At 49.5% G+C, this 263,894-nt stretch overlaps 7 protein-coding genes and 1 long non-coding RNA gene across 16 annotated transcripts; 4 read left to right on the forward strand and 4 right to left on the reverse strand.

The window, feature by feature from the left end:
• Positions 1–6,547: 6,547 nt before the first annotated feature.
• On the forward strand, positions 6,548–57,175 carry UQCC1 (ubiquinol-cytochrome c reductase complex assembly factor 1). Its single transcript, XM_086474758.1, has 10 exons — positions 6,548–6,571; positions 10,078–10,182; positions 12,623–12,727; positions 16,885–16,992; positions 19,310–19,382; positions 24,428–24,485; positions 33,523–33,631; positions 51,530–51,607; positions 53,089–53,202; positions 55,934–57,175. Exons 1-10 carry the CDS (start codon positions 6,548–6,550, stop codon positions 56,066–56,068), a joined length of 909 nt encoding a protein of 302 aa, XP_086330884.1. The 3' UTR covers positions 56,069–57,175.
• An 8,600-nt stretch (positions 57,176–65,775) lies between these two features.
• SACK1C (scaffolding CK1 anchoring protein C) lies at positions 65,776–90,705 on the forward strand. The gene is made up of 4 exons (XM_009952722.2): positions 65,776–66,330; positions 73,372–73,539; positions 77,910–78,034; positions 89,763–90,705. The coding sequence occupies exons 1-4, from the start codon at positions 65,776–65,778 to the stop codon at positions 90,703–90,705; spliced, it is 1,791 nt and encodes a 596-aa protein (XP_009951024.2).
• Positions 90,706–92,285: 1,580 nt separating this feature from the next.
• EIF6 (eukaryotic translation initiation factor 6) lies at positions 92,286–97,838 on the forward strand. The gene is made up of 6 exons (XM_086474724.1): positions 92,286–92,403; positions 92,491–92,576; positions 93,479–93,654; positions 94,905–95,081; positions 95,693–95,874; positions 97,033–97,838. Exons 1-6 carry the CDS (start codon positions 92,297–92,299, stop codon positions 97,040–97,042), a joined length of 738 nt encoding a protein of 245 aa, XP_086330850.1. The 5' UTR covers positions 92,286–92,296; the 3' UTR covers positions 97,043–97,838.
• Positions 97,839–103,488: 5,650 nt separating this feature from the next.
• MMP24 (matrix metallopeptidase 24) lies at positions 103,489–152,724 on the reverse strand. Of its 2 annotated transcripts, XM_086474607.1 has the most exons (9): positions 152,626–152,724; positions 150,335–150,483; positions 144,810–144,926; positions 142,510–142,814; positions 121,050–121,211; positions 107,656–107,870; positions 106,324–106,462; positions 105,151–105,417; positions 103,489–103,847 (listed from the first exon to the last, which is right to left on the reverse strand). In XM_086474607.1, the coding sequence occupies exons 1-9, from the start codon at positions 152,722–152,724 to the stop codon at positions 103,510–103,512; spliced, it is 1,791 nt and encodes a 596-aa protein (XP_086330733.1). In that variant the 3' UTR covers positions 103,489–103,509. The 2 variants fall into 2 exon arrangements, with proteins under 2 accessions (XP_086330733.1, XP_086330735.1); XM_086474609.1 differs by lacking the exon at positions 121,050–121,211.
• Positions 128,931–133,516, reverse strand: LOC147414205 (uncharacterized). Its single transcript, XR_015183940.1, has 3 exons — positions 131,638–133,516; positions 131,171–131,286; positions 128,931–129,339 (listed from the first exon to the last, which is right to left on the reverse strand). It is a non-coding gene; the product is annotated as an uncharacterized LOC147414205 (long non-coding RNA).
• Positions 152,725–157,836: 5,112 nt separating the features above from the next.
• On the forward strand, positions 157,837–160,750 carry FSIP2 (fibrous sheath interacting protein 2). Its single transcript, XM_086474941.1, has 5 exons — positions 157,837–158,022; positions 158,588–158,749; positions 158,932–159,021; positions 159,382–160,425; positions 160,475–160,750. Exons 1-5 carry the CDS (start codon positions 157,837–157,839, stop codon positions 160,748–160,750), a joined length of 1,758 nt encoding a protein of 585 aa, XP_086331067.1.
• A 43,139-nt stretch (positions 160,751–203,889) lies between these two features.
• MAP1LC3A (microtubule associated protein 1 light chain 3 alpha) lies at positions 203,890–225,190 on the reverse strand. Its single transcript, XM_086474685.1, has 4 exons — positions 225,135–225,190; positions 211,889–211,944; positions 205,604–205,710; positions 203,890–205,073 (listed from the first exon to the last, which is right to left on the reverse strand). Exons 1-4 carry the CDS (start codon positions 225,172–225,174, stop codon positions 204,911–204,913), a joined length of 366 nt encoding a protein of 121 aa, XP_086330811.1. The 5' UTR covers positions 225,175–225,190; the 3' UTR covers positions 203,890–204,910.
• A 7,161-nt stretch (positions 225,191–232,351) lies between these two features.
• On the reverse strand, positions 232,352–260,751 carry LOC147414207 (dynein light chain roadblock-type 1-like). 8 transcript variants are annotated; one of them, XM_086474969.1, is made up of 4 exons: positions 239,537–239,600; positions 236,036–236,111; positions 233,679–233,846; positions 232,352–232,605 (listed from the first exon to the last, which is right to left on the reverse strand). In XM_086474969.1, the coding sequence occupies exons 1-4, from the start codon at positions 239,537–239,539 to the stop codon at positions 232,562–232,564; spliced, it is 291 nt and encodes a 96-aa protein (XP_086331095.1). In that variant the 5' UTR covers positions 239,540–239,600; the 3' UTR covers positions 232,352–232,561. The 8 variants fall into 8 exon arrangements, with proteins under 8 accessions (XP_086331095.1, XP_086331094.1, XP_086331098.1 ...); XM_086474972.1 differs by lacking the exons at positions 232,352–232,605; positions 233,679–233,846; positions 239,537–239,600 and adding exons at positions 244,255–244,422; positions 246,612–246,687; positions 250,113–250,176 and having other exon boundaries at positions 236,072–236,111; XM_086474970.1 differs by lacking the exons at positions 232,352–232,605; positions 233,679–233,846; positions 236,036–236,111; positions 239,537–239,600 and adding exons at positions 242,927–243,180; positions 244,255–244,422; positions 246,612–246,687; positions 250,113–250,176.
• Positions 260,752–263,894: the final 3,143 nt, after the last annotated feature.

Genomic DNA, 263,894 nt, shown 5'->3' on the forward strand with positions numbered 1-263,894 from the left:
TTCTCTTTATCACGATCTCCAGAGCATCCTGGAAGACCCAGATGGACTATTTTCCCTCTTGTTATCTGGAGTGCCCCAGCCCTGCTTGGCTCAGGTAACGTGGAGAGATCCCGTTTCCCCATAGGATCATGAGATTTTCTTTGACTTTTCTTCTGCAGAAGCAGGAGCAGGTGGTTAAGAAGGAAAATTAATATAATTTTAAATCTGCACTTAGACAGGAATTTGAGGCTGAGCAGAGGAAAGACTGAAGTTGAAAGATCTGTACTTTTGCCCTAGTCTAAAGTATGTTTGTTTTTCAGAAGGAGGGAGCTCTCCCCAGCAAATGTTGGGCTAACAATTGCCTTATCAAGCTAATTTTGACTCTTCCTGTGACTAAGAGAAAAATACCAGAAGTTGTTATGGGACTTTATGTATTTGGAACATTTAAAAATGGTTGAGTAACCTGCATAGTTACGTTTCAAAATATAAAAAACCAGGCCTACACAAAAATGATCAGTCTGCTTTTCCATATGAAAATGAAAAAGCATGTTCTATTCTAGCATTTGAAATAAAATTATGTGCTGATAGGAAATTAGGAGGACAGGAACATCAAATATTTTTAATGCCTTTGTTTAAAAGTTATTTATCATTCCTTGTTAATTAAGTCAAAAAAGAACTAGAATGGTAGCAATGACCACTGAACCAGCTTGGGGGAGGTTAAATGCATCTATAACCTCAGGACTGCAATAGCCCAAGGACCCCTGTGCAATGTACAGAGTCTTGAAAGTGGACAGAAATACACAGATTAAAAAAACACACAGAAAACCTGTTTCCTGGTGAGTTACACACAGAAAGTCTGACTGCAGAGTGGTCTGCATCGAGCATCACCACTGCTGGAGAGGACGAAATGTGGCAAGTAAAAAATACCAGAAGAGGTCATAGAGGTGCCTCTCTCTGAAGTCTGGAAAGTGGAAAATTCAGGAAAGATTTAAGCTGGAGAGTCCAGCTTGGCAGATCAGGCAGTTCTCACTGTGCTAAATTCCACCCAGGACCTGGACTGCTGGCTCACCGTACCACGTCTCGTATTTTTTACACTATAGTTTCCACATGCCCATTTGTGCTTCTTATTTCTGATGGCACTCCAACAAGGTACTGAATAAAACCCCACCAAAACCGTTTAATTTGCTTTTATTATAAGGAAATACCTGTATAGCCATTAACAGGGTGAAAAAAACAAGTACTATGATAAAGGTTATGTAAGAAAAAACTTGCAGAGCTGTGATATGAAGGCTCATCTCTGGGACAGCCAACCAAGAGTGTCTCCACATCTCTACAATGCTTCTCACAGCAAATAGCCTGAGGCCAATTTCCTAGAGTATTAGCCAAACTCTGTTCTTACCTAACACCTTCAGGAACTTGTCATTAAAGGGAGAAGAATGGGGCTCACACTGAGCATCTTTGTGTTAAGTATGAGAAAACTTTCACTGCGGAAGACTGGAACGAGCTTCGTACGGAAACTGGGAATCCCCTTACTGAAATTTTTAGGCACAGGTCAGAGAAATGCAGATCAGAGAGTTCTAAGTACATTTAGTGGTGGAAGCTGAGGATGATCTAGATGATCTTTTTAGCTACATACCTACACGATTTGTGAGTGTCTAATTAATGATGTCGACCAAGGAATAACATAACAACCCAGAATCAAAGTCTCAGGTAGCCTGGACACCCAAGTGAGTGCAAACATTTTAAAACTAAGCATCATAGCTGGCCTGGAACATTTTGGTCACACTTCTTCATGTAAAAATGTCAGTTTCTGAAGTTTTGGGTATAGATAATACCCAGTTTTGACAAGGTGGGATTCTGAGTCCAGCATGGAATTAGCTGTTGGGCAAAACACAGACCCTTTGTCCTACTCTCCCCATGAAGAGCAGCCAGTGCCCTGGGCTGGGGTACTTCCCTGCAATGCTATCAGTCTTCAGGCTTTGCCCTGGTTAGATCAAGGGATTTCAATCTGAATTTTTCACACTGGGGGTAGTCATCACAATTACGCTAGAGAGGCCTCTGCCTCTCTTCCAGTCTTTCTTGTGGCACTTTATATCACTAATTAGCAGTTCATTGAATCAGAAAGTCAGTTCCTGTTCTGATAAATGTTTCCTTATCACGTGTCCCAGTCTCCCAGTTGATAATGCTCAACTCTTGCGTTGCAACTCTTCTTTCCTTACAGGCTCTGAAATAGGCTGCTGGCAATTAAATGGGGCTGTGGTCCTGAAAAACAGTTAAGTCAGCAGAAGACTGCCTGAGACTAGATCAAAATAGCCATAAGACCAAAATTCCTATGCTGGCTTACACGTGCTAAACTGAATCAAAATTGTTAAAAAGAAATGTTAGGCACAACTTGTATCTGTCAGTTGTTTTGAAGGGCTCAGTTTTGCCAATCCACTTGATTTTGGTGTAGTATTTTAACACTAAAGAAATGTCTGTGTGATTTTAACCCCAGCCCTTCACTGCCAGCTCCCTCCTGCTTTTGGCTTCAAAAAAAAATCACAGCCCCTTGTTGTCTCCATTCTCTGTAATAAGGGGATTTGGACCCTTATCCTATCTTCACATATCTGGGTAACAGGGGGATGTGGAATTTTTTCTCCATGAGTTTTTTCAAGTCTGGATAAGCTTCACACTCACCCTTTGTGTTTGGATGCTTGCTGGACTGAGGCGTTAGCTAATAGGCTAGAATTATATTCCCCTTCCTGTCCTGCACAGCAGTTGTCATGTCAAAATGAAGTCTTGCCAACCACCACAACAGCCTTAACCTAGACCCAGCATGCTCTAGCAAACCTTTTACGCTCTGCAGAGCCCGAGTTAAACTCAAAGTGAACCCAGAGCAGGCCCCAACACAGGGTCTGTTCTTGCACAGCTTCAGGAAAGTGTTTGTCATTCTCCACATCTGGGCTAGACTGATCCCAAAAGGGCCTGGGAAGGTGTCCTGGGCCTGCCTGGATTTTGCTGTGAAATGCCAGCACAAGATCTCATCGAGAGCAGTTCAAGTATCCCGGTGTCTCAAAACAGCCACCTGGGAAAAAAAGGTTTTTCCCTGTGCTTGCCTGTTTGGGGACAGGGCTTCAGGGTGGTTGTCACTACTTCTCCCTTTACCCCCTTCTGTCACCTGCAGGAAGGAATCACTTCCAGCACCAGGACTATGGCTGATGGCAGCCGCAGTCGGCATGGCCGTTTGACCCAGTTTGGCAATACGGCTGAGTCACCAAACAGCTGGCTGCTGCCAAAACAGCCCATCTGCTCTTCCCATCCTGTCCCCGGATACACATTCCTGGTATGCCTCTGATCCTGAGGAGAGCTGGTTCAGATAACTAAGCTCACAGAAAACTAATCCTACTAAACAGAATAAAAAGACAATTTTCTGCTGATCTAGTTCCTTCAACCAGCTCATTGGCTCAGCATTCATTAGATGAACGCTAGTGCTACCACAGCCACCAGCAGGACCTCTCCTTTCAGCAATTAGTAATTTTATCTGCTTAGTTATACTGTCAAACCATGCCCTGACTTCATCCGCCAGCCCCCTCTAACCAGACATGCAGGAGCAAAGGGCGTCTCTCCCACCCTCCTGACACGTGTGGACCATTGCTGCACCCATTTGCACAGACGCAGCATGTAGGCTTGCACAGCGTGGCCCCAGTCACCAGAAGCAACCATTCCTGCTGCCATCAGGCTTTTCCTCCACTGCCAGTGTCCTAAAGAGAGGACTTTGTGGGTAGATTGTGGAGAGTCATCACTCCAGCCGGCTTTCGCTGGCTTTCTGCACCCTGCTTCTCTGCCTTTAGCACACAGCAGTCCCACGTCCCTTCTTGGTCACACTTAGAAATGGCAAACAACACCTATTTGGAGGATTCTGCAGCTCCTCGCTCTCCCTTCTATGCCTCTGCCCGCCTCCAGACTCCATGTTCATCACTGTCTCCGTGCACTGGTGACCGCTTAGTATCCTCTCTTATTCTCCACGCACATGTACATGCAGCCCCACCACTGCTGTTCTCCAGTGTGTTTTAGCACGTTCAGGAAGGAATTTTCTCCGTCCCCCTCTGTTTTCCATTTCTCCTTCACTTAAACTCCTCTAGACTACTTTCAGGCCATGATTTACGGCCCCTTATCTCCTCCCTCTAACAGCTGCCCCCTCCAGCCACTTGGAATAGCAGACTTGAAGCCAGCTGCCAGGCCTGTAAGTAAGAGGGAAGACAGGACTGAGACCAAATCAGAAGGCCCATTAAATATAATCATATTAATACATTAATTATTATAATAAATAATGTGAAACTTATTTTATAATTCATTATATAAATTAAATATCAGTGTATCCTTTCTGATTCTTCTTTCCTGTTCAGTCCCCTGGTTGCCAACACGCCCAAGGCCATTGCTCATGTTCCCCATCATGTTTTAGCACATTTAAAAAGCAAGTGTCTCTGCTGTTGTTAATGGCCCTGGATGAAAGACCACCAGCAGTCAGACAGGAACTTTGCTGCCCTGTCTCTGAGACTTGCTGCCATTGCTGGTTAAAAAGCTCTCCCACATGGAAGATCCTTATGACTGAGATGAGACTCACGGGGTTGTGGAGCTGCCCACTGAGCAGAGCTTGAACGGTAGGAACTTGAGGACAGCAAGGACTGTGTACGTAAGGGGGAGTAAATTGCCAGTGGTCTGACTGAGGAAATCCCTTCAGAGGTGAAACTGAAATTCAGATCCACCTCCAACTCTTCTGTCTCCACATCCCCTTTGGAGGCAGCCTGATGTGCTGCTCTGTGTATACGAGGCAGCTTTGTTCAGCTAGGCTGCCATGAAAAGGGCTTAGCGCTACATGGAGAATGGCACAACAGCGATAGGCAAAGGAATCTTAGGGAGGACGGTAGTTTTCTCCAACTTAAATGTGTCAAAATCCTCCCGTGCATCGTTAGGTAAGACTAACACAAACCCAGGTGAGCGTCAGGAACCGGTGTACCCTGCCTATTTATCAGACGTGCAGCTCCGAGTTAGAAAGCGCCTGCCATGGTGGACAGACCCCTGAGGCTCCTCTGTTACTGCCACAAATCTTTTCTCTGTACAACTATACACTGTAGGGGCTCTTGAGGTTCATAAATTTTAGTGACTAACTCATGAATGGCAAAGAGAAGGCTTCAGAAATGTGTGATCATTCTCCTCCATTGCCTTCTCACAAAAATTTGCTGCTTAACAATGGATTTTAATATTGCTTTGAGTCTAATACAGGGAGGACAGCTAAGCAAACAGAAGCAGAACCAGCTTTAACTTTCCTCCCTAGAATTAGCCGCAGGTACAAGAACAAAACAAAACAAAACGTAGCATATCCCTGACAGAGGTCTACAGTTCCCTGCATTGTTCAACACCCAGCCCCACCCCAGAGCCACTCTTTCACTAAACATGTTGTCAGATACAGCTAAACCTATTTCAGCAGCAGATAGCTGCGGTGAGTCAGAACATCTCGGAAAAGGCCGGCTGCAGGCACAGGGATGCCTGTCGAAAGGAAGTCCAAGCAAGTGATTCCATTGGCCCCCTGAGGCCTGACATTTAAGAACATATGAAAGATTTCTAAGGACTACTGTGGAGTTTCAGGGCCATTAAAGCAGCTGCTACTGCCCTCTTGAGAGGCTGACATCCCAGTAAATATGCTGGGAAAGAGAGGAGCAGAATATTATAGTTCCCCAAGCCCTTTAAGCCAGCACTGCTGCTGGAAAGACCAGCCTCGCTCTCTTCGCCAGCTGCTCTTGCTCACATCTGCACCAGCCTCCCGCGTACCCGCACCAACATTTGTGAGGTGATGCGGACGCGCTCCAGATGAAGGCTAACACAAGCCAGCTCGTTGCGGCCCGTCACGTCGCTGCTCGGGTTCGCGCTGTGGCCCCACGAAGGCCAGTGCCAGCAGCAGCCGGGAGCCGGGGACGCGCAGCAGGGACGGGCGGGCTGGCTCCCGGCGGCAAGGCGCGGCCTCCAGCGCCTGCGGGGACACGGCCCAGGGGGCTGAGCCACGTTCACCACGGCGGGAGCCCCGCGCTGGCCCCCGGGCAGCTCCCGCAGGTGCCGCCTCCTGCTCGGGGCGGCCAGAACGGCCAGAGCAGCCTCAGCCAGGGTAAACGATCGCTGCTTTCACGCGGCTCTCGCAGCCGCCCAGCACCAAAGCACCGCCACCGCCCCCGCCCCCCTGACGGGCCGGGCGTTCGCGGGAGAGGCCGGACGCTGGCGGGCAGGAACAGATTCACCACCTGCCCCCTTCCCCCTTCCGAACCGCCCGCCGCCCGCCGCCCGCCGCCCGCCGCCCGCCGCCCGCCGCCCGCCGCCCGCCGCCCGCCGCCCGCCGCCCGCCGCCCGCCGCCCGCCGGGCCAGGACGGCGCAGGCGCGGCGCAGCCCGCCCATCACCGACCGCCGCACGGGGCTCCGCCTCCACCACCGGCAGTCCCCGTGAGACTCCGCCCCCTCCCGGCTCGCGCATGCGCGCTCGGCGGGGCGGAAGGGGCCGCGCCGGGCGGGCCGCCCCGCCGGAAGCGGTGGCGAGGACCCATGGCGGCGCTGGTGCGGGCCGTGGTGAGTGGCGGCGGCCGCCTTCTCCGCCCCGAGGGAACGAGCGGCGTGTGCGGCCGGGCGCGTCCCCGCGGGCTTGTCCCAGCGCCACCCCGCCCGTGCCGGGGCTGTCCCGCACCGGCCGGCCGGTTGCCGCGGGTCGCCCTGTGCGCGGCTTGTCTGCGGCGCGGCCTCTCCCCGGAGAACGTGCGGAAGGAAGGGCTGTTCGCCGGGGTTCGTGAAGCCGTGCGGGGGGCTGCGGCACCCCGCGGCTCTTCCCTCCTCGCCGTAGCCGCCTCCCCCGGCAGTGAGCACCGGTGAAGGAGCGGGTCGAGCTTTTCTTTCCGAGTTGGTGTTTGCAGGAGAATTACGGAAGGCTTCGGGTCTCCCCCTTGGGGCTGGAGCGATTTTCATTGTGGTGCTTCTCTCGTGGCTTTGGGCACAGGGTACTTGCCCCGGGGGGGCACTGCCGTTCGCAGGGAGCGCCCTCTCCCTTTGGCGGTGTTGGACAGCGAGGGCAATGCACAGGTTCCCATTTCTGCGTTACACGGGAGACACCGGGCTCCTGTGAATGAGCGAGAGTGGATTCACGCGACTCCTTTGTTCTTTCTCATACATTTGTGTACTTTTCTCCCTTTCTATTAGCCTTTAAAGGCCTTGCAGCAGAGTACCAATTTTTAGCTTATAGTCTAGAGAAGGGAAGTTTGCGCCTGGGTCTGATAACTCTGATAACAGAAACCCGGGGATGGCCAGCGCTGCTAGGTGGAGACAGATCTGTCAGGGAGATAAAAGGCAGCAGTACTCGCTTAGGAAATTAATCCACGAAGTTCTTGGAACTGATGTCTCAGGGAGTGGTTTTTACGAGCAAGGGGAGCCCTGTCCTTTCAGCTGTCAAGTTGAAAGCAACTGAGAGCAGACCTGCCTGAGGGCAACTGAAATGCGGTGAGCTTAAGTTCCTGCTTCCTCCTCACGTTCCTACTCTTTCTCCTTGCTCGTGTCTTTGCCTACCATTGCCTCCTCCAGCATTTTTCTTGGCCCCTGTACTCCAAATGCTGGAGCAGCAGAACCGTGGCAACATAAAAATAGTTTCCTGTGGTTTTAATGCATTAACGAGGCAATCACTAGCAAAAAGGGAGGGGGAAGCCAGGCAGGAGAGGAGTAGGGAGAGTGGCAGAGCGGCAGTGAGTCACCAGGTGGATTCAGCCATCTGTGGAGCTGTACCCCCAGGGTGCGCTCACAATGAAATGAAAACCTCACAGAATGTGAAGGACTTGTCTCCGAGGTTTACCTGTCCCTGCACAACTCCTCTCCCAGCTGCTTCTGGCATTCATATAGCAAAGTGAGCTGCTTCCACTTTTCAGCCTGGCCAGAAAAATTTCTCTTTGGAGGGGAGGAGATGTAGTATGGATTTTCGTGATCTGAAGTGCCTTACCTTGTCATGAAAGAGTCACCTGAGCTGGTGGGAGGACACAGGTGGGTGGCAGAGGACTTCTGACAGCAGCAACATGCTTCAGCTCAAGTTTTGCTGATCCTTGGCATTTTGCAGCATCTGCTTTTGCATTAGAATTTAATAGTTGCCTAATCATATGAAGGTCTTCTATATCTCTTCTTTGTACTGGGAATAGGAAAGGAATTTTTTTTTTTTCTTCTGTCTTAAAGCCTTCTCAGGAGCTCACAGCATATGATACAGTCCTGATCGTTGTCCAGACATTTCAGCTCTCCTAGTTAATGCTGCCATTATGGTAAAGATGTTCTTTACCTAAGAAGAGAGCTTGATGGTTTGTCTACTACCTAAGGCTTCCCTAATGGTTGCCAGGAGGATTTAGAAGACCATGGTGATGCCCTTTCATCTGTATGTTGACAAGGCAGGTAGCCACAGGAGGCGCTTGCGCTGTCTGCAAACTATTCCTGAGTAATCCTGTTCCATGTGTGCTTGGTACATTTTCTTTCAGCCAGACGGAGAAGTAAAAGGAGCACTTGTAGTTTGAAAGGGAGGTTGTGTTCTGCAAAGGGAGGATTCCTTAGCTCACCGTGTTCCCTTTCTGTTGCTCTACGCTTTCTGCTGTTGTTGTTTTCTTTATTACTGGATGGTTTATCACATCTGACCTTTTAGGTGTGTGTATGCTTATTTTATGTTTTCATGTGGCTCTGTCTAGTTTTGTTGCAGTAGTGCTTTTCAACAGCTATAAACCCCAGTGTATTCAAGCTCTAACATACATCACAACCTAGGCATGTTTTCCTTCTTGCTACAAAGAAAAAGCCTCAATAAAAACCTGACAGATGCCTTGGAATCTTGTATTTATAAAAAATGATGAATTTTCTTTCTCACTTAAGTATTTGTTAAATTGTTTATGTCAGGTTACCTCAAGAAGTACTTTGTGGTACTCAGATGAAATGTCTTTTTGGGTAGAAATGTGTCATTTTCATTGTTTTACTTGCTGGGTAGTGATGTTATGGAGAAAGATCAGAAACTAAGTAGTCTTGCTACAGTAGAAGTGGGAAAGTGTAGTAGTAGTAATCCCATTTGTTATGGTAGCGCATCTCTCCCCTCACAGTTTTTGCAAACACAGATTGTCCCCTCAATGATTAAAAGTGCAGCTCTGTGATGAGTTGATGAGGGAGAGCTCGAGGAGGCAGGGCGCTGCGCCTGAGGGCATGCTGGTACAGGGGAACGGGAACTCAAGTTGGTTTTGTGTCTGTTCCTCCTAATCTTTGGCAGATCTTCTAGTCTCATAGTTGTCCTTTCACTGAGCACCACTAGGAAGAGTTTGACTGCCCACCCCACCAGGTACCTATACAAATCGATGACATTTTCCCTTCTTTTCTCAAAGCTAAACCTCCCCTCATATGTTGGGTGCTTCAGTCTCTTAATCATCTTTGTGGCCAATTGAAAATGAAGCTATTTCTAATAGAATAAAGCATATCCATTCTAATAATATATGTATTATTTCCATTATTAATCTAGAACTTACATGAAGGAGGCAAATATTGTGCTAACTTGAATATTACAGAAAGTGAAAGGTGCAAAGAAAGTGCAGGCAAAGAAACCCCTGCCTCTTTTCCATGCTACCTGATGCTTTCATTACCGAATATGATTATCTTCACTGAAATTTATTGGGACAATATTTGCTTTTGAAATACTGAAATTCCTGAGTAAAGTAAGACAAAGATGCATAACAGCTGAGAGTTGCATTGAGGGCTTTCTAGAGGTCACTCAGTCAATTGAAGAATGCTTCTTAAGCATTTGAATTTATTGTATAGATATAAAAATTGTGATGTAGCTTTGTGATGTAGACAGCCCACCATTTCCTTTGACTGATCTGTTTCTGCTGTCAGACTTGGGCTGCATGCTTGTACTGGAAGGCAGGATTTTTTTTTCAAATCAAAATTTGTACTGCTGTCAAGCACAAGTTGGGAGTTTAATCTGAGGATTGTTGTATAAATGAATAAAACCTGGAGAAGTAGGTGGACAGTTAAACTGTTTCTGAATATTAGGGTCCTTTTCTTCATTGCTCATCTCTCTGTTCCAGAGCTGCCAGACTGGAGTAACTCAGTGGATAGCAGCATGCAGTGGATTATTACAGACAACTGCGGTCCAAGGCCAGTGTAGACGGATGCTCTGTGGTATTTTCCAGGTAGGATATCAGACTATGTTAAAGTGTGTAAAAAATGGGATAAGTTTAAATTAGTAAGAAAAAGTCATGTTTTTAAATAAACAGGCTTCCAAAAGTGGTGTATTTGCTGTCTGTGTGTTGCTGAAATACCAAGACAATTTACAAGTTTTCCGCTGCTAAAAGGGTGAGATTCTGCTTGTCTTCATTCCAGCTGTGTAGTCTTTTAATGGATCCAAAGGGTCTGTCGTGAGTAGATTAAATGCAAAGGCCAAATGTACGTCACATTTTCCCAAAGCAGCTATTACAAACTAGTCACGATTGTATGTAATTTCCAACGCTAATTTATAGAATGTCTCCACTGTGCAGTAGCCTTGGACGTGGATGGTATGTTTACCTAGCACACCACAACGTTGAGTAGTGTTGTTTCAGTGGAAAGCATTGGTTTGTAGTTTTGCTTCCAGTTCTGTAATAGCATGCGTAGTGTCAGATTGTGTCTGTCCATAGTAAATTAACAAGAACATCATGTAGTAGCAGTTAATGATAAAGAGGTGAAAAATGCGTAGAGAATGGGACTACATGCAGGCTCTCTGAGCAGAATTAGGGTATATCTCTTGGTGTTTCCTTCTTGCAGACAATCAAATGAGAGGAGATTGAGCCTCCTCTTTGTCAACCTGTATAATATGACTTGTATCCCAGAGCCATGACTTACAGAATTAGAAACTTGTCTGTAAGTTCTTTGGCTTGGATGCCTTTTCTCAGATAAGACCTTCCAGTCCTGGGAAGATTGCCTGTGATTTTTGTGACACAACCATACTATTAACGCACCAGTCCCTATCAGGTAGCAAATGACATTGGGACTAGAGAGGGAAATGAGCATTGATGAAGTTGGGCTTCCTCTGGGCCACCAGCATGTTCAGTAGACTTCTGGGGATGACTGCTGTGAACAAACCAGCATATTTACTTTGTCTGAATTTATTCATAAACAAGTTACTGCTAATCTGGGTGTGCTGAGAGGCTATGAGAGGTGTTCTGTTCAGTGTGCAGCTCCTTACCTGGAGATCCCACTCACTCCTACTTGATAGTTTTCCTTATGGTGCAGTAGCTCTGTAATACAAATCATGTGCTGTGAAGTTTTAGTGGTTGCAGTGATAGCTTTTACCCTGTAAGTTGTTCTTCTCAAGTCCTGGCCACAAAGACAGTTGAATAGACTATAAAGTTGTAGACAAAGACAGCATAAACTCTGTTTCTCTCCAAGGCCAGGAAAAAGAATTGTTCTTTATCAAGAGATAAAACCCGTAATTAGGAGTAGTACGTGAGGAAATCAAAGCAGATGGCCTGTGGTTTTTGAGGGTGGAGTGTTCTGCTGGTCCGCTTCATCAGTACAGTTACAGAACACTAGAAGATGCGTGGTGTGGAGCAGTAAGCATGGACACCCGTTTTGTTTGTAACAGTTATGATAATAAATTTGTGCTTTTTGTAATATAAAGTTTTTCAGGATTAGAATCGTAGAATCATTCATGTTGGAAAAGACCTTTGAGATCGAGTCCAACCATCAACCCTACTGTACTAAGCACACCCCTAAACCATATCCCCCAGCACCACATCTAAATGACCTTTAGACACGTTAAGGGATGGTGACTCCACCACCTCCCTGGGCAGCCTATCCCAAAGTCTAACAGCCCTTCCAGTGAAAAAGTTTTTCCTAATGTCAAGCCTAAACCTACCCTGCTGCAGCCTGAGTCCGTTTCCTCTTGTTCTGTCATTACTTACCTGTGAGAAGAGACCAGCACCTGCCTCTCTACAGTGTCCCCTCAGGCAGTTGTAGAGAGCAGTAAGGTCCCCCCTCAGCCTCCTTGTCTTGAGGCTAAACACCCCCAGTTCCCTCAACCGCTCTTCATAAGACTCACTCTCTAGTCCTTTCACCAGCTTGGTTGCCCTTCTCTGCACCCTCTCCAGCACCTCAATGTCTTTCTTGCAGTGCGGTGCCCAAAACTGCGCGCAGCACTCGAGGTGTGGCCTCACCAACGCCCAGTACAGTGGGACAATCGCCTCCCTACTCCTGCTGACCACACTGATACAGGCCAGGATGCTGTTGGCCTCCTTGGCCGCTTGGGCACACTGCTGGCTCGTGTTCACCCGGCTGTCAACCAGCACCCCCAGGGCCTTTTCTGGCAGGCAGCTCTCCAGCCGCTCATGGGGTTGTTGTGGCCCAAGGGCAGGACCCGGCACTTGGCCTGGTTGAACCTCATACAGTTGGCCTTGGCCCATCGATCCAGCCTGTCCAAGTCCCTCTGGAGAGCCTCCCTACCCTCGAGCAGATTAACACCCCCACCTCACTTGGTGTAGACTGAATTGTAATTGACTTGGGAGCAAACTAAGGGTAATTGGTGTAAAGTTGAGTGTTTACTAGTCAATGGTCTCTTCATTTTTTCCTTTTATTTTCTTTTATCATTTTTACTAGAGACGCAAGGCTGGCCAGTTCCGACTGTCTAAATCCTGTGGTGGATTGATCCAAGCCAATGGAGCCATTACACAGCAAAACAGATTGTTTTACAATACAAATAAGGTTAGAAGAGTTTGATGTTTTTACTGTCAGAGGGCACATTGTGCTAGGGATTATACAGATACAGGTAACAAAACACTTCTCAAAACATGTAGGAGGTGATTCAACTTTTATATGAAATGCTTTACTCTAGCGTGAGCAATCGGTCCAATAACTTGAGAAGCGCTCTCTGTTCCTTTCCAGAAAATGAAGTGCTGCCGTAGGAGGGTGCGGTTTCAGTTGGGTTATCCGGGGTGAAGGTTCCAGTGATAAGCCTGAGGGCTTCTTTCCAATGAGGAAAGAAATTAAATTAAGGAGAGTAGTTACTGGGGTGGGGGGCAGATGTTCCTTTCTTACCCTTAAAAAGGTAAACACAGAAGTTGCCCATACAGGTTAGAGGTGACAAGATAGTTTGGGAATAATGTGTAATGAGAGTTTTGCTATCTGCTAAACGCAAGGTTTTCGTGTGATCTACTAGTAACAGCTAACTATTGTGTAATAATTTATTTACCGTTTGTCTGTACTATTTTGTTAATTTGTGGTCTCTGCATCTTTTACATTTCTTGTCTTTTGTCTTGGAATAGAAGTTTTCTGGATCATGAATCATCTCCATAAGATTAGTTTAGCACTTAATCCGAGGGAGTCAGCATCTCTCAACTAATAAGTATCGTGCTCCTGCTCTTGTTAATGCAATGTGAAGAAAATGGCAAAATGGAATGTGTGTGTGAGAAATGGGAGGACAGAAGGAAAGAGAAAGTTAGGGATTGATGGGTAAAACTTGCATAAAAGCAACAATCCCAGTTTGCTATCTGCCTAGTTGTGTATTTTACTGGTGTAGAGTTAGAGGTAAATGCTGAGTACTTTAAATGGGCTATTTTGACATGGGTAGACAAAATGAAAGAAAACAAGGAGACATGTGGAAGGAAAGAACCCTTGGCTGCTGTTTGCATCTGGTTCTTAACTAGAGGTTTTCTTTTTTTAGTCAATTTTTCAGTGTTTTGCAGCTGGAGAGGTAGACCAAACATTTTCCAAAGAGACTGAAGCACACAATTGTAATTGCACAATTTACCATGGCCAGACCTAAGAACAGAGTCCAGGCTCTCAAGCATGGTGCTTCCCCTTTAACCTTCCTGGTTAAAATAGCCTTGGTGTGGGAAGCCAGGCAGGATTTATGACCAGAGGGGAAGCCTTTTACAGCAGTGTACGTAAGGTTTGAGGTAGATTTTTGGCCTGCAACCTCATTAATTTCAATAGAGATGTACTTACTTGTCTTTGAAATGTGAACTCTTTGTGGGAAAGTGATTTAGAATTAAGGGTGAGCTTCAATTGTTTAACTTTTATATTTAGTGTCAAAATTAACAGGATTGTTGTCTTTGAAAACTGAATTTCATGTATTGAGCAGGAAAGTCAGACTGAGCTGGGCTTATCTTCCCTTTCAGTGTCTTGCGGGGCTTGTTTTGAATGAGTTATAAAACGTATTTTTGTAGTTTCCTTTATATGTTTTCTAGATCTGATTTTATATATGCTAATAGGACTGTTTAATTGCATTTGGCTGCAGTCCTAGCATTGGCAGGATGAGCTGCATATCTCTATTCACAGGTTGAACTGAACCCTCACTGCTTAAATCCCCTCTCCATCTCCTGGGCTAGTCCAGGCAGACTTGCAGAAGGATTAAGCAAGAATCATGGCATTTCATAGAAAAAGGCTGTTTTCCAGTCAATCATTTTTTGGTGATGAGCTTACATGAGCTTTGGTTAGATGGGTTAAAAGTGGAGTAATTTGTTGATAACAAATAGTTGAATTGAGATAATTGTGGGTTTTAACTTAACTTCCTCTGCATAATGAAAAATCCATACCGAGGGAGACTTCATAATGCGTTTGTAGATAGGAGCCACGTAGTAAAATAAATCTGCCTAGGTTGACTAGGGGTTTAGTATGATTCTGATTCCTGTGGAGGAGATGAAAGTTGATTTAATGAGATTGGTATGGCAGTGGTTATTGGGGCACAAGTTCTGCATTGAGCATAGCCTGTCATTGCCTGGCTGGAGGGGGGGCTTGTGGAATTATGGTGTAAGGGCAGGTGTCATTTTTAGTTTTTCATGGGGTTACTAAAAATGGGTTTAAATGCTCATGTTCATGTCCATGTCAGTAGATTCACTGGGTCCATCACATGTGGCAGAGGGTGGGAAAGTGCCTTTGCAGACGCTTTTGTTCTGCATGGTAATAGGGGACTTGGTGAACAGGTTTAGTGGCCAACATTCAAAGCAAGGACTTGAGTATTGAAGGAGGTCCTGGACAGTGTTATGCTGTTTTATTGGGTGACTGATAGGTACTAAAATGGCACTGAGCATGTTTCTTCCTATTTACCTGAATACCAGGTGTGATGGGGTTCAAGATGTGAATAGCCATGTGGATAGTACACAAGTGCAAAGTGTTTTATCTCAAATGCTAAAGGTTGTGTGTGGATATGCATAGGCATTGATTATGTCTCAAAGTTACAATTTTTGTCACCTTTAGAGTTAGTTTTTAGTTGAGTATAGCAACTTGTGCAGGATATGTGTCTGTGTTTTAATATGTATTTATCATTTATGCTGTTTCAAAAATTACTATACTAATGTTAGGAAAGCTAGGGGGAATATAGCCGGGATGATCAGAAACGTGAAGAGCCTTCAGTAGGAGAAGAGGCTATTTTAGGACCCTTCTAAACTGAGGAGACATAACTAATGGGCATATGGATGATACTGGCCTATGAAAGTCATAAAAGACACTGAAAAAGGAAATAGGAAATGGTTGTTTGTGCCTTCTTATGGGAAAACTGGGAGCACCCAATGCAATGGCAAGGTTGGATTTGAAACAGGTGCAAGGGGATTGTTTTTTTATGTAACTAAACTAAAACTCATGTGTGTTGTGGGAGGTGAAACACTGGGGTGCTTGAGACGCATCCAGTTGTAGCTGCCAAAACTGAATGTGCGGGTACGTTTTCTGGTGCAGGAGTGACTGTCAGGAGGGGGGCGGTTCCCCTCAGGAAGCTGCGGAGGGTGTGTGCCGCGTTTCTCTGCTTCTCTGCCTCATCCAAGCATCTGCTGCTGGTCCTTGTTGGAGATGGCATCCTGGTCTAAGTGTTTGTTCTGGCCGTGTATGGCAGTCCTTGTGTGCTAAATTGCTTCCCTACTAAGAAAATTCTTTTCTTGGTATGCTCATGTCCTGGGAGGAAGTGTTTAGGGTAACATTCCAGCTGCTTAAAGCAATTTAACATTTCTTTGGTCAGGGAATTTTCTCAGACTATAGTGTCTGTCAGCTGCATTCCTCAAGGATGTGCAGGAGATTGACGTGCGTTAGATTTTGGTTAGATGGGTTAAAAGTGGAGGAATTTGTTGATAACAAAATGTTTATACTGCATACTTAATTCATTAGAAATTATTTGCTGGAGTACCAATGATAATTACTGATGGCTGATTGCTACTGCCACGGTGCTTAGAGGCAGAATGCCCCAAAGATTTCTTACCAGTCCCATGGTGTTTAAGGTGCGTAGGTAATCTGGAAGAGAGCCTTTATCTTCATGTTTGCAGACACTGCAAATCATTGGGGACTAAATACTTTCCTGAAGTAGATTTTCTGCAAGTATCATTTAGATTAACTGTAAGGGGAGTAACCATCTGGGGGAGCTTTTCAGTAAGGGCGTTCATGTAGCTCCACTGGTTTTGAGATGGAGCCGATTGATTTATATAATACATAATTACTCTTGAATATGAGATGCCTGTCAGAGGAAAAGAGGGCATGTGACAGGTTAGTTTTATTTGTTTCTGTGATTTGTTTTCTTGTTTTATCTGCAAAAGGTTTAACCCAGGTAAAGACAGGCATCTAGAAAGAATATGGGAATCTAGAATGAGCACCATATTTTGGAAAGAAGGTTTCTGTACAGACTATTTGAGTCTGAGCTTCCAGTGGGATGCTTTTATCAGAACGGTGATGCAATGTTTGCATTCATAAACAGAAGAATGTTACGTAGGAAAAACAGTGTAATATTTTGCAGAGAAGACCTAAATATGTATTTGTTTCGTTGAACAAAGAAAATAAACAAAACCTCTAGCATTTTTGATTAAAATTGTAGCTTTTCTAGTTAAAATGATTTCTCAGATTTCGTTGCTAAGATTGAAATATGTGATGTTCTGATTTTACAGCATCTTTCTGCAAAAGATTCCTTGCAGCCATCTGAAGAGAAAGTGGGTGCTTTCACAAGGATAATAGAAGCAATGGGTTTCACAGGACCACTGAAGTATAGTAGATGGGTAAAGCATTCATTTAATAATTCTTTTGGTTCTTTGGTGCTTTGAGTTCTAAAAAGCAAACAAAACAAACCCTGCTTTTTTTTTCTTATGGTAAGAGCAGTACTTAATGGAAAAGTTCTAATTATTACCCATGTAAATTCCTGTTTTGTGATGTGAGGAATAATAATCCATAGCTTGAACCTCCCTTGATTTGTGCACTGCCATCATTGACATAAGTAGGAATATTGTATTTGGTTTGTAGTCTTAGACCTTCTCGAATTTCTTCAGATACCTTATTTTTCACTTCATTTGTGCACCAGAGAACACAGTAACAGCCATACTAGCTAAGTCAAACACCCACATAGACGATCATCTTGTCTCTAGTGACGACCGATTGCAGTTATCTGGAAGGAATTTAGTTACAGGAACAGCATCTTATGAGACTGTCTTGTGTGCTCCTGCAGCATACAACGGTTGTCTGTTTCAGGACTTCCTGCATGAAACTAGGTATTTTTCTGTAATATCTATTGGTACTATTATTTTTTTCTATGAATTTGTCCAGTTGCACTTTGAACTCCTGTAAGTTTATAGCATTCAATATCAGGGAGTTCCGCAGCTTGAGTACCCACTGGGGGAAGAAGTACAGTTGTTTTCAGTTGGTGCCTTTTAATTTTGTACTTAAAAAAAATGGTGATTATTCTTTCCTTGGAGTGTATGTTCACACTCTCCCTTCCACAGATGATTTTATAGGCTCGTATATTCCATAATATCTTAGTCTTTCTCTGGACCTCCTTCAGAGTTCTGTATTTCTGTGACAGGACGGTCTCCCAAACGGACAGCAGTGAGATATGTTAGGATTGCTAACATAGCGATTGTTTGAGTCGCTGTTCAGTAGTAGCTGGCTGGGCAGAGCCACAGATAGGTCCTCCCACATTTTTGAAGCAGTCCTTTCCTGAAGCGGTCGTTAACATTGACTAAATTAGAGCAGCTCTGTAAGAGATGCCTTCAGTTCCTTATGCAGAAGGAAAAAGGCAGATGAAATTTGTAGTTTGTTTGCTCTGAACTAGGACACAGGATAAAGGGATGAGAGGAAAAGGCAGCTTGAAGGAAGGGCTGAGCCCAACTGTGCAGGAATTAAAACTTGTAAGATGTTTTGACTATCTGCAAGGTGGAGTGAATGTCCTCTGAGACTGGACTGAAACTGTTGCTAATTGCATCTCACTCCTCGGAAGGAAATTATAAAGAAAAGATAACTGGCACTAAAGGGGGTTTGGTATTTTGGTTAAAATCAGTTGCATTTCATCAGGTGATGCTAAACCTCACAAGAGAGTAGTTTCTCTCCCGTGTGCTTGTGTACATACTGCTGTGATAAAGATTCTTCTTAGCTCTAAGTGTTGATTCAGAGTTCTCCTTAATTACTACTCGTTACTGCCTGCTTTTGGCTGGGGAACTTGGATTTGTAGAGAATTATTTTGTGGTTGGGGCCCAAGAGACCCGAGTTCGTTTTTGGCCTTGCCACTGCTCTCTGTGAGATCTTAGGGAATTTTCTTAATATTTCTCTGCTTTATTCCATTTTCTCCTCCCTTCCCCCCTACCTCTTCTACACCTTAAAACTTCCATGATTAGATTTCACCAGTGTCTCCTGTGTTACCTGTCTTGCTTAAGGGCTGGATTGCAGGGACTGTTCTTTACAATATTTTTTTTAATGTCTAGTAATGCCTGGCGTGGGACAATGGCTTTCACCGGGGAGATCTCTACTCCCAAGCCAGGCATCATTTCCTTTAAAAAGGAAACCTTCAGAACTCCAGTAGGCAGTGTCATGCCATTCATCATTTGTGACTCCTTTCTCACTTGTGAAGCTTAGTTGGTCAATTTTCATTTTTTTGTAAGAAAAAAAAAGATATTTTTAGGACATGTCTGGTATGTCACTTCCTTAATATTTAAAACTTAAATTATACAAACCACTTTGAGTGGTATGCATCAGTTAAAGTTATTGGAGGAAACCAGGAATTGTGAGTTGGCATCTTTGGAGTTTCTGGAAGGAAAGCCATTTCATTTATTTTTCTGTAATGACAGTGTTAAATTAAACTAAATTTGCAAGGGTATTCAAGAAGCCGTTTAATCTTTTTTTTTTTTTTTGCCTCAAGGCAAGATTGATTATTCTGGTGTCATTCCTGGGGGATAAGATACTTTAATGTGCTCCTGAAAATCTCAACTGATTGTGATACTCAAAATAAGTCTTTTCAGAAAATGATATCATATGTATTTAACAAAACCAGTGATGTTCATTAGCTCTCATGACGAGTACTTTTAAGTATTGTCTTTTCTTTTTCTTTAGAAAATTAAGGTAGCAGCTTTGCGCATGTACACGTGCTGTGTGGAGAAAACAGACTATGAGGAATTTTTTAACAGTAAGTAATGGACTTGATGGTATTTGGACTACTGCCCTGGTGAGAGAACTTCGGGTGAAAATTCATTAGATATACCTGTGGGATAGGTAAAACCCAGAATATCCTGGACTTTGAAGAATATTGCTTTTTTTATTACCAGGGGTGGGATAAACTAAGAATCCAGATCTCTCTTCCCTTTTTTGCTGTGGTCACATGGTCTCCCATGACCAGCTGTGAGAAGGTCCAGTGTAACTGGGATGCAGGTATGAGCACCATCCTTGTCCATTGATGCACAGGTTTTTTGTGATACAGTGTCAGTTAGATCACAGAGTCCTACCTGTCTCTCTTCCTCATGGCTGGGGCAGGTTTGGCTAGAACTTGGAGACTTTCTATGTTTTACTGACCATGACAGCATTAAACACATATCTTGACTCGGTAGAGAGTATGACTAGGACAAAGACACAAATCCCTCCTTCAAGCATAAAGGAATAGTACTGGCTTGAATTGAGATAGCTTTTCTGTGTTGCACGCAGTTTTTTAGCTATTAGCTAAAAAACCTGTTGCTGCTTTTATTAGTATCAAATCTGGCTGATGAATGGCGATGATGTGGTTTTGGGACTTACATATAAGCTTCAACAGTATTTTATTCTTATGTCTATGATTTAGCTGGTAGTAAACCCGTTGCCTGGATCTGTCCTGTCACCTGAATTCCTGAGCTTGTGGCGTTACAACACACCAGCACAGGTTGGGGCTGCTGCTGCCACCTCTTGAGAGATCAGCTGAAGGGACATCTTCGTGTGTGCATCTAGTGCAGAGCTTATTGAGGGTGGTTTGGTACGTGGTGTTGCTGCTGCAAGATTTTTCCAGTGGTTTTCAGAAGGTTTTCCAAAACTGTGATGTGGTTTCAGTGGTTGCAGGAGTGAGAGAACGCTGTGAGCAGTAGGATTCATCATTAGTGATCAAAAAATTAGAACCTCATTTTTCCTGTGCACACACCTCTCCCCAGCTGTGTGCCCTCTCAGGCTTTCTCAGATAAGTTCTCTTCTGTTTGTCCTATTTGCCTCTCAAATAGAGGCTTTGCTGTTTTTAACTGGTGTCTCACTATCTGCTTAACGGATTAATCGTACAAAGATAGTATAAATGTTGGCCTAGATTAAAATTCAAAGGAATTTCAAAACATGTCTGTGAAAATGATACTGGCACAGATTTTCAGGCTCAATCTGAATAAAATTACTTCAGTTGTGTCCTTGATACTCTCACTGTTTTAAAGAGAAAATTCCCAGAGCTCCCCCTCACTTTAAACATACCACAAACAGCAGGCAGCCTTTCCTTCAAGTTTCACCATTTCCTCCAGAATATCTTCATTACTCCTTTTGTCATTTTGCTCTGTAGTACAAGTTGTAGCTTGCCCATCTCTGAATTTACACCCAGGGAAGCCTGTGTTTGCATTGACTTGAGACCGTTGTTACGTAAGGAACAAGATAGTTTGTTTTGGTGAGATTGAGAGTGTGTGATGCACCCGTTGGTGTTACAGTAACGCCTGTGGTGTTGGGGACTGTGGTTGTGGTTCCAAAGAAATCATTACTTTCACATAAAAACAGATATAAGAAGTTTCTGTTATTTCTGTCTACTTAGAGCTGCAGCTGTTTGGGGGGATTAGCTCTAAAATTTAACAGGCGTGTGTTCCATGTTTAAAAGGTAGTTCCCCTAACAGACTCTGTGGGGTAGGCAGGAACCTTTTGAATTGATTTGCCAATGAAGAAGCTTTAGGCTGTGGTTCCATGGGCAGCTGAGTCGAAGAAGTGACCAAAGGGAAAAGCTCCGTCTACCTCTGCCTGGGTTCTGGACTGGACAATGATCGTCTCCTCCACTCAACTGTTTGGATCACTGAAAGAAAATGGCCCAGTTTTTTTACTGACTTACTGTTTTGCAGTGTTAGTGATTAAAGTGGCACATGGAAGGGTCTGATCACAGAATGCTTGGGGTTGGAAGGGACCTCTGGAGATAGTCTTGTTCAGCCCCTCTGCTAAAGCAGAGTCACCCAGAGCAGGTCACACAGGAACACGTCCAGGCGGGTTTTGAATATCTCCAGGGAAGGAGACTCCACAGCCTCCCTGGGCAGCCTGTTCCAGTGCTCTGCCACCCTCAGAGTAAAGAAGTTTTTCCTCACATTGAGGCAGATCTCCTTGTGCTCCAGCTTGTGCCCGTTGCCCCTTGTCCTGTCGCTGGGCACCACTGAGAAGAGCCTGGCCCCAGCCTCTTGACACCCGCCCTTTAGATATTTGTAAGTGTCGATAAGGTCCCCTCTCAGCCTTCTCTTCTCCAGGCTAAAGAGCCCCAGGTCCCTCAGCCTTTCCTCGTAGGAGAGATGCTCCAGCCCCCTCATCATCTTCGTAGACCTCCACTGGACTCTCTCCAGTAGTTCCCTGTCCCTCTTGAACTGGGGGCCCCAGAACTGGACACAGCACTCCAGGTGTGGCCTCACCAGGGCAGAGCAGAGGGGGAGGATGACCTCCCCCGACCTGCTGGCCACACTCTTCTTCATGCACCCCAGGATGCCATTTGGCCTTCTTGGCCACAAGGGCACATTGCTGGCTCAGGGTCAACTTGTTGTCTGCCACAGCTCCCAACTGATGGACAGCAGCTGCGGCATAAAGTTGGTGGTGAGGAGTACACCGTTAAGAGAGTGGAACATGGCAAGAAGCAAGAGCTGGCCTTATCAAAACAGCCTTTCAGATGGCTTCTAGTAGGGCTACAAAGCAGCTTGAAAGGGCTGGAGTTTACCTACAGGATTTTTCTGTCTCCTTTAGCCCATCAGGTGCCCTATAGGAAATTGCTGCTGTCTGTCACGCTCAGGGGAACGCTGACATCATGCACCTGTTTTTTTGCAGGATATGGGGATATTATCCTGTTGCGTCCTTCCTAAAATTGTGGTAGTAGCAAAGATGATCTATCAGGAAAGAAAGTCCGTGTTCAAGTTTTGCATCCCTTACCTGATGAATTTTAAGTGCAGAATGTGACTGGAGGAAGAGGTATGTCCTCATAATCCTGAGCATTCATGTCTTCTCATACGCAGACATGTGAACAGGATGTGTTCTGTGGACAGGATAGATTTATTCCCCAGCTGATAATAATCACAGTAATTTCATAGGTAGCTTTACTATCAGACATTTTTTCTGTATCTAACTGTATTCTGAAGGGAATAATTTTCTGTTTAATTATAGGATGGATCTTTCTCCCCGATGAGTTTCCCAGAATAAGGTGTTCCAAATGCCCAAGTTTTAGAGTTGCACTCTTTTTGAAAAGCTGATAGCTGAGGGCAAGCTTGTTGCTTTAGAGGAGTCATCCCTCCTTTAAGTTTACACTGTAGACAGTCCTAATATAGAAGCTAAAAAATGAATTATAAAAATAGAACTTGGAAAAGTTAAAGAAAAAATTCTTCCCTCCTGGGTACTGAATAGGTCTTTAAAAATGTTCCGTATTTCCAGTAGTAAGAGGTGTGAGCTTTGCTTTCCACTGAAGAGTGATTTCTGTGGTGGCACTGATGCATGGTAACCTCTGTCTATTGAACTAAGTGTTTTACTCTGAGTCTTGCCTATGGAACCTTCATTTAATGAAATGGTTTGGTTAATGCAAGCACTGTGTACTGTTGCCCTAGTTAGAGGTGCCTTGGCATGCTTTTAGGTCAAAGTAGTCATTTCTAGGCACACGAACTATTTCTAATAGGAACGACAGAGCCAAAAGCGGAGAAGGGTGAGGGAAACTTGTGTTTAATCTCCAAACATAGACTGTTAGTGTCTTTATACTGTCTTAGAGGTGGCATAGGTGATGTATGGGCACTGGTGCTGAAGCTTGGCACCTCCTAGGCACTGATGGAGTAATCTCTCTGAGGAGGGAGGAATAGCAATGATTTGCTTGGTTCTTCTGGTGGTTGCCTGACCGTAGTTGGCATATAAAAAGAAAGAGGCTGTGAAAAGTATTACTTCATGATCTAGGTGAATCTCCTTCGTAGTACTTGAGAGCCAAGAAGTACAGGAGTCAGGAGGGTGTATATTCAACACAGAAAAGATAAGGTCCACTTCCTTGGGGCACATCTGACTGGAGAGTCCATTTCCAAATACTCTCCGGCCTTCTTACAGCTAGTTTGAACAGTCCAGAAGACAAGACCAAGTGCTGGGTAGGCCAAGGTGACTGTGTCAGGTCCTTCTCATTAGGTACTCCTCTTAAAAACTTCTCCAGAAAACAGATGTAGAGGTGACATCCTAGGAGGAAGGTTTAAGATTGACAGGAACTGAAGGACTTGATGTGCACACAGCCCGTAGGTCCATGCTTTTCAAGCACGAGGAAGGGGGATATGGTTTCTGTGCCACGTAGCCTAAATCTCCAGCCTCACATCCTAATGACACGTGCAGATCCGTAGTGTGAACATGCACATGGACAAACCATCCCTGGGAAACCCAGTGGCTGTTGGAGTAGAGCTAAATCTGGAAACAGAAGTTGTTTGTATGGTTGGCGGGTTTAATGCTAATGTAGAAGGGCTAGAGACAAGGTGCGCCCGGAGCGCTGGGGGTTGTGCAGCCGCGTAGTAAACCAGAACAGCGGAGTCGGAGCAAAGACCAGGCTAGCACAGTATTCTGTCCCTGGCAGGAGGCAGCAGCACATGTTGAAGGAAGAGATGGAGCAAAGCATCTGTTGATACTTCCCTGATACTTCACTGTTATTCTCTACTGCTTGGGGCTTCCTGAGCTAGAAGACACAAGTTTGTCTAATTCTCAGTTTTGGAATTCCACCCCCCCCCGCCCCCAGTGTAGATGTTATCTAAGTGAGTTTTAAACACATGAAATCCTTTGGAATCTACAGCGTTCTGTGGCTGCATGTTCTAGAGTTTAAGCCCACGTGTGACAGTAAACGACATTTGCTTCTGATATGTACTGTTTAGGGCCAGAAATTAAATTACTGGAATGCGTTTAGCTTTTGGTGTAGTGACTTTCTGTTAGGCACAAAACATGATTAAATTTATATTAATACTTAGTTTTGTTTTTATGTTTCTCCCCCCTCCCATCAAGGGTGCTGCATGCCTGATACTTTGAATTCATGGTTTCTAGTAGCCCAGCTTCATGTCTGGTAAGTAAAAAGTCAAACAGTAATATAACTGTTTTCAGGACATAGAGTGACATGTACCTTAATGTGACAAAAAGTAGGCTCCGTGGTTATTGATAATAGTGGTTATATTCAATTTACTAATTATTGGATTTGAGCAGTTTCCTGCTAAAGAACAAGAAGTCCCGCAGAGAAGCTAACATATTTTATATCTCTCAGTTCCTCAGTAGTGGAATGATCTTTGCCATGAGTTTTCTAAAAGCATTGCTCAGCCTATGTGGAAAATCTTATCTGGGTGTTTTAGGAAAAGTTTAGATTTATGTAAAAGTCATTTAAATTGGGAGAATTTGTGCTGATTGAAGTTGCTGCTCGTCAGAAGCATTTAACAAGTTATAGCATTGGCATTTATTCTTGCACCTCTGAAATGTACATGCAGGTTGGTGAACGCCAGGTCTACATTGAAAAATATTTAACCCCTTAAACATGACTTTTTTTTCCTTTTTCATTTGTGAAAATAGTAGCCAAAAAAATCAGGTTTTCATCTAGCATTACGTACTTGTAAAGGTCAGAGGGATGCACAAGGGAGTACAGTAATTTTTGTTAAGTGCCAGATCTTTCAGGAAACTGAAGTCCATAGACTTACATTCAGCTGTCCAAAGGCTGAAAGGAAGTTTATACTGAAATAGCTGCACTTAAGCATAGGCCCCTTATTTCCTTGCCTCCTTTTTTTTCCCCTTCCCTCCTTTTTAATTTCCTGTCTCCTCAATCAATTGAAAGATGAGGCAGATCATTTCACTGAAGAATGAATAAATTAGCAGAACCATTGAAATTGTAATTGGTTGATGAAATCAGTGGAATCAAGTAAGGAAGGCCTTTGTGATTCACAGTTTATTTATTTCTTGCTCTTCCCTGTGGAAAAAAAAAAAGGCTTTAAAAATTGATAAGCTAATCGTTCTTATTAGTATACAATACTGCAATAAATATTCACAACCAAACTGTTTGTATGTATCTGGGGAAGACCAAAGAGTGGGTAACATGCATCTGCAAAGAACACTTTTTTTTCACATCATAAGATGATGTGGAAAGAAGTTCACATTGACAGAGAAATGTACCCTGTGATACACAAGAGGTACATCATAGATACGTGATTCAAGATTATGCATCTTGAATTTGATGCAGTGTATCTATTAGTATGTATCCCTTGTGTGTCTGTTATGAATCTTGACAAGCATAAAAATCACAGCATCACAGAACGTCAGGGGTTGGAAGGGACCTCTGGAGATCATCTAGTCCAACCCCCCTGCCAGAGCAGGACCACCCAGAGCAGGTCACACAGGAACGCGTCCAGGCAGGTTTTGAATGTCTCCAGAGAAGGAGACTCCACAGCCTCCCTGGGCAGCCTGTTCCAGGGCTCTGTCACCCTCACAGTGAAAAAGTGTTTCCTTATGTTCATGTGGAACCTCCTGTGCTCCAGCTTGCACCCGTTGCCCCTTGTCCTGTCACCGGCCATCACCAAGAAGAGCCCGGCTCCATCCTCCTGACACTCGCCCTTTACGTATTTATAACCATTGATGAGGTCACCCCTCAGCCTCCTCTTCTCCAAGCTCAAGAGACCCAGCTCCCTCAGCCTTTCATCATGAGGGAGATGTTCCACCCCCTTCATCACCTTTGTGGCTCTGTGCTGGACTCTTTCCAGCAGTTCCCCGTCCTTCTGGAACTGAGGGGCCCAGAACTGGACACACTATTCCAGATGGGGTCTCACCGGGGCAGAGCAGAGGGGGAGGAGAACGTCTCTCGACCTACTGACCACAGCCCTTCTCATACACCCCAGGGTGCCATTGGCCTTCTTGGCCACGAGGGCACATTGCTGGCTCAGGGTCACCCTGCTGCCCACCAGGACCCCCAGCTCCCTTTCCCCTACGCTGCTCTCTAACAGCTGAGTCCCAGCCTAGACTGGGACATGGGGTTGTTCTTTCCCAGATGCCAGACTCTGCACTTGCCCTTGTATCTCATCGAATGTCTCCCTGCCCAGCTCTCCAGCCTGTCCAGGTCTCGCTGAATGGCAGCACAGCCTGCTGGGGTGTCAGCCACTCCTCCCAGTTTTGTGCCATCAGCAAACTTGCTGACAGTGCACTCTGTTCCCTCGTCCAGGTCATTGATGAATATATTGAATAGTGCCGGTCCCAATACCGACCCCTGAGGGACTCCACTAGATACAGGCCTCCAACTGGACTCTGTCCCATTGACCACAACTCTCTGACTTCTTTCATTCAACCAATCCACAGTCCACCTCACTACCCCATCATCCAGACCACACTTCCTCAGTTTAGCTGCGAGGATGCTGTGGGAGACGGTGTCAGATGCTTTACTGAAATCAAGGTAAACCACATCCACTGCACTACCACCATCTATCTGCCCAGTTGTGTCTTCATAAAAGGCTATCAGGTTGGTCAGACATGACCTTCCCTTGGTGAAGCCATGTTGACTGCTCCTAATGACCTTCTTATCCTTGATATGCCTAGAGACCGTGCTGAGGATAAGTTGTTCCATCACCTTTCCAGGGATGGAGGTGAGGCTGACCGGTCTGTAGTTACCCAGGTCCTCCTCCTTGCCCTTTCTGAAGACTGGAGTGACATCTGCATTCCTCCAGTACTCAGGTACCTCTCCTGTCCCCCACGACTTACCAGAGATGATGGAGAGTAGTCTGGCAACGACTTCCACCAGCTCCCTCAACACCCGTGGGTGCATCCCATCAGGGCCCATGGATTTGTGTATGTCCAGCTTGCTTAACTGTCCCCTAACCCAGTCCTCATCAACCAAGGCAAAGTCCTTTATTCCGACTTCCTCTGGGGCCTCAGGGGTCTGGGGCTCCTGAGGACAGTCCCCAGCAGTATAGACAGAGGCAAAGAAGACATTCAGTAACTCCACCTTGATTGTATCCTCTGTCACCAGGGCACCCACCTCATTCAACAGTGGCCCTACATTTTCTCTAATGTTAGTTTTGTCTGCAGTGTATTTGAAGAAGCCTTTTCTGTTGTCCTTGACCTCCCTTGCAAGGCTGAACTCCAAGGAGGCCTTAGCTTTCCTAGTTGCCTCCCTACATCCTCTGACAACAGTCTTCTAGTCCTCCCAAGTGGCCATCCCCTCTTTCCATGATCTATAGACTCTCTTCTTCCACTTGAGTTTGCCCATTAGTTCCCTGTTTAACCATGCGGGTCTCCTGGCTCCCTTTCTTGATTTCCTACCCACCGGGATGCTCTGATCTTGAGCTTGGAAAAAGTGGTCCTTGAGTATAAACCAACTCTCTTGGGCCCCTTTACCTTCTAGTACCCTGTCTTGTGGAATTTCCCCTAGCAATTGCTTGAAAAGGCCAAGGTTGTGATCCTGCTTGGAGTTCTGTTCCTACTGCACAAGATCCTGAACTCCACCATCTCATGGTCGCTGCAGCCAAGGCTGCCCTCAACCTTCACAGCTTCAACCAGACCCTGCCTGTTAGTGAGTATAAGATCCAGTAGTGCTCCTCTTCTAGTTGGCCCATCCACCATTTGCATCAAGAAGTTATCATTGATGCACTGGAGGAACCTCCTGGACTGTGAATTGGTAGCTGTGTAGGCCTTCCAGCCAATATCTGGGTAGTTAAAATCTCCCATGAGAACCAGGGCCTGATTGCAAGGCTGCTATCAGCTGTCTGTAGAAGGTCTCATCAACCTCCTCATCCTGATCAGGTGACCTGTAATAGACACCCACAGCAGTATCTCCCATGTTAGCCTGCCTCTTAATTCTTGCCCACATGATAGAGGTGACACTAGTGTGGGATAGAGACAAAAATTCGGAGATCAAAGCTACGTTGGAGAAGGCCAAGAGTTGCCACCCTTTGCGCCGGTGCTGTTAAGGAGACATTCCATGAGGGAAGTGAGAGCGCTCTGATGTTTAAGGTACGGTGGACAGGTTGACAGCAGTATGCTACACAAGCAGGAAGGAGCCAATTCCCTCTACTTTGTAGGATAGCAATGAAAATTTGAGTGTGGAGGTTAGCACTAAAGGTGCAAAATTTTTCCAGGGTTTATGTGCCTGCCTCCTCTGTGTTCCTGGCAGCTTGACTTAAGGAGCACTGTCATACTTCACCACACAGGAGAGATCCAGTTGGATATTCCAGAATACAAGAAGCCCATGATAGGCCTGCTCACTGCCTGGGTCATTGGGAAATGCTGCAGGCTTTGCTTGTGATTAGCTCAGTGACCAGGATCCTGCCATGACATCGTTTTGCTTTCACAGTCCTGTTTATTGCTATGTTCTCTGTGAGTCTCTTTCTTTAATCAGTTTGACCTCAGTAAAGTGGGAGCAGAACGTTATCGATTCTGCTAGCTCTGTCATGTCAAGGACGGCTCCAATACCTCTGTCTTTCCTGCTGGACCTTTTGCCTCAGAGGCTAGAAATGTTCCTGATCTGGTGACCAACAACCTGACCATGTAGGTTCTGGTCACCGTCTGTTAAAGCATTTCTGTTCCCCCATGCAATGCAGTCTAGATCACTTTCGGGTGTGCTTACTTCTTCCTTCTTCTTCAGAGTTTGTTTCAACTGATTGAGAGTGTCTTCTGGAGCTGGAAAAGATGAGGATTTTTCCTGTTTTGGTAAACTTCACCTCCTTTCTTGCTGTTGTTATTGCCCGTCATGTTCTAGTCAACTGTGTTTCTGTGCTCTTTGCATCCCAGCCTTTATAGACTTAAGGTGCTTGTCAGAGCATTGTGTTACAGATTCTGTTGGGTCCTCTGTTTGAATCTCTGGCTCTTATTTCTTCTTGTCCACAAACAGACTTTTCCTACTTACCCCCAGTCAGAAAGGGGGGAAATTCAGGCTTTTGTGTTTACCCTCTGCTTTTGCTAACTTCTTTCCTTTAGACACACTCCAGTACCTTCCAATACAGCACTAAAATTATACTTTAGAAAATCAACCTATTGATATTCTTTCCTGAATGTCACATTTTTATAGGCCATTTCTGTTACTTCACACCTTTGATTTCAGGAGGACTCTGTTGAGAAGTCCAGACCTTTTAGAAAATCTCAAACTGTTCATCTCCACTACTGGGTTTGCCTTTTCCCATGCAGTGACGGTCCAAACGGAGTATTGGCTGTCAGAGCTGTTAGGAAACTGCCAAGGAGATGGCTTTGGTGACTGTACTAAGAAATGTCTTGGTGCAGCATGTATCATGTAGATACCTAGAGCTCCTTTCATATTTTCACTACACCAAGTACGGTGACATCTGTGAAGTACTGAGGATCCAAATAGAGTAGTGCTATGAAAGACTCAAAGATCTGTTGCAAGAATTCATCTGAGCTTTGTTTTTCCTAAGGAAATCTTCACTTGAGAAAGTATTGATCAGTCTGAGAGAGTCCAGAAGATGAGAACCACCAACTATGTAGAAAACAGTTCCTGCAGGAAAAATTTCTTGGATTTGTATAGAGAAGACTGAGGATACCGTACCATTCTGAAACGTGCTGCTTCAGAAGAAAGGGAATAAACTCTCTGTGTTTCATGGTAGAGAGGGCAGGGAGAAACGGGTTTAAATTACATCAGAGGAGTCTTGCTCGTGAGGGGTTTTAAGAGCAAGTTTATCTGGGATGTCTTAGGCATGTCTTAACACGGGGTAGTGGGCTGCGAGGCCTAAGGAAAGGCACCAGGGGAGAGGAGGGCTGCACAGCCAGGCTCAGTGCTGTTAGCTTGTGCCCCAGCAAAGACCTGCACATGGCTGTAAGAACTCGCTAGGCCGGGGCACAGGATAACACGCAAACCTAATTAGGAAGATTTCAGAATTTTGCTCGTTACCGCTATTCACCTTCATTGTGTATGTCACAACATACAGCTGGTGACAAAGTCAATTCACGAGCTTCTTCCACTTGGCCCCCAAGTTGCTGGCCTTTCATGACGGGGTTAAACAGAACAAAGCCTTCCAAAATTGCTGTTGATACTCATGTTGTTAAGACGGAGTAATTTCTCTGAACAGGTATAATATAGCCCCAGAAACAGTTGATCTGGCGCAACTGTGGAAGCAGGCATGAGTGGAGGGGACAGCAAGGAGCTCTGCATGGGCTTTGCCCTTAGAAGTGTAATGCATCATCACACCTTCATTGCATGGCACTGAGCCACCTCAGCAGTGGACAGGGTGGTGTCAGCTACCGCAGGTAGCTGAAGGTCTTTCAGCTGGTTCATGGGCACTGTGGGAATACTGACAGAAGCAGTTGTAGCTGAGGCTGTTGGGAGAAACTGCTACATCTCATCTAGGATGGGTTGACTTATAGATGCTCCTGTTCCTTTTCAGGCATCCTTTCGTATAATTTTCTTCTAACATAATCTCTCTGCGTAACTGAAATACAGCATAAATTATCCAACCCAACCAAGGTCAGGTAGACAGCTTTCTAAAGATAGTTCGGAATAATTTTGCTTTCATGGTTTGACGAAGATGAGTCAGTATTTGACTAAACTACAGAAGAGATTCTGTAGTGAAACGATGAAATGTTTCACCCTGTGTTGATCTAGTTAGAAGGTTTATAGTCTTTAAAGAGTCTGTGTCTTTTAAACCTCAGACAGCAGGTGTAGTAACAAACTAGAAAATTTTCAAATAAACTGCAAAATTCCATGATCTCACTTGTGGTGCTGCAGAACAGCTCTGTGACAGCACTGTGCATCCACAGAGCTGCCTTTTAGGCTTTGTGGGTAGCAGGTTTTACTCTGAGCACCATGCCAGTCCTGCTCATCAGTGACCAATTGTTAGTTGTTAGTCTGTGCACTGCTCTCTCCTCCTGCTTCACCACCACTGAAGGCAGACTGGATAGGAACCAGTATTTATGCTTGGGAGGAGGTTTTCTTGCCAAGCCACTCTTACTTTTTTTTTTTTTTCCCTTCTGAGCTTGCGTTTTCAGCAAGAGAAGTATAAAAATGCTTTTCTTAGCCCAAAATTAGTCTTTAAGCTGAGTCTTTTTGACTTGTTAAGAGTAGGTGAAAATTTGGGATACAGTAACTCTTACTAATTAACTTTTCATGCAGCTCAATTATGTAAATGCACAAGATGAACAAACGTTTTGAAACTGGTGGAAAACAGACACATAAGTTTTAAGCTCTTTGTGCATTTGTTTTGTGGAAGGGCTGGTGACTGGACAGCTGTTCTCCGAGTTCTGGACCACTGTTTTAGCAGAAAGCTTTGTTGTCTTTCTGTGAGCAAGATGAGGATTCATTTCTTAATACTGTCTTAATTGTATTTGGTTGCTGGGACAGTGGTGCTGTCAGACAGATACCAAGTTGTCACTGCCACAGTATAAACCTTGGGAATCCTTACACACCTCTGTTTCCTGAGACAAAAATTGCCACAGTCTTCCCAATGTTTCTTTCGCTGATTGCTGCCCTTCCCTACCCACCCTCTACCTAGACTCTCTCAGTGACTCCACCCTTTGATCACTGGTCTACTTGTCATGCCTCAGTCCCTCTCGCCAGTCTCTGACCTGATTCCGCCTGGCTTGTGTTGGAGCCCAAGCTGTTTCTTGTATGGCCAGTGTCGTTTTCAGAAGCTCTCCACCTAGAAATCAGATGCTGGTCCTTGAGCTTTTCTTCTTTCAATTTTGGTGTCTCAATGGAATGGCCCTTGTATGAGACTTAAATGTGTGATTCTGATCAGAGAATAAAATACAGGACTGATGCAGTTTTTGTTACCTTCGGTTTGTCTTGTCTCTGCGACTTATAGCTGGCAATAAGTTTTGCTTCCTTTGCAGGCTGAAAAAATATCTTTCCTTTACTAATCAGTGAACAAGATAGAATCCATCATAAAGGTTGACATCTGTCCGTTTACAGGTCAGCTCAACAGACAAGCTTCAAGTGTTTATGAATCTCCCTGTTGAGCTGGCAGTCACAGATCACCAAATGCTTTTAATGCCTTTAGGGAGGCACAGATCTTATGTCCACTGAAGAAACGAACAGACAGAAAAAAATCATCCTTTTTACCTCTTCACTCTAGTGGCACATTCACTATTGTTAGTATACAGCTGCTTCAAAGTCGCCTCCAGCTCTTGTTTTTACATAAGCTGCGAGAAGAACTTCCCGCGAGCAGTTTCTCACCTGCAGCGTGTCTCTGTGCAAAGCAGTGACTTCATTCAGCTCCCGTGTTTGAGCATCACCTCATCGGCAGTAACACAGTCAATCCTGGATGGGCGCTTCTGACTCATAACACAGGAGCAGAGCTGATCAGTGAGGTAGAGGGGGTGGGACTGGTGATGGGACTGGTCTCTTAGCTTTGGGAGGGATTAGCCTGTATTTCAGTTCATGCTGTTTACAGATGTTGTAGAAGAGGCAAAATTAAATTTTTGTTCTGATGATTTATTTTTTGGACAGAACAGCAGCAATGAAGTTCAAGTGGCTTTAATGCTTAAAAATAAAAAGTAAACCAACTCAACCTGGTATTCTCATTAAGATTCCACAATGTACTTGCAAACTTGTGAGTTCTTCTAGTGTATACTGTGTGCAGGGGTTTTGCCAAGTGGTTGGACATGTATCCAAAGACCCCTGTAGTTGAAATAATTTAGGACATTGCTAATGTGAATTTGGGTGAAGTCTGTAACTTGCTTAAGCTTTCACAGCCTGGCTAGTTTGGATTCTTACACTTCAGTATACCGAGCTGAATTGAAGCTGGCTTGTGGCCTAGGATTAGACAAGACGTTTGTTCCTGCTCCAAAGGGTGATATATTCTTAAGGCTGAGCAATTTTAAGTTGCAGTGCTGTTTAACTAGACTACAGTACTGTCAGCCAGAATAGGGTCCACTGTCACCCTTCCATAGCTGCATTGGCCGAAATCCAGCACATACCGCTTTTGAATACAGAATAGAAAAGTTTGTGATAGTTTATTTAAAAAAATACAACAACAACAAACCCCCCCCAACAATATTTATGTGTTTTTTTTTCTGATCGCAAAAACAGATACTGTAAGGAGAATCTTAAATGACATGAAATATATTTAATATACTCTTTACGTTCGAAGAAAATCTAGAAGCTATGAATTTGGTGTTTTATGTTCTTGCAGGATGTGTCTGGTCCGAATGAAGCAGGAGGGTCGCACAGGAAAATACATGTGTCGCTACATAGTTCACTGCATGTGGGAGGATGTTGAACAGCGTGGTAAGGTGATGGGGGTAAGTCACCTTTGGTGTTGATAATCTTGAGGGTTCACATCTTTCAATGCCTTTGTAACTTTGCATAGCTTAGAAGAATGCCTATGATTCAACCTGTAGCTGCTTGTTCATTTCTGCTTTAGCTTCAGCTGGTGTATGTAGCCCTTCCTGCTGACCATGCATTCCCACAGCTGTACTGCCAGTGGTATTGAGCCCCTGACCTTGTTCCTGAAACTGCACCGTGGCCTGGATGAAGATACTGATTTGTCTGAAAGGAATTAATTTTCCACGTGGTTCACCATGTGATCGCAGAAACGGATGCTGCTATAACAGAATGGGCATCTGTGGATAGGAATAAGTAGCCAAAGTAGGGAGAAACGTGAGTGATGCCAAATGTGTAACCACAACTTAAGTAATTCCAGCAGAGCTTTGAGTTTTCTCTGTATCTAGGATGGTGAGTAAAAGGAAAGTTAAGGAACAAGGTTTTTATGTTAAGTTCCTCTACATGACTGTAACTAGTAATTAGTTTATTTTTCATTTTGGATTCTTAGTATACCTAGTCTTTTTCACAAAAGAAACATTGTAAGGAGGGAGAGTAGCTCCAAGGATAGTTCATTTGCAAGGCTGAAGGAAGAACAAGGTTGGATCTTTCTGGCCTATTCTGAGGAAGATTATGCTAGTTAGTTGCAACGGTCATTTCTGGCCTTAAAGTCTGTAAGTGCATTTCTCCAGCCCTGTGTGGCGATAGCCTTCAGAGAAGGCAGTGCAGGAGCAGTGGAAGTAGGAGATAGTTTTCATAACCCCAGTGTCAATGGTGGTGACAAGAGACCTGATACATTTAAGGATCCCCATGTTCAGGGCACTTCCAGTGGGAGAAGAGGGCTGGGAGAGATCTCCTGTGTTGTACAGTGATTTAACAGAGGTTTATCTGTGATTAAAATAAATTAAGACTGTTAGAGAAGTGACATATAGCAGTAATGGCGTATTGTCAAGCCTTAGTTGTCAGCTGTATTTGGAGAGGTGCTAGGGTATTCCTGTTGGTGACAAACAAGGGAGTTAACCACTGAGGTGGGATTTGGTATGCAATCACATTCTTAACTCAAGAAGTTTCTCTCTGATCTTTTAATTTGTATGTGGTTTTAGAACATGTTGATTCTGGTGTAACTTCAGTATTCCATCAGCAATGGCTTTTTTTCCTAGTTCTTGGGAATTTTGTAGCTTTACTATGTTGCAGCTTGCTTTTAAAGACAAGACATCCTCTTAATCTTCTTTTGGATTACATCTAAATTCAGGCATCTTAGAATTTCTTGCTACATTAATGGACTTACATTCCGATATGGGGATCTCCACTTTCCTGGTCAGATGCCATGAGGCAGTGTGAGTGAGCCCAGACAAATTAGATGATAGTACCAGAGAAAAAGATTGAATGAAATCGCTTATGCATTTTTGTCCTTATCCGATGCCTTTCATGTCATACCAGTAGTTGATTCTGCTTTCTATAGGAACTGGGGACAGCTCAGATCTTTGTTCTGGGTGTAAATTTAAGACTGCTTTTCTGGAAAAGCAAATTAAAAAACCCCAACAAACAAACCCAACCAGCCAAGCACCCCACCTCCCAAAGCCCCCCCAAATCTCTTCAGGGATCTTTTATTCCATCTCTGCACAGAGAGAATGCTGCTTTGGAACAGAAAATTATTTCTCTGTTTCTTTTAACCCTAATTTTGCCTTATATGAACTAACCTCAAATGCCATCTTGCAGTTTTCCTTGCAGGATTTGAAGCAGCAGCAAAGCTGTCTGTTTGCTACCCTTCCGAGCATGCAGAACGCAAAAGTGAAGCATAGTGTGAGTTAGACCTGTATCGAGATTCTTTTCAGTAAACTTTAAGGGAAAAACAGGTAGTGCTTACAGTCAGGCCTTTGTAAAGGGAAGCACAGGATTTCCATTTCTGAACTAAACTATTCCATTGCTCCGCAAAATTCCCCAAAGTGTAAAAAGAAACCACCAGTGTCCTTATGTTTTCATCCGATCTGGAGCCTCAAATGTTAATACATGCATATTATAGTGGTATGGTTGCTGTATGATGCAACTGTAAGGAGATCTTAAGTTGTTTGAGTGCCATTCATTCTCTGCCTTGGCAGGTTAGGCATCCTTTCAGTTTATTCTTGAGTTTAAATTTTGCAGTCTTTGTTTGTAATGATGATCGTGCAATGTAATAATAAGCGTGCTCAGTTTGCAATAATATGATTCCTATAATATACTTTTGACTGTAACCTGGTGTTAACATAGCTTTTATGTGGCAATAGCTGATGCTTAAACAAAGTATGTACACATTTAAAGGCTTGATCTCGAAAACACTTACATCTGTGTATATTTAATACAGTTTAGCTGCACAGAGGCCCATTGATTTTAATGAGAGTCCTTGTGAGAGAAAGTGAACTCTTGAGGTAACAGCGAACTAGCCCAGGCACTGAGGGTGTGTAAGAAAGCATAGTGAACTCTCCTAGGTTGTGAACCTGGAAATTAGGACTGTTCTCTTCCCCATCATGTTTGTGAAGGCATAGGGCTTTCATAACCTTTTAGTGAGGTTTGGTTTTTTCTTCACCTTTTAATTATTCCTAATCTTGCAGTCATTATTTTGTCAAGATGAATTAACTTTTTAGTCTCTTCTGGTAGTATTTATTGTATGTTAGATGAAAATAACTTATGCATTGATGTTTGAAGAGGTTAGCTGTTCCCTTGCTTTATTTTCCTTCCTCGGAGCTTAATATACCCCTTCACCCAGGTCCCGGCATGGGCAGTTCCTGTTTCTTCCATTCTTGTTCACTCTTCTTTGCTTACTTTCCTCCCCTTCACATAGATGCACCCTGATTGAACTCTTTCTCACATCTCAGCGTAGCAATTGCAAGGCATTTTATGTCATACGTAAAGGGCAGTTACCCTTGGTGTTAGGTTCTACTAATCTTGACATATTTATGCCTGATGGTTCTTTTAAAATGAAGCTGAAGTAATGACAAAGGGTTTGTGAGCTGGTTGAGGACTATGTGTAACACTTAACTTATTTTCAAGTAATTTAGTCCTGCAATCGGTGTCTGTTCTACCTCCAAAAGAAGATAGCTAAATATATCAAGATAAGAACAGTAGGTAAAAAGATGATGATATAAATGTTCCTCTGTTGATTCTTTCAGATTTCAGAATCTAAGCCTTTCTCAGAAGTTAAATAAAAAAAACCTTTACCAAATACTTTTGGGGCACTGAGTTATCATCTACATAGCTTCTAGGAGGTTAAGAAATTCTGTTCCCTGCTTTTTCTCTCGTGCAGGGTATCAAAGGTCAATATTTATCTCCAAGTGGTACATTCCTGTGTTGTGGTATAAGTGACTGAGCACCTGTATGAAGTTGCTAGTTGGATGCAATTAGTTTAACTTGTTGACAGACAAAGCTGTAGTTATTCAACTTGTTTCCATATCTAGCAACAATTCCAAGGCTTGATGCAGAAAATGGATACCATATTCCTGAATTGATATTGATGGTTTATTAAAATACACCATCCGCTCTTAAATATACGAGTTCATTGGAGCCGAAAGTGATAGAATGTAAAGCATTTTAACTACTAATTTACATCAGCTCAAACTCCAAATGGAGTTTGTATTATTTCAAAACCTGGTTGTTAAAATTGCTGAGATCTAAATCTCAGCTACAAAGTTGGGGGACCTGTTAGCCTGAGCTCCTTCAGCACTCCTGAATGTCGGCAAGAGTCAGAAACCAAAACCTTGACACAGCTGTAAAAACACACAGCCTGTGGCCTCAGCAAATTCTACTGGTGCAGGCATATTTCAGGTATAAATTTTACTCTGCTGTCCCTAGTACTAATGAAGTCAGTTTCTTTTGGTGGGTTTGCAGCCAGGTGTGTCCAGTTCTGTGGCTAACCAGTGCTCTTTACTTAATTTTTCCACTAGTGACATTTCTATCCAACTTTAAAAACAAACAGAAAAATTGGCTTGATGCAATGGCTCAAAGTGTTAATAGTAACATTAGGCTGGGTAAAAGACTTCCTTTCGATCCTACATTGCCAGAGATCTCCACCTTGTGGCTTGCAGTGACTAGATTTATACTGTGCAAACTGGCAGCTGCCTAATCAGTTCGTAAGGGGAATTCAGTCACTACTAGAAATTGCTGCTATTTGTCTTCTTAAGAGTTCTTTAGCAACCTGAATATTAACCTTACTGACCTGAGTATTGTGTTTTAGTAACTGTGTGTAGGTAAAAGCAGTTATTAGAAGTTCAAGTGTATTTTAATACCCTTAGGTGAAGCTGCAGTGTTGATCAGAAGGACGTGTAGATGCTGGAGTTCCCTGGAACGGGATTTCAGCTCATAATGGGACAACAGATGTGAGGTTAAAAAAAAAACCCAAACACTCTCCACCCTGCTCCCCACCCGCCAAACCCAAAAAACCAAACACCAAAAAAGCCCGACACCCGTTCCCTGCCTCCCTCCCCCAGGAACCCCATACTAATACCTCTGGGTGCAAATCGCATGCTGTCTCAGAAAGATCCATCAGGCTTTATTCAAATACCTGTGAATTGTTGTAGGTTCATTTTAATAGTGTTAGTCTTGTGTGTTGTGGCGGCATTCCGCTTCTGACATGACTAAGGTTTTTTTCAGTGCAAAATAACAGTTTATTTTATAACCATACATGGTCTAAAAGCTGCAAAAGAGATAAGAATAGGAGGGGCTGTCAAACCCAGCTTGCCAAACCTGTTTTAATTTATCTTAATCTCACTTTCCTGTTTTCCCACCAGACCACTTAGACCCCTGCCCCCTTTTTTTCCAGGAACACATCTAGGTGTCTTTTGAATTCGTTTATTGGCTCTGCTGTGTATAGCACAATACAGTCTTTGTTATACTTCTAGCTAGAGCTGTTTATATACAGTGACCCATAATTTGCTCTCAGTTACATTGGTAACATCTGAAGTAACACCATCAGAATCAATAACGTGGTTCACATCAGCGTAACTGAGAGCAGAAGTTCGCCCCGTGAACTTGAACACTTTTTTCTGTCTTGATATTCTTTTCACAATTAGAAGACTTCAGATGATTAAAAACACCATTTTACCTTACAGCAGCTACAAAACTTCCTAAACTTGATATAATTCCGTTTAAATTATTCTTACTGTGGAGAACAAAAAGTCTGATGCTTCTAACTAAAGACTCAGAAATCACGGTCAGTGTGAGACAGGTAAGGTTCTAGAGTGCCGTTAGGTGAGAGGACAGGGCATAAAACTGACAGAATTTTAAAATGGAGCTTGATCTTTGTGTGAATTGCACTATTGCCGTTGGTTCACCTGCAGTGGGAAGCTACTGAGCCTGAACCCTCAGGGGGTCCTTTTCAGGCCTGTCTCTATCTGATGGAGTCAATTTGGGGTGCACAGAACAGAAACTACATTACATGGAGAACAGGGCAGAGCTGGGGCAGAAGGAAAGTGTGTGTGCTATTCAGGCAGTGCAATGGAGGGGGGACTTGAGATGGAGGAAGTGTTCTGAGGCAAAATATTATAGAGAAGGTAGCGATTTTGTTTGAGGAAATGGGTTTGGGATATGAGATAGAGGACAGGTTTTTAAAAACCTGTGAAACTAAAGAGGAAAAGTTTTAGTTTAAAATGGTCTATGTATATTTTGAAATGTATAACTTTACTAGGACATTTTAAGGAGAAAAATGTTATGAGTTTTTTAATGACTATTTAGAAAACGTAATATATAAAATCTTACTCGTTTCTAGTGTTCTCTTTTTTTTAAAAAAACCCACAAACTTGCCAAAGTAGTGAGATACAAAATTGGTGTCTGTGTGTTTTATGCTTTTTTGTGTTTAATAGGACACCAGGCATTATATGGTACGTTTTAACTGAACTTGGTGTTTTAAGAAAATCACAAAATAAATAGTTCATCAACCCTTGATCCTTTCTCAGAGAGCTCAAAAGTTCAGAGCAAGTTTCCAGTATTTTGTCATTTCATAAATGAATAATAGTATCAGGTACTGTTCCAGAGTAAATTCATTAAATTTTATTCTGGAAATCTTAATAACATAAATATGCAGGAAAATGCATGTGTATGGAACGTTACCTTGAACACATCTCAGCCGCGATGAGGACTGGAACAAACAGTATGTGTGGTGATGCAGATTTAGCTTTACCGAGTCATGGAGTTTTGAAGTAGCGATCTCCTTCTCATGTTGTTTCTAATGTAGTTGTTCTAGAAGCCGTGCTTGTGGAACTAACACACCTGGCTTTCTGCAACATAGGCATGTTTGGGGCATGCCAAGGATACCTGCTGTTGAAATCAAGGTATAATATGTGCTTGGGTTCTTTTCAACTGGCCTGCCCCAGTTTTCTGTAGAGTCTGGCATAAAAAAAATCAATTTAAATTTCCCAGATGTGTTGGATGCTGTTACTGGAAGGTAGTGTCCTTGGTCTAGCTTGTGCCTCTCTCTGGTGCCTGCAAGAAGTACAGTGGAAGCTGCGTTATAGCACCTTTTCTAGAAATACCTTTCTCTTTGTTCCCCACGTTTTGCACCAGTGGGACTCACATGCCAAAATCGATTTTACCATGCTGTGCTTGTGGGTGTTAAGTGCTGCCTCGTGTTCCTCAAACTCTCCAGTTGCCAAAATCCAAATGTTGAGCAATGAGGTTACTGCTCACCGCAACGGCGTCATTTTTATTTTGACAGCGTGGAGGTGATGGTGGAAACAGGAAGATGGGCCTTGCAGAGCCTGCTGCAGTCTCCAGGCTCAGCAGAATGGGTGGCAGCTGTTGTCACTGGTGCCTGGCTCCTGCCAGTGCTTTGTGTGTGTCACTCACGATCCAGTTTGTGATTTGCCTGTGGTCGGTGCAGGGCTAAGTAATATGTTGTTATGCTCATATTTGGGACATTTACATTATCAGCTTCCTCTCCTTTTAGAGTTTGCCCCAGAATTCCTCAGCTGAGATCAGCTGGTCTGCTTGGCCAAGCCTTTTGAGGCTCTGGGGAGCAAGGTATCTCATGTTGTCGTTGGAATTCTTTTTTAACAACTTTAAGCTGCAGCAGTGAAATGGTGAGTGCGCTTTTAAGCTCCTTTGTAAATACAGAAAATGCCAAGACCAATGTCTCTTCTAAGTCTGTGTTGTTCCCAGTTCATTGTAATCATACTGTTGCTTATGCTTTTCGCTGCTGGTAGAATGTCACTGATATCTTCTGCTTCTTCTTCATGAATAAATAATGTAACATTTCCTTGTGGTTTTGGAGCCTGCCTGCCTTGAAAGACAGTAACATAGCATCTGTTAAGGTTCTGCTGTGGTGCAGGGGTGCTGCAGGGGTTGGAGAGGCTGCTCATTCACTTCTCGCACAGCTTCTTTTCTTGTCTCCAGCAGACTCAACAGCACCGATGTGTTGTGGCGTTGATTAGAACAGTGTGCAGCAGTTGTTGGCTTTCCTGGCTCACCAGTTGCCACTGCCACCTTCTGTAGTGTGTCTGGCTCTTCCCTTCCTCCTGTATCAGGAGGCTCTAGTGGCAGGTGCCAGACAGTGTTTGGTAACTGCTGCTGACAAGGAGGGGTTGGTTGGTTGGTTTTCTGAACACATCCAGCTTCTGCTGAACGCTTCCGAATGCTAGTTGTGGCTAAACTAAGGAGTGGTTGAAGTGCTGTATTTTGCAGGGATTCTGGGCTTGTCTTCACAGGGCACAGATGGCGCAAGTGAGGCCTGTTTGGTACTTTGGTTCTCTTCTCCAGCCTTTATTTTGGGGAAGGATGAGTAACTTTGTTTTCTTGCTTAGTTTCCGAGAGCAAAACGTGAGTGCAGCTGTATGGACTACAGTGATTGTTTCCAGGAGAGAAAGAGGCACGGCGCACAAGAGAAATTCTTTTCTCTGTTTTCTTGGTGTCAGCCAATGCATTCAGGCTAATAGAATCTTCATCAAGCTTGTATCTGTACAACTGTCGTAATTAGTCTTGTTCTCTCTGTCTTGCTATCCTGTTAGAAGAGCATGGTCCTGTCCCAGGGGTTGCCTTCCTTGCCTGACACTTTCATTTTGTCAGGTGCAGTGAAAGTTTTACTTCCCTGTTGGCTGCTCTGCTCTATGGAACGAGGGCTGTGGTACTGTTTTCAGGTATGCCTAATTTTGGCATTTACTTGCAGTGCACAAGCAATTACTTAAGGTCTTAATTCATCACACCCAGTCTGAACGGTTTTGTCCCCTCTTTGCCCTTGGTCATTTTTGTTACCCTAAAGCCTGGGTTCACTGGAGCTTGTATCTGATTCCCTTTTCAGGGTATGCACTTGTTTTCATGTTTCCCCTCTGTCAGTATATCACATACTTCTCCCTTCCTACTTCTTATCTTGTAGAGATATTAGTTTATCTCTCTACCTTTTCTTACCCCTCTTGTTAATTCTCTTTGTTTACTCACAGGACCCCTTTTTGTATGTCAGATTGGCACCACCACCTCTCTCCCTTCCCTTGTGTTCCTTCACGTTCAACTAATCTTTTTACAACCATCAGTGCCAGCTCTGCCCGCTCGCTGTCCCTGGCATGCTGCTTCACTGATTCAGTGGTCACCTGCTGCCTTTACTCAACGTGCTCATCCAGCAACCTCCTGTTGCAGAGGTCCACAATGAAGCTAAGGATCTGTCCTCTTGTCTGCTTGCTTCAGCCCCACCCTTGCATGTTGAAGCGTCTTTGTGACTTTGCTTCTTTCAACTCCAGATCTCTCTTTTCTTCTTCAGTTCCTTTATTTATTTATCTGAACACTTGCTTTCCCATCCTAAATCCCAGTTGCATGTTTGCCATCATTAGCACTTCCCTCCACTAGTATCCTCGTGCCTCATCTTTTTTTCTCTCTGACCTAGATATCACTCATATGTCTTCCAAAAACTGTTGCAAGGATCACCTCTCTGGCTTGTTGCTCACTATGGCATTACATCTCCTGACTGTCTCCGCTAGTGGGTTTTTTTCTCTTCGATAGCCGGTAGTACGCACTGGGGGAGCAGGTTGCCAATCTGCCAGCGCTGGCAGTCTGGATCAGCTTCTCCTGCAAGCAGTTCTGCGCCACTTTAATTGTCAAACCCCTTCAATGGCCAGTCTTAAATTCTGCTGCAGACACACTGTCTTCATGGTTACAACGTGGGTACTAGAGTGCCTTGTACCCTGGCTACGTGAGTGGGTTGCAGATGTTTGTATCTTCCTGTTAGAACTCAGTTTCTTTTGTTACTTCATTTTCTGACCTCTCTGGCCTGTTTTGTGCATTTATAAAACTGGCAGCTATATGAAGCCCTTATTTTCAACTGCTTTTGCTGGCAGCTCCCACAGTAGAATAAATGATAATGATAATGGAAGCTGGGTAGGTACAATCTGGATGTATGTGAAATGAGCAACACTGATTTGAATCGGTTTTTCAGGAGGCTTGGGAATGGATTCCGTAACTCCAGGTGTATTTGGTAGGTGACAGAAGGCTGGCAGGCCTGGGAGTGACCAGTGGGTTTAGGTGTCACCTGGACTATGTAGTCATTTGTCTCCTTCGTGCTAAAAGTGCTCGCAATTCCTTCTATTTGTAGATGCTGTTTGAAGACTTCATTTTTTAAAAGTGAAGGAATAGCAGAGACCCTGTAATTGATGGAAGTCCATGGCTAAAGCCCCAGAGGACAGAGCTGTGTAACTCAGGAGCTTGAAAATAAAGTGTCTCGCTGAGAGCATCCTAAATCTGTCCCTTTGTCTTTCCTGTTCTATTATGCACTTGCAAGAGGGAAAATGACCTGTATGTAGGTTTAATCTGTGTTATTCAGCAAACAGTGTGTAAGGAAATTTTTGGCTTCTTAGAATCCTTGCCCACTCCTTTAGGATCTTCTGAAAGTTTGTTTATTCACAGCAGCATCGAGTCTGAATGAAATACAGAAGATGGAAAACTCACAGTATCTTACCATGCAGCTTTTTCATGGTTTGCTTTCCTCCTTTGCCTTTTACTTGAGGGCAGAACTCGGGTAGAGAAATAATTTTTGTTCGCTTCTGAAAGGTTACAGTAATAAAGAAACTCTTGTTAACATCAGAGTATATGGCAGGCAGGAGTTTTCACAGTCTGGCATTGTTTATTTTACCAGCAATTTGGAACCTTCTGCACTCTTAAAATATTGGCAAGAAAATATTTAACTGTTAACTATTCTGTGGTGTGCGTGTGTTTGAAGCCCTGGGGAGGAGGAGTGCTTGGGGAAATCGGGTTTTTCTCAGCTTATGATTGAAACCAGAAGGTGCAGAATATTGGTAGAAGGTGAAAGCAATGTGACTTCAAATTAGAATTTTACCCAAATGTGGAACTGATGGAAGAATGTCAAATGGGTCACATATGAACAGGGCTGTGCTAGGAAATAGTGGGAAGTCTGATGGAGCAAACACAAATAAGCATCTGCTAGGCACTACAAAAATGAATTTGAAAGTGACATAGTAAGAGTGAGTATTTGCTTTTGTCCTGGCCTCAATGACTGGGTACAGGCTGTAGCAGTACTATGTGTTAGCATGAAGGATTAGGCTTGTTAATTGCTTACTAATTCTATGGACTCTAGCAATTGCCACTCCATTTTGAACTTCTTTTTTTGTGGAGAGTTTTTTTAGGAAAGGAGATGGATGACTTGCCATTCCTATCCAATAGAAGCTTGTTCTTGTCCCAGATCCTTGGATAAAGAGTGCATTTTTTTCCAATTATTTTTTCCCCTAGGGGAGGATGATCTATGTCGTATGGGCAGGATCATTCTTGCTCTTATTTCTACATAAAATGGAGCCGCTTCCTGTGAGTTTACTAAAAGCTATGGCAAAGGTAGCAATTCTTTTTTAATTGCACTAGCATATTTCAGGTGAAATTCCTATCAAGTCAGCAGAGTGGCCTGATGACTGGTATCCAGGATCGCCTAATGAGCTGTGGCTGTCTTGCTGCACGTCAGGGCAGGAAGAGAGACACAGACAGAAGAGATGCCAGTCAATATTTGCAAAGATCAGCAAAAAGTGAACAAAAGTGAACGTACTCAGAACTCATTCTTCTAATGTCAGATGAAGACCCAGTGGACTATTTCTAGCAATGACCAGAGGTGTTTGGGAAAAAGTATAAGCAGCAGAACTGTGTATCACTGTCTCTTCTAGTTTATTCTCTTAGCATTCACTAGCAAGTAATATGGAGGTGGCATGGGGACCATCATATTTTGTATCTGCTATCAGAAATCCTCTATGAATGTGCAGATCCTTTTTTACCCCTTTTGTATTTTTTGCTCTTTAGTGTCCTGTGGCAATGACTTCTGCAGCTTAATTCTATTGCGTGAGAAAGTACTTTTATCTTATTTTTAAATTATTATTTGGTCATCAGCTTCTTTTCTACATCTTTTTTATGAGAAACAGTGAACAGTAATTCCTTCTTTACCTGCTCGATACTACTCATGATTTTACCTCTCCATCGTCTTCCTCCTCATTTCTTCCTGAATATAACTAGTGTTTCCTGATATGTCGAATCATCTTGGCCTTTTCTGTGTGTTTTCTGTTTCTTTTAGACCTGTTCTGAGATGAAAAGGTAATAAACATGTGCAGCATTTTATATGTGAGCACACTATGAATTTATGGCAGAATAGGGTTCCTCTTTTGGTCTACATTCCTTTCATAATAATTCCTAACATTTGTCTTTTTCTTCACTTTTGAATTGCTGAACTGAAATTTTTGTGTGATTTCTCCACAAAATCTCTCTAAGATCCATTTCTGGAATTGTAGCTGCTAAATGTGTGCACGTTGTTATATAAATTTTATGATTTTTTTTTTTAATACCTACTACTAGTACCTTTATCTGCACTGAATATTACTGGTCATAATTATCTGCGATTGTTACTTTTGTTTATTTTTGTATTCTGCTAATTTGTACTTACCTGGTTCTGATGAAATACTTTTCAGAATGGATGCCACTTTTCATGGCTCTGCAGCCCTTTTAAATGTTATCTAATACATTTCATTTAATGTAGTACTTTATGATCCCAGGGATTTTGTCACTCTTGACTTTCATTAAGCTATCTGAAGTCTTTTTCTATGAGCAGATCGTATCACATGGAATATGATGGATTCTCAGAATCCTGAGTGATGTGAAAAGGTGGTGAAGCAGTGTGTATTCACTGTCTCATCCAGTGAAAAAACTGGGCTACCAGATGAAACTAGCAGGAGCCAGTGTCAGAAGAAGCAAACAGGAGGCGGTGGTTCTCATCGTGGATGGTCGACCAGGGTACTTCTTGCTGAAGGAAGTTGTGGATGCAGAAAGTTTACTGGACAAGTTGCTTGACGTAGAGACCTTTTGAAGGTTACTGTATAAACAAATATCAAGGGTTGAGAATTGTCCTGAGCTGAAACTGGTTGGGCGGATACTCGGAGGCAGCGTATGTCAGCTTGTAGTCTTTTTACTTTTCTCAGTGTATCTGGCTACTGTTGAAGGCAACACACCACGTTGGGTGGATCCTTGGTCTGACCCAGTACAGTGTTTCTTGTGTGTGACTCTTTCTGACAGCTACTGAGGTTTGTCTCAGTGAAGAGATGGAGTTTTACAGGATCTGTAAGTGCTCACAGTGAGGACCTACCTTAATCACTTCTTTACCTTTACTGCTGTCTTCTCCAAGTGCCCTTTTTAAACTGGGTTATATAACTTCCTTTCAGCTTATCAGCCTGAATTCTTGGTTCTGATGTATTCAGAAACATGTTCATGAGCAGTTTTCGGCTTTTAGCAAGTAAGTTTTTAAAAGAGGCATTACAGGAAAAGCGCTCTACAGCTGCTCACCCTTACAGAGAATCAGCACGAGAGGGAGAGCACAGCGGTTTGACCTCCCTCTTTCCCTGATCTTTCTCTTGAGAGGCGGTCAATGAGCTCTGCCAGCCACATGCTACAGTGAAAAAGGAATTCAGAATAAGCCCCCGTGTATTTGATACAGCTAGGATTGTACTGTGTCTACTCTGCATCTTTAACTGTTACCATGGCAGGTTCCAAATTAATAGACTGCAAGATAGAAACATACCTCATTTTCTTGATGTAGGGGTGAGCATCTGTTTCTGCTGAAACATGTAGATAATGTTGTATAACTTGCTTTTCTGTGCCTGCTTGAAATAAACGTGCTCTAAGGAGTGTTATTGATGGTTATGCAGTTGTTATGAAGGTAGCAGAGGACGCAAAAGTCTTTTTCCATTAACATGTTTTTATGGATTGAAAATTTTGGCAGGAACTGGTTCTCATGCAGTCGAACATCTAGCTTCTGTCTAGGTTAATGCAGTTTTGAAGCAGGTTGTCACTGAACATTGAAGAAGGCTTTAAAGAGTATTCTCTGAAATTAATTATCTACTGAGGTGCATTACAAAATTACTTACTTTTAATTAGAAAATTAGAGGATTTATCAGAAAAGTTAATAAAGTGTATGGGGAGTCACAGCTGTAGCTAATCACAAGCCAGTATGCTTGTTTGCAGACAAGGTAACACGAGTGTTAATAAAAGACTTAAGCAATGAAGATTGGAGAAATAATTTCTGGAATATCTTTGTCATTTCACAGCTATGTGAGTTTGCCTGAAGGAACTGGCCTTTTTGGCCCCTTGCTGTAGAGATATTTTTAGTCTGTTTTATTAATTTAATCTTTTTGATCCTAGCTACAGCCTCGGTCATTTTCAGAATTACTGTCCTACAAGCAATAGTTACGTTATTGGAGGAAATAAAAGGGCTGTGTGCAGGTTTTCTTATTTAATGTCATGTGCGTTTGTTAAAAGAGCAGCAAACACTTAAAAAGCCCATGTATAACTATATGTGATTAAATATCATTTATAACTAATGTAAACTATAAATTATAAGTCATTCTTTCAAAATGCAACTTGAGAGAAGCTGCATAAAAAAAGCCTAAGTGTTTGAGCAGCAATATTTTTTATCATGAAAGATTTGTCGTGTATCTGCTTCAGGAACTTCTGCCAATATTGAATGCTCCAGTAATAAAAAGTGTCAAGAGGAGTCGAGTGATGTTTGTGGCAGTGTGGCTAACAAGTCCCCCAAGTAGACTCAGTTATAACAACAAAAGTGTACTCATGCCTGTGTAACTTGTTTTGCATGAGAGATGGGTTAATTTTTACTATATCAGCATAAAACACTCCTTTGCTGTTACAACTCTGACCACTCCAGGAGTGCGCTGATGGTACAGTACAGCCGTGCATCTGGTGTAAACATTAGAGCCTAATCTGAGTTTGAAAAGATGACTGTGCTGACACATCTGCTGTGTGCAGGTACAGGAGCAAATACATTGTACAGAAGAGGCTTTTTATTCTGGCAGGAATGGTATAATGAGAATGACGGGGTGGAAACTTAAGCCAGAAAATTCAAATATGAAATGAGATACACATGTTCGACTGTGAGGGTGATAGGCTTTAGCCAAGCACAGCTTACGGAGCTTAGTACAGAGGGAGCTCAGTGAAACGGTCTGTGATATGCAGAGGGTCAGGTTCTATGATCTAATCATTTCTTCTGGCTGAAATCTCTTCATAAAAAAATCTAGTTCAACCATAATGTATGGCCTAAAGAGAGTAACTGCTGCATGAAATTCATGACTAGCGCTTATACACGGTGCAGTTAGAAGTGTCCCTTCTGGCTTTATAGTCTGTGGATGGATTAATGTGCTAAAGTAGCTTCAGGGTGCAGCACATGCTGGCGTTTAGTGTGACAGGAGCACGTTGGTTGAGTGGAACAGCTGATGATCCAGCGTCCCTGCTCCATGGGGACGATCTTTACTTCGTGCTGGTGCTGGGCTGATCCTGTGGCCTGGACACCTCTGAGCAGGCAGAGCGGGTTAGAGCCCGTGTTGCGGTTTGTGCACACTGTGAGTTCACTGCAGCGTGAACCGAAGCACGGTAAGTGGGGATTAGGAGATTCATTACAAAAGAATGCTCTTGATCCAACAAAAGCCATTAATAGGGACTAATCCTATAGCAGCTTTCACTTGAGAAGCTGTGCCCACGCGTAACACATTTTCATGCTTGTCCAGCGTGTGTGCTCTTCCTTTCCTAGAAATTTTGTTGGAATACAAAACCTTAACTGAGACTGATACTGTAAATGGACCGATGTAGCAGTAAGCCTCACCAGTTGGCTGTTGAGTGATGCGTATTAGCTCAGTGGGGCTGAAGGTGAGGTTTCTTCCTTCAATACAATGATGAAAATGCAGTAGTTGTATGCTGCAGTCATCTTGCAGGCAGAATGTGGGATCACGGAGGCTTTCAGTGAAAAGTTGTGACATGTGGTAGGAAGATAGATTAGCTGTGCGTTTCCTTTTTTCAAAGGTCTTGTAAATGTGAGAGGTGTACCAGAAACGCATTCCTTGTTTTGAACTAAGATAGTACCGCGTGTCGGTTTAGGCAATGGAATATAAATTTATTGTGGTGACAGCTCTGCAGTGGGTTGTTCCAAAGAAGGCAAAGGGTCCCTAGAAGAGCTCCAGATGTTACTGATTTTTTTCTTGTTATAAGCAATTACCGGCTTGGAGTTGTCTAGCAGTTTTTCTTCTTCATAACAAACTGTGGAAGAGTCAGCAGAATCATGACCAACCAGATCCTGAAACTTGCCAGTGGTAAGAACATGTACAAGCTTAAAAAGGGGAAGCGTTTCCAACACCCGCTGATTTGAATTTACTGATTTTTCTTCTTTTAAAGAAGGATTTTTTCCTACAATGTTTGTACTTGACCAATGCCGGTTGTATTCTTCAGAAACTGCAATATTCCTTTAAATGTAATTTTATTGCCTAAGATACTCCTCCATCCCCAAAGTCATATTTTATATTTTAAACTGTTTGTCTTTTAAGATGTATTTATTGCTGTGTTTGTTTAACTTGGTTATCTCCTTCATCAATCTATTTCTTGCTAACTTAAAGCTGCTGCTCTTTGTTTTTGGTACAGAAAGCTGCTTCCCTGGGGATGTATAGGCCAGGACTTGTCTCTGTAATGGGACTATTTGTTTTCTTTGCCCCTTGCAGTTGCCTGCTGTAACATTTGTAGTATGTGTTAAGTAATCCTTGAGGTAACATTTTTATTATGTCATAAAAAGTGCGTGGCAAATATATAATAACTCATGGAATTTGTTTATTTAAAATGGAAGGGTAATTTATTGAGTGTGTTACATGAGACCTGCTCCCCCTTATTAAAGCTGCAGAAGTGCAGCGTATTTAGAAGTATGTTCTATTGAGAAAAACCACGATCTCTGACATGCATAGAAAGTTTGAGCGTGGTTGGGTAGAAGTGACATCATAGTTTATGTACTCAATAAAAATTTAATTAAGTCATTACAGAAGTTGCAGTCATCATTTAACCCTCTGATTTCTTATGTTTAGTTCTTTTTTTTTTAACATTCAGTAATAACCAGTCTCCAAATCTTGATAGCCTGTAAAATATCTGCATCAATTTTAATACTTTATATTAATGGAAAAATATGAGTAACTGACATAAAAGGAATTTTCCTTGTGTTTGCACTATATGCATTTCTATAAAAATCAACAGATGAAAAAAAAAAGTAGTGCTTTAATGGAAGAATATTTGAAACTAATTCGTATTTTGCTAGAAAAGCTGTTGCATAATTACCAGGTACTCTTAGGGGTAGTAAGACAGTGTCTAGGACATGTGGTTCACCATGTCGTAAGGGTGACAAGCTGTACATCAGAGACAGCAGTGCTTTGTTCTATAGTAGAGCTGATGTCCTACCCTGTAGTCCTGTTTGCATTTTCTCTTTTGTAAAGCCTGTCTCCAAGATGCAGTCTCATACAGAAGTGTTGTGCTCGTTAGGATGCAGGTATGAAGATAATTATCCTTGTAATTTATACTGGCATTGTGGGAGGGACCTGTAGGAAAGAGATGGTTAGTATCTCTCGGATCTCTCATGGGAGTCAAAACAAAGAAGAAGCTTTACCAACGGATGTGTAGCTTCACCCTCAGGAGAGGATCTGTTTATTAAATTGTTTCGTTGGTAGAAGTAAAAAGTACAGGCAAAAGGAATGGACTGTGTGAGGGAAACGCGCGCGAGGCGTGGCAGCCAGATCAGTTAATCTCTTGGTTCTGTCTTAAGCTCACATGGGGTCAGTTCTGCAAGCCAATGGGTGGCTTAGGCCAAACCAGCAACTATTTAAACAACTATTAAATTTAGTTAAAAGTCAGTGTGGAACTTGGACTGTCGTGCTTACAGCGTAGGGGGAAGTAGCTGGATCATCACAAGCTCTAAAAGACATTTCAATCATAGTCAAAACCTAGTAAGTCTGAGCTGCTGGTGAGATGCTGTAGAAACAGAATTCATGTGATTCCTGCACAAGAAAGTCAATATTGACAAGCGAGTAAGGAGCAGTGGTGGGGATGGTGCCTCTGTCTTTACTTTGCTTTACCTTATTACTTTTACTGTAATAGCACGTCCAGCTCTGGGGTCCATGCTTTAGAAAAAAGTTGCAAAACCTCTGAGTTTCTAAAGACCTGTGTGAATGAATCAAGGTCTGAAAGCCTGCTTAATAGTTCAAATGCAGAGGAGTCGTCTTTATCTTAGCCTGTGCTGCCACTGAAAGGACAGCCTTGCCTTCACTCTTTTCCCCAGCTGCATTTTTTTCTCCGCTCATGTAGCTCTGTGTCAGTGCTGTCGGCTGAGGATTTTTCTGCCATTCTTATATTCTGAGTGGCACCAACTTTCATTTGTGTTCAGAATTAATGGGGCCGCGTTGCATGTTGTTCTAACCTGTCTGACTGCACTAACATCGTTGCTTACAGATAAATCCCAACCTACGAGGGCCAGGACACTCTTTCTTCTTTGCCTACTCAGAGTGAAATTGATGATATTTTCTCATCACCTCCTCTTTAGAGCCTATACAGATGGTATTTATTTCTGGTTTGTTTTTCAGATTAATTCTGTTGTTCTAAAGGAAGATATGAGAACTATGGTAGAAAATTTCTATGCAGCTCTATTTGGATATGATGAGGTAAGAAGGATGTTTTCAGAGAATGTGCAAGGACAAGTAGACCATCTAATTCATGAACACAAAGTATTCCAGATGGCTGTGACATTTGCCTTACATATCTTTGGAGAAATGTTACCTTAGGAGAGCAGACTTCTTAGTTACTGCAATCATCTTAGGCCTTGAATTAAAGTGCTTTTAAGAAAAAGGCAAGCACACAGCGTATTGATATAAACCATGGGGCATGGAAGGAGCTATATTCTCTGTACTGCTTCACTGTCACTGCTTGGCCATCAGCAGATCATTTCCTCCCTCTGAATCCTGTTGTACTTTGAAAGCAAAGAGACTATTACAGGGGATCTGTGTGAGGGGGCATTTGTAGGAAGTATCTGATAATGTGGGGAGGCAAAAGCACCACTGTGCACAAGTGTCTGCAGGACTTTCAAGAAGAAAATACAATGACGTCATCTCTTTTTGTAGTCATTTTTTTGCTGTAGTGAGTGTTGCTCTTCAGATGCTCTTCTTATTCACATGGTGTTACTATTTTTTGCACCGTCATTTGCATTATTAATATCTTGTAAATGTAAACTTCATTGTGTTGTGGACAGTGTGATGCAAGCAAGTCTTTAATGTAGTTTAAAGTTTAGCCAGGATGTGTCTGCCTGTGTCTTTTTTTTCTTTTTGTTGACTCTTTTTGGAAACAAAATGTCTAGTTAAATTAAAGACAAATCTTGACCTTTTTTATTTTTAACTGAATATTTTAAAGTCCTCTCTTGTGTTTGGCAAATGTGTCAGCAGAAGGCGGCGGGAAGAACGTGTACAAGGTTAAAAAGAGGAAGCGTTTCCAACACCCGCTGATTTGAATTTACTCATTTTTCTTGTTTTATAAAGAAGGATAACACCGTATAATTTAAAAAGACAATGAAAGCAGCAGAGAATTTAGACAAATGCGCTCGTGGGTGTGATTCTTGTCTAAGCCAAATTTAATATTAGATTTAACTGGAAAAATCTAGCTAGTTCTTGATGATGAGGAGTTCTGTTTCGCATTTAGAATGAAACATAGAAAAGCAAAGCAAAATAGTGAAGTCCTGACTACATTTATGCAACATTGTGCTACATACCTTTTAATTTTTCTTTTCCAAGTGTCATGGGCTTCACACATTCTGTGAGGTGGTGCTGCCTTCTCTGTAAGGCCAGAATTTTTATGGTAAAGATTTTATAGCAAAGAAATGCAATTATCAGCTCCTACGTTAGAAATAACCTGATCCATTTTTTTTTCAAATTAACTTGCCAGAATGTTTGTTACAGGCTGCTCTGTAAATTGATTTAAGGCCAGGGTTGTTTTTGCATTCTGGGGAAGGGTGGTGCTGATGCCTTTTTGTGTGTACAGTCCATAGTGGCTTCAAGACAGCTCATGCCGTCAGCTGCCAAGTAGAGTGAGTGGTTGTCTTGTGCTCAGACCCTCTTCACGTGCAGTTTTTAATCCCCCCCTGTACTTCCTTTAGGGAATCTTGTCTGATGATCATGTTCTGGCAGCTGCTCTTTGGAGAAACCTTTTCAACAGGAACTGTGAGGACCCTCGTCACCTGGAGTTACTCGTAGAGTACGTGCGCAAACAGGTACGCTGCAGCTCGTAGTGCGGCCTCTCTTCGTTCTCTTGTTTAGAGTATTACGGCTTTTTATTGCTTGCATACCTTGTAGCTCAGTTCTCCTCATAAATATAACCGATTTTTATAATCAGTGATTCTTTTTAAGGAGAAAAAGGTAAAAATATAAAAACTGGCTGGTACTTGTTGCAGTTTGATGAAAAATGGCTGCAGGGAAGTTCACAGGATACTGAAAGCCATCCTGCTCATCTTTTTCTGGATCTGTGCTACAGAGGGGCTTGACAAAATGTGTCAGAAATGGGCTGCAACTTGTTGTGGAATTATAATTGATGTTGCAGCGTTGGGATCCTCTTCATAATGAAGGAGCACACAGAGCTTGACAGTCTCCTGATGATTTTTGTGGGGAAGAAGTAAAACGTTTTGTTTCCCAGAATTATTTCTGCTTCTTTCAGTTATTACCTTGAGGAAGCAATAACTAAGTAGTGTTTGTCCTCTCGACCCTTAGGAGGTTTGTAAACCAAGTTTCTAGGAAGTGTTGGTAGGATATAGTCCAGGTGAGTACCAAAGACAGAAAAGGGGTGAGCGAGGGTCTGGAGGAAGAGAGTAGGCTGTTGGACAGGGAACTGAAGACCAGAACCTCCACAACAGCATTCTCTGTAATGTTTCCAATATTATATTTAGGACCAGATAGAGATTTGGGGAGACGGTACTTCAGTGTGTGTCTGAGAAAATGGTATGGGAAGTAAAGGGCTAAACTTTGTAAGGGGTGGAGGACACTTTTGGAATGCTAGAGGGCTTCTCAGGAGGGACAGACTTAATTCAGTGCTTAAGGTTGCTGATGCTTAACATCAGTGAGGCTGTAGGAGAGTTTAAAACTGAAGATTGGCAGGGAGCAAACACATAAAAAGTATGTGATTTGGGACAATTTGCTGCCAGGTGGGGAACTGGTTGCACTTCTGTTTATTCAAGCAAAGGATAGGACAGAAGCTACCAGCAGTGCAATAGGAAACAGTGATTACACAGATAAAGGTGGCACAATGGGGAGGAATGAGCACAGTTCTGTGAAGACAGATCGTTCCTGTCTCCAGTGGTGCACTTGAGAAAGACAGTCCCAGCTTTACATTCATATTGAGGAGCTCTAAACTGTCTGTTACCACACAGGAATGAGTCCTTGAGATTATAATTGTATTATCAAAATGTCAGCTCAGCACTCTGTAGTGTTTTAAAAAACTAAAACAAATGCTCAGAACTACTAAGGAAGGAATAGAGAATAAAATAATGTTGTCGTGCCACTTTTTAAATCCACGGTACCCTTCTGATCGTGAATAATGTGTATGGTTTGGGTTCCGAGCACCAAGAAAGATAAAAACTGAGCTGAAGAAGGCTCAGAAAAAAGCAGTAAGGATGACGTGAAACTGCTCCTTTATTAGCAGTGAGTATGATCCCCTGCCTGAAAAACAGCTGAGAAAGAATATGAGAGAGCTCTGGAAAATCTTGAGGGCAAACAAAAGGTGAGCAAGGAAGGGCTGTTCACTGATACAAGAACGTGGGGACGTAATGTTGCCACAAGTTGTTTGGGAGGCTACACTTGCACGTGGGTTCCAAAGCCACTGGCAGGGCTTATGGAAGAGAAGTCTGTCAAGGGCTATTAAATCCACAACAACCGCTTCAGGCTCAATATCCCCGAACTAACAAATTTTGAGAGGGAGGGAAAATAAACAAGGAAAATGACATTGCATGCATGTGTTGTACTTAACTCCTCCTGGGGAATCTGCTGTTGATGGCAGTCAGAAACGGGATGTTGTGCTTAGGCGGCTCTGGTCTGACCCTTGGTGGCCATTGGTGTATTCCTTCCTCTGTCGAGCAACTCCTTGTCAAATTGTCTTTTGTTTCCAGTAAGCATTGTGTACGAGGTCTTTCCCACAATTTCTTGCTGATCCTGCCTTTAACAGTGGCTATTAGTGGATACCAGGGAAGAATATAGTAACAGAGCAAGCATGTGTACTATTTCCCTGGTCAACTCTCCTAGCAATCTGCATTCACACGCTTCCTGAGCCCGAGGTGGTGGTTTTGTCTTTTACTGACCCTTGATGGACTTCTTTCTTTTTTTTTTTCCCCTTCCTCCCCGTGTTTACAGTGTCCTGTGGCAGCAAGTTCACCCCGTGTTGTATGACAAGGGTTGTTTTACTTTGCTTACATTGCACCTTAAAATTTCAGATGATCCCAAGTATTTCTTGTGTTGTGAGAATGAGCATTCATTCCATGTTTATCTCCTCCAGCTCGTGAGCTTTGTATTATAAATCTCAGGTGTTCCCTGCTGGTCAGGCCAGTTTTCTATAGTGAAAAGTCTTGGTTTATGTGAAACCACTTCTCTGAGAGTAGTCCTTGCAGATGATGATACTAGCAGTGTGTCATCTGAATTAACTGCCGGGGAGATAAAATGACTCAGGTTAGCTTTGCGTGGCTCTTGATCTTGTTGCCAAACTTTCAGATGAAGCATTAGCTAAGGTGTGAGTAGAAGACCTTACGCAGTTAACTCCAGTGGATCTGCAGATACTTATCTCCTCACCTTTCCGTGATGCTTAAGCGGTCATGAATTATCTTTTTAGGTCTGCCTCACACAAGTCGTGAAGTATGCTAAAATCCCCCAGTTCTGCTTTCTTTCTGGAAAGCGACGTGTTTGTGTACCTCTTGAACTTGAATGGGTGGTGGGACACCTTGCACTAACGTCCTGTCCTTGCAGGTGCAGCACCTGGACGCGCTGAGCGGGGAGGACCTGCTGCTGACGGGCGAGGTGAGCTGGCGGCCGCTCGTGGAGAGCAACGCCCGCAGCATCCTCAAGCCCCTTTCCCCTGTTTACAACGATGAGGGACTCTGAGAGCGCCAGTGCCTGACGTTTCTACCGATTTGTCAGATCAGCTCGGGAAGCGTTGAACTGGGCTGAGGCTGTGAGGTCAGGAAGGAAAATCTGCTGTTGAAAAGAAAATATTTAATTAGGTATCCTATCCGTGGTGCCTCAGTAGCAAACGGGACAGCCGTATTCTTCCGACGATTCACCCGCAAATAAATACTAGTTGGTTTGAGAACCTCTGTCCTTTTTATGGCACTGAGTGGTCCTTGCTGACAAATTGAAAGAGCTGCCTTCTTTCTCTAGGAGACCAGGTATTTTACCATGACTTAGAGTTCTATCTCCAGAAGACATTTCTGTCCTTTGCCTCGTTTGGAGAGCTGCTACACAGAGACACAAGGATGTTCCTCTGCTCACTGAATGGTTGTGAAGGCAATATCAGCTGGGGTTGCATATTAGAGCTTTTATTATGAGCTTTGCATATTAGATGTTAATGTATTTTAAAAGCCTGATATCAAGATGGAATGGTACATTTTTGCTTTAATGGAGTTAAGAATTGCTTTAACAGATTCTGAAGGGTTCTGTGAAAATCTTTTTTAGGAACTCTCTGCTGTGTTGCACAAGGTTAGGAGGATGCAAAGAATCATGCACGGTCCCCAGTAATCCTCTCTGACTCTAGCCATCTTCATGAGAATAAAGTCCAAAACGTGACTGGGCTGTCACTAAAAGCTGCCTCAGAGTACTTGGTATTTCAGTCTGCCTTGCTGCTATTCCCATATTCTTTTTAGAGTTGTGGTCTAAGAATTTCTTCCTGAAAAGAACATCCCTGTTTCTGTCCATGGCTCCTAATGGGACAGGACTGTGCTGTCCTCCATCCCCAAAGCAGTGGTCCAGGGCTCTTAACAAGACCTGTCAACCCCAGTGAAAGCTTTATATGGCTGTGCAGGCAAATTACACCAACATAGTAATTACGGGAGCAGGAGCTCCACTGATTAAATCATCAGAGGCTGAGGTGTGCTGCGTAGGTGGATGGTTCACCAGGCTATTTCCAGGTCAGTGACAAAAACAGTTTTCATTTCTCTCCTGTCTAAAATCCTAGTCAATAATAAATGTCAATCTGGGTAAAACTGATGTGTATGTGTTTTCTGTGCCATGTGTGCTTTTGATAAGAGCATAATACCAGAGCTTATTCCTAATAAAACTATTAAACAAAAGTTGAAGGTGATAATCCTTAATTTGTGAAATTAATCCCTCATTTGCGAATGCGTAGTCTGGCGGAAGCGTGACTGTGCCTGGCTGGGACTGTTCTTCCTTCTGAAGTTGCTTTCTTCACATTGTGTGTTTTGGGGAATATTTGACATCCCTTCGCTGTGTAAAGAGCAGTGGGATGCAGAACGTAGGCTCCAAACACTGGCTTGCTTTTTTTTTTTTTTTTTTAATCTTCTCTTCGGGAACCTTCTGTGTATGAAAAAGGCATTTTGTTATTTTTTTTCCAAGGCGAACTTCCTCAGTTTAACTTGTTATAAAATGAGTCATGTAAAGAAACCCTCTATGTGTGAGGTGTATCCCTTCTCTGTGAAAACATTACAGACCAAACAACTTGCTTGCAGTTTATTTAAGATGCTTTTGTTGAAAGCTGAGCTAAGCAGAGAAACCTCTTATGTGTGAAGTATTATACAGTGTGTGTGAGATAATAACACCTTGTAATTCATTACAGCTGGGTTGTATTTACATAAAAGAAGGCTGAGCTGTGTAGGAATTTGCTGATTAATTTATTTTTAATGAGAGTGAAGTATACCAAGTACCAAAATAAACTTTACTTTGTGTATCTTACTGCTCCTGAAATAGGTGGAAAAATTAATGGTAGATATTTTGGCTCAAAGCTACATACATTAATTCATATACAAAACAGTCATTTAAACTTTAACCCCTTTCCTGCTATGTAATTTAAACCTGGACTCACGTTATCCATGCCATGGGAACACAGGACTGGGAATACACCACCATCCAGCCCGGTGCTGTGCGCAGGTCAGAGATCGTGCGGCGCTGTGAAGCCAGCAAGGTAGTAGAATCCATGGGACCACTGGTCTGGAGGTGACAATGCCCTTTGTGCTCTGAACAGGGGCCCGCCGTGTGGTCAAGGTGGAGCCCTTTCCTATGTTTGTGGGCAGGAGGCTCCAGAAATCGCGGTGCCAGGTTGTGGTCATTGGCATCTGCTTTTGCACTTTTTATTAATGTGAGAATAAAACCCTATAATCATGGCGCTCTGCTTGTTCCATAAAATGCCTTCAGCTGCCCCGCTGTTCCAGAGCTGAGCCAGCAGTCGGGGTGTGTTTTGGACAGAAGTGTGTGGGCCCTGGTAAGAGAGTAAGGCAGAAACTGTCTATGAATTAAAAGGGTAATCTGTTAGAGAGCAAAAATACACTGGAGGCTTCAGAGGACAAGAGAAGACTTTGCTTCCCAGACATTAGTTACCTGGGGACAGGATTTGGATATAGAATATGACCCCTCTTACTCAAGAGGTGCATGACAACAGGCTAGAAACGTGCCATGGCCAATATCTATAAGACACCTTTACAACCAGAATTTAGAGTCCTGGAGAGAATACACTTCCAGTAGCAAAATCTGCGCCTCTCAAGCGTTACAGCAGCAGTGATGAGCAAGTGAAAGTGATTCCTATGTACAGCACTGCTTCAGGGGCACCAGAACATGGGGGTTTTAAACCCAACGCTGTAAAGCCCGTCTTCCCCTGTGTTCGAGGTTTTGCAGAGGGAATGGTTGAAGGTATTTTGCTTATGGACAGTTCTTTGTTTATGCTGCAGGGTTTTTTTGAAAGTGGTCTTAAAGCATCATCTTGGGATCACTTACTGTATTTTAAGTGAATATATGTGTGTGCATTTCTTCTGGAAGGAGCCATCTTGAGCACTTTCTCATCCAACCTATGATCCAACCTGATCTTCTGTCTTGTATACAGAATTTGGACATAGCTTATTATTCCAAAGGACTTGTTCCCCCCAACTTTCCCAGTTGGCTTAAAGTCAAGAGACACAAGCCTCTAGGAAGCACTCATTATTTCAGCTAGGTCTTGGCTTTCTTGTTTCTGTGAGCAGAAAAGAAGGGCCAACGCTCGATGTCTTCCCTTCCTTCTCTGCTGTTTTGCACCAGTGGGAGAGCAGGTGCATGTTTTGCCTACAGGGTCAAACTTGGGAAGTCTCTTGCTTCAGGGTGATATTCAGAGACATTTCAGAGTCGGGGGGGAGTCACCTGATGTCCTTCAATGTCTGCTCTGTATTTTAGGTGTTTAAATGTTTTTCTGTCTCATCTCGGCTTCTGTGTTCACACCACCTTTTGGTATTTGGATCTAACGGTTTTCTCCTGCTTCTTTAAACAGCTGAAGTGCTAAGAGCACAGGCATCCTTGATGGTCCCTGCATTTTCTGTACTGTCCAGGTGCCTAAGCCCTGTTAAAGTGCAGTTACCATGTCCCAGATTTCTGACTCCTATCCTCACCTTCCACAAAGTGAAGTTTTCAGTCATGCTTCTGCCCCACCAAGCCCTCAGGTCAGAGTTGCTGCTCCTGACATAGCAGTTGGACTTAACCACTGACCTCTCTCACTTACCCTGCCTTTGCCTTGGCAAATAAGGTGAGCAGAAACTGGAGACTATGAGAAAATGTTTCCACCAGAGCTTTAAATTAGATGAATGTAGAGTAGATGAAGAATAGCAAAGCCATGGGAAGGTAAGCATCAGCTGGGAGGGGATGGTGACATGGTCCCTGTGATATATGCCACTGCATGGCACCACTTTGAAGAGCAGTGAGAGCCATACTGTACCTGTGACCCACTCTCATAGTTTTCCACACTCTCCTACTTCCAAAGCCCTGCGGAGGAGGTCTTCCTTCAGAAATTCAAATCAACATAGACCTGGTGCAGTCTTCTTGCAGCATTTCTGTGGGACCAGTTTAGTCCTGAACGCGTAGCAAAGGTTGTCTCCATCCCAGAGATGTGCTGAAGTACTGCTTGAGGGTTTGGAGAAGATTGCTGATCCCCTCTACAGGTACGGTGAATAATTCATTGCCTGTCTTGAGCTCCAAACCTGGACTGTGTGTTCTGTCTTCCAAGAAGATGAAAATACCAGTGTTGGGCATCGTAAATATTTACCTTAGTACCTAGAAATGACTGAGTGTCTTTCTTGCTCTTCTGCTGATAGAATTGTGCCAGGAATACAGCGGTCATCTATTGTGATGTTCTGCAGTGTCTCAGGCCCTGGTGCAGATGTTTGGTTGTGGTCTTAGCCTAGTACATGGGGATATTTGGATGATGCTGTATAGGCTCCTGCCCTCCTCATCTGCCTCTGCACGTTTGCCGTGCTTTGTCTGATCTCTGTTGTCTTTTTGTATAATAAACCCTAATCAGGACTTTTTTGCCTTTTCTGGATAAGGGACTGCAATGAACCTGTGTCCCGTTCTTTCTGCTGGACAGTGCTGCTGTGCTTGCCTGGGCCTTTGGTGCCCTAAGGCTGGATGAACACCTCCTCCAGCAGTCTGGGGGATGGTGCTTCTACCACTTTGCAACATGCCTTAGGGAGCAGTATCTCCATCTTTTGGGCACGCTGTGTCTGCACATCTGGCCCTCAGTGCAAGGAGAGGGCAGAAGCTTACACAGGAGCCTGGGAAAGCGTTGGTAAGGAAAGACCCTGCGGCTCAGCCTGAGTGAGTGGTAGGCTCTGCTGCTTAGACACTTGTGCTGTGCTTGCGAAGTATCCACCTCTCTTCTCTGCCTGCAAAGCGAGTATCACCCACTGGTGCTGGGGGCTGCCTGGCCTCCTGCACTATGATGGGGCAGTTGCCTGTTAATAGTCTCAGGATCCTTCCCAGACTCCTCTGGTGAGGTTTCTACTGCTGCCCCTTCTCCAGGTGTTTAGGGCTGTTCTGTGCATCCTACGTGTTCTTCCTGAAGTTGCTGAACATGTTGAGGGAGTACTTGTTTTGCTTATAGTCATTCAACCTGCCTAACAGCTTGCTCTGCTCGTTTGTGGGACAGAAGAGATGTTTGGACCTCATGCTTCCACTGGGAATGCAGAGCAGGAGCTCCCATGAGCACATTTCCACCTTCTGCTGTTACGTTTCAGTGGCTGCTCCAGATGTGATGTGCTGGGAGCAGCCAGGGAGTTTAGGTCAAGTGGCAATAGATCTGCTTGAGGGACCTGGGGCAGACTAGTGTAAACAATTTCCTGCACATGAGTGCAGGAACCAGAACTATCTACTGTCCTGTTCTTACTGTCTTGTGCAGATGTCTTCATGTAGAAGGACCCTGCAACATGTTGCTGAGACTGGATCCTGTCGGTGTTGGCGTGCTGCTGTAGCTCTCCCAGGAGGTAAGAGCTCCTTCATGCTTATTTAGGAAGCAAGGAGTCTTGTACATGCAAACCCTTCATTAACGATTACATCACTGACTAAAAGAGCGAGCTGGGCTCACCTCATTCATTCCTCATCCCACCTGCCAACCTCCTGGTCTGCTCCACAGCCTGGGGCATCTTACGAGGATTTGCTCATTGTCCCACATCCTTCCCTTCGTGCCCTCTTCCTGCTGGTAACTAGACCCATTGAGGTTACAATGCCCAGTTCTATTCTGTGTATTTCCTTTGGAAGGAGGGCAGGAAGAGGTGTCTGAGAGCACTTTTTCACATGTTCAGTACAGGGCAGCAGCCTAGGGAAGAGGCACACTGGGGTCTTTCTTATGAGAGCTGTGAACTGGCACCCTGAGCGGCTCAGGGCTGGACCTCGAAGGGCCACCAAAACGACTCCATGGCCACACGTTGGATTCCCTATGTGGCACATGGGTGGTAGGGACCTCAGACCACCAGCTGGAAAGAACCTCTGTGCTGGGCACACCACTGAGCAGGGAGGCAGCAGAGGGGTAGGGTTGTCTACCTTCCCTGCGATCAGTGGCAGTTCGATCATTTGGCCTGTAGCTGTAGCTGGTGTCCACCAGGCGGGTGCAAAGCTGTCTCCCCTGGTTTGGGAAAGTCTTAACATATGAATGGAAAAAATGAAACAAGGAATTGGTGTGCTGCCGTTGTGTTTAGAAGAATGATTCTGTAATGCCATGATCAGGAACCTCAGACAAAAAACTGGGAGACTTGACTTCTCACTGCTCTGTGAGCTCCGTCCTGACACAGGTCCCAGTGCAGTAACTAAAATTTGGACTTTTCTCATCTGGCTGCACTTGCTGTTTACATCTGGCCAGTGAACTCTGTACAGTGGAACATTGCTATGCCGATGCCTTCCAGAAATGCCTATAGTTAAGTGTGTTTGAGCGCCACAATACTTTGTGGTGGAAGATGCGGATTTCAGTCTGAAATAAAGGGGGTAGGGGGAAGAGATGTGGCTTCTCGTGTTCCAGGGTGAGTGCTCTCCGAGAACCGTACTATTGTGAAACAAGTTGACAGGCTCCCTTCTGTTTGTGCTTGAAGAGGAAGCAGCAGGTACATTTTGTGGAAAGCCCAGGCAAGGCGTTCATGGTTGGTGAGCTCCAAAAACATCTGTAGTGGGACACAAGAATGAAGTATTGCCTAATGCTGAGCTTGGGTATCAGCCAGAGTACAGCTGCCTAGGGACCTTGACTTGGAGGTGGGACTTGGTTTGTGCGTTTAGCCAGAGGGAATTTTCCCCTTGTCTCTCTCTGTTGAGCGCAGAGGTTGTGTAGGCAACACTTCCAGGTCAGATCCTTGCTTTTAGCAGGCAAAAATTGGCTGATGTGATTCCCACATCCTGTGTTGGCCAATCAGTCTGTGGAGTGCCAATTACAGACATTTGTCTCTTTGCCAGCCGGCAGGGACAGGATACCTCTCATCTAATTTCAGATGTCTGCATGGTAAACCTCTGTCACTGACTTTGGCAGCCTGAGCAATCCTCTTCGGTGGAGAGAGATACACGCTCCCATGGCACATTTCATCTGACCTGTTTCAGATGGCTGCTGCAGGGTGAGGTAACTGACTCCCCAGAAATCTCTGCCTCTCCCCACCAACACTGAGGAAGCCCAGCCTGACGAGCTCAGCTGGAGATGTTTACGTCGTGTGTTCTTTCATGTGCTGAGGCCCATGAGAAATTACTGGAGGGAGAGTAGATCATTACCAAGCACCAGCTGGAGACAGCGTGTTCTGGTTTGAGCTAAAACAGAATTAATTGTGTTCAGTGATTTTGCTTTTCAGTTAAGTCTCTTCTAAGTAACTTCACTTTCTGGAATCAGCAGCGTGTTTTTCCAGACAGTGTCTGCTTCTAGGGGTGATAATGCTTGATGTTCATAGTTGATACTAAGGAACTGGATGCGGAAAGGCTCTTGCTTATACTTTCTCCTAAAGCAGCCAAGGTCACTGCTGAATCCTGTACCCCATGAAAAGTGTCACAAGTACGTACAAAGGTTGCACCTGCGGGGAGGAGCGAGCCGGACAGCGATCCAAACCTGACCAACCGAGTATTCCGTTCCATAGACGTGATATTCAGTATAAAGCTGAGGGATCACAAGGGGTAACCTCTCTTCTTCGATGGCCGACATCCGAGTTCGTCTGTCTTCGATCCTGATCCCTGCATTCCCGAATCCAGCTCCTGTACCCAGTTCCTGTCTGCTGCCAAGTCCCGCCTGGGTCCTCACCAGTGCCAGCCCTGCAGCGTCAGTGCTGACAGATCGTCATCAGGGGGTTGAGTTCAGTACTGATTCTCTATATATTTGTATATATTTCATTGTTTTCCTATTTTTGTTATTATCTTTTGTTGTTACTGTTTCGTTAAAGCAGTTTCAGTTTCTTTCCCAACCCGTCAGTCTCTCCCCTTTCTGGGAGGCAGAGGGGTTCACAGAGCATCTGTCATTCCCCAGTGGCTGGCCCAGCCTCGACCCTTTACAGTGGAAATCCTTTTACAGAATCAGCAGCAGTTGTTTATCTGGCAGAAAACAAGGATTTGATGACTTTTCAGCTCTTTATGACGGCACAAAGGAGGGTGATGTTACCCTTCTTTAAGTTATCACCAAGGTGACATTATCACCCTGGCAAAGCAGCTCCAGAAAAAGGCCCATAGTGTTAGAGCCCCTTCCCTAGTTTTTTCCCCAAACTTCCTTACACTTGGGTCCTCACCTCACATTTTAAGTTTATGTTATTCTTCAAGCTTCTCTAACAGTCATTTGCACCTGTAACACTTCTGTGCCAGCAGCTTTATTACAATTCTGTCCTGTATCTATGTCCACGGCTGCTCACTCTGCAGCTCCTTGCTGCACTGCAGCGTGGCCCGTCAGGCAGCTTCAATTTTCTGATTAAACATACCTTTCCTTCTGTTCCTGCAGTTTGCACAGTCCAGGTAAGAGTTCGTTCTGACTTCAGGGCTTTGCAGGCTAGACAGCTGATCTGAACTAATCATCCCAATCCGGCTGTAGTCCATGGAGAGGGATAGTCCCTTGCGGACATGATTCATCCCAGCTGACTTAGCGTCTGAATGGGCTGGTTCACACTTAGCATGGCTGTCTCTGCATTGACTATAGCCTGGCGTGTTAGAGAGCAGACATTCAGCTCTTAGACAACTTAATTTAGCCTTGATTAATTTAATCTACAGGGGTTTTGTAGCTTGTAGATTAAAGGTGAGCTGATTAGATCAACTATCCAGCCAGTTCTTCATTCTTTGGGTAGCCTCTGCTAGTTCAGTAGCTCCAGGGTAAGTGAGCTGAATGGGATGGGGGAGGTCCACATCGCAGTCTGGGGACTCCTGTGTGCCTCCTGTGCATGATTTTTCATGTACTGTGTGGTGTTCTGGGTGGCGTGTTCCTAACACAGCGGTTTAAATCACATGTTTGTGTCTGCCTCTATTGTTTCTCCAAAAATAGCTCCGTGATGCTTTAGGGAAGCTGGAGTTAAGTAATCCCAAAATACAGAGCATGTGGACAGTATTGCCACTCACATGGCACCAGACTCTGCAGTGTGGCCATGCCCTCCTCAGAGGATTTCCAGGGAGATGCTGAAAGACCACATGAACTATTGCTCTTGTAGCCTGTGGTATTTAATGACATGAGCTGTGCTAAGATTCCCACTGTGCTGCATACAGACTCTGTGACCCTGTGATATCAAAAAAAGACGGTGTGTTGGCCCCTCTGCCAGGTGCCAGTCTAGCAGAGCCCGGGCTCCCCAGAAATACTAAGGAGGAGCGTTAGCCGTGGTTGAGGGATGAATATGTTTCTTGGCCAAGTCTGATTACCCACTTGGCATATTTGTATTTCACTATAACTGACACTGAGAAGCATATTTGATTTGGAACAAATTTCAAGCAGGAACAAGTTTCAGCATCTGCATTTCCACTGTGAGCACAATGAGGGACAAAACAGGTTAGAGCCTGCTTGGCCAAGGGTGGGGACCTCTCAGTGGGGAGGGCAGTACATGAATCATTTAAAAGGAAAGGGAAGGAGCAGCCTGAAGAGCTGATCTGCCTCCCCTTGCAAAAGGGATACTCTGAGCACCAAGTATCAGATGTGTGTCTGAGGAAGCCAAGTGAGGGAGCTGGGGAAAGCCAGCTCCTCCCCCAGAGTGGGAGGCTGTACCTGGTGATTAACTCCCAAGCGGAGGAGTGGAGCTCATGCCGAGTCCTGAAAGAACCTGTTGGGTGGAGCTCAGGAGTGCAAGAGGGGCAGAAAAGACCTGGAGTCACACAGGGGACTAATCCAGCTGGAGAGGCACTTCTTAGCATCAACAGCTCCGGTCATGTTCAACTACCTAGCAGTAGAGGAGAGACCCCAGTTCCACCGTAGCTATGGGAGCCAGCAAGGGGTGTCTGGGCCACTGAAGAGCCGCCTAGAGCAGCTGAAGAAGCCGTGGTGGAGGGAGCCCACCCCGTTGGTGCTCCAGCACAGCGAAACAGCCAGGCTTGCCATAGACGCCTTTCTTGAGCAGGGAGAACGCGGCTACCTGAGTGCCATCGCTGAGGAACGGGAGCTGCCTTTTCTTTCCACCCTGGACATGGAGTATATGAGCCATCAGAGAAATCAAAGCTTTCCAGATCCCAGTGCAATGAAAGACAAAGAGGCTGACCCTGACAATGTGGACACTGGAGACAGGTCCTCCCTCAACTCTGAACTCACATCTGGCACCTACTTTCCACTCATGTCTGATGTGCATCCTCCACAGCTGGAGCTGGGGTGGCCGGGGACGCCGCTCTTCGCGGTGTCCGGCCAGTCTCAAACCACTGTGATTTTCCAAAGAAACAAAGCTAACAGCATTAAGGATTTGCTCCGGTCTCTGATCAGCCGGGCACGGACGGTACGTATAGAGCTGAGTCACTTGAGTGGGTCTTGTGCCACAGCACCCGAGTCCTGGTGGCCGGTTGGCCACCACACGCTCCAAGCTGCTGCTGTTTTCTAGGTGTCTGCCATGATGTGATGGCTTTTTCTCTAGCAGATCTGTAACTGTTCCTGCTCCTTTCCTTTTCTGTAATTTCTTTCTGCCTGGGATTTCAGGTCATATGTGCAGTGCCCTTTAAGGCACTCTGGTCTGTATTTGCGGGTGTGCAGAGCCCAGTGCCAAAGCCTGGAGCGAGCGAGTGGCAAGGCGTGCAGCGTTAGCGCTTAGCTGTCCTCAGCCGGCAAGCGTGCACCAGCCAGCCCTCGTGCCCTCTGCCAGGGAGCCTGCACGGCCAGGGCTTTCCTCGACTCCTGGACATCATGTTAAGCAGGACAAGAGGGTACCACTGGTGAGTTGCTATGGGAGAACGTAGGACCTGAGTAACATTGTGGGACTGAAAATCCCTGCCTGTGGTTTGAAGTAGGTTAAAATACATCATCATATCTTCTGGACTTGATGTCTGTGCCTCTCTGACAGTGTGTTAAGATCAGCCCGTTTGCCCCATCGCACAGCTTCTGCTGGGTAGAGATTGCCAACCCTGGAATGTAATAAAAACTGGATGACTACAATACTTGCCTACCAAGCACAATCCTGGCGTGAATTTACCCACTAAATTGTGCTCCTACTTGTTTCTTTTTACTTTGCCACCATGCTGTGTACTACAGCAGCAGCTCAGACAACTGTATCTCAGATATTTTTTCAGCTTTTATTATCTTTGTCCTCTCTAAGGTTCTTTTCATCTGTTCCATCTTTATTTTCTTTTCATTTCAATATTCATTTCAATAGTGTGGCAATATTGAGTAAACTGAGTGCAAAGTTCACTTTTAACCAGTCAGCTTCTCGGCAATTTCTCTTATCACTCCAGTAGTTTCTTATTTAACTTTACAGTCACACCTTAAATTCATTATTGTCTAGTGCAGAAAGCCAGAGATAAAGAATCGTTAAGCCTGGACTTCAGCTGTGTCAAGAACATGAGCTGTTTCCAGCCAGACCAAGCTGAAGTGTTATCTTCTGTCATCATCTGCAGAGTTGAGCAAAGTTACGTTGTCCCAGCAGATGAAACTGGGGCCATGGGGCAGCTCAGATTGCTGGGCAGCGTCATAATGTCATCAAAGAACCGTGTATCATTGACATTTGGGTGTGATACGAGGCAAATGGGGATCTTCTTTTCTTTTGTCCAGAAAAAGACTGTTTTGCCATGTGAGCTACTGCTCAGTTGTAAGCAGCCATTGCTTGATGCCTGAACTTCTGTTGCACCTCTGTAGGCAAATACAGGAAGTTTTGTCCAGGAAGTAAGTGGCAAAAAGCTTTGTTTGTTCTTGCAGGCAGCTGATTTACGATGTCTTAAATGATCTGAAAAGTCCTGTGGCACCTGCTGCATCCTTTTCAGCAATGGGGATTAAGACAGAGTCATGGCAGAATGCACAAAGTAAATGACTACCAAGAAACGTCCCCTTTTGACTTAGCACGTGTCCCGGATCTCTGATGATATTATGATCCTTTAAACCACATGAAAAACATCTTGCTACTTTCTCAGTTCACAGGAACTTCTCTGTTGCTGCAGGGAGGTTGCCCAGTCCATAGCTGCTTTATTGTACTTTCAGTACGGTTTGAGCTTCTGACTTTTTTTGCTTGGCTTGAAAAAGCACTGGCAATCTTCAGCCCTTTATGTTCAAGCTGGGGATTTTCATGCAGTTTTTTTGGCTGTTGAAACGTGAGAATGAGTTTTCAACCATCTTATTGGTTTATTACTGGTGTTTTACTGGCTTCCAGGTTAGCATCTCTGGCCAGTGCTTCCCATGACTAACTCTACGATTGACAGCAGTTCCAGCTCATTCACAACCCCAGTTACACATCTTTTAAGTAGTTACTGAGTCATTTTGCTCATCAAACCATCCAAAAGGATGTTACCTGTATGCATTTAATGACAAAAGAGCAACCCAGAGGTAAAAACATCTTTTGCTTGAAGTGCCAGTAGCAACTGTGCAGAGAACCTCTTGCTTTTTTGCTTTTCAACTGCTGCTTCTGCATTTCAAATATTTTCTCCACTAGAGTTTAAGCTCTCATCATATATCACTTCTTTAGAGTGTTTCTCCTTCTGTATGTTTACAGCTCAGAAGGGGGATACAGTGCTGGTGGGATGTGGGAAAGATGTTGAGATCCCTGAATGCTTTTCCCAGGTCCTGTAGACAGGAGGGCATGTGTCTTGAAATGCTGTTTGCTGTTTTCTTCTGTACAGTCATACAGAACACCACCAGCTGATATGCTGATATGCAACAGCATATTTGTACCAACAAATCAGCAAATTTGCTTTATTGGTGCTTTTTGCTGGTGTGGTTTGTCTTTCTACTCTGCTGTATTTAACCAGCTGTCTTTGAAGGTATATTTTCAGATTTGAGCTTTTCTCTTTGCAGACATAAGAAGATGCAGCGCAGCCACACCTTAGCCTTCATTTGATAATACAATTTTATTTTTGTTGGATGAGATCCAATCTATTTTGAACTGTCCGTGCTTCTTCTTTCACCCCTCTTGTACAGCTCTGACACTGGCCGTGCATCTGCATTTACATGCGATGGTGCAAAGGTCCCCGCTGGTCCCCCAGAGAAGCAATGTATTGCTTCAAATGGCAACGCTGCAGTAATGACCAAAGCCACACTGCTATTGGCAAATACCAGTAAAACCAGCTGTGCTGGTTAGAAACCAGACAGATGGCAACCACAGTGGGGTGCTGGTAAGTGCTGTAATTCCCAAAGTGATGACTGCAGTAATTGCTGAATTGTGAGTTTCCAGAAGTGGATTTAGAAATGTCATGGTTTAACCCTACAATGGCAAGGTGTGAATTTTATAGAGCCTCTGGGGCAGCTGTGTCTTTGCAATGTCAAGGCTGTGCCATGGGCTTGGAGGCCGTGATCAGTGTGGTGAGGAACTGGGACGCTCTGAGGCAGCCCAGCCTTGCAGCTCCCACCACTGAAACCGAGGGGCTGGAGGCACTGGCCGTGCAGGTTTGTAAGCCCGGATTGACTTAAGTGCCCAAGGCTTTTAAATGTGAGACATGAGTTGTCAGGAGCCTGAATGGGAGATGGTACTTAAGTACCTGAATTCCACTGCTTTACAGAGCTGTTGGAAATTATCTTTGAGGTCTTAGACCTTGCTTTTGTGACAATACATTCTTGGGAGGCTTCAAGCAGAAGACTTCCAGGGTCTTCTTCCACCAAAACTTCTTGGCTTTGGGATTGACCTGATGATATTATAGGAGCTGCCTGCTTTGTTTACCAAGAGGATACGGTGAGCTGAGTGGCCCTTATGGTTGTCCTGTAGCACCTATGCTTAGAATGAGCAGCCCCACCATGGGCGCCTGCATCTCCACCACGCGAGGCTGTGGCAGGGCACAACCTCCTCTCTCTCCCCACCGCAATGCTCCTCACTGCAAACTGCCACGCGTATGGGGCTGCCAGCCTTCTTGCCTGACACCGGCTGCGGGAGCTTGCAGCGCCACCAAGAGCAATCTACCCAAACCCCTCCTGTGAAGGGATCGCATGTGAGGACACGGTGAACAGAGCCCGTTCCACCTCCTGATGCCAAGCAAAGACCTTCAGAAACATGAGCCTGACTATCACACAGGGCTCCACCCAGCTTGCACAAGCTGGCATCCTGCTGCCTGGGGCACCTGCTCCAGCACTGACACCGGAGCCCTGCCACGAGGCTGCCAGGAGATGCAGGTCTTCCTGGCAGCCAGCTGCATCCAGCCCAAGGTGCTGGGTGCCAGAGGTGACTCTGTGCCACATGCTGCCATGCGTAGCCAGGCTACTGCCTGCTCAGCCCTGTCCCTCTCACAGCAAGCACTGCAGACTGGCAGCGCTGGTTTTGGGCAAGAAACAGCCCTGAACTCTGCCAAAGCCTGTGAGCACTGCCAGAGAAAAGCAAGATGATGTGACACTTCTGTGCACACGAGGCACAAGCAGTGCCTCTGAGCACGTGGGGTCTGGGGACAAAGGAGCATTGGTCTCTCTTGACTCCATCATATTGACTTCCCAAGCCGAGTTTGGATTGTCTCCAGGGCCAAGCCTGCCTCAGACCTAAGCCTGAGATGAGCTGGAATATCATGAGGCAAGTATGGCTGCGAGGGACTTACCTGAGGCCTCACACAAGGTTTGGGCTATAGTTTTTTTCTTGGTGCTTTATCATTAGAGGACAGTTGGCCCATCAAAGTCATTTGGCTAAATTGCCTTTGGTCTTTGGCTGAAGGCCAATGTGGAAAGACAATATGAAGTCCTGCATTTTTGGTCGGGTCTCAGTGGTACTGGGCTGATAGCCCAGCAGCAGCATTAATTTGGGAAGCTGAAGATGCTTCTCACTGCTTTCAGGGCTCTTCTAGGAATGACTCTGCTGTCCATGTCAGATGGGAGCATTTCAGGAGGGGAGAAGAATTTGCCAGAGCCTCATAACGCTTCTGGGAAGATAGCACTGATGAGGGCTGCAAAGGAGGTGCCCTTCGGAGTCAGGCTCCGAAGCCTGTACCTCCCAGGGCCAGGGTGGGAGGGTGGAGCTGTGGTTTTGGCCTGCGCAGTAGGAATAATTTTTAGCTCTTGATGACAGCTGCCTTCTGTCCCAAGTGGATGCCTCCAGGAAGGTTCTTCCCCAAGGGCTGCTGTGGTGGGCTGGGCCTAGGGTCTTCTGTTGAGGTTGAGTACCATTGACATCATCACGGAGACAGTCTTTGGGGACAAATCAGATAGAGCCAAGAAATCTTGTCCATCTGCAAGAGGGATAAATGCCCCAGGGGAGCAGGAAGCAACCTTTTGGCGTCGCTGCCCTCCCCTGCTGGTGCAGAGGGTCTGTCCGTGGTGTGTGCAGGCAGGGTGGGGCTGAGAGGAGCCAGCTTGCCGAGCAAAAGGCTGGGCAGGAGAGCCCAGGGAAGCCAACGGGGCCCATTCTGCCCGTGGCAGCTGCCTCTGCTGAGCACTTGGGCCATGAGTATGAGCCTGGGAAGAGGCAGTGGACTGATGAAAACAGAGCAGAAGAGCTACTGGGCAGTGGGCAATGTGGGGCCAGCATGCCAGTCCAGAGCAGAGACATCAGCCTGTCCCCACATCCAAGGATGGTGATACTTGGAGCTCCTCTACTCTTTCCTGAATCTAGTCCAGGTCAGACCCGCTAACGTGATTCAGTCTGTTCCTATTTAAAGCTTGCACCACCGCACACATAAAAGTCAACCTCACTGCTGTCCTCTGCATTTAACTCTTACTGTGAACCGAAGCAGAAGTGGCAGAGGAAAGCTCACCCTGCATGGTCTGCTCCATAGGGTGATTTGGAGAACTGCACTCATGGCCATGCTCTAACAGAGGCAGAGGAGGTGTTTGGGAACAGGTTTCCTACCTCCTCACGGGGTGCGTGATGAGCAGCAGAAAAAACTCTGTCATGCATTTGTGTGCAAGGTGTAGTGCAGGGCATGAACATTGAGGAGCAGGGTAAAGTAGGCCATTGGAGCTTCACTCCAAAACTCGGTGCATTTTGGGTCATCTTTATTTGGGCATCCTCTACCGGGTGCAGATAGTCAAAACCAGAGTTATGCACACGACTTACAAGTACCAAAGGGTTACCTTGTTTACTGCTAAGGTATGGTAAAGATTGGGACTAAAATGCTTGGTCAGTATTTCCATTATTTATTCAGCTTTTGAAAAGAAGCTGGGCTGCTGGTAAATCCTCCACTACTTTGTTATCCAGCTCAGCCAGTGCTCTCATGCTTGTTCCTTCCTTCTCCAAGATGTCCCCCTGATTCCTGACACTGACGGTGGTGGCCAACAGATGGGTCCTAGCAGTCTCTTCCTGATCCAAATAATGGCCACCTTGATGTTGTCTGCTGGCAGCCTTGCTCTGTGAGGAACAGTAGAACAGCTTCTCCAGTCACATCTTAATTTATTTATGGTTGATTTGCCTTGATCTGTTGTTCTGGTTGCAGGTCATGCTGTACTTTGAATTTTCTGGTTCTGGGTCAGCTTGCTTGGAGTAGGTACTTGTCATGACCTATCTTCCATTTTCTGTATTTGCTTTCCAGTTTTCGGAGAACTCATTTAGCCAAGATGGTCTGTTGCCTCCCATCCCATCTCCACGGGGGGATGAGTCGCCATGGCCTCTTCAATCTCATCCTTTAAAGAACTGTCAGTTCTCTTCAAAATTCTTTTCCTTTTTAAAACCCATCCCTTGGAGACCTTATCTTGCAAGTCTTCAGTTTATTGAAGTAGATTTTCTTGAATGTTGGTTTTCTGGTTGGTTGGGTTTTTTAAAAATAATGTTAGTGTTATTCCTCCTTCCTACTGTTAGGTTTCATAACTATCACTGGCATCCTGGACTGTGTCAGCAGGAGTGCTGCCAGCAGGGAAAGGGAAGGGATCCTTCCCACACACGTTATTCTACGATTTTGTCTAGTTGCCCCTAGGATGTAATCTCAGAAGAAAGACATGTACATACTTGATAAAGACACCTCCCTTACCTGGCAGTGTTCTTCGTGAAAAAAATTATACACCTTTATATTAATATGCTAGTCTTCTAGGGAGTCACTAATACCAATTGAATAGTGGTTTGGGTCAGTCTCAGCTCTTCCATTTATATGCTTTATTTCTGGTGTATTTGCTTAAGTCAGTATGTAGTTGTGCATCAATAATATTCAGAGTTTGTGGACATGCATTACCCTTTCAGCTATTTCTTTCTGTGAATGATGGATGAGACAGGAGGTAGCTGGATGGGGAATGTCTTCATAGTTATTAAAAGTTATTTTATCTGCCATGGCAGGATAAGGGCTATTAAACACAAAGGTCCAGAAGCACTCTCCATTCATGTGGTCACAGATGCACAGTAACTCGGGAGGTTTGAAAATTTAATACATAGTTTAAAGCACAATGCACCTGAGCATGAGATTTCAACAGTCTCTTGGTTTCCCCCCACCTCTTTTCTCCCGGCTAGGTGATAGCCATTGTGATGGATCTGTTTACAGACATGGAAATACTGTGTGACCTGCTGGAGGCCTCAAGCAGACGGCACGTCCCTGTTTACCTGATTCTGGATGAAGAGTACTTGAAGCATTTTGTGGAAATGTGCAATAAAATGGCTCTTACTCAGGACAGCTTCCCGGTAAGTTTTCAGTCATACATTGGATACGATAAACATGTCTTGGAATCAATAAAAACCATGTACCCTTTGTTCTGTTCCCTCTGCCTGGTCCTGAGGAGCTATCCCTTCTCCCACCATCCCAGGCTGAGACACCATGGCTGTTTGGTCTAGGAAATTGAGATCTGTCTGTCAGCACAGGGGAAGGAGTGGAGGAGCCTCCTAGTCCCATATCTTGATGTTCTGTGGTCCTTATTTCACTTCAACACACAAGTGTGATGCCAAGGCCAACAAGATGCAGTGCATTACTGAACGCTTTGCTGGGCTGGTGCAGGTAGGCAGACAGAGGTAGACCAGAAAACTTAGGTTCATGTGGACCTCTGTCATCTTTCCTTGTGCCCTCTGAGCCCCTGCTCTAGGGCATAGAATTTCAAGACTTGGCTTTCTCACAGTTCAGATCCCTGAGCTCGGTTTAGATTCTGGCCAGAGCTGCTGTAGTGCAATAGCTGGGTGGGGGAGGGACGCAGCAGGTCCCTTCAGATGTCCTGATGCAAAACCCGCCCTAGCCCTGCTGCACTGTCTCCGTGTAAAACCACACGTTAAACATCTCATGTTAAGATTTGCTTTTAGACTTTGCTATTCAGTTGTGGGTTTATGGGGGACTTGTGAAGAGCCTAACCCCCCGCTCGGTGGCGTGCCCAGAGCAGGCAAACAGTAAAAATTACTGTGTCAGTGTGACAGGCTCTGTTGGGAACTTGCAGACTCAGAAATGCACTGCAGTATCTTGTTGCTCTCCATACAGCCTTTCTGGCTACCACTTACCAATGGAAGCTGTTTTTTTGTTGTCATTTCTTAGTCCTGCAAGGCCAGCAGTCCTGGCTGTGCAACTTCACTGGGTGCATAGGATTCCCTGGAGGACTGATTCTTTTCCAGCCGCCAGTTTCATAGGTTTCCCTTCATTTTGGTGGAGAACATTTGGAAGTTATCCAGTTACCTCAAAACCATTCTTAACTAAAAAACAGGCTAGGGAAAAAGAAAAAATAATGGTTTACAGCATTCAAAATTGTTACAAATGTCTTAATTTCTCCTCATTTTTAACCTGTCTACACAAACATTAATATAGAGGGGCTTCCTTCTTCAAATGCTGATGGTGCTCTGTCGTCTTTTGCTTCTCACAAGCCAGACCCATTCATCCTGCCTCTTGAGATGGCAACTGTTCATGCTGGAGTGTGTTTGCATTCATAAAACACTGCAGCACTCGTCATTCCAGATAAATTTAATCTCTCCAAAATTTATTTTATTTGCTTCTTATCCAAGAGCGTGGCCATTGTTTTTAATTAAAATTATAATGAGTTTACATCCATGGAGATGTCTACCTCTCTTTGTTAGGCCTGATGTCATGTCTTGTGCTTGAATGGCTAATTAGCACTTGCCTCCCCCATTCGGTGACTCATCGGCAGGTCTCAATGTGAAGTGCCTCTTAAGCTGATGCATCTCAAGCAGTACATTAACATACATGCTTGATATTCACATCTAGGTGGGACAAGCGTAAGTTTTTATTCCTGGCTCTGAGTTGTGACAGAATGTGGTGGTAAAACTCTTGTTTAGAATAATTGGTGACAATTGGGGGTTCAATGGGGAATTTGGGGCAATTGCCCCTCCAGCATCTCACTTCTAAGAACGTTTCATGAGCCTGCTGATGTCAAAGCCTGGTGCTGAACATCAGCAAATCCTGTAGTGGTGCATCAAGCGTTGGCAGCGGCCACAGCAGAAGAATTAACTGTTGGATTTTTTTCAATGGCCATCTGCTGAACCTAAAACTGCTGTCTAAATCGAGTGAGAGTGGTACCTGGCAGCCTGACTTTCCTGCAAGACTGCAGGATTCTCATCATGTTTGGACCATTCAGGGTGTGGATTGCCAAGAGGAAGAAGAGGATGGGACGGAAGAAATGAGCTAGATATCAGAAACCCACTCAGCCTTGGAAAGGATAGAGTGAAGAAATACTGTGGTGACAAATCTATGGGATATCCCTTACTTGAAGTGGTTTTAACTTCGCTGGGTGTGGAGAGGAAGCTCCTCCCAGTGAGAACTAGTATTACTAAAACCTCAGCGCTGGAAGATGAAAATTCCTGTGTTGATTGGGAACAGGATTAGGTGAACGCCTCCGCAAGCTTCTGGCATATCTTGCTCTATATCAGTAACTCATGGTGACACTTCAGAGCATCACAGGTTAATACAAGTTGACAGGGACCTCCTGCTCAAACAGCGTCATGTGTGAAGTCAGATACAGTTGTTCAGGCCCTTACCTGGTCTAGTCTTGAAAATCTCCAAGCGTGGAGTTTGCACAACCTCTCTTCCAATGCATAACTGTCCTTATGAGGAAAAAGTTTCTTCTTTCTCGTCAATGACAGATGAGAACCTGTTCTGGGACACAAGATGGCAACAAGTGAAAGCCACAGTGCAAAGATTGTGAAGCTTCATCTCTGTCTCTGCTAAAAGTTTCCACGAACTCAAGAGGAGACTGGACATGTACTTGGAGAAGAGGTCTGGGGGGGGTCCCACTGAGATGAACGACAAGAGCCTCAGGAAATCTCCTAAGCAGAAAACGGAGTCAGCAGCAATATTAGGGGACAGCATCCATAAATGATTGCTTCCTTCCTGCTCTTCCCCACTGCCTTTGCCCACTGCAAGAGACAGACTGTTGGGTCAGATGGATCCTGGCCTGGAGGAGATTTGCTGCTGTTATGAAGCCCTGAAACCAATGGTGCTCCTCAGGTGGGTGGGGAAACTTCCTCAGCGTGGTGTGAGGGTCAAGCCTTTCCCACCCTGCTGCGATGAGCTCCCCCGCAGACATTTGCGGGAAGCCCACCTCCTGCCCGCAGGGACTCTGGTGGAAGAGGAAAGCCATTGGGGATGGAGTCACCTGCCGCAGGATGACTGCCTCCTGCTCCTCAACCCCGAGCCACAACTTCCGCGCTGCGAGCCCCGCATGAGGCTAGAGACTGGGCGAGCTGGTCCTTGGCTGCATACAGGGGAGCCCACACACGCTCAACCTGCCTGGGAGGAGGAAGGAGAGAAGGGAATACCGCGATGCCCGGGAGCAGCTCCTGGAGGGGTGGCAGGGGCGTGGGTCTGCGCCCTGCGGAGAACAGCTATTGGCAAATCACAACTATTTGTGCTTGTCTTTTGCTGCAGCACCAGCTGTTACAAACTGCTCTGTCTGGCCAGACTCAAATCTGCTGCGTGGCGGAGGGGAGGCTGCCACCTCCTCCAGGAGCACCCACCAGCCATGGGCAGCCCCTACCTCTGCCAAGGGGCAGAATGGCCCCGGTGGCGTGTGCAGCCGGTACCAACTGCCGTGGGTCTTCATCGTTTGCGGGGCTGATACTAGGCAGGCATGAGCTGCCCGCGAAGGGATCTGCTGGGCCAAATGTAGGTGGTGACAATTTGTGACAGGTCCTGGTGTGCCAAAGCTGCTGCAGGTGGCAGGGGAGCTGGCCTGGAGGGGCGGTAAGAGATGACCTGGCAGGCCAGTGTAGGTGCAGCCTTAGGGATGTTTATTTACATATGAGATGTTTAGTTTGGCACCACAACATACAGACCAGGCCAGTAACTGTTTCCAGTGACTATTCTCCTCTTCTGCCTTCCCCAGCTGAGATGCAAACAACTTTTATTATGGGTAAACACCTCACATTGTGAAAAAAGCTGCTGATGGCTACCGAGAGCCCTATTTCCCATTTTGTACTGGACAGTTGGTTTTACAGGCTGACGCTGATTCAGAGAAGTCCTTTGCAGTCTTCAAAACGGATGAGGAACAGGTCTGCTTCACTTGAGTACAGCAGCTGAAAATTTTAATATCATTTTTAAATACACTGATAGAAGGCAATTCTCAAAATGTAGACACACCTTTCTGTAAATCTTTTTTATTGAGCGATATTTTGGTTTTAAGAAGGCTGTCACTGTATAAATCAGAACAGCACATTCGATTGATTAGAAACTGACTATTTGTTACGGGTCAAAATTTAGTTTAAATGCAGAGCCATCTACTAGTGTGGTTAGTTGAATATTACCAATAATCTGGAAGAAATTGTATAGTCTTACGTACTTCAGAAATGATTTGCAGGCTCATAGGATTATCCAGGTTTTTTTTTTTAAAGCATCATTTGTACCTAAGTGCAACTGGTTGATTTTTGCTGGTATTTTTATCTTACAGAAGCAGCCAGTATGACGAAATTTTTGGTATATAGAAGCCAAGAAATACTTAATGTCTTGCTGCATTTTATGTCTGGGAGCAGAGCCCCTGCTTGAGGGAGTCCAGCAGTGATGCATAGGGGAACATTCCAGCTTAGTTCAATACGTGTCCCCTTACCAACTGTGCTTTGTTTGGTTTCAGAACATGCGCGTAAGATGTCTGAGTGGAGATACATACTACAGCAAATCAGGCACGAAATTTGCAGGCCAGGTTCTGGAGAAGTTTATCCTAATTGATTGTGACCAAGTTCTTGCTGGTACCTACAGGTAAGAAGAAGTAGCAGCTACTGTGACAGAGACTGGTGACACTGAGAAAATATTAATTACCAAAATAATGGTTAATGTAGCTCCTTTTTTTTTTTTTTTTCTTCCCTCCATGATGATGATACGCTGTTTTTCCTCTTAATTTCCCCTTATAAATGTCAGGTTTCATCTTGGTGCTTTACCTTCTTCTACTCCATCTTCTCGCTCTTACCTTGCTGTTTAGCCTTCAGATAACATTAACTGCTTGTCTGCCCACATTGACACTTCCTGGACACATCTGCCTACGAGTATCCCTTCATTTCTTAAAAATGTAAAAATATCCTACCAGGTCAGGTGATGTTCCATCTAGCCTAGATTCTGTCTCCAGCTGATGCCGTTCAGGAAGAGCAGCCCAAACTGCTGTCTGTGGTCCATCCCCCTTGTCCTCCCGCAGCACGCGCAGTCGTTGCACACATCCCTGCCTATTCCTTTCTGTACCACTTCTGTAGCTATTGTCCGTGAATTTGCCCGAACTCATTGTCTGTTCTAAGCCAATCTCCTACTAATTCCATTAAGTGCTTCTGGTTCCAGTACTGCAGGTCGGTAAAACAGCTAAGTCATTGCTTTTGCAATTTTCCAAGCCTCTGTCTTAGCCACCCTCCTCGCTCTTTTCTTGTCTCTCCAGTCTCTCCTCATATGGCAGCTGCTGCATCCCTCAGTCATTTTCATTATCTTTCTCTATGCCCTCTCTAACCTCACTGTGCCCTTCTTGCAATGCAGAGACCAGAACTGCACACAGCCCCCAAGATATGGCTGACCAAGGTGTTATAGAGGGTCAAAGTAGTGCTCTCTGCTTTGTTATTATCAGCCTTGCTGACAGTGGCCAACATTCATTGGATTTTTCAGCTGCCATTGCACACTCACTGAGCTGATGATTTCAGAGATCTGCTGACTATGATTCTGAGCTCCCTCCTGAGCTGTTCCAGGTTCAGCATCATACAGGCCTCATATAGATCATTTTCCCTATGGGTATGCCACATTTCCCTACACTGAAGTTCATCTGCCACATATTTGTCCACTTGCTCGGTGCTCTGAGGTCCTTCTGGATTTCCTCACCTTCAGCGAGGTGTTCAACCACCTGAAGGAACTGAGGGTCCTCTGCAAAGCTGGGGATTTCACTGCACCCCTCTACACCTGGGGTCACCAATAGGATGAAAACCAGCCCCAGCACCACTCTCTGGGGCCTCGCTGCTGACTCTTACCCATGCTGAAAAACAACCATTAAGCCCTATGCTTTGCATCCCATGCTTTCACCACCTCTTGGTCCATAACAAGACCTTTCCTCCGTGCCCATGGCAAATTAGTTTCTTAAAAGGCTTTGGTGTAGAACCTTGTCAAAGGCTGTTTGAAAAACCCCAAAATACATAGTTGACTGGTCCCTTTATCCATGTGCTCACTGGCTCCCTCACCAAGCTCCAGCAGGTCTGTGAGGCAGGGCGTGCCTTTACAGTAGCCCTGTTGACCTTTTTCCAAGAGGCTCTTCCACTTCTGCCCCTGGAACAGAGTTTCATGCATTATTCCAAACCACATCCTTTCTTGTGGGTCAACCAATTTAGAGTAGTTAATTCTGGCAAGTAATCATTTATTGCTTCCAAAAAGTTTTTCTCCACAGCTCATCCTGGTGAAGCATTAACCTAGTATGTATATGAGTGGATGAATTCTCCCACTACTACTACCTGTCCTAACTTTGCAGCCTCTGTAATCTCAGTTAACATTGTCCGATCACCATCGCTGTTCTGATCAGAGGGCTGGGAGTATTGTTCTTGTAATACATTTTTGTTACTGGACTCTGAGTTTTCCACCTAGAGGGATCTCTCCCACAGTATTTTCACGCTGTTGCACATCATATTATCCTTCACAAACAGTGTAACTCCCCACAACAGACTGTTCTGCTATTTCTGTGAATTTGGTGCCCTGGCAATACTTTATTCTCCTTCCACCAGGTCTCCTTGAACACTGCTCTCCCTCTCCCTTTCTCTCTCTTTTCCACCTCCCAGCCAGCACATGCTGAACCCTCAATCTACCTGTGTCTTCATCAGTGCTGTAGCTCCAAGCTGCACCTTCTCCTCTGCTCCTGACTTCATCATCTCTGAGTGTGGAGGTCTTAGTTTATCAAACCCTGGGAGTGAAAAATGGAAGTACCCAGTTGAAACAGGTTATGTAGAATCTCTATAAACCATATGGAGAGTAGTGTCTGGTGGCATTTTAACCATCCTAAGACACGTATCTATGAACAATGGAGTGAGTCACTGCCTGGAAACATCTATCCATTTCCACGGGCTGCAGGAGACGGGGATTAGGTAACTGAGACCACTCATTTTTGAATGGCTAAAACTGAGCACGTGTCAGCTGGGTTGAACTCCGCAGCTGGAGGAACGTCTTATTTCCCTGTGGCCCACAGTCAGGGTATTGCTTAAAACTCAGCTTTGGTTCTCTGGGTCAGTTCCTCCCTCTGCTGTTCTGCGGCAGGAACTCGGGTCCGCGATGTGCTCTCCTTCTACGGATCTCTGTATAGAATCATAATCAGAGAATGGTTTGGGTCAGAAGGGACCTTGAAGATCATCTAGTTCCAACTTCTCTGCCATGGGCAGGTACACCTGCCACTAGATATAGCTGAAACTTCTTGTGCTCTGGAAGATAATTATTCAGTTGAATAGGGTCCTATATCTCATTCTCTGCTGCCCCAGTAAGCACGTGATGTTCAGGACTAAAAGAAACAGTCTCTCTTTGTGAAATTTGTTCAACAGGGGTCAGAAACATTTCCACAGGAGAAAATCAGGAAGTCTGCTATTGGGTGCACTGCAGCCTGGTGCTATAGCTAGTATAGTAGATATTTAGATTGCTCTCCCTGCTGATGGGAAAGCTAGATTCAAAGGATGAGAATAGTCACTGAGTAAAGCCAAAGACCCAGGGTGGATCCAAGGGAGTCTCTGGATGATACAGGAAAGAGGGTAGGAGTGTTCTTAGCCAGTGGCAGGTCTTACAGTTCAAGAGTCTTGTGTGCAGGGATCAGAGGTTTCAGAACCTCTGCGGTTATAGGTTGTATGTGCTTCTTTATGTTCAGTTTGCCATAGGAGACTTTTTCCCACCATGGTTGGACTCCATGATACCCTCCAGCAATGGGTTATGCAGTTTAATTTATGTTTTGTATGAAGAAGTGATCCATTGTATTTACATTAGACCTACCGCTAGATAATTATATTTGATGCCCACAAATTCCCATAACCTGGGCACAGTAAATCACTGTTTCCTATTTACTTTCTTGACTGCATCCATGGTTTTGTCCTCCTTCATTATAATCCCTCATGTGAATCACCTCTTCTCCAGCTGAAGTATCCTTGGCTGTTCAGTGATCTCTCGTGCAGAATTTCCAGACCTTCAATTATAATGTCTATCTTTAGTAAGGCAAATGGACCAGAACTGCATGAAGTAATCAAGATATTCCCACCCACTACGCTTTGGTATTCTAGTATAACGGCGACTTCTGACTTTCCCTCTGTCCTCATTCTGGCAGCTCCTAGTCTGCTGTTTGCCTTTTTGACTAGTGCTAAACATTGAAGTGATCTGACCTGTCCATGGGGACCCTGACCCTTTTCCTGAGTGTTAATGTCTGGGAAATCAATGTACAGACTGTCAGGGCTTTTGCAACAGTTTGAATTTATTGACACTGGATTTTGTCTTTCATTTTGTCACGTATTCACACCATACCACAAGACCCTCTTGCAGCTTATGATTATCCAGTTTTCTTTTGATGACCCACGACGATTTTGTCATGAGCTCTGACATGGACCATGTCTACCATTTTCAGGACTTTTCTGAGCATGTTGAACAGCAGCCATCCCACCACAAAACTTGTGGGATTCCAATGGGTAAATTAAGACTATTTGCATCCCATCTTTAATGAACTGTCACTCCTTGGGAAGACCTTCCCTTGTAACTCCATGATCACTTAATTTTTCTGAGAGTCCTTGATGAATGTCCATGTCAAAATCTCTTTGACAATTCAAGTATCCAACATCAAGCAGGTCATGTGCATCTGTGTGCTTGCTGCCTCCTTCAAAGAACTGCATGAGGATTTTGAGGCATGGCTTCCTTCCACACAAATATGCTGAGTCTTCAGCATTATGATTATAGTTATTTATGCATCTAATCATTTTACCCTCTGTTTGCTTCTACCAGTTTGTTCAGTATGGAAATAAGACTGGCTGGTTTGTCGTTTTCCAGGAGCTCTTGAGAAGGCTCACATTTACTACTTTCCATTCCTCTTCTACTATGTTCAGTTTTAAATGATAGGTTATTCACTGGTTAATAATTGGAAAATTGCTGACTTCCAGTTTTTGAAGGCTGTTTACTTTAATGTTTTCCTTTAATGAGCCTTTTAACTATGGTGACTTTTCGGATGGTTTAAAATGTCTTTATTTTGATAGGTACATTTTCTCTGAGGCTCTAATATAGCATCTTTAAACAATCTTCCTGCTGCCTCAAGCATTTGACCTTCTTGGTTACTCTTTTAATTTTGTTTTTAATAGCATTCCTCACTTTCTCTTTTAAGTTAGGCATTAGTGTTGTGGATTATTTCAGTCCTGAAATTGATATGGGTACATCATGGTTATTTTTTTGCCAAGTGGCCTTTCCAAAGAAACTTTCTGAACTGGTAATGTTATTCTCCTTTTGTTGGGTTTCTGGTTAGTTTCTCCAAAAAGTGGTCATTTGTAGTGTCTAAAATGCCGTTTCTGCAACTTTCCTAGTAATGGCTCCCATTCAACATGGCTGTAACTGAATCTCCCTTTATTTCCCTCCTTTCTGCCTTCTTAGCCTCTCAGCACTTCCTTAGCATGGCGTATTCACCATCAACACTCTGCTCAGAAAGTTCACAGTATAGCCCTGATACTACATTTTTCCTATTTGGGAGTGGAATTTTAATCCAACCAGAAAATAATTCATTTGCTTATATATCATTTACCTTATTTGAGTTTTTTTTTTTTTTAATGTATTGTGCCACTGCCCCAGCAACATGTCATCTATTTGTCCTTTCTGTATAATTTCTACCCTTGCCGTTGTACTGTTCCTTGATTTTCTCCTACCCAGTAAGTCTCTGAGATACCTCCTATGCCCAAGTCATCCTCTCAGCTCAGGTATTTCACAACATCTGTCTGTCTCTTTAGCTCATAAAATGTATGTATGCATGTAAACATCTGTATCTGATCTGGCTGTTTGAGATGGCAGGTGATCTCAAACTGTGCTGCCTTCTGCACATCACAGCTTTGCTCCAGACCCTAATTTAAAGCCTCCCTCCATCTTCTGCATTGTACTGTGCAGCAGCCAGTTTTAGGTTAAGATGGAATCCGGCTTTCTTTATAGAGTCACCTACAGTTTTCCGTTTCCTTAGGATCCTACCATCCTTTCCCTAATATAATTTCCGTAACTATGTCCTGAAATGCTCTTTTATTTCTCTGACCCATTCTAACCATGGAAGAGGGAGCATTTTGTAAGGCTACCAATAAAATCCTGATCTTTTTTTGGCTTCCTAATTAGGTACTTTTGTTTTACCCCTGACACTCATCCTATCTCTTTTTATGTTAATAGAGACACTATATAGACACTATACAGACACTGACCAGTGGCTTCTCTGTAGTTTTTTTCTCTGCTTTTTTTTTCCCAATGCTGTGACACTACAGACCTGTGTTTTCCTTAAGACACACTCTAACCCCCAGAGCTGCTGCCTACTCATTTTCCAGCCTGTATTTGTGCACCCGATCAGTACTGCCTGGAATGTATTCTCTTTGAATATTTTCCTGCTGAACTCACCTGTTTTTTTCAAAACCTTTTTCAAACTCCTATCTGTGCAGTCCCTCTCCATTGGATATGATCAGTGAATTTAATCAGTGTGCACTCTTCCATTATTTAGGCTGCTCGTGAACATGTTGGATAGCATCAGAGCCAAGATGCTAGATCTCTCTAGAGTTTCAATCCGTCCTGCTATGTTGACAGTGAATCCAGATGTCTAGTCTCTCTGCATCCTCTCTTGCAGAGTGGTATTTTCCTACTCTGTCCTTGACTATTCAGGTATTCAGTGTCTTTTAATTCTTCAGCTGTAAGAAGAGACTCTTTTCTCCTCAAATACATGCTCAAATCTTGCCTGAAATCCACGTTTAGTCACTAGTTACACCTCTAGCCATCGGATTCTCCCTTCTGTGAGGCCTATATGCAGTGCTACATGCATGCAGCAAGAGCAGTGTACACACGTATCGACATTGTCATATTGAACCCCGCATGTTGTTACTCTTGTTCTCTATGCTGGTATTTCCCTTGAAAGTTTTTTTTAAAAGCCCTTCTTATTTCCAAAATACTCTTGGCAAGCTGAACTGCTGCCTATTGGTATGAATCAGGCATGGTTTTGGAGACTTTTCTGAATATGGGAACCAAGCTCACTGCTCTTATCTTAAACAACTGTAGGAAAATTAGTTTAGACCCCTCAACTCTTCTGTGTTTATTGATTAAATATGTCCCTGTGTTTTCCATCTTGAATATTATATTTCCTCTACATGAGAACAAGGAAAAAACAGCGTTCATTGAGATATCTAGGAAAAGCAATAATCTAAAATCCTAAATATAATTATATATTTAGTTATTTAGTATTATTCTGGGCACCAGAAGAAACAGCATATTTCTTTGAGCACTTATATAACATAACAGAGTGAAGGAAATGAAGACATTTACTAATGCAGCAGATGAGAGGAGCCTAAGGGCAAATGGGGCTAGGGCTAAACAGGATCTTGAACAGGAAAACTAGAGTAAACATTTGCCAGGTTAGGAGTAGAGAAATGAGGTGGTATTGTCAGCCTGAAAGGGAGTTAGGTGGCTGTTTGAGTTGCCTTGGAGGAGATTAAATTTCTCAGCTCAAAATGGAAGATGGTCAAAGTGTTGATATGTGTCCTGCTGGCACAGAGAAGAAGGAACTCGTTGTTTGCTATATTGTGGTGAAAGAAACTCAAGCTTTGGGGTTGAAGCTGACACAACAACTGAAACTGAAAAAAATGAGAGGAGAAAGTTGAAAGGATTACAAAAGCTCTGCACCTGGCTTCAGTACAGAGAAAGAAAAAACTAAGTACATAAGTGTTTGGCAATGGACAGGTAAAGCTACACAGGTTTGAAGCTGGAGGAGGCTTCAAATTTCTTTAATGCTTATACTCCGGGTATCCATGTCCCAAACAAGAGGAAAGAGCTTTGAGGAAAGAGCTCTTAGGAAAGAGTTTTTAGGAAAGAGATTTTAAGAGCAAGTTCCAGATCTAACTCAATGAACAGTCACCTCCAGAAAGAAATTACAATTAAGCAGAAAGTGAGTGCATAAGGAATGGAAAGCATAGCGTGTCAAGAAAGAAATCCCAGGCTGATAAGTTATGTATGGCCTTGCAGAGCACACACACCGGAGCAAAGAGGAGAAAGTCCTCATGTGTGTAAACAAAAAGTGAACCCAGAAGAGACAAGGCACACTGCTGTAAGGATGAATAAGAAATAATGGAGATGGGATGCCCAAATTAACTGAATACATTGCACTGTTCTTAACCAAAATGAAGGTGAAAAATGAAGAGTGGAAATGATTTCAAGTGCACTGGAAGCAAACTTAAAGAGCTGACTCCAATAAAGTCAGAGTATTGTCATCTTATCAAAGAAATGTCACTTGAAATTAAAGGTCTAGTAATGAGTGTGATGTAGTATCTACATTTAGCAATGAGCAAAAAATGATACACAGAAGTTTGTATTGGCACACAGAAAGAAAAGAGTGCCTTTGACAGCCAAAGTGGCAGAAAGGCAATAAAACTACTGAAAGAAGCAAAAAATCTTCTGCTGCAAATTGGTATCTCGTCAGTTGGAAACAACTGAAGCCGAGAAGCTGCGTGTGAAGGACTGCGAGTCACTGGTACCACACTGCCGTGGGAAGGGCAGACGCTCGGCTGTATTGCAGGTTTACGGAGGGGCGCGCAGAAGGACTAATCCTGATGTCGAAAACGCTGCTGAGACCGAGACTTCGGCCCCAGGGTGCTCTGGCCACTCCTGCCCGGCACAAGCCAGAGCACCAGGGCAGGGGATGCTGCGGCAGCAGAGGCAGGTGCCTCCCACCTCCTGGAGGTGATGTTGCGACTCCATCTCCTGGCCAGAGGCTGAGCTGCACGGGTTCCTGGAGGGTTCCTGCTCCAGGAGTGGCAAAGCGAGGCCGGGAGGGATCCCATCCTACAGCCATCCTTTCCCGGGCTCCTGTAATTTGTGCCACAGGGTGATTCAGAACTGGAGACAAGATCTCTGTGTGCAGCAGTTTGTTGTGGAAGAAATACCGGCAGGAATATCCTACCACTTTTAGAAACTCACATGAACTTTTAGCATCCACCGTGGCCTGCAGTGAGGAGCTCCGCAGCTTGGCTGTGTGTTGTGTTGTGCAAGAAAGTACCTCTTCTTGTCTGTGTTGAATTTGTAACTTGTTAATGTCATTCCATGCCTCATTTTTATACCAGAGGAGACGAAGAATGATCATTCCCTGGCTATTTCCTCCGTGGCATTCATGGAGGAAAAGTCCTTTATCAGTTTGTAGTGATGGGAATAGCCATGGCAGGCAAGGCCACGTCGTCCTATCATGGAAACCTGTATGATGGCAAGGAGCAGGGCTGTGCCACTGGGGGGACTTGGATGATTCCTCCCAGGTCCCGTCATGACACAGAATGGGCAGGCCCCCATTGGGTTCACATGGGAAACCGATGCAGTATTGCTTGGACTGGGGAAAGAGCCATCAGTGGCAGGGACAGTCATAAGGCCAGGGGAGTGTACTGCCGGATCTGAGGCTGTTCATGCGGGTGAGAGGAGATGGCGGGTGTATCTATCTTGCATGTTTCTGCAGGGAGGCAGTCCTTGGGTCAGAGGGTGCTGGGAGAAGACAGGAGGTGGATGTCACTTTGTCCGGGGAGAGATGGAAAACGTAAGCAAGACTCACCTGTTAAGGTGAGGCCCGAGGCCTTGATGGGTAGCTGTTGTGATGTTCCCGCTACTCCAGTTGAGTCTGAGACACGAGACCTCCTAGCCAGAATGAGGAGGGCAAACGTGACGGCTTGCATGGCTCTGTTTCCAGGTCTGCTGGCTACAGTGGCGCCAGGCTGGGTGAAGAGGGGTAGCAGGCCTCGCCCTCCACATGGCTGACCTGGGTCCGCTCACAGTTCTCAGGATAATGCTTGCAGTGTGAGGGATGCAAGCCTGCCCCTCCAGAGGAGAGGGTGCTAAGCCTTCCGAGGCATTTGTGGTTTTGAGGAGTTCAGGTGAGCACAGCTGTGTCGGAGAGGAGCAGACTTAATGGTCTGGACCATTAAAACAATTATATCACATTAGCAACTTCCCACTCTTCTGATAGTCAAGGCTCTTTCAAGTGAGACATAAGACATCCTGGCTAGTAGTCGAGCTGTTTCCTCCTTGCATTCCTTTGGCGCTCTTGGGTTAATCTCACCTGGTCCTGCCAATTTGTTACTATCTGCTTTGTTGATGTTTTATCATCTCTTCTACAGAGATTTCAACAGGAGTTTGATCCTCTCTTATGGTCTGTATAAAGGTGGGTTCAGGGCAGGGATCATCCCAAACTCCTGTGCGATAAACACTGATGCAGAGGAATCATCTGAGCACTCCTCTTACACACTGACCATGTGCTAGCCCCACAGAGAGCTGAATGGTATTTCGTATGCCTTTTGCAATGCGTGACCAAACTTTTTGAAAGATGGGCTTTCTGGTCTTAATAGCTTCTCTTCTGTCATGTAGCCACCCCAGCTATCTTCTGGGTTTTTTTTTCCTCCTGTCTCTCTGTGAGGTTGTATGCATTTGCTTTGAGCTTCCAGCACAGTATTTCTGAACACTCTTCATGCCACTTGCAAAGGGTTTTCAGTCTTTTACGACTACTTCATTCTTAATTAATTTACCTGTTTTGATATTAAGCAGAAGAGTATTGATCTTTCCATTTCTTGTTGCTCTTTGGGGGGGGTGGGGGTGGGGGTGTGCTGGGTGCAAGCATATTGCTTTCTTCAAAACAACACTATGAACGACAGCAACTGCATACTGCTCAGGATCAAGCCAAGAGCTGGTTTTCCTACTAAAAGTTCCCAAAAACCTGTCTTGTGAAGTAAACATTGACGAGATCCCAAAACATAGTGCCACTGTCTTGTCCTGAACCGACATTTACTTGAGAACAATTGGAATCTCCCATTGCAATTGCTCTCCTGTAGGTTCTGTGATTTCATCCTGCTCTTGTCAAAGTCAGTATCTTGCTTTAGCAGCTGATAATGCAGCCCTAAGCTGGTACTTCCATCTGTGAAGGTTCTGTTTTATTTAACACAATTAGTCTGCTCATCTGGTTTGACTATAGCAGGAATAAAAGAAGCAGGTGATGACTGGGATGACCAGGAGCCTGGGGTGCCTACTCTGTAAGAGGAGCTTCCCTTTTTAATCTTGGAAAATGAAGATTGAGAGGAGAAATGTGGTTACTCTCTGTAGATATATGGGGGGAGAGCTGATTAACTCAGAGAGCACAAACAACAGGTAGGGTTAAGCAGATAAGGAAAATACGCAGAATGGCAACTAGTGAAAGTTTTTCCCTGGCTGGGGCAAAACCTAGTTTGTTTTAAGGTGGAACAAAACAAGCTCCCAGAAAAGATCCCAAGACATTGCACTGTGAGAGCAGGGGACTGGACTTGCTGAGCAAAGGCCTTGTGAGCTTGTAACACCGTGCATTGGATGATGAGGGAAAGATGGAAAGAGTCTCACAGCAGTACTTACGGAAAACATCATCACCCTTCCTGTCCTGAGGTGTTCCTGTGGGGCTCTGGAGAACCCTGCTCCTCAAGGCAGTGCCCAAGATCTCCATTCCTCACCCTCCTGCCTGCCTAAGCGGCTCCTTCAAGTCCATCCCATGCTGCAGATGTTAAGGTCATGAGAATGTAGCTCCCGCGAAGGCAAGGGCAGAGAGCAGGAGGCCGTGCATGCCTCGAGATCCCCCCAGAGAGTCTCCTCGCCCTCTGTGGAAGGTACGGTTGCAGTGTGCTGTGCCAGCCGCACGCTGAGCTAGAAAGTCTGAGATACAAGTTGGGCAGAAAGAGCCCTTCAGTGCCCTGGGCTTCATAACCCATCATCCCACAGCCACACCACCCCCAGACAGTCAGAGCTCTCCTTGCCACTGCCTGCTTGGTACAAGCCACGCGCCCCGCAGTACCCCTTGCGTGGGCTGACAGGCCTGCCCACGCACGGTTAGCGTGTAGGCCCCAACACACGGACATGATGGGGAATGGGAAACAATGGTTCCTTGCAGGGGGCACTGGCAAGAAGAAGGTGGAGAAGAAAACACCTGAAACATGCTGCTGTGCTTTTAGGCAGGGACCAGTGGCTGCTCTGCATCCTTCATAAGGCTAAGGAAAACTAGCTGACATTGTGTATATTTTCACACAGTTCACTACAACACTGAGCTGAAATTAAATGACCATTTTAGGGTTGTTCTTGTGTAATTGTGTAATGAGTACGCTACAAGTAATCTCAGCCTTGCATACTTCAGAGGAAGTTTTACTGACATAAATTGGGTAACAATACATCACTCAAATGTTAAAATCAGTGCTGGGTATCTTGGCACTCTATGAACTAAAGTTACATGTGGGTTTTTTTCTTCTTTTCTCAGTTTCACCTGGCTTTGCAGCCAAGTCCACACCAGCCTGGTGACCCACTTCCGTGGTCAAATTGTTGAAGAGTTTGAGAAGGAATTCCGGTACTTGTATGCAGAGTCCAGAGCAGTGACCAGCTTCTGTGTGCCAGATCCTGGAACGTGTGCCTCTTCTCAAAATACCTCAAAAGTTGCCAGCTCCCTTTTAAAACCTGCACAAATGACAGATGCTGAAGCCTCGAGCCACTCCAGCAGCCTTTCCAATGTAAGCATCAGAAGCATAAAAGTGTCTCCCTTTCTGAAAAACACCAGCTGCAATGTACACCAGGAAAAGCAAGATTCAAGCTCTGATTCTGGTAATAAGAAAGGGAAGGAAGACACATCCCTGAAGCCCACTTGCCCTAAGCAGCAAGGAGAACCACCAGACTCACCGAACAGTCCCCCAAATAAATCCACCCCAGCCCTGTATCGCAAATCAAATCTCATGACAGCAAGGACATTCTTGGAGCTGGAGCCTTCCCCTGCCCTGAGCTTCAACAAACCTGGCTATCAAGGGGACAAGAAGGCGAACAGCAGCCGCTGCTCGCCGCTAAGACAGGAGCAGACGTTGCAGTCCCTTTCGGAGGGTGCCGGTAGCAACACAACAAGCGTGAAGCAGAAAGGGCCTGGTGGTACCTCCAGGGAACTGGCAGCAGAAAATGACAACATCTTTTATGGGGTGGAAAAAAGACAGAGTCTCGGACAAGGCAAATTGGACCTGCTATCCCCATACAGCCAGTTAAAACGAGATAAAACCCCTGTAGTTCCTTGCTATGATAAACTCCCCGAGGACATGCTAATGGAAAAGAGCAGCGCGTATGGGGCTGAGAAAAGATTGACTCTCGGGCACAGTAAGCTGGATCTGATCACCAAGTACAACAAGTTAAAATCTAAACATGTACACAGTCGGTTTGAGCTCTGACCTGGGCCTCAAGGTGTCCTTTAGTCTTACTTTCAGCTGGTTGCTTTTCCCCACCAATCATCATATCTGGGGCTGGAAATCAAACTATGGGTGGCAAATTAGTCTTGTTCCTATTGAAAGGTGTCTGTGCCCTTTCTAATATACACAGATGACTGATTCAGATGCGATTAGCAAGTACAGTTCCAATTTTCAATTACAAGATCATGGCAGAAAAGAGAAAATGATGTAAACATGGTCCACACTTGTATGTTCTTTTTACCCATTTGGGAAAGGACCATTTCCCCCAAAACTTACAGCAAACCCACCGCTACAGCTGGAAACTGGCCTCTGAGGTCTTCAGGCTGAACCCCGGTTCTCTTTGTACTGAGTGATTCCTCTCTTTGTACTGAGTGATTCCTCTCCCTGTACCCATGTACTGATGAAGATAAATGCTCAAAGGCAGGGTAACATCAAAAATAAAGGAGCTGTTCTGCTGGGAAGAGCTGTGTTGGGTCCCTCGTGGGGAGGTGATCACCCCAAGCTTGGCCAGGACCCTTCTGTGTGGAGCTGTGACGTGCCAGGAGGGTACGGGCAGCACGTCTGGGCACATGGTTGTCACCTGCACACGGCCGGCATTGGCACCTAAGTGGTGTCTGCAGATGGGTGGTGTCTGCACAGAGGTCATGTCTGAACACAGGTGGCCGCTGACACAGGGCCTGTCTGGACATGAGTGGCCCCCATACATGAGGGGCACGCTGAGGCACTGGGGTGGCATCTGGATCATGGGTGGCATCTCTGTACCCAGGTGACTCGTCTGCAGCCGGGGGCTGTTGCACACAGATGGTGTCAGCACAAAGGCGGTACTTGGGCACCGGTCGTGCCTGGATGGGGGCGGTGTGTCTGCACAGGGGCAGCACCTGGACAGGGGTTGTGCCCGCACACAGGTGGCGCTGGCCCGCGTGGTGTGGCCAGGCAGAGAGATGGCAATGGCACGCCTGGGCCCATGGTGGCACTTTTGGGTACAGGCAGCCTGCGAGGGCGCACGGACGGCCACAGCCTGTGGTGTGTGTCTGGGCACGTGGTGATGTGTCATGGCCCACGGTGACATGGCGCGGGCCAGGGTGGCCTGTGGTGCCTGGCGACGTGCTGCTGTCTTGCAGGCCTCGGGCCTGCCATGGGGGCAGGTTGGGCCCCGGGGGGGATGTCGTGGCCCTGAGGGGTGACGTGGCCCCAAGGGGATGTCGTGGTCCTGAGCGGTGACGTGGTCCTGAGGGGTGACATGGTCCCCAAGAGGACGGGATGTTGTGGCCACGGCATCCCTCCCGGGGCCACGACACCCCTCAGGGCCACGACATCTCTCGGGGCCACGACATCCCCTCGGGGCCACGACACCCTCCGGGCTCCCACCCTCCCCGTCACGGCGGGGGCGATCGCGCCTCCCAGCCGCCGGCGGCGCTGTCGCTCCAGGCGGGCCGCAGTGGGGCCGCTCTGCCCCCGCGCCTCCCGCCCGCCGCCGGAAGCGGAAGCGGCCGCGCCGCGTGCGTCGGGCAGAGGCCGCGGCTCCTCCGGCAGCCGCCCGGTCCCCGCCGCAGCGCCCGGCCCCGGCCCGGTCATGGCTGTCCGCGCCAGCTTCGAGAACAACAACGAGCTGGGCTGCTTCGCCAAGCTCACCAACGCCTACTGCCTTGTGGCCATCGGCGGCTCCGAGAACTTCTACAGGTGAGGGAGCCCCGAGGGCCGGGCCCGGCCCGGCCGCCGCCTCGGCGGGCCCCGCGGCACTGCCCTGACGGCGCTTTCTTCTTGCAGCGTCTTCGAGGGGGAGCTTTTCGGGACCATCCCGGTGGTGCACGCCTCCATCGCCGGCTGCCGCATCATCGGCAGGATGTGTGTGGGTAGGTGATCCCTTCGGCCCGATCTCTGGCCCGGCTGAGGCCTCGGGGCCAGAACAACCCTGGAGGGGCTCGGGTTAAAACAGGGAGACAGTCCCGTGTTCTGTTGGTGCTCCCTGTGACATACTGTGGGTTGGACTGTCGGGGAGCCCAACGGGCAGCACTCCTCATCCTCAGAGCTTTTATTTTAATGCTTCAAGTGTGCGAAGAGAAGTAAAAAGGGAAAAGCTAAAACTCGCCCAGTAACCGAGAGCTAGGATGGTGGGGAGTGTTTGCCTCTCGGGGCTTGAAGGTTGGCTAAACACACGTGTAAGTCTGTTTTCTGGGAAACGGGGAGAAGTTTTGGTTTTCTTAATGTTGTTGGTTCAGTGTCAGCTCTGGAGGGGCAGAGCCCGGGGAGGGGGAGAGGCATTAGTAAATGTGGAAGTCAAAGTCTGTCACCTGTCTGGCCAGTGAGACCCTATCCAGTCAGACAAACTTCTTGTTTGAGTTTTGTTCCTGTGAAAAGAAGGCCTTTGTCCATCCCATCTTACTGCTTTGCCACAGCGAAGTAATACAAACAGACAATGTCTGTACCTTCTGTGCGGCAGCTGCATGTCCAGGGGGAGGTTCCCAGTCAAAGTGTGTCATTGAAGACCTTGGACTTCCTAAAAGGACTGGGTCTAAAAGAGGAGTGGTTAAAGACAGTGCAGCTCACCCATTTGTGCTCTGAGATAAGTCTGTGAATCATCCTGGTTTTCCCTTATCTGTGGCGCTGTTGTTTTTAAATGGTGACATTGTGTGTTTTGGGCTGAATTCTGGGCCTGGGAGGAGTCGATGGGGCAAGGCAATTCCAGCCATTACCTGAACATCAGGAAAGCAGGAAGCCCAGTGGAAATGTTCTTCTTTATTTTTGGTTATTTTAGGGAACAGACACGGACTGTTGGTCCCAAGCAGTACAACAGACCAAGAGCTTCAACATATCCGCAACAGTCTTCCAGATTCCGTGCGGATTCAGCGAGTAGAAGAGCGTCTCTCAGCACTGGGCAACGTCACTACCTGCAATGACTACGTAGCTCTCGTTCATCCAGACCTTGACAGGGTACATGACTCTGTGACGCTTTTAAACTCGTAGTCGGTGTGTGTGAAGGGACTGCCAAGCTGCAGTTCGGGTTTGTGGCTGCTGAGGGTTGCTGTGTGTGGCGTGGGGATCAGGAGGCCCATGCTGACAGCTGAGCTCATGTCACATCGGAGGCCGTGCGGCCTCATGTTTCTTTTCTTCCCAAGAGAGAAGTCCCCAGGTTGGATTTTGGACTTCTGACTTGGTTTCGGTTGATCTGCCTCTCTACCTGTGTTTACTTGTGGGTGTGGACCCTGCCCCAAGTTATGGCACGTGCCCTCGTGTTGGGCGTGCTGAGGTGAATGCCCTTTGCAGAAGGGCAGGAGCGGGATGTGGAGGTGTGCTGTCAGGTGCAATTTTCTTTGCGTGGGTAAAATTGAGTGAATGAAAGAGAGTGTGCATGTGTGAGATTAAAAGAGCATAAAGAAGAGTTCAGTCAGGGCTACAGTGGTTACAAGCTACGGCTGAGCTAGCTGAAATTTGTAATAGCTGAAGGAGGCCATGGATGTGATGGTATGTACAGAGGAGTGAAACAAAAGTGGAAGGTTCTTGAAGCTTAAAATAAGGGCAGAGGAGGCGAAGTTGCTGCTGCTTTATATTTGAGAACTGGTATCTCAGTAGCTATAGAGAGAGGTGTGTTGTGTGGCTACAGGCAGCAAAGGTCCCTACAGGGTTTGCGTTCAGTTTGTGCTAAAGGTGGTGAAGAAACGGGCCTTGGTGTTAGGAGTGCACAGGAAAAAAGAAAAGGGGGGGGGGGCTGTGGGGAAGGCAATGGTCTTTGCAGCACACTGTGTTTTAAATAAGTGTTAAAAGTAAGGTGAGATGGCCAGAGAAGGAGAAATCAAAATAATTCCCAGTGAAAACCTGGAGGGGAAGGAAGTTCTTGGTTATACAGAAGGAAGAGACAATTTTGTCCCAGTGGTCTGGAACAAAAGAGGACTCGCAGGGGATGCCCAGAGGACGGGTATTGACACAATTGCCGTCCTGCCGGCATCCTCCAGAAGGGGAAGAGCCTTTCCTAGTGAAGGCGTGGTGGTGTGTTTCCTTACAGTGGCCCAGCCCAGTATGCACAGGTAACTGGAACTGCCTGGAGCGCAGAGGCTGAGTTTTGGGTCGAGCAGGCGCGGGCAGGCTTGCCGAGGGAGGGGTCCCAGGATCCTGCAGGAGTAGCTTGACTTCACGTCCTGTGACACGGTTTTGCTGAGGGCTTTATTCTCTCTTCCTGTGCGCAGGAGACGGAAGAGATCCTGGCGGATGTGCTGAAGGTCGAAGTGTTCAGACAGACAGTAGCAGACCAGGTGCTGGTAGGAAGTTACTGTGTTTTTAGTAACCAAGGAGGAATCGTGCACCCCAAAACATCGATTGACGATCAGGATGAGCTGTCTTCGTTGCTCCAGGTCCCACTTGTGGTAAGGCATTTTTGGGTTTGTGGCTTCTCTTGCCGCTCCCTTCCAACCCAGTTCTCAGTTTTAATGTTTCTGCATCTCGTGGGCTCCCAGATGGTTTTCTCTGCGGAGCTGTACCATGTGGGAGATGAGGAGAAAACTTGAACAGGGCAGGTCTCGTGAGACATTTTCCCTCTTTTCTGAGTCTGAATAAGCTGCTGGACATCTTTAGTTTGCTTCCGAAACATTGACCAGCGGGGATTGTGCAAGTTGTGCTGATCGATTCAGACAGGCCGTGGTTTGGCCAAAGGTGGTCTTTAAAAAAATAAAAGTAATAAAAATTAAGTAATAAAATCCTGTGGCTGCCCAATGGGATTTGGAAATTTCACAACTGCTGCGTCTTCGTGCTTTCGACTTGTTCGGTCTTGCTTCATGAATGTCACCCAGCTTTCTCTCCAGGGATGGAAGGCTGTCTGTTAATCCTTTTGTCTGAAATCTTTATAACTTTGCGGTTGGCAGGAGCTTTTCTCTTTTCAGGAGCGTGAGCTGAGGCCTCCACTAAAGACTTGCCATAAGGATGGGTAACGACATGCTGTCGTCTGCCCTGCTGACTCTCGTCGCTTTGTCCTTGCCAGGCCGGCACGGTGAATCGCGGCAGCGAGGTCATTGCAGCGGGCATGGTGGTCAATGACTGGTGTGCCTTCTGCGGGCTGGACACCACCAGCACGGAGCTCTCTGTCATCGAGAGTATCTTCAGGCTGAATGAAGCTCAGCCAAGCACCATTGCTACCAACATGAGAGATTCCTTGGTTGACAGGTAAGGAGGATCCAGGTCTGTGTATAATCATGACCAAAACAGGCAAGATGTTACTATACAACTTGCTGGTTTCACAATTGTTTTATCTTTTTTTTAAAAAAAAAATATTTGTTTGTTTTATTTTTTTACTTCCTCCTTCCTTTTGTTGGGCTGCTGACAACCACCACCCTGTTGCAGAAGGGTTTATTTCCTTGTAGCTGGCAAGCCTGCTTAGTCCTGTATGGAAAGTGTCAGGGTTTTGTTGCAATTCTAATACTTCTTGTGAGAAATAGTGTCCATTTCAACTTGCAGCTACTTTTTTTTTTATAGCTGTTGAGTGCTTAGCTGTGGCACAAACGGATTGTTTTAAACAGATCTTGGTTTAAAAGTCAAAATGCCAGTGACTTTGTGTGACGTCTTGGCTTTTGATTGTTGTAACCCATAAAATTATTATCTCAAATGCCTGCTACAGCCATTTCTGGAGCCAAAGACTTTGGAGCTTGTCTGCTGCTGCCTTCAATCTTTTTTTAATTGAAGCCTGCTGCCTTAATTTTTTTTTTAAGCCATTTTGTCAAAGGTTTTGTCCAAGTTACCTTTCAATGGGAGGCAGGTTTTCTTGTTTCCTGCCTGGAATGGTTTAGGCACACATCTAGGTGAGCGTCCTATGCGACCTTCCTTGGGCTTTCATCTGACTGCAGCTCCCACGATTGGTGCCGTGGTGCTCGGGACGTGCTCTCGAGTTACCCAGGCCCTCGTAGCTTAGTGGCTGAGTTCTCGGGTTATTGTGGGGATGGTTTATGGTAAGGAAGGAATACGGAATTCCTGGAATGAAGAGCCCTTTGAAGGAGTTCTTTGCTGCCCCTTTGCAGTTCCTGCGTAAAGGCTTGATGTCTGTCTAACAGAGCCATACCTGAACTGGCGCTGAGCTTTGCCGGCTGCCTCGACCAGGCTGAGTGTACGTTTTGCCTTTGCCAGCTTGACGAGTCAGTGCTTGGGCTGGCCGGTAGCAGCCACTGGGTCTGCTTCCCTCTTTTCACAGGCCCTTATGTTCTGGGAAGGGAAATTGCTGCTGGGCCTTTGTCATTGGAGGCTGAGAACTGACTGTGCTGGTGTTTTGAAATGCCTTCTGCGCTCCCTGGCACTTGTCTGCTAAATCTCTTCCCTGTTTTGTCTTTTTAGCTTGACATGAGCAGTGTGGGTTCCTGCTTTCCAGAAAGCTCCTGAGGAGTGAAATGTCAAGCTGCACTTTGGATTACAGACATCCAGACCTGGTGGTGTTTCTGCAGGCCCAGCCCAAGGAAGAGGCTCCAAAGCCAACTGTTTGTAGTGTTTTGTAAACTATGTACTATTACAAAAGCTGACAAATAACATACATAAGTTACAAATAAGGAATGCTCATTATCCCCTTGCTGACAGTTTCCAGTCCTTCAGCTGTGCTTTTTCATCCTGTGATGCTGACTGAGCCTCTCAAACTAGCCCACAGTATTTACTCTTGTGGCTCTTGGATATTGATCACTAGAGGTTATTTTGCATTAACTGATGCATCATTGTTCTGCTGCACAGCAGCCTGTTTCAGCAGGTGCATGGCACTGCCCTTTCTTTCCACGCTTTTGTTAAAGGGTGGTGTTTCTGTTGTAGGTAGACTTCAGAGCTGCTTGTATGTTCAGTACCAAAAATATAGTAGTTTACTTGCCACAAAATAATTCAGAAGCCGTCACTTGCCCTGGCTTCAGCTCCTCCCACGGGGCCGATTCTGACATGATGAGCTCTGAGTACAACTGGAGTTCCTCAGAGTCAATCCAGGGGCTTCTGACAGCAGCGATGCGTGGCTGCCTCCGCAGCAGTTGATCTGTTGCCTGCAGGTGCCTGGTGGCGTGGGTGCTGCTTCTGAGGCATCTGCAAGAGACAGCCTAGAAAAGCATGCTGTTGCCAGGGGGGTTGAGTTTGGCCTTGTGGAAGTGGGAAACTCGTAGAAATCAGCAACTCAAAGAAGATTTAAACCACCTCAAATTGATTTATCTTGGGGTCAGAGGTTAAGTAACACGGTTCTGACCAGTTACTCCAGTCAGTCCATATTGTCACCCTCCAAGTAACTGAGGCTGCTTTTCTTCTGCTTGCCCGTTAAAGGTGTACTGAAGGCATAGAAATGCCTCCACTGCCCATCCTAAGGAAGCTCCTCGCTTGCTTCCGCGCAGGTGCGTCACTCAGCGGGGTTCTCTTGAGGGGCGCTGTCCTGAAGGCAGTGTGGACAGAGCTCTTTTTTGGCCCTGGTGCTTCAGGCTTTGTAGAAAATCAAGTCAACTTCCTTTTTTTTTTTTTTCTGTCTGGGTGTTTTGGGAATGTTTCATGGGTCTGTGTTGATTAAAGGTTGCTCCTTAAACTTTTTTAAATAAAGATTGGTGTAGGATCTGTGATCACAGCAGTCCTGCTGTCTGGTCTGGTAACCGAGCCAGGGGCTGCCATTTCCAGACAGCTCTCCTCATTCTGCCATTGGGGACGCCTGTGAGCAGCTCGTAGCTCCTTTCTGCTGTGGCTAACAGGTTTCGGTGTTTATGGCGCCTTTGATACAGTGGGCTGCCTTTCTTGGCACTGACTCCAGGTCTCCTCCTCTTGGCATGTCTCTTGAGAGTGAGAAGCTGCTTTCCTTTGGCCACCTCACAGGGAAAGTGAGGGAAATTTCCCTCTGCAACTTCTGTAACTCGTTTTTTTTCATTCCAGTCGATAGGAAGGAATCCTGGTTTGTATCTGTGACCTTGACGTGTGTCATGCGTTAAAAATTGCTTAGAGGCAAACAAGAAAAACAATCCAGTCTGTGTGATCCAGATCCTTAAACAGGAGAGACACTGGTGCAGCGCTGGGGGTTGTGATATGCCAGAGAGGATCAGAGACAGCACAACAGGGGATTGTTCACTCTGCTCTGTGACCACTTACAAAAGTTGCACTGAAGCTTGGGAGCTGGAAGGTGGCAAACGTGCTACCCGTTCCGAACAGGGGTTTGTGGGAATTCTGAACGAGCAAGAGGGACCTATGTACAAGGAAAACAGAAGCTATAATAGAGAATGGGGTTAGGAGAAACATGGATACATGATACCATGAGGTAAACTTGGTGTTTAATGGCAAGTCATGTCTGACAAGACCTGTGTAGTTCTTTAAAGGAGTCCACAGGGATATGGAGAAGGTCTGTTGTAATACTCCCATTTCTAAAAGGCATTTGACAGGTTTTTGTGCCAAAGGCTTTTAAGGACCCTGGGTGAGTGATCCCATGGAATGAGAGGGAAGCCCTTCTACATGCTTGAGCATGGGGGAAAAAGTCAGAGTAAAAGGTTAGATTTCCCAGGAGTTTCACAGGGAGCTCCACTGGGAGCCACGATGTTCAGCATTACTGTGTCCTCCGCAGGAAAGGCAGTGGATTAGTGCGGGGAGTTTCCCCATGTGGACTTACTCCGACTAGTAAGGATGAGGACTGAGTGATGGGTTGATAGAAAGGTAAGTTCAGTGCAGCTGAACACAAAGTGAAGCACGCTGTGGTTCAGAATCCAAACTCCACATCTGTAGTGATGAACTCTGAGCAGCACAAGAGCAAGTTCTTGGCCTGAGGGTGCGTATTTGAACATGCTCAGTCCTCAGTTACAGTCAAAAAAGCAAACAGTGAATGTGACAGGATGGAGAAGAGTTTGTCCAGAGGTTTTAAGGGAGGAACGAATGTCTCACAACTCAGCACAAGACAGACATGGACCTACTCGAGTGGGTCCAGAGGAGGGTCATGAAGATGCTCAGGGGGCTGGAGCAGCTCCCCTGTGAGGACAGGCTGGGAGAGCTGGGGTTGTTCAGCCTGGAGCAGAGAAGGCTCCGGGGAGACCTTACAGCGGCCTCTCAGGGCTGAAACGTGGCTGCAGGAGAGGTGGGGAGGGACTCTTGATCAGGGAGGGGAGTGATAGGACAAGGGGTAACGGTTTTAAACTGAAGGATTGCAGATTTACATCAGATATTAGGAAGAAGTTTTTTTACAATGAGGGTGGTGAGACACAGGCACAGGCTGCCCAGAGCGGTGGTAGAGCCCCCATCCCTGGGAACACTCAAGGTCAGGCTGGACAGGGCTCTGAGCAGCCTGATGTAGCAGGAGATGCCCCTGGCTCATTGCAGGGGGACTGGACTAGATGGCCTGTAAAGGTCCCTTCCAGCCCAAACCATTCCGTGGTTCTAAGGTTCAGTGAGGAAGCCATAGGGTGTATAGCTTTGGCTGCCACAGTGCTTTAATGTCCAAAACCTTTTGTCAGGATCCTTCACAGAGGTTTTTAAAAACCTAGGTCCTCGTGGTGTGACATCCCCTTGAGCTTTAATGACTGATTATAAGTTAGGAACAACTAATCCTCACCTCTCTTCTGACTGCAGTGATTGTGTATCCTAGCACATTTCTAATTTACCTGGGAAAACAACCTGCTTTACTGGTGATGTATTTATTTGAAGTGGTCAAAAACTGAAAGAACAATCCCAAAGTAGACCGTTGAGTGCAGTATCGTGTACGTAGTGAGCTGCTTACCAGAGGGGCTGCCACTGCTGCGCTCAGGGTAGACCTGTGCCAGGACTCCCGTCTGGCTGCCCAAACGGCCGGCACTGCAGGGTGGTGTGTCTCACACCAGGAGCAGACCTAGAAGAGCCTCTTGCTTGGGGGCCTGGAGTTGAGTAAGCACTGCTGTCCCCTGCACCCCTGTGGTGGCAATATGTCCTGAGGCTGCATTTCTGGACAGGCACTGGAACGTGGCCACCTGTCCATGCAGACGCTTTGGCCGTGCTGATGGGAGGCAGAGCGAGTCGATACTGCGCCGATCAGGTGCTGTGGTTCTGTAGTGTAATACAGGATCCCAGCAAAGAGCTCAGGCGTGGGAACAGCAAGGAACTATCCCTTCCACAACTACTGATGTTTGTGCCCGGATCCAGGTCACCCCAGGACTGCCCAGGTGCTCATCTTAACAAAAGAGAGATGGTAACAGCGTGAATGGGATTGTACTCGGGGGAAGTGGGTCAACTGCTCCCCTACCTGCCCCAGCCCCACCAGTGACAGCACTGGTAAGTGCAGAGAGCTCTTTCTCAGCCCCTAAACACCTACACAAAAACCTCACACCCCTGGAAAGCTCAAACGTAGTATCTGCACCAGGAGCCAGTTACAAAGCAGCTAGAAAAGGCACCAAACTATTCCTCCAGTTCTCTGAGGCAGCAGTTCTTTGAGGAAGGCTGGATTTTGGCACTGCAGGGCAGGCAGTGTGCCCTACTGCAGCGGGGGGGCCTGGCTCTGCAGCTGTCTTAAGGAAATGGCTCAGCTTGCTGCAGCCCCCGGCACCGCTGCCTGTGACCCGGGCAGGGTTTTGAACAGACCAAAAAGCTCCCTTTGAGCAGGAGGGACAATACAAACAAAACCAGACAGTTCTCTAGGTTGTAATTTTTTTTTTTTTTTTTTTTTTAATGATGGCTGTTGGAAGTTGCTCAAAGGTTTGGGCTGTCACAGGCCCAGAAGAGATGGTAGCGTACAGATGAGGTCGATGTGCCATGTGGCTGTGGCGTTCATAGTGTGCATTCTACCACATATACAGTACACATAGCAACGGACGGAGTAGCGGGGGGGGGGGGAGGTGTCTAATTGGTAGCTCCGATTTTGTTTGGGCCTTTGCACTCCTTCACCCATCATGAGACATTATCACATTTTCTCACTAAGATTCAGTTTTGCATCTACTAGCTTCTCACTTATTTTGTAATATGGTTGTAACATTTTTTGCTTTGTTTAAACACAATAAACAGCTTGGCTATGGAAATCAGTTATGAAGGACAAAATACAGTTTGAGACCACACGTTATGCAGTCCTAGTGGGCTTCACTAGCAGTGTCTATTTGTCTATCCTGCATCACCACAGCAATATTTGAGCACTAGTCAGAAATTCAGAATGCTAACAGTCTTTCTGCTGCTTTCATTCCTCATCGTTGTAATTGGGAATATTTTTAGCATGTCTGTCATCCTCAGATTTTTTTTCATGGCTGACGTGATAGAACTGTGCTTCTACACTAAGTGGGCATCCTGTGCGTTGCACTTCCATTGCACTGAGTAAAATTCAGTTATAGGCAGAGGCTTACGCTAATCACCTGTTCCTTACAGCGAGCGTGCAGAGCAGTTCATGTGCTTACATGAATGGCACTTCTGGACAGGGCTGGACTTCACCGTTACATTGCACTGCAAGAAACTCTTCTTCCTCTCTTATTTAACATGGTAGAGATGTCAGCATCGACCACAAAATGGACTAAGTTTGTGGTTAGGCCATAACATCCTAAACCATTCACAACTGTAAGAGGGATAAGCAGAAGCTACTGTTGTAGAAGAGATTTGTGAGAAGTTGCTAGCCAAAAGTTCAGATATTCACCTAGCCTTTACCTGATTTTGATGTCTGCCAGATGTGGCTAGTGATGAACTCGTTCTGCTGGGTGGCGTGCTTCCTTTGGTGCTTGCCAAGTATTTGCCTGTGAAGAAGCGAGCAAAAAAACAAATTTCAAAGGCATACAATGTTTGTAACATCTACAGGGACTGGATTTAGTTTTATAAACAGGCCTAATTCTTACTGTATCTTGACTATTTCAGCAAAATATAATGACGATCTCACTCCAAACAAACATTTCCACTCTCCTGAAACCCAACATACAAATTCCACAATCTAGTTACACATGCCACATAACAACAATTCATCTTTTCCCAGCATCTTAACGGGCAGAGTGCAGTCTACGTCTATACATATTTTTCAGTATATCGGTAACTGTTGGTTCATTGTTTCTTGCTGATGGGAGCTTAAAACAACATCGTATGACATTTAAATATTTCTTTCATGAATGGCTCCCCAAACAAAAACATGTATTCCCATGGTTGGTTTTTTTAGACTCAATTACTTTGTCTTCAGATTGTCCCAATCTAGGGATTGATGTTGCCATTATGGTGTCTGGTTTGGTGCTTCTCGAGCTTCTGCTCTGCACTCAGGTACCTCTGTGAGTGCTTAGTGGTTCCTCATGCACTGTGCTGAGTGGCAGCATTGATTAGTTATGAATGTACAAAACATCTGACCAGCAGGTATTGGAAAATTGTATCCAGGTAATTCCCTGGATTTTGTAATAAACTAAGAAGATCTTTTAGAATGGTTCAGCATCAGAATGTCTTCTGCTTACGATACTGAATTGTTCCTGTTCATAGATTTCATTATCTTAATTCAGTTATGAGACAGCTATTAAAAAAATGGTTCTGTTCAGAGGTGGTTTAGCTACACTGGAGAATGCTGGGTTTAACAGGGAGCACTGGTGCAGGGAACTGAAGGAAGTTTCCCAGGTCAGTTGAAACCTGTCTTGAAGACTCTGATGTTAGCAGAGTGAGCCTGTGGAGGATGGCACACCAAGACTGAAACGTGACTGAGGCAGTTAGAAGGAAAGAGGCTCCACACTGCAAGGCTGCCTGTATTTTTTTCCAGTTTTCCTGCTTCTTTCAGTCCCAGGCTGTCCAAAACTTGTAGGTCACTGAAGTAGTTTTGTTTGGTAGGCTTCTGAATGCTTTTTTTTTCTTTTTTTTTTTTTTTTTTTTTGTGTGTCCATAGTCCTCATCAGATCAATGAGTTGCAATGTGCAGCGGGCTGTGTCATACCCATTCCTGGACAGGTCTTTTGTAATACACAACATTTTGCTGCACCTCTTTGTTTTTAAACTGGAAGATCGTGTATACCAAGACAAGGATACACAGAGACAAAATGCAAGGGATCACAACTGCGATTGCATTTACAGTGCTAGGCACATCGTTTATTGTCACCATAATATCCACATCATCGTGGGGGAGGCGCCTGTCTTTGCTTCGTTCAACATCCTTCTGGTTACAGCCCATCCAGTCTTTGAGGATTGACCTGGGGTAGCCTGGCTCCACGCTCAGCCTCTGGTTATCGAACTTCCAGTACTCCTTCCCTTTGTAAAAGTAGGTATAGACTAGGAGACAAAACAGAGAGCATTTCTCACCACACCATTTCCAACTTGATAATCTGTGCTTGTGTGAGGCTGTGCAGAGAGCCTGAAAGGCTGGAGGTGGTAGCTGCCTGGGCCAGTAAGACACATTCATCCAGGGCATCCCAAAACCATTGAAAAGTGAAGGTGGTTTTGGAGCGAGGATTTAAAGGAGAAGCTGTAACCCTGGCTTGTGGTGCAATGTTACCCACAGAGCACCATTCCCCTTGGCCAAGACAAGTGGTGAATAAAAATAAAAACTAGCTAAAGTAAGTGTTCTGCAGTGAGTTATTTGTTACTAAAGCACCTGTAAATATGTGCTCATCATTACCAAGCAATTAACGTAATCTGCAGAATGACAGCGTGTGCCTGGGTGAGATAGTGTTTGGAAGAATACTTAAGATTTCTGTTCACCCAGCCTGAGGGAGCAGATGCTGAATGAGTCCTTTCGGCCATAGAATCCAGAAGATTCGGCCTTTGCAAGAAGCAGTCTTGTTCTGCTGCTAATAAAAGGCTGAAGATTTATGCTACATGTTGTCTGAAGAACCCCTCATCTCCCCAGATCATTCCTTTTCTAATCACTCTCAAGTGATTAGGAAAAAAAAAAAAAAGGAGAAAAGGAGGAGGAGGGAACACTGGTGAAAGCAAGTCTCCTGCAGCTGTCCTCCAGCTCGGCTGCCTCTCGCTGCAGTCCTCCAGTCTAGCCCAGCCCTACAGCCCTCAGTTCACACTGCACACCCAAATTTAAACACAGCCTCAAGGGCACAAGCCCCTTCTGTTAGTTCTTTCCCCAACTGGAAGAATCAGAAGAAATCTTCAAATTGGAGAAAGAAATGTGTCAGAAGGAGCCTCTGGAGGTCCAACCCCCTGCTCGGGGCATGGCTAACTTCAAAGTACATCAGGCAGGTTGGAGCCTGTCACACAGTGACCAAGCTAGCTACAGGTAAGAAACTAGGAGAAAAATGTAAGTTACAGCATCCTCGCAATCAGGGCCCAGGAAAACTCGGGTAGGGGCTGTTGTGGCAGCATAACCACAAAAAGTCCCCTTCCCATCCCCCATGGGAGCTGGCGTTATGATATCGTGTTTTAGCAGCTGAGGCGGTACATGGGTTGGGATGGGGGTCAGGAGGGATCTCAGACTGCCAGTGCTCACAGGTACCAGTGTGACCCTTCTGAGACTTGATTGGTACCGCAGGAAATACTGGGAACACCCCACATGCAACAACCCAACTCCCAAGGCAGACAAGCTATCACCGATCTAAAAGGCACAATGACTGCAGATACATACAGCCTTCCTTGCTGATAAAAGCTCCCTGTGGAGCCTGAGGGATTCCTCTCCACACGGTGATGGGCTTTGGGTATCCTGGGTCCGTTGCTCTCTTGTCCTCGTTGTACCTCCAGTACCTGTCGCCTTTGAAGAAGTAGGTTTTGCCTACTGGCTCCCAGCGCAGAGCCGTGTCGATGCCTTCCCGGGGCAGACAGCTCCCCAGCTCCACCAGACTGTGTGGGTAGCCTGGTTCTGCTGTCACTTCTTTAAAAACCCAGTATTTATCACCTAGACATGAATGGGGACACAAACAACAAACAGATTTGCGTCGTTAGCAGTTGAATCAATATAAACGTAAAATAGCCACAATGAACAACAACATGTTGAGAACTTCCAGGCTAAACTGTATGATGAGAAAAAGCTGCTCCTCCTTTTAATTTTGAACCTGAAACCTCCTGATTTCATTTGCTGCTCCTCAGCTCTTGTTTTGGAACAACCCTTTCCCATTTACCTTCTCTAGGCCAGTCATGATTTCAAAGACTTCTCTCATACCCTGTCTTTGTCATCCCTCATTTGGGCTGAGGAGTTCCTTGCAGGTCAGCCCATACTCTTTGATCACTTCTGTGGCCTTTCTCTGAGCCTTCTCAAGTTTTAATACCATTTATTGAGCTGAGGGGCTGCAGCTGCAGACATAAATTCAGAAGACCAGGTACTGCGGTTTTGTACTGGGACATGCCCATGTTTTCCAGCCACTCTTCCTTGCTTACAACTTGCTCTCAAGTTACAGGAGCCTGTTCAGACACTGTCCCAGTGCAAGGAGCTAACGTGGGTCCCAGCATAAGGCTGGTCATTTTGTCTCTTTAGGAGACAATTGTCCAGAAGTTAGGGCCTCTCCCTATACCTGGAGAGGCCCTAATGCCCTGCCGAAAGGAGACTGATGCTCCCTGGGAAACAGGAGCTATCTCTTGGTATCACATGGAAACCAACTTCCACCGATCAATATTAGCTTTATACAGAGAACGTCCTGGCAGGGCCAGACCACACTAAGCTACATTTTAAGGATTAGTGGCTGCCTGAAGTGTCCCCTTGGAAAAGGACAAGGATGCAGTGTACCTATTTTCACCACCTTCACGCCATAAAAGAAGAGTGTGACGTGAGGCAGGCATGGCAGGCTTGTACTGAAATGTACTGTACCTTTGAAGAAAACGAATTTTCCATCAGACCGCTCGTAGGCTGCATCAATCTTTGCAGGGAGGCCTTTCCAGAACTGCTCGATTTGCATGGGATATCCCTCCTGCACTCGGTTGTTGCGCAGCCGCCAGAACCAGCGATCCTGAGAAAACCAGAAGCGTCTTCAGACTGAGTATTTTTATTTCGCAGTCAAATCAGGCTGGGCATCCAGCATCAAGCATTACTAATCCCTGCCTAGGCCCCGTAACCATAAAAGACAGAAGTCCTGGTTCAGATGACAGCTCCAACCCAGCCCAACACTGTCTCCAGTGAGGGAAGCGCTTCATGGGGAAGACGGCAGGCAAAAGGATGAGAAGTTGATTGCTGGTGCTGCGAAAAAGGGTGGAAAGAAGGAGAGGAAAAAGGAGCAGGGGGAAGCAAGGCCACAGTTATAAGCGTTATGAACTCATTTGTGAGTGACCTCTCCGCGTGTCTTGTCACTGAGGTGTCACACTTGTCCTGGTACAACTGCTGCTCAACTATCAGGCCCCAGGAGAGCCACACGGCCTTAGCACTACCGGGTGACTGTGTGAAGCAAGGAACGGCCAAAGGCACAAAGGAGTAATTAAATATCTCTTTAGAGATGAGATCATTAGTTAAAGCTGCAGCGGATGCTCAGGGATGAGTAAGAGCAGGACAGAGCCTGTGAGACACCTCCCAGATACAACTATTCTCAGTCCTGCCATTTTCTGCAGCTGATGTGGTTTGTCCTTTTAATGACCTTCACTATATCCCTCTCCTCATTCACATCCATCGGGCAAAGTGAAAGTATGGGGTTTTGGGAATGGGACCATAGATTTCCACACTCAAGGCATTCTAACGTGGGTGTTTGAGCAAAGCCTCTCCTTCTTCCCTGGCTGTAGTTTACAGGCAAGGCTGACTCAGACTCCCCAAGAGCTCCGGTGAGGCTGAGTGCTTCCTGAAGCCCAGGGTTCGATGCATGCCATCTCTGGAGGCAACAAGGCTTAATCCCTGGTTAGGTACAGATACTGCTTTCTGGCTTTACAGGTCGCTCCTCTCTGAGCTTGATGGTGTCCACATTCTCTGCCAGAGCATCCTGTTCAAATTTTGGTGCACAGGCTGCCTGGGGATTTTGTGAATCCCACCAGGCACTGTTTCCAAATATTACAGAGCAAATCTCCTTACATTGCCTTCTAATAGTTCTCATTCATCAGCCTGAGAGGAACAGGCCTATTTTCTCCGATATTTCAAATTTCACTACCTTATACTTCTATTAATCTTTTCGAGCAATAAAAGCCAAAGAAAGACTCACGGGTAAGCAGGAATTCTTAGTACCTTGAAAACAAACATTTCTCCTCTAAAGAGAGCCACGGTATTAAAGTTGCCATCACAGATGTTCGGTTTTGTGCCAGGAGGAGATGGCCTGTCACCCAGAGGAGGACTAGGAGGTCGTGGCTGTCTCTCGTGTTTTCTCTCCGAAGTGGAGTGAATTCTGCGAACAGGAAGAGTCGGTAAAGGCCTGGTTGGCTCCAGGGGCTCGACAGGAGGACCTAGAAGTGAAAAGAAAAATGTTTAGCAAAGTAGACTTGGATTTTCTATGCTTCCCTTGTAGGTTTTAAAAGGCAACAGGCTGGATGAATAGCATGGTGAGGAATTTACACACTCCTTACGCAGAGCTCATTCCCTAGAAATGGGGAGCAGAATGAGACGCATCCACACGGGAAAGGTGTCCCAAACCAGATGAGCAATAAGAACTGAAGAACAGCTCGTGTGTTGTTGTAGGTCTTCCCAAGGAGGCTAGAGCTAAAAGGAAGGAGGACCCACACCAATCATGTTCCCAACTGAAATGAAAGGTAATAACCCTTGAATAGAAATGTTTAGTAGACTATAAAACAAAACCAAAAACCTAAGCAAAACCAGAAAATAGTTAGGATGTGAAAAACCAATGCTACAATCTAAGGGGAACTGCAGGGGAATTTAGAAATTAGAAAGCAATTACTTCATGTCTTGGTTTTGGCTCAAACAGTCAATTTTCTTCCTAGTAGCTGGTACAGTGCTGTGTTTTGGATTTAGTACGAGAATAATGTTGATAATACGCAGATGTTTTAGTTGTTGCCACGTAGCACTTATCTGAAGTCAAGGACTTTTCAGTTTCCCACGCTCTGCCAGCGAGAGGTGCACAAGAAGCTGGGAGGGAGCATGGCCAGGACAGCTGCCCCAAACTGGCCAAAGGGATATTCCACACCACAGGACGTCATGCCCACTATATAACTGGGGGGAGCTGGCTGGGGGGCCAGTCGGTGCTCAGGGACTGGCTGGGCATCAGTCAGCAGGTGGTGAGCAACTGCACTGTGCATCACTTGTCCTTTCTTGGGTTTTATTTCTCTCTCTCTCTGCTATATTTGTTATGTTGTTACATTATGTTATGTTATATATCATAATTATTAAACTGTTCTTATCTCAACCTATGAGTTTTACTCTTTTTTTCCCTTCTGATTCCCCTCCCCATCCCACTGCGGGGGCAGCAGTGAGCGAGCGGCTGCGTGGTGCCTAGTTGCCAGCTGGGGTTAAACCACCACCAAGGGCCTTGAACCCACAGCACTGAGATTAAGCGTCCAGGCTCTACCGGCCGAGTGGGCTTTGCACCGTCCCTCCTGCCTAGAAAGGCTGTTAGGGCAGACGGAGCCCAAAGCTCCGTCCCTCTAACATCTCTTTTTCAGCTGGAGTATAGCAGGCCTTGGATCCTTGATATCCCCAACTCCAAAACCCTGGGGGTCGACCTCAGGTCTCCACCGTTGCTTTCTGCCAGAGACTCCAGGTTGGGCCATTCTCCCCGGCTGCGGTGTAGAGCACACTCATAACGTCTTGTCCTGCTCAGAGAGGCCCGAGGGCTACTGCATGAGCAACCTCCTGTTTAATTTGTTCAAAGGCTTGTCGTTGCTTAGGGCTCCAGTCTGCGCTTTCAGAACACTGTGGGAGCTCTGATGAACAGCCGTGACAAGGGACCGTGCTCTCATTCAAAGCTGCCCCCCACAAGCACAGCTCTCCCCTTCAATCCTTACCCAGTTCAGCTTTGGGATCTGCCAAGTGACTTAGACTTGGGGCAGAGGTCTACTTTTTAAACTGACTCTGCCAGAGGATGATTTCATTAACAGTTAGTGATAAAATCTGGACCAAATCTAACTAAGGGAGTCATAGACTCCTTGTTGCTCCTCAGAGAAGGCCACAAGTTAATATGGCAACAAGCAGAAGGGTACTAGAAGCATGAGATTTCGACAAGTTTTATATCTGATGTAATCAAATGGGATTTGATTGTTTATTTGCATGGATTATGGTTTCAGTCTCTTTCTGAACAGTTCTTTTGAAGGGGTTATGTAGAGATCGCAGGACAAGCCTCCACCAGTGGGCAGAATGCGGGCTGACTTTCACGGCTGCTATACCAGTTTCACTGTTGTAGGGTTCACCAGCACTGCTGATGTGCTTCACACCAGCTGGTATTGTGGAACACTTGTACTGGACGAGGCTCATTCTCACTGACTGAAAGAAAGTTACCCTGTTGTGGGTGATTGCCTTGTCCATACCCACAGAAGGGAATTTACAACCAGGATTTAGACATTCATGGAGGCTGCGCACCGGTGGGACTGGAAGAGGACTTTTGCAGATAAACATTTTGAACAATGCTGCCTAAAACGATGGCTAGGTGCCCAAGTCCCCATGTCAACTTAGCTCTTAAATATTACATTTTCAAAGGGTTCCTATAATGAATGAGTGCTTAACACATCCTGGAAGGGTGACTGGGTCAGTGAAACTTATCACAGCTAGTGACAAAGAAGTCACCAGAGAAAGCCATCATATTTGCTACTAAGGTTGTAACGGTAAGAAACTTGTGTGCAGGTTTCACAGATACTATGTTCAGATAGTACCACTTAGATAACATAGTCCAACCTGCTGCAGTACCAGGTCAGAAACCTCCACCTGCGAGTCCTGAAAAGAGCCCAGTGTTTCTGGTGCAGATACAGCACATTTTCCAGATTTCAAGCCACAGAAATTCCTCTATAATGCACAGCAAACTGTCCCAATGATTAAGCCCTGCCAGTGACAAAGTCTGCATCTCACCTATTGTCTGAGTTTGTGCAGCTTTAGATTCAGGGTTTTTTTTCCTCACCTCTAGTGTCTCAACATTTAATCATCTACAGACCTTAATGAGGATGCTTTTTAAATTCTCCTTAATGAGCTAAATAGACCAGTTCTGTCTGTTGCTGAAATGTCTTTTGGTTTTAAGATCTTGAGACTTACTCTTACAGCTCTCTTCTACAGCTTTTCAAATGGATCACTATATTTCTTCAAGGTGACTCGTCCTCATAATGTGGTATTTTGTGCCATATGCAATTATTAGCAACTATTTTTATTTACTTTTATTCCACAACTTTAATAAAAGACATCAAATATTGCTCACAGAAATCCTTTAGATGAGAATTCTCTGTTGATAGTTATTCTTGGAAAGCTGTCTACATGAAATTCTTAGCTGTTCGGTGCCCCGTATCTTAGCAGACCATAGAGTTCTTTTAAATAAAATTCCCAAACTGTAATACTGCTGCTGCTAGTGATCTGTGCATTTTCCCCAAATCGTATGCAGCAAAGGTCTCCAGACATTGCCTGTGATAGGAGCAACAGGGCTGGACCCTCTTGTTAGCCAGGCAATACAGGCACATCTACACTAGTGTTTCAGTTCAGCTCAGGAGCATGCTTTTGAAGAGATGCTCTGTCATTTGCAGTTTCTGTGCTTTGATTCACACTGAAGTTCATGAAATGCATTCTTTTTGGACAAAGCTAAACTTGAAGATGTGCTTCTGGAGCACTTCTAGGATACTGCAGCTGCAAACAGGCAGCACAGGGCACAGCTAGAGCTAATCCACAGTAACCACCGCCTTCCCCGAAATGCAGACAGAGTGGGTGTCAGCTCCTCAGCATTCTGCTTGCTTAACACCACCCCTAAATACTGCTGTATCTACAGATGTGCTACTATTATTCTTGCTAGCAGCCATAGATGTTGTTTGCTAACACAGCCGTAGACAACTCATTGTGGCGTGAAGCACACGGGCTGTGCAAAGGCTCCAACAAGCAGTGTGCTAGCTGGCACTTCAGGCTGGAAAGCTCATGGAGGTAGGATTGAGTTGGCACAGTGGGATATGCTGCAGAGAAAGGGATAGGAGTGGGGAAAGAGGTCCCAGACAGCTCTCACACAAAGAAAGCCAGGGTTCTGGTTTGTTCAGATGGGATGTGGGCACACAGTGTTCAGCTCCTGCTTTGGCAAATTAAAGGAGCAGGACACTGGTACCCTGTTCTGGCTGCTGAAACTGGCACTTGGTGTCAGTCAAAATACTTGAATAAATTCAGTTTGAAAATCAGCATAGGAAATGCTTGCATTAAGTAAAGGTAAGTCTTGACTGGGACCTAAGCAAGGAAACAATAAGCAGTAACTTACTGCACACTGCAGGTCTCTCATTAAACAGCAGTGTGATCCTTTCACTCTTGTGTTGCCATCTACATGGCTTTGAGTGGATGTGTTTTGTAAATAACACTGAAAAAACTCTAATGCATGTCCCACATGATAGGATTCCCCTGCCAACAGATCAATAGAAGGATTGTCTTTCTAAATGAGACTACACATAAGAATCTTAGAATCATTGAACAGTTTTGGTCGGAAGAGACCTTCAAGATCATCGAGTCCAACCTTTGTCCTTGTTCTACCAACACCCCTAAACCATGTCCCTAAGTACAACACCTACCCATCTCTTAAACACCTCCAGGGATGGTGACTCCACCACCTCCCCGGGCAGGTTGTTCCGATGCCTGACAACCCTTTCAGTAAAGAAATTCTTCCTAATCTCCAGCCTGAACCTCCCCTGGTGCAACTTGAGGCCATTTCCCCTTGTTCTGTCGCTTGTTACTAGGGTGAAGAGACCGACCCCCCCCTCGCTACAACCTCCTTTCAGGTAGCTGTAAAGAGCGATAAGGTGTCCCCTCAGCCTTCTCTTCTTGAGGCTGAACAGCCCCAGAGCCTTCAGCCATTCCTCATGAGAGACATGCTCCAAGTCCTTTCCTAGCTTGGTAGCCCACCTCTGGACCCTCTCCAGCGCCTCAGTGTCCTTCTTGTAGAGAGGGGCCCCAAACTGGACACAGCACTTGAGGTGCAGCCTCACCAGTGCCCAGTACAGGGGCACAATCACCTCCCTGCTCCCGCTGACAGCACCATTGCTGACACAGGCCAGGATGCCATCGGCCTTCTTGGCCCCCTGGGCACACCGCTGGCTCACGTTCGGGCTGTCAGCCAACACCCCCAGGTCCCTCTCTGCCGGGCAGCTCTCCAGTCACTCCTCCCCACGCCTGCAGCACTTGCTACACATGTTGCTACAGAAGCACAAGAGAGGTGTAGCTGTTCCTTCCCTCCCCTTTGCAAGGGGCTAACACTGCTGTGCACTGATCAAATCTCTGGTTTCTCTGCCATATAGGACTTCTGTTGCCATGTATGGATCAGAAAAGCCTCTTTGGTGGTCAGTCTGATACAGCAGGGCAATTTCATCAGACAGCTATTTAGTAGTTTGCAGAAGCCCACCACCAGCTCCAGCACAGGACAGATCCCTGTGTTGAGAGGCAGCTAGAAGCAAACTCATGACATGACTGGAAGGAGGACTCCAAAGAGCACAGTTGCCTTTAAGCACGTGAGATGTGTGGCAATCTGCAATGCAGAGAGGCACACATGCTGTCAGAGGGAATTGTCTGGGAGGGACCCAAGAAGTCACTGTATGTTATGCATTCAAACTGCTTGCTGGAAAGACACAGCAAAAGGGAGTGATTGCCAAGTCAGGGCAGTTCTGCTTCTCAGGCACAGCAAATGGACAGAGATACTCAGATGAACAGCAGTTCTGGATTTCCAGAAATAACAATCCAAAAACTCCACACTTTGAGGAGAGGAGAGCAAGAATAGCGTTTCATAGACAACCATGAGCAGTAAGATGAGGATGTGACATTAATTTCCCTCTTCTCTCTTTTAAAGGAAGAACAGGTGAGACGTGAGTAATATCTAAAGAAAATTATGATGAATGTGTCTGATGGGTCACAGACACACAGAATCTGACAGTAAGGGGCAGAATAGGGACTATAGTATTGTGGTCATATGCCAGAAATTTAACATCACATGCGTGAGGACCACTCGTACACCAGGTTACAGCCTGCCCTGCCCCTGTTCAACTGAAGTGCCCAAAGTCTGTCACAGTCTTCTGTAGAGAAGAGGAAAGTTAAAATAGCACCAGCAACCCAGGGGACCGATGCACAGGTTTTAATTAGCCCTAAGATGCCACCGAAACAGAATGCAGCAAACTTGCAAGGCAGAAGCAGCTGCACACACTGCTGTCAGGATCGTGCAAATCAGCAGTAGTTCAGCTGAACCAGAGATTCGCATTAACTGAAACATTAGTTAGATCAGTGGAAATAGATCACAAGTCAGGACCAACAATGGAAGCTGGGCCACTGTACGTACTCACTGCTTGCAATGGCCAACATAGTGCTGGCATATTGCTCTGAAGGAGGTACCCAGCACTGACAAGGCTTCCCACATATTTTGCACATGGTACTGCAACTTGGCTGGATGCAGACTTGGTCATTTCACTTAAAATATTCCTCTTACTGTCTTTCCCTGCCAGCCATGGATTTTTCCTTGCTACCTTTCATTTCTCTTCTTGTTTTTATACATTCTGGGCCTTCTAATTTATCCTGATTGAAGTACTGTCTCCTTTTGTGGTTATACAGATTGCATTTTTAATTGCTGTCTTCACTTTGCCACTGAGTGAGGGTGGACTTAGAGCTAAAGATGGAAGGTAATCCTACAGTTATGCACATGCAAAGAGCAAAGGAGCACAGATACAACATCAAAAACCTTGGGTCCAAGTGCTAGGCAGGCAGAATTTGGTCTACAGTTAGGGGGATGGAAAGCAGAAGCACAGGCTGTCCATTTTTGAAGAAAGATGCTATCTTGTAAGACCTAAGCCAGTTCAGAGCACAACCTGGCACGAAAGCAGGATGAACAGATCCTATATAGTTTGCCAGTCATTACTATTTCCAGAATCTCATCACAGTACCTGCCTTCAAAACAGATGGCTAAAGGCAAGATATAACAGGTTTATCAGCAGCAGAGATGACTGTGAATAAAGAGTTACTGAAGAGATGCTGGCACCTTAGTGTTTATTACAGGAACTGGTTACACCCACCACTGATATAACTAACCAGGCAATATCGCACGCAAATCACAGCCTCTGTCACTACGTTTCCAAGCAACTTCAGAGAATCAGTCAGAGCAAAGCTCATTGAGAGAAAAATTAAATGAGAGGCTATTGCATGGGTCTGCAATCGGGCCTGAGCCCAGTCACCTAGTTACTGTGTGTGATCCCAGCATCAGAGCCAAACCCACCCCCAGGGCTGAACCTGCAGCCACTTCCACACAGGAAGCAGGTAAGAAACCTCCTGGAGCTGGAAACTCTACGTTCTGGAGGGAAGCAACTTGCTGGGACTTCAGAGACACTGTGTGGAGAAGAAGACTTTCTTCCTCTCTATCACAAACAAGGCAAAGAATGTCAGAAAGCTTTTGGGTCACAGCAGATCACCTTCAGAGTGTGACTTCCACCACTGGCACTTAGCCTCCTCCCTTCATGCTTCCTCTGTCGCAGACCATCTGAATACCAAGGTGACCTGTGAAGATAACACAGAGAGAGGAGGCATTTAGGAGCCACTGTGTCGATAGTTGAGGACAAGATATAATTGTACTGTCCTCCTGGCTATTGACAGAGTGTTCCCTCAACTGCACAACACCTGCCTGAAGGCTCAGCATCTTGCACGGCTCAGCATCCGTCACAGCCAGCTCTGCGTGAGCCAAGTGGCTCTCCGAGCACGCCAGTGCAGAGGACGCCCTTTGTTTCAGATCAGGGGAGATAACAATCCACCAGCAAACAAAGGCCTGTCTTTATCTTCTTAATATTCACTCCAAGAACAACACTATCATCCAGACTAAAGGCAGGCAGTTACCCTTTGGAATGACATACAGGAGTTTAATGGCTGTAAAAAGCTGAGCTGCCTGCATGTTTCTGCCTGACTGTACCAGCTGTCCAGGTACATAGGAAAGGCTCCTCAGTTTCAAATCAAAATGTATGATCCATATAAGCCAGGGAGAGTGAGAGAAACCTGCAGGCTCCAGGGCAGTGGAGGGAGGTCCCAGCTCACATTAAATGTGCTAGCTGCCAACAAGCTATTTCAGGGACAAGAGATGGCCCAGCCACACCACCTCAGAGCTCAGGAAGGACTCATTTCCCTCACTTGCTTGGTAAACCTGTCCACAGAGCACAGGTGTTGAGCTTCTGGGGTTAGACTGCAGCAGAGAAGCGAATTGGCTACTTCAGTTAGTCTGGGTATCCTTTCCACAGTGCACTCCAGTCTGCAGGACAAGCCCCAGGACCCACAGCGTACTCAGCGGTTGGGCAGTCGAGGCCCTTGTTATTATCACTGCGTGGCAGGAAGGGTTTCTTTAGCCATTCTCACATAGACATTCTCCTCTGAATGACCAACTGCTACCCAGGTGACAGAGCATTCACCTGGAAGAGAAGCGTCCGTGGCTGAAATCCTTGCTCTAAGCCAAAGGGAACGCTCTCCTGGGCTCTGTAACAAGGCGATTCACCTTGCAGTTGGGTTCTCTGCTTGATGTGCAAGAAAACTGGGTCCAAAATTCCCAGGCTTAGGCAGGCAAATGATGAGAGTTTGGGACTCTGCAAGATGCTCCAACTGTGGTGCTTGCAGGCCAGTTTCACTCTGGAAAAACTTTAAGAAGCCAGACATCTGCTCCACTGCAAAACAGAACATTTTTTTAAACTCAGAAAGATCTGTAGGATGAGAGAAGTATTTCATGCCCAGCCATAACATAAAGCAGTGTTTCTCCATCAGCTGAGAAACCTCCCAAGAGAGGTGGGCTCCCCCTTCATCAGGAGGCAGCTGATCAGCTCTCTCCTCTCACACCCGATGTGTGCAGCTCCAGGGCTGATGTGAGCATGGGTGAGTCTCTGTGTCATGTCAGAGTCCTCCAGGTGTCAGGCAGACCCCAAGGACAGCACTGGGAACCAGGCAGTTACTCCCTGCCTGTTTTTCAGAGGGATGGGAATGGAGACCTGGCATACTGCAGGTGAGACTCAGTGGATGCACCAGAGGTGAAGTCTGGTATTTCCTGCTGGGTCCAACAGCAGGACCCTCCTGCCCCTCTCTGGACAGGAGGAAAGGTGCAAATGAAGGGATGCAACACAGACAGGGAGTCCAGTATCTCTGCAACATGCCAGAGATGTGGTACCAGGGCAGACCCCTCCAGCTCTCTTATTGCCACACATTTGCCTTCCCCTGCCCTCCTATGAGCACAGCACCATGGAGCATGGATCCAAAAGTCCCAGATCTTGCAGCTTCTATAGAAAAGGTCTTCGATGTTACTCTATTTTCTCCCCCACATTTGAGCGGACATGATCAGACAACACTCCTATGCCTAACATTTCCAGGTCCCACGCGACAGCAAAGCTTGCTCTGATGGTCCCACTCACAATGGAGTGTCACCACGTGAAGCATTTTGTATCAGGTCTTTCTGCTGTTTCATCACAGCCATCTCACACATACATGTAGGTTACAAAGATCTGGGATTGCTTTATGGGCCACCTTTGGGAAAAGGTGAGGAAGGTTATGAAACCCCTGCTTGCTGCACAAGAATAATGGGGTCGGCAGAAGGTGCTATTTGCTCACAGACACTGTGCTCTGCTGATCCCCCGTTCCTGGATGTCAGAGCTGGTGTTGTCTAGTTCCTGGGCCAGGGGCTGGTGTGGTTTCATGACCACCCTGGACCTCAGCCCTCTTGAGTTGCAGAAAAAATGTGTGAGATTGACACGTCCTCAAATTGGGACAACCCAGATCCTTGAGGTTGTCTCCAGTCTTAATGATTTGGTCTAACTTTGAGTGATTAGGAGACCTTTTCTTTGTGACCTTAGGCTTTCAAAGGGCCTTGAAGGTAATGGCCTGGTTTACCAGCTCCAAGCACCTGTGTGGATATCAGTTTTTCCTGTACATCATCTCAACCCCTCTGCTCCCCAGGCACAGTGTCAGAAGAGTCACTCCGAATGTGAGAGGCTGCTCCACAGCCTACTGCAAAAGGGTACTTAGAGCAGGACATGAAGAACAGGAGAACCAGTGCTGAAGGATGATCAGGTCAGGCTGTGTGACAAGGCCATGGCTGAGTATGTCTCCTCTCTCCATCTGCACTGCGGCTGCAGGCAGCCCTGACTAGCAAATTTAAAAGAGGCAGTCAACTTAACAGGGCATGCAGGGGACCTACATAATGGTATTATTTCCAGTTTAATTCCTTCCTGAGCATGTCACTTGTGACGTGGGCATAGAAGTACAGTGGGAGATATCCTTCTGAAAAAGACATGTAAAGAACAGTAATGATATTTCCCTCATTTTGTCAAAGAACATGCTACAAGAAGCACCTATCAGAGGATGGAAACACTGCTGAGTTGTCTTACAGTCTACTCTGTCCCACACGGTGAGCTGCTGGTCTCTTCACCATTAGCTCATAAGTGGAAATTACATTTTAAATATTGACCTTGTACTAACCACATGATGCACAAATAAGATCACCTACTGTCTCTTTAGGTGAGTTTTGAAATAAAGTCAGCAGAAAATAATAATTCAACAAATAATAATTCAACAAATCATTATACGACAGATTTAGACATTTCTTTTCTAATGGATCAACAGACGCAACATGAAAACACATTTGAAATGCATCATTCTCAAAAGAAGGACACAAAATGGACTTAAGCTTAGTAGCGCCTCTGTTCTTTGTTCTAGCAACTTCAGTGGAATGAAAAATTGGAAGTTTTAATTGAATTTATTTTTAAAAAAGGATGCTACAGGCAAGGCAGTGGCTCTGACTCTATGACTTATTTTGCATAGTAGGTTCCTAAATAATACATATTGAGCATATGCTGCTGCACTGTAGAGAATATCAAAGCAGCAAGAAAGCGGGAGATTTTGATTTTTGGACAGGTGCTCTCGTAGATGGGCTTTTGGCATTCCCAAGGCATGACAAAGCAGACTGGCACTGTGGAAATAAAACACATTAGTTCAATGTACCTGCTAAAGCTACAAGAAAGATATTTCAGCAGTCCCTTCTCAGTTCTAAGAAGCTCAGAAAGGATCTGTTCTCATGTCTCCAGTTCTAGGAAGAAACATAACCTTCATTTTATATCTTTTCTTTGTGAATCATAAAACTTAGTTTTAAACTAAACTTTAGTTTTCGGACCCTAACTCTGTGCTAAGGGCTGAAATCTCTACCTGGGGAATCACAGCTCCTACTGCAGAAGCCACCTCTTCTCCCCGCAGGACTAGTTATCTCTACAGCCACCAACACCACCTCCAACCCACTCCAGTTCAAAGGCCTCAGAGAAGAGCCTTGTGTGATTCCACAACAGTCAACAAACTAATTCCTAATTACTACCTGCACCAGGCAGTAATTAATTCATACTGCTTTTTTCAAACTGAGTTTACATTTTAGGCATATTATATTGCATACAGAGAACCTTAACATAGTACATGGCTAAAGTTTCATGTCACTACATAACTGAAAAGTAAGTGGAAGTGTAGTGGTGGTGCTGCCAAGCTGTAGGCAGGACAGTACTGTGCTCTCTGCTCTGTCATAGCTGCGCACAAGATGCTGTGCAGTGCTCTCACAAATTATCAGGGCCCTGAGGACTCAAATAGGTCTTAGGGGCTGTGACCAACATCACCTGATACCTCCATCCCCACCCATGGTCCCAGGAGCCCCATTTCAGCTCAGCCCTGGGCACTGGGTCCCTGCCCAAGCTGTGCTGGGGGCGGTGCTGGTCCCCAGCTCAGCCACAGCTGATACTGGCTTGAACCACAAATGTGAGAAACATGGCTGTCAATTCCTTATCTGCTCCCTTTCCAAAAAGGTATCTGAAAAGAGAGAAACCAGTAATTTTTTGATTGCACTTCCACTATTAGCAGTAAGATTTTTTTTCTTTCTGATTAGTCAAAGTTCACAGGAACATTTCAAAATAGAAACAGCATAACGACATTTTAGCAGCTTTCAAAAATGAAAACTTAGGTATGTTATTTAATGAAAGTTTAATACTTACTATCCCAGCACTTTATATCCAGAGTCTCTGTTATTTGCATATTTACTATGTTAAAGTATGCATAATTAAACGATACCATGGGACAACTGCTATGCAATTTCATCCTTGTAACGAACAGCAAGAGAAATCTTCAGCTGCATGAAGAGGAAAAGCCAGTTTCCTTTGGGTGTACTTCAAGCCATCTTATTTTAAATGTTGGACCTTACTTAGATAAATGCCTGCTTTTTCCCATTGCCCAGACAGGAGTCAGAGAAACAAGAGATTTCTCTTCTTTAGACATCCACATTTGAACAAATGAATCTCATTCCAGTCACAAAAAAAAACCCAAAGCAACCCGAACAAACCCAACAGATTCAAACAACTGAAATACAGTTTAGATCTCTGAAGTCTTGCTGTACTGCTTTACAGTCTTATAGGTCTTGGCACAAATTCTGTTAGCAGTAATTTAAAATGCACTGGCAGATCACTGATGCAAATGTTGACTACTGTCAGGTCTGCCACTGATGCCAGCAGCCATCCCTTAGAAACACCAGCTTTCCCACTGACAACCACCTTATAAGTTTTTTTTCAGGTCTAATTCATATAATGTCTGCTCTACTGGTACTGGGAGCTAATATTTGACTCCAGATGTCAAGCAGCTGCAAATGCTGCATAGCTACATAGCATAGTTGCTCTATGCTACATTTATCAAGAACTCTCTGTCAAACTTGTACTTCCCTCAAAGAATGATATCAGGGATGTTTGACAAAACCTGTTTTCCATGGGCTGCCACAGTCCGTATCCATTAGCATCTTCTAGTTCAGCCTTCCCTTGACTGTGGCTCCTAAAACCTGCATTTCCCTCTGCTCCCAGAGTCTCCTTCAGCCAGTAATTCTCTGAAAGTCCCTGTCCTCACATCCTGGTATCTAAGATTGTGTCATATGGTACCACATCATCTCCAGCACCTTGGTTTTCTCCCATAATCCCTCTGCCTCCTTTTCTTTCTTTTCCTTGAGCCTGTATCTTTGTGGCACTTGTCATACGATGTTCAGCTGGAGATTAAAAGAGATAAAGTGTTCCCTAAGCAGATTCAAACTTTTTTTCCCTACCTTCTATATACGGAGAAAAAAAATGAGTGTATAAATACTTTTTACCTTTCCTTGATGTTCCATGTTCTTCACGTTCTTCCCCTCTATTTGCACTGGCTGTTCCTAATGGACAAACCTTGGGTACAACAATTGCCTGTTTTTCCCTTTCTAGTGCTCCTTGCTATTGGGGACACAGTGAGGGATGGAGCAGCAGTAAGATCACAGAGATTTGGTTGTCCTAACTCATGCAAAGACATTGCCACTGGGACAGTCGTCTGATCAAGGGCTTTAAATGGTTCCCCATTTAGCTATGGCAGGAACTCCAGCCCACCAGCTGCAAGCATTCTGGGGGCTACCTGTCTGTGTCTACAAGATACTCACTAGGCTTGAGCTCAGTGTAAATAGATGAGTGGATAGTGTTGCTCACCATAGATTTTCTGAATTCCTTGGAGGTCATCCTGGGGGAGTTTGAAGTTGTGTGTTTCCATGTACTGGTAGAAAGGAGCCATGATAGCACTGGGATCATTGGAGTGTTCGAGGCCCAGCGCATGTCCCAGCTCATGGACTGCAACCAGGAAGAGATCGTTCCCTGCGGAAGGAAGGCACAGCCAGGTTAGCACGCAGCCAGGTTAGCACGCAGCCAGGTTAGCACGCAGCCGCAGCCTGATGCAATCCCCAGCCCCACTTACTCATAAAGCAAGAAGCAACTGCTTTGCTATCCCATTGCACAGCAGGTCACAGAGCCAGGGTCAGTCCTGGAGATGGCTTTGGTCCTGAAAGTCTGTGCAGCTTTTTCAGTCACTGTCACAGAACGGGCAGGAGGCTCCTAGACCATGACCACCCATGACCATGAGCACCCTCAGATCAGGTAAAACAGCCAGCTGCCCGGAGTGAAAGGATACTGACTGTAGACTCTTTTGTAGAGAGTTTACAGAAAATGGCTAAAAAAATAGGCTGCTCTGATACCATTGCCTCCTTATCCGAGTGCTGCCAGGAGAGATGAGAGCACTGCCAGTCTGCTAGTCAACAAGGGTACATGGTGGGAAGGGAGCTTTGTCCCCCTTCTGGGTCCTCTGGTGCCATGCTCTGAGCTGACCCAGACCACCAAATCCCAGGGGAGATCTGCAAGGCACCCGGCAAGGCAGGAGGAAGGACAGAGAAGACCAGGGCTAACACCCACCGTAGCACGTGTAGCACATGGGACAACCCCATCTCATCTAGCACAGGCTTCTCAACATGCTTTTACTTTGCTGGACTCCTGGCACTGCCATGTCTGTGGGAGGTGAGCTCAGGTAGCACCATCCTGCAGGAGGCAGAGCCACATAGGGAAAGGTTGGGTTGGATCCCAATGGCAGGAGGGAGAAGGAGGAAGGAAGAAAGAAGGGACATGCTCCTGACAGGACAAGAAAGGTCTGAGGAGCCCTGTCTGGTCCAGAAGCTGTTAGGAGTGCAAAGTAGGGGTACCTTCAACTCTATGTTACAGGCATACACTCCTCTTCAGCCCCATGGATCTGGGACCCTCATCTCCTTGATCTAGTGTGGTCCTACTCCATGAGGGCACCTTGACATGGGAGGTGACACCGGCAATGCTGTGTGAGGGATGGAGACACAGCCAACAATGACAAATCTAAGAGTCTCCCCATGCCAATAAAATGCCTGAGCCCTCAATTCTGCCTGACTCAGGCTTCTCCACATTTTTTTTGGTGAGGCACAAACCAAGAGCACTTGCAATCAGACACAGGAGGAAATAGTTGGCAGTGGCAGATCAGTGGCTGCTTTGCAGCATCTCCAAACAGTGCACCTCCATTCCCCACATCTCCAAACTGCACCTATCCTAGAGGTAATGAAGTTCAGTTTTGTGTACATGGCTGAGCTCTCCTTGGGACAGGAGTTGTAACAGCGATTCAAGTAGAACTATCTCTACTTTTAAAATACTTATTGCTTCACTGTTACACATAAAACCAGATAAATTCAGAGGTCTGCAAGTCTCCACAGCAGGGTGCTTTGCCAGCATCTCAAGATACCTAAAGTCAGTAACAAACAGTGCTCAACTGGTCACACATACCACACCAAAATCGTCTAAGAGGGCATAAGCACCTGAACATGCAAGACATGTTAAAATACACAAATGCCTTTCAAATAAATATTCAAATACATTTGATCAAATACAAATGTCCAAAACCATATGTGGGCTAAAATTTAGCCATATAGGTATTTAAAATTCCAGAATTTCTGTATTTAGGAAATCCAAATGGGGACTTACTTAACTTTTTCTCATCTGTTGCTGAAAAATCTGATTTGTACAGAACAAGTCAATAAAACATCAAACAGCATAGTACAAAATGCACTAAATAGTTTCATGGTAAAGTCTGGAGGACTGATCACTCTTCATGGCTTTTCAAAAACACTCAAGCTTAGAAAACACACCCAGTTTTCAAAAGGGATTCAAAGACTCAAAGTCCTGTTGGAAATCAAATGGACTTACTCTCCTGTATCACTTAAATGCTCATGAAACCACAGTTTTCATTGCTACCACAACTACTCACACATGGAAGTCTGTGGTAAAAATCATTCAGACTCTTCTCATGAAAGTCACCTCTGTACTGAGTGGCTTTTACCATGGGCTCACTGGTTGTGCCCACGCTAAGTGCTTGGAGACTTCTTCCCTCACCAATTTGGTGGCATTCTCCTCCTTGCTGAAGTATCCAAAGAGTCTTTGTACTGACAGCACACCTAGAACTTGTCTCTGTGTAAGTCTACATATAAATCTATGTAAATTACTTGCCTCTAGGTGCTAAACCTTTTATCAGGAGCATAAGCTCAGACACTATTTAAACTAGTTTTAAATAGCCTTCAATCACTTGTTTCTGCCCAAAACAAATGCCAGCCCACTTTACAGCTGGAAAACAGAATCACACAGACTCACAGAATGGCTGACATTGGAAGGCACCTCTGCAGATTGTCTAGTCCAACCCCCCAGCTCAAGCAAGGTCAAGTAAAGCAGGTTGTCCAGGACTATGTTCAGTCAGGTTTTGAATTTCAAGTTTCTTGTATTGGGAAGCCCCGTACATAGCACACCAGATGTGCTAAGTAGAAAGGAAGGATCATCTCCCTTGACCTGTTGCCAGTGCTCTTCCTAACACAGCCCTGGATGCTGTAGGCCTTCCGTGCTGCAAAGGCATACTGCTGACTCATGTTCAACTTGGTGTCAACCACCAATAAAGCCCAAGAACAGGGCTTTGCATTTCTCTTTGCTCAACTTCACCAGCTCCCTGTCAGCCCATTTCTCCAGCTTCTTGAGATCTCTCTGAATGACAGCATCACTATTTACTATATCAACCACTCCTCCAAATTTTGTATCACCTTCGAACTTGCTAGGGTGTGCTTTGCCGCATCATTGAGGTCGTTGATGAAGGCACTAAACAGTATTGACCTCAGTACCGACCCTGCAGACACATATCCTGAACTCCACCATCTCATGGTTACTGCAGCCAAGGATGCTACTGATCTTCACACTACCCACCAGTTTTTCCTTTTTAAGTATCAGGTCCAGCAGATCACCTTTGTTGGTTCCTTGATCACCAGTGAGACAATAGGAAGAGTTCTGAGATGATCAGCAAACCTAGAAAGACGAAGGCTTGTACCTGAGGAAGTATGTCAACAACCATGGTGGTCAGGCTGACCAGCTCTTCCACTGCTGAACTGAAATGCACCTTTTCCTAGTTACCCTTATGAAACACCTATACGTGGAATACAGACAACTGTGGAAAACAGCTGCTGCTGACCAGTTTTAAAACACGACTTGGACTGACAGTGGTGTGTGAGGATGCCAGACAGCATGGAAAATTTTGTCTGGGGTGCTCTGCTTCCTGGCGTATAGAGCAAAGGGACTCACTAATGTTGTGGTTTAACCCCAGCTGGCAACTCAGCCCCACGCAGATGCTTGCTCACTCCCCCCGGTGGGGTTGGAAGGGTAAAAGTGAGAAAACTCATGGGCTGAGATAAAGACAGTGTGATGGGCAAAGCACAAGTCGTGCACAGAAGGAAAGCAAACCAAGGAATCCAGTCACCGCTGCCCATCGGTAGGCAGGTGGGCAGCCATCTCCAGGACAGCAGGGCTCCATCATGCATAGTAGTAGGCAGTAGAATGACACCAGCAGACATAGCTCCATCTCCTTCTGCTCCCTGCCCTGGCCAAAGGTTTCTCACTACTGTTTCATCCCCTCACCTTTCTTTTTCTGCTAGCCTCCTCCCAGACACATCCATAGTTCTCTTCCTTCCAGCATGCCCATGTCATCTGCCTTCTCCACCCTGCTATGTTCTGTAAGAGGGTCCCAAGTCTGAAAGCAGCTAAGTCATTCTCAGAGGGCATGTGGGCAGCATGTATTTCATGGCAAGAAGAGACAACAGAAAAAAAGTCTACGACTATTTTGTAAACAGAGAGTGCTTCAGATCCATCATCCTATTTCTCTTGAGGGGTCAGTTTATACCAATAACATTGTTAGGCAAGAAGTTCCCTTTATTTTTGTAAATGGTAGGGACTATCATAGCATGGAAGAGAACACATTGATCATTTTCTTTTCAAAGGGTGGGCTAGGATTTGCTCTGAAAAGAAAATATCAAGGTCTAAAACTACTGCCTGACAGCGTACTTATCTCCTCCCACAGCCCTTAGCTTGGTGCTGTGATGGCTCTTTGTGTACCATTACCCACTCCTGTTTGGCTGCCGTTTGGAAACTGTCCACTCAGCTCATCTGCAGGAGTCTTGAAAGGAGCCTGTACCTCTCAAATTGCTTCTATTAGTTCTTGAACATGCAGTAAGGTCTCCGACCTTCACATTCTCTGCAGTTCTTGTCCAAACAGCACTCTTAATAAAGTCCATCTTCTTGGAGCAAGGTTCAGAAGGGAGAACTAATAGAATAGTTTGGGCTGGAATGGACCTTCAAAGGCTATCTAGTCCAGTCCCCCTGCAGTGAGCAGGGACAGCTTTAGACAGATCAGGTTGCTCAGAGCCCCGTCCAACCTGACCTTGAATGTCTCCAGGGATGGGGCTTCCACTACCTCTCTGGGCAGCCCAAGCCAGTGCTTCACCATCCTCATTGTAAAAAATTTCTTTCTCATGTCTAGTCTGAATCTCCCCTCTTTTAGTTTAAAACCATTACCCCTTGTCCTATTGCAACAGACCCTGCTAAAAGATCTTTCCTGCAGCCCCCCTTTAGCTACTGGGAGGCCGCTGTAAGGTCTCCCCGGAGCCTTCTCCTCTCCAGGCTGAACAACCCCAACTCTCTGAGCCTCGCCTCATAGTGGAGGTTTCCAGCCCCCTGATCATTTTTGTGGCCTCCTCTGGACCTGCTCCAACAGGTCCATGTCCTTCTTGTATTGAGGGCTCCAGAGCTGGATACAGCACTGCAGGTGGGGTCTCATCAGGAGTACAGGGGGAGAATCCCCTCCCTCAACCTGCTGGCCACGCTTCTTTTGATGCAGCTCAGGGTGCGATTTGCTTTCTGGGCTGCGAGTGCACACTGCCGGCTCATGCCCAGCTTTTCCTCCACCCACACCCCCAAGTCCTTCTCAGCAGGGCTGCTCTCAATCCCTGCATCCCCCAGCCTGTATCAATACTAGGGGTTGCGCTGATCCAGGTGCAGGATCTTGTACTTGGCCTTGTTGAACCTCATGAGGTTCACAGGGGCCCACTTCTCGAGCATGTCCACGTCCCTCTGGATGGCATCCCGTCCCTCAGGCGTGTCAACTGCACCACACAGCTTGGTGTCGTCGGCAAACTTGTCTATGACACTGATGAGGATATTAAACAGCACTGGTCTCAGTACAGACCCCTGAGGGGTATCAGTTGTTACCGATCTCCATCTGGATGTCAAGCTGCCAGCTACCACCCTCTGGAGGTGACCATCCAACCGGTTCCTCACCCACTGAGCAGTCCATCCATTCAATCCATATCTCTCCAATTTAGAGTGAAGGATGTTTGGCGGGGGGACCATGTCAAAGGCCTTACAGAACTCCAGATGACATCCATAGCTCTTCCCTTGTCCACTGATGTAGTCACTTATCACAGGCCACTGGGTTGGTCAGGCACAACTTGCCCTTGGTGAAGCCACGCTGGCTGTCTTGAATCACCTCCCTGTCCTCCATGTGCCTTAGCATGGACCTGTTCCATGATCTTCCCAGGCACAGAGGTGAGGCTGACAGGTTGGTAGTTCCCAAGATCCTCCTTTCTACCCCGCTTAAAAATGGGTGCATTTTTTCCCTTTTTCCAGTCATCAGGGACTTCACCTGACTGCCGGGACTTCCAAATATCACAGACAGTGGCCTGGCAACTACACTGGCCAATTTCCTCAGGACTCTGGTGTGCATCTTGTCAGGTCCCATAGATTTACGTGTGTTCAGGTTCCTCAGGTGGTCATGAACTTGATCTTCTCTTACAGTGGAAGGGACTTTGCTCTCGCAGTCCTCACCTTGTGGCCCATCCACTCGAGAGGTGTAGGAGAGGTTGCCAGTGAAGACTGAGGCAAAAAAGTTGTTTGAGTACCTCAGCCTTCTCCTCATCCGTTGTTAGCAGCTTGCCAGTCTTGCTCAGTGTGGGGGGTACGCCTTCTTCAACCTTTCTTTTCTGGCCAACATACCTGTAGAAGCCCTTATCATTCTTTGCATCCCTCGCCAAATTCAGCTCCAGTTGCACCTTGGCCTTCCTGACCCCATCCCTACACAACTGGGCAGCATCCCTATACTCTTCCCAGGACAATTTCCCTGCTGCCACTGCTTGTACACTCCTTCTTGCTCTTTAATTTGATCAGCAGGTCTCAACTCAGCCATGCTGGTCTCTAACAGCCCAGCTTGATACTTTGCTACTCATAGGGAAACAAGGTCAGGCAATCAGATAAAGCTCCTTACTATCCTGTTCAACCCCCTCCCCCAAGACCAAGTAACAAGTAAAACTTGTGTTCAGGGTGCACCAGCCACCTGGGTAAGACAGCAGGATGAAGAAGGGACTACCCTTGCTTTGTATCTGGCAGTGCGAAGTCCCAAGAGAAATTCGACACTTGCTGCTTGTTTGCACCATCTGTACAAAACAAACAGGTCTGGTCAGAGACCTGCCTGAGCCTTCTCCTGCCTGATTCTCAGGAGGCATCCAGAAGTCCACCAATAAGCACCAGAGAGAGGATGACCCTGTAAAACTGCAAGCAGTTTTGTAAGTCGGTTCATTGAGTGAAATAGTTTGACCTGCTACGCTAAAACATAAAGAAATACAGTTAATTTAGCTTTAAAGTTGCTGATGTGTTCTCCTCACCAAAACAATGTTATCACCAGAGAAAGTTATAATTGAGGACACACCTGTAATATAAAAGCATCACCCATTACCATGATGCCAAACCAGGTGAATACATTGCTTGTCTTACACTCATTTAATAGCTCTATACTCTCCACGCACACACCAGACACAGAATACACACAACTTGAAACATACTTTTTCTTAGAATTTTCTTAATTCAAAGTAATCTAAATTTGTGTTCAGAATAAACCTCCCGTTAGCTGATGTATTCCCAGTTGAGTTAACATACTTAAGACAAATTGTAATACAATCACACATCAAAACCAGCTGTTTGGTTAAGTAGTATATTATAAATACTACCTTTCCTTGTAGAGATAAGAAACACATGGCTTTATTGCAACAACACAGAGAATGCTGTAGCCACAAATAAACAGATTCATGTATGATCTTCCTTCTAGTCATAGACTCCATCACTCATGCTTCTGATTTTCATCTTCAGCTGGAAAAACAGCCATTAAACCAGGTAAGAGACATCTTGAGAAAGGTTTTTTGTGAAACTGCTAGCACATGCCTTCTTGTATGGTTTCATTCGTTTTAATTATGAAAATCCAGATCAAAACCTTTTCTTTAGTAACTCATGGCATAATAGGGTAACCAATTGCTGTAGGTCAGCAAAAACACTCATTTAAATGCCCATCAGTTTACAGCAATGGGTCACAGGGATAGTATTATGGCAATGTTGTGCTATTACTATCAGTATTTATCCCTGAGCACGGTTGCTGTATATACACCTGTAATGAGCATAGGTAAGACTCTGTAGAGCACCTAGCACAGTGGCGTGTAAATCCAGGACAGAGTTTCTAAGACAACAGAAGTACAAATAATACTGTGTATCTGATTAATAATAGAAAAGTAACTGTGAATCTTTGATCTTTGTCATACTGGTTTTACACTTCATGAACTGTATCATCATGCTAATACACCTATGTATTGCAGTTTACTCAGACATAACTAAAAGGACATATGAAGGTTAAACTTTGAAATTTTATTAAAATAAGAATGATACTGAAGAGTCAGATCATTGGTCGTGACAATCGCATGCCTAGGGTAATTACAGAAAAGATGGTGTGAACTAAACATGCTTTAAATACACTGAAACAATCCCTTCCACTGTAGAGACAATTGTTTTCCAAGCACAACTTAAAGAAGCTTTAGGGCTACCCAAAGCTGTGCCTTGGTTCTTGCATCTTGAGACCTGGTAGGTCTGAACCATCAAACCGAAGAACATGAGATTTGTCTGCACTCCTCCATTCACCTCCACAGCATGCTCTGCTCAAGAAAAGCTTTTCAATCTTCTGAAGCTCCTGAAGAAGTGGTCATACCACTTTTCCATGTGTTTGCATCAAATCAGATGTGAAAAACAGCTCTTCTATCTAGAGAGGAAGAAAATACATGTCAAAAAGAAATACAGGTTTCTTTTTGCTCATAAACTATTATCTTTATATGAATATAGCAATAAATATGGTGCATCTTCATGAAAACTCTTAAAAGTGTCTTTAACAGCTTCACTGGAGAAATAAGAACGAGCAATATGCAGTCTTAACAGAAATTGTACCACAGCCACGTTAACAAACTGATCTCCATGAGATCAAGCGACTGCAGAAGGACAAAGAACCACATTACGTTACAAATCATCGCAAAATATAGGTTAATTTGCCTTACTATCCCCAAAAGGCAGTGTGCAAACTAGGTCTGTTAGTTGTGTTACGGACCTGATTAATGTTGCAAGCTGTGCTTATCTGACATGGCACACATGGCACTAAGAGGACAATTCTCCTGTACAAATTCACAGGAAAAATATGAAGTATTTTTCTGGAATGATGAGACCAAAACTGAGTGAGCGATGTGGAGGCAAGAGTGGTCAGCCAGAGAGAGGGAAAGTCGTGACTGCTTCAGCTGGCTCAGCAGCCTGACATTCAATAGACTAAGAGTGTTCTGCTGAAAAATTTTCCCGTATCTTTCACAAGTGTAGGTTTTAACTCAATATGCAATTCAATACCAAAAATTACCAATCCCAAAATGAAAACTCGTACTGGCCTATATTAGCATATCATTCCCTAACTTGGTAGAACAGATGGTAAAGAAAAGAAAAATACTCATAAAAATATGGCAAATGTAGATATGACTTTCATTCCATCAGCCTTGAAAAGAACCTATGCTGGTGGTTTTATTTTTTAAAAGTATTTAAACACACAGCAGGGGCTACAGATAGAATTTAGTACTTGACCCAGCTATGGAACAACTAGAAGGTAACTACAAAAAAAAAAAAGTTTCTGAAACAGTTAGAAAGCTGGCCACTGTGTTCCAAACAGGTCCTGACAAAGACAGTGTGGATACAAATCAGTTTGTGCTATGTCAGGTTGAAATTATATTTAACTCCTGGTGCTGGTAATAGAGAAAGTGCTGCTCTGGAAGCTATGACAGTGGCTCTTTGCCACAAAGAGGGTGTTTTCTACCTAGGACAGGAGACTTACTTTCTTTGTCCTCCCCCTGACACAAAAGGTTCCTGATGGGGCTGTAAAGACCGAGTTGGACTGAGAAGTAAGAGAACTGGGATGGAGCAAAGGAGATTCCACATAAACATAAGGAAAAACTTTTTCACTGTGAGGGTGAAAGAGCCCTGGAACAGGTTGCCCAGAGAGGTGGTGGAGTCTCCTTCTCTGCAGACATTCAAAACCTGCCTGGACGCGTTCCTGTGTGACCTACTCCTGTGTGGTCCTGCTCTGGCAGGGGGGTTGGACTGGATGATCTCCAGAGGTCCCTTCCAACCCCTAACGTCCTGTGATTCTGTAAGAGACATTCCCCCCTCAAAGTAGTATTCTTGGTGGATTTGGGTAGAGAAGGCAGCAGTAGTTAAACTGTCTTCAAATCTTGTGCTTTTCTTCAGAAACAGGAGAGGAAAAAAAAAAGGTAGTTTAAATAACTCCCAAGTTTGCCACCTGTTGTGAGGTCAAAATCTACAGTACTGGGTGTCATTTCACTGCTGATGCTGCAATCCACCTCTGACTGCAATAACCAGCAAACTTTTCAAGAATTCATCTATTTTTCACTTTTTCTCTTCCTGAACGTTTGTTATTTTACTCCCCTTCCCTTCAGCAAGTGGAATGCAGCAAGTATTAGAGATATCACTGCGTTTTGGCTCGTTTCACATCATCTGTTTCTGCTTTACAAAGGAGAGCAGCAAAAAGAAACCATTTGGCTCACCTTGATTCTCATGACCTGCCTTTTTTACAGGGTTTTTTTCCTTCCTTTTTAAGGTAATGACACACCATTTTGATCCTTACTGGCCCCCTCTTACAAATCTCAGAGTATCTCATTCTCTGCGGAAAGAAGTAAAATATTTTACTTTGATTATACCAAAATCAACAAGATTCCAAATACCTACATAAAACTGTACTCATACTCTGCATACTAAACAATTACTGACAAAAGCAATGGATAATAATTTTCTTTCTAGAACACTGGGAACATCAGGTGTATTTACAAGTACACTGTTTTGCAAGTGGAATTTCCAGGTGATCCTTATTAATGCATTTCAGCTGCAGTCAATAACTAGCACTGTCAATACTGCAAAGCTTTAAAATCCAGCCTGCACTAGCACAGCACTACTGTAATGCCACTTCTGCATCTGTATAAGGACAGCACATACAACAAAAGAAAGCATTACTTACAGAGATGCTGTCCAGTAGCGAAGAAGAAGAATCTGAAGACAGAAGACTTCCCTGTGTGCTGGTGGGATTTCATTCTTCACTTCACTTTTGTAAAAAATTTTAATTTACCAGTTCTCTATTTACGGCCTTTTATGTTTAGATTGACATGTCAGGGATGTAATCCCAAACTGATGCTGATTTAAGCTGCCTGATTTGATTATTTGATTTCTTTTTACTGTGTCCGGCTCTCCTGAGACCGTGTGTCTATACGCTTGCTCAAATTTGGTTCAACATTAGCATACAACTTTAGAGAACACTGGCTTATGGGAACAAGTCTCTCCAAACAGTTACAGGATGAAACCAAAGTTAAGTAGGTATGTTCTAGAGATTAAATACTGAACTTCTCCAATGAACAGAAGTTCTGACCAACAGCATGATCTGGTGGAGTGAAGCATCATAAAAAGGCCTGATAGCATAAACTGAAATTTTAATACAATTTATGCCCCACTTGACTTCCAACATCTATATGAAAGTCTTTCAGACAACAGGTCGTCTGTGTTAAAGGACACATGAGTGTGTCTTCACTCAAAGCAGCTCTGATTTTCGCTCTGAAAATACTGATGCTCGTTTTCAACAACAGAGTGTCAGAAGCCTGAAAAATAATGATGAATTCAAAATGCCATTTGTTAGAACAAAACTCTTTAGACATGGAGATGTTCTGTACCTGAGAAATCAGAGAAAGAAAATTAAAACAGTATTTAACAGCCAAACAGCACAAAGATTATAGGTGTACCGTGTTGTGAGTACATGCGCGCTCTGTCAAGTTGCTCACTACATTGACACTTTGTAGATTGTCTTTGCTGGCCGCAGCATTTCCACAGAAAATGAACATGAAAAAAGTGGTAAGATAAGAGAGAAACGAGACAGAAAGCAAGCAAAACACAGAGGAAACAGGAATTAGTTGAGGAGAAAAAGACTACCAAGTTCTGGCAATATGCTGGGTGAAGGTACAGGGATTAAGGGAAGCTGTGTTTTCTTTTCCAGCAAGCATGCACTGTACCTGTACAAGCCAGGTAAGTGGGTTGCAGGTAGATAGTAGAGAGTCAACCTAGAAAAGTGGATACCAATACAAATCTCAAAGAAATGAAAAAGGAACAACTGGATATTCTTCATTCCTCTTAGTTCCCTCCCTCCACCTAAAAGATCACGACTGTAATCAAACAGATCAAATAGGATAAAGAACGTTTAGTTGGCAATGTTTCCAAAGTGACTGGAAACCCCCGGAAATCTTTGACAATAAAGAACGACCTGACCAGGTAAAAAAAAAAAGCCAAACCTACTTACACATACTGCTTCATACTAAGGGATCTGTTATATAATGTATCCTAACATACATTTGACATTTATTTGATTAATCTAGTGAATGCTTACAGAAACCGTGTACATTCTTGCATTAAAAAAAAGTAATAATAAGGTGGTACTTCAAAAGTATCAAACATCTGGCAAAAAACATTGCCAGCTACCTTTTTATGCACCTATGAGCATCACCAGCTCCCCTTCATGAGGAATCTCAATATTAAGAGACCCCTGTTTTTAGAAGGGAAATTGGTGATAGAAAAGAGAATTTTATGAGCTGAACACCTTGTAACAGCTCAGAGTTGCCATAAGAAGTAACTGCAATTTGTTCTTAGATTCTAGGAACTAAAATTCCGCCTGTTTGGCAATGCTAAACAATTATGGAAAGATGTAGATTGAAAAGCATGTCTGGAGGTCAGCAAGTTTAACTTTCTGCTTCAAGCAGCGCTAGTCTCGAAACTACATCAGGTTGCTGAGGGCATCGTCCAGCCAAGTTTTGAAAGTCTCAAAGGATGGAGTCTCCACAACCTCTCCAGGTGCAGCCTCAGACTTGTACCACTCTCAGTGAAGAATTTTTTCCTTATGCCCAGATGGGGTTTTCCTTGTGGCAGCTTGTGCCCATTACCTTTTGTTCCTTTCTCTGTTCACCTCCAAGAAGACTGTGGCTCTATCCTCTCTATAATGTCTTCTCAGAACCACTGCTATTAGATGCTTCCTCCCCACCTTCTCCTCCTCACTAGGCTGAACAAGCGCAGTTCCCCTAGTTTCTTCTTGCTCCGATCCCTTATCACCTCAGAGCTCCTGCACTGGTCTCTTCCCAGTTTGCTGAGACCTTTTGTGCACTGGGGCCCCCAAACATCACGCTCTATTCTTGTTAAACTCAAAACATCACTGGTTTCAACCATGCACAAAAGTGATAAGAAAAGCTTTCTGGATGAAAATAGTGACAAAGAGCATGAAGAAAAAAAGACAAGGAGAACCATAGGCAGAGACTAACAGAGAGGTTTGAAGAAATAAAACTCTACCCAGAATGTAGACAAACAATAGTTCTACTGTGGTTTTAAAATCAAGATGTGCATCTTGAAGCCGCAGAGGCAGCAGCCCTTTTTCCTGCTCCAGCCACCCATTTCTACCTACTCTTTCATTTGGGCCCAAAAGCTGGTGCATCTCTAAGGTAAACCAGATCAGGAGAAAGGAAGAGAAAGACAACATTTGGCTACATCTCTTCCCTTATCTGGTTCACACTGTGGCCACTTCAACCTTCTCCTGGTTCAAAGGGGAAAAAAGAAAGAGACGCTCAGAAAAACAAGACAGTGATGGGAGGAAGCATGTGCATAATCCCTTGTGTAGGAATTTAAGTTAAGTAAAGACCTAAAGCATCCAACTGGAGACCTAGAGCACTAGTCTGCAAACTAAGTTCTAGAAGCTGAGAATGAAAAACATGGTACTTGAAATGTTTCTCACTTAAGGTCAAATTATTTAGGGCTTTGAAAGACACTCATCCCTCCAAGATCCAGGAATCTGAACAGGGAAAGCCATACACCTATTGCTTGAGACAGTCTGTAGAGGAATCTGTTCTAGCTAGATACAGTCCATAAAGTACAGCAACATTGCTCAGTAACTGCAGTTTTAGAGAAGAAACCTTCCATGTTGTATCTCTAATGGCTTCTAGGGCATTCAAGACAAGTGAGCAGATTCAAGTACTCAGATGTGACAATAAAGACAACAAGTATCAGAAGCATGGGACATCCTCCATCAGTCACCTAAGATGGACCAAATGGATAAAGGTTAGGGCCAGTGATCTAAAATGGGACAGATTCCAAGCAGAGGCACAGCTGTGGCAGAAAATCTGTTGGTGCCTGGGCAATTTTAAGAACTTTGTACTGACAGCAGGAATAAAAGAGTACCAGGACATTCAGGTTTAAGCTCAAATTAATTTGGCGCACCTGATTTCTTAACAAGAACAGCCCAAACTTTGATAGCAGAGTGACTCTCTCAAAGCTTGGCTAAATGCTTATCTTTGTGCAACTGAGTTCCACTGTAAATGTAGAGGTGAGAGAGAGGATCCCGTCTTTAGGAATGGGGATACGCATGTCAAAAGAATCAGAAGGTTTGTGATATTAATATTGCCAGGATAGAAAACAATAAATCTCCAGTGAAGGCACCACCTTGAACGCGCTGACTGGCAGATTAAACATCAGCTCAAAGCTATGCATCCCCCACTAACAGGTACAACAGGCTGTCCTGCTCACTGGCTATCAGTAAGACTCTCCTCCAAAATTAGCTACTCTAATCAAAACTTTCTCCTTGAGATCCTTGCTGAACATTCGCATTAGTCAGCTTAGACAGTACTTGGCTGTCCTGAAAAACCTGCTCAGGTTCCTGAACACATGTGATGTCCAGATGGTGGCTTCAGGAGTCTCGCTCTGTTGTCCAGGTACATGCCCACTGAAACAATGCTAGTCCTTGTGGTGGAATCACAGAGAAAAATCTGCCCAGTTCCTCTCCTCTGTGGCCAACAGAAGCCTTCCCAGAAGCTGGTTCAGGACCTTTTCCTCCAGAACTTCTGCAGAAGCTCCTGCTCTGATTTGGCATTGAAAGCGATGCATAACGTCTCATCTGCTGTATCAGTTCTGGTGGTTTCTTGTAAACACTGGCACCCTTTTTGGTTGGCTTTTCTTCAGAAGCCCTGAACAAGATGATCTCTGAGGTCTATTCCAACCTAATGATTCTATGATCCTACGTTTGTTGTAATGATTACAATATTTGTTTACTTGCTGTTAGCAAAGCTCAGCATTTCTTGCCAACATCTAAAGAGCAGTCACAGTGGCAATCCTCCCACATTTACAAACAGAACTGGATACAGGTGTGAAGCTGCACAGCGTGGGAAGAGCACCTGGAAAGAGGATACTGAAAGATGAATCCTGTGAACTACAAAATGATCAAACTTGATGTGAAGCCCAGTTAGACTAGAGTCGCTACAGGAATAACTTGCCAGCTGGGGTTGTTTCCTGAAGAAGCTGAAGTGGCTGCCCTTGGGCACACTCCCACTTAAAAGGGCATAGAACAAGTGATGACAGGGAGGGTCTTAGAGCTCAATGCTGGGCATGCTGAAAGAAAACAATTCTGGTGATCCCTGCAGGGCATGGATACCTCAGTACTTACCCTGCTTTAGCATTAAAAAGGTTCTCTAAATGTCTTCCCTAAATCAGCTCCACTTTAAGCCTTCTGCTACTGCTTCAGTGCATTTCCTGACCAGCACGGTGCCTGGTACTCATAAGCTTTGGACTGAAATCTGGATTGGATGAAGACTGACAGCAGGTGTCACCGTTGCAGACGGGACAGCCCCAGCAGTGGCAGTTCTGGTTACCCACCCTGCAGCAACAGCAGTGCTTGCTACAGCCACGGGTCGTTATGAAAGAGCTAAACTCTGACAATCCCTGGCTTAGGCCTCACTGTGATCTGTTTAGTTTTGCTTGCGTCTTTGTTTTCCTGAGTTTTTCTTCCCCCACAAGGATGGTTTTAGCGATTTGCTGAGCAAAGTTGGTAAATAGATCACATCTTGCCTGACACCAAGGAGACAAAGCTATCTACACGTGCCAGACGTTAAGGAAACGGCCAGCAAACATCTACATGGCTGCTTGTTACAAGAGGAGGTTGCATCAGAAAAGGGGCCCTGGCTTGTGCTCAAGAAGGAAGATTCAACTAGCGTGAGGAACACTATGTGCAACCACCCGAAGACGAAAAGACCCTAACCCTAAATTTACTGCGCATGCTTGGACCATGTAGATGAATTCCGGGAACTCATCACCACAAGACTGCCCTTCTCAGGAAATCTAATGAATATGTATGATTTTTGTGTATATGAACCGGTGTGTTTTGCTAACCCATTGGAGCACTCATGGTGGAGCATCCCCAGTGCTGCCCAGCGCTGCACTACAGAATGACTGCTTAATAACACTCTGTTGTTACTGAGTTTTCATATCGGAATCCTTACCCAGTCGCACCTAGCCTCCCACCTCGGTGAGGAGTGTTAGAAAGCAAGGGGGTTTGGAAGCTCCTAATTTTGTATCAGTTACTGCAGAGGTGGGTGCCCTTAGCACCAGCACCAGTAAGATACGGGCACTGGTGTTGACAACGTATGTGCCTAACAGCAATGGTCTTTTACTCTTAAAAGACCATGAAGAAGATTTGCCTGGGATTATTACTGATACTATTTGCAATGTTAAACTGGAGAGTAAAATTTCCTTCCTGCAGTTAACCTGGATTAAACGAATGTTTGAGTTGTCAGAGGGGTGTAAGAGCAGTCATGTGTAATGTGGGTATTTAAACCCACAGAACTTACTTTCAGCCACTCGGGAATCCTTTTCAAACTGCTGTTGAAAATCCATACATATACAATTATTATTTTCACATAAAGGCTAGGAAATACTTGATTTGGCCACTTAGTAAGGGATTTCATGCAGCACCTCTATGCTTGAGCCAAGTTAGGTAAGAGGCAGCCAAGGGAGAGAGATCCCAGCACGGCCAAGTCTGTTGACCCTCTTTCAGGCACAGGCTTTGCTGCTCCAGTGAGCAACGTATGTCAGTGGCTGCGAGTCTTGAGATGGGCAGTTTAAAGTTTGCTTGGCTGTTTCCACAGCACATTTCAATTAAAAAAGCCTAAGACTTGGAGAAAGCAGAGCAAAGTCACCTTCAGCATCCCTTCTGGTAATGCAAGCAACTGGGATACTGAAATTGCCTGCGCTGACATGTAACTCAGTGACCAAACGCTGTGTCTAAGCAGCCATGAGGTGCCACTTGGCCTGTGAGCAGCTACACACAATGAACTGCTAAAAGACAATGACTCCAAAACCGGCTTCAATTGCCTCTAAGTGCCCATTCTTCAAAGTCTAGTAAGCCAGAGAACTTACTGCTACAAGTCTGGGACAAGCTAAAGGCCCAGAGCTGCTTTCATTTCTATTGAGGAGCACTTCCAGGAAAAACATGAGGTAAGTCCCCACAGCTGTGACCCTGACAGTTGCTCTTCATTGTGTGGCTGTGTAGATGGTTTATCTCTAAATGTAAAACCACACTCCTCCTTTTCAGCTGCTTCCTGTTTGCCATATCACTTCTCTGATTTGCCTTAATCTTTCTGAATTCCAATATTCTGCTTCATGCTTCTAGGTGCTCCCATTGACATTCTCATCTGAAAACTTAACGAAGAATTCTATATCCCATGATCCCTGTTAATAAGGACTGCTCCAGCAGTTCAACTTCCTACCTGGTTTTGCACATCCTCATCATAATATTATCTAAATTAATCTTCCACAGCTTGCCTATGGGAATGTCAGAGAAGACAGCAGAATTAAGATGACAAATCAGCAATCATGAATTGAAAGTACAGGATTACTTGATTAAAGGAATTGCACGCATGAGTGTAACTAATATCCAGTGGGAAGGAAACTTTGCTTTCACTTTGTAAGCCTATGCAGGATCATTCTCCACAGAAGATCACAGAAGTGTTGGTGCATGTGCCCCTATTACCACAGCCTCAGAAAGATAACCAACAGCATGATATCTATCATGATTATACAAATAATTTTAAGGGACATGGTAATGGTCATGCTGTCCTCACGGGGCAAAAATCAGTATAATAATGATCATGCAAAATGATAATGAGTATAAAAATCCCAACTAACTATCCACTAGTTGGTGTGACAAATCGCTAATGAAACCTAGCAGATTACCACAAGGTATCTTTACAAGACAGAGGCTTTCATCAACAGGATATATCACGTTCTCCACATACAACTCAGAGATGGCTGTTTTCATAGACAGATCTGTTCAAATCATCATTTTTTCTGACTGGATAAGACTTCATGTGAAGTGGTCTGCTTTTATCCACGTGATCTGGACTGCTAGTGAAGACTCCAAAAAGAGGTCTTCTGTGGGTTGACGGCTGCATCCAAACATGGACTTACTGAAACTCTTCAGGTGCCACAACACAGTAAGACAAATACAGACCAACAAAAGCAAAGCTTCAGATCATATTGGTTCGTAACACAACTACGTGGACTAAATAGGTCAGCCAAACATTCTGCGGATCTATGGTGCCAGTTTCAGCATCCTGCTCTGTCGCACAGAGATTTACCCTTACAAGTGTTGCAAGGCTAAGAGAGCTTTGAGGCAGATTATCCAAATTTTCACTTAAATTAATACACATTCTTGTCAGGAATGGAACGTTTTACATGGTGATATTTTGCAGGTTGCTGTAAAGATACTACTGTTACTTCATGGCTATTTTAAGATTTGTATCATTGAGTGGATGCTGAATGGCCAAAAGCGTTCCTTTTTTGTGTCTGAATAAATGAGCACTTTGCTACTGATCTACTGTAGGGTATTTTTATTCTTTCACTGACAGACTTTCACGGTTCCAGACTGATCAACCCCATTGCCCCAAAACACAATCCACAAGGATAAGCAAGACCATGTTTGAAGAAATACTTGCTGTTAAAAAGACAACATTGTCCTCACCAACACCTTATTTCCAATGAAAAAAAGACAGTGAACTGACCATAGTTCAGGAAACCTCCGACCAAGAAGAAACTCTTTTGAGACCTGCTAACAGTATTTCAATTAAAACACATCAGAGGTGAGAACCTGGAGCTAGTGAGAGCTCCAATGACAAGAAACAGTGAAACAGGAGGAAACACCCTCCTAAAAAGGCCTGGATTATCCAGTGAGGAGACAGGACATTTTCACATGTGAATACCAAGGCTAAGAACCTGGGTAGAACCAAATCCCTTGCATTTAACACCAACATCTATAATGCTCTGACTACAGGCTTACCTCTGTCATCCTCAACACATGAAATTTGCTTTCTATCATCAGCATTTTCCCCAGGTGGAGCAGTCAAATATGATCCCACCATTTTCAACATCCTCACTGCTGACTCTTTTAAAAGTTTTCAAATAACCACACCGCCCAGTCTATGCAGCACCATTACTTGAAAACGAACATATGAATGACAGTTATCCTCCAGAATGGAAACCTCAACTCTTCCATCAGTTTTCACACCCAGAGTGCACACCAACCGCTCAAATACCTGTTACGTGTACTTTGAGGACACTACTCACGACAGTCACTCAGCACACCAGAGAAATCATGTTTTTGAAAGAGCCACAGGGATACTGCATAAGAAATAACTTTTATAAAAAGAGAGGCCCTCTACCTCGAGTACTGTGTGCAGTTTTGGGCCCCTCAATACAAGAAAGGCATTGAGGTGCTGGAGAGAGTGCAGAGAAGGGCAACAAAGCTGGTGAAAGGCCTAGAGAGTGAGTCTTATGAAGAGCGGCTGAGGGAACTGGGGCTGTTTAGGCTCAAGACAAGGAGGCTGAGGGGGGACCTTACTGCTCTCTACAACTGCCTGAGGGGACACTGTAGAGAGGCAGGTGCTGGTCTCTTCTCACAGGTAAGTAATGACAGAACAAGAGGAAACGGACTCAGGCTGCACCAGGGTACGTTTAGGCTTGATAGGAGGAAAAATGTTTTCACTGGAAGGGCTGTCAGACGTTGGGATAGGCTGCCCAGGGAGGTGGTGGAGTCACCATCCCTTAACGTGTCTAAAGGTCATTTAGATGTGGTGCTGGGGGATATGGTTTAGGGGTGTGCTTGGTAGAGTAGGGTTGATGGTTGGACTCGATAATCTCAAAGGTCTTTTCCAACCTGAATGATTCTACGATTCTACTCATTGTATACATTGCTCTCAAACACCATCCTAAAAACTAAACCAAAAAAACCCTCAAAAAAGTGATAATCTATGTTGGAACATCCTATTCAGTGGAAAATCTTCCCTAGAGCCATCCCCACCCGTCTTTAAGCTCTGCCTTCCAACCTTGCCAAGCTTATCATCAGGAGGAAGCTTTTTGTGTGGAAAAAAACCAAACCAAGTACAACTCGTCAAAACCTTCCCTTGCACCTTCTTGTAAGGATCTTCTATCCCAGACAAGAGCACTTCCTGGTCTCATACATGGACTTACCTAGGAAGTCATATCCAGCACACATGCCACCCTCACACCCACAGCTGAGTTCCAGCAACTCCTAAGACCAGACTGAACTCACATAGACCACTGCTGAAGCACAGACACATCTAACTGCTGCAAAAGCAGCTCTCATAAGGTAATTACTCAGCCTCTGATTGTCAATCCTGATCCTCAAGGGAAACCTACAAACTGCCCTCCAGCCACAAACCTAGGAATAAAAATTAATAACATTTTAAGATAGTAAGACACCACTTCTCTGCCACACCACAACCTCCCACATTCTCCACACCCCACAGGCTATAACCTCTCTCTCTCTGCCTATATCTAATTTGGTCATTTAAATATGTCAGGAAACATTACTTCTTCTTCCATGAGAAGACAAGTATCATATAATTTCTGCTTTCCTACAAATTAGCATTCCCACATTGAACTTGCCAGCTCCATTTCCTTTCAGAGATGATCTGATAGATACCGACTCAAACCTCTGATGGATTTTCTCAATTTGTATTCCATTCTGAAAGCAAGCTGTCACTTTTAGGTCAGGCCTGAAGGTGGCTTGCAAGCCTGAAAGCTTTCCTCCTTTTGAAACCACACTCTCTGGTCTGACAAAAGACATTACCTCTGCATATGTCCCTGGATATCATGGTCAGAACAATGCTACTAATTCTTTATACAGTTAAAAATCAAGCCATGTTTACATTTCAAGTAAACTTCTAATACTTATAAAATGTTTCAAAATGTGATTTGGAATCCCTAAAGGTTTAAAGATACCTTGTCCTTCCCAAATCCCTAAGACTGTGGAAATCGGAGCAATATTTTATGAGGCCACTGTAAAATTCTGGTTTTCCAGCTTAAACTTTTTACAAGTCATGACTACCCTCATCAAAGGTTTGACAATACAGAAAGTGATCACTGCCATTAGAGAGTAAGATAAAGCTAGAAAGACGCAGAAAACTCCTCATTGCTTAATATCACACAAACAGTTGTCCTAATCACCAGTCTTCCTTCACCAATCAGCCAGCCCCAACCTCTGATAGGAGTAATTACGACAATACTCAGACTGTGGGAAAACAAATATGGATCAAAATGACTTAACATTCAAACATCTTCACTCTCTCAACTTCCTATTCACCACCACAACTAACTCTAATTGCCCTTGCTCAGTATTCCAGGAGGTACGGTGTCTACATTTCAATGCTCTCTGTTCACCTTTTCCCTCCCAGAGCTGTGGTCTTTGTGGCCACTATGGTCCAAATCTTGAGTGACGGAAAAAGCCAGTAGACACACACTTCTGTTCCCTCCTCAACATTCACACATGTGCAGAGGCATGCAGAGTCACAAACTTACTAAGAAATTTACTTATCAAATAAAGATAGAATATATATTTCAGAAAACATGTGAACCATTGTATAGGAGGCAAGAGCTCCACTAACCAAATACCTTTCAGGTGAGAGCCTGTCACTGTGTCTACATTCAACTTATCCTTGTTTTGAAAAATGACCCGTGCTCTTACCATCATGATTAGAATTTCCCAGGGTCCATGGCTCATCTGAATCGAAGTGAGTATCTCCTCCTATTCCTGGTCCAGGAAAGTAAGCGTGAGCTAGGAATCCACCTTCTCCATCAAACGGAGAACTGTCTCCATGGAAACCAGAAGCAAAAAATATCATAATATCTGCCTCCTTTCTGTCATTTTTAATTTCATGGTAAGGGACCTCTTCAAAGGTAAGTGGTGTCACTCTCTGCCAAACATCAAATGCCTGACGAATGGCTCTCCTCGTATCAATCTCTCCAACCTTGGGCGTATAGTTGTGCACACTGTGTGAATGAGAAAGAAGGGTTGTTTAAATTTTCAGAAAACATTTGAGACTTATTATAATTCCCCTACACAGCCACATCTACACAGTTTCCATTTCCAAAGGGTCTTTTTTCTTTGCAGACACTACTTTGTGCATCAAAGTTTTGCTGTTACAAATAAAGTTACCAACAGAACTACAGCTCTGATCTGAAGTCTACATTTATTATTAAGTATCTTCCCAATACTTCGATTGATCTTGCATCCCTTCCAAAAATTCTGACAACCTTTCAAATCAATCCTGGCGTAGACATCGAAGTAATTTAGTTTAAACATGTAAATTATTTCAGATTTTGTCTGAAATTATCATGCTAAAATGGAGTCCAGTGTAGGGAAAAAACCTGACTACTAAAATCCTTTTTGAGAAACAAACCTTTCAGTAAACTATACAACATTACTGATATTACATTCTCAGGACCACTCAAAATACTTCAGAGCTCACAGGAGTGACGGACCTGCCAGTCTTGTGCAACCCGGTCCATGACAGCTGATGATACAGAGTTTGGGGGTGTGGGAGAAGTTTAATTGCACAGAAATTTCCCCTAAGTGTAAACTTTAGCTTAAAAAGTGCTGTTCATGCGGTGGCTTTTGTGTGTGTGTATAATAGACTCAAGACCTTTCAAACTTGGCTTGGGGAATATGAAATACCTATGTCATGGAAACAACTTCTGTCTTTAATGACACTGTCTCAATTTAACAACTGACAGATGAAAGACTGTAATACATTCAGTGGCAGAACAAAGTATCACTTGCATGGCACACTACAAATACTGAAACTGGAAAGTTAAACAACTACTAGTTGCCAACCTGCGTCCTGTGGTTGTGCATCCACTTAAGATATATTTTATTTATACAATTACATACCAGTTTTCCCTCAGGTCCAGAAAAGGTTAGAAGCAGGATCTGACCCCCAGATTTTCACAAACAGAAGGTGTCCCGTTACAGTTTGAGTTAAAGGAGTGATTACCGGTGGAAGCTCTGAACTGGTCCCCAGAGCTAGTCCCTCCTCCCAGTTTCTCTAGTCCCTCCCTGTTACCTGAAGAATCCTCCTCCTCCTTTCTCAAAGCTCTCGGCAGAAGCAACAGAGTGCCCCAGCCCCTGATTCTCTTTCCCCTCACACCGTCATATCTCTTCCTACACATTTGACACCTTCCCCATGCTGGTCACTCATATTTCTACCTCTTCACCAATTCTGTCTTAGACTTGCTCACCCATACCCTCTTCTTAATATCTACATTCCTGATTTTTACTCCTCTGCAACCTCCTTTTCCCCTCAAAAAAAATTAAAAGGATATACTTTCAACTGGAGGGGGGCTTAATTTTAATTTCAAGTGACATTCTTATTGTCAGAAACTTCCACTGGTATTATTTGGCAATTCCCTTTCAAAAGCTAAGGGCCTAAAGGACTCAAACAAAACACATCTCTAGGAAACACTCATCACTGTGTAACACTCATTTGACACTTGTAGCCCACTTCAGCCGGCCTGAGTCTGGACAAAAGCAAGAGCTCTACTACATGAGCAAAAGGAAAACCTCTGCAAAAATAAATGTTCAGTAAAATGCTGCAAATCAGTACAAGGAGAAAGCATCACACCTTTAGACAATGATGTTCCTTCCACTTCAATGGTTTGTTAAAGAAGACGTGTGACCTAAGGACTAGAGCCTTAATAATATCTACAGGAACAGAACAGGGCTTGCCAGGATTTTCCTGCCAAAACTACACAACTGATGGCTGGGATTTAGGCGTCTTTACTGATCAGTTACTTTCTAATTCAGAACAGACTCTTCAGTTACTCCAGTGCTCTGAAATTATTCCCTCCACCCTGTTCAGAGAATGAAAGCCTCCATGAGGCATTACAGGGAAAATCCAGTTTTTAAAAGTACTTACAGAACTCGCACACCAAACAAGTACAGAACATTTTTTTCCCCAAACAAAAAGGTACCTGGAGGGGCTATACCTGTAGGTTATATGCTTCTGCCTCCACTTTTGCCCAGTTAGTGCATACCGCTTTTTCCTCCGGCTATAGCGTAGGTGAGGATGATCTGGAACTCCACATCGAGGCTTCTTCATCCACCTGGAAGCGAAGGAAAGAAAAAGCAAGCTAACAAAGAGTTTGGAAAAGTGATTCAAAAGAACTCAGGTGGTGACTGGAAGACCCCTGAGGGATGGCCAGTGCAGACACCAAGAAAGCTCAGTCTTCCCTCTCTCGGGTTTACCCTCTTTGCAGAGAGCTGTACACCCCACCTCTGCTGGCAATCCACACACCTCAGCACACCAAAAAGAATTCATTTTTCCTTTTCACAGATACCAGATCAGGTAGCCCTTATGCTTGACAAAAGCTTAATGATAATAAAGCCACAAAAGAGACCCAGATCAAAATTGCATGTGCATGTGCACTGGGATCAAACTCTTCTAGAGTAGTGACTCTATCCACCCTCCATTTGTTAAAGTGCTCCTGTGCCAGTAAAAAAACCCTCCAATTCACAGCTCACTAGGTAAGACTGAGCAAGTGCTAACACAGCCCTCCCAGATAACAACTAAAGCTTTCAACTGTAACCACCAGACCACATCACTCCAGTCTGTGGGTTGCAGTCACCAAATTCTGTTATCTCCTCCTCATAACCCTTGACTTTTTTGATGTCTCTCATGATGTAGGAAACTCTTGCCTCTATGGCCAGGTGACCTGGAGGAGCCAAGGATGCTCCTTCTGGCATGGGGATCTATGCACTATTATTAGAAAAGCTTAAGCCTAAACAATGTACATCTCATCTATTAAAAATACTCCCTTCAGGAAGGGAGTGTCTTCCCATCACCAGCTGACGGCTTATAAGACTTCTTTCCAGGACACCTCTTAAATAAAAAACAAATAGACAGAGACTGTGCCTTGTACAGCCTCACAAGAACATCCTTTCACAGCACACATAGCTGCTCCCAGTTCAGGCAGCCGACCCTTCCTTAATCCACTTCCTATATGTAAAAACTACGGGTGCCTACAGATTTCAGTGCAGTCATCTGTCATCTTCTCCCCACCAAGAACAGAGCAAATGAGAGTTGTTATACATATGGTACTGTACCTGGCAAGAACTCAAGCTGTGTATATAAAGCTAGCACAGACCTTCCCCACTTACATTACCTTACGTTTATCAGTACGGTATGTCTTTCAGAAATCTAAGCAACCTGTGGAAATCAGATCTGTCTTGCCCACACAACTGCTGCCACCTTCAAAGTGGTACATCTAAGGTTTGCTTTTAGAAAACCCATATTAATTCAACCTCAATACACTGTGTTTTTCCAAGTGTCCTTTATATGTGTTCTTTTGCATTGCTCCTATCACTTTGCTAGAGGAATGTTAGGCTTACTGTAGCCTGTATTCACCTAGATTTCCTAAGGTGTTTTTTTTTTTAAATTCCAGTCACACGACACAGCACAGAGTTTCTAGCATAACCTTGCACAAACCATAGTGTGAATTAGGTTTTCATCTCTTGAGCTTCATGAGACCTCCAGTACTTTGAACATCACCAACATCAGGCCCTGATTAGTCAGAAATGACCTTCTGTTTTATCTTTACTAGTATTATCTAGACAACAAAATGCTAACAGAGGAGTGCTACCAAACCAACAGGATATGTAGGAAAAGTCACCAGCAAAAAGACACCAAGACGGTGCTAGCTACGCTGACACACCAGCAACACATCACCAAGTCCCTCACACCTCAACATCTGTTTCATGTATGAACATCAGCTGCCCCTTCCCAACACCTGCCCCAGGACCAGCAGGCTGCAGGAAACCAGTCTCCCCCAGACTAGTCCCATGCTATCGAAGCCAAACAGAACTGCAGAGATCTGACCAAAAGTTAATTCTCTTCGAAAGAATCAAATTCCCTGCCCCTGTGCCAGCTCCGTCACAACGTACAGACACAGGGCAGGGCACAGGGCTGTTCCAGAGGCAAGCCCCTGGGCTTTAAGGGCTTTTTGAGCCAACGCTTCCAAAGTATCATCATTTGCAGAGCTGCCAATAGACTTATGCTACGCCTAACTCCTCTTTCAACCTCATTACACTTAGGCTGGTCTGAACCCCCCTATGCTACCACAGTTTGTTCCAGAGCTCACCTACACACTTTCTGAAACAGACCTAGTAAAAAAGCCCAGCTACCTGGTTAGAGCTAGGCAGCGTCCAAGCTGTCAACAGCCTGTGCTAACGTCAAGCTGAGAATGTTTATCTGGATCAGTTCCCTGATTGAACTTACTTCCCAGACATATGGGCCCTAGTCTAATCACACAGGCCAGGGTACAAGTCCAGCCACCTATTCTCTTCTCAGCAGGGCAGATATATGGCAAAATAATCACAAAGCTGTCGCTTGCTGCCACTGATCTTCTTTAGCTGAGCTTTTTGACAGCCACTCTCTACTGAGCAGTTTGGATAACCCTTTCTGTGTTCCAGGGGATTTATAAAAACACATCACATCAGAAACAACAACAACAACAGACAATTACTTGAAGCAGGATTCAGATACTTATGATTGTTTCCCCCCCCCCCCCCTTTTCTTTTTAAATAGGAGCACCAGTAACACTGGATCATCAAAATTTATACTTGGCACTGTTCATGCATAGACTATGGCATTTCTCCAGCTGCCTGGCATGCAGAAAGCAGGCAACTTCCAAAAACAGTGACACCCAGCTCTTGTCCAGACACAGGCTTCAAGGCCTCCACAAGACTCTCCTAAACAGAGGAAGCTGACACTCTCAAATCGCCTGCTATTGAACTGGGGGGAGTGCTATTTTCAAACATCTGTGTTGTGCATCCCACGTGAGGGACCCACACAACAGGCTCAAGCCAAAGCACAAGACACTTCCAACACAAGATAATGTCTTGGTTCCCTCCAGGGCCACATGATTGGTCACAACAAACACAACAGCCGCCACTTTTGTCAGGCGCTAGCGTGCCTTCTCTCCCAGCACGTGCCCACGACTATGTCCTTGCCCAGCTACGGAGCAAAACCGCAATTCAACCACCAGCTGCAGGCAGGCACGAAGCTTGCTGAGGCGCTGTCAGCTGCAGGGTACGAGGAGGCCATTTTACGTATTCTCCCCTGCTCTCCTTACACATCCTCAACCTGCTACCTCAAGACAGCCCCTCTGCTGAATGGGCCCCCACCCCACCTTCTGTTCAAGTAGCAGTAAGCAACACCAATGGTGTTGGTCCTTCCTGTTTCCCACTCTCACTGGCAGCACCTGCACGGGAACTTTCACACACTTGGGTACCTCTGTTGGAGGAAAGAGCAAGAGCAAGATTTGGTGGGGAAGGAGACGAAAAACTTCAGTTTTTCAGAATAAGTGTAAACAGAATAAGCAGAATTTGTTGCCTAACAAAGAAACCATAGAAAATAACTTCATGCTCTGACTGATTCTAGAGTCGCTTTAAAGAGACAGGGCTTATGTCACTAGCAGAAGCAACAGAAAAATTCATAATTGCAATCTCAAAACTCCTAACACAGACAGATTCGCAACAGTTTAGCAAATACCTGAGTAATTCAGAGCTCTCAGGACCAGCTCTTCTGCTTTTGCTCAGCTCCCACAAGCAGCTCTGAGGAAGTGACAGCCCAACACGGCCCAGCCAGACATGCCCCTCCAACTCAAAACAGGCTCACTGCTAACAGCACTAAGGACCTCTTTCATGTAATTTCCAGACAGGTATTCCTGCTCCACCCTGCTGTATAACATATGGACCTATGGATTCAGGACAGATGGAGGCAGAGCAACCGAACATGCCTGCAGAGCACACAGACATATGGCTGCAGCTGAGGTTTCAAGCCTTTGGGGACTCCAGCTTCAGAAAAGGGGAAGATCGAGGTTATTCACCACCAACCTTTGGGTGTTCATGCACCAATCAAGCCCTGCCCATGCATAAACTCGGTAAATCGTGGCCAACACCTTCTTTTCCTCCAGAAAAATACTTTCACTTACTAAAGCAGGGACTCCCACATGCAGTTTGCTCCCTTCCCCTGCCACCCACAGGGCAGCAGAAGCAGCTCCCTGACTTTCCAAACTAGCACTCCAGTATCATGGCCCCTTCTTCCCCCACCCGCTTCCAACTCATAAACATCCCAACTGCAAACTTCTACATACCAACTGCACATACACAACCTTGCTTCAGCATTCACTTACAAACTGTGTTATTAATGGCAAAGAGATCTCGGAGGGAAAATCACCACTTTTAAAAAACATTTCATTTTCAACTAATTTGAAAAGCAAACAAATAGGATTATCTCAATCTCTCAATGGAGAACAAGGGACTTTGCCTGTGAGCTAAAGGGAGGAATGCTACATTCACTGCAGAGGCACTCCCACTCCAGGACAATCCACTCCTGCCTAATTCACTGATTTCTTCTGGTTTTCCCTCTTCTTCTAGTCTGGAAGGCATACAACCAAACCTGTTTGTCCTTCACACTATTTGATCATTTTGTGCCCCCTTCTTTTCTGCTACTGTGTCCCTTTTGCCAGCAGAGTGCCATACCAGGAGAGATGAAGAACTAGGCAAAGCACACACTACAAGGATCTCCTAACACAATAAGAAAAGGTCAAGAGAAAAGTCTCGGGCAGGGCCTAAGCAAGTTCTATTATTTGCGCTTTCATGTTTTGCTCACGAGCAAAATCCCCGAGAAAGCATGAGTAAGACCTACCTGCATTCTGCTTCAGTCAACAGATGTTCCCCTAGTCAGACCAACAGCAAGTAGATTCAGCTGACACACGATATCCAGGCAATCAGACAACAGGAGGCCAGTCAGGGAGCAGCAACAAATGCCCCTTCTCCCACACCAGAACGCCCCTTCTCCCACACTGAAGAGCAGACTAAAGGCAACAGCATTCAAAGAACAAAGTCCCTCCAGGCCAGGTGATTTAGACCAATGCTTCTGTGCTATCAAGACACCGATCACAAACGACAAATAACACACGGTCAACCTACAGCAGAGAACATCTAATGTCCCACAAATGGCACCTATTGACAGCTAAGTAGTCTTAACTATTGTCATCATACTACAACAACTCACTTCAACTCGGAACTACAGATCTTCACAAACACCATCTACGGAGACCCACAACTCCAACTGATAAAGAAATACATTAGAAGCCATTTCTGGAGCCAGATTTTCACCTAAATCCAGACAGAGATGGAAATAAATGAAACCCTTGATGATCTCTGCTTTCAGAAGCTCATGGGATTAACATTTTGCCTGTGCACCAGCAATGGGGATCTATGTACAAACAAGGACATTTAACAACAGCTTCTCCTTACACTCGCAAAAAGAAAAGGTGGAGTTGTCCACATCTTTTCGTCAGGGACACCTTCTCATAATCAAGACTTCTATGGCTGAGTCAGTCAAATCTATTCCTTTTGAGGACTTCTTGCAGCTGGAATAATTACCCAGGTAACATGACAATGCGTTAAGAAAGGGAAAGACAAAATTAGCCTACGTTAATCTTACTCAATAGTTGTCTGGTCCAAAACTCCTGTTACTGGGATCCCATAAAACTGTTGCATAGTGGCAACCGCAGACTGCACAGCTTTTCCCAACTGCAAGGCAGACATTTGGCTGTCAGATGGAAGTAAGTAGCCGTAAGTTTTTAACCAACCCTGAAAAAGAAAGAAACAGATGGTAAGATGCCACAGTAAGTTTTCAACTTAACAGATCAGAACATTTCCTCAAAAGTGACAACCTGGCCCAAAAAATTCAACCACCCCTCTTTTTTACATTGGGTTTGGTAATACCATCTGATTCCCAGCAGGGGCTGAAGACCCAACTTAATATCACCTGTCCTGTCAGGACAATGCAGACCTGCTGATTAAAAATGGCCACCATCCCTACAGAGTAACTGGGGCAGACTCAGGTCTTTGGAGCACCAGAAATGTCCAAGAAGCTCTGTCCTTGTTCCAGGGACCTCCTGTGCACCCTGCCACCTTGCCATCATGAGATTTCTCAGTGCCCACAGCAGCACACTCCCAATAACCCACTGCCTGCCACCCACTGCTGTCTCTGGAACACCACTCCAAGCCAAGAGCTTAACAGGCCTGGGCAATCCCCGCCAACATAGGTTCAGCTTTACACTTGCACCGAGCACAGAAGCATTTCCTTAAAAAAAAAAACAAACCCAAAACAACAAAACAAACAAACACACCCCCCCCCCCCCCAAACACACTCAAAGTCTGCAGGGACTCTGGTTAGACAGACTTTTCCTTTAATAGCAGATAGCTAGCGAATTGTCAGAACAGGAAAAGAGCCAACCCTCCTCAAGCAACCTTGTCCCTTTTCCCCGCCTCCCCCCGAAACTGCAGCCTTAGATAAAACCACATGTCAAACTTGTCAAAATGCTAAGGACGGCATTTTCAAAACCACCCATTAATTCAGGATTATTTTCTTCCTCTCCTCTCTTCCCTCCACCCTCACTTTGATACCATGAGAAAAAAGAGTATTAATTCACCATTAAGTGCAGATGCCAATAAAACCTGAATGAAAGCTTGTTTTCATGAACTTTTCACCGTAACTTTTCATGCACACACCCCACTGCTGCTTTCTTCTGGCCAATACCCCAGCCCTCTAATTCAACACTTACAACCAGGATTACTTGAGATCAACATGTAGCCTGTAAGCTTTTTCCAGCCATGAGGACAATCCATCTGACCCACACAACACAGCCCTCAACACACAAGCACTGACAAATCATCTGCGCACACTGCTCTCGCACGGGCAGCCTGATCGAGGGCTCAGGAGAGGAGAGGCAAGTCTTCCCTTAACGTAACACAGCAGTGGGAAGTGGCTCAGGTCAAGAGGAGCACAAGAAGGCGAACAATCCCCATTTCTTTATGGCAACAGGAAGATACCAGAACACTGGGAAGACAGAAAGGCCTTGCTCCCGAGGCAGGAGAAAGAAGGTGTAAGACAGCATCTGGGCCAGGCATATTAAAGTTCACCAGGTACATGGACATACAGCACTGTTCAATGCAAACATTACCAACTGCTCAAGACAAAGCCAAGCTGCAAAACTGCTTAGAGACTGGACATTTGCTCCCACTGCCTTGGCAGCTGGCGTTGGCCTCTGACAAACACAGCATGCTGGAACACATGGACCTTCAGTCTGACCAAAAAAAAAAGTTGTCCTTGAGCAGCAAGGGCAGAGCACACTAACCAAAACAGCTCTGAGGAGGACTACCGTCGTGTATCCCCATTCCCTCCCGGCCAGACTCGGACACGGCAGCGGGCAGGGGAAAGGGACACGACGCCTGCACGGGGACTAAGAGAAGCTGCTCCGGGGAGGGTGATGCTTAGGAGCACACAGAAGGGGCACGGCCGCCTTCGCTCGTCGGTTCCCAACCTGCCCAGGCACAGACGGAGGAGCTGCAGGCGACTGCGGCCGCACACCTGAGCCCAGCCCGGCAGCAGCAACCACGACCGGCCGCTTCCGAGAGCGGCACGACGCGGGCCTGCGGGAAGCTCCGGGAGGCTTCTGGCGGGCAGCAGCGCCCAGGCGCGGCGACAAAGCTGAAGCCGGGCGCGGCGGAGCGGCGGAGCCACTGCCCGCCACGCTTCCCAGCCTGCCCCCGGCCCAACGCAGCGCACAACCCGGCCCCGCGCTCCCCGGCCGCCGGTCCCCCGGTCCCAGCCGCGGCAGCACGGGACCCGCCGCTCCGGGAAGCCGCCCGGCCCCGCTCCTCTCAGAGCCCCGCCCCTCCCGGCCCCAGCCCCCATCGGCCCGGCCCCAGCCCCGCTCCCAGACCTACCCGGCCGGTGCTGGTGTCGGCAGCGGCGCGGAGCAGGGCGCAGAGCAGCGGCAGCAGGGAGCCCGCCGCGGCCAGGCCCCGGCGCCGCCTCAGCGCCATGGCAGCGCAGCGGGGCTGCGGCCAGCGCTCCGGCCAAGCGGCGCGGGCTGCGGCTGCGCGGGAAAGCCGGAAGCGGAAGGCGGCCGCGGCCGCACGGCCTCTTCCTCCGCCGGGGCGGGCAGAGCTGGCAGTGCCGGACCGCGCCGGTGATCGCGGGCTAGGACTGCCCCGAGAAGGGGCGATGCAGAAGAGTGAAAGCAGCTTTGGACAAGGGCCAAACCAACTCCCAGCCTCAGTTGGGACAGGAAGGTGCCACGCTGCCCAGGAGGGTCCGCAGTGATGCTGGCCCCAAGAGGAAGGCGGACGTCGCTGCAGACGCTGGCTTCAAAGCTGCGTTTGAACAACAAACTGCAAGAGAGGCCCAGAAGCTTGAAGGGGTGGCTGAGACTGCGTCACAGAAAGTGTTGGAGAGGGGGAAGGCTGCTCGGGAACAGTCCGTATGCCAATATTCTGAAATCCTGGAGCTGCCTGGGAGACAACATGTCTCTAACAGACACCTGCAGCCCTCCCCGATGCCTTTAACACGGCAGGGCGTGGACGATGGACAAGGATTCTGCACAGCATCTGAAGAGCAGAGCCTCCAAGCAAGCCAGGGAGCAAAGTTGCCTGTGTTACAACCGCTGCCAGATGTAACCGCTGCTGATGGCTCGCGACCGAGGCACAAGATTGCCAGGAAGAGCATCCAAACTGCCACCTCCAGCGCTCAGCTGCACTGTGCAGAACAGACTGCATGTGCCAGAACCGTTGTCTCTGAGGACCTTGGTCCAGTGAAGAGCCTAGAGAGACAAATGGAGCCCAAGCCAATAAGCTTGGCCAACACTACGGCTATACGGAGCACGGCAAGACAGTTCATTGACTCTTTGTTACAGAAGATCTGTCAATGTGGGCTTGCACTGACCCCTGATCTGCACTTTGGAAGGGGTGTCGAAAAACTGCCAACACGGCGAGAGGGAAAGGAGAGCTGTCCCGCTGAGGACGCCCTTCCTGACACGGGTCCACAGTTTTCACAACAGCCTGTCCGTCCGGCAGGTCCAAAACCCCCACAGGTCTCCCGACAGCCTGTCCGTCCGGCAGGTCCGAAGCCCCCACGGATTTCTCGACAGCCTGTCCATCCGGCAGGTCCGAAGCCCCCACGGATTTCTCGACACCTTGTCCGTCCGGCAGGTCCGAAGCCCCCACGGATTTCTCGACACCTTGTCCCTCCGGCAGGTCCGAAGCCCCAACGGATTTCTCGACAGCCTGTCCGTCCGGCAGGTCCGAAGCCCCCACGGATTTCTCGACAGCCTGTCCCTCCGGCAGGTCCAAAACCCCCACAGGTCTCTCGACAGCCTGTCCCTCCGGCAGGTCCAAAACCCCCACAGGTCTCCCGACAGCCTGTCCCTCCAGCAGGTCCGAAGCCCCCACAGGTCTCCTGACACCATGTCCCTCCGGCAGGTCCGAAGCCCCCACAGGTCTCCTGTCAGCCCAGGCCTCCGGCGGGTCCAAAGACCCCTGCCCAGACAGGAGCACGGCGCAGAGCAGCGCGCCTAAAGCCGGTCTATGGCGAGCCCCAGCAGCCCGTGTAAGAAACGAGGGCGTTTGTTGGGAGGCTGGTGGACGACGTCCCAAGGAGGTGTGCGGCAAGAGAGGTGCAGAGGCCCTGGGCAGCTCCACCAGGCAGCAAACACCAACTTTACACCCCTGTGCTTGCAATAAAGGGTTTACTGCCAAGCGCTTGCTGGTGCCTGCCTTCATTCAAGCCAGGCCATAGTGCCTCTGGGCATTTTCCCTGCAGAAATGTGGCTCGTCTTCTTCCCTCCCACAGCCTCTGTCACGCTAACACCCAACTGTACAGGGAATCTTAACGAGGGCATCTCTACTTGTCTCGTTTAGCGAGCGTTGCTGCCGGGCTAGAGGAGGGACAGGTCCAGTTCTAGGAAGCCTGGTTTTCACATGGTGTGAAGGACAATCTTGGTCTTTGCCTTGAGACCCTTTCTCCAGGGCCCTTTCTCCTCAGACTGAGCTCCCCCAGAAGCTCTGCACTTGCTGTCACTGCGCCTGGGACGGACAGTGGTGTCTCCCCCTGGGGAAAGCTCTGCCACATGTTGTTTGGGCCGCTTCTGTCCGCAGGCGGGAAGGGGTGAAACTGGCTGGAAGCAGGGATGCCAGAGACAGAAGGACTCCCTGCAAGGGACTGTAGTTCCCCTTGGTGGTGAGAGAAGAATCAGCCTTGGCATTGTCTTGTAGCCATCCCGGAGGGGGAGCTCTCAGGGGCCGCTTCTGGGCAGCAGAGCTGCTCTGGGAGATGGCCCCCATGGCCCGGCTGAGGTGCCCCATGCAAACCGCTCATGGGATGGGTGCTGGTGCAAGCGGATAGAAGGAATCTGGTTGTGACACATCTTTGCAGACTCCACGTAGAACCGCTTACTGCGGCAGGACTCTGCCCAATGCGTTGTTGGTTGATTACTATCAAGTTTTGTATTTAAGCACAAGCATGTGTTTAATTCGCCTGGAGGGGTACCAGAGAAATTCCCCAGTAGCAGGAAACAGAGCCTGGCCTACCCCCAAAACCTCTCGAGTCTTTGGTTTAACTCTCTGCCCACCTGCAGAGAGAAAGTAACACCGGCTGCGGTAGCCTACAGCAGGCACCCCGAGGGGCACTCACAGCCCTGGGACACAGGGAGCAAGGGACATGTTGTGCAGGAATTCCTTAGCTCTAACTTCTGGAAGGCCTTCCCACATGCACTGCTGTTACTGGAGGCTGTGGGCAGGGAATCAAGCTAAGGCCTGAACTCCCTCAGCCTCTCTCTCCATCCCAGCCTGTTTCCCAGGACTTTTCCAGCCCTTCAGGATCACCAGCACTCACCCCCACACCTCCACAGGAGAGAGCCCCTCTCTCTCGCAGGCTGCAGGAGTCCTTCTCTCCTGGCTGACCAAACCCCAGCTCCCTCCCGTTCCCAGGCAAGACGATCCGCATGCAGAGGGGGAAATGCTCGCTGCAAGCAGCCAGGTATGCGCCTGAGCAGCTGGGCTGCCACTGTAAGCAGCCAGCCCCTCGGACCCTCTTCTCAGTCACATTAGCACCAGAGAACACCAGCCGCCAAAACATCTTCCCTCACCTACTCCAGCCCTGCAAGGTCACTCGTGATTCTGTTCCCAATTTTCTTCTTTTTTTCGTGCCCTATCCTGGGTTGGAACGGCAAAATAACGTTACAACTGTGTGAGGATTATGTTTGTAACCAAATTGGCTGTGAGGATGGAGGCAGGCAGCGCTGCGTTCCTCATCCCTTTGTAGGTGGTTTGCACTCTGAAGGGATTCAATGAGTACAGCCTGTATCTGCCGTTGCAGCGGGGAAAGGACTAGCCGGCTCGCAGCTGAGCTAGCCCAGGGTGCTGGGGTGGGCTCGGGCTGGAAGGTGCTGCGCAACCACCGGAGAACGGCACGGCACTCTCTAGCCAAAGCAGAGCCGTCTTGCCTCCGCAAGGCTCCCTCCTTCGGCTGTTCTCTCCCCCACCAGGTTTCTAGAAGGGAGAAGCAGACAGCAGCATCTCCATCCTTCGGCTGTTTCCTGCCAGATGCACCAGTTGCTCAGCTCTCGTCCTTGCTCTGTCCAGGGCACAATGACCTCACCAGCCTGGCATTCCCTTCCCAGGATCAGCAGCTGCGTCTCAGGCAGGCCGCTGCAGACTCATGTCAAGGGGTCAGCCTGACTGTCGGGGTACTTTACTGTCCGTATCCCTGATGACAAGCTGGAGACAAGGCTGGTTTTGGAACGACTCTTACAGGTGGGTGTCCTAGGTTACAGTGTAAAATGTGCCAAAAGAAGAAAAAGTATTCTATTACCATCTTCAGGAGCTGTTGAGACCAGGTGGGGCGGTGCTCCCTGCCTCCCCCCTCTGGACTATCTTCTGTTACTGGGCACAACAACGCCTTATCCCGTGATCCATCGATAACTCCCTCCTGGACTATCTCCTGTTAACGGCCCATCAAGGAACTGCCTCACGACTCCCCGTCCCAGTGTGAGATGCTCCGCCCGGGGGGGGGGAGGAGCCAAGCAGTCCATGCCAAATAAAAACGGAGATCTCCAACACCCTAGCAGCCTTCTTCCACTGGATTCCCAGAGGAGTTTTTCCCCCCCACTGGAGTTCCAGAGGACAAGAGCTACCTACCGACCACTGGACCTTCGGAGGAAGACCAGACCCTTTTACAAGATCGCTGCTTCAACAGAACGACACCCATCGCTTCAGGAGGGCTGCAGCCAGCATCTTATCAGACTGCTACTGCCACCCTAACAGGGGGTCAGGTTGTATTTCTGACTCTGTCCGTGTAAACCAGGGGGTTGTTTGTTTTTTTTTTCCCTGCCTTGTTTTTTATATATATATATATATATATATACATATATATATATTAGTAAAGAACTGTTATTCCTATTCCCCATATCTTTGCCTGAAGGCCCGTTAATTTCAAAATTATAATAATTTGGAGGGAAGGGGGTTGCATTTTCCATTTCAAGGGAGGCTCCTGCCTTCCTCAGCAGACACCTGTCTTTCAAACCAAGACAGTGGGAAGGGGCCTGTGGAGACGACCACTCAAAGCTGGGTCAGACAGCGGGTGGCCCACAGGCCTGTCCAAACGGGCCTCCGGGCAGGGCCCCTACACGGGCCGGTGGGCAGCAGCCAGGTGTCAGCCTGGCAACGCGGTGATGCGACAATGCAGCAACGTGGCAACGCGATGATGCAACAATGTGCATGGCTCTATAAAGCCGCGCGCTGGGAGCCCGGCTGTGGCAGCCGCAGCTGGGTGCCTCTGGAGCAAGAGGTGCCAGCGCAGGGTTGCAGCTCCAAGAGAGCTCTTGGAAGGAGCCATGGAGCGTCGCTGTCTCACTGCTGCCGTCCGAAAGTCAGACGCACTGCTGAGTGCGCTGGGAAAGAGGAGAGGGGTGAGCAGCGGGCCAATGGAGAAGGCTCAGCCGGGAAGGGAGCCTGGGGCACGGGGGTGCTGCTGGGCGTCCTGGGGACGTGCCTTTCTTGCCCCTGCTGTGCAGGAGGCTTCTTGAGCTTGTGCCTGAGTGTCTCTTGTCTTCCTAGCTCGGGCACAGAAGACAGCACCTGGGAGAAGGAGCTACTGGGATCATGGACCCTCAGCTGCTGGACCTCCCACTCGGGGTCAAGATCCCTGTGCATCCTGGCTCCAAGCCTGTCTACACAAGGGCAAAGCTGGGGGAAAAGGTAAGGGAAGTAGAAAGGGGTAGAAAAGCTCTCTCCTGTGACGGGGTCCCCGTCATCCTGAGAAGTCCTTGTGGCCACGTGCTCTACAGCGCAAGCTGCAGCCCTTCAATCGGACGGGGTTGGGTGGTCGAGGGAAGCTCCAGGCTTCATGGAGCCGAGAGAAAGGACTTGCCCATAGCAGTGCTCCAGGCTGGCCAGCACTGGGTGGAGAAGTGTGTTGGTGTCCGATCTTCAGATGACCTTTACCTTTCCGCAAGGACAGCCTGGCACCTCCGGGAAGCGCAATCCCAACCCCATTTTGTAATCAGAGTGAATTGCCAGAGGATAAAGACATGGCTGTAGGCAACATTTCACCTTAGCTCCTTCCAGGTGCAGCACTAGGCGCAACCATCTCGCCCCTGCTGTAGGCAGCTCCTTGTATTCCTACAGCCACAGTAGATAGCCACCCGAAGGAGGATGGAGGCACAGGCTTTCTTCTCCGTTGGGGAGTCTCTGAAGTAGAGAGCACTTTCCTCTGTGTGGGAAGCATGCCAGGAACTAGTCTATCCCTGAGAGGTTTGGAAATTCGCCCCTGTGTGCGTGAGGAGCTCGGCAGTGCGTTCGCCCCAGCTGCTCTCTCCTGCCCCGTCCACGCTCTGCAACGTCTCTCTTGCAGCTTCAGCTGCCCTCGTGCTATTTTGACCTGGGAGATCCCTACTCTCGCCGCCTGTGCACGGAGTACAACAGCCTGCATGACCCACATCTGCGGACGTACCACAATCGCAAAGACAACATCCGGAGGCTGAAGAGAAGGGGTTACGTCACCGGCGATGGCAAAGTAGGTTTAGAGGTCACCAGGCTGATAAAAACGGCCCCCTCCAGGAGGGGTTCCCCGAGAGCGGAGGGAGGCTGTGCGGAGGGGCAGCTCCCCTCCCGCTGGGTTTGGGCTGCTTCAGGGTCGGCAGTCAGTGCAGCTGGCTTGACAGTGCTTGGGTGATCTCTCCCCTCCTCTCTCCGTAGGTGGTTTGCACTCTGAAGGAGTTCAATGAGTACAGGCAGTATCTGACCATGCACAAGCTGATGGCAGAGCAAATGCACAGGCGACAAGAGGTAGGCAAAGTGGAGCGTTCGCGCCCATCAGTCAGCGACACGGTGCCGAGGGCCGGGGCTTCAGTTGCTTCATCTCGGGAGCGCGCCAGCGCAGGGAAGGTGAGGGCTGTGCTGGTGGGCCGGCCGTTGCGGCGGGGAAAGGACCAGCCGGCTCGGAGCTGAGCTAGCCCAGGGTGCTGGGGTGGGCTCGGCCTGGAAGGTGCTGCGCAAGCACCTGCAGTCCCGAGGGAAGCCCTTCTCTTCTGCCCTCCTTGCGCGGCTGAAGCAGAGCGCTGGGCTGGGCCCGCGAGAAGCCGCAGCACGCAGGGGCCTGAGAGCTCGTCCAGCAACAGCGAGCCTCAGCCTGGGGTCTCCTTTCAGGAAGAGCTTCGGCAACGCCTGGCCAAATTACAAGATGCCCTCCAACTGCCCAGAGACAGCGACGTTTCTTGCCTGGTAGAGTGGCTGCTGCAGCCTCGAAAACCATCTCGCCCAGCTCCACCCAAGAGCAGGAAGATGTACCGGAAATCAGGGCGATGCAGAAGAGTGAAAGCAGCTTTGGACAAGGGCCAAACCAACTCCCAGCCTCAGTTGGGACAGGAAGGTGCCACGCTGCCCAGGAGGGTCCGCAGTGATGCTGGCCCCAAGAGGAAGGCGGACGTCGCTGCAGACGCTGGCTTCAAAGCTGCGTTTGAACAACAAACTGCAAGAGAGGCCCAGAAGCTTGAAGGGGTGGCTGAGACTGCGTCACAGAAAGTGTTGGAGAGGGGGAAGGCTGCTCGGGAACAGTCCGTATGCCAATATTCTGAAATCCTGGAGCTGCCTGGGAGACAACATGTCTCTAACAGACACCTGCAGCCCTCCCCGATGCCTTTAACACGGCAGGGCGTGGACGATGGACAAGGATTCTGCACAGCATCTGAAGAGCAGAGCCTCCAAGCAAGCCAGGGAGCAAAGTTGCCTGTGTTACAACCGCTGCCAGATGTAACCGCTGCTGATGGCTCGCGACCGAGGCACAAGATTGCCAGGAAGAGCATCCAAACTGCCTCCTCCAGCGCTCAGCTGCACTGTGCAGAACAGACTGCATGTGCCAGAACCGTTGTCTCTGAGGACCTTGGTCCAGTGAAGAGCCTAGAGAGACAAATGGAGCCCAAGCCAATAAGCTTGGCCAACACTACGGCTATACGGAGCACGGCAAGACAGTTCATTGACTCTTTGTTACAGAAGATCTGTCGATGTGGGCTTGCACTGACCCCTGATCTGCACTTTGGAAGGGGTGTCGAAAAACTGCCAACACGGCGAGAGGGAAAGGAGAGCTGTCCCGCTGAGGACGCCCTTCCTGACACGGGTCCACAGTTTTCACAACAGCCTGTCCCTCCGGCAGGTCCGAAGCCCCCACGGATTTCTCGACAGCCTGTCCGTCCGGCAGGTCCGAAGCCCCCACGGATTTCTCGACAGCCTGTCCCTCCGGCAGGTCCGAAGCCCCCACGGATTTCTCGACACCTTGTCCGTCCGGCAGGTCCGAAGCCCCCACGGATTTCTCGACAGCCTGTCCCTCCGGCAGGTCCGAAGCCCCCACGGATTTCTCGACACCTTGTCCGTCCGGCAGCTCCGAAGCCCCAACGGATTTCTCGACAGCCTGTCCCTCCGGCAGGTCCAAAACCCCCACAGGTCTCCCGACAGCCTGTCCCTCCAGCAGGTCCGAAGCCCCCACAGGTCTCCTGACACCATGTCCCTCCGGCAGGTCTGAAGCCCCCACAGGTCTCCTGTCAGCCCGGGCCTCCGGCGGGTCCAAAGACCCCTGCCCAGACAGGAGCACAGCGCAGAGCAGCGCGCCTAAAGCCGGTCTATGGCGAGCCCCAGCAGCCCGTGTAAGAAACAAGGGCGTTTGTTGGGAGGCTGGTGGACGACGTCCCAAGGAGGTGTGCGGCAAGAGAGGTGCAGAGGCCCTGGGCAGCTCCACCAGGCAGCAAACACCAACTTTACACCCCTGTGCTTGCAATAAAGGGTTTACTGCCAAGCGCTTGCTGGTGCCTGCCTTCATTCAAGCCAGGCCACAGTGCCTCTGGGCATTTTCCCTGCAGAAATGTGGCTCGTCTTCTTCCCTCCCACAGCCTCTGTCACGCTAACACCCAACTGTACAGGGAATCTTAACGAGGGCATCTCTACTCGTCTCGTTTAGCGAGCGTTGCTGCCGGGCTAGAGGAGGGACAGGTCCAGTTCTAGGAAGCCTGGTTTTCACATGGTGTGAAGGACAATCTTGGTCTTTGCCTTGAGACCCTTTCTCCAGGGCCCTTTCTCCTCAGACTGAGCTCCCCCAGAAGCTCTGCACTTGCTGTCACTGCGCCTGGGACGGACAATGGTGTCTCCCCCTGGGGAAAGCTCTGCCACATGTTGTTTGGGCCGCTTCTGTCCGCAGGCGGGAAGGGGTGAAACTGGCTGGAAGCAGGGATGCCAGAGACAGAAGGACTCCCTGCAAGGGACTGTAGTTCCCCTTGGTGGTGAGAGAAGAATCAGCCTTGGCATTGTCTTGTAGCCATCCCGGAGTGGGAGCTCTCAGGGGCCGCTTCTGGGCAGCAGAGCTGCTCTGGGAGATGGCCCCATGGCCCGGCTGAGGTGCCCCATGCAAACCGCTCATGGGATGGGTGCTGGTGCAAGCGGATAGAAGGAATCTGGTTGTGACACATCTTTGCAGACTCCACGTAGAACCGCTTACTGCGGCAGGACTCTGCCCAATGCGTTGTTGGTTGATTATTATCAAGTTTTGTATTTAAGCACAAGCATGTGTTTAATTCGCCTGGAGGGGTACCAGAGAAATTCCCCAGTAGCAGGAAACAGAGCCTGGCCTACCCCCAAAACCTCTCGAGTCTTTGGTTTAACTCTCTGCCCACCTGCAGAGAGAAAGTAACACCGGCTGCGGTAGCCTACAGCAGGCACCCCGAGGGGCACTCACAGCCCTGGGACACAGGGAGCAAGGGACATGTTGTGCAGGAATTCCTTAGCTCTAACTTCTGGAAGGCCTTCCCACATGCACTGCTGTTACTGGAGGCTGTGGGCAGGGAATCAAGCTAAGGCCTGAACTCCCTCAGCCTCTCTCTCCATCCCAGCCTGTTTCCCAGGACTTTTCCAGCCCTTCAGGATCACCAGCACTCACCCCCACACCTCCACAGGAGAGAGCCCCTCTCTCTCGCAGGCTGCAGGAGTCCTTCTCTCCTGGCTGACCAAACCCCAGCTCCCTCCCGTTCCCAGGCAAGACGATCCGCATGCAGAGGGGGAAATGCTCGCTGCAAGCAGCCAGGTATGCGCCTGAGCAGCTGGGCTGCCACTGTAAGCAGCCAGCCCCTCGGACCCTCTTCTCAGTCACATTAGCACCAGAGAACACCAGCCGCCAAAACATCTTCCCTCACCTACTCCAGCCCTGCAAGGTCACTCGTGATTCTGTTCCCAATTTTCTTCTTTTTTTCGTGCCCTATCCTGGGTTGGAACGGCAAAATAACGTTACAACTGTGTGAGGATTATGTTTGTAACCAAATTGGCTGTGAGGATGGAGGCAGGCAGCGCTGCGTTCCTCATCCCTTTGTAGGTGGTTTGCACTCTGAAGGGGTTCAATGAGTACAGCCTGTATCTGCCGTTGCAGCGGGGAAAGGACTAGCCGGCTCGCAGCTGAGCTAGCCCAGGGTGCTGGGGTGGGCTCGGGCTGGAAGGTGCTGCGCAACCACCGGAGAACGGCACGGCACTCTCTAGCCAAAGCAGAGCCGTCTTGCCTCCACAAGGCTCCCTCCTTCGGCTGTTCTCTCCCCCACCAGGTTTCTAGAAGGGAGAAGCAGACAGCAGCATCTCCATCCTTCGGCTGTTTCCTGCCAGATGCACAAGTTGCTCAGCTCTCGTCCTTGCTCTGTCCAGGGCACAATGACCTCACCAGCCTGGCATTCCCTTCCCAGGATCAGCAGCTGCGTCTCAGGCAGGCCGCTGCAGACTCATGTCAAGGGGTCAGCCTGACTGTCGGGGTACTTTACTGTCCGTATCCCTGATGACAAGCTGGAGACAAGGCTGGTTTTGGAACGACTCTTACAGGTGGGTGTCCTAGGTTACAGTGTAAAATGTGCCAAAAGAAGAAAAAGTATTCTATTACCATCTTCAGGAGCTGTTGAGACCAGGTGGGGCGGTGCTCCCTGCCTCCCCCCTCTGGACTATCTTCTGTTACTGGGCACAACAACGCCTTATCCCGTGATCCATCGATAACTCCCTCCTGGACTATCTCCTGTTAATGGCCCATCAAGGAACTGCCTCACGACTCCCCATCCCAGTGTGAGATGCTCCGCCCGGGGGGGGGGAGGAGCCAAGCAGTCCATGCCAAATAAAAACGGAGATCTCCAACACCCTAGCAGCCTTCTTCCACTGGATTCCCAGAGGAGTTTTTCCCCCCCACTGGAGTTCCAGAGGACAAGAGCTACCTACCGACCACTGGACCTTCGGAGGAAGACCAGACCCTTTTACAAGATCGCTGCTTCAACAGAACGACACCCATCGCTTCAGGAGGGCTGCAACCAGCATCTTATCAGACTGCTACTGCCACCCTAACAGGGGGTCAGGTTGTATTTCTGACTCTGTCCGTGTAAACCAGGGGGTTGTTTGTTTTTTTTTTCCCTGCCTTGTTTTTTATATATATATATATATATATATACATATATATATATTAGTAAAGAACTGTTATTCCTATTCCCCATATCTTTGCCTGAAGGCCCGTTAATTTCAAAATTATAATAATTTGGAGGGAAGGGGGTTGCATTTTCCATTTCAAGGGAGGCTCCTGCCTTCCTCAGCAGACACCTGTCTTTCAAACCAAGACAGTGGGAAGGGGCCTGTGGAGACGACCACTCAAAGCTGGGTCAGACAGCAGGTGGCCCACAGGCCTGTCCAAACGGGCCTCCGGGCAGGGCCCCTACACGGGCCGGTGGGCAGCAGCCAGGTGTCAGCCTGGCAACGCGGTGATGCGACAATGCAGCAACGTGGCAACGCGATGATGCAACAATGTGCATGGCTCTATAAAGCCGCGCGCTGGGAGCCCGGCTGTGGCAGCCGCAGCTGGGTGCCTCTGGAGCAAGAGGTGCCAGCGCAGGGTTGCAGCTCCAAGAGAGCTCTTGGAAGGAGCCATGGAGCGTCGCTGTCTCACTGCTGCCGTCCGAAAGTCAGACGCACTGCTGAGTGCGCTGGGAAAGAGGAGAGGGGTGAGCAGCGGGCCAATGGAGAAGGCTCAGCCGGGAAGGGAGCCTGGGGCACGGGGGTGCTGCTGGGCGTCCTGGGGACGTGCCTTTCTTGCCCCTGCTGTGCAGGAGGCTTCTTGAGCTTGTGCCTGAGTGTCTCTTGTCTTCCTAGCTCGGGCACAGAAGACAGCACCCGGGAGAAGGAGCTACTGGGCTGATGGACCCTCAGCTGCTGGACCTCCCACTCGGGGTCAAGATCCCTGTGCATCCTGGCTCCAAGCCTGTCTACACAAGGGCAAAGCTGGGGGAAAAGGTAAGGGAAGTAGAAAGGGGTAGAAAAGCTCTCTCCTGTGACGGGGTCCCCGTCATCCTGAGAAGTCCTTGTGGCCACGTGCTCTACAGCGCAAGCTGCAGCCCTTCAGTCGGACGGGGTTGGGTGGTCGAGGGAAGCTCCAGGCTTCATGGAGCCGAGAGAAAGGACTTGCCCATAGCAGTGCTCCAGGCTGGCCAGCACTGGGTGGAGAAGTGTGTTGGTGTCCGATCTTCAGATGACCTTTACCTTTCCGCAAGGACAGCCTGGCACCTCCGGGAAGCGCAATCCCAACCCCATTTTGTAATCAGAGTGAATTGCCAGAGGATAAAGACATGGCTGTAGGCAACATTTCACCTTAGCTCCTTCCAGGTGCAGCACTAGGCGCAACCATCTCGCCCCTGCTGTAGGCAGCTCCTTGTATTCCTACAGCCACAGTAGATAGCCACCCAAAGGAGGATGGAGGCACAGGCTTTCTTCTCCGTTGGGGAGTCTCTGAAGTAGAGAGCACTTTCCTCTGTGTGGGAAGCATGCCAGGAACTAGTCTATCCCTGAGAGGTTTGGAAATTCGCCCCTGTGTGCGTGAGGAGCTCGGCAGTGCGTTCGCCCCAGCTGCTCTCTCCTGCCCCGTCCACGCTCTGCAACGTCTCTCTTGCAGCTTCAGCTGCCCTCGTGCTATTTTGACCTGGGAGATCCCTACTCTCGCCGCCTGTGCACGGAGTACAACAGCCTGCATGACCCACATCTGCGGACGTACCACAATCGCAAAGACAACATCCGGAGGCTGAAGAGAAGGGGTTACGTCACCGGCGATGGCAAAGTAGGTTTAGAGGTCACCAGGCTGATAAAAACGGCCCCCTCCAGGAGGGGTTCCCCGAGAGCGGAGGGAGGCTGTGCGGAGGGGCAGCTCCCCTCCCGCTGGGTTTGGGCTGCTTCAGGGTCGGCAGTCAGTGCAGCTGGCTTGACAGTGCTTGGGTGATCTCTCCCCTCCTCTCTCCGTAGGTGGTTTGCACTCTGAAGGAGTTCAATGAGTACAGGCAGTATCTGACCATGCACAAGCTGATGGCAGAGCAAATGCACAGGCGACAAGAGGTAGGCAAAGTGGAGCGTTCGCGCCCATCAGTCAGCGACACGGTGCCGAGGGCCGGGGCTTCAGTTGCTTCATCTCGGGAGCGCGCCAGCGCAGGGAAGGTGAGGGCTGTGCTGGTGGGCCGGCCGTTGCGGCGGGGAAAGGACCAGCCGGCTCGGAGCTGAGCTAGCCCAGGGTGCTGGGGTGGGCTCGGCCTGGAAGGTGCTGCGCAAGCACCTGCAGTCCCGAGGGAAGCCCTTCTCTTCTGCCCTCCTTGCGCGGCTGAAGCAGAGCGCTGGGCTGGGCCCGCGAGAAGCCGCAGCACGCAGGGGCCTGAGCACTCGTCCAGCAACAGCGAGCCTCAGCCTGGGGTCTCCTTTCAGGAAGAGCTTCGGCAACGCCTGGCCAAATTACAAGATGCCCTCCAACTGCCCAGAGACAGCGACGTTTCTTGCCTGGTAGAGTGGCTGCTGCAGCCTCGAAAACCATCTCGCCCAGCTCCACCCAAGAGCAGGAAGATGTACCGGAAATCAGGGCGATGCAGAAGAGTGAAAGCAGCTTTGGACAAGGGCCAAACCAACTCCCAGCCTCAGTTGGGACAGGAAGGTGCCACGCTGCCCAGGAGGGTCCGCAGTGATGCTGGCCCCAAGAGGAAGGCGGGCGTCGCTGCAGACGCTGGCTTCAAAGCTGCGTTTGAACAACAAACTGCAAGAGAGGCCCAGAAGCTTGAAGGGGTGGCTGAGACTGCGTCACAGAAAGTGTTGGAGAGGGGGAAGGCTGCTCGGGAACAGTCCGTATGCCAATATTCTGAAATCCTGGAGCTGCCTGGGAGACAACATGTCTCTAACAGACACCTGCAGCCCTCCCCGATGCCTTTAACACGGCAGGGCGTGGACGATGGACAAGGATTCTGCACAGCATCTGAAGAGCAGAGCCTCCAAGCAAGCCAGGGAGCAAAGTTGCCTGTGTTACAACCGCTGCCAGATGTAACCGCTGCTGATGGCTCGCGACCGAGGCACAAGATTGCCAGGAAGAGCATCCAAACTGCCTCCTCCAGCGCTCAGCTGCACTGTGCAGAACAGACTGCATGTGCCAGAACCGTTGTCTCTGAGGACCTTGGTCCAGTGAAGAGCCTAGAGAGACAAATGGAGCCCAAGCCAATAAGCTTGGCCAACACTACGGCTATACGGAGCACGGCAAGACAGTTCATTGACTCTTTGTTACAGAAGATCTGTCGATGTGGGCTTGCACTGACCCCTGATCTGCACTTTGGAAGGGGTGTCGAAAAACTGCCAACACGGCGAGAGGGAAAGGAGAGCTGTCCCGCTGAGGACGCCCTTCCTGACACGGGTCCACAGTTTTCACAACAGCCTGTCCCTCCGGCAGGTCCGAAGCCCCCACGGATTTCTCGACAGCCTGTCCGTCCGGCAGGTCCGAAGCCCCCACGGATTTCTCGACAGCCTGTCCCTCCGGCAGGTCCGAAGCCCCCACGGATTTCTCGACACCTTGTCCGTCCGGCAGGTCCGAAGCCCCCACGGATTTCTCGACAGCCTGTCCCTCCGGCAGGTCCGAAGCCCCCACGGATTTCTCGACACCTTGTCCGTCCGGCAGCTCCGAAGCCCCAACGGATTTCTCGACAGCCTGTCCCTCCGGCAGGTCCAAAACCCCCACAGGTCTCCCGACAGCCTGTCCCTCCAGCAGGTCCGAAGCCCCCACAGGTCTCCTGACACCATGTCCCTCCGGCAGGTCTGAAGCCCCCACAGGTCTCCTGTCAGCCCGGGCCTCCGGCGGGTCCAAAGACCCCTGCCCAGACAGGAGCACAGCGCAGAGCAGCGCGCCTAAAGCCGGTCTATGGCGAGCCCCAGCAGCCCGTGTAAGAAACGAGGGCGTTTGTTGGGAGGCTGGTGGACGACGTCCCAAGGAGGTGTGCGGCAAGAGAGGTGCAGAGGCCCTGGGCAGCTCCACCAGGCAGCAAACACCAACTTTACACCCCTGTGCTTGCAATAAAGGGTTTACTGCCAAGCGCTTGCTGGTGCCTGCCTTCATTCAAGCCAGGCCACAGTGCCTCTGGGCATTTTCCCTGCAGAAATGTGGCTCGTCTTCTTCCCTCCCACAGCCTCTGTCACGCTAACACCCAACTGTACAGGGAATCTTAACGAGGGCATCTCTACTCGTCTCGTTTAGCGAGCGTTGCTGCCGGGCTAGAGGAGGGACAGGTCCAGTTCTAGGAAGCCTGGTTTTCACATGGTGTGAAGGACAATCTTGGTCTTTGCCTTGAGACCCTTTCTCCAGGGCCCTTTCTCCTCAGACTGAGCTCCCCCAGAAGCTCTGCACTTGCTGTCACTGCGCCTGGGACGGACAATGGTGTCTCCCCCTGGGGAAAGCTCTGCCACATGTTGTTTGGGCCGCTTCTGTCCGCAGGCGGGAAGGGGTGAAACTGGCTGGAAGCAGGGATGCCAGAGACAGAAGGACTCCCTGCAAGGGACTGTAGTTCCCCTTGGTGGTGAGAGAAGAATCAGCCTTGGCATTGTCTTGTAGCCATCCCGGAGGGGGAGCTCTCAGGGGCCGCTTCTGGGCAGCAGAGCTGCTCTGGGAGATGGCCCCATGGCCCGGCTGAGGTGCCCCATGCAAACCGCTCATGGGATGGGTGCTGGTGCAAGCGGATAGAAGGAATCTGGTTGTGACACATCTTTGCAGACTCCACGTAGAACCGCTTACTGCGGCAGGACTCTGCCCAATGCGTTGTTGGTTGATTATTATCAAGTTTTGTATTTAAGCACAAGCATGTGTTTAATTCGCCTGGAGGGGTACCAGAGAAATTCCCCAGTAGCAGGAAACAGAGCCTGGCCTACCCCCAAAACCTCTCGAGTCTTTGGTTTAACTCTCTGCCCACCTGCAGAGAGAAAGTAACACCGGCTGCGGTAGCCTACAGCAGGCACCCCGAGGGGCACTCACAGCCCTGGGACACAGGGAGCAAGGGACATGTTGTGCAGGAATTCCTTAGCTCTAACTTCTGGAAGGCCTTCCCACATGCACTGCTGTTACTGGAGGCTGTGGGCAGGGAATCAAGCTAAGGCCTGAACTACCTCAGCCTCTCTCTCCATCCCAGCCTGTTTCCCAGGACTTTTCCAGCCCTTCAGGATCACCAGCACTCACCCCCACACCTCCACAGGAGAGAGCCCCTCTCTCTCGCAGGCTGCAGGAGTCCTTCTCTCCTGGCTGACCAAACCCCAGCTCCCTCCCGTTCCCAGGCAAGACGATCCGCATGCAGAGGGGGAAATGCTCGCTGCAAGCAGCCAGGTATGCGCCTGAGCAGCTGGGCTGCCACTGTAAGCAGCCAGCCCCTCGGACCCTCTTCTCAGTCACATTAGCACCAGAGAACACCAGCCGCCAAAACATCTTCCCTCACCTACTCCAGCCCTGCAAGGTCACTCGTGATTCTGTTCCCAATTTTCTTCTTTTTTTCGTGCCCTATCCTGGGTTGGAACGGCAAAATAACGTTACAACTGTGTGAGGATTATGTTTGTAACCAAATTGGCTGTGAGGATGGAGGCAGGCAGCGCTGCGTTCCTCATCCCTTTGTAGGTGGTTTGCACTCTGAAGGGGTTCAATGAGTACAGCCTGTATCTGCCGTTGCAGCGGGGAAAGGACTAGCCGGCTCGCAGCTGAGCTAGCCCAGGGTGCTGGGGTGGGCTCGGGCTGGAAGGTGCTGCGCAACCACCGGAGAACGGCACGGCACTCTCTAGCCAAAGCAGAGCCGTCTTGCCTCCGCAAGGCTCCCTCCTTCGGCTGTTCTCTCCCCCACCAGGTTTCTAGAAGGGAGAAGCAGACAGCAGCATCTCCATCCTTCGGCTGTTTCCTGCCAGATGCACCAGTTGCTCAGCTCTCGTCCTTGCTCTGTCCAGGGCACAATGACCTCACCAGCCTGGCATTCCCTTCCCAGGATCAGCAGCTGCGTCTCAGGCAGGCCGCTGCAGACTCATGTCAAGGGGTCAGCCTGACTGTCGGGGTACTTTACTGTCCGTATCCCTGATGACAAGCTGGAGACAAGGCTGGTTTTGGAACGACTCTTACAGGTGGGTGTCCTAGGTTACAGTGTAAAATGTGCCAAAAGAAGAAAAAGTATTCTATTACCATCTTCAGGAGCTGTTGAGACCAGGTGGGGCGGTGCTCCCTGCCTCCCCCCTCTGGACTATCTTCTGTTACTGGGCACAACAACGCCTTATCCCGTGATCCATCGATAACTCCCTCCTGGACTATCTCCTGTTAATGGCCCATCAAGGAACTGCCTCACGACTCCCCATCCCAGTGTGAGATGCTCCGCCCGGGGGGGGGGAGGAGCCAAGCAGTCCATGCCAAATAAAAACGGAGATCTCCAACACCCTAGCAGCCTTCTTCCACTGGATTCCCAGAGGAGTTTTTCCCCCCCACTGGAGTTCCAGAGGACAAGAGCTACCTACCGACCACTGGACCTTCGGAGGAAGACCAGACCCTTTTACAAGATCGCTGCTTCAACAGAACGACACCCATCGCTTCAGGAGGGCTGCAGCCAGCATCTTATCAGACTGCTACTGCCACCCTAACAGGGGGTCAGGTTGTATTTCTGACTCTGTCCGTGTAAACCAGGGGGTTGTTTGTTTTTTTTTTCCCTGCCTTGTTTTTTATATATATATATATATATATATACATATATATATATTAGTAAAGAACTGTTATTCCTATTCCCCATATCTTTGCCTGAAGGCCCGTTAATTTCAAAATTATAATAATTTGGAGGGAAGGGGGTTGCATTTTCCATTTCAAGGGAGGCTCCTGCCTTCCTCAGCAGACACCTGTCTTTCAAACCAAGACAGTGGGAAGGGGCCTGTGGAGACGACCACTCAAAGCTGGGTCAGACAGCGGGTGGCCCACAGGCCTGTCCAAACGGGCCTCCGGGCAGGGCCCCTACACGGGCCGGTGGGCAGCAGCCAGGTGTCAGCCTGGCAACGCGGTGATGCGAAAATGCAGCAACGTGGCAACGCGATGATGCAACAATGTGCATGGCTCTATAAAGCCGCGCGCTGGGAGCCCGGCTGTGGCAGCCGCAGCTGGGTGCCTCTGGAGCAAGAGGTGCCAGCGCAGGGTTGCAGCTCCAAGAGAGCTCTTGGAAGGAGCCATGGAGCGTCGCTGTCTCACTGCTGCCGTCCGAAAGTCAGACGCACTGCTGAGTGCGCTGGGAAAGAGGAGAGGGGTGAGCAGCGGGCCAATGGAGAAGGCTCAGCCGGGAAGGGAGCCTGGGGCACGGGGGTGCTGCTGGGCGTCCTGGGGACGTGCCTTTCTTGCCCCTGCTGTGCAGGAGGCTTCTTGAGCTTGTGCCTGAGTGTCTCTTGTCTTCCTAGCTCGGGCACAGAAGACAGCACCCGGGAGAAGGAGCTACTGGGCTGATGGACCCTCAGCTGCTGGACCTCCCACTCGGGGTCAAGATCCCTGTGCATCCTGGCTCCAAGCCTGTCTACACAAGGGCAAAGCTGGGGGAAAAGGTAAGGGAAGTAGAAAGGGGTAGAAAAGCTCTCTCCTGTGACGGGGTCCCCGTCATCCTGAGAAGTCCTTGTGGCCACGTGCTCTACAGCGCAAGCTGCAGCCCTTCAATCGGACGGGGTTGGGTGGTCGAGGGAAGCTCCAGGCTTCATGGAGCCGAGAGAAAGGACTTGCCCATAGCAGTGCTCCAGGCTGGCCAGCACTGGGTGGAGAAGTGTGTTGGTGTCCGATCTTCAGATGACCTTTACCTTTCCGCAAGGACAGCCTGGCACCTCCGGGAAGCGCAATCCCAACCCCATTTTGTAATCAGAGTGAATTGCCAGAGGATAAAGACATGGCTGTAGGCAACATTTCACCTTAGCTCCTTCCAGGTGCAGCACTAGGCGCAACCATCTCGCCCCTGCTGTAGGCAGCTCCTTGTATTCCTACAGCCACAGTAGATAGCCACCCGAAGGAGGATGGAGGCACAGGCTTTCTTCTCCGTTGGGGAGTCTCTGAAGTAGAGAGCACTTTCCTCTGTGTGGGAAGCATGCCAGGAACTAGTCTATCCCTGAGAGGTTTGGAAATTCGCCCCTGTGTGCGTGAGGAGCTCGGCAGTGCGTTCGCCCCAGCTGCTCTCTCCTGCCCCGTCCACGCTCTGCAACGTCTCTCTTGCAGCTTCAGCTGCCCTCGTGCTATTTTGACCTGGGAGATCCCTACTCTCGCCGCCTGTGCACGGAGTACAACAGCCTGCATGACCCACATCTGCGGACGTACCACAATCGCAAAGACAACATCCGGAGGCTGAAGAGAAGGGGTTACGTCACCGGCGATGGCAAAGTAGGTTTAGAGGTCACCAGGCTGATAAAAACGGCCCCCTCCAGGAGGGGTTCCCCGAGAGCGGAGGGAGGCTGTGCGGAGGGGCAGCTCCCCTCCCGCTGGGTTTGGGCTGCTTCAGGGTCGGCAGTCAGTGCAGCTGGCTTGACAGTGCTTGGGTGATCTCTCCCCTCCTCTCTCCGTAGGTGGTTTGCACTCTGAAGGAGTTCAATGAGTACAGGCAGTATCTGACCATGCACAAGCTGATGGCAGAGCAAATGCACAGGCGACAAGAGGTAGGCAAAGTGGAGCGTTCGCGCCCATCAGTCAGCGACACGGTGCCGAGGGCCGGGGCTTCAGTTGCTTCATCTCGGGAGCGCGCCAGCGCAGGGAAGGTGAGGGCTGTGCTGGTGGGCCGGCCGTTGCGGCGGGGAAAGGACCAGCCGGCTCGGAGCTGAGCTAGCCCAGGGTGCTGGGGTGGGCTCGGCCTGGAAGGTGCTGCGCAAGCACCTGCAGTCCCGAGGGAAGCCCTTCTCTTCTGCCCTCCTCGCGCGGCTGAAGCAGAGCGCTGGGCTGGGCCCGCGAGAAGCCGCAGCACGCAGGGGCCTGAGCGCTCGTCCAGCAACAGCGAGCCTCAGCCTGGGGTCTCCTTTCAGGAAGAGCTTCGGCAACGCCTGGCCAAATTACAAGATGCCCTCCAACTGCCCAGAGACAGCGACGTTTCTTGCCTGGTAGAGTGGCTGCTGCAGCCTCGAAAACCATCTCGCCCAGCTCCACCCAAGAGCAGGAAGATGTACCGGAAATCAGGGCGATGCAGAAGAGTGAAAGCAGCTTTGGACAAGGGCCAAACCAACTCCCAGCCTCAGTTGGGACAGGAAGGTGCCACGCTGCCCAGGAGGGTCCGCAGTGATGCTGGCCCCAAGAGGAAGGCGGGCGTCGCTGCAGACGCTGGCTTCAAAGCTGCGTTTGAACAACAAACTGCAAGAGAGGCCCAGAAGCTTGAAGGGGTGGCTGAGACTGCGTCACAGAAAGTGTTGGAGAGGGGGAAGGCTGCTCGGGAACAGTCCGTATGCCACTATTCTGAAATCCTGGAGCTGCCTGGGAGACAACATGTCTCTAACAGACACCTGCAGCCCTCCCCGATGCCTTTAACACGGCAGGGCGTGGACGATGGACAAGGATTCTGCACAGCATCTGAAGAGCAGAGCCTCCAAGCAAGCCAGGGAGCAAAGTTGCCTGTGTTACAACCGCTGCCAGATGTAACCGCTGCTGATGGCTCGCGACCGAGGCACAAGATTGCCAGGAAGAGCATCCAAACTGCCTCCTCCAGCGCTCAGCTGCACTGTGCAGAACAGACTGCATGTGCCAGAACCGTTGTCTCTGAGGACCTTGGTCCAGTGAAGAGCCTAGAGAGACAAATGGAGCCCAAGCCAGTAAGCTTGGCCAACACTACGGCTATACGGAGCACGGCAAGACAGTTCATTGACTCTTTGTTACAGAAGATCTGTCGATGTGGGCTTGCACTGACCCCTGATCTGCACTTTGGAAGGGGTGTCGAAAAACTGCCAACACGGCGAGAGGGAAAGGAGAGCTGTCCCGCTGAGGACGCCCTTCCTGACACGGGTCCACAGTTTTCACAACAGCCTGTCCCTCCGGCAGGTCCGAAGCCCCCACGGATTTCTCGACAGCCTGTCCGTCCGGCAGGTCCGAAGCCCCCACGGATTTCTCGACAGCCTGTCCCTCCGGCAGGTCCGAAGCCCCCACGGATTTCTCGACACCTTGTCCGTCCGGCAGGTCCGAAGCCCCCACGGATTTCTCGACAGCCTGTCCCTCCGGCAGGTCCGAAGCCCCCACGGATTTCTCGACACCTTGTCCGTCCGGCAGCTCCGAAGCCCCAACGGATTTCTCGACAGCCTGTCCCTCCGGCAGGTCCAAAACCCCCACAGGTCTCTCGACAGCCTGTCCCTCCGGCAGGTCCAAAACCCCCACAGGTCTCCCGACAGCCTGTCCCTCCAGCAGGTCCGAAGCCCCCACAGGTCTCCTGACACCATGTCCCTCCGGCAGGTCTGAAGCCCCCACAGGTCTCCTGTCAGCCCGGGCCTCCGGCGGGTCCAAAGACCCCTGCCCAGACAGGAGCACAGCGCAGAGCAGCGCGCCTAAAGCCGGTCTATGGCGAGCCCCAGCAGCCCGTGTAAGAAACGAGGGCGTTTGTTGGGAGGCTGGTGGACGACGTCCCAAGGAGGTGTGCGGCAAGAGAGGTGCAGAGGCCCTGGGCAGCTCCACCAGGCAGCAAACACCAACTTTACACCCCTGTGCTTGCAATAAAGGGTTTACTGCCAAGCGCTTGCTGGTGCCTGCCTTCATTCAAGCCAGGCCATAGTGCCTCTGGGCATTTTCCCTGCAGAAATGTGGCTCGTCTTCTTCCCTCCCACAGCCTCTGTCACGCTAACACCCAACTGTACAGGGAATCTTAACGAGGGCATCTCTACTCGTCTCGTTTAGCGAGCGTTGCTGCCGGGCTAGAGGAGGGACAGGTCCAGTTCTAGGAAGCCTGGTTTTCACATGGTGTGAAGGACAATCTTGGTCTTTGCCTTGAGACCCTTTCTCCAGGGCCCTTTCTCCTCAGACTGAGCTCCCCCAGAAGCTCTGCACTTGCTGTCACTGCGCCTGGGACGGACAGTGGTGTCTCCCCCTGGGGAAAGCTCTGCCACATGTTGTTTGGGCCGCTTCTGTCCGCAGGCGGGACAGGGTGAAACTGGCTGGAAGCAGGGATGCCAGAGACAGAAGGACTCCCTGCAAGGGACTGTAGTTCCCCTTGGTGGTGAGAGAAGAATCAGCCTTGGCATTGTCTTGTAGCCATCCCGGAGTGGGAGCTCTCAGGGGCCGCTTCTGGGCAGCAGAGCTGCTCTGGGAGATGGCCCCATGGCCCGGCTGAGGTGCCCCATGCAAACCGCTCATGGGATGGGTGCTGGTGCAAGCGGATAGAAGGAATCTGGTTGTGACACATCTTTGCAGACTCCACGTAGAACCGCTTACTGCGGCAGGACTCTGCCCAATGCGTTGTTGGTTGATTATTATCAAGTTTTGTATTTAAGCACAAGCATGTGTTTAATTCGCCTGGAGGGGTACCAGAGAAATTCCCCAGTAGCAGGAAACAGAGCCTGGCCTACCCCCAAAACCTCTCGAGTCTTTGGTTTAACTCTCTGCCCACCTGCAGAGAGAAAGTAACACCGGCTGCGGTAGCCTACAGCAGGCACCCCGAGGGGCACTCACAGCCCTGGGACACAGGGAGCAAGGGACATGTTGTGCAGGAATTCCTTAGCTCTAACTTCTGGAAGGCCTTCCCACATGCACTGCTGTTACTGGAGGCTGTGGGCAGGGAATCAAGCTAAGGCCTGAACTCTCTCTCCATCCCAGCCTGTTTCCCAGGACTTTTCCAGCCCTTCAGGATCACCAGCACTCACCCCCACACCTCCACAGGAGAGAGCCCCTCTCTCTCGCAGGCTGCAGGAGTCCTTCTCTCCTGGCTGACCAAACCCCAGCTCCCTCCCGTTCCCAGGCAAGACGATCCGCATGCAGAGGGGGAAATGCTCGCTGCAAGCAGCCAGGTATGCGCCTGAGCAGCTGGGCTGCCACTGTAAGCAGCCAGCCCCTCGGACCCTCTTCTCAGTCACATTAGCACCAGAGAACACCAGCCGCCAAAACATCTTCCCTCACCTACTCCAGCCCTGCAAGGTCACTCGTGATTCTGTTCCCAATTTTCTTCTTTTTTTCGTGCCCTATCCTGGGTTGGAACGGCAAAATAACGTTACAACTGTGTGAGGATTATGTTTGTAACCAAATTGGCTGTGAGGATGGAGGCAGGCAGCGCTGCGTTCCTCATCCCTTTGTAGGTGGTTTGCACTCTGAAGGGGTTCAATGAGTACAGCCTGTATCTGCCGTTGCAGCGGGGAAAGGACTAGCCGGCTCGCAGCTGAGCTAGCCCAGGGTGCTGGGGTGGGCTCGGGCTGGAAGGTGCTGCGCAACCACCGGAGAACGGCACGGCACTCTCTAGCCAAAGCAGAGCCGTCTTGCCTCCGCAAGGCTCCCTCCTTCGGCTGTTCTCTCCCCCACCAGGTTTCTAGAAGGGAGAAGCAGACAGCAGCATCTCCATCCTTCGGCTGTTTCCTGCCAGATGCACCAGTTGCTCAGCTCTCGTCCTTGCTCTGTCCAGGGCACAATGACCTCACCAGCCTGGCATTCCCTTCCCAGGATCAGCAGCTGCGTCTCAGGCAGGCCGCTGCAGACTCATGTCAAGGGGTCAGCCTGACTGTCGGGGTACTTTACTGTCCGTATCCCTGATGACAAGCTGGAGACAAGGCTGGTTTTGGAACGACTCTTACAGGTGGGTGTCCTAGGTTACAGTGTAAAATGTGCCAAAAGAAGAAAAAGTATTCTATTACCATCTTCAGGAGCTGTTGAGACCAGGTGGGGCGGTGCTCCCTGCCTCCCCCCTCTGGACTATCTTCTGTTACTGGGCACAACAACGCCTTATCCCGTGATCCATCGATAACTCCCTCCTGGACTATCTCCTGTTAACGGCCCATCAAGGAACTGCCTCACGACTCCCCGTCCCAGTGTGAGATGCTCCGCCCGGGGGGGGGGAGGAGCCAAGCAGTCCATGCCAAATAAAAACGGAGATCTCCAACACCCTAGCAGCCTTCTTCCACTGGATTCCCAGAGGAGTTTTTCCCCCCCACTGGAGTTCCAGAGGACAAGAGCTACCTACCGACCACTGGACCTTCGGAGGAAGACCAGACCCTTTTACAAGATCGCTGCTTCAACAGAACGACATCCATCGCTTCAGGAGGGCTGCAACCAGCATCTTATCAGACTGCTACTGCCACCCTAACAGGGGGTCAGGTTGTATTTCTGACTCTGTCCGTGTAAACCAGGGGGTTGTTTGGGTTTTTTTTCCCTGCCTTGTTTTTTATATATATATATATATATATATATATATACATATATATATATTAGTAAAGAACTGTTATTCCTATTCCCCATATCTTTGCCTGAAGGCCCGTTAATTTCAAAATTATAATAATTTGGAGGGAAGGGGGTTGCATTTTCCATTTCAAGGGAGGCTCCTGCCTTCCTCAGCAGACACCTGTCTTTCAAACCAAGACAGTGGGAAGGGGCCTGTGGAGACGACCACTCAAAGCTGGGTCAGACAGCGGGTGGCCCACAGGCCTGTCCAAACGGGCCTCCGGGCAGGGCCCCTACACGGGCCGGTGGGCAGCAGCCAGGTGTCAGCCTGGCAACGCGGTGATGCGACAATGCAGCAACGTGGCAACGCGATGATGCAACAATGTGCATGGCTCTATAAAGCCGCGCGCTGGGAGCCCGGCTGTGGCAGCCGCAGCTGGGTGCCTCTGGAGCAAGAGGTGCCAGCGCAGGGTTGCAGCTCCAAGAGAGCTCTTGGAAGGAGCCATGGAGCGTCGCTGTCTCACTGCTGCCGTCCGAAAGTCAGACGCACTGCTGAGTGCGCTGGGAAAGAGGAGAGGGGTGAGCAGCGGGCCAATGGAGAAGGCTCAGCCGGGAAGGGAGCCTGGGGCACGGGGGTGCTGCTGGGCGTCCTGGGGACGTGCCTTTCTTGCCCCTGCTGTGCAGGAGGCTTCTTGAGCTTGTGCCTGAGTGTCTCTTGTCTTCCTAGCTCGGGCACAGAAGACAGCACCTGGGAGAAGGAGCTACTGGGCTGATGGACCCTCAGCTGCTGGACCTCCCACTCGGGGTCAAGATCCCTGTGCATCCTGGCTCCAAGCCTGTCTACACAAGGGCAAAGCTGGGGGAAAAGGTAAGGGAAGTAGAAAGGGGTAGAAAAGCTCTCTCCTGTGACGGGGTCCCCGTCATCCTGAGAAGTCCTTGTGGCCACGTGCTCTACAGCGCAAGCTGCAGCCCTTCAATCGGACGGGGTTGGGTGGTCGAGGGAAGCTCCAGGCTTCATGGAGCCGAGAGAAAGGACTTGCCCATAGCAGTGCTCCAGGCTGGCCAGCACTGGGTGGAGAAGTGTGTTGGTGTCCGATCTTCAGATGACCTTTACCTTTCCGCAAGGACAGCCTGGCACCTCCGGGAAGCGCAATCCCAACCCCATTTTGTAATCAGAGTGAATTGCCAGAGGATAAAGACATGGCTGTAGGCAACATTTCACCTTAGCTCCTTCCAGGTGCAGCACTAGGCGCAACCATCTCGCCCCTGCTGTAGGCAGCTCCTTGTATTCCTACAGCCACAGTAGATAGCCACCCGAAGGAGGATGGAGGCACAGGCTTTCTTCTCCGTTGGGGAGTCTCTGAAGTAGAGAGCACTTTCCTCTGTGTGGGAAGCATGCCAGGAACTAGTCTATCCCTGAGAGGTTTGGAAATTCGCCCCTGTGTGCGTGAGGAGCTCGGCAGTGCGTTCGCCCCAGCTGCTCTCTCCTGCCCCGTCCACGCTCTGCAACGTCTCTCTTGCAGCTTCAGCTGCCCTCGTGCTATTTTGACCTGGGAGATCCCTACTCTCGCCGCCTGTGCACGGAGTACAACAGCCTGCATGACCCACATCTGCGGACGTACCACAATCGCAAAGACAACATCCGGAGGCTGAAGAGAAGGGGTTACGTCACCGGCGATGGCAAAGTAGGTTTAGAGGTCACCAGGCTGATAAAAACGGCCCCCTCCAGGAGGGGTTCCCCGAGAGCGGAGGGAGGCTGTGCGGAGGGGCAGCTCCCCTCCCGCTGGGTTTGGGCTGCTTCAGGGTCGGCAGTCAGTGCAGCTGGCTTGACAGTGCTTGGGTGATCTCTCCCCTCCTCTCTCCGTAGGTGGTTTGCACTCTGAAGGAGTTCAATGAGTACAGGCAGTATCTGACCATGCACAAGCTGATGGCAGAGCAAATGCACAGGCGACAAGAGGTAGGCAAAGTGGAGCGTTCGCGCCCATCAGTCAGCGACACGGTGCCGAGGGCCGGGGCTTCAGTTGCTTCATCTCAGGAGCGCGCCAGCGCAGGGAAGGTGAGGGCTGTGCTGGTGGGCCGGCCGTTGCGGCGGGGAAAGGACCAGCCGGCTCGGAGCTGAGCTAGCCCAGGGTGCTGGGGTGGGCTCGGCCTGGAAGGTGCTGCGCAAGCACGTGCAGTCCCGAGGGAAGCCCTTCTCTTCTGCCCTCCTTGCGCGGCTGAAGCAGAGCGCTGGGCTGGGCCCGCGAGAAGCCGCGGCACGCAGGGGCCTGAGCGCTCGTCCAGCAACAGCGAGCCTCAGCCTGGGGTCTCCTTTCAGGAAGAGCTTCGGCAAAGCCTGGCCAAATTACAAGATGCCCTCCAACTGCCCAGAGACAGCGACGTTTCTTGCCTGGTAGAGTGGCTGCTGCAGCCTCGAAAACCATCTCGCCCAGCTCCACCCAAGAGCAGGAAGATGTACCGGAAATCAGGGCGATGCAGAAGAGTGAAAGCAGCTTTGGACAAGGGCCAAACCAACTCCCAGCCTCAGTTGGGACAGGAAGGTGCCACGCTGCCCAGGAGGGTCCGCAGTGATGCTGGCCCCAAGAGGAAGGCGGGCGTCGCTGCAGACGCTGGCTTCAAAGCTGCGTTTGAACAACAAACTGCAAGAGAGGCCCAGAAGCTTGAAGGGGTGGCTGAGACTGCGTCACAGAAAGTGTTGGAGAGGGGGAAGGCTGCTCGGGAACAGTCCGTATGCCAATATTCTGAAATCCTGGAGCTGCCTGGGAGACAACATGTCTCTAACAGACACCTGCAGCCCTCCCCGATGCCTTTAACACGGCAGGGCGTGGACGATGGACAAGGATTCTGCACAGCATCTGAAGAGCAGAGCCTCCAAGCAAGCCAGGGAGCAAAGTTGCCTGTGTTACAACCGCTGCCAGATGTAACCGCTGCTGATGGCTCGCGACCGAGGCACAAGATTGCCAGGAAGAGCATCCAAACTGCCTCCTCCAGCGCTCAGCTGCACTGTGCAGAACAGACTGCATGTGCCAGAACCGTTGTCTCTGAGGACCTTGGTCCAGTGAAGAGCCTAGAGAGACAAATGGAGCCCAAGCCAATAAGCTTGGCCAACACTACGGCTATACGGAGCACGGCAAGACAGTTCATTGACTCTTTGTTACAGAAGATCTGTCGATGTGGGCTTGCACTGACCCCTGATCTGCACTTTGGAAGGGGTGTCGAAAAACTGCCAACACGGCGAGAGGGAAAGGAGAGCTGTCCCGCTGAGGACGCCCTTCCTGACACGGGTCCACAGTTTTCACAACAGCCTGTCCCTCCGGCAGGTCCGAAGCCCCCACGGATTTCTCGACAGCCTGTCCGTCCGGCAGGTCCGAAGCCCCCACGGATTTCTCGACAGCCTGTCCCTCCGGCAGGTCCGAAGCCCCCACGGATTTCTCGACACCTTGTCCGTCCGGCAGGTCCGAAGCCCCCACGGATTTCTCGACAGCCTGTCCCTCCGGCAGGTCCGAAGCCCCCACGGATTTCTCGACACCTTGTCCGTCCGGCAGCTCCGAAGCCCCAACGGATTTCTCGACAGCCTGTCCCTCCGGCAGGTCCAAAACCCCCACAGGTCTCTCGACAGCCTGTCCCTCCGGCAGGTCCAAAACCCCCACAGGTCTCCCGACAGCCTGTCCCTCCAGCAGGTCCGAAGCCCCCACAGGTCTCCTGACACCATGTCCCTCCGGCAGGTCTGAAGCCCCCACAGGTCTCCTGTCAGCCCGGGCCTCCGGCGGGTCCAAAGACCCCTGCCCAGACAGGAGCACAGCGCAGAGCAGCGCGCCTAAAGCCGGTCTATGGCGAGCCCCAGCAGCCCGTGTAAGAAACGAGGGCGTTTGTTGGGAGGCTGGTGGACGACGTCCCAAGGAGGTGTGCGGCAAGAGAGGTGCAGAGGCCCTGGGCAGCTCCACCAGGCAGCAAACACCAACTTTACACCCCTGTGCTTGCAATAAAGGGTTTACTGCCAAGCGCTTGCTGGTGCCTGCCTTCATTCAAGCCAGGCCATAGTGCCTCTGGGCATTTTCCCTGCAGAAATGTGGCTCGTCTTCTTCCCTCCCACAGCCTCTGTCACGCTAACACCCAACTGTACAGGGAATCTTAACGAGGGCATCTCTACTCGTCTCGTTTAGCGAGCGTTGCTGCCGGGCTAGAGGAGGGACAGGTCCAGTTCTAGGAAGCCTGGTTTTCACATGGTGTGAAGGACAATCTTGGTCTTTGCCTTGAGACCCTTTCTCCAGGGCCCTTTCTCCTCAGACTGAGCTCCCCCAGAAGCTCTGCACTTGCTGTCACTGCGCCTGGGACGGACAGTGGTGTCTCCCCCTGGGGAAAGCTCTGCCACATGTTGTTTGGGCCGCTTCTGTCCGCAGGCGGGACAGGGTGAAACTGGCTGGAAGCAGGGATGCCAGAGACAGAAGGACTCCCTGCAAGGGACTGTAGTTCCCCTTGGTGGTGAGAGAAGAATCAGCCTTGGCATTGTCTTGTAGCCATCCCGGAGTGGGAGCTCTCAGGGGCCGCTTCTGGGCAGCAGAGCTGCTCTGGGAGATGGCCCCATGGCCCGGCTGAGGTGCCCCATGCAAACCGCTCATGGGATGGGTGCTGGTGCAAGCGGATAGAAGGAATCTGGTTGTGACACATCTTTGCAGACTCCACGTAGAACCGCTTACTGCGGCAGGACTCTGCCCAATGCGTTGTTGGTTGATTATTATCAAGTTTTGTATTTAAGCACAAGCATGTGTTTAATTCGCCTGGAGGGGTACCAGAGAAATTCCCCAGTAGCAGGAAACAGAGCCTGGCCTACCCCCAAAACCTCTCGAGTCTTTGGTTTAACTCTCTGCCCACCTGCAGAGAGAAAGTAACACCGGCTGCGGTAGCCTACAGCAGGCACCCCGAGGGGCACTCACAGCCCTGGGACACAGGGAGCAAGGGACATGTTGTGCAGGAATTCCTTAGCTCTAACTTCTGGAAGGCCTTCCCACATGCACTGCTGTTACTGGAGGCTGTGGGCAGGGAATCAAGCTAAGGCCTGAACTCTCTCTCCATCCCAGCCTGTTTCCCAGGACTTTTCCAGCCCTTCAGGATCACCAGCACTCACCCCCACACCTCCACAGGAGAGAGCCCCTCTCTCTCGCAGGCTGCAGGAGTCCTTCTCTCCTGGCTGACCAAACCCCAGCTCCCTCCCGTTCCCAGGCAAGACGATCCGCATGCAGAGGGGGAAATGCTCGCTGCAAGCAGCCAGGTATGCGCCTGAGCAGCTGGGCTGCCACTGTAAGCAGCCAGCCCCTCGGACCCTCTTCTCAGTCACATTAGCACCAGAGAACACCAGCCGCCAAAACATCTTCCCTCACCTACTCCAGCCCTGCAAGGTCACTCGTGATTCTGTTCCCAATTTTCTTCTTTTTTTCGTGCCCTATCCTGGGTTGGAACGGCAAAATAACGTTACAACTGTGTGAGGATTATGTTTGTAACCAAATTGGCTGTGAGGATGGAGGCAGGCAGCGCTGCGTTCCTCATCCCTTTGTAGGTGGTTTGCACTCTGAAGGGGTTCAATGAGTACAGCCAGTATCTGCCGTTGCAGCGGGGAAAGGACTAGCCGGCTCGCAGCTGAGCTAGCCCAGGGTGCTGGGGTGGGCTCGGGCTGGAAGGTGCTGCGCAACCACCGGAGAACGGCACGGCACTCTCTAGCCAAAGCAGAGCCGTCTTGCCTCCGCAAGGCTCCCTCCTTCGGCTGTTCTCTCCCCCACCAGGTTTCTAGAAGGGAGAAGCAGACAGCAGCATCTCCATCCTTCGGCTGTTTCCTGCCAGATGCACCAGTTGCTCAGCTCTCGTCCTTGCTCTGTCCAGGGCACAATGACCTCACCAGCCTGGCATTCCCTTCCCAGGATCAGCAGCTGCGTCTCAGGCAGGCCGCTGCAGACTCATGTCAAGGGGTCAGCCTGACTGTCGGGGTACTTTACTGTCCGTATCCCTGATGACAAGCTGGAGACAAGGCTGGTTTTGGAACGACTCTTACAGGTGGGTGTCCTAGGTTACAGTGTAAAATGTGCCAAAAGAAGAAAAAGTATTCTATTACCATCTTCAGGAGCTGTTGAGACCAGGTGGGGCGGTGCTCCCTGCCTCCCCCCTCTGGACTATCTTCTGTTACTGGGCACAACAACGCCTTATCCCGTGATCCATCGATAACTCCCTCCTGGACTATCTCCTGTTAACGGCCCATCAAGGAACTGCCTCACGACTCCCCGTCCCAGTGTGAGATGCTCCGCCCGGGGGGGGGGAGGAGCCAAGCAGTCCATGCCAAATAAAAACGGAGATCTCCAACACCCTAGCAGCCTTCTTCCACTGGATTCCCAGAGGAGTTTTTCCCCCCCACTGGAGTTCCAGAGGACAAGAGCTACCTACCGACCACTGGACCTTCGGAGGAAGACCAGACCCTTTTACAAGATCGCTGCTTCAACAGAACGACATCCATCGCTTCAGGAGGGCTGCAACCAGCATCTTATCAGACTGCTACTGCCACCCTAACAGGGGGTCAGGTTGTATTTCTGACTCTGTCCGTGTAAACCAGGGGGTTGTTTGGGTTTTTTTTCCCTGCCTTGTTTTTTATATATATATATATATATATATATATATATACATATATATATATTAGTAAAGAACTGTTATTCCTATTCCCCATATCTTTGCCTGAAGGCCCGTTAATTTCAAAATTATAATAATTTGGAGGGAAGGGGGTTGCATTTTCCATTTCAAGGGAGGCTCCTGCCTTCCTCAGCAGACACCTGTCTTTCAAACCAAGACAGTGGGAAGGGGCCTGTGGAGACGACCACTCAAAGCTGGGTCAGACAGCGGGTGGCCCACAGGCCTGTCCAAACGGGCCTCCGGGCAGGGCCCCTACACGGGCCGGTGGGCAGCAGCCAGGTGTCAGCCTGGCAACGCGGTGATGCGACAATGCAGCAACGTGGCAACGCGATGATGCAACAATGTGCATGGCTCTATAAAGCCGCGCGCTGGGAGCCCGGCTGTGGCAGCCGCAGCTGGGTGCCTCTGGAGCAAGAGGTGCCAGCGCAGGGTTGCAGCTCCAAGAGAGCTCTTGGAAGGAGCCATGGAGCGTCGCTGTCTCACTGCTGCCGTCCGAAAGTCAGACGCACTGCTGAGTGCGCTGGGAAAGAGGAGAGGGGTGAGCAGCGGGCCAATGGAGAAGGCTCAGCCGGGAAGGGAGCCTGGGGCACGGGGGTGCTGCTGGGCGTCCTGGGGACGTGCCTTTCTTGCCCCTGCTGTGCAGGAGGCTTCTTGAGCTTGTGCCTGAGTGTCTCTTGTCTTCCTAGCTCGGGCACAGAAGACAGCACCTGGGAGAAGGAGCTACTGGGCTGATGGACCCTCAGCTGCTGGACCTCCCACTCGGGGTCAAGATCCCTGTGCATCCTGGCTCCAAGCCTGTCTACACAAGGGCAAAGCTGGGGGAAAAGGTAAGGGAAGTAGAAAGGGGTAGAAAAGCTCTCTCCTGTGACGGGGTCCCCGTCATCCTGAGAAGTCGTTGTGGCCACGTGCTCTACAGCGCAAGCTGCAGCCCTTCAATCGGACGGGGTTGGGTGGTCGAGGGAAGCTCCAGGCTTCATGGAGCCGAGAGAAAGGACTTGCCCATAGCAGTGCTCCAGGCTGGCCAGCACTGGGTGGAGAAGTGTGTTGGTGTCCGATCTTCAGATGACCTTTACCTTTCCGCAAGGACAGCCTGGCACCTCCGGGAAGCGCAATCCCAACCCCATTTTGTAATCAGAGTGAATTGCCAGAGGATAAAGACATGGCTGTAGGCAACATTTCACCTTAGCTCCTTCCAGGTGCAGCACTAGGCGCAACCATCTCGCCCCTGCTGTAGGCAGCTCCTTGTATTCCTACAGCCACAGTAGATAGCCACCCGAAGGAGGATGGAGGCACAGGCTTTCTTCTCCGTTGGGGAGTCTCTGAAGTAGAGAGCACTTTCCTCTGTGTGGGAAGCATGCCAGGAACTAGTCTATCCCTGAGAGGTTTGGAAATTCGCCCCTGTGTGCGTGAGGAGCTCGGCAGTGCGTTCGCCCCAGCTGCTCTCTCCTGCCCCGTCCACGCTCTGCAACGTCTCTCTTGCAGCTTCAGCTGCCCTCGTGCTATTTTGACCTGGGAGATCCCTACTCTCGCCGCCTGTGCACGGAGTACAACAGCCTGCATGACCCACATCTGCGGACGTACCACAATCGCAAAGACAACATCCGGAGGCTGAAGAGAAGGGGTTACGTCACCGGCGATGGCAAAGTAGGTTTAGAGGTCACCAGGCTGATAAAAACGGCCCCCTCCAGGAGGGGTTCCCCGAGAGCGGAGGGAGGCTGTGCGGAGGGGCAGCTCCCCTCCCGCTGGGTTTGGGCTGCTTCAGGGTCGGCAGTCAGTGCAGCTGGCTTGACAGTGCTTGGGTGATCTCTCCCCTCCTCTCTCCGTAGGTGGTTTGCACTCTGAAGGAGTTCAATGAGTACAGGCAGTATCTGACCATGCACAAGCTGATGGCAGAGCAAATGCACAGGCGACAAGAGGTAGGCAAAGTGGAGCGTTCGCGCCCATCAGTCAGCGACACGGTGCCGAGGGCCGGGGCTTCAGTTGCTTCATCTCGGGAGCGCGCCAGCGCAGGGAAGGTGAGGGCTGTGCTGGTGGGCCGGCCGTTGCGGCGGGGAAAGGACCAGCCGGCTCGGAGCTGAGCTAGCCCAGGGTGCTGGGGTGGGCTCGGCCTGGAAGGTGCTGCGCAAGCACGTGCAGTCCCGAGGGAAGCCCTTCTCTTCTGCCCTCCTTGCGCGGCTGAAGCAGAGCGCTGGGCTGGGCCCGCGAGAAGCCGCGGCACGCAGGGGCCTGAGCGCTCGTCCAGCAACAGCGAGCCTCAGCCTGGGGTCTCCTTTCAGGAAGAGCTTCGGCAAAGCCTGGCCAAATTACAAGATGCCCTCCAACTGCCCAGAGACAGCGACGTTTCTTGCCTGGTAGAGTGGCTGCTGCAGCCTCGAAAACCATCTCGCCCAGCTCCACCCAAGAGCAGGAAGATGTACCGGAAATCAGGGCGATGCAGAAGAGTGAAAGCAGCTTTGGACAAGGGCCAAACCAACTCCCAGCCTCAGTTGGGACAGGAAGGTGCCACGCTGCCCAGGAGGGTCCGCAGTGATGCTGGCCCCAAGAGGAAGGCGGGCGTCGCTGCAGACGCTGGCTTCAAAGCTGCGTTTGAACAACAAACTGCAAGAGAGGCCCAGAAGCTTGAAGGGGTGGCTGAGACTGCGTCACAGAAAGTGTTGGAGAGGGGGAAGGCTGCTCGGGAACAGTCCGTATGCCAATATTCTGAAATCCTGGAGCTGCCTGGGAGACAACATGTCTCTAACAGACACCTGCAGCCCTCCCCGATGCCTTTAACACGGCAGGGCGTGGACGATGGACAAGGATTCTGCACAGCATCTGAAGAGCAGAGCCTCCAAGCAAGCCAGGGAGCAAAGTTGCCTGTGTTACAACCGCTGCCAGATGTAACCGCTGCTGATGGCTCGCGACCGAGGCACAAGATTGCCAGGAAGAGCATCCAAACTGCCTCCTCCAGCGCTCAGCTGCACTGTGCAGAACAGACTGCATGTGCCAGAACCGTTGTCTCTGAGGACCTTGGTCCAGTGAAGAGCCTAGAGAGACAAATGGAGCCCAAGCCAATAAGCTTGGCCAACACTACGGCTATACGGAGCACGGCAAGACAGTTCATTGACTCTTTGTTACAGAAGATCTGTCGATGTGGGCTTGCACTGACCCCTGATCTGCACTTTGGAAGGGGTGTCGAAAAACTGCCAACACGGCGAGAGGGAAAGGAGAGCTGTCCCGCTGAGGACGCCCTTCCTGACACGGGTCCACAGTTTTCACAACAGCCTGTCCCTCCGGCAGGTCCGAAGCCCCCACGGATTTCTCGACAGCCTGTCCGTCCGGCAGGTCCGAAGCCCCCACGGATTTCTCGACAGCCTGTCCCTCCGGCAGGTCCGAAGCCCCCACGGATTTCTCGACACCTTGTCCGTCCGGCAGGTCCGAAGCCCCCACGGATTTCTCGACAGCCTGTCCCTCCGGCAGGTCCGAAGCCCCCACGGATTTCTCGACACCTTGTCCGTCCGGCAGCTCCGAAGCCCCAACGGATTTCTCGACAGCCTGTCCCTCCGGCAGGTCCAAAACCCCCACAGGTCTCTCGACAGCCTGTCCCTCCGGCAGGTCCAAAACCCCCACAGGTCTCCCGACAGCCTGTCCCTCCAGCAGGTCCGAAGCCCCCACAGGTCTCCTGACACCATGTCCCTCCGGCAGGTCTGAAGCCCCCACAGGTCTCCTGTCAGCCCGGGCCTCCGGCGGGTCCAAAGACCCCTGCCCAGACAGGAGCACAGCGCAGAGCAGCGCGCCTAAAGCCGGTCTATGGCGAGCCCCAGCAGCCCGTGTAAGAAACGAGGGCGTTTGTTGGGAGGCTGGTGGACGACGTCCCAAGGAGGTGTGCGGCAAGAGAGGTGCAGAGGCCCTGGGCAGCTCCACCAGGCAGCAAACACCAACTTTACACCCCTGTGCTTGCAATAAAGGGTTTACTGCCAAGCGCTTGCTGGTGCCTGCCTTCATTCAAGCCAGGCCATAGTGCCTCTGGGCATTTTCCCTGCAGAAATGTGGCTCGTCTTCTTCCCTCCCACAGCCTCTGTCACGCTAACACCCAACTGTACAGGGAATCTTAACGAGGGCATCTCTACTCGTCTCGTTTAGCGAGCGTTGCTGCCGGGCTAGAGGAGGGACAGGTCCAGTTCTAGGAAGCCTGGTTTTCACATGGTGTGAAGGACAATCTTGGTCTTTGCCTTGAGACCCTTTCTCCAGGGCCCTTTCTCCTCAGACTGAGCTCCCCCAGAAGCTCTGCACTTGCTGTCACTGCGCCTGGGACGGACAGTGGTGTCTCCCCCTGGGGAAAGCTCTGCCACATGTTGTTTGGGCCGCTTCTGTCCGCAGGCGGGACAGGGTGAAACTGGCTGGAAGCAGGGATGCCAGAGACAGAAGGACTCCCTGCAAGGGACTGTAGTTCCCCTTGGTGGTGAGAGAAGAATCAGCCTTGGCATTGTCTTGTAGCCATCCCGGAGTGGGAGCTCTCAGGGGCCGCTTCTGGGCAGCAGAGCTGCTCTGGGAGATGGCCCCATGGCCCGGCTGAGGTGCCCCATGCAAACCGCTCATGGGATGGGTGCTGGTGCAAGCGGATAGAAGGAATCTGGTTGTGACACATCTTTGCAGACTCCACGTAGAACCGCTTACTGCGGCAGGACTCTGCCCAATGCGTTGTTGGTTGATTATTATCAAGTTTTGTATTTAAGCACAAGCATGTGTTTAATTCGCCTGGAGGGGTACCAGAGAAATTCCCCAGTAGCAGGAAACAGAGCCTGGCCTACCCCCAAAACCTCTCGAGTCTTTGGTTTAACTCTCTGCCCACCTGCAGAGAGAAAGTAACACCGGCTGCGGTAGCCTACAGCAGGCACCCCGAGGGGCACTCACAGCCCTGGGACACAGGGAGCAAGGGACATGTTGTGCAGGAATTCCTTAGCTCTAACTTCTGGAAGGCCTTCCCACATGCACTGCTGTTACTGGAGGCTGTGGGCAGGGAATCAAGCTAAGGCCTGAACTCTCTCTCCATCCCAGCCTGTTTCCCAGGACTTTTCCAGCCCTTCAGGATCACCAGCACTCACCCCCACACCTCCACAGGAGAGAGCCCCTCTCTCTCGCAGGCTGCAGGAGTCCTTCTCTCCTGGCTGACCAAACCCCAGCTCCCTCCCGTTCCCAGGCAAGACGATCCGCATGCAGAGGGGGAAATGCTCGCTGCAAGCAGCCAGGTATGCGCCTGAGCAGCTGGGCTGCCACTGTAAGCAGCCAGCCCCTCGGACCCTCTTCTCAGTCACATTAGCACCAGAGAACACCAGCCGCCAAAACATCTTCCCTCACCTACTCCAGCCCTGCAAGGTCACTCGTGATTCTGTTCCCAATTTTCTTCTTTTTTTCGTGCCCTATCCTGGGTTGGAACGGCAAAATAACGTTACAACTGTGTGAGGATTATGTTTGTAACCAAATTGGCTGTGAGGATGGAGGCAGGCAGCGCTGCGTTCCTCATCCCTTTGTAGGTGGTTTGCACTCTGAAGGGGTTCAATGAGTACAGCCAGTATCTGCCGTTGCAGCGGGGAAAGGACTAGCCGGCTCGCAGCTGAGCTAGCCCAGGGTGCTGGGGTGGGCTCGGGCTGGAAGGTGCTGCGCAACCACCGGAGAACGGCACGGCACTCTCTAGCCAAAGCAGAGCCGTCTTGCCTCCGCAAGGCTCCCTCCTTCGGCTGTTCTCTCCCCCACCAGGTTTCTAGAAGGGAGAAGCAGACAGCAGCATCTCCATCCTTCGGCTGTTTCCTGCCAGATGCACCAGTTGCTCAGCTCTCGTCCTTGCTCTGTCCAGGGCACAATGACCTCACCAGCCTGGCATTCCCTTCCCAGGATCAGCAGCTGCGTCTCAGGCAGGCCGCTGCAGACTCATGTCAAGGGGTCAGCCTGACTGTCGGGGTACTTTACTGTCCGTATCCCTGATGACAAGCTGGAGACAAGGCTGGTTTTGGAACGACTCTTACAGGTGGGTGTCCTAGGTTACAGTGTAAAATGTGCCAAAAGAAGAAAAAGTATTCTATTACCATCTTCAGGAGCTGTTGAGACCAGGTGGGGCGGTGCTCCCTGCCTCCCCCCTCTGGACTATCTTCTGTTACTGGGCACAACAACACCTTATCCCGTGATCCATCGATAACTCCCTCCTGGACTATCTCCTGTTAACGGCCCATCAAGGAACTGCCTCACGACTCCCCATCCCAGTGTGAGATGCTCCGCCCGGGGGGGGGGAGGAGCCAAGCAGTCCATGCCAAATAAAAACGGAGATCTCCAACACCCTAGCAGCCTTCTTCCACTGGATTCCCAGAGGAGTTTTTCCCCCCCACTGGAGTTCCAGAGGACAAGAGCTACCTACCGACCACTGGACCTTCGGAGGAAGACCAGACCCTTTTACAAGATCGCTGCTTCAACAGAACGACATCCATTGCTTCAGGAGGGCTGCAACCAGCATCTTATCAGACTGCTACTGCCCCCCTAACAGGGGGTCAGGTTGTATTCCTGACTCTGTCAGTGTAAACCAGGGGGTTGTTTGTTTTTTTTTTCCCTGCCTTGTTTTTTATATATATATATATATATATATATATATACATATATATATATTAGTAAAGAACTGTTATTCCTATTCCCCATATCTTTGCCTGAAGGCCCGTTAATTTCAAAATTATAATAATTTGGAGGGAAGGGGGTTGCATTTTCCATTTCAAGGGAGGCTCCTGCCTTCCTCAGCAGACACCTGTCTTTCAAACCAAGACAGTGGGAAGGGGCCTGTGGAGACGACCACTCAAAGCTGGGTCAGACAGCGGGTGGCCCACAGGCCTGTCCAAACGGGCCTCCGGGCAGGGCCCCTACACGGGCCGGTGGGCAGCAGCCAGGTGTCAGCCTGGCAACGCGGTGATGCGACAATGCAGCAACGTGGCAACGCGATGATGCAACAATGTGCATGGCTCTATAAAGCCGCGCGCTGGGAGCCCGGCTGTGGCAGCCGCAGCTGGGTGCCTCTGGAGCAAGAGGTGCCAGCGCAGGGTTGCAGCTCCAAGAGAGCTCTTGGAAGGAGCCATGGAGCGTCGCTGTCTCACTGCTGCCGTCCGAAAGTCAGACGCACTGCTGAGTGCGCTGGGAAAGAGGAGAGGGGTGAGCAGCGGGCCAATGGAGAAGGCTCAGCCGGGAAGGGAGCCTGGGGCACGGGGGTGCTGCTGGGCGTCCTGGGGACGTGCCTTTCTTGCCCCTGCTGTGCAGGAGGCTTCTTGAGCTTGTGCCTGAGTGTCTCTTGTCTTCCTAGCTCGGGCACAGAAGACAGCACCTGGGAGAAGGAGCTACTGGGATCATGGACCCTCAGCTGCTGGACCTCCCACTCGGGGTCAAGATCCCTGTGCATCCTGGCTCCAAGCCTGTCTACACAAGGGCAAAGCTGGGGGAAAAGGTAAGGGAAGTAGAAAGGGGTAGAAAAGCTCTCTCCTGTGACGGGGTCCCCGTCATCCTGAGAAGTCCTTGTGGCCACGTGCTCTACAGCGCAAGCTGCAGCCCTTCAATCGGACGGGGTTGGGTGGTCGAGGGAAGCTCCAGGCTTCATGGAGCCGAGAGAAAGGACTTGCCCATAGCAGTGCTCCAGGCTGGCCAGCACTGGGTGGAGAAGTGTGTTGGTGTCCGATCTTCAGATGACCTTTACCTTTCCACAAGGACAGCTTGGCACCTCCGGGAAGCGCAATCCCAACCCCATTTTGTAATCAGAGTGAATTGCCAGAGGATAAAGACATGGCTGTAGGCAACATTTCACCTTAGCTCCTTCCAGGTGCAGCACTAGGCGCAACCATCTCGCCCCTGCTGTAGGCAGCTCCTTGTATTCCTACAGCCACAGTAGATAGCCACCCGAAGGAGGATGGAGGCACAGGCTTTCTTCTCCGTTGGGGAGTCTCTGAAGTAGAGAGCACTTTCCTCTGTGTGGGAAGCATGCCAGGAACTAGTCTATCCCTGAGAGGTTTGGAAATTCGCCCCTGTGTGCGTGAGGAGCTCGGCAGTGCGTTCGCCCCAGCTGCTCTCTCCTGCCCCATCCACGCTCTGCAACGTCTCTCTTGCAGCTTCAGCTGCCCTCGTGCTATTTTGACCTGGGAGATCCCTACTCTCGCCGCCTGTGCACGGAGTACAACAGCCTGCATGACCCACATCTGCGGACGTACCACAATCGCAAAGACAACATCCGGAGGCTGAAGAGAAGGGGTTACGTCACCGGCGATGGCAAAGTAGGTTTAGAGGTCACCAGGCTGATAAAAACGGCCCCCTCCAGGAGGGGTTCCCCGAGAGCGGAGGGAGGCTGTGCGGAGGGGCAGCTCCCCTCCCGCTGGGTTTGGGCTGCTTCAGGGTCGGCAGTCAGTGCAGCTGGCTTGACAGTGCTTGGGTGATCTCTCCCCTCCTCTCTCCGTAGGTGGTTTGCACTCTGAAGGAGTTCAATGAGTACAGGCAGTATCTGACCATGCACAAGCTGATGGCAGAGCAAATGCACAGGCGACAAGAGGTAGGCAAAGTGGAGCATTCGCGCCCATCAGTCAGCGACACGGTGCCGAGGGCCGGGGCTTCAGTTGCTTCATCTCGGGAGCGCGCCAGCGCAGGGAAGGTGAGGGCTGTGCTGGTGGGCCGGCCGTTGCGGCGGGGAAAGGACCAGCCGGCTCGGAGCTGAGCTAGCCCAGGGTGCTGGGGTGGGCTCGGGCTGGAAGGTGCTGCGCAAGCACGTGCAGTCCCGAGGGAAGCCCTTCTCTTCTGCCCTCCTTGCGCGGCTGAAGCAGAGCGCTGGGCTGGGCCCGCGAGAAGCCGCGGCACGCAGGGGCCTGAGCGCTCGTCCAGCAACAGCGAGCCTCAGCCTGGGGTCTCCTTTCAGGAAGAGCTTCGGCAACGCCTGGCCAAATTACAAGATGCCCTCCAACTGCCCAGAGACAGCGACGTTTCTTGCCTGGTAGAGTGGCTGCTGCAGCCTCGAAAACCATCTCGCCCAGCTCCACCCAAGAGCAGGAAGATGTACCGGAAATCAGGGCGATGCAGAAGAGTGAAAGCAGCTTTGGACAAGGGCCAAACCAACTCCCAGCCTCAGTTGGGACAGGAAGGTGCCACGCTGCCCAGGAGGGTCCGCAGTGATGCTGGCCCCAAGAGGAAGGCGGGCGTCGCTGCAGACGCTGGCTTCAAAGCTGCGTTTGAACAACAAACTGCAAGAGAGGCCCAGAAGCTTGAAGGGGTGGCTGAGACTGCGTCACAGAAAGTGTTGGAGAGGGGGAAGGCTGCTCGGGAACAGTCCGTATGCCAATATTCTGAAATCCTGGAGCTGCCTGGGAGACAACATGTCTCTAACAGACACCTGCAGCCCTCCCCGATGCCTTTAACACGGCAGGGCGTGGACGATGGACAAGGATTCTGCACAGCATCTGAAGAGCAGAGCCTCCAAGCAAGCCAGGGAGCAAAGTTGCCTGTGTTACAACCGCTGCCAGATGTAACCGCTGCTGATGGCTCGCGACCGAGGCACAAGATTGCCAGGAAGAGCATCCAAACTGCCTCCTCCAGCGCTCAGCTGCACTGTGCAGAACAGACTGCATGTGCCAGAACCGTTGTCTCTGAGGACCTTGGTCCAGTGAAGAGCCTAGAGAGACAAATGGAGCCCAAGCCAATAAGCTTGGCCAACACTACGGCTATACAGAGCACGGCAAGACAGTTCATTGACTCTTTGTTACAGAAGATCTGTCGATGTGGGCTTGCACTGACCCCTGATCTGCACTTTGGAAGGGGTGTCGAAAAACTGCCAACACGGCGAGAGGGAAAGGAGAGCTGTCCCGCTGAGGACGCCCTTCCTGACACGGGTCCACAGTTTTCACAACAGCCTGTCCCTCCGGCAGGTCCGAAGCCCCCACGGATTTCTCGACAGCCTGTCCGTCCGGCAGGTCCGAAGCCCCCACGGATTTCTCGACAGCCTGTCCCTCCGGCAGGTCCGAAGCCCCCACGGATTTCTCGACACCTTGTCCGTCCGGCAGGTCCGAAGCCCCCACGGATTTCTCGACAGCCTGTCCCTCCGGCAGGTCCGAAGCCCCCACGGATTTCTCGACACCTTGTCCGTCCGGCAGCTCCGAAGCCCCAACGGATTTCTCGACAGCCTGTCCCTCCGGCAGGTCCAAAACCCCCACAGGTCTCTCGACAGCCTGTCCCTCCGGCAGGTCCAAAACCCCCACAGGTCTCCCGACAGCCTGTCCCTCCAGCAGGTCCGAAGCCCCCACAGGTCTCCTGACACCATGTGCCTCCGGCAGGTCTGAAGCCCCCACAGGTCTCCTGTCAGCCCGGGCCTCCGGCGGGTCCAAAGACCCCTGCCCAGACAGGAGCACAGCGCAGAGCAGCGCGCCTAAAGCCGGTCTATGGCGAGCCCCAGCAGCCCGTGTAAGAAACGAGGGCGTTTGTTGGGAGGCTGGTGGACGACGTCCCAAGGAGGTGTGCGGCAAGAGAGGTGCAGAGGCCCTGGGCAGCTCCACCAGGCAGCAAACACCAACTTTACACCCCTGTGCTTGCAATAAAGGGTTTACTGCCAAGCGCTTGCTGGTGCCTGCCTTCATTCAAGCCAGGCCATAGTGCCTCTGGGCATTTTCCCTGCAGAAATGTGGCTCGTCTTCTTCCCTCCCACAGCCTCTGTCACGCTAACACCCAACTGTACAGGGAATCTTAACGAGGGCATCTCTACTCGTCTCGTTTAGCGAGCGTTGCTGCCGGGCTAGAGGAGGGACAGGTCCAGTTCTAGGAAGCCTGGTTTTCACATGGTGTGAAGGACAATCTTGGTCTTTGCCTTGAGACCCTTTCTCCAGGGCCCTTTCTCCTCAGACTGAGCTCCCCCAGAAGCTCTGCACTTGCTGTCACTGCGCCTGGGACGGACAGTGGTGTCTCCCCCTGGGGAAAGCTCTGCCACATGTTGTTTGGGCCGCTTCTGTCCGCAGGCGGGAAGGGGTGAAACTGGCTGGAAGCAGGGATGCCAGAGACAGAAGGACTCCCTGCAAGGGACTGTAGTTCCCCTTGGTGGTGAGAGAAGAATCAGCCTTGGCATTGTCTTGTAGCCATCCCGGAGTGGGAGCTCTCAGGGGCCGCTTCTGGGCAGCAGAGCTGCTCTGGGAGATGGCCCCATGGCCCGGCTGAGGTGCCCCATGCAAACCGCTCATGGGATGGGTGCTGGTGCAAGCGGATAGAAGGAATCTGGTTGTGACACATCTTTGCAGACTCCACGTAGAACCGCTTACTGCGGCAGGACTCTGCCCAATGCGTTGTTGGTTGATTATTATCAAGTTTTGTATTTAAGCACAAGCATGTGTTTAATTCGCCTGGAGGGGTACCAGAGAAATTCCCCAGTAGCAGGAAACAGAGCCTGGCCTACCCCCAAAACCTCTCGAGTCTTTGGTTTAACTCTCTGCCCACCTGCAGAGAGAAAGTAACACCGGCTGCGGTAGCCTACAGCAGGCACCCCGAGGGGCACTCACAGCCCTGGGACACAGGGAGCAAGGGACATGTTGTGCAGGAATTCCTTAGCTCTAACTTCTGGAAGGCCTTCCCACATGCACTGCTGTTACTGGAGGCTGTGGGCAGGGAATCAAGCTAAGGCCTGAACTCTCTCTCCATCCCAGCCTGTTTCCCAGGACTTTTCCAGCCCTTCAGGATCACCAGCACTCACCCCCACACCTCCACAGGAGAGAGCCCCTCTCTCTCGCAGGCTGCAGGAGTCCTTCTCTCCTGGCTGACCAAACCCCAGCTCCCTCCCGTTCCCAGGCAAGACGATCCGCATGCAGAGGGGGAAATGCTCGCTGCAAGCAGCCAGGTATGCGCCTGAGCAGCTGGGCTGCCACTGTAAGCAGCCAGCCCCTCGGACCCTCTTCTCAGTCACATTAGCACCAGAGAACACCAGCCGCCAAAACATCTTCCCTCACCTACTCCAGCCCTGCAAGGTCACTCGTGATTCTGTTCCCAATTTTCTTCTTTTTTTCGTGCCCTATCCTGGGTTGGAACGGCAAAATAACGTTACAACTGTGTGAGGATTATGTTTGTAACCAAATTGGCTGTGAGGATGGAGGCAGGCAGCGCTGCGTTCCTCATCCCTTTGTAGGTGGTTTGCACTCTGAAGGGGTTCAATGAGTACAGCCAGTATCTGCCGTTGCAGCGGGGAAAGGACTAGCCGGCTCGCAGCTGAGCTAGCCCAGGGTGCTGGGGTGGGCTCGGGCTGGAAGGTGCTGCGCAACCACCGGAGAACGGCACGGCACTCTCTAGCCAAAGCAGAGCCGTCTTGCCTCCGCAAGGCTCCCTCCTTCGGCTGTTCTCTCCCCCACCAGGTTTCTAGAAGGGAGAAGCAGACAGCAGCATCTCCATCCTTCGGCTGTTTCCTGCCAGATGCACCAGTTGCTCAGCTCTCGTCCTTGCTCTGTCCAGGGCACAATGACCTCACCAGCCTGGCATTCCCTTCCCAGGATCAGCAGCTGCGTCTCAGGCAGGCCGCTGCAGACTCATGTCAAGGGGTCAGCCTGACTGTCGGGGTACTTTACTGTCCGTATCCCTGATGACAAGCTGGAGACAAGGCTGGTTTTGGAACGACTCTTACAGGTGGGTGTCCTAGGTTACAGTGTAAAATGTGCCAAAAGAAGAAAAAGTATTCTATTACCATCTTCAGGAGCTGTTGAGACCAGGTGGGGCGGTGCTCCCTGCCTCCCCCCTCTGGACTATCTTCTGTTACTGGGCACAACAACGCCTTATCCCGTGATCCATCGATAACTCCCTCCTGGACTATCTCCTGTTAATGGCCCATCAAGGAACTGCCTCACGACTCCCCATCCCAGTGTGAGATGCTCCGCCCGGGGGGGGGGAGGAGCCAAGCAGTCCATGCCAAATAAAAACGGAGATCTCCAACACCCTAGCAGCCTTCTTCCACTGGATTCCCAGAGGAGTTTTTCCCCCCCACTGGAGTTCCAGAGGACAAGAGCTACCTACCGACCACTGGACCTTCGGAGGAAGACCAGACCCTTTTACAAGATCGCTGCTTCAACAGAACGACATCCATCGCTTCAGGAGGGCTGCAACCAGCATCTTATCAGACTGCTACTGCCACCCTAACAGGGGGTCAGGTTGTATTTCTGACTCTGTCCGTGTAAACCAGGGGGTTGTTTGGGTTTTTTTTCCCTGCCTTGTTTTTTATATATATATATATATATATATATATATATATATACATATATATATATTAGTAAAGAACTGTTATTCCTATTCCCCATATCTTTGCCTGAAGGCCCGTTAATTTCAAAATTATAATAATTTGGAGGGAAGGGGGTTGCATTTTCCATTTCAAGGGAGGCTCCTGCCTTCCTCAGCAGACACCTGTCTTTCAAACCAAGACAGTGGGAAGGGGCCTGTGGAGACGACCACTCAAAGCTGGGTCAGACAGCGGGTGGCCCACAGGCCTGTCCAAACGGGCCTCCGGGCAGGGCCCCTACACGGGCCGGTGGGCAGCAGCCAGGTGTCAGCCTGGCAACGCGGTGATGCGACAATGCAGCAACGTGGCAACGCGATGATGCAACAATGTGCATGGCTCTATAAAGCCGCGCGCTGGGAGCCCGGCTGTGGCAGCCGCAGCTGGGTGCCTCTGGAGCAAGAGGTGCCAGCGCAGGGTTGCAGCTCCAAGAGAGCTCTTGGAAGGAGCCATGGAGCGTCGCTGTCTCACTGCTGCCGTCCGAAAGTCAGACGCACTGCTGAGTGCGCTGGGAAAGAGGAGAGGGGTGAGCAGCGGGCCAATGGAGAAGGCTCAGCCGGGAAGGGAGCCTGGGGCACGGGGGTGCTGCTGGGCGTCCTGGGGACGTGCCTTTCTTGCCCCTGCTGTGCAGGAGGCTTCTTGAGCTTGTGCCTGAGTGTCTCTTGTCTTCCTAGCTCGGGCACAGAAGACAGCACCTGGGAGAAGGAGCTACTGGGATCATGGACCCTCAGCTGCTGGACCTCCCACTCGGGGTCAAGATCCCTGTGCATCCTGGCTCCAAGCCTGTCTACACAAGGGCAAAGCTGGGGGAAAAGGTAAGGGAAGTAGAAAGGGGTAGAAAAGCTCTCTCCTGTGACGGGGTCCCCGTCATCCTGAGAAGTCCTTGTGGCCACGTGCTCTACAGCGCAAGCTGCAGCCCTTCAATCGGACGGGGTTGGGTGGTCGAGGGAAGCTCCAGGCTTCATGGAGCCGAGAGAAAGGACTTGCCCATAGCAGTGCTCCAGGCTGGCCAGCACTGGGTGGAGAAGTGTGTTGGTGTCCGATCTTCAGATGACCTTTACCTTTCCGCAAGGACAGCCTGGCACCTCCGGGAAGCGCAATCCCAACCCCATTTTGTAATCAGAGTGAATTGCCAGAGCATAAAGACATGGCTGTAGGCAACATTTCACCTTAGCTCCTTCCAGGTGCAGCACTAGGCGCAACCATCTCGCCCCTGCTGTAGGCAGCTCCTTGTATTCCTACAGCCACAGTAGATAGCCACCCGAAGGAGGATGGAGGCACAGGCTTTCTTCTCCGTTGGGGAGTCTCTGAAGTAGAGAGCACTTTCCTCTGTGTGGGAAGCATGCCAGGAACTAGTCTATCCCTGAGAGGTTTGGAAATTCGCCCCTGTGTGCGTGAGGAGCTCGGCAGTGCGTTCGCCCCAGCTGCTCTCTCCTGCCCCGTCCACGCTCTGCAACGTCTCTCTTGCAGCTTCAGCTGCCCTCGTGCTATTTTGACCTGGGAGATCCCTACTCTCGCCGCCTGTGCACGGAGTACAACAGCCTGCATGACCCACATCTGCGGACGTACCACAATCGCAAAGACAACATCCGGAGGCTGAAGAGAAGGGGTTACGTCACCGGCGATGGCAAAGTAGGTTTAGAGGTCACCAGGCTGATAAAAACGGCCCCCTCCAGGAGGGGTTCCCTGAGAGCGGAGGGAGGCTGTGCGGAGGGGCAGCTCCCCTCCCGCTGGGTTTGGGCTGCTTCAGGGTCGGCAGTCAGTGCAGCTGGCTTGACAGTGCTTGGGTGATCTCTCCCCTCCTCTCTCCGTAGGTGGTTTGCACTCTGAAGGAGTTCAATGAGTACAGGCAGTATCTGACCATGCACAAGCTGATGGCAGAGCAAATGCACAGGCGACAAGAGGTAGGCAAAGTGGAGCGTTCGCGCCCATCAGTCAGCGACACGGTGCCGAGGGCCGGGGCTTCAGTTGCTTCATCTCGGGAGCGCGCCAGCGCAGGGAAGGTGAGGGCTGTGCTGGTGGGCCGGCCGTTGCGGCGGGGAAAGGACCAGCCGGCTCGGAGCTGAGCTAGCCCAGGGTGCTGGGGTGGGCTCGGGCTGGAAGGTGCTGCGCAAGCACGTGCAGTCCCGAGGGAAGCCCTTCTCTTCTGCCCTCCTCGCGCGGCTGAAGCAGAGCGCTGGGCTGGGCCCGCGAGAAGCCGCAGCACGCAGGGGCCTGAGCGCTTGTCCAGCAACAGCGAGCCTCAGCCTGGGGTCTCCTTTCAGGAAGAGCTTCGGCAAAGCCTGGCCAAATTACAAGATGCCCTCCAACTGCCCAGAGACAGCGACGTTTCTTGCCTGGTAGAGTGGCTGCTGCAGCCTCGAAAACCATCTCGCCCAGCTCCACCCAAGAGCAGGAAGATGTACCGGAAATCAGGGCGATGCAGAAGAGTGAAAGCAGCTTTGGACAAGGGCCAAACCAACTCCCAGCCTCAGTTGGGACAGGAAGGTGCCACGCTGCCCAGGAGGGTCCGCAGTGATGCTGGCCCCAAGAGGAAGGCGGGCGTCGCTGCAGACGCTGGCTTCAAAGCTGCGTTTGAACAACAAACTCCAAGAGAGGCCCAGAAGCTTGAAGGGGTGGCTGAGACTGCGTCACAGAAAGTGTTGGAGAGGGGGAAGGCTGCTCGGGAACAGTCCGTATGCCAATATTCTGAAATCCTGGAGCTGCCTGGGAGACAACATGTCTCTAACAGACACCTGCAGCCCTCCCCGATGCCTTTAACACGGCAGGGCGTGGACGATGGACAAGGATTCTGCACAGCATCTGAAGAGCAGAGCCTCCAAGCAAGCCAGGGAGCAAAGTTGCCTGTGTTACAACCGCTGCCAGATGTAACCGCTGCTGATGGCTCGCGACCGAGGCACAAGATTGCCAGGAAGAGCATCCAAACTGCCTCCTCCAGCGCTCAGCTGCACTGTGCAGAACAGACTGCATGTGCCAGAACCGTTGTCTCTGAGGACCTTGGTCCAGTGAAGAGCCTAGAGAGACAAATGGAACCCAAGCCAATAAGCTTGGCCAACACTACGGCTATACAGAGCACGGCAAGACAGTTCATTGACTCTTTGTTACAGAAGATCTGTCGATGTGGGCTTGCACTGACCCCTGATCTGCACTTTGGAAGGGGTGTCGAAAAACTGCCAACACGGCGAGAGGGAAAGGAGAGCTGTCCCGCTGAGGACGCCCTTCCTGACACGGGTCCACAGTTTTCACAACAGCCTGTCCCTCCGGCAGGTCCGAAGCCCCCACGGATTTCTCGACAGCCTGTCCGTCCGGCAGGTCCGAAGCCCCCACGGATTTCTCGACACCTTGTCCGTCCGGCAGGTCCGAAGCCCCCACGGATTTCTCGACACCTTGTCCGTCCGGCAGCTCCGAAGCCCCAACGGATTTCTCGACAGCCTGTCCCTCCGGCAGGTCCAAAACCCCCACAGGTCTCCCGACAGCCTGTCCCTCCGGCAGGTCCAAAACCCCCACAGGTCTCCCGACAGCCTGTCCCTCCAGCAGGTCCGAAGCCCCCACAGGTCTCCTGACACCATGTGCCTCCGGCAGGTCCGAAGCCCCCACAGGTCTCCTGTCAGCCCAGGCCTCCGGCGGGTCCAAAGACCCCTGCCCAGACAGGAGCACAGCGCAGAGCAGCGCGCCTAAAGCCGGTCTATGGCGAGCCCCAGCAGCCCGTGTAAGAAACGAGGGCGTTTGTTGGGAGGCTGGTGGACGACGTCCCAAGGAGGTGTGCGGCAAGAGAGGTGCAGACGCCCTGGGCAGCTCCACCAGGCAGCAAACACCAACTTTACACCCCTGTGCTTGCAATAAAGGGTTTACTGCCAAGCGCTTGCTGGTGCCTGCCTTCATTCAAGCCAGGCCATAGTGCCTCTGGGCATTTTCCCTGCAGAAATGTGGCTCGTCTTCTTCCCTCCCACAGCCTCTGTCACGCTAACACCCAACTGTACAGGGAATCTTAACGAGGGCATCTCTACTCGTCTCGTTTAGCGAGCGTTGCTGCCGGGCTAGAGGAGGGACAGGTCCAGTTCTAGGAAGCCTGGTTTTCACATGGTGTGAAGGACAATCTTGGTCTTTGCCTTGAGACCCTTTCTCCAGGGCCCTTTCTCCTCAGACTGAGCTCCCCCAGAAGCTCTGCACTTGCTGTCACTGCGCCTGGGACGGACAGTGGTGTCTCCCCCTGGGGAAAGCTCTGCCACATGTTGTTTGGGCCGCTTCTGTCCGCAGGCAGGAGTCAAGTACACTGTCAGCCCCAAATAGTGCACTTGTGCTGGTTCAAGCAGCCCATACCAGGGATCACCAAAAGGGGAGTTGTGGGAGCAACCCCCTTCTTGAATGGGAACTCACTAACCCACCGTGCCACAGGCTGGGCCTTTGACCGTCTCCCATGCAGCATCTCCTGGGGACAGGAGGCCTTCAGTCCCGCAAGGAGACACCTCAAACAGGTAGCAGTGAAGGCGACATTGCAGTTCTAACAGCTCAGCACTGGTAACTAGTAACTAAAGAATGATTTGGCACAGAGGGCAAGAAAGCTGCTCAGCGAGCTGCGGGCCAGCTGCAGGTCTGCCTGCTTCTGTAACAGAAAACTGGTCACTAACAGACGTTGCTGTGGCTCGGACGGTGGCCCAGGAGGCCCTTTTGCCTGCCAGAAAGGCTGCCCCTTGGGCACTGGGCCTGGCCCCCAGCTCCCCTTGTCGGCCCTGGGCTCAAGTCAGGCCTGGGCTCCCCTCCGCAGGACAGTGTCCGCAGTGTCTCAGGAGGGTCGGGGAGTTTCCATCAGCTTCCAGCTGCTCAGCTCCCTCTAAGTCCCTGCACCTGGCAGTAGCAGAGACAGGCAGCTTGGAGGAGAGGGATTGGGGTCCTCCAGGCTGCTGCACAGGGGCACCAGGAGGAGTCCATTGTAGGCTGCCGAGGTCCTTGGGGCCTGGAAGTGGGGTTTTCAGTCTGAGGACAGGCAGGCCCACGAGGGATTGCTGGCCCTGGCTAGTTCTTGCCTCAGCTACCGAACGGGTGGTTAAGGCCGAAGCCAGAGCCACCCTGGCCTTTCACGTAGGGCTTGGAAGAAGGACAAGGATAGGGGATGAAAAGCTAGACAGGAGCCAGCAATGTGCACCCGCCATCTAGAAGGCCAACTTTGTCCTGGACTGCATCAAAAGAAGCGTGGCCAAAAGGTCAAGGGTGGTGATTCTGCCCCTCTACTCTGCTCTTCTGAGACCCCACCTGCAGTGCTGGAGTCCTCAGCACTGAAGAGACACAGACCTGCTTGAGCAGGTCCAGAGGAGGGCCACAAAAATTGTTAGATGGATACAATACCTCTCCTATGAGGGCAGGCTGAGAGAGTTGGGATTATTCAGCCTGGAGAAGAGAAGGCTCCGGGGAGACCTTACAGCAGCCTTCCAGTGCTGAAAGGGGCTTATAGGAAAGATGGGGGCAAACTTTTTAGTAGGGCCTGTAGGATATGTAGTAAAAAGAGGGTAGACTTAGACTAGGTATAAGGAAGAAGTTCTTCACTGTGAGGGTGGTGAGGCTCTGGAATAGGTTGGCCAGAAAAGTTGTGGATGCCCCCTCCCTGGAAGCATTCAAGGCCAGGTTGAATGGGGCTCCGAGCAACCTGGTCTAGTTAGAATAGAACAGAATCATCTAGGTTGGAAAAGATTAAGATCAAGTCCAACCATTAACCTAACACTGCCAAGTCCACCACTAAACCATGCCCCTAAGTGCCACATCTATGTCTTTTAAATACCTCCAGGGATGGTGACTCAACTATTTCCCTGGGCAGCCTGTTCCAGTGTTGACAACCCTTTCAGTGAAGAAATTTCTCCAAATATCGAATTTAAACCTACCCTGGTGCAACTGGAGGCCATTTCCTCTCATCTTATCACTTGTTGCTTGGGAGAAGATTCAAACACCCACCCCACTACAACCTCCTTTCAGGTAGCTGTAAAGAGTTATAAGGTCTCCCCTCAGCCTGTTTTTCTCCCAGCTAAACAACCCCAGTTCCCTCAGCTGCTCCTTCTAAGACTTGTGCTCTAAAATGTTGAAGATACTACTATCCCCCAATCAAGGGCTCCAGCCCACTGTGTTTAAGCACATCTGCTACTCCTTTAGCAACTCCCACAGGTAGAAGCCTCAGCTGGGCTGATGGTGCTGTGAGGCCACTGAAGCAAGACACAGCCCCATCACCTGCAGAAGCCCATCCCACAGGGAGGTGGATGGGAGAGGACCTTACCTCAGGGACTAGAGTTTAAATACCATGAAGCTGGTGCTTAAGAAGGGGTAACCCCCACTGCTGCAACAGCTGCCAGGACCAGTGGGGCAACTGTTCTCACCTATACTCTGCTGGGTGCTGTGCTTCCAGGTGGGTTCCCACCATCTTTCTTCAGTGCTTACCCACCTGTGTGCACTCTGCTGGATCTGTCCCTTACACCAGCTCCTTCCCTGGACAGAAGATTCCCTGCAGGAGTAGGACATAGACAGGAGAGTCAGCTGCAACTCAGGCAAACGTTATCTAGACCCTTCTCTGCTGGGCAGTGCAAAGGAATTAGAGTGAGCCAAGGGGCAGGGAAACATACTGAAACACTAAAGGGCCATCAGCCCCTGCCTTTGGTTGGAAAACAGTATTGAGTGAGTGCCCAGGGAGATCTCCTGCACTGCTCAAAGTTTCCTTTAAAAGCAGAGACCCTGCAAATGCCTTCCACCTCATTTTTTTTTCCCCAGATGAGGAAACTTGGGTCACAGGACAAGAGACTTACCTAACACTATATCACAAGTAGGGCAAGGATAACCGTGTTTCCCACATCAATATCCACTGCTCTGTCCTCTAAACCGAGCTTCCACCTTTGCCTCAGCCCCTCAACCTCAGCCAGTCGCTTCTGCCATAGCTTGGACTAATCAGCTCTGAAGCCTAGGCAGGTGTACAATGCACCAGCAGGCCTGGGAACACGCATCACTCCTACTCGATACTAGGGACATAGACAAATGAGATGGCAACAGAACATTCCTACAAGACACGACTTGAATTTATGTTTATTTTATATATATATTTATATATATACTTTAGTATAGATTAAACTGGGTGGGATTTTATCATATACATTTTTTTGGTATAATACATGAGAAACAGGAACGGGAACATAGCAAATATAAATCAGTACATTCCTTGAGTGAACTCTGCCACACTGAGACTGAAAAATTGCATGCAATGGGGAGACAGAGAGAAGGGAAACCAGTTTTACTTAAAAAAAAAAAAAAAAAAAAAAAAAAGAGACAATCTAGGTACAACCATCAATAGAGGAGCAGCACTATATATGGCAAACCTGTATAAATTAAAAATTCCACTCTGACATCTACTATGCTTTAAAGTGCAATGAAGCCCGATTTATCTACCTACAGAATACCGGAAAGATTACCCCCTCTCCCCATTCCAATCCATCCCTAAACAAAAAAAAAAACCACAAACCAAAAAACCAATAAAATAAATCTAAAGGCTATACATTATCCACAGTCCTATAGAGATGCCTACATCTACTCAGTAGCACCAAGAATCTGATACGGGTGTAATTAAAATCAATTAAAACTCAGGAGCAATGCTAACATCTGTTTGCTGCTTTTGCAGACCTCCTGCCCTTTGTTAGTGTCTTGGAGGAGAAGCAGCTCTCCCTGTGCTGACAGTGAAGGCGACAGTGTCCTGTCCTCTCTCTGTCACCGGCTGAGCTGTTTGGCAGCAGGCTACAGGTGCACACACACGGACACAGCACAGTGAGAGCAGCTGGTGGTTACACGAAGGGGACGGGACGGGAAGGGAAGCCAAGGCCCCAGGGGCGTGCGTGGGTGTCGTATGTACACGCGCACGTGGGTGCATGTGCTTGGGGGGGGCGGGACTAATCTACACAGAGGTGAAGGGTTGTGCGAGTCCACACCACGAGCCTCTTTGGTGAGAGGTGATGGGAAGGGGAGGGAGGGAGAGAAAGGGAGTCAGCACAGTCCCCTTCTTGTGAGCCTCTGGTTGTGTTGTCTTCCAAGGCGGGGGGCGCCTGTGTGCCACAGTTCATCCGTCTCCACATGCCACCTCCCAGCTGGCCTCAGTAGCCAAAGGTCTCCTGGGAAGCATAGACCATGTAGAGGAAGCCATCCTCGTCCTTCTCCTGCTCGTAGATCTCCGAGATGGGGGTAGACACGCTCACCATGCTGTGTTGGTTCACCAGCAGGAAGAAAGCCTGCGTGGGATTCAGCTGCAAGCGACGCCTGTGGGGTCAAGGGCAGGAGGGCCTGGGTCAACCTAGCTGGGTAGGCACTGTGACATCACATTCTACCTCCCCCCAGCAGTGCTGCCCACACGGGGCCAGCCTGCACAGCTGGGACCTCCTCCCACACACTCGGGAGCCCAGTGTCTATGAGCCCAGCTGAGCTGCTTGGAGCTCCAAGGCCTCCTGAGCCAGAACTCTGCAAAGCCCCTTTCTCCAAGCACTGCTGGCAAGGGCAAAGCAGAGGGGCCTCTTCCATCTGAGCTGAGGGATAAAAGAAGGGGATTGGAGTCCCCATTATCAGCCCATGGAGTGTCCCTGTGAGGGAGCAGTCACAGACTTGACCAGATGCTAAGAACCTTCCTCCTCTCGACACCCCAAACAGTCTGTACCACTACACAAGGATGCTGTGGTTCTCATGTCCCCATCCCCACCCTCAGCAGCTGCCTCATCCTCACCCCACCACTCTGTGTTCAGGGCCTGTGGGTGAGGACAGGCTCACAGCATGCCAGTTGGGGCCACCCCACTCACCGGATTATTTTGACCAATTCACTCATGTTGACGTGGTCTGGGACAAGGAACTTGGTCTTGTCCAGCACTGGCAGCTGTTTCTCCCCTTTATAGCGTTCGATGATGACCTGGGGAGAAAGTCAACGGCAGGGTTAGCCACAGTTTACAGTGCCCCAAGCACTGGCCTCATGCTCAAACACAAATCAAATTAGCACAAGTGGAAAAGTTGAGGTAAGGCCCCACTTTGCTTCACTCTCACAGGAAAACAAAACACAGAAATGAGCAGTGACCATCAGGTCGGCTTCAGCAAAGAGTCGTCTGCCTGAGCTAGATGGTGGAGAGCGTCCAAGATAAGTGAAGTAAAGCATCAACTGCTCTGGCTGGCTGAGAAACAGTAGGCATTAGTGGACAGAGTTAGCTACTTCCCTCGACACGCAGGAGACGCAGAAGAGGAGTGAAGTGTATTTGAACATCACTTTCAGACTGACCAAAACCACAGGTTTTGCTGGCTCGAGCTAAGGACTGAATTCATGGCGCACAACAAGACATTTTCCTTCCCTTTTGTGCCACAGCTCTGGACTGCTGCTGTTCAGCATCACCCTGCTTGCTCAGGAGGTGCTGCGGATGTTCCCAAAAAAGCAGTTTCTAGAAATCACTGTGAAGCCACCCAAGGCCTTCCTTCAGAAAGGAGAAGTTTGGATTTCGACAGTCCCACTCCTCATGTTCACACTCACACTGACTCCAAAAAAGGATCAAAAACCCATGGCTACTTCTCCCGTGTGCCACAACTGTGCGGTGAGCTTCCAGGGCACTTCAGCACAGCACCACCACAGCGACAGCCCAACCAGTCCTCCCCTGCAAGAGGTCTTGCTTGAGAAAGCTCTTACCACACCTACATTCTGAAACAGCTAAACAATTCTTTCTGTTCAGTTTTCCTGCTATTATATTTAATGAATTTCTTCTGTTAAGGAGTGTCTGCTGACAGGTAAAATTGCTATTCCAAACCAACTTGGAAACATTCTATTTGTATTCTAAGAAACAAGGTGGTGGGCAGGTAAAATAAGTAATGATGTTACTTATAAAGCTCAATACGTTCCCATTACACTTGTACTCTTAACACTCACGTCTCTCCAGTGCCTAGTTCTTTTCTCCACAGAAAGACACGTGTATACTAATCAGTTCATCGTCCCCTACAAGTTGAGACTGAACATTATTCTTCACTATAAGGCAAGGAGTTCCCATAAACAATTTCCCGAGGTCTTTTCCAAAAACACACGGGAGACTGCAAACGCCGTTGGAGAGTGGAGGGCTGGAGCAGCATGCAGAGATCAGGATTTCCAGAAGATGGCTCTGTGGAGCCACAAGGATCAGGCGAAGCTCCATGAACAAAGATTTGCCTTTCCCTTAACCATTCGTTGACACACTACTCTAGCAGCAGCAGCAACGTAACTCCTGCTGCCTGCCTACACCACAGCCAAATCAGACACTGGCTGGGATGCTGCGGCATCACTAGCGACCTGAGAAGGTCTGCCGAGTTCTCCAGACTGCAGGGCTTATCTCAAGACCCACCAGGATGAGCCAGGCTATGTTGCAGGCAGTATCCAGATGAGGGAGGGGGTGCAAGGAGCCTTGGCGAGAGCTCTGCATCTAAATGCCCTCTGAAGAGCCCATCCTGGACGAAGGTCACACAAGGGGAGCCCAAGGGCTGGACAAGCAGCATATGAAGGCCCCTATGAATCCACCAATGGAGTCTCACATAGGCCATGTCTCCTCTTGATACTGAGCAGGAGTGCCAGAGAAAAGGACCAGGGAAAGCCAGGTATTGCTCCTTTGGCCCCTTTTGCAAGATGGGGACCTGATGAAAGAACAATTTTCTGCAACAGACTAAACTGTGCATCAGGATGCCCCTTACCGACCTGCTAAGGTCCCTTCCTCCCTCCAGGAGGAGGGCAGGGGAAGGACAAAGACAAGCAGAAGCATCCTACTGTATTTCATTTGAGCCTTACTTGGACAGATGAGTATTTTGGCTACAGGGAGATGAATACTCTCAAGGGGCTGGATACTCACAACTGCCCTGGCCACTGGGAAACACGGAGGCAACAGCAGGACCTCGAGTTTTTAACAACAGTTTGCACAAAGGGGCAGCCACATGGCAAGTGTGCATATACCTTTACATGCAGAGGGCCCTGTACACCTGGGCTACACCTCATTTCTCACATCTAGCAGGAACAGAGGCAGACATCTCTAATTACCAGCCAGTTCCATTCCACAAAGAAAAGCCTCTCAATTAGTCCAAGAATGGGCTGAGAAGGATGCCCTGGCTGTCAAAGCAGCAGCTGCCTTGCACCCTGAGCAGACAGAGAGCCTGTCATGCAGAACAGCTCCAAGAGTTTCTGTTTCCAGAACATGAGCGGCTATTTGGGTAACCCAGCTATGGGAACAGGTGGCCAATGGACAAAACGTTCTTGTCTGGCTTTGGAGGGAAATGCATGATCAAATTATGATATGACATCCCTGTGCCTACACCCTGTCACCTCCCCTCCCGTATCCTCTTCCAAGCTGCTGCCTCAGGCCAGGAGGTTCCTCAGTGTGGGACACCTGCTCTTGCAGGAACCCACCACAGATCTCACTGCAGAAATAACATGAGCTGCGCACGAGTGGAAAGGCTTAGGGCAAAGTCTGGGGCCCTGGTCCCCTCGCAGAGGGGGCTTGGGCAGCATTTATAAACTCAACCTTTGTTCTGGGGACAGTCTGAAGAGGCGGAAAGGCAGGGAATGGGGCCAGATCTGGCAGCTTGACCAAGGCAGGGCTGCCACCACTCCATGCCCCGAGGTCCAAACAGCAGCAAGGCTGAGAATGTATTCCCAGAAGGCACACACACACAAATGCATATCTGTAACACGTATATACACCTATAGAAATGGCCAGCCACAGAGATCAACACAGACATGCAGAGCACTCAGGAACACAGGCAGCACCAACAACCTCATCCCGTCCCACTCCGGCTGAGCAGGGTGGAGGTCCTTTAGTGGGAATATATACAGTAACCCCGCTCAGTTGTTGATCCATCTTGAGCTATGTCAGCCCTGGACACTAGTCTGCAGCTCCCCAGAACAGCCCTTGCAGGAGCCCAGAGAAGGTTGTCCCTTTCTCCAAGTTCATAATGGGGGTTTCTGTCCACCATTGTGCTGGGGCAGGGCATTATTTGGGCTCCCTCACCAGCCACTGCGTGCTGCTTTGTGGGTATGCAGATGAGCTTTTTATCACATAACCTGACACCTCTCTGCATGGTCCAAAAACAACCTGAGCCTTCTCACCATGAGAGATGCCTCTCCCCTAACACACCCTCTGCAGCAGCACAGCCTGTGACTTACTAGGCCTCGCTGAATTTAGCATTACAGTGCTCTGGAAAATGGTTTGCTCCTGCTGCTGCCCAGCAGAAGCTATTCACAAGTGATTTTAGACTCTCCAAGGCTCATCGGAGCTGGCTTAAAGCTTGTAGCTGCTCCTCAACAGGCCCCGGTTCAATGGGTTCCAGAAAGAGAGCACTGGGGCTGACAGCAGGTGAGGGAGACGGGCAGGCATAAGCTCAGTCTACCCTCTAACAGGGCAGAAGATGATTTCTAAAGAATCTGCTGAGGCTGTGGATGAAGGTCCCAGTGAGAAGGCAAGAAGCTCTCTGCTTGCTCTGACTGCCCAAGGAGGAGCCACCCTGCAGCTGCCTGCAAGGCTCCTTCCCAGCAGAGCAAAGCATGAGCAGCACCTCACTGCCAACACAACCATGCCCTTCTCAGTAAGAGCTGTGTGTTCCTGGGGTCAGCACTTTTTACCACAGAACTGCAGCCAGCTTTGGGGAACGCAGAGACAGCAAAGGAGCCCCTGGCATGAGGTGGATAGGGAAACACTGGGGAAGCCCCAGCTCCTGCCTGTCTCAGTATTACATGTGCCAGTGAGGTGTCCTGGGAGGGGACTTCCCTTCATACACAAGCAGAGAACTCCAGGCCTCAGGCAGAGTCCAGGTTATCTACTGCTTTGTCCCTGGTGGGCTCAGACAGACATACCACCAGCTCTCTCCCCCCATGTGTAAGTAGCACAGCCCCTTCCTCGGCCTCTTCTGGAAGTACCTTCATGGAAACAGGAGAGGAAAGCCTTTCCCTGGGCACAATGCCAAGCCATACACTCTGCAAATCCTCCTGGCCCTCTGTCAAAGCAAAAGAGGACTCACCCAAGGGCTCTGAGTAGAAACTGGAGATGCAAGAAGAGGGCAGCAGCTGCAGCACAGCTTGCTGTGATTTCTGCCAGCAATAAGGGCGTGAACTGGGCCATCTTTTCCCTAACTCCCCCTGGACTGTGGGCTCAAACCCCTTTGCTAATTCAGAGTACCTCTCCAGGGAAGCCAGGCACATGGCAAACATAGCTCCTGCCTTTCACAGAAGTCCAAGACCTTCCTACAGCCAATTTGCCTGCCCTGCACCGCTCAGACCCACAACGATCCCCCCTACACCACGCTCTGTTCTGCAGTGCGAGGCTTTGCTCGCAGCCCTAGCAGTGAAAGCTATACAGTGGCTTGCAGGAACTTTGCCATGTAAAAGAGAAGAGACAGCATCAAACCTGGTGTCAGGGGCTAACTGGGACCAGGCCTTTAGAGATACCAATGACACAAACACAGCTGGACCCCCCAAGGCCTTCAACACCCTTCTCTCCTCATTCTTTTTACTGCTTCAGCAAAACTCGCAGCTCAATGTAGCCTGCCCTGTTGTGCCAGTCAGCCCAGGAAAGCAGAGCAGCTGGGCATTTAGCCCAGACCCTCATCCTCTCACAACGCTTGCACTCAGGACACTATTAAGGACAGTAAGTCACTGAACAAAGAGGTCACTGGAGCAGGTGTGGGAAGGCTCAGGTCTGTGCCACAGCTAAACCTCCCCACGCACACACAGCTCCCCAGACAATCCCACCAGGGGCCAGGTCCTGATGACACAGAACCCTTCTCCTGGGGCACGTGGTGTTTGGCCCCAACACAAAAAGCACTCAGCCATGGAAGCTCTCCCACCACGTTTCAGTAATGGAGGTACGATTCTGCATGCGGATGCAGAGCTCTGGCTCCCTCTGTTCACTTCCCAGGCAACACGCATTTGTGTACAGGCACACGATATAGGCATGTCTGTGTATTTTATGCGCAACTTATTTCTAGTCTGTCCTTAAGGCATTGTAATTAGCTCTGCCACAACTCTGGAGAAATGCAACAGAGCCAGCCTAATGCCATGAAAACCATGTTAAAAGCAGTGCTCAATAAATGAGTAGATGATATGGCATACTGGTATTCAGTGTGCTGTAAGGGGCAAGCCCTGCTCTACTGAGCTGACAACATGTGGACGCCACAGTGGCGGTGGAAGAGAAGGAAGAGAAATAATTCTTTTTGCTAGATGATGCTGTGCTAAAATCAAAAGAGCAGCAAGGCAGGAATGGACCTGTATGTGCCAAGAGCAGTTTGAAACATTAAGCCTTGAAGATTAAATACTGAGAGGTTGTATGCAATTTTAAGACAATGCTGATGTTTATCCAACACAGAGTGAGCAGAACTAAGAACATATCCCATTTTTGGGTCATACAGGCTATGGTATTGCAAAAACTAACTTGAGCAAGCCCCAAGTATGTTATTTCTTTAAGTTCTCCATCTTTTCAGGAAAAAAAGCAAACACTCAGCTAGGATATCAAAAGCACACACACAGCCAAAGAGAAAGACAGTATATTAGGTCTGACATGGGCAGGAAGAACTGGAGGCAATTCATGGAGTTTCACCTACACATGTCAACAACATATGCTGGGAAAGCATAGAACGGCTGTGACTGCTTGGCTGCTGTGGTGAGAATTAATCCTAACAGAGTCTCTTTGCTTTCAATACAGTGAAGATCATCTCACACTTCTTTCTCTGGGCAGATGCAGAGAAATCCTTACCAGGTTATCCAGGAAAAGTCAGGAGCTACTGCAACAACAACAACAACAACAAGACAAAGGCCATTTCAGAGTTTTCTCCTGCTGCAGTAGCTTGGAAGTAGATTTGAGATCAAATCAGTTCCTTGGGCAGGCATGAAGTTTAAGAGAAAGACTGTATTTTGCACTGCTGAGAATGTGGTCTACTATTGAGCAGCTGGCATGCACAAAGCACTGGAGTCTTATGGAGAATGTCCTGTGCTGCTTCTGGGGAGCAAAGTTTTGTATCTGTGGCTGGCTGGTGAAGGCTATCCAGCAGCACAACGGGGTCATGAGAACAAAGTCTAATGCAGAACAGCAAGAACAATAACTCACCGGGATTTTGTTTGGATGCTGCTCTCGGATCTGCTGTACTTCTTTACAACGATCCGCTGGAAAGAGAGAAGCAAAGAAACGAAGTTAGAAACACTGCGCTGTGCTAGTTCAGACAAAAACGAGGTAACCACCCTGCAAGCCACAAACTGACAAAGAGGGACACTGCAAAAGAAACGTACATTCTGTTCATAAGGCCTTTTCTGAACATTTTGAGGCAGTGAGATGGTCAGCCAGATGTCAGCTTCAGTGATCAACACTTCATGCCTTCCTACCACCCCAATCAACCCCCAAGGCAGGGACATGCCACCCTGCCCAGAGAGGTTGTAGAGTCTCCTTCTCTGGAAATATTCAAAACCCCCTGGATGCGATCCTGTGCAACCTGCTCTAGGTGAACCTGCTTCAGCAGCGGGGTTGGACTCGGTGATCTCCAGAGGTCCCTTCCAACCCTGACCATTCTGTGAAAACTGGGCAACACACATGGAAACCAAATGACTTAAATGAGACCATAAGTATTACAAAACTGTATTCCCAAATCTACTTTAAGCAAATGATGCTCATGACCATCAGTGCTGGGCAGCAGCACAGCTTTAGGGCTCAGCTCTGGAAGTTCAGGCTCTTTGTGTCTCCTGGGTGCTTCCCCAGAGGAGATGATCATCCAACTGGGGCTGGGTTTTAGCCATTTCCTTCTGCCTGCTGCATACTTCCAAGCACTATCTGGCACAATGCCTCAGTCCAAAAGAGACAGGCTTTGCCAAGGAGGACTCCTTCACTATCGCAGATCTACATAATAGCTGACAGAAAGTATTTCTGAACCTGTCGTGGAAACAGGAAATAAAACTTAAGCAAGATGACCCATGTACTAGAAGATTTTTTCTGCAGTTGTTCTCACACTTTCTAACTCATTTTCCTCCAGAGTTCACATTTACTGACACATACAACAAGCAGCATACAAAAGCTCATACACTCTTCGAGCTTACAGAAGAATTTCAATGCCCCCTCACTGCTTTACTAGAGGGCCCTCCACTTTCCACAATTCAAAGCAACAGAAAGGAACGGAGAAGCCATGCCAGGGCCAGGTACAGCTCTGTGTGCGCTCTTCCTGGGACACTACAGACCTACGCTCCTCCTTGCATTACCATTACTCTGGGAAGTGCTTCACAGCCTATAATCATAGAATCACAGAATGGTTTGGGTCGGAAGGGACCTCAAAGATGATCTAGTTCCAACCCCCTGCCATGGCAGGGACACCTCCCACCAGACCAGGTTGCTCAAGGCTCCATCCAACTTGGCCTTGAGCACTGCCAGGGAGGGGGCAGCCACAGCTGCTCTGGGCAACCTGTTCGTGTCTCACCACCCTCAGGGTGAAGAACTTCTTCCTTAATATCTAGTCTAAACCTGCCCTCTCCTAGCTTCCAACCATTACCCCTCATCCTGTCACTGCAGGCCCTTGTAAAAAGTCCCTCCCCACCCTTCCTGCAGGCCCCTTCAGGTACTGGAAGGCCGCTATAAGGTCTCCGTGGAGCCTTCTCTGTTCCAGGCTGAACAAGCCCAACTCTCTCAGTCTGTCCTCATAGGAGAAGTGTTCCAACCCTCCAACCACCTTGGTAGCCCTCCTCTGGACTTGCTCGAGCAGCTCCATGTCTTTCTTGAGTTGGGGGCTCCAGAGCTGGACAAGTATTCCAGGTGGGGTCTCATGAGGGCAGAGCAGAGGGGCAGAATCACCTCCCTTGACCTGCTGGCCACATTTCTTTTGATACAGCCTAGGATGTGGTTGGCTTTCTAGGCTGTGAGCACACACTGTTGGCTCACGTTCATCTTATCACCCACCAGCACCCCCAAGTGCTTCTCCCCAGGGCTGCTCCCAATCCACTCATCGCCCAGCCTGTATCTGTGCTTGGGGTTGCCCTGACCCAGGTGCAGGACCTTACACTTGGCCTTGTTGAACTTCATGAGGTTGGCCTGGGCCCACCTCTCCAGCTTGACAAGGTCCCTCTGGATGGCTCATCTGAAGTGCCCAGGGAAAGTAGTTTCATGGATCACAGCAGGGAAGCCAGTGGGTGAAGGCCAATGACTAAGGACTGCCTAGAAATACAAGATCTGAGTATTGCAGGATCTGTCACAGGATCATCCTGCCACACACACAGTCGCCAGCACAGCACCTGCTTCAAGCCCGACTCCCCTTACCTGCTTCACACAGTCCCAGTCCCTCATGACCCACCAGGATCATGCACATCAGGCCAAGTGCATGTGTTTGAGTGTGTTTTCTCCCCACAAACATTGAGCATTTCTCCTCTAAACACTTGTCCTAGGTTACAGTGTAAAATGTGCCAAAAGGAAAAAAAAAAGTATTCTATTACCATCTTCAGGAGCTGTTGAGACCAGGTGGGGCGGTGCTCCCTGCCTCCCCCCTCTGGACTATCTTCTGTCAATGGGCACAACAACGCGCCTTATCGCCTGACCCATCGATAACTCGCTCCTGGGCTATCTCCTGTTAATGGCCCATCAAGGAACTGCCTCACGACTCCCCATCCCAGTGTGAGATGCTCCGCCCGGGGGGGGGGAGGAGCCAAGCAGTCCATGCCAAATAAAAACGGAGATCTCCAACACCCTAGCAGCCTTCTTCCACTGGATTCCCAGAGGAGTTTTTCCCCCCCACTGGAGTTCCAGAGGACAAGAGCTACCTACCTACCACCGGACCTTTGGAGGAAGACCAGACCCTTTTACAAGATCGCTGCTTCAACAGAACGACACCCATCGCTTCAGGAGGGCTGCAGCCAGCATCTTATCGGACTGCTACTGCCCCCCTAACAGGGGGTCAGGTTGTATTTCTGACTCTGTCAGTGTAAACCAGGGGGTTGTTTGTTTTTCCCTGACTTGTGTTATATATATATACATATATATATATTAGTAAAGAACTGTTATTCCTATTCCCCATATCTTTGCCTGAACGCCCGTTAATTTCAAAATTATAATAATTTGGAGGGAAGGGGGTTGCACTTTCCATTTCAAGGGAGGCTCCTGCCTTCCTCAGCAGACACCTGTCTTTCAAACCAAGACACCACTCAATAAAACCCTATTGCTTATAAATTGAATTTGGCTAGATACTACTTTGGGAAGAGACTGGAGTTTCTTTAGAGGCCACGAGACTACAAAATCACCAGATAACAGAAGCTTTTGAGCACCATTTCTGTCTCCTCTGAGAGGCAAATCGCTCTCTGCTAGGAACTGCTAGACCTTTCTTCTGTAGGACTCAATGTGCTAGCAAGACAGAGCAAGATTATTTGGATTTAATGGAAAATTTGGGCATATTTGTTTTGGATTTTATGACTGAAGATGTAGTTCCTCATGTTTCCTCTTCCCCCTCTCCAACGCTCCAGGGCATGCAGGGTTATCCTTGTGATACAAACAATTTTCCCCTGAGGTCCCAATCAGCAAGGAGTTACACAGAAATCAGCACTGCATGTGACGCTGGTACAACAATGCTGCTTCAGGAATGTTGAAGGACACAGTGACAAGGGGAACCCAGCACACAAGCACCCAAGGCACAGCACCCAACCCGAAACGTGTGCCTCCGCTCCCCCTCACCGCCTTCTGCAGAGCTCTGCTCCCACGTGTTCCTTGCATAGGAGCTTCAGCAGGACAGAGCATCTGAAAGGCTGGAGATGCAGAGCATGAGTGGACAACACTTATCAGCATAAGTACTTTAGGCAGCTTGACTGCAGTCAACTCAAGACTTGCTGGATATTAACAGAGCCTGCAGAAAGCTGTGTCCTCTGGCTGGTTTCTCCAGCTTCAGTATCCACCCCATCCTGAATCTCTCTCCACACTGTCAGATGGCCATGTGGATGAACTTCCTAGACATCATGCATTTCCCTGTAGGGTCACAGAGCTGTTTGCATAGGAAGCCCCAACAATATAGGTAATTACGAGAAGCATCTGAGAAGCAATTCGCTGAAGGCAAATTTGCAGCCTTTGCATGTTACCGTGGCTCGAAACGTGAAAGAGCACCCAACTAGTCTAGGCTGCACACGCCAAAGGGCAGCCACACACCTGATACCCCTTCTTGCTCCCTGGAAGCATGTGGTGGGTTGACCCTGGCCAAAATGCCAGGTGGCCACCAAAGCCACTCTATCACTCCCCCTCCTTAACTGGACAGGAGAGAGGAGAGAAAAAAAAAATAACAACAGGCTTATGGGGTTGAGATCAGGACAGGGAGATCACTCAGTATTTACCATCACGGGCAAAACAGACTCGACTAAAGGAAAATGTGATTTATTACCAATTAACTCAGAGAGGAGTAATGAGAAATAAAACCAAATCTTAAAACACCTTCCCCCCACCCTTCCCGGGCATAACTTTGATCCTGATTTTTCTCCCTCCTCCCCCCCAGCAGCATAAGGGGAAAAACAGGGAATGGGGGTTGGGGTCAGTTCATCACACTGTTGTTTTCTGCCGCTTCTTTCTCCTCAGGGAGAGGACTCCTCACACGTTTCCCCTGCTCCAATGTGGGCTCCCCCTCATGGAAGAAAGTCCTCCATGACTTCTCCAGCATGAGTCTTCCCACGGGTTCAGTTCTTCATGAACTGCTCCAACGTGGGTCTCCTCCATGGGGTGCAGTCCTTTGGGAACCGACTGCTCCAGCGTGAGCCCCCTCACGGGGTCTCTGGCAGCAAACCTGCTCCAGCGTGGGCTTCTCTTTCTCCACAGGCCACAGGTCCTGCCAGGAGCCTGCTCCGGTGCAGGCTTCCCACGGGGTCACAGCCTCCTTCAGGGATCCACCTACTCCGGCGTGGGGGCCCTCCACGGGGTGCAGGCAGTCATCTGCTCCACCGCCATGGGCTGCAGGGGGACAGCCTGCCTCACCGTGGTCTTCACCACAAGCCGCAGGGGGATCGCTGCTCCGGCGCCTGCAGAATCTTCTCCCCCTCCTTCTGCACTTGGTGTCTGCAGGATGTTTCTCTCTCGTATTCTCACTCCTCTCACTCGCTGCAATTACTGCTGTGTAACAACTTTTTTCACTCTCTTAAATACGTTCTCCCAGAGGCGAAAAACGCTGTCGCTGATGGGCTCGGCCTTGGCCAGCGGCAGGTCCGTCTTAAAGCCGGCTGGCATTGGCTATATCCGACAGAGGGGAGACTTCTAGCAGCTTCATACAGAAGCCACCCCTGTAACCCCCCCGCTACCAAAACCTCGCCATGCAGACCCGTTACAAAGCATCATCAACTCCAGCCCATGGCTAGCAGCCATCACCACCTTCGCTTCCACAGAGGAACCAGAGGTGCACCGTGCCCATCACAGTGAAAAAATACACCACACAGAGAATAAAACAGTACATCATCTATCCAGCTACGCATCAGTGTCTCAAGATCCCACCCCTGAAACCACAGTCCTTTGTCCCCTGAGGGGCGCAGGCTGCAGGTGCCTCGGACAGAGGCAGACCAGGCTGCTGCTGCAGTGCGTTTCTTCCAGGCCTCGCTGACTCCACACTCAGCAGGAGTTACGGGCACAAGCCACCAGTGATAAAGCTCTGAACTAGCCTCAAGGCTCCTGTACCATGGTGGCAGCTCCCCTGTCCCACTCTTAAGACCTGCCACGTGCCCAGGACCTGGTCCCTCTGGTCAGATGGGCCCAGGGCTTTTGCAGCCTTTTTAATCTCAGAGGACCCTGTGGGAGATGGCTGATTTGCAGTTACCACAATGCAATGACAGCAGGTGCTGCTTTGCTCCAGGGGCTGCTGGATCCCTTCAGCAGGTACGTGTGACTGCAACTACAAGCACCTAAAGCACTGCACGTCTTCCTCTGCCCAGGAGATGCCCATTTCAGAAACTTCATTCAGGAAGGCACTTGGTAGCAACCCCACCTAAGCTGTTCAGGTGCCTGAAGATTCAGGCAGAAGTTTCCTAAGAACTCTGCCAAGGAGCGCAGTCAGTCCCATCCTGGCCTTGGAGATCCAACCAAGCAGGCTTGGGAATCAAGAGAAGCTCTCCTGCATCAAACCCTGCACAAGGGTAATTCCTGTGCGCACAGTATTTCAGGTGCCAGAGATCTCCCACAAGAAATAGGCGATGGTCACTCACACCCTCCTCAGCCTGCAGTGGCAGCTAGAGGCTGAGCCTGTGTCTCATGAAAGCATCTTCAACATCACACAGCAAGGAATGGCTATACATACCACCTTTAATTTAATGAATGTGTAGTCCAATCTAAGTCACAGGAATAAAGAGAAAACCGTTAAAGGGCAGTTCAGAGGCACCAGTGGAGATGCCAGCCTAGCACCCAAGCTCACGCTACGTACGGCACTGCAGACAGGTATGCTCCCTCCACCCTTCCACTAGCAGGGTCTGCACACTCACATTTCACACACAACAGGTCTGATTTTCCAAGCCTTGTTCTTCCCCTGCAGCTCCCCCAAATTATAGCTGTGCTAACTGAGGCTAAGACTTTCCCCTTTCCCATAGCACCTGGCTATAGTTAATCCTTAGTCTATATGTAAAGTGAACCAGAACTGTTTACACCACTCAGTCCCTATCTACTTTTTTCCCTCTGGCTCCTCCTCGCTGCAGGGAGGAGCAAAACACCACACCTGATTTCAGCAGCTCAGGGCCTCCAAGCAAGTGGGGGGTGAAGGGGCTACAGCCAGCTGCTGTTTGGAAGGAGCTGAGCAAAGATTAATGAGCTGCACACAGGGAAAAGCACAGTCTCTGCTCCCAGGTGTGGGCACTGCACACCTGCCACGAGCCAGTGCCAGGATGCGAGAGCTCAAGATGGCAGCAAGGTAAAACACACATACTTTTTATTGGTTATTCCTAGCAAAATTTCACTGCTAGGTCCTACTGAAAGACAGGAGTATTTTTGCAGCACTGCATATGCCAGGAAAATTGCCTTTCTCCTCCAACTGCTGTTTCAACTGTTAAGTACCAACAGCAAAGCTTGCAAATTGCCCAAAACACCAGAATCTCAGCTGTTTCCTTAACTGAGGTCCTTCCCAAGCTGTTCTCCCAAAGATGCGGGCACACAACGTATCCCATGGCAATGCAGGAAGAGATCATCGTGAGTTAAGGAGAACAGCAGAAAATTTTAAGCCAGACTTTCTGAGCATTAACCTTTTTATCAGCAGTGGCCAGGAATCCTGGCTCTGGGAGACAGGACTCCGCTGTGCTGGGTGCTGTGCAGACACAGGATGAAAGGACAGCCCTGGATGCAGAAGAGCTTAATCAGAGAAAAGATACAGACGGTGGAACAGAAGGAAAACACATGGCAAGTTCTCCAACAGTGCAGTTGCGTAAGGGACAGCATTCTTCAGGAGACACTAGACAAACACTGGTCAGGCACTGGTGCTGCTCCAGGGCAGCAGATGGACACTATGACAAGCCCTGCTGCCTGTGACCAAAGAGAAAGCTGTTAAAAAAACACCATTAAGAAAAAAACATCACCTGGGAATGTCAGCAACATGCTACCAGGTCAACAGCTCCTGAGCTGAGCAAGAGCTGTGTGTGGAAAGCAAAGCAAGAGTAGAAATTCAGCCATGAGCTACTGCCTTCCCTGTGGTCCCACATCCCAGGACTCGAAGGGAGCATGCAGACATCCCTGCACTTGCAGCAGGCTGCCAGCCCTGTGGCTTTCTTACTGCCATCCACAAGACCCTCTGCCAGCCAGCTTGGGGGTGGATCCACCTCTGACCTGAAGCAGATGCAAAAATGAACATGTTTCTTCAAGAAGCTGCTGCGGTCAGTCCCAGGGCAGAGGGTTGCTAGAACATGGTCCTCTCTCCAAGGGATTTTTTGCAAGGAGAGGAGGAACTGGATGGTTTAAAACCAGAGTACGTCTGGGATGAGCTGGCAGCTGCTGAAGACACGGGCAAGTTATGCAGGTCATTCCAGATGAACGTCAATAAATATTTTTGTAATATCACACCACCCTGAGGCCAGACACCTCTAACCACCAGGAAATACACCCCCGTGTATGTGTGATGGCTCACACAACAGCTGACCTGACCTGTCCTTGCCCAATGCTGGAGAGCTCTTCTGAGGCCAGTGGCACTGCAGGAGGAGCAAGAGGAGACTCCCACATCCAGGAAAGGAGGGCAGAGCTTACGAGGCCAGCCGTGCCCTGGGAAAGCTTCCCTCGCTACAGCTGTCCTCACTACTAGGAAAGGGTTGTTGTCCCAGGCTACATAGGACAGCAGTGTTGCAGAAACGTGACAGTGATTCTGATCGTTGGTCATATTTTACTACTTCTGTCTGCAAAGCTGGGGGGCTCCAGACAGGATGAATGACTCGGGACCAAAATTACACTGTTTTGAACTTAACATCTGATAGAAAGTGTGTCTCTGCAACATGACGTAGGTACAGCCTGATGCTCCACTGTCACAGGAAGGTATTACCAACATGAACGTGGAACAACTGATCACCTGTCTGCATGACTATCCACTTTGTTGTTACAGCTTCGTTACAAGACCTGTCATCTCTGGAAGGATTTTTGAATGCTGAGCTCCTAGAGCCAGGTGACTGCAGAAGGATCTCAGCAGTCTTGTTCATTTGCGTAAGTTCCAAATCTCCCTGGCTCCAGAGCAGGGCTTGAAAAAGGATTTTAAAAGACAAACAGGAACGACCTTCACTTTTTTTAGCAGTTTCAAAATTTGACTAAGCATTATTTTGACCCCAGCTTCAGCAATGAGTATTTGTATCTGGCAAATCCACGATAAGGGCTCAACTTGTGACCAACCAGAGCCACACAACAACTGTGAAGTCTAAGTTCATGTCAGGATGTCACTTGTTCCCTGGTTGCACGGTACCATGCCACCCCTGCCATGGGCCATGCAGGATGAGCACTGGACCTCCATCATTCAGCAGCTTAAAACAGGGCTTCCAACTCACTACACCTCCCGAGTATGGGGGGCAAATGGGCAATACCTTCAGTGCCACGTTTGGATGGCACACAGAGTATTTACATCGGAGCTCCAGATAAGGAACTGGGTTTTTTGCTCAATGTTTAATCACAGTTTCACTAGCCTTGGAGAAAGAACAGCAAGTTCCCTCCGTATGAGCCATCAGGAGGCTGTCCTCTGCAAGGGCTTCCCTCTGGCTTTTGTTTGACCTTTTCTTCTGCCTTGACAACCTTCACAATTATAAGCCCCCAAGGCAGCAGGAACACACTCAAATTTCTCAGAACACTTCAAATTGCTCAAAGAACCAGCACTCCTGACAGAGCTGTGTTTTAATGCACAACACCTCACACGTGGGCACGAGGAGACTTTGCACAGCCCAGGTCACTGCTATTTGTGCACAAACATGCCTGGACACGCGCGGATTTGCAGGGCCTATCTGGGGAGACATGCCAGACACAAGAGTCTTTAATTTATTCCTTCATTTTCTCTCACAGCTTATTTCCAAACTGCCTTCTGAAGACAAAAGGCAGCAAACAACTGCATAACCACAGAGTCGGAGACGTTTACACGCTGCAGGTTGACCACAGAACATCACACAAGCAGGGTGACACACCAGAAGACCTCCTGACCATGATCCCCACTGAGACTGACCAAGGAAAGAACGCAGAAGCCAAGGCAGATGACTTGTCTGTGGCTCATGGCTACTCAATGGCAGAGGCAGCAAGAGTCTACCAGTCTTACAGCTCCCAGATTTATCAGTCTCCACCCTTCTGGCTCAAAGGGATATCTGAAGTTTTTGTAGCGAAGAAAGTATTAAGCAATGAACAAAGGATGTACAGGTTTTATTATTCCTGGCTGCCAGTCAGGACCTTTTGTTATATAAAAGAATAATAATTAAAAAAATTGGTATTTGTGCCTACATGTCTAGCTGGCATTTGCTCCGGATGTTTGCTCAGTTCTTCTTGTACTAACATTTTCTTCAATGCTGCTACTTAACCCCACATCAAATCACGTCACAGAACGTCCTCAGTAATTAATACAATTAGACATAGGCAGCTAAGTGTCAACTTGCAACAGCAGCCCCATTTCAAGGAACCCCTGCTCTTAAAGCACAACTGCTAGAGCTTGGATACCCCGAGCACAGAGGACGAGGACAAGCTGACCAACCAACCTCAGATCAAGACGCTTTTCCAAGCCACCAACAGGCAAAACCACTACGAGAAGCACAGGATGGAGCATGAGACAGGCGATTCATCCACTGCTGGTCTCTCAACTTCTACAAGCACAGCTGGCTTGCACCAGCTGAGCCCCCAGCAAAGGCAACGCTTCACTCTTCCCCAGAGCTAAGAAAAGAGGGAATTCAGCTCCACACACTGCCTTTATCTACCACTGCCTCTCCTCTAAAGAGAGGTGGCTTCCCAGAACTACAGACAGATCTCTCAGAGGACTGAACCTGGGATGGGAACACTCAGTCCAGAGAGGCTTAGGTCAAACCTCTGTCTTTGTCACCTACCCAGGGGCTCCAGCCGACCAACAGGACACGCGTACGTGCCTTACCGTGAAGTGCCTCCATTTCAGCAGGACGCTGGGGCGTGAGGCCAATTTTCAGTTAGCTGACCGGTCTAGGTGGAAGGTCCACATCCGTACCCGCACTGGTTATGCGCTGCACCGAGAATAAAGCTCGAAGCCTGTTGGCAGCCTTGCAGCAGCAGCAGCACAGCCGATTCAAAACAACCACCTCAAGAGCAGCAGGAGGCAGGAGCGCTACCCAACGCTCTGAAGGACATGCACTCTACGGGAAGTGCAACGGTGTCGTCAGGCTGCCGCACACCCTCGCTATAGCCAGGACACCCTGTTCCTTTGACACAGACCACAGCTTTGTTCTGGGAATTGTTTTGGACTCCTACAATGGATCTGACTACGCAGAAGGCAGCTGCCTCAGCGTCTGCAGTCGGGTTCGGCATACAAAAGCAGAGGGTTACTGCCAGATTTCACCCCCAGGAACCCAGACCAAAGATGCTTTGCTGCTGACCCGCCAAGGACAGGACCAGGTTACAATGCATCACTCTCTCACCAGCAATGGCACATCAGACCACAAGAGAAGTCAGCACTCAGTGCCCTCCACACACCGTGGCTCAAACCCCGTTTCGCAGACAGTCCCTTTTTCAAGTCCTCAACAATGAACAGAAATCCAGAAATTTTATTCAGGATAGACCCAAGACAAAGCAGATGAACGAGGAGAAGAAATTACGGAAAAATAAATCTCAAAAACCCAAGAAGGGGGAAAACACGCATTAAGGAAAGCAGAATCTTCAGCAAGGAGTGGCAGACCAAGACACTTGCTGTGAAACTGGAGCCTGGATGCCTTTTGTAAACAGTCATATTCCTGACTCTGCCTTTTCTCTGTTTTCTTGGAACCGTTCCACTTCTATAAAGTTTTGAAGCCTTAGAAACTCAGCCGTTCTGAGGGTACAGTGTCACTGGGATGTTTTCCATCAGCCCTCTCCAACTGCATTGTAAACAATCGCTTCCTGCTCCTGTTGTGTAATGATTTGAAGACGAAAACAAGCTGTATTTACTTTCTCCAACCCAGCAACTCCAGCCCTGACCCAAAGCAACTGCATGGGCTGCCAGGCCTCCTCCTCCTTCCCCTCCTCCTGGCTGAGCTCTGCAGACCAGTCAGCCGAGAGAGCAAAAGGGCAGAGGAAAGTACACAGAAACAAGGAGCACTTGCAGTTGCTGGCACCAAACTCCCTCACCCCCCTCTTTCCCTCCTGTGCTATTTTAATCCTGCTTTCTTTGAACTCCTCTGAGCCTTGGATTTCGGTTTCCTTCTGGCTCATACAAAGTCTGAGCAATCTGCAAAGGCAAACCAGACTCCTCCTGACTATAATAAGCTGATTCTCACCAGTTTAACAGCAGGTAGTTACTAAGGGTTTGATTTAGGACTGTGCTGCTTTTAATATACAGCTAAGGAGAACGCAGCAGGGTCCCAAGCAAGTACCCCAGGGCACCGAGACTTTTTATTCCTGTTTGTGCATGTTCACTTGGCTCATTTGCCATGACAGGAGAAGGCTGGGTAAGCATTCAAGGCCGGAAGGGCTGTGCCAATAAATTACCAAATGTTTACAGTTTCCAAGAAAGCAGAGAAGGGGTTGGATCAGCAGTTCAGTAGGAAAAAGCTCCAATTTTAAAACTCACATAGGAAACGCCCTCACCTGCGTTTGGACAGTACCTGACACCAAATGAGGCCTCGTTTGGCCTGAATACACCGATTTCAGCATTATTCAGGCAGTAAAGCTCAATCCATATCCTACCTCGTGCTGTAACCTGCCAGAAACATGCACCTTCCCCAATGCCAGCTGGCAAAGGTCAAGAGCAACAGTAGTTGATGTTTCACCTGACTTCACTATCAGGTCTGGCAATCAAATCTGGTACCTCCTGCGGTAACCTCCTTGTCACTTGAGTTTTCCCACCATGTACATCTGACAAAGGGATGGGTATGATGCAAGCATTAATTCTTCTCACTCTCCAGAACCACTAGAGAGGGCATATCAAATCTTTGGAACAACTACTCTAGTGCTAATGCGATGGGGAGCCTGGAAGGTAGTTTTTGCAGAGGTCGCTGTGCTGACAGTCAAAAGTGTAAAGACTGGACCCAGGGCAAGAGTGAAATGAGAATATTTACCTCTTGACCACTACTCTCACTCGCCTTGGAGGCTTCAGAGCCCCTTGTAGTCATCACCCCACCCCAGTTCCTCGGGTGGACAGAGAAGATAGGACACAGGAGGGCGACGGCTCGGTGAACACCCCACACCCGTTTTGGGCGGCTGCTGCTCCCCGCTCTGTAGAAAATGGGGGTCATCGGGCTCCCCCTCCCCTGCCAAGGGACAGCAGCCCCAGCCCACGCAAGTCCCTCTACAAACACCTCCGTGAGGAGCCCCGCCGCGGGGGGTGCCGGGCTCGGCGCAGGGCTCCGGCCACAGGCGGGGGGGGAGGGGGGGAGCTCCAAACACCGCCCGCTCCGGCGGGCGCGACCTGTCCTCCGGCTCCACCACCTGCCCCCCACCCCGGTACGGCCCCCGGTGCGGGGGTCGGCACCCCACCGCGCTGCCGCCCGGGATGACATCACCGCGCGGCTGCGGCACCGCCGCCCCCCAGCCCCCTCCCTTCCCGCGGCCCGGCTTCGCACGGCGGAGCCCGACGGCGGCCGAGCCTCCGGCCGCCCCGCAGCGGGTGGGGGAACCGCCCCGAAGGTCAGCACGGCGGGGAGGGCGCGGGGATCGGGACCTCACTCACCCACCCCACCCCACCCCACCCCACCCCTCCCCTCCCCTCCCCTCCCCTCCCCGCCCAGCTCACCGAAGGTGCGGCGCTGCTTGAAGGGCCGGTCCGAGGGCATGGCGGCCGGGGGCGACGGGCCGGACCAGGCCGGACCGTGACGTGGGTGCCGGCGGGCGGCTCCGTCTGTCGGCGCGGCCTGCGCTGGGGCTGCGGCGGAGCGGGCCGGTGACGTCACCGCGGCACGCCCGGCAGAGGCGGGGCTTGACCTTGGCCTTGGCCTCGCTGTGGGGAGGCGGAGACTCCCGGAGCCCCGCCCCCGCCCCCGCCAGTGCTCCGGGACAGCGGGAGCCCTCGGGCCAGGCCGGGGGCGTGGGGGGGGGGGCGGCGCCGCTGGCTCCGATGGGCGCAGCACCGCCTGGCCCGGCCTGGCCCACAGCCCGCAGCCCACGCTCCCGCCAGCACCAGGGTTCCCCCTCGGGTGGGCGCCTTTCCCCTGAACCGGCGGGCAGCTGCCACCGCAGCCTGTGGAGGGCCCGGTTTAGCGGCAGCCGAAGGACCCTCGGGCCCGGACTCCCGGGGGCTGGAGGGCCGGGGCTGCCGGTGCCCCCAGCGCGCAGCGGCTGCTGCTGCGGGTCCGGGCTCAAACGGCCCCGAGCACGGCTGAGGCTGCCTGCAGGGACGGCCCAGGCCCGGGTCAGCCTGCGAGCGGCTGCCGCCCGCAAACCCGGCCGTGGACCCGTCTCGCCGGGCCAGCCGGGTCTCTGCAGCTCCCAGGCCGCCTCTGACATCTCCCCGCCAACGAGCCCCTTGTTTCCCCCCTGCATTCGGAGCCGCGTCTGCACTCAGTATGTTAAAAGCTCGCAGCACGGCTGCAAATAGGGCAGGCTATTTCTGGAGCTGCTGTAAACGAGTCGAAAAACAACTGCAACAGAGCGTCAGTGTTTCACGATGAACCTCGTTCAACCCGCTGCAATGAGAGCCATGCCCCGCTGAGGCGATGTTCCGTGGTTTGCCGTGGATCGGCATGAGACACAAGCGGACGCAAAACGCCGAAGGATTAAGTACAACCTTGGTAAAAATAAAAGACACAAAAGAGGCATCCATTAAAAAGCTGCTCCGGTTATTAAAAGTGTCACCAATTAAAAATATATTTAACTACAATCAAACAAATTCTTTTCTCCTTGTAGAGGTTAGCCAAGAAAGGCACAATCCCTTTCACGGCTAAGGCCACGGATTTCCCTTGACCCAGCAGCAGCAGTAGGTAATTAAACACGTACTGGTGAGGAAGCGTCAGCTCCTCAGGCTCACTGTTATCGTTAACGTACAGTTACAGACACTGATTTCCAATGTAGGTCCTTTTAATCAGAAAACACGTAAGGAAAAGCAGTCATGTTGAATTAGACATGGCAAGCTGCTCAACTTTACCGACTGCATCCTCAGGCAAAGGACTTTTTATGACTATTGTTACAAAGTGTTAACCCCTTTTTGATGCCAGGCATAAGGAACTCTCTAATTGAGTGATCCGATCCCCGATTTCACCCACACAGACCTCATGGCAGGACTGGGGCCATAATTCTGTAGAGGATTATCGATTTATCTGGAGTGGGAGAAAGGACACTGGTTCATGGAAGCTCTAGAGCTTCTCACCACGTTAACGTCCTTACAAAAATGGGACACGGATCAAGGAAGTGTTACTTCTAAAAGAGCAGAGTATGATTTATGCACATCTTCCTTCAGCCCTCAGCTTTCCTGAAAAAAGTTGCACACACTAATGCCTCTCTTGCCTGTTCCTACTGATGTCCTTGGCAAAACTCCTTATTTAAGGAGGTGCACTTCAGATCCAAAAAACCCCGGGTCAGTCAAAGGTTTAAAGGAGATGGGAGGAGCCAGCTGCACCAACCCAGCACCAGCACGCTGTCCTAACCTCACCTAGGATCGCCAACGAGCTCTAGGCATGCCAGCACTCCCACAGGGCAAACACCACTGACAAAGGGGACCCCTGGGTGCTTGTGAAACCCTGCTCGTGGAGCGAAATCTCCCCGGAGGAATCCTGTTGTGCTGGTAAAGGAAGTGGATTTTGTCAACAGAAACAGTGTTGACACTCAGGCCTCTGCTGCCATGGCTGTGCTTGTCGGAGCTCTCCGACCCCGCACACCCCAGCTGCCCCAGCTTTTACTGCAGATTACACTGGTTCAAGGAGCTGCTCGAGCCCTGCTGACAGAATGGCAGCCTACACTGGTGTAACTACCTGTGCCAGACGTTCGTCCCCTACAGACGTAGCTACGCACGACAAGTGTTAAGATCAAAGACAGACGCCCCGTTCGTGAAGAGGAGCGCTGCCCAGCGAGAGCTCAGCCATCTCGGGCAGACGGAGCTGCTTGGGAGGGCGCTGGGGCGAACACAAGCTGGAGCAGCTTAAAAGAGCTGCTCTAAGATCCACAGAAGATGAGTTTCTACAAGCCCAGTTTTTGCAGCATTAATGCGTTATCACCCCCGCTCCTCTGCCAGAGCCTTATCTCGGAGCAGAGGCAGCACAAGAGAACACGGCCTCGGGCCTCAAGCGCTGCTGGTCGCAGCCCAGAGCCGTACCTCAAACTTCCCTTCATCAGTTGTTGACGCGTCAGGGTTTGTTCCACGTCTCGGCAGCAGATGCTTCACCTGCCTTTAGAGACGGATCTACCAAAACTGACTCCTCCAAGGCAGCAAATTAGGCCAGTCCCCGACCACCACACAAAGCAGCTCTAAGGACAGATTGCAACAGTTGTTCAAGCCCTCCTTTGAACCACCTCCTCGTCCTTCCCGGCTAGAAAAAAAGAACTAGGACCATAATGCTCATTTTTGTGTTCTTCCTCAATTTGACAATTGTACCATATGAGCGACTAGGCTCAGACTCAGCAAACACAGGACAAGCAGCCAAACTTTATCCCATCTCTTGACCCTCTTTGAGCTAACTCAGGAGAAGTGAAATCCTCCCCTAACTTGCATATAGAGGAATTGCTTCCAGTGAGGTCTCTGTGACTCACTGATGCTGCTGATCCAAAGACACTGTTTCTCCATAGGAAGTACATAAACAGAAGTTGTTGTTCTTCAGCTTCACCCACCTCTTTCCCTGTTTTAAAAAAAGTGAACTCTGAATGCTAGTGTAAACAGAGCAGTAGCATGGCATAAGCAAGGCCCTGCCCTGCCCAGATGGATTTGACAAGCTCCTCCAGACTCCAAAGCCAGCTTCTTCTAGACCCCATTATTCAAATTCCTGAGTATATTTCAAGTCAGACTGCTGACAGTCCTTGAAAAAAACATACAAACAAAAGAAAACAAACAGAAAACCCCCAAACCCTCTCCAGTCCCCCAAACAATCAGCATATAGCAGGAGCTCAGTAATTTCACTGCAAGTTTATGATCTCAACACAATGCAGAAAACGGGCATGATCTTTGTTTTGCAATAGGGTAATTTGTTACAGCTTGTTTAAAAAAACATCCCACAAACACCTCAACACTCTCTCTCCCAAACTCAGATAGGACACCAACCCACACCATCCTTAAGGAAGTGTCCAAAAGAATGCAGGACACTGAACAAATTCTTCACCGGTCAAGAGCAACACTGCCACCTCGTAGGGAAAGCCAAAATACGTATGCAGGTCACCACCTCCAAGGAAACCTTTCCCTGGCTGAGAGCAACAGGAGACAGAGGAGATAACTGAAGTCACCTTTTTCTTCTGCCTTGCCTCGGCACTCAGTTGTTATCCAGAGACTTCAGCTTGCTGGAGATCATCTTTTGGAGACATCCCATTTGGATCCCATTTTGGAGCATCCCATTAAATCACGACAGAGCACACGCATCGTATAAGCTGCTGCGGATCAGGAACTACTCCAAATGCAGAGCGTGGTCTCAGACCCTGTTCATTGGTTTCACGGCACGGCTTCAGCCGAGATCAAATAAAAGACGGGCCAGCGAATACGTGCTATGGGAACTACCCGTCCATTTTCTGCAACTAGGAGATGGACGTTTACGTCAGTCGCCTCTTGGCACACAGTGTGATCCCAGAGAAATGGGGAAATCAATCTGGTCTTGAGCGGCCGGCACTGAATATGCGACAGACGCAAATCGGGAGACAAACAGTAATCGTTTATTTACAGCAACATTTACAGGTTCTTTTGGATTGCCAGGGAGAAATTAAAAGCCACGCGTACAGCTAAAAGTTTATCACTAATATCACAACACCACCACACACACACCCCCCGCCCAATAACAACTTGCCCGCTGTAGGCCCAGCCACCTGGCAAATAGACAAGCCTGTCAAACAGGGATACAGTGGGACAAGAGACAGTAAAGTCACGACAAACAAGAACCAGGGATACACTCAGGAAGCACAGAAATGCACCTGAGGAGAAAATGTGAAATCGACCCGGGGAGGAAAAGTTTATCTCTCAGCATTAGCTGAGGTAAATAATCTTACCCACACGGCATCCCGAGTCGGGGGGATGGAGAAGGAGCGAATTCGTCAATCCATCCGGTCATTGGTATGGTTCCGAGTTGATCCTGTCCCGATTTTTGGGCCGAAATTGGGGTAATATTTATACTTGAATTTTTACATTACATCACGGGGGTATACGTGCAGGTGGGAATGACCATAGACAATCTTATTTATGTTAATGCCACAAAGTCCATTACTTCACACCTGCATGCATGTAGGTGACTTGGACTTCATGATGAACTTTGCTCTCTCTTTACACAGGGCTACACCGAGTTCGCGTGGTCAGGCACGCTGTTGGGAGAAACAGTTCATAAACTGAGCAACAGCCGACACCTGAGTCACGACGACAGCCAAGATACCCTAATGCTGTGAAGCACCCTCACCCCTCAGCTGCAGGGCTGACCTCTTTACAGATCTCAAGAAGCATTTCTGACCTTCGTGGTCATAAACACTACCTAAAAAATTAGACAGAGTCTATAAATGCCCAAGTCTGAAAATGCACAGAAAACAAACGCTGAACATACCGGTTCTTAGCTCTTTGAGTCACCACAGAGCCACCTGTAACGGGTCTGCATGGCGAGGTTTTGGTAGCAGGGGGGTTACAGGGGTGGCTTCTGTATGAAGCTGCTAGAAGTCTCCCCTCTGTCGGATATAGCCAATGCCAGCCGGCTTTAAGACGGACCTGCCGCTGGCCAAGGCCGAGCCCATCAGCGACAGCGTTTTTCGCCTCTGGGAGAACGTATTTAAGAGAGTGAAAAAGTTGTTGCGCAGCAGGAATTGCAGCGAGTGAGAGGAGTGAGAATACGGGAGAGAAACATCCTGCAGACACCAAGATGAGTGCAGAAGGAGGGGCAGGAGATGCTCCAGGCGCCAGAGCAGCGATTCCCCTGCGGCCTGTGGTGAAGACCACGGTGAAGCAGGCTGTCCCCCTGCAGCCCATGGCGGTGGAGCAGATGACTGCCTGCACCCCGTGGAGGGCCCCCACGCCGGAGTAGGTGGATACCTGAAGGAAGCTGTGACCCCATGGGAAGCCTGCACCGGAGCAGGCTCCTGGCAGGACCTGTGGCCCGTGGAGAGAGAGAAGCCCACGCTGGAGCAGGTTTGCTGCCAGAGACCCCGTGAGGGGGGCTCATGCTGGAGCAGTCGGTTCCTGAAGGACTGCACACCATGGAGGCCCACGCTGGAGCAGTTCATGAAGGACTGAACCCCTGGGAAGACTCATGCTGGAGACGTCATGGAGGACTTTCTTCCATGAGGGGGAGCCCACATTGGAGCAGGGGAAACGTGTGAGGAGTCCTCTCCCTGAGGAGAAAGAAGCGGCAGAAAACAACAGAGTGATGAACTGACCCCAACCCCCATTCCCTGTTTTCCCCCCTTGTGCCACTGCGGGGGGAGGAAGGAGAAAAATCGAGATCAAAGTTAAGCCCAGGAAAGGAGGGAGGGGTGGGGGGAAGGTGTTTTAAGATTTGGTATTATTTCTCATTACTCCTCTCTCAGTTAATTGGTAATAAATCACATTTTCCTTTAGTCGAGTCTGTTTTGCACGTGATGGTAAATGCTGAGTGATCTCCCTGTCCTGATCTCAACCCCACAAGCCTGTTGTTTTTTTTTCCTCTCCCCTGTCCAGTTAAAGAGGGAGAGCGACAGATTGGCTTTGGTGGCCACCTGGCATTTTGGCCAGGGTCAACCCACCAGACCACCCCGTCACTTTGTGCTCTGAAATCCACAAAAGCGTCCAAGCCAACACCAACATTTTTCCTAGAGACTCCAAAACTGCCCTGGAGCCTGGAACAGCCCCGTACCTGCTGAGATCGCCCACAAATTCTTAGTCTGTCCCTCGGTGCAGAACTGGACAGTATCCCCTGTTCCTACTGCTGCTTGTAGTGTCGAAAGAGCAGGGCTGAACACGGGTTAATCACTTCTGCTGACAGATACACGAGCCGGGAGCGATCCCTCACCGGCACAAGGAGCCCCGACCAAAGCCCCAGTGACAAAACCACCGCTACCCGATCGAGACTCCTTGACCGTCCGGCAGTTTCGCAGCTGGGGGCCGGGCCTCTTCGCTCCGGTGCGCTTGGGGAGAAATTCCTCCTCAGGCTGGTGAAACCCTTCCAGCACGAGCAGCCTGAGGCCAGAGCGTGAGAGGCTGAAGCACGAGCAGGCAGCCACGCTGCCCATCTCCGAGGGACACACGGGGCTGGGAAGGGAGCGGGCTGGCTGGGCCCCGCTCCCGGCTGGAGCCCTCAGCGGTGCTGAGCTCCCCCAGCGTGTGAAGGAAACGCAGCACAAGCCAACAGGCTCCGTTGTCAGCCTGGGCGATGACGCTCTGCACTCCGCGAAGGCTCTTCCGTACGAGCCAGAGCTGGGTCTGTCACACACGTGACAAACCCTCAGTGCAGACGTGTTGCACAGAGCGCTCTGCGGGCCCTTACGAGGCTCTTCCGAGGCTACAAAAATAACCCTTTATTGTTTTGGAGGAACCAGGTGACCTTTTTTTTGTCCTTAATGGCCATTAATAAAAAAATCACTAAAAGGAAGATACCAGATCAAATCGGCTACTGAATTGTGACCGTATGAGAGCTCCCACGGGCAGTCTCGAGGGCCTTACGGAGCCACAACACTTCTCTGTCCGAAACACGGAGGGGCAGGAAAACGCTCCAACACACGAGGCAATTATGAGGATATTGTGCACACACTTAGACTAAATCCTTGGTTAGAGAAAGCAACAGATGAGTAAAAATAGTCCTATTCTTTTGAAGAAAAACTCAATCAATTGTGAGAATAATTTAAATCTTCAGAAGGAACATACGAGAAAAACAGTCACTGATGGAACTGTTTAATTCGATATGGTCAGACTTTTTCAAAGTAACACAGAGTAAGACACAACTAGAGGGCAGGCAAGTTTCATATTTACAGTCATTCAGAAGTATTCAGCAGAGTTAACACTAATGCTCTATTATTTACCATTAAACATAACAAAACAAAAAAACAGTTGGGCAAAGAGAAAAAAAACAGACCAATTCAGTGTAATCACTCAGCTGGATTCTGCATGACAATCAGGAGGTAGTCGTTCTCTGGGGAAAAAAAAAAAACAACACAAAAAACTAACCATCGTTAGACTCTCATTGCTGGTATTTGTTCGCAGCAACAGTAAATGTCGCCGGTTTTCGTCTCTCACTGGCACACTGTGGGAACTGCAGAGCCCTGACATTCACCCTCGATAAGCAAAGCAGGCTTGGCCCGGCGGATCACCCGTCTGTGAGCCAGCCTCAGCACCGCGCGCTCCCCAGCTCCGCCTGTGCCTCGGAAATGGCTGGCACACGCGGGGACGGCACCCAAGCGGCTGGTGCGAGGCCGAGGCTTCCCAGAGAGAGTGCAGAGCCGGGTGCGGTGCCTGCAGCCGCGCCTGTGCCGGGGCAACGCTTCCTCCTCTCTTCCTCCTCCGCACGGGAACCAGGGGCTGCCTCCGCACAGACCCCAGGGCCTGTCTACGGCCTGCGGGGAGCAGCCTGCTGCCCGTGCAGCGCCCGCCTTGCCTCCCCGTCAGCACCACCTCACCGCGGGGCCGGCGCGGTCGGAGGGAGCAAAGCCGAGCTCCTGCACACGAGCGAGCTGCGCTCATCCCACCGCTTCCCGTCTCACAACTGGATGAAACGCCGAGGGCGCTTCCTTAAAGAAGGTTGTTGCTGCCGCTGCTGCATTCTACGACTCGCGACTACAGCTGCAACACGCTCTGGGAATCCCTCTGAACCGGAAAATCCATTAAGACTGTTTGGCTTGATCACTTAGTCTACCGCACTGAACTAAAACTGCTCTCAAAACATATTCCTTCCCAGCTCCTGCGGTCTTACACTGAAAACCACAAAGCAGGAGAGGCTGCAACACGCTCTCAAACACGATTTAACAGTTTCTACTCTGATCAACACAAAACGAGGGAAGTGATTTCCCCCAGTCACACATCACAACGCAAACTCAGGTCAAAGCTTCCAACTCTGAAGGAAGCACAACAGCTCCTGGAACAGAAGAGATTACACAGCGCACATGAAAGCAGCAGGCGGAACTCTTCTCTCAGGCTGACAGCGTCAGCCTCCCAAGAACAAACCCTGCTGGATTCCCCGCCGCCCGCGTTCACCCCGCGCGCTTTTACCCGGTGCCACCATGATTTCGTTTTTCTTGGAGCGGATCCGCAGGAACGTGAGGTCATTCTGGGGATCGATTTCTCGCACAGCGCTCCTGGCCATCATGCTGAGGCTGCGAACGATCTCCCCGTAATGACAGGCTGTGGCGTTGTCCATAGTACTTCTGATAGGAATACCTGTGAGGAACAGGGGACAGCACGGGTCAGCGACAACACCCCACAACTAACCCCGCCTCGGGCATCATCCGGTCCAACCGGGGTGGCTACTTCACCAGAGGAGATGTTGGCCCTGCACCAGGGATCAGCAGTGCTCTTCTTGAAGGCTTAAAAGAAGAACGTGAACACAAGTCAGATGTGGAGGGGCTAAGGTCTGGAACCACAGGGGTAGGTGAGAACTGCTCACCTCTAGTAGCATCAGTGCTTTACTTTTGCTTTTTCATTTATTTGTTTATTTATGAGATTTATAAATAGAAATAAATAATAACAAAAATAGAACCATAGAGTGGTTTGGGTTGGAAGGGACCTTAAAGATCATCTAGTTCCCACCCCCCTGCCCTGGGCAGGGACACCTCCCACCAGACCAGGTTCCTCCAAGCCCCATCCAGCCTGGCCTTGAGCACTGCCAGGGAGGGGTGACGCCGAGAAACATTCTTTATTACAGGGGTGTCCTGGTTTGGGCTGAACCAGAACTAATTCTGGTTTAGTGCTTTCACTTTTCAGTCAAGCCTCCTCTAACTAACGGCACTTTCTGAAGCAGCAGCATGTTTTTCCAGACAGTGACTGCTCCCAGCAGTGACAGCCCCGATGGTCACAGTCCGGACCAAGGAATGGGATGCAGAGGGGCCCTGGCTTAGACTTGTTCTTACAGCGACCAAGGTCACTGCTGAGTCTTGTACCCCGTGTTGGGGTGGGGGAGTGAAAAGGGTCACAAGCACGAAAAAGGCCGCCCCTGCAGGGAGGAGCGAACCGGACAGGTGACCCAAACCTGACCCACAGAGTGTTCCATCCCATAGACGTCATGGTCAGTGTCAAGCTGAGGGATCACGAGGGTCAATCTCTCTTCTGTGATGGCGACATCTGAAGAGGACTCTGTCCGTCGATCCCGACCCATGTGTCCCTGAATCCAGGGCCTGAGTCCAGCTCCTGCAGCCCGTCCCTGTCTGCTGCCCAGTCCAGCCTGGGACTGCCCCAGTGCCAGCCCTGCAGCCCCAGCGGTGACGTATCGTCATCAGGGTGGGGGGAGCTGGGGTCGGTATTGCTGTTGTATCTATTTGTATCTATTTGTACATATTGTACATATTTCATTATTTCCTTATTCTTATCTGTTCTTTTATGGACACTGTTTCATTAAAGCTGTTGGAGTTTTCTTTTCCAAACTGTAAAGTCTCTCTCCCTTGTTCTCTTTCCTTTTCCCTTCTGGGAGGGGAGAGGGGTTAATAGAGAGCGTCTGTCATTCATCAGCGGCCGGCCCAGCCTCAACCCATGACAGAGGGGGCAGCCACAGCTGCTCTCAGCAGCCTATGCCAGTGCCTCACCACCCTCAGAGTGCACAATTTCTTCCTTGTATCTAATCTAAATCTATCCTTTTTCAGCTTAAAACCATTACCCTGGTGGGGAGAGAGGAACAGCAAGGTTTCAACGTCACGACCAAATACTGGCATGCTCCAGGTGGATGTTCAAATAAGCGCAGCTTCAGCCTGGGGAGCACAACCTGTTATTCACTATCGTGAAAAAGGAGCAGGAACACAAGCTGCATACAAGTACACAGGGATCTGACAGTCAATATATTCATATATAGCTACTATCTGTCATCCTTTCTAAGGATTATTTCTGGGACACGTTCAATTTAAATTATTAATTGCGCAATTTTAAGAAGCTGGGCCGCTCCCAGTGTACTTGGAGTGCTCTGAGCAAGCCTGCTCGGTACGACCCTTCAGTAACTCCAAAAGAGACAACAAGCGTACGGGGCTCATGAGGCCGTGAGCACGAGACAGCTGCCGAGCTACCCGGGTCTGCCAGGACAGCAGCGCTCTGGACACGCACAGCAGCGACATTCCAGAGGTCCTGAGAGCTTTTAGTGCTACTGAGAGAGGCTGTGACAGGACACTCAAACGCTGGCGTAACTCAAACATTTCTCAGCCTTTGCAACTAATTTTAATTCACTTCCTAAAACAATAAAGTGAGCTTGCAGAAAAGCAGACATGGGGATCCAGCTTCCTCCTGTAGCCTAACTACTGTCTGTCTGCCTGGGCTACAGGAGAACCTTGGCTACAGGCAGACCGTAACCGCGAGCAGTACAGTCAGCGGCCGTGAAAGCGCGTGTTCGGACCGAGTTTTACCTCGGAAAACCGAGACAGACACAGTACCTTCAGGATTAAGAACAATCATTCCTTGCACTCCTTTTTGGCTCTGAATTCGCTTCAGTGTTTCTTCCACCTCAGCCTGCAGAGAAAGCACAAGGCAACAGGAGTCTGCAGCTGCTCCTCGCCCGCCGCCCGGCTTTGTAACGGCGTGTCTGAGAATGAAGCGGCCCAAAGGGGACTCAGACAGACACCGCCCACACCGCTCTGCACAGCGAGGGCTGTGCGCTTCCGTGCTGCCTTTTCCCCGTGACCTTTTCAGTTGTTTTCCGCCTGTCTTCGCTCTGCACTCACTCGTGATGACACCCTCGTGGAAACACGGACCTCCCCTCTGATCTTTCCCTCTCTTCTCCTCCCAACCCTCCCGCAACCTCCCGCACCAGATCCTCACTGTAGGCTTGAACTGGAAGGCTGCTCAGTCAGACTGCGACAGTTCAGGCGTCAAGCAACAATCGTGTATGAAAATACACATCGAATTTATCAAAAAAGCAGAAAAAGACACATTCGGGGTGCAAGGCCACCTTCCCTCTTAGCAAATGAACGCTAAGAGCAATTACAAATAAGAAAAGTGAGGGGGAAAATCATAAATAAACGCTATTTATTTATAATTATCATTTGTGCTGGGAAAGCTACAAGATTATAACCACTAACAATAATTTACAACTTGGCAAAGTCAACCTAAAAAAAAAAAAAAAAAGAAGGAAAGCAGAAACAAAAGGCTGAGGCAGCAGTGCCTTTGCCTTCTCTGGAAACACCCCCACCGGCTTCAGAAGAGCTTTCAAGCCCTCCTGCACGACCGCCACTGCCACAAGGCACCCATCGATGCTCAACCACGGGTGCTCTACCAGGGTGACAGCACCCCAGCACCTGAGCTGGCCTCCGCACGGGGACTGTCTGGCGCTGTCTATCCCTGCTCAAGGACCCGCGGCAGCTTTCAGATCCCGCAAGCCCGAGCTCTGCAGAAACGGTCCGGGAGGGCAGACGGGACTCCCCTGAGCTCGGGAAGGGCAGACCGGCAGGGGGAGTCCGGCCAAGCCGGCTGTGCTCCCCAGGCACCGTGGGCGACCCCTCCGCTCCCACCCCGCAGCAGACGGGCACAGCCACGTTCTGAGCCCGGGTCCCCGGGGAGAGCACTTGTCCTACAAACCACCGTGGCCTCAGCCTCAGGACTGCAAACTTTGTGCAGAGAGCTGTCAGCAGCGCCCCAAGCAGCTTGGAGCGACACCGACTGCTGCTGCTAGGAGATGGTTTTCCCGCCTTACCCAGCACAGAAGAATTCAGTCTTTCCAACAGCGCTCTTGATTATTTCTGAATGCTGGAATATTTTCAAATGGAAGACGAGGCAAGTGAAATAAAGGACAAACTACAGCGTGTACAAATGCTGAGACAAGTCTGGCGGCAAACTGTTAAGTCTGAAATAACCTCCCGACTTGTTACCGGCAGCATTGAAGTCCTGACTCGGTAAATACTCTCCTTCGTTGGCCCTTAACAAACCTATTTGGATGCAAAGCAGCGTCCACGCAGAACAACACCAATTTCTAATTTCTTCTAACAACGAACCGATAACCGGACTCCCAAGGTGGGGTGATCCGCTCTGACGGTCACTGCTGTGGGCAGGGGAAGGTCCTGCTCCTCCCGTCCTTACTCCCCGACACACACACCCCCCCCACACACTTCCCACACACCAGCTCCGGGGCTTGTCTCACACCTCCACAAGCCAGTTTGTTGACAAAAGGTCGCCATCACGACAAACTTATCTACACAGCTGCAGAGACGCCGGCACTTCTTTATGGGAAGCACAGGGGATAGCTCCACCTGACGTGCTTCAAAGTTACACAAAAAATTCAGCGTTTTATATCCTTTTTCTGCAAAGTCATGGTCTTCAACATATTTTAACATAAGCATGCGTGTTATGCCCGCTATTAATTTTGACATTTACAATGACTGGTCCACCCTATTAACTAACTTCATTAGTATGCCTATACTAATATCATTATTGGTTATCTTACTGATCAAGATCTCTGATATACAAATTAGGATGGGGATCACGTGAGGGTCTTCACCTTAATATTCCTTAGTTTCTCTGGTTCCATCCCATAAGATAAGAAGACACGCCAAGAATGTGCACTTTCTTGTACCTGCCTCCCGCCTCCCTGTTCTGTTCTGGACAATTTCACAATTAGCTGCAGCTTTAGCTTTGACCTTCTTTGGAAGGCAGCAGTTGTTGTTTCTTAGCATAAGTGAGGTTTTGTATATTTCTTACTACAATGTAAACTAGTATCATTAATACATAGCGTTATTCTTTAAAGCAATTAAGTCATTCATTAAAACCAATTAAGTTATCAATCAAAAGTGATTATCTATTCAAAATCCAAACTTGATTATTACAAGTTCAACTCACCGCACCAGCACAAACACTAGTGAAAAAAAGGATTGATACGTTTAACTCATGAAACAAACAGAAACTCTCTCAATACAGAGCCGACTAACTACAAGAGACGGAGGAGGAGAGATGCAGTCTGCAAAAGGAGAGTAAATGCTCCCCCATCACCAATCTGCTCTTACATAACCTTTGCTGCGTATACAACAGCTGCCTTTACCTTCCTGTTTTCACCTAGAAAGCTCTAACTCCTAGGTTTGCCTAAAGTATGTCTTATTAGGCCGCTTCAATTTGCCACCTAGAACTTAGGTCAGTATTTACTTCTTTAGAAGTTTTCCCACACATTTTGATCCCCAATTTCACCAACAAGCGCTTACCAACACCCCATCTGCACGGGAAGCAGCCTCCAACACAACTACGATAAAGCAAACACGTGCCAGGCGCCACCGAACATTAAACAGGCAGTTGTCTTAAAACAGTCTTTTTCCCGATCGCTTTCGGCTCTGGGAATCGTCCCCCGGCAGCCACGAGAAAGGCAAAGGTTTTCCCCCGCCACACGGCGCTTGTCAGAACTAACGGAAGGTCTGCGGGAGCGACGCCCTTCCCACCGCAGGGACCCCGGCACGAAAGCCCACGGCCAGGCAGGCGGGGCTCGGCTGCCGCGGGGCAACCCCTCCGCGACAAAGCGGGGCCTCCGGAGCGGCCTGACCCGCCCGCTCCCGTGAAGCGCCGGCAAGGCCGCGGGACGCCACGAAGCTCCCGGCCTAGCCCAAACCAGGGGCCGCGCCCGCGCGTGCCCAGCGCGGAACCCGAACCCGAACCCAAACCCAAACCGGGGGCGCGGAGAGAAACCGGAGAGGGATCAACCAGCCGCCCGCAGCCCGGTCGCGCTTTCACTCGGTGCAGGGCGCCGGCAGGCGCGGGCAGCGGCCCGGGCGGGGGCAGCCGCTGGCCGAGGAGGCCCCGGGACCGGCCCTCTCCGCCTCGCTCCTGCTGCCGAGCGGCCGCCCGCCGTACCGCGAACGCGGCCGAGCGGCCGCCCGAGAGCCGGGGGAACCCCGCGGCGGCGACAAAGCCCCGCTCCCGCCGGCCCGGGCAGCCCCGGCGCCCGCCGCTGCCTCACCCACCATCTCGAACCGCCGCCTCTCCGCTCACTCACGGCTCCGCTCTGCAACGGCACCCGCGCGCGCACCGCACGCTCCGCCAATCATCGCGGAGCAGCGGCGATCGCGGAGCAGCGGCGGGCCGGGCGCCGTAGCGCGCGCCGTGCTCCGGCAGCACTTGTGCCCCGGCGGGGGCGGAGCCGAGAACCGGCGCTGTGGCCGGACGCCCCCTCCCCGCTGCCCCAGGGCCCGGCGGGGGGCGAGGCCCGGCCGCTCGTTGCCCTCGTGTGTGAGGGCCTTGACTTGAGGGATACAGGGGGGGGGAAAGAGTTGCCCCCCCAGCCGCCGGTGCGGCCCCCGGGAGAAGGGGAGGCGCTGCGCAGGGCTGGGCCGCTCACCTCCCGGCAGGCGCGCTGCAGCCCCAGGGACGGGGCTGCTGACCCCCTCGGAACCCCCTGCCTGCTGCGAGCCCCCGAATTCACGTCCCCCGGGGCACGGTGGCGGCTGCCCCCGCGGGTGAGACCCGCCTTCGGGAAGGGCCGGGGAGGCCCCGTGCTCTGGGGGCGGAATCAGTAACGTGCTCAAGAGCGGGGCCAAACGCCCCCCCAGCGGGTGCCGCACGGGCCCAAGAGCAGCACTGGGGTCTCTGCCCCTTCCCCCCGGACCCGCTCTCTGCTCGGACCGGACGGCGCTTCCCTCAGCACTGCGGCCCTGCCCGCAGAGAACCGACACCGGTTACAGAGAGCAGGTGGCTGCTGGGTAAACAGTAGAAAGATGACCTCATCAAGGGGTTTTCTTGGGGGTGTCCCCCCCCCCCCCCCGATACTCTGAAAACCGGGATTTGACAGACAGCAGCTAAACTCCCTGGCCTTTCCCATCTGGCAGGACTACTTTATGCCCAGAGAAAACAGCACATTTCTCCCACAAACCCCGTCATTTGTGCTCCAAAGCACGGAGGGAGCGACTCCAACCTGCCCCGCTGCGGGAAGAAAAGGCCGTTGTTACTGCGGGTGTTTCCTTGGCAGAGAAAAGCCTTCCTGGGGGCGGCGGCTGCTGCTGCCGCCGAAACTGCGTTACGGAGCCTCTGTGAAGGTCTGGCAAAGCGAGCGGAGCGACCCCCCTGCGCAGCCCTGCGGCCAGGGATGACCCTGGGCGGGGGAGGGGCAGCTGAGGGAACACTTGAACAAACTGGCCGCAAGGACGTCCCTGAGACCTGACGGGACGCACCCGTCAGCTGGGCGGTGCCCCTGTAAAGCTGATGTCCGTCACCTCGGACAGGTCATGGCAGGCGGGAGAGGTTCCTGCCGGCAGGAAGGAGTAACCCCCGCTTCTCCCTTCGTGCGGAGGATGAGGGGAGCTACGAGGCGGGTCAGTCTCGGCTGAGCTTTTGTTCCCTCCTTCCTGTCAGGCCTGGACAGAAGACACAAACTGTGCTCCCTGACCTTGCCTCTGTCTGTAACAACAGCTGTCGTCTGTCCTTACAGTGAGGCCCCTCGGTCTGGATCGCTCATAACATGTCCATTTTCTTTCAGCCACTGCACAATACCCCTCTTGCCTGTTCCTACTGATGTCCTTGGCAAAACTCCTTATTTAAGGAGGTGCACTTCAGATCCAAAAAACCCCGGGTCAGTCAAAGGTTTAAAGGAGATGGGAGGAGCCAGCTGCACCAACCCAGCACCAGCACGCTGTCCTAACCTCACCCAGGATCGCCAACGAGCTCTAGGCATGCCAGCACTCCCACAGGGCAAACACCACTGACAAAGGGGACCCCTGGGTGCTTGTGAAACCCTGCTCGTGGAGCGAAATCTCCCCGGAGGAATCCTGTTGTGCTGGTAAAGGAAGTGGATTTTGTCAACAGAAACAGTGCTGACACTCAGGCCTCTGCTGCCATGGCTGTGCTTGTCGGAGCTCTCCGACCCCGCACACCCCAGCTGCCCCAGCTTTTACTGCAGATTACACTGGTTCAAGGAGCTGCTCGAGCCCTGCTGACAGAATGGCAGCCTACACTGGTGTAACTACCTGTGCCAGACGTTCGTCCCCTACAGACGTAGCTACGCACGACAAGTGTTAAGATCAAAGACAGACGCCCCGTTCGTGAAGAGGAGCGCTGCCCAGCGAGAGCTCAGCCATCTCGGGCAGACGGAGCTGCTTGGGAGGGCGCTGGGGCGAACACAAGCTGGAGCAGCTTAAAAGAGCTGCTCTAAGATCCACAGAAGATGAGTTTCTACAAGCCCAGTTTTTGCAGCATTAATGCGTTATCACCCCCGCTCCTCTGCCAGAGCCTTATCTCGGAGCAGAGGCAGCACAAGAGAACACGGCCTCAGGCCTCAAGTGTCAACACCAACATTTTTCCTAGAGACTCCAAAACTGCCCTGGAGCCTGGAACAGCCCCGTACCTGCTGAGATCGCCCACAAATTCTTAGTCTGTCCCTCGGTGCAGAACTGGACAGTATCCCCTGTTCCTACTGCTGCTTGTAGTGTCGAAAGAGCAGGGCTGAACACGGGTTAATCACTTCTGCTGACAGATACACGAGCCGGGAGCGATCCCTCACCGGCACAAGGAGCCCTGACCAAAGCCCCAGTGACAAAACCACCGCTACCCGATCGAGGCTCCTTGACCGTCCGGCAGTTTCGCAGCTGGGGGCCGGGCCTCTTCGCTCCGGTGCGCTTGGGGAGAAATTCCTCCTCAGGCTGGTGAAACCCTTCCAGCACGAGCAGCCTGAGGCCAGAGCGTGAGAGGCTGAAGCACGAGCAGGCAGCCACGCTGCCCATCTCCGAGGGACACACGGGGCTGGGAAGGGAGCGGGCTGGCTGGGCCCCGCTCCCGGCTGGAGCCCTCAGCGGTGCTGAGCTCCCCCAGCGTGTGAAGGAAACGCAGCACAAGCCAACAGGCTCCGTTGTCAGCCTGGGCGATGACGCTCTGCACTCCGCGAAGGCTCTTCCGTACGAGCCAGAGCTGGGTCTGTCACACACGTGACAAACCCTCAGTGCAGACGTGTTGCACAGAGCGCTCTGCGGGCCCTTACGAGGCTCTTCCGAGGCTACAAAAATAACCCTTTATTGTTTTGGAGGAACCAGGTGACCTTTTTTTTGTCCTTAATGGCCATTAATAAAAAAATCACTAAAAGGAAGATACCAGATCAAATCGGCTACTGAATTGTGACCGTATGAGAGCTCCCACGGGCAGTCTCGAGGGCCTTACGGAGCCACAACACTTCTCTGTCCGAAACACGGAGGGGCAGGAAAACGCTCCAACACACGAGGCAATTATGAGGATATTGTGCACACACTTAGACTAAATCCTTGGTTAGAGAAAGCAACAGATGAGTAAAAATAGTCCTATTCTTTTGAAGAAAAACTCAATCAATTGTGAGAATAATTTAAATCTTCAGAAGGAACATACGAGAAAAACAGTCACTGATGGAACTGTTTAATTCGATATGGTCAGACTTTTTCAAAGTAACACAGAGTAAGACACAACTAGAGGGCAGGCAAGTTTCATATTTACAGTCATTCAGAAGTATTCAGCAGAGTTAACACTAATGCTCTATTATTTACCATTAAACATAACAAAACAAAAAAACAGTTGGGCAAAGAGAAAAAAAACAGACCAATTCAGTGTAATCACTCAGCTGGATTCTGCATGACAATCAGGAGGTAGTCGTTCTCTGGGGAAAAAAAAAAAAACAACACAAAAAACTAACCATCGTTAGACTCTCATTGCTGGTATTTGTTCGCAGCAACAGTAAATGTCGCCGGTTTTCGTCTCTCACTGGCACACTGTGGGAACTGCAGAGCCCTGACATTCACCCTCGATAAGCAAAGCAGGCTTGGCCCGGCGGATCACCCGTCTGTGAGCCAGCCTCAGCACCGCGCGCTCCCCAGCTCCGCCTGTGCCTCGGAAATGGCTGGCACACGCGGGGACGGCACCCAAGCGGCTGGTGCGAGGCCGAGGCTTCCCAGAGAGAGTGCAGAGCCGGGTGCGGTGCCTGCAGCCGCGCCTGTGCCGGGGCAACGCTTCCTCCTCTCTTCCTCCTCCGCACGGGAACCAGGGGCTGCCTCCGCACAGACCCCAGGGCCTGTCTACGGCCTGCGGGGAGCAGCCTGCTGCCCGTGCAGCGCCCGCCTTGCCTCCCCGTCAGCACCACCTCACCGCGGGGCCGGCGCGGTCGGAGGGAGCAAAGCCGAGCTCCTGCACACGAGCGAGCTGCGCTCATCCCACCGCTTCCCGTCTCACAACTGGATGAAACGCCGAGGGCGCTTCCTTAAAGAAGGTTGTTGCTGCCGCTGCTGCATTCTACGACTCGCGACTACAGCTGCAACACGCTCTGGGAATCCCTCTGAACCGGAAAATCCGTTAAGACTGTTTGGCTTGATCACTTAGTCTACCGCACTGAACTAAAACTGCTCTCAAAACATATTCCTTCCCAGCTCCTGCGGTCTTACACTGAAAACCACAAAGCAGGAGAGGCTGCAACACGCTCTCAAACACGATTTAACAGTTTCTACTCTGATCAACACAAAACGAGGGAAGTGATTTCCCCCAGTCACACATCACAACGCAAACTCAGGTCAAAGCTTCCAACTCTGAAGGAAGCACAACAGCTCCTGGAACAGAAGAGATTACACAGCGCACATGAAAGCAGCAGGCGGAACTCTTCTCTCAGGCTGACAGCGTCAGCCTCCCAAGAACAAACCCTGCTGGATTCCCCGCCGCCCGCGTTCACCCCGCGCGCTTTTACCCGGTGCCACCATGATTTCGTTTTTCTTGGAGCGGATCCGCAGGAACGTGAGGTCATTCTGGGGATCGATTTCTCGCACAGCGCTCCTGGCCATCATGCTGAGGCTGCGAACGATCTCCCCGTAATGACAGGCTGTGGCGTTGTCCATAGTACTTCTGATAGGAATACCTGTGAGGAACAGGGGACAGCACGGGTCAGCGACAACACCCCACAACTAACCCCGCCTCGGGCATCATCCGGTCCAACCGGGGTGGCTACTTCACCAGAGGAGATGTTGGCCCTGCACCAGGGATCAGCAGTGCTCTTCTTGAAGGCTTAAAAGAAGAACGTGAACACAAGTCAGATGTGGAGGGGCTAAGGTCTGGAACCACAGGGGTAGGTGAGAACTGCTCACCTCTAGTAGCATCAGTGCTTTACTTTTGCTTTTTCATTTATTTGTTTATTTATGAGATTTATAAATAGAAATAAATAATAACAAAAATAGAACCATAGAGTGGTTTGGGTTGGAAGGGACCTTAAAGATCATCTAGTTCCCACCCCCCTGCCCTGGGCAGGGACACCTCCCACCAGACCAGGTTCCTCCAAGCCCCATCCAGCCTGGCCTTGAGCACTGCCAGGGAGGGGTGACGCCGAGAAACATTCTTTATTACAGGGGTGTCCTGGTTTGGGCTGAACCAGAACTAATTCTGGTTTAGTGCTTTCACTTTTCAGTCAAGCCTCCTCTAACTAACGGCACTTTCTGAAGCAGCAGCATGTTTTTCCAGACAGTGACTGCTCCCAGCAGTGACAGCCCCGATGGTCACAGTCCGGACCAAGGAATGGGATGCAGAGGGGCCCTGGCTTAGACTTGTTCTTACAGCGACCAAGGTCACTGCTGAGTCTTGTACCCCGTGTTGGGGTGGGGGAGTGAAAAGGGTCACAAGCACGAAAAAGGCCGCCCCTGCAGGGAGGAGCGAACCGGACAGGTGACCCAAACCTGACCCACAGAGTGTTCCATCCCATAGACGTCATGGTCAGTGTCAAGCTGAGGGATCACGAGGGTCAATCTCTCTTCTGTGATGGCGACATCTGAAGAGGACTCTGTCCGTCGATCCCGACCCATGTGTCCCTGAATCCAGGGCCTGAGTCCAGCTCCTGCAGCCCGTCCCTGTCTGCTGCCCAGTCCAGCCTGGGACTGCCCCAGTGCCAGCCCTGCAGCCCCAGCGGTGACGTATCGTCATCAGGGTGGGGGGAGCTGGGGTCGGTATTGCTGTTGTATCTATTTGTATCTATTTGTACATATTGTACATATTTCATTATTTCCTTATTCTTATCTGTTCTTTTATGGACACTGTTTCATTAAAGCTGTTGGAGTTTTCTTTTCCAAACTGTAAAGTCTCTCTCCCTTGTTCTCTTTCCTTTTCCCTTCTGGGAGGGGAGAGGGGTTAATAGAGAGCGTCTGTCATTCATCAGCGGCCGGCCCAGCCTCAACCCATGACAGAGGGGGCAGCCACAGCTGCTCTCAGCAGCCTATGCCAGTGCCTCACCACCCTCAGAGTGCACAATTTCTTCCTTGTATCTAATCTAAATCTATCCTTTTTCAGCTTAAAACCATTACCCTGGTGGGGAGAGAGGAACAGCAAGGTTTCAACGTCACGACCAAATACTGGCATGCTCCAGGTGGATGTTCAAATAAGCGCAGCTTCAGCCTGGGGAGCACAACCTGTTATTCACTATCGTGAAAAAGGAGCAGGAACACAAGCTGCATACAAGTACACAGGGATCTGACAGTCAATATATTCATATATAGCTACTATCTGTCATCCTTTCTAAGGATTATTTCTGGGACACGTTCAATTTAAATTATTAATTGCGCAATTTTAAGAAGCTGGGCCGCTCCCAGTGTACTTGGAGTGCTCTGAGCAAGCCTGCTCGGTACGACCCTTCAGTAACTCCAAAAGAGACAACAAGCGTACGGGGCTCATGAGGCCGTGAGCACGAGACAGCTGCCGAGCTACCCGGGTCTGCCAGGACAGCAGCGCTCTGGACACGCACAGCAGCGACATTCCAGAGGTCCTGAGAGCTTTTAGTGCTACTGAGAGAGGCTGTGACAGGACACTCAAACGCTGGCGTAACTCAAACATTTCTCAGCCTTTGCAACTAATTTTAATTCACTTCCTAAAACAATAAAGTGAGCTTGCAGAAAAGCAGACATGGGGATCCAGCTTCCTCCTGTAGCCTAACTACTGTCTGTCTGCCTGGGCTACAGGAGAACCTTGGCTACAGGCAGACCGTAACCGCGAGCAGTACAGTCAGCGGCCGTGAAAGCGCGTGTTCGGACCGAGTTTTACCTCGGAAAACCGAGACAGACACAGTACCTTCAGGATTAAGAACAATCATTCCTTGCACTCCTTTTTGGCTCTGAATTCGCTTCAGTGTTTCTTCCACCTCAGCCTGCAGAGAAAGCACAAGGCAACAGGAGTCTGCAGCTGCTCCTCGCCCGCCGCCCGGCTTTGTAACGGCGTGTCTGAGAATGAAGCGGCCCAAAGGGGACTCAGACAGACACCGCCCACACCGCTCTGCACAGCGAGGGCTGTGCGCTTCCGTGCTGCCTTTTCCCCGTGACCTTTTCAGTTGTTTTCCGCCTGTCTTCGCTCTGCACTCACTCGTGATGACACCCTCGTGGAAACACGGACCTCCCCTCTGATCTTTCCCTCTCTTCTCCTCCCAACCCTCCCGCAACCTCCCGCACCAGATCCTCACTGTAGGCTTGAACTGGAAGGCTGCTCAGTCAGACTGCGACAGTTCAGGCGTCAAGCAACAATCGTGTATGAAAATACACATCGAATTTATCAAAAAAGCAGAAAAAGACACATTCGGGGTGCAAGGCCACCTTCCCTCTTAGCAAATGAACGCTAAGAGCAATTACAAATAAGAAAAGTGAGGGGGAAAATCATAAATAAACGCTATTTATTTATAATTATCATTTGTGCTGGGAAAGCTACAAGATTATAACCACTAACAATAATTTACAACTTGGCAAAGTCAACCTAAAAAAAAAAAAAAAAAGAAGGAAAGCAGAAACAAAAGGCTGAGGCAGCAGTGCCTTTGCCTTCTCTGGAAACACCCCCACCGGCTTCAGAAGAGCTTTCAAGCCCTCCTGCACGACCGCCACTGCCACAAGGCACCCATCGATGCTCAACCACGGGTGCTCTACCAGGGTGACAGCACCCCAGCACCTGAGCTGGCCTCCGCACGGGGACTGTCTGGCGCTGTCTATCCCTGCTCAAGGACCCGCGGCAGCTTTCAGATCCCGCAAGCCCGAGCTCTGCAGAAACGGTCCGGGAGGGCAGACGGGACTCCCCTGAGCTCGGGAAGGGCAGACCGGCAGGGGGAGTCCGGCCAAGCCGGCTGTGCTCCCCAGGCACCGTGGGCGACCCCTCCGCTCCCACCCCGCAGCAGACGGGCACAGCCACGTTCTGAGCCCGGGTCCCCGGGGAGAGCACTTGTCCTACAAACCACCGTGGCCTCAGCCTCAGGACTGCAAACTTTGTGCAGAGAGCTGTCAGCAGCGCCCCAAGCAGCTTGGAGCGACACCGACTGCTGCTGCTAGGAGATGGTTTTCCCGCCTTACCCAGCACAGAAGAATTCAGTCTTTCCAACAGCGCTCTTGATTATTTCTGAATGCTGGAATATTTTCAAATGGAAGACGAGGCAAGTGAAATAAAGGACAAACTACAGCGTGTACAAATGCTGAGACAAGTCTGGCGGCAAACTGTTAAGTCTGAAATAACCTCCCGACTTGTTACCGGCAGCATTGAAGTCCTGACTCGGTAAATACTCTCCTTCGTTGGCCCTTAACAAACCTATTTGGATGCAAAGCAGCGTCCACGCAGAACAACACCAATTTCTAATTTCTTCTAACAACGAACCGATAACCGGACTCCCAAGGTGGGGTGATCCGCTCTGACGGTCACTGCTGTGGGCAGGGGAAGGTCCTGCTCCTCCCGTCCTTACTCCCCGACACACACACCCCCCCCACACACTTCCCACACACCAGCTCCGGGGCTTGTCTCACACCTCCACAAGCCAGTTTGTTGACAAAAGGTCGCCATCACGACAAACTTATCTACACAGCTGCAGAGACGCCGGCACTTCTTTATGGGAAGCACAGGGGATAGCTCCACCTGACGTGCTTCAAAGTTACACAAAAAATTCAGCGTTTTATATCCTTTTTCTGCAAAGTCATGGTCTTCAACATATTTTAACATAAGCATGCGTGTTATGCCCGCTATTAATTTTGACATTTACAATGACTGGTCCACCCTATTAACTAACTTCATTAGTATGCCTATACTAATATCATTATTGGTTATCTTACTGATCAAGATCTCTGATATACAAATTAGGATGGGGATCACGTGAGGGTCTTCACCTTAATATTCCTTAGTTTCTCTGGTTCCATCCCATAAGATAAGAAGACACGCCAAGAATGTGCACTTTCTTGTACCTGCCTCCCGCCTCCCTGTTCTGTTCTGGACAATTTCACAATTAGCTGCAGCTTTAGCTTTGACCTTCTTTGGAAGGCAGCAGTTGTTGTTTCTTAGCATAAGTGAGGTTTTGTATATTTCTTACTACAATGTAAACTAGTATCATTAATACATAGCGTTATTCTTTAAAGCAATTAAGTCATTCATTAAAACCAATTAAGTTATCAATCAAAAGTGATTATCTATTCAAAATCCAAACTTGATTATTACAAGTTCAACTCACCGCACCAGCACAAACACTAGTGAAAAAAAGGATTGATACGTTTAACTCATGAAACAAACAGAAACTCTCTCAATACAGAGCCGACTAACTACAAGAGACGGAGGAGGAGAGATGCAGTCTGCAAAAGGAGAGTAAATGCTCCCCCATCACCAATCTGCTCTTACATAACCTTTGCTGCGTATACAACAGCTGCCTTTACCTTCCTGTTTTCACCTAGAAAGCTCTAACTCCTAGGTTTGCCTAAAGTATGTCTTATTAGGCCGCTTCAATTTGCCACCTAGAACTTAGGTCAGTATTTACTTCTTTAGAAGTTTTCCCACACATTTTGATCCCCAATTTCACCAACAAGCGCTTACCAACACCCCATCTGCACGGGAAGCAGCCTCCAACACAACTACGATAAAGCAAACACGTGCCAGGCGCCACCGAACATTAAACAGGCAGTTGTCTTAAAACAGTCTTTTTCCCGATCGCTTTCGGCTCTGGGAATCGTCCCCCGGCAGCCACGAGAAAGGCAAAGGTTTTCCCCCGCCACACGGCGCTTGTCAGAACTAACGGAAGGTCTGCGGGAGCGACGCCCTTCCCACCGCAGGGACCCCGGCACGAAAGCCCACGGCCAGGCAGGCGGGGCTCGGCTGCCGCGGGGCAACCCCTCCGCGACAAAGCGGGGCCTCCGGAGCGGCCTGACCCGCCCGCTCCCGTGAAGCGCCGGCAAGGCCGCGGGACGCCACGAAGCTCCCGGCCTAGCCCAAACCAGGGGCCGCGCCCGCGCGTGCCCAGCGCGGAACCCGAACCCGAACCCAAACCCAAACCGGGGGCGCGGAGAGAAACCGGAGAGGGATCAACCAGCCGCCCGCAGCCCGGTCGCGCTTTCACTCGGTGCAGGGCGCCGGCAGGCGCGGGCAGCGGCCCGGGCGGGGGCAGCCGCTGGCCGAGGAGGCCCCGGGACCGGCCCTCTCCGCCTCGCTCCTGCTGCCGAGCGGCCGCCCGCCGTACCGCGAACGCGGCCGAGCGGCCGCCCGAGAGCCGGGGGAACCCCGCGGCGGCGACAAAGCCCCGCTCCCGCCGGCCCGGGCAGCCCCGGCGCCCGCCGCTGCCTCACCCACCATCTCGAACCGCCGCCTCTCCGCTCACTCACGGCTCCGCTCTGCAACGGCACCCGCGCGCGCACCGCACGCTCCGCCAATCATCGCGGAGCAGCGGCGATCGCGGAGCAGCGGCGGGCCGGGCGCCGTAGCGCGCGCCGTGCTCCGGCAGCACTTGTGCCCCGGCGGGGGCGGAGCCGAGAACCGGCGCTGTGGCCGGACGCCCCCTCCCCGCTGCCCCAGGGCCCGGCGGGGGGCGAGGCCCGGCCGCTCGTTGCCCTCGTGTGTGAGGGCCTTGACTTGAGGGATACAGGGGGGGGGAAAGAGTTGCCCCCCCAGCCGCCGGTGCGGCCCCCGGGAGAAGGGGAGGCGCTGCGCAGGGCTGGGCCGCTCACCTCCCGGCAGGCGCGCTGCAGCCCCAGGGACGGGGCTGCTGACCCCCTCGGAACCCCCTGCCTGCTGCGAGCCCCCGAATTCACGTCCCCCGGGGCACGGTGGCGGCTGCCCCCGCGGGTGAGACCCGCCTTCGGGAAGGGCCGGGGAGGCCCCGTGCTCTGGGGGCGGAATCAGTAACGTGCTCAAGAGCGGGGCCAAACGCCCCCCCAGCGGGTGCCGCACGGGCCCAAGAGCAGCACTGGGGTCTCTGCCCCTTCCCCCCGGACCCGCTCTCTGCTCGGACCGGACGGCGCTTCCCTCAGCACTGCGGCCCTGCCCGCAGAGAACCGACACCGGTTACAGAGAGCAGGTGGCTGCTGGGTAAACAGTAGAAAGATGACCTCATCAAGGGGTTTTCTTGGGGGTGTCCCCCCCCCCCCCCCGATACTCTGAAAACCGGGATTTGACAGACAGCAGCTAAACTCCCTGGCCTTTCCCATCTGGCAGGACTACTTTATGCCCAGAGAAAACAGCACATTTCTCCCACAAACCCCGTCATTTGTGCTCCAAAGCACGGAGGGAGCGACTCCAACCTGCCCCGCTGCGGGAAGAAAAGGCCGTTGTTACTGCGGGTGTTTCCTTGGCAGAGAAAAGCCTTCCTGGGGGCGGCGGCTGCTGCTGCCGCCGAAACTGCGTTACGGAGCCTCTGTGAAGGTCTGGCAAAGCGAGCGGAGCGACCCCCCTGCGCAGCCCTGCGGCCAGGGATGACCCTGGGCGGGGGAGGGGCAGCTGAGGGAACACTTGAACAAACTGGCCGCAAGGACGTCCCTGAGACCTGACGGGACGCACCCGTCAGCTGGGCGGTGCCCCTGTAAAGCTGATGTCCGTCACCTCGGACAGGTCATGGCAGGCGGGAGAGGTTCCTGCCGGCAGGAAGGAGTAACCCCCGCTTCTCCCTTCGTGCGGAGGATGAGGGGAGCTACGAGGCGGGTCAGTCTCGGCTGAGCTTTTGTTCCCTCCTTCCTGTCAGGCCTGGACAGAAGACACAAACTGTGCTCCCTGACCTTGCCTCTGTCTGTAACAACAGCTGTCGTCTGTCCTTACAGTGAGGCCCCTCGGTCTGGATCGCTCATAACATGTCCATTTTCTTTCAGCCACTGCACAATACCCCTCTTGCCTGTTCCTACTGATGTCCTTGGCAAAACTCCTTATTTAAGGAGGTGCACTTCAGATCCAAAAAACCCCGGGTCAGTCAAAGGTTTAAAGGAGATGGGAGGAGCCAGCTGCACCAACCCAGCACCAGCACGCTGTCCTAACCTCACCCAGGATCGCCAACGAGCTCTAGGCATGCCAGCACTCCCACAGGGCAAACACCACTGACAAAGGGGACCCCTGGGTGCTTGTGAAACCCTGCTCGTGGAGCGAAATCTCCCCGGAGGAATCCTGTTGTGCTGGTAAAGGAAGTGGATTTTGTCAACAGAAACAGTGCTGACACTCAGGCCTCTGCTGCCATGGCTGTGCTTGTCGGAGCTCTCCGACCCCGCACACCCCAGCTGCCCCAGCTTTTACTGCAGATTACACTGGTTCAAGGAGCTGCTCGAGCCCTGCTGACAGAATGGCAGCCTACACTGGTGTAACTACCTGTGCCAGACGTTCGTCCCCTACAGACGTAGCTACGCACGACAAGTGTTAAGATCAAAGACAGACGCCCCGTTCGTGAAGAGGAGCGCTGCCCAGCGAGAGCTCAGCCATCTCGGGCAGACGGAGCTGCTTGGGAGGGCGCTGGGGCGAACACAAGCTGGAGCAGCTTAAAAGAGCTGCTCTAAGATCCACAGAAGATGAGTTTCTACAAGCCCAGTTTTTGCAGCATTAATGCGTTATCACCCCCGCTCCTCTGCCAGAGCCTTATCTCGGAGCAGAGGCAGCACAAGAGAACACGGCCTCAGGCCTCAAGTGTCAACACCAACATTTTTCCTAGAGACTCCAAAACTGCCCTGGAGCCTGGAACAGCCCCGTACCTGCTGAGATCGCCCACAAATTCTTAGTCTGTCCCTCGGTGCAGAACTGGACAGTATCCCCTGTTCCTACTGCTGCTTGTAGTGTCGAAAGAGCAGGGCTGAACACGGGTTAATCACTTCTGCTGACAGATACACGAGCCGGGAGCGATCCCTCACCGGCACAAGGAGCCCTGACCAAAGCCCCAGTGACAAAACCACCGCTACCCGATCGAGGCTCCTTGACCGTCCAGCAGTTTCGCAGCTGGGGGCCGGGCCTCTTCGCTCCGGTGCGCTTGGGGAGAAATTCCTCCTCAGGCTGGTGAAACCCTTCCAGCACGAGCAGCCTGAGGCCAGAGCGTGAGAGGCTGAAGCACGAGCAGGCAGCCACGCTGCCCATCTCCGAGGGACACACGGGGCTGGGAAGGGAGCGGGCTGGCTGGGCCCCGCTCCCGGCTGGAGCCCTCAGCGGTGCTGAGCTCCCCCAGCGTGTGAAGGAAACGCAGCACAAGCCAACAGGCTCCGTTGTCAGCCTGGGCGATGACGCTCTGCACTCCGCGAAGGCTCTTCCGTACGAGCCAGAGCTGGGTCTGTCACACACGTGACAAACCCTCAGTGCAGACGTGTTGCACAGAGCGCTCTGCGGGCCCTTACGAGGCTCTTCCGAGGCTACAAAAATAACCCTTTATTGTTTTGGAGGAACCAGGTGACCTTTTTTTTGTCCTTAATGGCCATTAATAAAAAAATCACTAAAAGGAAGATACCAGATCAAATCGGCTACTGAATTGTGACCGTATGAGAGCTCCCACGGGCAGTCTCGAGGGCCTTACGGAGCCACAACACTTCTCTGTCCGAAACACGGAGGGGCAGGAAAACGCTCCAACACACGAGGCAATTATGAGGATATTGTGCACACACTTAGACTAAATCCTTGGTTAGAGAAAGCAACAGATGAGTAAAAATAGTCCTATTCTTTTGAAGAAAAACTCAATCAATTGTGAGAATAATTTAAATCTTCAGAAGGAACATACGAGAAAAACAGTCACTGATGGAACTGTTTAATTCGATATGGTCAGACTTTTTCAAAGTAACACAGAGTAAGACACAACTAGAGGGCAGGCAAGTTTCATATTTACAGTCATTCAGAAGTATTCAGCAGAGTTAACACTAATGCTCTATTATTTACCATTAAACATAACAAAACAAAAAAACAGTTGGGCAAAGAGAAAAAAAACAGACCAATTCAGTGTAATCACTCAGCTGGATTCTGCATGACAATCAGGAGGTAGTCGTTCTCTGGGGAAAAAAAAAAAACAACACAAAAAACTAACCATCGTTAGACTCTCATTGCTGGTATTTGTTCGCAGCAACAGTAAATGTCGCCGGTTTTCGTCTCTCACTGGCACACTGTGGGAACTGCAGAGCCCTGACATTCACCCTCGATAAGCAAAGCAGGCTTGGCCCGGCGGATCACCCGTCTGTGAGCCAGCCTCAGCACCGCGCGCTCCCCAGCTCCGCCTGTGCCTCGGAAATGGCTGGCACACGCGGGGACGGCACCCAAGCGGCTGGTGCGAGGCCGAGGCTTCCCAGAGAGAGTGCAGAGCCGGGTGCGGTGCCTGCAGCCGCGCCTGTGCCGGGGCAACGCTTCCTCCTCTCTTCCTCCTCCGCACGGGAACCAGGGGCTGCCTCCGCACAGACCCCAGGGCCTGTCTACGGCCTGCGGGGAGCAGCCTGCTGCCCGTGCAGCGCCCGCCTTGCCTCCCCGTCAGCACCACCTCACCGCGGGGCCGGCGCGGTCGGAGGGAGCAAAGCCGAGCTCCTGCACACGAGCGAGCTGCGCTCATCCCACCGCTTCCCGTCTCACAACTGGATGAAACGCCGAGGGCGCTTCCTTAAAGAAGGTTGTTGCTGCCGCTGCTGCATTCTACGACTCGCGACTACAGCTGCAACACGCTCTGGGAATCCCTCTGAACCGGAAAATCCATTAAGACTGTTTGGCTTGATCACTTAGTCTACCGCACTGAACTAAAACTGCTCTCAAAACATATTCCTTCCCAGCTCCTGCGGTCTTACACTGAAAACCACAAAGCAGGAGAGGCTGCAACACGCTCTCAAACACGATTTAACAGTTTCTACTCTGATCAACACAAAACGAGGGAAGTGATTTCCCCCAGTCACACATCACAACGCAAACTCAGGTCAAAGCTTCCAACTCTGAAGGAAGCACAACAGCTCCTGGAACAGAAGAGATTACACAGCGCACATGAAAGCAGCAGGCGGAACTCTTCTCTCAGGCTGACAGCGTCAGCCTCCCAAGAACAAACCCTGCTGGATTCCCCGCCGCCCGCGTTCACCCCGCGCGCTTTTACCCGGTGCCACCATGATTTCGTTTTTCTTGGAGCGGATCCGCAGGAACGTGAGGTCATTCTGGGGATCGATTTCTCGCACAGCGCTCCTGGCCATCATGCTGAGGCTGCGAACGATCTCCCCGTAATGACAGGCTGTGGCGTTGTCCATAGTACTTCTGATAGGAATACCTGTGAGGAACAGGGGACAGCACGGGTCAGCGACAACACCCCACAACTAACCCCGCCTCGGGCATCATCCGGTCCAACCGGGGTGGCTACTTCACCAGAGGAGATGTTGGCCCTGCACCAGGGATCAGCAGTGCTCTTCTTGAAGGCTTAAAAGAAGAACGTGAACACAAGTCAGATGTGGAGGGGCTAAGGTCTGGAACCACAGGGGTAGGTGAGAACTGCTCACCTCTAGTAGCATCAGTGCTTTACTTTTGCTTTTTCATTTATTTGTTTATTTATGAGATTTATAAATAGAAATAAATAATAACAAAAATAGAACCATAGAGTGGTTTGGGTTGGAAGGGACCTTAAAGATCATCTAGTTCCCACCCCCCTGCCCTGGGCAGGGACACCTCCCACCAGACCAGGTTCCTCCAAGCCCCATCCAGCCTGGCCTTGAGCACTGCCAGGGAGGGGTGACGCCGAGAAACATTCTTTATTACAGGGGTGTCCTGGTTTGGGCTGAACCAGAACTAATTCTGGTTTAGTGCTTTCACTTTTCAGTCAAGCCTCCTCTAACTAACGGCACTTTCTGAAGCAGCAGCATGTTTTTCCAGACAGTGACTGCTCCCAGCAGTGACAGCCCCGATGGTCACAGTCCGGACCAAGGAATGGGATGCAGAGGGGCCCTGGCTTAGACTTGTTCTTACAGCGACCAAGGTCACTGCTGAGTCTTGTACCCCGTGTTGGGGTGGGGGAGTGAAAAGGGTCACAAGCACGAAAAAGGCCGCCCCTGCAGGGAGGAGCGAACCGGACAGGTGACCCAAACCTGACCCACAGAGTGTTCCATCCCATAGACGTCATGGTCAGTGTCAAGCTGAGGGATCACGAGGGTCAATCTCTCTTCTGTGATGGCGACATCTGAAGAGGACTCTGTCCGTCGATCCCGACCCATGTGTCCCTGAATCCAGGGCCTGAGTCCAGCTCCTGCAGCCCGTCCCTGTCTGCTGCCCAGTCCAGCCTGGGACTGCCCCAGTGCCAGCCCTGCAGCCCCAGCGGTGACGTATCGTCATCAGGGTGGGGGGAGCTGGGGTCGGTATTGCTGTTGTATCTATTTGTATCTATTTGTACATATTGTACATATTTCATTATTTCCTTATTCTTATCTGTTCTTTTATGGACACTGTTTCATTAAAGCTGTTGGAGTTTTCTTTTCCAAACTGTAAAGTCTCTCTCCCTTGTTCTCTTTCCTTTTCCCTTCTGGGAGGGGAGAGGGGTTAATAGAGAGCGTCTGTCATTCATCAGCGGCCGGCCCAGCCTCAACCCATGACAGAGGGGGCAGCCACAGCTGCTCTCAGCAGCCTATGCCAGTGCCTCACCACCCTCAGAGTGCACAATTTCTTCCTTGTATCTAATCTAAATCTATCCTTTTTCAGCTTAAAACCATTACCCTGGTGGGGAGAGAGGAACAGCAAGGTTTCAACGTCACGACCAAATACTGGCATGCTCCAGGTGGATGTTCAAATAAGCGCAGCTTCAGCCTGGGGAGCACAACCTGTTATTCACTATCGTGAAAAAGGAGCAGGAACACAAGCTGCATACAAGTACACAGGGATCTGACAGTCAATATATTCATATATAGCTACTATCTGTCATCCTTTCTAAGGATTATTTCTGGGACACGTTCAATTTAAATTATTAATTGCGCAATTTTAAGAAGCTGGGCCGCTCCCAGTGTACTTGGAGTGCTCTGAGCAAGCCTGCTCGGTACGACCCTTCAGTAACTCCAAAAGAGACAACAAGCGTACGGGGCTCATGAGGCCGTGAGCACGAGACAGCTGCCGAGCTACCCGGGTCTGCCAGGACAGCAGCGCTCTGGACACGCACAGCAGCGACATTCCAGAGGTCCTGAGAGCTTTTAGTGCTACTGAGAGAGGCTGTGACAGGACACTCAAACGCTGGCGTAACTCAAACATTTCTCAGCCTTTGCAACTAATTTTAATTCACTTCCTAAAACAATAAAGTGAGCTTGCAGAAAAGCAGACATGGGGATCCAGCTTCCTCCTGTAGCCTAACTACTGTCTGTCTGCCTGGGCTACAGGAGAACCTTGGCTACAGGCAGACCGTAACCGCGAGCAGTACAGTCAGCGGCCGTGAAAGCGCGTGTTCGGACCGAGTTTTACCTCGGAAAACCGAGACAGACACAGTACCTTCAGGATTAAGAACAATCATTCCTTGCACTCCTTTTTGGCTCTGAATTCGCTTCAGTGTTTCTTCCACCTCAGCCTGCAGAGAAAGCACAAGGCAACAGGAGTCTGCAGCTGCTCCTCGCCCGCCGCCCGGCTTTGTAACGGCGTGTCTGAGAATGAAGCGGCCCAAAGGGGACTCAGACAGACACCGCCCACACCGCTCTGCACAGCGAGGGCTGTGCGCTTCCGTGCTGCCTTTTCCCCGTGACCTTTTCAGTTGTTTTCCGCCTGTCTTCGCTCTGCACTCACTCGTGATGACACCCTCGTGGAAACACGGACCTCCCCTCTGATCTTTCCCTCTCTTCTCCTCCCAACCCTCCCGCAACCTCCCGCACCAGATCCTCACTGTAGGCTTGAACTGGAAGGCTGCTCAGTCAGACTGCGACAGTTCAGGCGTCAAGCAACAATCGTGTATGAAAATACACATCGAATTTATCAAAAAAGCAGAAAAAGACACATTCGGGGTGCAAGGCCACCTTCCCTCTTAGCAAATGAACGCTAAGAGCAATTACAAATAAGAAAAGTGAGGGGGAAAATCATAAATAAACGCTATTTATTTATAATTATCATTTGTGCTGGGAAAGCTACAAGATTATAACCACTAACAATAATTTACAACTTGGCAAAGTCAACCTAAAAAAAAAAAAAAAAAGAAGGAAAGCAGAAACAAAAGGCTGAGGCAGCAGTGCCTTTGCCTTCTCTGGAAACACCCCCACCGGCTTCAGAAGAGCTTTCAAGCCCTCCTGCACGACCGCCACTGCCACAAGGCACCCATCGATGCTCAACCACGGGTGCTCTACCAGGGTGACAGCACCCCAGCACCTGAGCTGGCCTCCGCACGGGGACTGTCTGGCGCTGTCTATCCCTGCTCAAGGACCCGCGGCAGCTTTCAGATCCCGCAAGCCCGAGCTCTGCAGAAACGGTCCGGGAGGGCAGACGGGACTCCCCTGAGCTCGGGAAGGGCAGACCGGCAGGGGGAGTCCGGCCAAGCCGGCTGTGCTCCCCAGGCACCGTGGGCGACCCCTCCGCTCCCACCCCGCAGCAGACGGGCACAGCCACGTTCTGAGCCCGGGTCCCCGGGGAGAGCACTTGTCCTACAAACCACCGTGGCCTCAGCCTCAGGACTGCAAACTTTGTGCAGAGAGCTGTCAGCAGCGCCCCAAGCAGCTTGGAGCGACACCGACTGCTGCTGCTAGGAGATGGTTTTCCCGCCTTACCCAGCACAGAAGAATTCAGTCTTTCCAACAGCGCTCTTGATTATTTCTGAATGCTGGAATATTTTCAAATGGAAGACGAGGCAAGTGAAATAAAGGACAAACTACAGCGTGTACAAATGCTGAGACAAGTCTGGCGGCAAACTGTTAAGTCTGAAATAACCTCCCGACTTGTTACCGGCAGCATTGAAGTCCTGACTCGGTAAATACTCTCCTTCGTTGGCCCTTAACAAACCTATTTGGATGCAAAGCAGCGTCCACGCAGAACAACACCAATTTCTAATTTCTTCTAACAACGAACCGATAACCGGACTCCCAAGGTGGGGTGATCCGCTCTGACGGTCACTGCTGTGGGCAGGGGAAGGTCCTGCTCCTCCCGTCCTTACTCCCCGACACACACACCCCCCCCACACACTTCCCACACACCAGCTCCGGGGCTTGTCTCACACCTCCACAAGCCAGTTTGTTGACAAAAGGTCGCCATCACGACAAACTTATCTACACAGCTGCAGAGACGCCGGCACTTCTTTATGGGAAGCACAGGGGATAGCTCCACCTGACGTGCTTCAAAGTTACACAAAAAATTCAGCGTTTTATATCCTTTTTCTGCAAAGTCATGGTCTTCAACATATTTTAACATAAGCATGCGTGTTATGCCCGCTATTAATTTTGACATTTACAATGACTGGTCCACCCTATTAACTAACTTCATTAGTATGCCTATACTAATATCATTATTGGTTATCTTACTGATCAAGATCTCTGATATACAAATTAGGATGGGGATCACGTGAGGGTCTTCACCTTAATATTCCTTAGTTTCTCTGGTTCCATCCCATAAGATAAGAAGACACGCCAAGAATGTGCACTTTCTTGTACCTGCCTCCCGCCTCCCTGTTCTGTTCTGGACAATTTCACAATTAGCTGCAGCTTTAGCTTTGACCTTCTTTGGAAGGCAGCAGTTGTTGTTTCTTAGCATAAGTGAGGTTTTGTATATTTCTTACTACAATGTAAACTAGTATCATTAATACATAGCGTTATTCTTTAAAGCAATTAAGTCATTCATTAAAACCAATTAAGTTATCAATCAAAAGTGATTATCTATTCAAAATCCAAACTTGATTATTACAAGTTCAACTCACCGCACCAGCACAAACACTAGTGAAAAAAAGGATTGATACGTTTAACTCATGAAACAAACAGAAACTCTCTCAATACAGAGCCGACTAACTACAAGAGACGGAGGAGGAGAGATGCAGTCTGCAAAAGGAGAGTAAATGCTCCCCCATCACCAATCTGCTCTTACATAACCTTTGCTGCGTATACAACAGCTGCCTTTACCTTCCTGTTTTCACCTAGAAAGCTCTAACTCCTAGGTTTGCCTAAAGTATGTCTTATTAGGCCGCTTCAATTTGCCACCTAGAACTTAGGTCAGTATTTACTTCTTTAGAAGTTTTCCCACACATTTTGATCCCCAATTTCACCAACAAGCGCTTACCAACACCCCATCTGCACGGGAAGCAGCCTCCAACACAACTACGATAAAGCAAACACGTGCCAGGCGCCACCGAACATTAAACAGGCAGTTGTCTTAAAACAGTCTTTTTCCCGATCGCTTTCGGCTCTGGGAATCGTCCCCCGGCAGCCACGAGAAAGGCAAAGGTTTTCCCCCGCCACACGGCGCTTGTCAGAACTAACGGAAGGTCTGCGGGAGCGACGCCCTTCCCACCGCAGGGACCCCGGCACGAAAGCCCACGGCCAGGCAGGCGGGGCTCGGCTGCCGCGGGGCAACCCCTCCGCGACAAAGCGGGGCCTCCGGAGCGGCCTGACCCGCCCGCTCCCGTGAAGCGCCGGCAAGGCCGCGGGACGCCACGAAGCTCCCGGCCTAGCCCAAACCAGGGGCCGCGCCCGCGCGTGCCCAGCGCGGAACCCGAACCCGAACCCAAACCCAAACCGGGGGCGCGGAGAGAAACCGGAGAGGGATCAACCAGCCGCCCGCAGCCCGGTCGCGCTTTCACTCGGTGCAGGGCGCCGGCAGGCGCGGGCAGCGGCCCGGGCGGGGGCAGCCGCTGGCCGAGGAGGCCCCGGGACCGGCCCTCTCCGCCTCGCTCCTGCTGCCGAGCGGCCGCCCGCCGTACCGCGAACGCGGCCGAGCGGCCGCCCGAGAGCCGGGGGAACCCCGCGGCGGCGACAAAGCCCCGCTCCCGCCGGCCCGGGCAGCCCCGGCGCCCGCCGCTGCCTCACCCACCATCTCGAACCGCCGCCTCTCCGCTCACTCACGGCTCCGCTCTGCAACGGCACCCGCGCGCGCACCGCACGCTCCGCCAATCATCGCGGAGCAGCGGCGATCGCGGAGCAGCGGCGGGCCGGGCGCCGTAGCGCGCGCCGTGCTCCGGCAGCACTTGTGCCCCGGCGGGGGCGGAGCCGAGAACCGGCGCTGTGGCCGGACGCCCCCTCCCCGCTGCCCCAGGGCCCGGCGGGGGGCGAGGCCCGGCCGCTCGTTGCCCTCGTGTGTGAGGGCCTTGACTTGAGGGATACAGGGGGGGGGAAAGAGTTGCCCCCCCAGCCGCCGGTGCGGCCCCCGGGAGAAGGGGAGGCGCTGCGCAGGGCTGGGCCGCTCACCTCCCGGCAGGCGCGCTGCAGCCCCAGGGACGGGGCTGCTGACCCCCTCGGAACCCCCTGCCTGCTGCGAGCCCCCGAATTCACGTCCCCCGGGGCACGGTGGCGGCTGCCCCCGCGGGTGAGACCCGCCTTCGGGAAGGGCCGGGGAGGCCCCGTGCTCTGGGGGCGGAATCAGTAACGTGCTCAAGAGCGGGGCCAAACGCCCCCCCAGCGGGTGCCGCACGGGCCCAAGAGCAGCACTGGGGTCTCTGCCCCTTCCCCCCGGACCCGCTCTCTGCTCGGACCGGACGGCGCTTCCCTCAGCACTGCGGCCCTGCCCGCAGAGAACCGACACCGGTTACAGAGAGCAGGTGGCTGCTGGGTAAACAGTAGAAAGATGACCTCATCAAGGGGTTTTCTTGGGGGTGTCCCCCCCCCCCCCCCGATACTCTGAAAACCGGGATTTGACAGACAGCAGCTAAACTCCCTGGCCTTTCCCATCTGGCAGGACTACTTTATGCCCAGAGAAAACAGCACATTTCTCCCACAAACCCCGTCATTTGTGCTCCAAAGCACGGAGGGAGCGACTCCAACCTGCCCCGCTGCGGGAAGAAAAGGCCGTTGTTACTGCGGGTGTTTCCTTGGCAGAGAAAAGCCTTCCTGGGGGCGGCGGCTGCTGCTGCCGCCGAAACTGCGTTACGGAGCCTCTGTGAAGGTCTGGCAAAGCGAGCGGAGCGACCCCCCTGCGCAGCCCTGCGGCCAGGGATGACCCTGGGCGGGGGAGGGGCAGCTGAGGGAACACTTGAACAAACTGGCCGCAAGGACGTCCCTGAGACCTGACGGGACGCACCCGTCAGCTGGGCGGTGCCCCTGTAAAGCTGATGTCCGTCACCTCGGACAGGTCATGGCAGGCGGGAGAGGTTCCTGCCGGCAGGAAGGAGTAACCCCCGCTTCTCCCTTCGTGCGGAGGATGAGGGGAGCTACGAGGCGGGTCAGTCTCGGCTGAGCTTTTGTTCCCTCCTTCCTGTCAGGCCTGGACAGAAGACACAAACTGTGCTCCCTGACCTTGCCTCTGTCTGTAACAACAGCTGTCGTCTGTCCTTACAGTGAGGCCCCTCGGTCTGGATCGCTCATAACATGTCCATTTTCTTTCAGCCACTGCACAATACCCCTCTTGCCTGTTCCTACTGATGTCCTTGGCAAAACTCCTTATTTAAGGAGGTGCACTTCAGATCCAAAAAACCCCGGGTCAGTCAAAGGTTTAAAGGAGATGGGAGGAGCCAGCTGCACCAACCCAGCACCAGCACGCTGTCCTAACCTCACCCAGGATCGCCAACGAGCTCTAGGCATGCCAGCACTCCCACAGGGCAAACACCACTGACAAAGGGGACCCCTGGGTGCTTGTGAAACCCTGCTCGTGGAGCGAAATCTCCCCGGAGGAATCCTGTTGTGCTGGTAAAGGAAGTGGATTTTGTCAACAGAAACAGTGCTGACACTCAGGCCTCTGCTGCCATGGCTGTGCTTGTCGGAGCTCTCCGACCCCGCACACCCCAGCTGCCCCAGCTTTTACTGCAGATTACACTGGTTCAAGGAGCTGCTCGAGCCCTGCTGACAGAATGGCAGCCTACACTGGTGTAACTACCTGTGCCAGACGTTCGTCCCCTACAGACGTAGCTACGCACGACAAGTGTTAAGATCAAAGACAGACGCCCCGTTCGTGAAGAGGAGCGCTGCCCAGCGAGAGCTCAGCCATCTCGGGCAGACGGAGCTGCTTGGGAGGGCGCTGGGGCGAACACAAGCTGGAGCAGCTTAAAAGAGCTGCTCTAAGATCCACAGAAGATGAGTTTCTACAAGCCCAGTTTTTGCAGCATTAATGCGTTATCACCCCCGCTCCTCTGCCAGAGCCTTATCTCGGAGCAGAGGCAGCACAAGAGAACACGGCCTCAGGCCTCAAGTGTCAACACCAACATTTTTCCTAGAGACTCCAAAACTGCCCTGGAGCCTGGAACAGCCCCGTACCTGCTGAGATCGCCCACAAATTCTTAGTCTGTCCCTCGGTGCAGAACTGGACAGTATCCCCTGTTCCTACTGCTGCTTGTAGTGTCGAAAGAGCAGGGCTGAACACGGGTTAATCACTTCTGCTGACAGATACACGAGCCGGGAGCGATCCCTCACCGGCACAAGGAGCCCTGACCAAAGCCCCAGTGACAAAACCACCGCTACCCGATCGAGGCTCCTTGACCGTCCGGCAGTTTTGCAGCTGGGGGCCGGGCCTCTTCGCTCCGGTGCGCTTGGGGAGAAATTCCTCCTCAGGCTGGTGAAACCCTTCCAGCACGAGCAGCCTGAGGCCAGAGCGTGAGAGGCTGAAGCACGAGCAGGCAGCCACGCTGCCCATCTCCGAGGGACACACGGGGCTGGGAAGGGAGCGGGCTGGCTGGGCCCCGCTCCCGGCTGGAGCCCTCAGCGGTGCTGAGCTCCCCCAGCGTGTGAAGGAAACGCAGCACAAGCCAACAGGCTCCGTTGTCAGCCTGGGCGATGACGCTCTGCACTCCGCGAAGGCTCTTCCGTACGAGCCAGAGCTGGGTCTGTCACACACGTGACAAATCCTCAGTGCAGACGTGTTGCACAGAGCGCTCTGCGGGCCCTTACGAGGCTCTTCCGAGGCTACAAAAATAACCCTTTATTGTTTTGGAGGAACCAGGTGACCTTTTTTTTGTCCTTAATGGCCATTAATAAAAAAATCACTAAAAGGAAGATACCAGATCAAATCGGCTACTGAATTGTGACCGTATGAGAGCTCCCACGGGCAGTCTCGAGGGCCTTACGGAGCCACAACACTTCTCTGTCCGAAACA

Source organism: Leptosomus discolor, chromosome 17, assembly GCF_034619465.1.
Source record: "Leptosomus discolor isolate bLepDis1 chromosome 17, bLepDis1.hap2, whole genome shotgun sequence".
Taxonomy (NCBI): Eukaryota; Metazoa; Chordata; class Aves; order Leptosomiformes; family Leptosomidae; genus Leptosomus; species Leptosomus discolor.

Coding starts and splice junctions, on each gene's coding strand:
- FSIP2 (XM_086474941.1), top strand. CDS start 157,837: ATGGACCCTCAGCTGCTGGACCTCCCACTCGGGGTCAAGATCCCTGTG. Junction 159,022..159,381: donor AAATGCACAGGCGACAAGAG/GTAGGCAAAGTG, acceptor GTCTCCTTTCAG/GAAGAGCTTCGGCAACGCCT. Junction 160,426..160,474: donor CTCGACAGCCTGTCCGTCCG/GCAGGTCCGAAG, acceptor TCCCTCCGGCAG/GTCCGAAGCCCCCACGGATT.
- LOC147414207 (XM_086474968.1), bottom strand. Junction 233,847..236,035: donor GATTGTTCTTAATCCTGAAG/GTACTGTGTCTG, acceptor TGTTCCTCACAG/GTATTCCTATCAGAAGTACT.
- EIF6 (XM_086474724.1), top strand. CDS start 92,297: ATGGCTGTCCGCGCCAGCTTCGAGAACAACAACGAGCTGGGCTGCTTC. Junction 93,655..94,904: donor TTCATCCAGACCTTGACAGG/GTACATGACTCT, acceptor TCCTGTGCGCAG/GAGACGGAAGAGATCCTGGC. Junction 95,082..95,692: donor TGCTCCAGGTCCCACTTGTG/GTAAGGCATTTT, acceptor TGTCCTTGCCAG/GCCGGCACGGTGAATCGCGG.
- UQCC1 (XM_086474758.1), top strand. CDS start 6,548: ATGGCGGCGCTGGTGCGGGCCGTG. Junction 16,993..19,309: donor CACTGAAGTATAGTAGATGG/GTAAAGCATTCA, acceptor CTTTTTCTTTAG/AAAATTAAGGTAGCAGCTTT. Junction 33,632..51,529: donor AGCGTGGTAAGGTGATGGGG/GTAAGTCACCTT, acceptor TTTGTTTTTCAG/ATTAATTCTGTTGTTCTAAA.
- MMP24 (XM_086474607.1), bottom strand. CDS start 152,724: ATGGCGCTGAGGCGGCGCCGGGGCCTGGCCGCGGCGGGCTCCCTGCTG. Junction 142,815..144,809: donor CAGAAGCATATAACCTACAG/GTATAGCCCCTC, acceptor TCATTCACACAG/TGTGCACAACTATACGCCCA. Junction 107,871..121,049: donor AGGAATTCAGAAAATCTATG/GTGAGCAACACT, acceptor TTTCACTTCTAG/GTCCTCCTGTCGAGCCCCTG.
- SACK1C (XM_009952722.2), top strand. CDS start 65,776: ATGTTCAACTACCTAGCAGTAGAGGAGAGACCCCAGTTCCACCGTAGC. Junction 66,331..73,371: donor TGATCAGCCGGGCACGGACG/GTACGTATAGAG, acceptor TCTCCCGGCTAG/GTGATAGCCATTGTGATGGA. Junction 78,035..89,762: donor GTTCTTGCTGGTACCTACAG/GTAAGAAGAAGT, acceptor TTCTTTTCTCAG/TTTCACCTGGCTTTGCAGCC.
- MAP1LC3A (XM_086474685.1), bottom strand. CDS start 225,174: ATGCCCTCGGACCGGCCCTTCAAGCAGCGCCGCACCTTCG. Junction 205,711..211,888: donor AGCATCCAAACAAAATCCCG/GTGAGTTATTGT, acceptor CTTTCTCCCCAG/GTCATCATCGAACGCTATAA. Junction 205,074..205,603: donor GAATTGGTCAAAATAATCCG/GTGAGTGGGGTG, acceptor TTGACCCCACAG/GCGTCGCTTGCAGCTGAATC.